The sequence below is a fragment of the Dreissena polymorpha genome, chromosome 14, assembly GCF_020536995.1.
Source record: "Dreissena polymorpha isolate Duluth1 chromosome 14, UMN_Dpol_1.0, whole genome shotgun sequence".
Classification (NCBI taxonomy): Eukaryota; Metazoa; Mollusca; class Bivalvia; order Myida; family Dreissenidae; genus Dreissena; species Dreissena polymorpha.
This window is the reverse complement of record NC_068368.1, coordinates 43,685,122-43,919,082: the sequence shown is the minus strand read 5'-3', so window position 1 is coordinate 43,919,082 and position 233,961 is coordinate 43,685,122. Positions and strand designations below refer to the sequence as shown.

General features: G+C 35.4%; 6 protein-coding genes and 1 long non-coding RNA gene across 12 annotated transcripts; 2 read left to right on the top strand and 5 right to left on the bottom strand.

Moving 5' to 3' along the window:
* Nucleotides 1–6,786: 6,786 nt before the first annotated feature.
* On the bottom strand, nucleotides 6,787–28,542 carry LOC127858410 (28S ribosomal protein S14, mitochondrial-like). Its single transcript, XM_052395549.1, has 3 exons — nucleotides 28,391–28,542; nucleotides 7,495–7,698; nucleotides 6,787–7,017 (listed from the first exon to the last, which is right to left on the bottom strand). The coding sequence occupies exons 1-3, from the start codon at nucleotides 28,460–28,462 to the stop codon at nucleotides 6,835–6,837; spliced, it is 459 nt and encodes a 152-aa protein (XP_052251509.1). The 5' UTR covers nucleotides 28,463–28,542; the 3' UTR covers nucleotides 6,787–6,834.
* Nucleotides 28,543–40,161: 11,619 nt separating this feature from the next.
* On the top strand, nucleotides 40,162–45,972 carry LOC127858405 (elongation factor 1-alpha). The gene is made up of 7 exons (XM_052395542.1): nucleotides 40,162–40,308; nucleotides 40,911–41,077; nucleotides 41,403–41,571; nucleotides 42,757–42,935; nucleotides 43,267–43,546; nucleotides 44,380–44,636; nucleotides 45,312–45,972. Exons 2-7 carry the CDS (start codon nucleotides 40,934–40,936, stop codon nucleotides 45,660–45,662), a joined length of 1,380 nt encoding a protein of 459 aa, XP_052251502.1. The 5' UTR covers nucleotides 40,162–40,308; nucleotides 40,911–40,933; the 3' UTR covers nucleotides 45,663–45,972.
* Nucleotides 45,973–49,527: 3,555 nt separating this feature from the next.
* Nucleotides 49,528–125,509, bottom strand: LOC127858402 (myosin-IIIa-like). 3 transcript variants are annotated; one of them, XM_052395535.1, is made up of 31 exons: nucleotides 125,455–125,509; nucleotides 114,847–115,320; nucleotides 114,098–114,166; nucleotides 113,441–113,579; nucleotides 112,830–112,921; nucleotides 112,144–112,258; nucleotides 110,156–110,303; nucleotides 107,769–107,886; nucleotides 105,680–105,797; nucleotides 103,649–103,720; nucleotides 103,094–103,229; nucleotides 101,936–102,161; nucleotides 91,066–91,230; nucleotides 89,865–89,981; nucleotides 84,525–84,673; nucleotides 80,348–80,461; nucleotides 79,141–79,213; nucleotides 76,865–76,920; nucleotides 75,416–75,565; nucleotides 75,026–75,137; nucleotides 74,669–74,821; nucleotides 71,969–72,073; nucleotides 67,787–67,945; nucleotides 63,517–63,674; nucleotides 63,006–63,078; nucleotides 61,501–61,659; nucleotides 59,575–59,779; nucleotides 57,626–57,723; nucleotides 56,859–56,997; nucleotides 55,345–55,413; nucleotides 49,528–53,410 (listed from the first exon to the last, which is right to left on the bottom strand). In XM_052395535.1, the coding sequence occupies exons 2-31, from the start codon at nucleotides 114,958–114,960 to the stop codon at nucleotides 53,256–53,258; spliced, it is 3,756 nt and encodes a 1,251-aa protein (XP_052251495.1). In that variant the 5' UTR covers nucleotides 114,961–115,320; nucleotides 125,455–125,509; the 3' UTR covers nucleotides 49,528–53,255. The 3 variants fall into 3 exon arrangements, with proteins under 3 accessions (XP_052251495.1, XP_052251496.1, XP_052251498.1); XM_052395536.1 differs by lacking the exon at nucleotides 125,455–125,509 and having other exon boundaries at nucleotides 67,787–67,942; nucleotides 114,847–115,103; XM_052395538.1 differs by lacking the exons at nucleotides 84,525–84,673; nucleotides 125,455–125,509 and having other exon boundaries at nucleotides 89,836–89,981; nucleotides 114,847–115,103.
* Nucleotides 84,707–85,290, bottom strand: LOC127858411 (uncharacterized). Its single transcript, XR_008038883.1, has 3 exons — nucleotides 85,250–85,290; nucleotides 84,980–85,070; nucleotides 84,707–84,853 (listed from the first exon to the last, which is right to left on the bottom strand). It is a non-coding gene; the product is annotated as an uncharacterized LOC127858411 (long non-coding RNA).
* LOC127858407 (uncharacterized) lies at nucleotides 92,685–98,171 on the bottom strand. Its single transcript, XM_052395544.1, has 2 exons — nucleotides 96,786–98,171; nucleotides 92,685–94,625 (listed from the first exon to the last, which is right to left on the bottom strand). Exons 1-2 carry the CDS (start codon nucleotides 97,297–97,299, stop codon nucleotides 94,273–94,275), a joined length of 867 nt encoding a protein of 288 aa, XP_052251504.1. The 5' UTR covers nucleotides 97,300–98,171; the 3' UTR covers nucleotides 92,685–94,272.
* Nucleotides 115,469–119,183, bottom strand: LOC127858406 (uncharacterized). The gene is made up of 3 exons (XM_052395543.1): nucleotides 117,478–119,183; nucleotides 117,379–117,411; nucleotides 115,469–117,345 (listed from the first exon to the last, which is right to left on the bottom strand). Exons 1-3 carry the CDS (start codon nucleotides 118,351–118,353, stop codon nucleotides 117,304–117,306), a joined length of 951 nt encoding a protein of 316 aa, XP_052251503.1. The 5' UTR covers nucleotides 118,354–119,183; the 3' UTR covers nucleotides 115,469–117,303.
* Nucleotides 125,510–171,260: 45,751 nt separating the features above from the next.
* Nucleotides 171,261–233,394, top strand: LOC127858982 (glycoprotein-N-acetylgalactosamine 3-beta-galactosyltransferase 1-like). Of its 4 annotated transcripts, none has more exons than XM_052396375.1 (6): nucleotides 171,261–171,399; nucleotides 223,670–223,851; nucleotides 224,791–224,856; nucleotides 226,720–227,283; nucleotides 231,475–231,602; nucleotides 231,994–233,394. In XM_052396375.1, exons 1-6 carry the CDS (start codon nucleotides 171,377–171,379, stop codon nucleotides 232,150–232,152), a joined length of 1,122 nt encoding a protein of 373 aa, XP_052252335.1. In that variant the 5' UTR covers nucleotides 171,261–171,376; the 3' UTR covers nucleotides 232,153–233,394. The 4 variants fall into 4 exon arrangements, with proteins under 4 accessions (XP_052252335.1, XP_052252333.1, XP_052252334.1 ...); XM_052396373.1 differs by lacking the exon at nucleotides 171,261–171,399 and adding an exon at nucleotides 194,944–195,258; XM_052396374.1 differs by lacking the exon at nucleotides 171,261–171,399 and adding an exon at nucleotides 202,216–202,400.
* The last annotated feature ends 567 nt before the right edge of the window (nucleotides 233,395–233,961 follow it).

Here is a 233,961-nt window from a genome sequence, read left to right as displayed (position 1 = left end):
TCAACAAACGTAAACAACGCAACTCATTTTTAAATCGATCTAACTGGCAACAAGTAACTCCGACATTAACAAAAGCTCTTATATGCCACGTACTATTCGGGACAGGAACTTGTTACCAGGTAGTGTAGTGACTTGTACAAAAAACGATCAATTCAGTTGTCTTAATTAAATTGTACTACTAACAGTGTAACATAAAAGCGCACACATACACCCTTGATAAGCTTTGCTCATAAGTGAGCTAGTTTCGAGTAACAGACAGATACAGATTGTGTTGTGATGATCGTTGAAAATGGGAATGTATAAAAAATATTTTCATTTTCCATCATATTCCTATTAATCTTTTAAGACAGCAGACTCTACCTTCTATTACAAGACTTTCAAGTAAACAGTAGTTATCAAAACATGATACAAATCCTGTCAATAAACAACTATAACTTTTTATGTTCCCCACTATAGTAGTGGGGGACATATTGTTTTTGCCCTGTCTGTCTGTTGGTCCGTTGGTCTGTCTGTCTGTTAGCGCCAACTTTAACATTTTGCAATAACTTTTGCTATATTGAAGATAGCAACTTCATATTTGGCATGCATATGTATCTCATGAAGCTGCACATTTTGAGTGGTGAAAGGTCAAGGTCATCCTTCAAGGTCAGAGGTCAAATATATGTGGCCAAAATCGCTAATATTATGAATAATTTTGCAATATTGAAGATAGCAACTTGTTATTAATAGACATATCTAGGTGTCATCTTAATAACAAGAGGGCCATGATGGCCCTGAATCGCTCACCTGACTCATTAAGATCAGATGAAAACTATGACCTCTATTGTCTACACAATGTTTTTCTATGATTTGACCTAGTGACCTAGTTCCTGACTCTAGATGACCCAAATACAATCCCAATCCAGATTTCATCAAGATAAACATTCTGACCACAGTTCATAAATATTGGATGAAAACTGTGACCTCTATTGTCAACACAAGGTTTTTCTATTTATTTGACCTAGATTTTTACCCCAGATGACCCAAATACAATCCCACCCAGATTTCATCAAGAATTCTGACCAAATTTCATAAAGGTTGGATGAAAACTGTGATCTCTAATGTCTACACAAGGTTTTTCTATTATTTGACCTAGTTTTTGACCCAAGATGACCCAAATAAAATCCCAACCCAGATTTCATCAAGATAAACATTCTGACCAAATTTCATAAAGATTGGATGAAAACTGTGACCTCTATTGTCTACAGAAGGTTGTTCTATTATTTGACCTAGTGACCTTGTTTTTGACCCCAGATGACCCAAATACAATCCCAAACCGGATTGCATCAAGATAAACATTTTTACCAAATTTCATCAAGATTGGATGCAAACTGTAACCTCTACTGTCTACACAAACAAATTGTTGACGGACGGACACACGCAGGCACGCACAACGGACGCCGGACATCACACGATCACATAAGCTCACCGTGTCACTTCATGACAGGTGACCTAAAAATATGTGTCGGAGATAAACATGAACAGTTGTGGTTAAAATCCCATAGAAACAAGGGCTGTTTGTAAAACATGCATGCCCCCCTATATGGGCTATAAGTTGTAGTAGCAGCCATTGTGTGAATACGTTTTTTGTCACTGTGAATGGTGGTGGTGGTGGTGGTGGTGGTGTAGTAGTAGTAGTAGTAGTAGTAGTAGTAGTAGTAGAAGTAGTAGTAGTAGTAGTAGTAGTAATAGTAGTTGTAGTAGTAGTAGTAGTAGTAGTAGTAGTAGTAGTAGTAGAAGAAGTAGTAGTAGTAGTAGTAGTAGAAGTAGTAGTAGAAGTAGTAGTAGTAGTAGTAGTAGTAGTAGTAGTAGTAGTAGTAGTGGTAGTAGTAGTAGTAGTGGTAAAAGTAGTAGTAGTAGTGGCAGTAGTAGTAGAAGTAGTAATAGTAGACGGGGTGGTGGTGGTGGTGGTGGTGGTAGTAGTACTAGTAGTAGTAGTACTAGTAGTAGTAGTAGTAATAGTAGTAGTAGTAGTAGTAGTAGTAGTAGTAGTAGTAGTAGTAGTAGTAGAAGTAGTAGTAGTAGTAGTAGAAGTAGTAGTAGTAGTAGTAGTAGTAGTAGTAGTAGTAGTAGCAGCAGCAGTAGCAGTAGCAGTAGCAGCATTACAAGACCAATACTTAAGAATGATCAAATGGGAAAAGGTAACATAGCACCGGCAGTAAATATGGGGCTCATTTACAGGTCAGATTTGGAATCTCTGCTGTAAAATGAGATTTTGAATGAATTAAAGGGAGGCAAATCTGTAATAAAAAGAACATGCATAAACCGTAGTTGTTTCCCTTGTTTGAACCATGCTTAATCCTTACAAGTTTGGAAAGAATTGGATGAAAAATTTGGACTTTATTGCATAAACACCATTTTCTCAATTCAAGGGGAGGTAATTCTGTACTTCATGGACCAATAATGCTCATTTTTTGTAGGGTTTGTGTCCTCATTGATATAAAGACACTGTGCAAATTTGGAAAGGATCGGACAAAAAATGTGGAAGATTTTTGAAAGTTTTCACAAAATAGGCAAAAACGAATAAACATGCAAAGATCAACGAGCTCCTGCGGCCATGTTTTTTGACGAATCAAATTTCTTTGAACAACTTTTTCAGGGAAGCCCTCAAAGGTCATCCCTGTGAAATTTTTTGAAAATCTGATGAGCGGTTTCTGACAAGAAGGTTTTTTAAGGTTTTTACCATATATGGTCATGGCGGCCATCTTGGTTATGTGATCAAATTTTTTTTTTACAATTCTTTTGTCCCATGACCTAGGGATGCTCCACATGAAATTTAGTTGAAATTGGCTCAATGGTTTAGTAGAAGAAGATGTTTACAAATTGTTTACAGACGGACGCCGGACGCTGAGTGATCACAATAGCTCACCTCGAGCTATCGCTCAGGTGAGCTAAAAACAATTGAGTGTGAGCTATAACCAGTGAATATACTTATGGGAAATTTCAGCAGAGTCAAGTTACCAAAAATGTATGGAACAAAATTAACTTGTGGGCTAAATGAAGAAACAATTCAATAGACTGCTGACAGGTACTTGCAATAATCCAACTCCCAGCTACTGACCCTCCTTAATTGTTTTTTCATGTTAACTCGCGGCCTGGAATTCAGGTTTCCCATTCATACAGTTGTAGGTAGTATGAAATTTTCTGGCATAAATAAACACAAACAGATCATAAATATATCCTTATGCGCAATTGAAACAACACACCAAATTATCATGAACATGTGTAACGCAGGCTATTCAGAATTTAACAAATATACATCAAATATCTCCGAAATCCTCAACAAGATAGATCTCATGTCTAATCAACCTTTTGTGATACATCGATTATCTTTGAAACCTCTGTAAGACAGATTGAATTGTCAATTAACAACTTCTACTTTTGGTTTGATAATGGTTTGTACCAAGTGTTGGAGCATGTTTCCACAAAAGACACGCACATTGTAGTTGATGGTGACAGGTATTGTGTTTGTTATGATCTATTAGGTTTATTGAACTCCATTTTATAGACACATGTTGAGACATTTTTTGCCTGTACGAGGAAAAACTTTGAGCTGCACACATATTTGAAAGGAAGTATATATGAAACACCATCATCTTCATTTGTTTCCCATGTATACGTCATTTCCCATGTATACGTCAATTAATTAATTTCAAGAACCAGGTAAAAACAGTCAGTGCTAGTCTTATACAGTGTTGTTATACCCCCATTACCAATGGTAATGGGGGCTATATAGGAGTCACTTTGTCGGTCGGTCTGTCTGTCCCGAAAGCTTGTCCGGGCCATAACTAAGTTGTTCATTATGAGATTTTCAAATCATTCAGCACAATTGTTCACCATCATTGGACGGTGTGTCGCTCAAAAGAATTACGTCAATATCTCAAAGGTCAAGGTCACACTTTGGGTTTAAAGGTCAAAAATGGCCATAAATGAGATTGTCCGAGCCATAACTTTTTCATTTATTGAGAGATTTTAAAATAATTTGGCAGATATGTTAACCATCATTGGACAGTCTGTCGCGCAAAATAATAACGTCGATATCTCCAAGGTCAAGGTCACACTTTGAGTTCAAAGGTCACAAATGGCCATACATGAGCTTGTCCGGGCAATAACTATGTCGTTCATTGTGAGATTTAAAAATCATTTGGCACATTTGTTCACCATCATTGGATGGTGTGTCGCAAGAAAGAATTAGGTTGATATCTCCAAGGTCAAGGTGACACTTTTGAGCTCAAAGGTCAAAAATGGCCATGAATGACCTAATGTCTGTGCCATAACTATTTCGTTCATTGTGAGATTTTTGAAATCATTTGGCACATTTGTTCACCATCATCGGATGGTATGTCACGCAAAAGAATTACGTTGATATCTACAAGGTCAAGGTCACACTTTGAGTTAAAAGGTATAAAAAGGCCATAAATGTGCTTGTCCGGGCCATATCTATTTTGTTGATTGTGAGATTTTAAAATCAATTGTTCACCATTATTGGACGGTATGTTGCACGGAAAAATTATGTCGATATCTCCAAGGTCAAGGTCAAACTTTGAGTTCAAAGGTCAAAAATGGCCATAAATGATAATTCTTAAATATGGCCATAAATTAGCTTCTCTTGATTTGTGAAGACAGCATGCAAAATAGTCTGTGTCAATGCGGCATGTGGGGGGATACGTCACGTCTGTAACAAAGCTTTAGTTTAATTGTGTTTCATGTTAGTATTCTGTTTTACAAATACATTTGCAATATCTGTTGTAAATGCACAGATTACTAAATTAAATGGGTATAAACTTATTAAGAAATATTGTAGCGAGACACAATATTCCCCAGAAACAGAATGTTGTTTCACTTCTTGTTTAGCAAAGAGGACATGGCAAAATTACTTAAAGCCACACACTTTGCCTCTGACCTTGAAATAAAATACATGTTAATCAATACATATAGTTGCAATTTGAAAGTGTGTACAATTGTCATTTAATCTATAGCTTAGTTAGCAAGTAATTTATTATTTTTCAAATGGTACCTCTTTTAAAATTAAAAGTAGGATTTCTATACGTCCATTTTGACAAAAGCGATTTTTTTTTAGTTTTAAAGAGGCCTTTCACGTTTTGGTTTATTGACAAAATTTTTAAAAGATGTTTCAGATTCGCAAATTTTCTATTTAGTTATGATATTTGTGAGGAAACAGTAATACTGAACATTTACCATGCTCCAATATAGCCATTATATGCATCTTTTGATGATTTAAAAACCTGAAAATTATAAAGCGTTGCAATGCGAAACGCTTGAATAATTTGGAGAGTTCTGTTGTTGTCGCTATAAACTACGATGATTGCTTATGTATACATTGTAGTATAAAATACATCTAATATTTTATGCGGAAGAATGGTCGAGGGGTCGGAGACTTTTACGCCAGGACTCCAGGGGTCAGTGGTTTGAGCCCTGTTAAGGGTTACTTTTTTTTCTATTTTTAGCTAACCTGTCACAAAGTGACATGGTAAGCTTATGTGACCATGTGATGTCCGGCGTCCATATGTGTGTGCGTGCTATGTGCGTGTGTCCGTCAACAATTTGTTTGTGTAGACAGTAGAGGTCACAGTTTTCATCCAATCTTTATGAAATTTGGTCAGAATGTTTATCTTGATGAAATCTGGATTGGAATTGTATTTGGGTTATCTGGGGTCAAAAACTAGGTCACTAGGTCAAAAACTAGGTCACATAATATGTCAAATAATAGAAAAACCTTGGGTAGAAAATAGAGGTCGCAGTTTTCATCCAATCTTAATGAAATTTGGTCAAGAAAATAGAGGTCTCAGTTTTCATCCAATCTTAATGAAATTTGGCCAGAATATTTATCTTTATGAAATCTGGGTTGGGATTGTATTTGGGTCATCTGGGGTCTACACTAGCAATTTGTTGACGGACACACACATGCACGCACACACATATGGACGCCGGACATCACACGGTCACATAAGCTTACCATGTCACTTCGCGACAGTTGAGCTAAAAAACTTGTGTAGACAATAGAGGTCACAGTTTTCATCTAATCTCTATTAAATTTGGTCACAATGTTTATCTTGATGAAATCTAGGTTGGGATTGTATTTGGTTAGTCAGATGAGCGATTCAGGGCCATCACAGCCCTCTTGTTAAAATTTTATTCTTGATTTTTTTATTGGAGCTTTTTTAGAGCAAATGTGTACATTTATCAATAGGAAGCATTTAATGACAAACTTCAAAACATGCCAAAACTTGTGAAAAGGCCCCTTTAAAACGCAAAAAAGACGGATTTCTACATTGTAACCTCAAGATATATTTTAATTGGCATAGATGAAATATGTTTCTTATTTATTACAAGGCTGGAGGGGGTAATGACAACACCTTTGTCAATAAACCACATGGCTAATCCCTTAATTGGTAACGCTTTACACATTGACCAGACTTTTTTGAACATTTGGTTAACTTGGTGATTTACGTTATAATTGTCACATACCACTGAAGCGTGCTGTGTAATGACCTAGATGTTACGATTCAACGTTATCGAATCTTGACCAGCATAAAATTGTCGTATAAGTAGCTGCTACTGATAGCATTCATAGCTCATTTTAGCAGTGTGTACAGACAATCAAATTTTAAAAAAAATTGCTGAAAGAGGAATTTAATATGGTTCCAGGAAAAGCCTGCACAAGAAACATTATTTTCTGCCTTGGTCATTAATATGTCCATAACACCTATATAATGACAATTTACAAAATAAAATTTTAATTTTTTCCAAAGTAAATTTTCACATTGAAGAACATCACCAACATGCCCTTTTAACACCAGATAATTTATTATAGTCTGCAAAATGTCTCCACATGATTCGTGACACTCTGTAATGCTGCACAGTGCCTCTACCACGACCAGTCAATACACAGCGATTCACCAAACGGATAGGGTTACTGTCTCTTGGTTCCTCTGCTATCTCCTTATCAGCAATTTGCTGAAATAAAAAAGTTGTGTATAAAGGCATTATGTAAACAAGTGCATATTACACATCCATTTGTCGCTATCTTACCAATTTTCTGTTATTTCTTGATATGATTTGTTAAAAAATAACAACACATTTTTAATCACAGACAGAATAAACTTAAGACTTTATTGTAAAATGTGTTTTATACTTATTTCTCTGAGACTCTATAATCTAATATTCTTGGTTTAGGTCACGTAACAAAACTAAAGAACACATTACTACTGTAGACTACTGTCAAATGTTATTGTTTCTGTCACATTACATGAGCATGGTACATGTATAAGTGGTTGTTTCAAGTGTGATGCATTCTGTAACAGGGTATATGCCTTTATTATTATCTAGCAATATACTTATATGTAGTTTTGCAGATTGCAGAAAAAGAACAGCCAACTACATTCTACAACAGATATGCCCTAAAGTTACAACTCTAATCCAATGTTTGATTACTCTGAGTTCCAGTGGTAAAATGTTGTTTTTCCTGATGGCATTAAGTCGCATTCTGGTTACAAAGTTCTCCTTCACACATTGCCGTTTTGTGTAATCTTTCTTCATTGGCCAGTTGGTGAAACCGTATCTAGATCCATAGCCTGGGCGTGTATATTCTGTCCGCACCGGGATAAGTGACAGTGCTGGCATCAAGTTCTCAAGAAGCTGAAGATCAAATAGTAATGGATTATGCTTTACATGTACATAATTGCTTCACTTAAAATGAATGCCTGTGAATAGGATTTAAAGCACATTCATGGTTTATGTTGTATATGTTGAATTTTTTATGCCCTGTGAAGGGGTAAAATGATATAACCATGGACGTTTGCCAGTCTGTATGTGTGTGAGTCAAATCACAAACTACGGTGCAGTTTTTCGTCTACAATATTCAGTGTTAAACATTCAAACTTGCAGTCATTTTTCCTTATAGTATGAAGTTGTGCGTGTGCAATTTTTATCTTAATTAAGTTAAAATTTACCAAATGTGTGCCCCCTTTTTCAACTTAGAATTGACACAAACTTGTCAGCAGAAATTCTTTTAAACTTTTCAATGTTCAAAATTCAAACTTGTTTTTGGTTATGAACTTGCGCATATGCAATTTGTATCCTGCCACATCAAAGATTGCACAAGATCAGCCTCTTTCAATTTAGAATTTCTGTAACATTGCTATTGTTATTACATCTGAAACTAAAACATCAAGGTGCCATGATGTGTTATATTTGGTGTGTAACATTGTATGTTGGCCCTCTATTGTGTTTCCTCAAATCATGAACCTTGGTTTAAATTATTTGTATAATTGTTGTTCTCTGCCCCCACAAAGTTTTAATACATGTTATGTAGCATTGTATTGCGGTTCTCTACAAACTTTGCTTAAAAAATGTCCCTTTAAAGTTTATTCAAACTGGCTGCACACAATGGGCATATTATTTATTGTTACAACTTACTACATTTTGTTACATGCAGCATCAGGGATTTTCATCACCACTGTGATAAGTTTTATTTTGTCCTGTAGTTCTTCTCGAATGCTCTGAGCTTTTATAAGTACATACGTACAGCTCAGAGTTCTTCTTGTTAACCGATTTTTTAATGTCTCATGTTTGTCTATAAAATCAAGTTCAATCAACCTAATACATTGTAACAAACACAATACCTGTTATTGCCAACATTAATTTGCAAGTGATTTGTGGAGAAATACTCAAAACAAAAACTTATTTCAACAAGAGATGTGTTTGTCAGAAACACAATGCCCCCTATTGCGCCGCTTTGAAATAAAATTTCAATATATCATTTGGCAGGTTTAGAAATTATCTCCCTTTTAAAGCTTATTACTTCTCTTGGATTGTATTTTGTGACTTTTGACCCTGAATGATGAACTTGACCTTTCACCACTCAAAATGTGCAGCTTCATGAGATACACATGCATGCCAAATATCAAGTTGATATCTTCAAACAAGAGCGCCATGATGGCCCTGTATCGCTCCACTGTTTTTTTATGCGAAAAAAAACGTGCAATGCGCATGGGCTAAAATGTACTCAAGCATGTGACTTTCTCTTTCTATCCCTCGTCCCACTGGGCGCTTTATGTTGGAAGTGTGAGCATTTATATATGGAAAAATTTACTACCGTGTTAACTAAACAGACTAAAATGCCCGGGAATTGTTGCACAGGTCCTTTGCTTATAACGTAGGTACATTTATCTCTCCAAAAGATATTGTCGTTCTTTCTATTTCACATATTTTTAGATGCTGAAGATCAAATCTACGCATTTGATTTGAAACAGATTCACAAGACCCATATGAATCAAAATGCCTTAACCCTTTACCAAACGACACATTTTGGACATTCCCAATTAGAAAGAGGTTGCAGACGACAATTAAATTGTAATGGAATCTGAAGGAAATGATCAGGTAGGGAAGAAATAATTGTGATAAAAGGAGAAATTGCTCATCTTGAGCAATTTCTCCTTTTATCACAATTATTTATAAAGTCGTCACCTACAAACCTGTAAAATCCTGTTAGTGTTTGGTAAAGGGTTAATAATCTCTGGTTCCTTCTTAATAGCCTTTCACACATTTATAACAAATACAATAGTAGAATATTTTTTTGTAAAGAATCATCTCAAAATATAACAAGGGCTGTTTGTAAAACATGCATTCCCCCCCATATGGGCTGTCAGTTGTAGTGGCAGCCATTGTGTGAATACGTTTTTTGGCACTGTGACCTTTGACTTTGTGACCTAAAAATAAATAGGGGTCATCTGCGAGTCATGATCAATGTACCTATGAAGTTTCATGATCCTAGGCGTATTAGCTTTCTTGAGTTATCATCTGGAAACCATTTAACTGTGTAAAGTCACCCTGACCTTGACCTTTGACATAGTTACCTTAACGTCAATAGGGGTGATCTGCGAGTCATATTCAATGTACCTATTTAGTTTCATGATCCTAGGTGTAAGCCTTCTTGAGTTATCATCCGGAAACCATTTTTAGCTCCACTGGCCAGAGGCCAGCGGGGCTTATGTCATGGTCCTGTGTCCGTCATGTGTGCATCAGTGCGTCTGTGCCTCCGTGTGTGCGTTAACTTTTCCTTAAAACATCTTCTTCTCCTAAACAACTGGTCCAATTCTGATGAAATTTCACAGGAATGTTCCTAAGGTGAATCTCTTTCAAATTTGTTCAAATTATGCCCCTGGGGTCAAATTTGACCCTGCCCCGGGGGTCACAAAAATGAAAATTTGCTTATTGAGGCCTATTTTGTGAAAACTTTCAAAATCTTCTCGTCCATAATCATTGGGCCTAGGGCTATCAAATTTGGTATGTAGAGACATCTAATAGTCCTCTACCTAATTTCAGTGCTCCAGCTAGGATTTGAAAAGGGCAGGGGGGGGGGGGGGGCTTTTTTGTCAAAAGGGCACTTTCAACGCGCAGTATTTTGTCAAAAGGGCACTTTCGACGCGCAGTATTTTGTGAAAAGGGCACGTTCGAGCGCGCGGGTGTTTCTGGAATGCTTCCTATTGCATGTTATTTTATATGTTACCAATAATTGTATTATTCCCATTATTATTAAACCATTCAAATATAATGTCTACAATGAGGATTAAACTCATAACAATGTAATAAGAGATTTATGAATTATCATGTAAAAAAAAAAAATATATATTTTTTTTTTTTTGAGGGGGGGGGCGAGGGCGGAGGTTCGGGGGGGGGGGGGGGGGGGGGGGGGGGGGGGGGGGGCAGGGCGGAGGTTTGGGAGGGCAGGGCGCGGCGCCCTTCGATTTAGGCCTAGCTGGAGCACTGAAATTTGTTCAAATTATGCCCCTGGGGTCATTTTGACTCTGCCCCGGCCCCCCAGGTGTCACAAAATTGAACATATGCTTATATAAGGCCTATTTTGTGAAAACTTTCAACATCTTCTCGTCCGTAACCATTTGGCCTAGAGCTATCAAATTTGGTATGTAGAGCCATCTTATAGTCCTCTACCAAATTTCTTCAAATTATGCTCCCGGGGTCAAATTTGACCCTGCCCCGGGGGTCACAAAATTGAACATATGCTTATATAAGGCCTATTTTGTGAAAACTTTCTAAATTTTCTTGTCCCTAACCATTGGGCTATCATATTTGGTATGTAAACTGTAGAGACATCTAATAGTCCTCTACCAAATTTCTTCAAATTATGCCCCTGGGGTCAAATTTGACTCTGCCCCGGGGGTCACAAAATTGAACATATGCTTATATATTGCCTATTTTGTGAAAACTTAAAAAAAAATCTTGTCCATAACCATTAGGCCTAGTGCTACACAATTTGGAATGTAGTGACATTGTATAGTCCTCCACTTAGTTTGTTCAAATTATGCCCCAGGAGTCAAATTTGACCCTGCCCTGGGGGCCACAAAATGGATTATATGCTTATATAGTGCCTATTTTGTGAAAACTAAAAAAATTCTCTTGTCCTACACAATAAGGCATAGGGCTACCAAAGTTGGTATGTAGTGACATCTAACAGTTGTCTACCCAGTTTGTTCAAATTATGCCCCTGGGGTCAAATTTGACCCTGCCCGGAGGGGGATCACAAAACTGAACATACGCTTATATGGGGCTTATTTTGTGAAAACTTTAAAAATCTTCTTGTCCATAACCATTAGGCCTAGGGCTACCAAATTAAGTATGTAGTGACATCTAATAAATCTCTACCAAATTTGTTCAAATAATGACTCTGGGGTCAATTTTGACCCTGCCCTGGGGGGTCACAAAATAAATAAACGCTAATAAAGCGCCTATTTTGTGAAATCTTTAAAAATCTCCTTGTTGAAAACCATTCAGACTATGGCTATCAAATTTGGTATGTAGAGACATCTTATAGTCCTCTACCAAGTTTGTTCAAATTATGCCCTTTGGGTCAAATTTGACCCTGACCCGCGGGTCACAAAATTGAACATTATATACACTTATATCTTGCTTATTTTGTGAAAACTTTTAAAATATTCTTGTCCTTAACTCTTGGACCTAGGGCTACCATATTTTGTATGTACATGTAGTGAGATATAGTAGTCCTCTACTAAGTTTGCTCAAATTATGCCCCTGGGGTTAAATTTGACCAAGCCCAGGGGGTCACAAAAGTGTACATGTGCTTAAATAGGGCCTATATTTAAGTATTTGCACATGCAGAGAATATTTGAATAGCCTTTTTTCAGCAGTGGAGCGATATAGGGCCATCATGGCCCTCTAGTTCTAAGTTGAGTCACCGTGACCTTGACCTTTGACCTAGTGACCTGAAAATCAATAGGGGTCATCTGCGAGTCATGATCAATGTACCTATGAAGTTTTATGATCCTAGGCATGAGCATTCTTGAGTTATCATCCAGAAACCATTTAACTATTTCGGGTTACCGTGACCTTGATCTTTGACCTTGTGACCTAAAAATCAATAGGGGTCATCTGCGAGTCATGAACAAATTTGGTTGACGACTATTAGATACAAATGTATCACTACATACCAAATTTAGTAGCCATAGGCTCTATAATTCTGAACAAGAAGATTTTTAAAGTTTGCACAAAATAGGCCTTGTTTAAGCATATGTTTATTTTTGTGACCCCCGGGCAGGGTCAAATTCGTCCCCAGGGGCATAATTTGAACAAACTAAGTAGCAACCTATTAGATGTCACTACATACCAAATTTGGTAAAAATAGGCCCAATAGTAATGGACAATAAGATTTTTAAAGTTTGCGTAAAATGGGCCCAATATAGGCATATGTTCAATTTTGTGAACCCTGGGGAACGGTCAAATTTGATCCCAGGGGCTTAATTTGAACAAACTTGGTAGAGGACTATTAGATGTCATTACATACCAAATTTGGTAGCCCTATGCCATACGGTTATGGACAAGAAGATTTTTAGAGTTTGCACAAAACAGGCCTTATATAAGCAAATTTTCAATTTTTTGACCCCTCAGGGCAGGGTCAAATTTGACCCCAGGGGCATAATTTGAAGAAAATTGGTCGAGGACTATAACATGTCACTACATACTAAATTTGGTAGCCCTAGGCCCAATGGTTATGGACGAGAAGATTTTTAAAGTTTTCACAAAATAGGCCTTATATAAGCAAATTTTCAACATTTTGACCCCCAGGGCAGGGTCAAATTTGACCCCAAGGGCATAATTTGAAGAAACTTGGTAGAGGACAATAAGATGTCACTACATATTAAATTTGGTAGCCCTAGGTCCAATGGTTATGGACAAGAAGATTTCTAAATTTTTCACAAAATAGGCCTTTTATAAGCAAATTTTCAATTTTTTGACCCCCCCCCCGGGGCAGAGTCAAATTTGACCCAAGGGGCATAATTTGAAGAACAGGCTTTTTCCGCTCCATTTTGGGAAAACGCCACACTGGAATTTTGGGAATTTTGCGTCGTGAAAACCCCCATTTTGGGAAAAAAAAATAATCGCAAAATTGGCTCAATTGGGAAAAATTATCGCATGTAAAAAGTGTTTCTTATATTTCAAAGAAGCCGTTAACTGGTAAATAACGACTATTTTGATAACTTATTATTAAAATTTTACAAAATATTATGAACATGTGTAATAAGTGCAGGTTTTTTAATCTGAATTTGGGGGAAAGGCCTGACCTTTTTTGAGGGGAAAAAAATTGCGCGAAGCGCCGGATTTTGAGGAAAATAAGGAAAGTCTTAAATAATCATTAACATATTTTACAGTTTTTAAAACAAATTCAAGGCAACAAATAATTTAATTATGCAAAACTTTCTATTTTCTACACTGCATCAGGTTAACTCATACATTTTAAGGTTAAAAAAAAAAAAATTTTTTTTTTTGGAATTGGGAAAAAAAATTTCAATTGGGAAAAAAACAACCAGATTTGCATTTGGAATGGGGCCGAATTTCGGACCTGTGGCATAGGGCGGAAAAAGCCTGAAGAAACTTGGTAGAGGACTATAAGATGTCACTACATACCAAATTTGGTAGCCCAAGGCCCAATAGTTATGGACAAGAAGATTTTTAAAGTTTTCACAAAATAGACCTTACATAAGCAAATTTTCAATTTTTGACCCCCTGGGGCAGGGTCAAATTTGACCAAAGGGGCATAGTTTAAACAAACTTGGTAGAGGAGTATAAGATGTCACTACATACCAAATTTGGTAGCCCTAGGCCCAATGGTTATGGACAAGAAGATTTTTAAAGTTTTCACAAAATAGGCCTTATATACCGGTAAGGAAATGTTCAATTTTTTGACCCCCGGGACAGGGTCAAATTTGGAGAAACTTTGTAGAGGACTATAAGATGTCACTACATACCAAATTTGGTAGCCCAAGGCCCAATGGTTATGGACGAGAAGATTTCTAAATTTTTCACAAAATAGGCCTTATATAAGCAAATTTTCAATTTTTAACCCCCAGGGCAGGGTCAAATTTGACCCTAGGAGCATAATTTGAACAAATTTGGATGAGGTTCACCCCAAGAACATTCCTGAGAAATTTCATCAGAATTGGACCAGTAGTGTAGGAGAAGAAGATGTTTAAAGAAAAAGTTGACGCACAGACGGACGCACGGACGCACGAAGGACACAGGACCATGACATAAGCCCCGCTGGCCTCTTGCCAGTAAAGCTAAAAAGCAAAAGTTATGGCCAATGTTAAAGTTTTTGGACGGATGGACAGACGGACAGACTGACTGACTGACAGTTCAAATGCTATAGCAACCCAACCAAGGCATAAAAACTGTTATCAAACGGTTCAGCGCCCTCTCACTACTTTGGGGGAAGGTGTCCGCAGCCCTTAGGAGGGGGAATTTTCGCGGCGTTTCCCTTTTGGGGGGATTTTTTTACCTACTCTCTCATTATTACATTTGAACATGTTTGCACTATATTCATTGCATTTTTCATAATTTAGTATGTTTGCAAAGATTAAATTGAAAAAGAATTAAGATATAATTATCATGAGACACATCTTAATATTAAAAAAAAAAAACAAAAAAAAAACATATTTTTTTTAGATGGAATTTTTCCCCCCATAAAGAGGAAAAAAGTGTACTTTTCAGGTGGGGGACTGCCGCCGAATTTCGGCGGCAGATTTAATAGATTGAGGGCCCTGAAACGGAAAGCCGAAGTTTTGAATTGATGATTCGATCTACATGTATCTTACAGATGTTCCAGAGATAGTTGGTATATTACGATTGGTAGATTATACACAATATATATCTCCCAGGATTCCAGAGATAGTCAATAGTATTTTCGAATTTTGTTATTTGGGAATACTTAGTTTTAATGTCTTTTGCAATAACATACACATTTAAATGAACCGCTGACCTGTTTGAAACTTTGGATTAATATCAATATTATGCGAGCATACCATATCATGTAGGTTGTTTTAATTTACTTATTATATTTACGATCTATTTGTGTTTATTTATGTCAGAAAATAGTTTATGTGGCTAATATTTCAGATTTAAGTGCTGCCCAGATTCTGGACAGCATTTTTACATGAATAAATGTGTAATCAGTAGCAACTCCTAGCTATTGACCCTCCTGGATTATTGCAACTAGTTCGACCTGTACAAATCTTGAAATAAGACGAAAGACAAAAACAATAGATAGTTCTTAATTTTATGATCTGCAATATAGTTGTTTGACTGAATAATTTATTCAGAAGTCTGATTTTACATGATTAGGAGTTATTAAACATAAATACATTTAAAGCGATTGACTAGCTGATGGAGCAATTGAAATTCCCAAGAAGACACAGGAGATTAAATGTTGCGGTGGTGTAGTGGATGAGGTGTCCGCCTAGCGATCAGGAGTTTGTGGGTTCGATTCCTTCAGTCGATCGGGTAGTTCCACATCTCGGGTAATTCGGGTAATCAACTCTATGATTTAATTAAAAAATAATTCTAAAAGATATTGACATATTAATATTACTGTGATTTTTGGAAAATGTGATCAATTTTAAGCAATTTCAAAGATTTGCTTCTTATTTCAACGGTGTTTTCATTGAAAATCACGCTTTGGTAACTACCACAGACGTGTCATTTTACCGTCGCACCGTCTATAACACGGGTCAACAATTAAAAGACGATTTGGAAACACATTTCCTTGGTAAATGCTTGTACATTTGGTATGAATTTGTTTATTTATTATTATTTTCAAATTCCTGTGAGTGATTTTAGTATATGTTAATGATTTAATCATAAAAGCATGGAAATTGCACCTCGTGTACATGTCAGTTACGGATCAGCTGAATGGGGAAAATCTCAAAACAGTTGTTTATTGTTTAAATACTGTGTTTGTAATATTTTAAAGCTCTAGCTACCACAAAAGTTTTTGTATATATATCAAATGAAAAGTGCAGAGTTTCTCATAAACTTGATATATTGTTTAATTGGAATTATTTTATTATAATACTATTTTGTGAATTCAATGTCAAGAAATACAGATAATAAGATTGAATTTTGTTTATTCTGTCTGTCTCCCCAAAACTTTAACCTTGCTCATAAAATGAAACTTTATGGACCTGGTTCTCCAAACTTTACATGTTCATGCATCTGATTGAGATCTATTATGCAAACCAGTTATGAGGCATTGGGTTTAAGTCACAAGGTCAAGGCTAACACATACAGTAAGCATTGGTTGCATGCAACTTTTACTTGGTTTGTTTTTAGATGGGCGCTTTAGCGCCCGTCTAAAGTGCTTAGTGTGAAATTCAGGTCGATACGACTAGGTATGATTAACCCAATACCCGCTTGCGTATCCGCGCAAGAAAGAGTTGTATAATTTATGCAAGAGGTTTGAGTTCTCCAATTATGTGTATTCACAAATGGCAACATTATATTAATATCGTGTTACATTCAATATTTTCGAACGGTGTTTTATAGAAAAGAATCAATAAACAATGATCGTATTGTACGTGTCGCGGAGGAGATTGTTTATGAATGATTAAAATAGTCCACTTTCTGCTGCGTGTGCGTGACGTAGTATTTTCGCTCAGCTCATTCATAAATCTGAGGCTGGCGATAAACAAAGGGGAGTCCGTGTGAGAATAACGCAGTAGTATAAGGTTACGCTTGTTTATATTCACAGGTCTCAATTAATAATACGTTGACCACGAGTTCAACAATTATTACAGGGATACGATAGACAACATAAAAAAATGTTTCATTATCGCTGAAACTGTTAAAAAAAACATTTAAATATAACAATAATATTCTCTAAAAAATGTAGTCTTGCTGTTTTGAAATAAGGTTTGGAATTTTGTTTTCTAAATAACTTAATTCAAAACAAAAGTTTAATTATAGTGTTTTTTACTTGTTAGTCGCATATTTACCGCATTATAATGTGTGTTATAATAGGCAAACCATACATTAGTAAAATTCAATCTGCCTTCGCACATAGAAGCAGGGACCTATAGGTGCTGCGTTTCCTTTGCTTACTTCAGTTAGAGGTCAATTATTTAAGAAGTAGCAATCACAAGGCTCCGACTTCAAAGGAATTGCGGAGCTTTCTTACATAATAAAAGTCGTAGTCGCATGGTATTTGCATTTTGCGTCCTATTTGGTCACGTGGTTCTTTTTCCCGGTTGTTTTGGCATTCATGATATATGAGGCTATTAATAGATGCGTCTGTCGATAAACAAAGGAAAGTTTACGGGTTATAACAACGCAATAGGTTACGCTCTCGCATACAACTCAATGACGTAGTACAGGTCGTAAAATGAGAGATTCGGGAAAAAGTTGACGCTTATTTATATCAAAGACCCATATTATCTATAGGTCTTTGTTTATATTCTCAATTTATAAATCGTTGAACATAAGTTCAACAATAACTTCAGCGATACGATAGACAAAAAAAAGTTTCATAATTGCTAAACCCGAATATAACGAACAATTTATAATAATAATACGAATGCAATAGCAGAAGGTAAGTAGAAGGTTAAGCTTGTTTATATTCACAGTTCTCAATACATAGACAGTTGGATATGAGTTCATGAATTACTACAGGCATACTATAGGCAACCTCGAAAATGCTTTTTAATCGCTAAAACCGAAAACAACCTAATATATTATATTAAATATATTTATAACAATAAATGTCTTTTAAAAATGTAGTCGGCGTATACGCTGACTTTGAAATAAAATTAGCAATTTACTTTTCTAAATAATTAAATACAATTAAACAAAAGTTTAACTATTGTGTTGCGTTTTTCACTTGTAAGCTGCATATTCACCGCATGAAATGTGTGTTAGCATTGTCAAACCACACATTAGTGTGAGTAAAATAAAAATATACTACGGGAGAGCACTTCATATGTGTCCTCATATGCCTTGTTATGAGTATCTTTCTTCACTATCGAAATATATCGTATGTTTATATTTGATTTAAACGCAGTTTTCTTTCGACACATTTAAATCACACGTCAATAGCGCCGTCATGCGAAAATGGGTCTTATGTGTTTCGGCAAGCGTTTGCTAAACCCAACATGTGCTTTTGCGCAGTCAGGCCATAGGCGATGCTGTTCGCTTTAAAATCACTCAATATGTTATGTTTCTCCTTACCAGAAGGAGTGATAGCTGAGTGGGCTATTTATATGATGGGCGCATATGGAATAAGACCCATTTTCACATGAAGAGGGTCATTACAAATCTCATTGCGAATTGAAATGCCACATTTAAGAACAATGCTTTTTGATACAAAATTGAATTGAAAATAGCAAACTTGTTAATAATGGCAGCCTATCCACACATTAAGGAATGATTTCCAGAGGTGCTGACCACACGCCGGGTATGCGAATACTTCGTTGACGGATGGCACTTCACTAACAGAGAACAACAAAAGCCACGCGCGAGAGGTGAGTTCTTCAGCTTTTTTGTATTTATGATCTGTTTATTTGGTTTTTAGACACAGAACATTGTTTGGGTGATTAATGGTTTAGCACTTCGTATTGCGAAGAAAGAAATTCGCGGAAAAACGGTGAATTATTTTTAAAAACGATAAAATTCCATCGATAATCAGCATGAATTGAATGATCAGTACATATTTTAACAAAATAAACATACTTGCAAATAAATCAAGAACGTGCTTACTATTCGAAATAAAAGATCAATATATCCAGTAATGTTACAACATGTTACATTTTAGTTTACTAATGTATTTGAGAAAATTCAAATGTTTTAAGAGTCGCATGCACATTTTTCATCTGCACTTCGTTTACCGATCATCTAAAAAACAATGGCACTTCGTTTCCCGACATCTAGACACTTTTTTACAGATATAACACACTCGTTTTTTGTGAATCAAAAATGCAGAATTCGCTGTGGAATACTGTTAAAGTAAGCAGGCAATAAATAAAAATATATGTACTTAGTGCGCAAATAAAAAAAGAATTACCGAAGCATGTTCTTATCCCTTTAAAATATGATTTTGATTTGGTACAAATGTGAAAGATAAATGTTAAACAAATTGGATATGTCTAATGAGTAAAATCTATATGACCATATATTTTAAATTACGTTCTAAACGGTTGATCTAAAGCATTTATCTTTATGTCCAAATGAAGGTACTAAGGCGATTTACTTATATATTAGATAGCATGTCATGAATAATCACTCTGCTTAAACTGCCTCTCAGAGATTAATATCAGCAGCGATGGAGGTCCGAAATTCTATTGGAACTTTTTGAATCAATGCAAGTAAACGAAAATAGCAATAAAAGAACGGGCGGGGTCGATTTAATCACACGACAGTGGTGTAAAAAGTTATGCATACCCGTCTTTGTTTTAAATATAAACACAACACATGCTGCATATGAAGTTACATATTAGTGACAGAATTATTTATTACAGGATGAGTGAATCGGAGCTGGCCCGGCATGGCCCATGTTCAAACTTGGCCTAGACACCATCTTAATACAACTTCTTACCAAGTTTGGCAAATATTGGATGAACACTACTTGAATTAGAGAGCGGACACCATGCTGAATGTTTAAAACGCACTAAGTGACCCCGTGACCTAGTTTTTGACCCGTCATGACCAATACGGACCGACTGACAGACAGACCGACAGGCAGACAAGTTCTATCCTAAATAGCACCCTAAACTTCGTTTGTGGGGGTATACTAAGTACTGACTCCATAATATGACATTTAAACATTTTATGTACGCATTCCTTTTTTCCAAAATCAGTTGTTTTTACGATTTAATTTTACCCGTGTTTCTTTAAACTCAACCAATACAGTGATTTAGGGTCAGGTGAATCGCACTTCGAGCAAACGTTAGCATTGCGTAAAGGGAAGTGCTGCCTATAAGCAGGGCTCAAAATTAATGGAGTTTTACCATTCTCTTTTTAATTTTGTTGCTACGCATAGGTATCGTCTTGATGATGCGATTCAAATAAGCACAACCGACATAGGATTTTATGAAGAACAAATGTGTATTTGCCTCATCAAGACCCCTTCACTACCGTTATCTAGAGCCCTGCTATAAGTAAAATTAAACACGATTGTGTTGATACGCATTATCCGTTGTATTTTTATTTCTCTGAATCTCAAGTTACCAATAAAAAACAAGTTCATTATGTACACATTTATTTAATAATAAATATTATCTTATTTGAAAATTGCAATTATAATAAACATAGTAAAAATTAATAGTAATGTGATTTTTGAAAATTATATTTTCAAAATGTTTCGTATGTATAGCCGTAATATAAATAAATGCATTAAAGGTAGAAGATAAAACTCAGTTATTAGAGTGCCCGCTTTGTTGAAAGTCTCCGTAATCTGAAGTGCCCTTTATCGGTAAACAAAGTGCCTGCAACTTTATGTATGCCACCTATTACAACATGCACTATCTTTGTTTATATTTCATTGAATACTATCAAAATTTCAGTATGTGAAGCACAGTGATTACTCTACATGCTGGAATAGCAAACAATTTCTTGCAATAATTCTAAGTAGTTTTATTTTGTTAAAATGTTTACCGTTCATCCAGTTTATGCTGTTTTCCGATCGAATTTTCTATTTTTTTGGCAAAACTGTACCATTCTTCCGTGAAATTGTGTATTCCCAATACAAAAGGATACACCATTTATCAACTCGACCATGTGTCTTGTCTTAAAAACTAATCTTTAGGATATAACTTTAAATAAAACAGAGGAACTTACCTCTCGCGCGTGGCGTTTGTTGTTCTCTGTTAGTGAAGTGCCATCCGTCAACGAAGTATTCGCATACCCGGCGTGGACCAAGTACGGCAAACATTGTGGTATGATAATTAAAGGGATCTTTTCACGCTTTGGTAAATTGACAAAATTGAAAAAAGTTGTTTCAGATTCGCAAATTTTCGTTTTAGTTATGATATTTGTGAGGAAACAGTAATACTGAACATTTACCATGGTCTAATATAGCCATTATATGCATCTTTTGACGATTTTAAAACCTAAAAATTATAAAGCGTTGCAACGCGAAACGATTGAATAATTTGGAGAGTTCTGTTTTTGTCGTTAAATTTTGTGAAACTACGAAGATTGCTTATATAAGGTATAAAATACGTCAAGCATGTGTACTTGGCGGAATAGCTCAGTAGGCTAAAGCGTTTTTACTTCAGGACTCTGGCTGGACTCCAGGGGTCACTGGTTCGAAACCTGGTCCGGGCCATGTACTTTTTCTTTTTTTAATTTTATTCTTGATTTTTTACTGGAGCTTTTACGATCCAATGTTTACATTTATCGATATAAAGCATTTAATGAATAAGTTAAAAAATGCCAAAATCTGTGAAAAGGCCCCTTTAAACGATTTTCTCTTATCGTGACACTATACTATTTCGCTAATGATTGTTTACTCATCTTGGAGGCAAAAGTGAAATTCTGCGAGATGGATTGTAACGCGTAATTGTAACAGGGCCACAATTTGTGTCGTTTGAGCATACAGAGAGTAGTCCGGAATTCCTTACACTGAACAGTGCTACATCCTTCGAATTGAGAACATACGCAGTGATGTAGCAAAAATTCAGAGGTTGTATCTCGAATCAGCTTATTAAATATTCTAAAATATTCATGCGTGTCTGTTGGCGTTATGTAAAAGTCACTAAGATGAAAACTGAAACAGCTACGCCTAAAAGCGCATGAGTGCTCTATACCTATGTTTATGTTAGCGTTGTTGACACCGTGTGAACTGCTCGGGTAATAAGTAAAGCATAAACAGCAATGTTTATATACTTTTATTCCTCCATATACAAGATACGAAGATTGTTGTATATTTTGAACTTGTATATGGTGTCAAAAATCAAAAGTTTTGTACACGGAACTTTCATTATGAATTTATATTCTTGGTGAGATAGTCATTTGATATAAGAAAAAATATTACTTTAATATGGTGACTGCAAATTTTCTTTATATTAAGTTATCATTACCATTTTCATCATACTTTCTATGCTTTCAGAACTTCCAAAAAGCATGTTGTTTTTATTTTGTCTTAGTTATTTCTATAAAATAATAAGGATGATAAAAAGTGCACACAAAACTCGACCCGTGCGCTATGACACACACTTTATAAAGTTGAATGGCGTGTGTTCATTTCAAACTTGCGAATGATTTTCAAAAATGAATTGCGTGTTGAATTATGCAATAGCGAACATCTTCAGTGCCTTCAGCGCTTTGATTATGTTTATGGGTGTAGTAATAAGCTATAATATTTCAAGGTATAATAGCGGAGTAATAAAAAACCAGCTGCAGAGTGCTAAAAACTGTACTATAGAAAATATATGGATTAATAAATAATGTTAAGATGTAGTGCTGGAAGGGGATTGGTAATATTTTTAATATTTATCATATTTGTGTATTTATGCTGTGATTTTGCATTTCAGATAATTGTCAATTTGGACTGATGGGTCATAAAAAGCATGGGTGCTCTGCACAGTCATTGGCAAAGAGGCTGAAGCAGATACTTTTATATATTTTTACATTATTGGGATCCTTTTATTGTTAAAAGTTGTCATAATATGTTATTTACCAAAAATTTAACATGATATCTAGCATTGTTTTCCATTTCTTTACCATGTTTAACCCAGAGGTACTCGTTTATGTTGGTATTTTTTATACTTTTATTACATTATTTTTTCATTATTTTGATCCTATTATTGTTACATGTTATCATACTATGTTATTTACCAAGAAAGTAACTTGATATCTACTATTGTTTTCCATTTCTTGAGCACATTTATTCCAGAGGTACTGGTTTATGTTATAATTTTTATGGATGATTTTATATATTTTTACATTATTGTGATCCTATTATTAGCAAATGCATTTCAGAGGTACTTGTTTGTGTTCAGTTGTCATTTTTATGCCCCCGGATCGAATGATCTGGCATATTGTTTTTGGCCTGTCTGTCTGTCATTCTGTCCCAAACTTTAACATTAGTTAAAGTTTTGTGATAACTTTTGCAATATTTAAGATAGAAACTTGATATTTGGATTGCATGTGTATCTCATGGAGCTGCACATTTTGAGTGGTGAAAGGTAAAGGTCATCGTTCAAGGTCAAAGGTAAAAAACAAATCCAAGGGAAGTAATAAGCTTTAAAGGGAGATAATTATCTGTACCTGCCAAATGATAAAAAATCAAAGCGGCGCAATACGGGCATTGTGTTCCTGACAAACGCATCTTTTTTTATAAATACATTTATATAAAATTCTGTATTTTTCAGGACCTTAGTTATAAAGATATTTTCTAGTCATACATAAAATGTTCTAGTCATAAGTATATATGTCAAATGTTCATACATTTTGTACATTATTGTGATTCTATTGTTGTAAAATGTTATCATACTATGTTATTTCCGAAGAAGGTATCTTGAGTTTATCAATAAATTGCTTGTATTGAGTATTTGTGTTTGTTTTATATAACCAATAATACAGAGGAAAACATTTCAAATCAAAACATAAATACTTTCCAACAGCTTTATTCGTCTTGTGTACAGACACACACCCTATAATGTTTTCAGCGATTTTTTTCCTTCTTTATAAAGTACCGGTAAACGGCACCTTCACAAGTACGAAAAAAAATCAAATTTCCAATTGCTGTCCAAATATATCCCAATTTAAGGTAAATTCAACATTTAGTTTGTTCTTCTATGCAGCTCTATGGCTTGAACCTTGGTTAATATAATATAATATTGAGAGCTTGAAAACACTAAGTTATCAATTTTAAAGTATTTGGGAGTAAAAATCAAATACACCAATTTCCCAATTTGAGGTTTTCATGATTTGATTTTTCCCAATTTTGAGGTTTTTACAAATCATTTTTTTCCAATTTTCAGGTTTTCACGACTCAATTTTTCCCAATTGGACCGGAACGGGTACTTTTCCCAATTGGACGAAAAAAATCGCTGGTTTTTAAATTGTCAGACAGTCATTAAACTGAAACAAACGAACCTATCTGATGTTTATTTAACACATGCATCATTTGTTTTGACAGTCAAAATAAGTTGGTTTTGAGATGCTCCCTGACCTACATCTTCCAAATAGTCCCAGTGATCCGAAATTAGCGCACTTGATTCAGAACTAGCCGACTTTATGCAAGTGAATAAGTTCAAATTGGCATCAGAAATGTATTGGTTAGTATTACGGGCAAAAGCCCGCGAAGTGGGCGTTGACCGTTCATACATATGGAAATTAAGACATAAAATTACATAAGAATACCACAAAGGGATGCGTTTAAAAAAAAATTGCCACGCGACATATATTTTCGCGATGCTATTTATGACTTTGAACAAATAAAAAACACTTTGACATAGGCTAAATCACATGTAAATACATACCTCAGGAAAAATTATATCAATGACATCATAATTGTGTAGCGAATCGCACTAAATATTCTCGCATTATTTGTTTTTCTTCGCAACCGTTCCAGAATTATGTCATTACTCAATTATCTCCCCTGAATGCTCTTCTTCAGTAGGTATAAGCCGAAGACTGGTTCACTACATATAGTAACAGTCTTCACCGAACACAATTTAGGGGAACATAACCCGTCTTTAATATATTGCCGAATCTTAGATTTCTGTCGAATTTATTTGCTTTGATCTTTTCGATATCTTATTGTTATTATTATCCTGACAAATCACAAACGCTTGTTAAAAAATTATTTGTTTTAAACACTATAGTTGGCATCTCTATTTTTCCAGTATTCTCGCGGTATTTCAATAACGACACCCTACTGTTTATGTATCAGAATTTGTGACGCATTTTCCATTCGCTCTCAGAAAGAAGTTTTACGTGTGATCATGAGCAATATTCTGATAAGTTGTCGTTGTTATCCACCAGAAACACATTTATTCACAAAATTTAAAGATATTCAGATCTAACTTTTTAGTCTTTTAGCTTTAATTTTTAACGTATTTACACCTCGTCTGCTCGCACTTTACCGATATCCCGAAAGGTTACATATCACTATAATTAGTTTAGGCCTAAAACCACAAAATCCAATACCGTTGGAATTTTCGTACCACAATCTTACGTAAAAAATCTTCCAGATTCGAAATCAACAAAAAAACAAGACATTTATAAATTGTCTGCATTATTGATCAAATTTTAAGATATTTGTTGGTTTTCCGTTTTTAGAAGCTGTTCTGCCAAGGCAAGAGCTGGGCATTATACAAGCCATTCTATCCAGCAAAACTGACAGTTTTGGTTTACAGAAATCAACAAAGGAGGGATTCCCGAACTATCAAATTTCCCAGCTATACACACAGTTTTTATCTGTGGTGATCTTTATTGGTTCTGTTTGTTTACTTGGATGGAACATGTGTGAACTTTTATAGAACTTTGAAAAGTCTATATATGTCTATCTATTAACAAAAATCAGCTATGGTATAATAAGATCAGATGTGCAAACAATGTCAAAGGGTTGTTAAATTAACAATTTGAAGGCAATTATGCTGAAAAAATATGAAAAGTTCCCATGCAAATTTTGTCTGTATATCGACAAGTGTCTGCCGATTATTGTCAAACTAGTAATACAAAACTTACCACAAGTATGTAAAAGCACTAAGTACCTGTGATCATTTTTAGTAAGATAGTGTAATTCTAAATAGCTTGTTTAGTAAATGCATAATGCAATTAATATGATTTCCGTTCTATTGTGTAATTAATAAATTGGTTGTTACTTGCTCATCCATGATAAATGTTTTATGGCTAGTGCAAAACCCGCAATGTTAATTTTGTAAAAGGTAAGACAATAACACCACTTTGTAATTTCATATACGTAAATATTCTTGAAATGTAGGTTGATGAGTTTTACTTATTTTGTAACTATTATTTTATGTGCAAATAAATGATGTGAAGTGTTTTGTATATCCACACAATACCACATATCTTTTTATATAGGTACTGTATTATGTGTTATTTGAATGTTTAAATAAAAAAATATGGATGATATAACATGATGCATTCTAATATTTGCATTCAAATTGTAACTTTAGAGCTAAGTGTATGCAGTTTAGACTGTGATTTTAGAATTGCTACAAAATGGCTAGTTTTTTAGTGGCGACACAATTTAAACTATTCAACAATAGTTTGCGAAAGAAAATTAGAAACCTGCAAGATACCTGTATTTATTAAATATTTTTATTGCGAAACAAGTATGTTGTTATGCTGTTACACATAATTATACATTGATAATAAATAAGAAGACAATTAGTGGTGTTAACGTTTCCCAACAGTAGAAATCATTCTTCTGATGAAGTCAGTGGTATACAGAAGAAAGCTCCAGGTATGGCTTTCAATACGTAGTGTGTGTTATTTGGCAGTCTTAAACTTATTGGATTAAAAAAAATCCTGTCAAATTTGTCAATCAAAATTGATTTGACACATCACATGTACTGTATGCTAAATGCAACTGCTTTAGCAAGCTGTCAAGTTGAATTGAGACATTTGATGAAACAAACTGGTTCCTGGGTAGGACCAGTACTTAGTGTCTATATGACGTACCATGAGGTCGAAAGTCTACAAGACCTACTAGGTAGAACGAGAAATGTACTTCGACGTACAATTTTCACCGACCCTTGAGTGTTAGCCAATCAGAAGACACCTTACATCTGTTGCTTTTAGAGATATTTGACATTTAACATAAGAATTATTATTATAAATACCAAATTATGCAACTATCGACCGCTTACTCATAGATATTGTGCGTATTTATTAAACATTATTATTATTATAATTTATACCAAATTATGCAACTATCGACGGCTAACTCATAGATATTGTGCGTATTTATTGACCTGGCGTGGCGGAATTAACCTCTGACTTATGCAAGTTATTGTTATCACAAAATACGACCAACAGAGAGGTTATAATACATTATTTATCCCGTTAATGCTTGGTAACTGTTTGGTTACCGTTGGGAATTTCCTACACAGTAATGCACTGGACGGTCGTGATACTCCGTCCCGCATGATCAATAAATCAATAAATACAATATGCTGAATAATTATAATTTTAAAAAGGTAACAATTGAATCTTCTTCAAATTTGTATATAATCTATTTCAATGCATTAAATACTTGAAACTTCTATGTGTTGTTTTTTTGCCATTCTGATATTTTTATTCATTTTGTCCTCAATTGAAAAAGAGATTTTAAACATTTATTATGAATAAGTCTGAAGTAAAAGCGGCTCAAGAGACTAGTGTTTTGATTGGCTGTTCAAAAAATGTGTACGTCGCAGTACAAACATGTATGTTGAAGTACAAATTGTACTTTGACGTACAAATATATACTTCATAGGTGTATTTTATATTTATGTCGACGTACAATTATTGTAGGTCTTGTAGGTCTTCTTGACTTTCAACCCAAATGGTACGCCATAGTATGTCTTTAGGGTTATCTAAAGAATGCTCCCACTTAAGAGATCAATACAGAGACCTCCCAGTGACTAAGCCAGTCTGCAGACACCCCATCCACTATACCACAGACACCGAACCAGCTATAAATTCCTGTGGCTAGAAAACAAAAAAAAATAAGATGCTAGATCTTTAAGCTTGGAACATGTAACTTGTTTTAAGATTGATTTGTTTTTGGATGCATTACTTAATTATTGCAACAATTATAATATTTTGAACACAATCATGTCAATATATTTATAAAAAATACATATTTATCAAAAAAACTTAAAAAGCTTTTGCCCGTAAATTAGGTAGCACCTATAATCATATTACCTTAAATATTATTCCTGCAGGCATTTGACATCAATTATTTATGTTTAAAAAAATCATTGGTTCATGCTATCATTTGTCCTGTTGACTGTTGTATCACGAAAATACATTACTAACAATTAAATACTTAAAATGATGTTCATTGTTTTACCTTTGGAACTGGAAAACAAGAGCTGCTCTTGTTTGCGACATTCTTCAATAATTTAGCGTTATTTAACATCATACTTCACACCAAATCCTTCTTAAAATAATAAATAACAAAAAGAAATGACCCGGTGACCACTGAGTCTTCTACTTTGAAATGAGTCCTAGGTTGCGTAGCACTAAATTGATAATGGCGTGCAAAACGTGCAAAAGCACTTGTCTGATTCACTTCAGATTTTTAGTTCTGTATGCAGCAAAAGTCAACTTACAAAACAATAATTGTAAAAACATATGTATTTACGATTAACCAAAATAAGATACTTCAGGACGATGAGCGCTCTATGGTCGTCCAGACGGACACTCGTCAATCAATCGCAGATCATCCTTACATATCTGTTTAATAAAATCAAACAAACATTCAAAAAAGCAGGGTTGCTGGCAACTGTATAAAGTCGGGGTGGTGGTCAGGGGACTCTTTAAATAAAGATGTTGTAAGACATTCTAAACTGGTTCAGTGATCTTACTTAAGAAAGCATTAGGACGCAAATAAGAATGTGTATTATGTAACCAACATATAGAATTACTTGATACAAAACGGACATGCCTGATCATTATAGCAGAATCTTGATCCTCACTTGCAATCAATGCCTACGTCTGTAAGCTGTACACAGCTGTTGGCTAAATTTAGAGTCTTTTGCTGTTTTGCAGGAAGACAGAAGAAATTTCGATTCTTATAAAATGTCATGCAATTTGTATTACATATAGACAACCATAATAACACTCATGAATATGAAAAAGTTAATTATATCGGTCAATTTATGTATAAGCTCCAATCGAAATCAGGCTAATTTGATAACTAGACCCTACGTGTATTACCAACGTGTAACGTTACTATTTTATTTCCTATCGAAAGCCTGAGCATAAATATCGTTTTAAATCTTATTATCAAAACACATTTTCGAAAAATAAAGATTTCTTAAATCGCTAAGTAACGTTAATAAGATGTTTGCATGTCTTTAAGAATATAAGCAAACACAGATGCATGCTTTTAACAATCGAAAGAGCGATTTTTTTCTAATTGCAACATTACCTGAATGTATGAAAAACGACAAGCTTGGGCTATTTGCAATTGTATCGCCCATTAAACGATAATGAAACGTACCCACGTGAGCGCAGTTGGTGAGATCGCTGAAATTTAGAATTTCATGCACATGTGCATTTTTTTGTAAGCTAAAACCCACTGGGACATATTTAGTTTATGTTATCCCGCGCCGAATGTGGAGGGATAGTTGGGCATTGCACGTTCGTCCGTCTGTCTTTCCGTTCGTCCGTCGGTTCCCCCGTTTGTCATTAACTTTAGTGGTACATCTCGGAAGCTATATAAAATTTCGTCTTGAAACTTCATGGGTGTATAGATATCAATCAGGAGATGTTCCATGCACAAGAACCATAACCTCAAACTCCTCCCAGATATTTAACTGGAACCAGCATAGCGCGATCAAATCTCTGCCGTTATAACCAACGTATAACCAACTGAAGATAGCCAACGTGGTACAATAATTTTCCCGTTGTTATTTTTATTTTTTTTAATTTATGTATTTTTTTATTATTATGAACCTCAACTTGTAAACTATTTTCAAAATATACAAGAAAATGATACTACTTTTCTTTTGATCACCGCTCATAAGGGACGCCGCACTCAAAACACGGCAGGATGCCGATTGATAAAATATGGTCTGTGCCCTGCATGGACGGGAACAGGTTGCCTAGTTCATATGCAAAATAAAACGCAACACAACAAAAAACAACTTAAACGACGGAAGAGTTCTCTATATTCAAAAGGTATATCATTCCGATTCGACCACTATGGATCAACTCTACTACCTCTTTCAAAACAAATAAACGCTATAGTTCAAATATGTACGCGTGCATAAAGTGTAAATAATGTTGTATTGAGAATGGCTGTTAGATTTATAATTGCATATGTACACTATTAGTCTGGAACGGAGGTCCACGGTGCATGAGTGGAACCTTTTTTTAAATATGCTGATGATATTCGAGATTGTCTTGGGTAAAAGAAAAGTTTTGTTCCCAAGAAAAAATCATGCCCAAGGAGTCTTAATCCAAGATGGCCACCAAGATGGCCGACCAAAAACATAGGAAATACTGTTTTTTAGCAAATGACACATACAACATATATTTTTCATGGTTTTGGTAAGTTTTTTTAATTTAAGACATTGAGAACATATTATTCTTATTAAGCAAATACGTTTTTTGGTGAAAATTTAAACATTGTGTGAAAAAAATGACTATATCAATGAAAAAAGGTAAAACACATTTGTTTTTGTCCTTATAATATGTTTCAATTTGTATCTGAAAAACAGTTTGGATACAATTATAATCCTAACTACATGTATACACACCTATGGGACTTAGGATTATAAATATATAATATTTCATGTAAATATTATAATATAAATGTGATTTGTAAGACAAGAAAAGTGGATGGGGTAAATGCCAAATATAAAGAAAAAATGCCTAATGTGCATATTGATATATTTTGAGATATACGAGGCTTATTAACTTGTTATGTTTATGTATTTTGATCTTTTTGATACTTTTAAGTTTATGCACTTTGTTATGCCCCCGGTAGGGTGGCATATAGCAGTTGAACTGTCCGTCAGTCCATCCGTCCGTCTGTCTGTCCGTCTGTCCGAAAACTTTTACATTGGCCATAACTGTTGCAATATTGAAGATAGCAACTTGATATTTGGCATGCATGTGTATCTCATGGAGCTGCACTTTTTGAGTGGTTAAAGGTCAATGTCAAGGACATCCTTCATGGTTAAAGGTAAAAAAACACCAAGGGAAGTAGCAATCTTTAAAGGGAGATAATTTCTATTCTTCATTTGGCAGGTACAGCTCATTTTCACAAGGGAAGTAATATTTTTTAAAGGGATATAATAATAATTTTAAAAAGCGGCGCAGTAGTAGGGGGCATTGTGTTTTTGACAAACACATTTCTTGTTTTGAAACATAAATTTCATGTTCTCTTTATTATAATTGTAAAAATAAAGATACAAATCATTTATCCACAATGGGTATAAAATCTCTCATATTGAGCTTTATTAGTCAGGGGTCACCCTGCATGATTCTAAGATTTTATTTAATAAATGCTGATAATAATCTACATTTTTGGGGGTAAAACATTATTTTTGCACCCACGAAACTTATTGATCACATGGTTTCTTAAGCCAAGATGGCTGCCCATAAATCTATAAAATACTGTGTTTGCACGAATTGCGCAAACAACATCTAATTTCGACCGTTCTGGTTAGCTTTTTAATTTAAGGAATGTATAACATATTATTTAAAAAACTACAACAATTAACTGTTTTTGATGAAATATATTACATGAATATATTATATGAAAACATGATTAAATACACGTTAAATTGGTACACATAATGGTTGTTTTTGCGTAGGACATTTTCAAGTATTACATGAAAAGCTTTTTGGATGAAATTAACACGTCAACTGCATACATAAACCATACAGAGACTTAGGAATAAAATGATAAATTATTTTATGTGAATATAATCCATGATTATTATATATAAGAAAATAAACGTGGATGGACAAATGACAATCTGAAGAAAAAATGCCTAATGTTTATGTTGATATATTTTAAGATAATAGATCATTTTTAAACTTGTTATGTTCACGGATATATGGATTTATTTTCGTACTGATAAGTGCATGTACATTGCATGTAATTAGAAGCTTATTCCACTAACTCATAACAGTATTGTTAATAAAGTAGGAAAACAAGATCATCTAATTGTATGCACATAGCTTACGCATTTAAATCCCTCAAATGAAAAACACTGCTGTAAGATGTCATTTAAATTATCAAATAAAACACATTGTTTCGAAACAAAGATTGTTATTTTTCACACAAAAAAAATCTGATTAAGATGTGTATTATTTAATTATTTTTTGGGGGAGGGGATGAGGGTTAAGTGTCAATGCTGTTTACTAAAACTGAAACACTGCATAATACACAATTGCGAGACAAATACCTAGTCTTTACTAAATTATGAAGTTTCTATATTGTTATTGTAACGTATACTTTCCTTTCTAGGTGATTATATGAAACATATTTCATTCAATCAAGTAAGTAGATTAAATCTAATTAAGTTGAGCACCCAAACCAGTTGTGCGTGTGTGTTTTTTGACGTTTATGAAGTCCTTCCGCGCCTGAGGCTGAATAATGCGTGGACCCGGAGTTGGTTCCCTAACTTCTACTAAATTAACTCACTAGCTTGATCTTTAAAAATAAAAAAGGAAACTTATAATAAATTGTAAACAACCATAAATTTAAAAAAAATGTTGTTTTCCCCCAAATTAACCATTACCATTTCCTTGGAGTCTGTGTCGCCATATCTCGCATTTCTCTGCTCCCTATGCAGGGACTAGTTGCTCAAAAAACAAATTAACGGCCATTGATTGTTCCATGAAGGTTACGCATGCGCAATTAATTTCCTTCTATATTACATATAAAATAGTTGATGTTCGATATCAATTTTTACCATGACCAAGCGTTTCAACACTATATCATCATACATCATTGGAAAGATAAATGCATAATCTTTTGAAAATAATGCATGCAATCAAATTCTATGTGTTGTAACTCAAAATATTTACCTTAGAATAGGCACACCAGTTTTGACACATGTGGAGGCGACCATTTTTACTCAAATAGTATGACCTACTTTCAAAGCCGGGAACCATCGACAGAAAAAGTAGAGCACAAAAATGGCTTTTCTTCTTATTGCTTACAAATATACCTTAAAATTAATACCAAAAACAACCATTTGCATTCTATTTTACAAATCCTAGGCAGCATTCACTGAACAATGTGTGCTATATATCAAATTGACTGCATGTAACCCTGTAAACAGGAGTTCCGGTTTGGGATTATGTGACCTGAAAGTATTAATGTGACTAACTTGTTAACCCTTCAGTATATGTTTTAATATGTAGCAAATTTGTTTTCTGGGATTATTTGATAATATTTGAAAAAAGCATTGCTTAAAAAAAAGTATGTGTTGGGACTGAAGTTTATCTTAACAGACGTTTATCTTAAAGTAGTAGTAGTAGTAGTAGTAGTAGTAGTAGTAGTAGTAGTAGTAGTAGTAGTAGTAGTAGTAGTAGTAGTAGTGTAGTAGTAGTAGTAGTAGTAGTAGTAGTAGTAGTAGTAGTAGTAGTAGTAGTAGAAGTAGTAGTAGTAGTAGTAGTAGTAGCAGTAGTAGTAGTAGTAGTAGTAGCTTTGACCAGCTATATATATGCGTACAGAATAGTTACACATGTTACGCAAAATTTGATTGGCTGACTAACTCGGGATCTCAAGATAACGAAAATTCTCTCCTCTTTTATAGAAAAAACGGGCACTCAAAAAAACCAGGGACGCCTGTGGAATCGATCACACTCGAACCCCCACTTAAATCTTTCTCGGGACGGAGAGCACAAATACCACACACAATCCAGTAAACAGAATACATAATCAATCCATAATAATGATGACAATAATAAAAAATAATAATATATAGTAATATCAATAGCATATCCTATTTCTCCATCATTACGAAACTTCTCATGTTAAAACATTACATGTATGTAAAAATAAAAAGTTCAATCAAATCGATAGGAGAGTTTCGCTTGTTAAAAGTTCAATCAAATCGATAGGAGAGTTTCGCTTGTAAGCCGCTGTCCCGCTTGGTGTGCGGCCTGGATGTTGGGGAGACAGTTGGTGGGATAGGCGATGGCGGCCCCGTTTTGGGGTTTGTGAGGCTTCGTGGTCGATCTTTGACTGATCTGTTGTCACGGGCAGCTAGCGGGTTGATGTGGGAGCGCTTCCTAAAGGGTCGTATGTGCCGGCGGGCCGGGGTTTCCTCGATTATGGGCTCTGGGAGGGGTCGTTTGTGCGGGCGGAGCGGGGTTGACTCGGTCGGCGGGGCTGCACTTGTGTGGAAGAGGCAGGTTCTTCACACTCGAGACTGGGACAAGGCACCGTTACCGTTCACGACTGACTTACGCGAACAGTTTGACTAACCCCTCAACTTCCGCACCAGGCAAATACACAACAATCACGTGCATTTGTTGTCAAACCCTTTAACATAAGAAAAAGCTGTTTGTTATTTCAAAGCCAAGTCCCAAAATGAGCTTAGAAGAAGGTTTGTTCCAAAAACGGCGGAGGATGGGGTTAAATCAAAATAAATCTGTACTAAATGAATTAATAGACATAAAAACGCTTCCATAGGATAAAATAATCGTGATTTATGTTATATTTTACTGTAGACATGCACAACTAGTGTTAATCATACGAGTAAATGATACTCGAATATCCAAAATCTCGAAAGTTAAATGAAGCAAGAAATTTGTGGACGGTTTTGCTTCAATAACTTTTTTATTCCGACGTTTACGGTATTAACACAAATAAACCCGATGAGAGCGCGACCACCGTAGAGCCGAAATAGCGTATTCATTAAAAAGAAATACAAGATAAGTATTGATGCAAAGCATCAAAGGGCGTCGGGAATTTAAGTGTATAAGGCACTCAATGAAGTTACATGGAACGATTTTTTTCTACTGTAAATATTAATATATTGGCCGAGTATTTTAAACAAAATAGAAAAGATACTGGTATAACCATTATCTATAATTTTGTGTTATACCCCCCAAATAACCATTATTTATGATGTTGTGTTATAACCCCCAAATAACCTTATCTATGATTTTGTGTTGTAACCCCCAAATATTTCATAGTTCATTTTATTTACATTGGTTTCCTTTTTTTACTGGCATCCGTGTGCAGTTTTCATTAATGGAACAGAACTGTGTAGGTTTTGAAAAATCTGCTTCATCTTGTAAGCGTATTTTCATGATTCTGAACTTATTCTTACATTGCTCATTTACGATAGGGGTTGAGTACTCATTGATATGAAAACACTGTAAAAGTTTGAAAAAAAAATGAATGAAAACTGTTAATTGCATAAAGAAGCTGCATTTCACAATACTTTGAAATTCAGTAAAAGATCATAATAGATTTAATGCTCCGATATTCATCATTTGCAATAGGGTTCAAGTAATACTGATATAACAACACGTAACAAGTTTGGAAAGATAAAGACATAAGTTGTGAAATCTTTTAAACAAGTGGAAATTGTTTATTTTGTCAAATTTAATAGAAAAAAAATTCTGGACTTATTGCCCCGATGTTTCTCATTTTTAATGAGGTAAACATGCTCATTGATATAAAGATACTGTAAATTTGGAAAGAATCGGATGAAAAATGTTGACATAATCACATAACAAAGCAGTTTTTCACTTTCATTTTTAAATTCAAAGAGACATAATTCTGGACTTATGGTCCGATATTGCTCATGTAGAGAGTTTGGGTTGGGTCCTCATTGATAAAAACCAGTGCAAGTTTGGGAATAATCGGATGAAAATTTTTGACTTCGAACAATGAATACAAAATTTCTCAAATGCTAAGGAAGATAACTATGGACGTAATGGTCGGAAAATGCTAAAGGACCCATACTGCCTGGATAGTAATACGTATCGCGCTTTGCGCTCTATATGTGGTTCTTAAAAAAACTCCGAGGAGTGCTTGACTCTGAGGAAACGGGTTGCTGGGACACAGCTCCTCATTGATAAGCGGCTGCTTCCTTTATCGCAACTCATTGTTACAATCAATAATACGTGTCGCGCTCTATATGTGGTAGGGATAGTACTTAGGGCCTATGATAGACAACCTTAAAAATACATGGATAATAGATGTGTTGTTTGCATTTATTTGTTAATATAAAAACACGGGTATTTTTTAATAAGATATTTAAGTGATGTAAGAAATTTTAATTAACGTTGTCACCACGCTTCATCCAATAAGTAAAATGGATTTTAAAATGTTTACATAAACTAAAGCTTAATTATATTTATTAACCTGACTGAAAAAATTGTCAGCCGCCGAACTGTTCCGTTCGTGCCGGAACACGGGATTGAACAGGGGATCTTTAGATGATTGTTTTGTAAACGATTTCAGTCCTACGCTCTCCCAACTGAGCTATTCCGGCTGATATCATTTATGTTCTGCTATTGGGTGAAGTTGTGTATGGCGATCGTTATTATATGTCTATTAATAAACTAACACATTGTATGTTTTCGTACCACTACGCCTTCCAATAAACTTGCTTGCGCGATAGCTAGGTCGTCAAATATCGTACAACATTGATTCTCCACTAAATAAGCAATTTAGAAAAACCACAAAATAAATATATTTTGATTATTTTGACTATGTTTTGTTTTTATACAAAACCAGAAAGTTTCGCGTATTTGCCCAGTCCCTGTGATCTTTCCCCTGTGATCAGTTATTAATTAAAACAATTAGCTTTTCATTATTGGCAATAAATGTTGTATTAAATGTAAAAGGCACAAATGCAGTACTTATTTACAATAATTTACACAAAAAATCACCACTATGCAAGATATTCTTAAAACAAAAATATATACATTGATCCGTAAAGTAACTTCTCCCATAAGCGAAAATAAAACGCATTACATACTAGTCGCCGCTCTCCAGAGCGACGCCAATAACTATAAAGTGGCTTACCTGGTGAAAATATCCGCTACTCCATCGCGGAAAACACGAAAACGACGCCATCTTGGAAGTAAGTTCCAACTAACCTCACTAAAACCCAGTAAGCTACAGACTACGCATGCCCCCCCCCCCCCCCCCACCCCCGGTTAAGGTTTATTGGATAACTGCGCACTGTGTCTCTATGTACTGATGTATGCAAAGACAAGCTTCCTAAGACAAAAGAATTGTTTTTTATATTGAAAATTGCACGATTATGCGGTCAATACAATGCAGACATAGATCGATGGATTCAATATCAAATACTACACAGTGATTTGTGCTGTGTTGATGTTATCGAACGTGTCCCTGTATACATGTATATATCTTCCATGTTGTCATAATTCAATCTTCAGAAGCTGTAATCAGTTAATTTGTTTTTATTTGGAAGAAACATATTAACGATCTTCCTTTTAATTTCTTCGTTTGAAACGTTTCTGTTCATAAATCGCGAACGTGACCATGTTGACAGTTAAATATATTTGACATGCGGCCCATACGTTTATATATACTAACAGCTTTAAAACATATCCCCAAATCGTTATAAATAGACGTCCGATAGTTTCAACATAAGCACAATTAATTGTGCAATATCCGATTCGTACTACAAGTTTTGGCAATCAGGTTTTCATTTTCTGTCTATAAATGTACGTGTGGTTTAAATCGTTTAAGACGCGCGTTTATTTCGGAAAAAGATCTATAAATAAATAATAATAATAATCATGTTTATTTATAAATCTTCGGTTCGGATAGCCCTCTATTCGGGTAAATCCCCAATGTGTGGCGTTTGTCGTTCAAGGGCAGTGATCCCACGTTTGACCATTTAAAACGCGTTCAGATAAAACTGGGCATAATGCATGTGCGAAAAGTGTCATACCAGATTACACTGTGCAGTCCGTACTGGCTAATCAGGGACGACACTTTACGCTTGTATGGTATTTTTCGTTTTAAGGAAGTCTTTTCTACACGAAAATCCAGTTAAGGCGGAAAGTGTCGTCCCTGATAAGCCTGTGCGGACTGCACAGTGTAATCTGGGACGACACTTTACGCACATGCATTAAGTCCAGTTTTCTCAGAACGCGACTCATTTTAGTTTATAGTTGTTGTGTTATAAAAGTATTGGAAAAGAATCAGGAATTTCTTTCCTTATAAAGTTTCTGGTGTATGATGCTGATTCAAATTGCACATTTGATTAAAACATACGTAAAAAAGCAATTTTAATTGTCATAATACAAAGATCTATCAATATGCATGTTATTTAAATGATTAGAACTGTGGTTGATAGCAAGTGCACAAGGTACTGTGGGGCAAGACCAGGCTCATCACTCATTATACGTCGGTTGATCGGAAGTACCTCATAAATACATCGCTAATTGCATGTCAAGTCGCGCTGTGGGGACGATAATGACACGTGCCGAACATACTACTTCACGTGGCAAGTGTTCAAAGCGGATTTCCATTACACGTGCAATTTACGTACAGGTTTCGCAAATCTTATCTAATGATATATAGAGGTTTGTCTGATTGCATCAACGGTATGTCAGAAACATATTAACATGTATGTGTTAATTTAAATATATTGTATATTATGCTGGAAAAATACATCTGATTTTATTTCCCGACTTCATAGTGAACAGCAATTTGCACTTAGTTGTTAAGTTACCATAAAGGACCGATCATTTGTTTTCAATAAATGGTCAAAATATGGTCAATGTCTGAAGCTGAATATTGTATTGAAGTGCGTGGACTGTATTGAAGATGAATTGAATATGTAAGAAAAATCACCACAACAACACAACTATCATATTTATTGCAGGTTTTTTTTTCAAATCGGCTGGTTCTTTTTAATAGAGGAGAAGTTGTTTCGTCCATTTTTTTTTACAATAAATAGGGAACAAAGGTTTCTATATTATAAACTTTAATAGTCTAAACGTAATTAATTTTAAATTATCGGTATATATAATTATCATTGAGCTTTTGAAAAAGGTCCACGTTCGAATTTTGAAGTAACATATAATTGATATAACTGAGTAAGATCGATTTATGAAGGCCTACTACCGGTAATTATAACATTCGTGAATTGTATTTATAATTATTTTGACGCACCCTAATGTATCTATGAATTATATATATCTACTTCATGCATGAGATAAAACTTGGTGCTTACATCGAAGCAGCGTAATCATTTCTATAGCATATACGTGGGCGTGTCTTATTCAGAAGTTCAGTTACAGGTCTTCGCTGAGTATTCTCGGCTACATTATAATTATGTACACCTGCCTATGTGACCTTTAAGGAGAGAATATTTAAATTTGAACCAAATTTACGTTGGTCAAATTTACATCAGCTTCCCGGGTATTCGCCAACGAAATAATTTTGATTAAAAAAAAAACCGGTGGACGGTGGCCAGTGAGACAACTCATGTCTGGTTGCCATCAAAGGACAACGCTACTCCGCCAAGGGAGTGTAGACAATATACAAAAATATCGCTTCCCGATCCGAGCGTTGCCCGCGTTTATCGCCAATCTTGAAGTCACCAGCCGTCGACGCGAACCCCAGAGCAGTTTCCCCAACACGGTGAGCGTACCGAGTACCGCCGTCCTATGACACTTCCGGTATTTTCAAAATGCCACTCATATAAGTCCCGGTCTGCATATCGCCGCCCAGGTCCGCCCGGCCCGTCCGTCCACTACTAGTATATGCTACCACCGCGGCTGCCCCGATCCTCCTGTCCCTCTTCAAACGATGTTTTGAATCCACTGTCCACCTACGGACAATTATCATTCCGCTTGGCGATTCTTGGGAGTAAGCGAGGTCAGCGGTAGAGGACGTCCGGCTCCAGGGGTATCGGTACTCGCTGGATTAGCAGAGCTGCAGAAGTTCCCCGTTCCGAACTTCGATCCTCAAAAGATATAGTGAGTCCACTATCTAGCTACGGACCGTTACCATTCCGCTTGCCGTTTTCTTTGAAAAAGTCTTCAAGAAATTCCTCTACTTTCGCATCGGTCGCGACGTGTGCGCTCCAGCTGCTGACCAATTATATTGGAAACGGTAGCAGTAAGACTTTACGCATTGCAATATGATAATGGAAACGCCGGAAACCAGGACAGATAATTTCACAATTTCTCACAGTGACGTCAATAGACTCACCCCTCTGGTAATGATGTATATATATCACGTGACAGCCGGTGCTCGGTCCTTTTTAATACCGCAGCGGCATCATATAGGTGAGCGAGTGTAATGTGATTGTAAATCTGTAAATATCTGTATTAGTATTTACCATCGAGCGATTATTTTGGTACAAACTGTTTTTCTGTTATTACTTGAATGAAATGTGGATTGATTTGTTTTCATATATGCTGTATTTTTGTAAACTTTTGATACATATTTGTCATCATGAACACGTCGACATCCGCCATGATATTTGCCAATAGTTAATTCATTTTCAGCGTTCTGGGTGATAAAATAACGTCATATGAACTAAACGTTGAAATTAGTGTCACTGTGAATTGTTTGACTTAGTTTTAATACGGTTAATACACGTGTCATATGAATTGAAGTAGATTTTTACAACCGGCTTCTTGGTTCGATCACATGTGGTTTCACAAGCATGATGTAATAGGGTGGAAATCTGGGTGATGTTTTAGTTTGAACACGTGAATATTAATACTCAAAACGAAATTTGCAGATACAGTTTTGAAGAACTTTCTCGGGTTATATTAGCGGGCTATACTCGAAATGTCTGGCAGTGGAACTTCGACACTTCAATTTTTCAACATCATTCTTCAATTTGTATTAGGCAAATGCACCTTCATTTTTTTGCTTTCAGCATAAGCTAAACAAACAGCAAACATGGGAAAGGAAAAGCTCCACATCAACATCGTCGTCATTGGGCACGTCGACTCCGGCAAGTCCACCTCCACTGGTCACATGATCTACAAATGTGGAGGCATCGACAAGAGAACCATTGAGAAGTTCGAGAAGGAAGCCGCTGAGGTAAGTTTAAATCGTTTAAAGCAAATTTCCTTTTTTACGTACAGTACACTTCTGGATAAATTATGCTCAATCGGGTATCTTTTTTTCACTTAACCAAAAAGTACTAGTGTCCCAGTTGATGGATGGTAATTTCAAACGTGTTCAGATTTATTAAACTTGATGATCTGCCATAAAAATTATGGCTCTCGTTGAATACGCAAATGGAAATTTTCCACCTACTAAAGAAATGCTCTAGGGCAGCTATTGTTAAATGTGGTTTACCATTGTGTACACTTTGCTGTGAATTTACTGCGCAAAATATGCATGACTAATGTGTACTTTGTAGATGGGCAAGGGCTCTTTCAAGTATGCCTGGGTTTTGGACAAACTGAAGGCCGAACGTGAACGTGGTATCACCATTGACATTGCTTTGTGGAAGTTTGAGACCACAAGGTACTACGTCACAATTATTGATGCCCCCGGCCATCGTGACTTCATCAAGAACATGATCACAGGTAATTTTGCACGTTTGTAAATGTAGTATGAAATTTGTATAGCATTGCACATACAAGGTTGTTAGAAAAGACTTTGTGAAACTTTGTAATGAAAATAATATTTGCTAATATTTTCTGTAAAAGTATTACCCAGGAATCCCTATATTTTATTGTTTTATAGTATAATATGATTGTGTCGATGATGAATTAATTTATCCACATTCGCAGTCGTTACAGAGGACTTTACTGTCCAAAGATGGCCCAGTCCTTCCTTGGATGTCTGAGACACATTTTACAGTAGAGCAGGCTTGGCGAAATTGCCGGTCCTGACCGGCAGATTTCCATTTGGTCCGGCAGGATTAACAAGAATGTCGGTCCTGGCGACCAGCAAAATGTGAAATGAATGCAAACAAATCATTTTTTTTTATTTTCAAAGTTGAAAATTCGAAGAGCAAATCCCTTACTACATCATGAAAATGACATCACTCATTGTTTTGATGTTTGCAATAAGTTTGTTACGTACAATTAGCAAATCCAACTGGTTACACAACACCTACTTCAAACTCGGTCGCAAAATCGGCAACTGCGGTCTGACAAACAAAATCTTGATAGATTTGAGCAATTTTTCGAGTAGATAATGACATTAAAATATAAATTTCTTTATGAAGCAAGGATTTAAAAAGGTTGTTTATTTAATATCAACAATGTTCTAGTGACTCTGATATCTTTATAACATGCACTAGTCATACGTAAAAAAGTTATCATTTGAAATTGTACAAGTTAGTGTCCGTTAACCGCAAATCGATACTTTTTCTTACTTTAGTTTATGTTGTTATATTGCTTTAATGGATATCATTGGTCAGTTAAAATAGAAGATTGTCCAGACTATCAAGAAGAGTTGATTAACACTGAAAAACTGTGATCTTATTAGGATAAAGCACTGGCAGTGGCTTGTTGAGTAAAAAAAAAAGGGTTTATGTGAATGTACATAGTTGTGTTGTTGTTGTTGTTTTTCAGTCAGGCTAAATTTTCTCCGGACCGGCACATTTTCTGAAATGCCTGTCCGTACGACTGGCAGATTTTTTCCAATTTCGCCAAGCCTGGAAGAGATGAAAATAATTGTTTTGGAATGTTCCGCATTAACAAATTATTTCAGGTTTTATCAAAGGCCAACTTCAGTGATTATCGTTGCTGCTTTTATTTCAGGTACATCACAGGCTGACTGTGCAGTGTTGATCGTTGCTGCTGGTGTTGGTGAGTTTGAGGCTGGTATCTCCAAGAACGGTCAGACCAGAGAACACGCCCTGCTTGCCTTCACCCTTGGAGTGAAGCAGCTTATTGTTGGTGTCAACAAAATGGACAACACTGAACCACCTTTCTCGGAGGTAATTGTCTATTAAAAATGTTGCTACACAAATAATTGGAGGTCACATTTTATTATCTGGAAAAAGGAAATATGGCTTGAGAATGTGAATATTTTCCTCGCTTGTACCAGTGAATTTTCTTTCGTCCAATTGTACCTGTATTGGAAAAATGGAGTCGTGAAAACCTGAAAATAGGGAAAAATCGAGTCGTGAAAACTCTTCAAATTGGGAAAATTGGTAAAGTGTATTTTATCTTGCGCTCCCAGATACTTAAAAATTTATAACTAAGTGTTTTCAAGCTGTTGATATTATATTTACCTAGATTGAGCTTTTATTTTGATGTTTACTCCAGAAACGTTATGAGGAAATCAAGAATGAAGTCGGAAACTACATCAAGAAGATCGGTTACAATCCCAAGGCAGTTGCTTTCGTCCCCATTTCTGGATGGCACGGAGACAACATGATTGAGCCAACAGAAAAGATGCCCTGGTACAAGGGATGGGCCATTGAGAGGAAGGAAGGCAATGCGTCTGGCAAGACCCTGTTCGAGGCTTTCGACTCAATTTTCCCCCCTACCCGACCATTCGAGAAGCCCCTCCGTCTCCCACTCCAGGACGTCTACAAAATTGGAGGTAAGTTTTGTTATAATTAGAGTCTTGTGTGGATTAATATCCTGTACAAGTAATGAAGGATGGGTAGCAGGGAAAATGCCAATACATTTGCAGTCTTTATGAACATTAATGAACTTGTGTTTATTTTATTATGGCAATTTTCCAAGTGTTAACCTGTTGCCATCTTGCAAAACGTCTGACTTAAAAGTGTGTGTTTTTCATTATATTGGGCTTGTGGAAGGACCCATTTCAAATGGAAAAAAGTGAATACTTTTCCCAAATAGGCCCTGAAAGTTTCCGATAGATTTAAAAAAAAGTTTTATTATGTCTCGTTATTTAATGAATCTCGAATCCAGCTCCTTAAGTTAAACCTTAGAAAATGAGATATTAATTTCACTTCATTTCAATTAACAGTGTTTTTTGGCATAAATTGAACAAGACTTATTTTTCAAATTTAGTCCAAATCACATGAATTTTCCCAATTCAAATGGGCCCGGCCCCATTCCCAAAGTGGTAAAAAGGCCAGAAATAAGGGCTTTCAAAGCTCGGAAGGACCCCATCATACAAGATACGACTAAAATCAATCAGGCATATACTGGCGTTGTTTTGGTTGAAAAACACCATGAGTGTATACATATGTATCACCTCATGATGCCTGGCTAGAACTCTGCCTTAAGCCACAGGACCTGAAGTTATATCCTGTATTTCACAGGGGCTTCTGTTTGGTATTACGACATGTTGATAAAAGTTTTGTCTTTAAGGCTTCTGGAATGTGTTTCCTGATTAATGATAAAATCCTTGGTGACTCCTCATTTCTGGAATGTGTAACTATTACAAATGATCTCTTTTACAAGGTATTGGAACGGTGCCAGTGGGCCGAGTTGAGACAGGTATCCTCAAGCCCGGCATGGTCGTCACATTCTCACCTGCCAACATCACGACTGAAGTCAAGTCTGTGGAGATGCACCACGAGTCTCTACCTGAAGCCTCCCCTGGTGACAACGTAGGATTCAACATTAAGAACGTCTCTGTCAAGGAAATCAGAAGAGGAAACGTCACTGGTGACTCCAAGAACGATCCACCAAAGGCAGCCAAGAGCTTCTACGCTCAGGTAGGTACCTGTTGTGAAACCATGTTAATTTAGGAGACTCATTTTCGAGGGTTTGCACAACCATGAAATAAAATGTTCAAAAAATGCGTGTCCAAAACTCTAGGAATTAAAAGGTGCAATGAATATGCAGTTCTTCAAAGCCATAAAATTTATGTAAATGAAACCAAGTAAATTGTATGAGAAGGGCTTGAAAATTGAGATGGCCACGTTTTATGGTTAACCCATTTATTCCTAGCGTCTAGAAAAAAGGCCTTGCAAGCAGCGTAGGCCCTGACGAGATGCCACTTGATGCGGCGTCTCTTCGGGGTCTGCGCTGTTTGCTGAACAGAATTTTTGTAAGAAATATTCTAAATATAGAAATAAATATACTAGACATCCCTAATTTTGGAAATAAATTGATCCAATTTAGAAGGATGGGAGGGTCCACTAAGCATAAATGGATTAATATTAAGTACGTAGGAAAAGTTTCAGGTTCTATTTAAATTAGTTATTCTCGCTTCATTAGTTCGATCTTAAATTGTATGTTAGATCTTTAAAAAAACAAAAGAACTTGAAGCTTTTGTTCTTAATTTTGAAAAGTGCTTACTAAGATGAAAGGTCTGTTTTGAAAACTTGTGTTTCGTTCATCACTCTTTATATCTGTACTGTGAATACATGTTCAATTCCACATTGCAGGTCATCATCCTGAACCACCCAGGAGAGATTAAGAACGGGTATGCGCCGGTGTTGGACTGTCACACAGCACACATCGCCTGCAAGTTCGAGGAGATCAAGGAGAAGATTGACCGTCGTTCTGGCAAGAAGCTGGAAGACTTCCCTAAGGTGGTTAAGTCTGGAGACGCTTGTATGGCTGACCTCGTCCCATCTAAGCCCATGTGCGTCGAGGCTTTCAGCGACTACGCTCCCCTCGGACGTTTTGCAGTGCGTGACATGAGACAGACCGTTGCTGTCGGTGTCATCAAGGAGGTCACCAAGGAGGTTGATGGTCAAGGAAAGGTCACAAAGGCTGCCACCAAGAAGAAATGATTATGTGGCAATCTAACTCGTCATTGTGGACATTGCATTTGTATTAAACATCATGAGAAAAACCATTTCTGCCGCGCATGTCCGCAATTATATCCCAAATCGACCATGTTCAAAAAGACTGGTCTTCGCTCTATTCTCTGTATTGAGGCAAAGAAGCCTTTGCTGTATAATATTTGGACTTGTATTATTCATAGGTTAACAATTCATCGTAAAGAATTCAGGAGAAAAAAGCTTAATTCCTGTGTTAATTTATGTATAGTTTTTTAGTTCCGCTTGTAAGTCTTCACCAAAAAATAAATGAAGAATCTGACTTAGTGTTGTGTTATAAATGATGTATTATTCAGAGGTGTCAAAGTTCAGGATTATTCCTGAATTCAGGATTTAGGCCTTCAAAAACTGCTTTTGATATTGATATAAATTAGAGGATTTTTGTTCTGATGATTCAAGATTTTTGTCACAAAATGTCATTTTAAACACAAATTATTTTAATTTGACATATTGTTAACACAAATTTTAAATTATAAAAATTAAATGAATTATTTACCCTCTTTTACACTTGCCCCCCACATGCTGGGCTTATTTTCAGGATTTTAGATTTTGGTCAATTGACACCCCTGATTATTATGCTTTGAGAGAAAAGCTGATCATTTCTCATATGGGTGAAAGGTACAACTAAGTCGTTGAATTTAGAATATTGTCAAAATGTAACGATACAAGTAACTGGGAAATGCACTATGGGATGATGTACATGATGCGAATATTTTTACACTATGGGATGATGTACATAATGCGAATATTTTTAATTAAGTGATCTATTGGAAGAATTAAGTTTCAATTAAGAAGCAATAAACTTTGTGCAGCATAAATTATTGACTATTTGTAATTAACACAAAATTTAAATAAAACATTCTGGAAAAGGTAGCAGTAATTGGAGGATGGGTAATAGGCGTGTCGGAGCATGTGTGCTTGAACATTTTAATAAAAAGAAGTGCCGCTGAAGTAGTATTGCATTTCTTATTGCACAAAGTTTTGTTGTCCTTTACTTTCGGCAAGTGGCCAATTGCCAAAACAGTACGAAATTTCACAATATGAAACAACATGCACAGTAGAAAAAAGCTGGGTTCACTGTCTATGCAAAGCACTGAGGGTTAAAATGGTTTCAAAGCGCCCAACCTCGCACTTTGCCCAGCAATATTCATGATACGTATAAGTGATTCATAAAATTTAACATCCGCATTGCAACTTAAAATGAACACAAATAATAGGGAATTTAAACGCATTCAACTTGATAACCATTTAATTACTCAATAATAGGAAGGAGACCAGAGCAACAGAGATGCAACTTTTTGAGAAATGATAAAATGAAACTACGATCAAGTGTCGACTTGTTTTTATGCCCCTGGTAGGGGCATATAACATTTGAACTGTTTGTCCGAAAACTTTAACATTGGCCATAACTTTTGCAATATTGAAGATAGCGTACCAACTTGATATTTGGAATGCATGTGTATCTCGTGGAGCTGCACATTTTGAGTGGTAAAAGGTCAAAGGTAAAAAAATAAACCCAAGGGAATTAACAAGCTTTAAATGGAGATTATTTCTATTTATCATTTGGCAGGTACAGATCATTTTTACAAGGAAAGTAATATTTTAAATTTTTTAGCTCACCTGAGCACAACGTGCTCGTTGTGAGCTTTTGTGATCACCTTTTGTCCCTCGTGGGTTGTGTGGCATCAACATTTGACTTGTTAACTCTCTAGATGCCACATTTATTGTCCAGTCTTCATGAAATCTGGTCAGAAGATTGGTCTCAGTGATATCTTCGATGAGTTCGAAAATGGTTACGTTTGCTTGGAAAGCGTCTGCCAAGGGGCGAGCATTTTTCCTTATATGGCTATAGTAAAATCTTGTTAACACTAGAGGCCACATTTATTGTCTGATCTTCATAACACTTGGTCAGAAGATTTATCCCAATAATATCTTTGGACGAGTTCGAAAATAATGCCGGTTGGTTGAAAAACATGGCCGCCAGGGGGGCGGGGCATTTTTCCTTATATGGCTTTAGTAAAACCTTTTTAACACTTCAGAGGCCACTTTTATTTTAAGATCTTCATGAAACTTGGTCAGAAGATTTGTCCCAATAATATCTTGTTATCTCAGGTGAGCGACTTTGGGCCTTTCAGGCCCTCTTGTTTAAAGTTGATGTAACGTTGCAATGTCTCTGTGATATTTTGAGAATGAGCTTTTTGCATGCGATTGGAAGTAGTATTATCGGGAATTGATATGTCAACATGAATCTTCCGGGATATTCTGCTGAGGAATTGTGTTGAATGGCTCGTCAACCACTAAAACATTTTTTAAACGCCCGTTTTTCAAAACGGGACGTATTATAGTTTCACCCGTGAACGGGCGGGTTGCCTCCACAGCAGTGTTCGCTTTCTATTTCAAATAGTTTTAATCCAATCTTCACCAAACTTGATCAGAAGTTGTATCTAGACAATATCTAGGTCAAGTTCTAATATGGGTCATGCCGAGTAAAAAAACAAGGTCACGGGATCACTTAGTGCATTTCAAGGATTTAGCATGGTGTCTGCTCTCTAATCCTTGAAATGTTGATCCTGTGACCTAGTTTTTGACCAGGCATAACCCATAGAGATATTGTCTAGATACAACTTCTGACCGAATTTGATGAAGATCGGAATAATATCTAGATCAAGATTTAATATGGGTCATGCTGGGTCAAAAACTAGGTCACAAGGACACTTAGTGAGTGCATTTCAAGCATTTAGCATGGTGTCCGCTCTGTGATTGAAGTCGTTTTCAACCGATCTTCACCAAATTTGGTCAGAAGTTGTGTCTAAATTATATCTCGGTCAAGTTAAAATATGGGTCATGCCGGGTCAAAAACTAGGTCACAAGGTCACTTGTTGCATTTCAAGCATTTAGCATGGTGTCCGCTCTCTATTTGAAGTAGTTTTCATCCGATCTTCACCAACTTTGGTCAGAAGTTGTGTCTAGATGATATGTAGGTCAAGTTCAAATATGGGTCATAGTAAAGTTATTAAGTTGTCCAAAGCGGGCGTATCTTGTGACAGTTTGGCACTCTTGTTTTTATGCCCCCGGATCGAATCATCGGAGGGTATATTATTTTGTCACTCTGTCATTCTGTCACAAAACTTTAACCTTGGTATTACTTTTGCATTATTGAAGATAGCTACTTGTTATTTGCCATGCATGTGTATCTCATGGAGCTGCACATTTTGAGTGGTGAAAGGTCAAGGTCATCCTTCAAGGTCAAATATATTGCTTCGAAGCGGCACATTCGGGGGGGCATTGTGTTTCTGACAAACACATCTTTTGTTTCAAATTAAAATTAATCAGTGAATTTGATTAACAGGTTAAAGATAACAAATGAAAACGAATCAATAAGACAGATTGTCCAAACTGCAACTGTTTTTGTAAGATGCCTCAAATGATCATTGTGTGAAGTCCATGCGCCTCTTTCAATACTTGTGTCTCTTGATCCAAGGTCAAGGTCACACTTCGGTGTTTAATGCCCATGTGCAGCGTGAAGCATAGGAATCCTTGCCTTCGATATGTTCCAAATCTTTCACAACCAAATGCTAAAGCAAATGATTACGTGTACTTAAAAATGTTAAACATCAATGCAAGACCATATAAAGCTTCTGAAATGTTTTATGTTTATTTTCTTCTTTTTTTTTGCAATTTTTATGTGTTTGCAAGAACATACTCTCATAGCAATTCATGTGGAAATATGACTGCATCTTCACATGTAGGCCTACCTGGTTCACTTGAGTTGAATTTTACAAAACAGAGCAATATTGCTTAAAACAGACAAAACAAATCAAGTTTACAAACATTTATTCCTTTGCTGTTTAAAACAAGAACAAACTGTCAGAATAAAATGCAAATAATCACAGACAGATAGACATCTAGTATGGCAGAGGAACATACACAAATACAGTATAATACTATCATATTGTATATGTTAATGACCAAAATGGAGTTATTTTAAGAAAAAAATCTACATTTACATTAAGAAATACAGATTTAAACACAATTATTGTAAAAGCCCAAAATAATTAGTATGTACCCTGGTTATTAAGTGGCATTACAAGTTATTTCACTTTCATAATTGAAATGCTTTAATACAAAATGGCCAGTAGAACAAGTTGCATTTTATTTCCAATAGATCAGTGAATTCACTAAGTAAGAAATAGAAAACCCACTGAGGGCCATATAACAAAATAGTGATCAGCCTGGCAGCCTGTATGAGCGCATGGATCCGCAGTTTCAACATCAAAGTAACCCTTGCTTACTTGCATGTGCGCAAAGAGCTGTCTCAGATTAGCCTGTGCAGTCTGCACAGGCTCATTGTGGAAGACACTTTCTGATAACAATTGATTTTTGTTTAGAAGAGACTTCCTTTAATCAAAATATCCTGTCAAAGTGGAAATAGAGAATACTAGGTCGGTGCCGAATAAAGCAAAGTTTATTTTGCGAGGCTTAGAAAATCTGAACCACGAGCCTTGGCGAGTGGTTCAGATTTTCGTGCCTAGCAAATTAAACTTTGCTTTATTCGGCATCGACCTAGTATTCGATTTATCCCATCAATTTTCTTAGTCGTAAATTATTTCTTTAAAAATTGAATAGGAAAATCGAACTACACGGAAAATCCCAAAGTTATTTTTAGCAAACATTGTTTCATTATTTTAATCGTGCCGAGCCTAATACATTACAAAAAGATCAGTAACTAACCTGTTTTTCTGTTTATCATACCTCTACGTCCCCGATTTTTAAGAAATAATGAAAAAAAAAACACTAAACAACTGCAGCTTTAGCGTGAAAGAACATGCATTGTGTCGTATGACGTGTTAATAATGACGTCATGAGTACGCGCACTTAATATTTGTAAATAATGTTTTTTTGCTTTTCGAGTTATATTATTTGTTTAAAATATATTACATCTTGGTATCAAATTGTTTGTTTTGTTGAATCTGATTCGATTTTACTTAAAATGATTACTTTATAGTTGATTCCGAGTAATTTGACCATTCTCCGCCCCGCGTGACAGCTATATTTCAGCACTGCCGAAATAGAGGAAAATTTATTCCATAGTTGTTTATTTCGACAATGCACGTCTGATGATAAGATAAAGTGTTGTCCCTGATAAGCATGTGGAGACTGCACAGGCCATTCTGGGATGACAATTTTAGCCCTGTTTTCCCATAGCCCAGCTCAAACACATTTAAGCGCTATTGCACTGTGCAAATTAGCTGTGAGCAACCAGGGCGGTACTGAACTACATAAATACTTTGCATAACTGTCCATATTTTGCATGCATGGTCCTTGCAATTAAATATGTATTTATTTTCTATACTGTATTTTACACACCTAAACCTGACATACAGGTATAAGGACAAATTATTGTAAGGTACAATACAACGAAATAGAGGCAACATAATAACAAGTATATAAACAACAGCTCACAACACCTAATAGTGTATAACACTTAGAGAGGAATGTTATTTCTTTCTTTAGAACTGCTTCCAATTTACCTGTAGGATGTATACAATCAGTGGACAACTTTAAACAGTTTGTCTTTTGCCTTGTACTTGAGAAATCTACTTGTGCACTTGTTTAGTACTGAGATAATAATACACAAAATAAAATAGACATAAATGAACTATTTTTATTGATATGGCAGAGATAAAACATGTAAGAAATACCAGCTAACAAGATAAAATATAATAACAAGTCATTGACTTGAACATTAAAAACACTTCAATATCTTCATGATATAGCAATTCATATACTATATACATAAAATAGACAAAAGCACAACAATACTGTGATATGGACAATAGTGGATTTCATGTGAGTTTAAAATCACTACAAACATGTTTACTATGTATAACATAGTGACTATTTGATAGTTAGTTATACAACAGCAGTACCTCACCTCACATATTGTGATGTGAACATGTTTGAAACCAAGACTATGATACCTTTGTTGAACACAGTTTAATAGTATAATTACAAGAAAGCACTGTACCTGAACACTTTAATAATATTTTATGATACTGCACCACATTTGTGCGTGTTCTGGTAAAAATAATCAATCAAGGGACACTATAACATTTTCTGTGATAAAATTGTTCTAAAACTAAGTTCAATGTTTAATCATGATTGATATTTTCTAGAATCTGTTTTGACCTAGCAGATATTCCTATAAATTTCTTTAAACACCATTGAAATTATACACATGTAAACTAATTATTTTTCCCAAAAGCAAGTTTTCATAGAATTACAGATTACATAAACAAAGAAATATTGTTTTTCTAGCCAGAATAAAACAGTTTAACTGTCCTTTTACACAAAACAAGGTTTTATTCTTAAATTTACTGTCTTTTCTACATCTTGACCATTAATATCCGTGCCCCATATTCATCAACCCAACATTTATTAAACTGCTAGACAGAGTTTAGAAACAATTCCTTGGTGTATGATTATGGGCTTTGTACAATTGCCACTTATGTAGTACCGGTAATTTAAGTTGCAATATTGATAACAAAAACTATAAAGAATGAACTAGGATTTTGAAATTTCCAGTGGTAAATGCATCTTCCCATATAAATTTTGTCTAATCCTTTGCATGGCACCCGCTTGTCACAGTTTACATGGAAATTAATTTACTGCAGGGATAATTAGTTCTTACAAATTTTTACATCAGTTTGCGTCCATGTAGTAAATAGACATATGAAGCTGAACGTTTGAAACAAATAAGGCTGCTTCTTTATGGCAGTTCTGTAGTTTTTAGAATAGTCATAGATTTTATTTATATTATAACTTTAGTCAATCTTAACAAAAACGTTATTTGATTGGCTGTACACTGAGTAGGTTTCACATTGTAGTAATTTGATTGGCTGAACACTTATAAAGAAGGATTCAAATTGTAGAAATTTGATTGGCTGAACACTTAGTAGGATTCACATTGTAGTTATTTGATTGGCTGAAATTTGTAAAAATTTGATGGGCTGAACACTGAGAAGGATTCAAATTAATAGCATTCTTTAAGCACACACTTTCTGAAAAGTTCTTTATACTTAGTATTTAGTTTAAGATTTGGTTAGTGAATACAGGGTCTGGTATAGCCTTAGAAGGCACGAACGTTGACAAAGGCACCAAGGTGAATACAAAAATGGCACATTCCATTTACAGCAGCTGAACTTTGGCATAGTAATTAACTTCTTAACAAAAAAAATCGAATTATTATGTGAAGCAAACAATCACATTAATCTTCTTCCTCAATATTTAAGATAAAAACAATAATTTACTTTTTTTCTTGAAATGAAACAATAAAGCAAATTGTCTCTCCATCTTACTACGCACTTTCACACTTAATAATTTCTGACTCTTAATACAATCTTAACAAAGTAGCCAGTTGCAGGCAAATTTGCATCAGACTTTTCTATCCAAAAAGCACCAATCAACCATCTCATTTACGTATTATATAGTAAAACAAATATGGCAACAAGAAGAATTTAGTATCTCCATGTTTGATGCTTCCTGCTAGTCCTTGGGCCCATGTTTGGACCTCTGCAGGGCCTCCGCCTGATGTATCTCCTCTTGCTTCATGGTCACTCTTATCTTCGCCCAGTCCTTCCTTACGCACGAGGCAGCATCAGGATACATGGCACTGCTAGCTACACTGGCCTGGCGAGTGGCTGTGGAAACAGAGGTATGTATACATTTATTGACATAAGGACTATGGAGTAAGAGCCTTTTTCTAAAATACTGGCTATAGAATATGAGGCTTGATCTAAGAAAAGGGAGCTTTATGCATGTGTTTTAACCCTTTACCACTTAGATACATATTTTGACACGTTTAAAGTCCTTTAGAAAGTTTAATTTTAAGTGAAGACCTGTCTTATTAGATTCAAGTTTAAAAGGCTTCATTTTCAACCCTTAGATACTGATGAGCAGCAAACAGCATAAAACCTGAACAGACTAAGAGTTACTTGCAGGCTGTTCTGGTGTTATGCTGTTTGCAGATAGCAATTTTAACTTTCCTTCTAAGTGGGATAGGGCTAAGGGTTGTCCCAGACTAGCCTGACCAGTCCACACAGGCTTATCAGGGATGACACTTTCCCACTAAGCTGGATTTTTGATAAGATATGGATGGTACACTATGGGAATTAGAACCAGGAGTCCAAAGAAGACAACCATAACAGAAAACAAATACTTTAACAAGGTGATTAAGTCAATGCTTTATAAATGGCCAAAATTGTTATTACATGTATTAAATTAAGTTTTTTAATTACACATATTATTTTGTGAACATAATAATGTTCCTCTCTCATAAAGAAATGAAGTTTCACTTGTAGAATAAAGTGCAGCTCTCTTCAAGTAACTGCAAATTTTGACTGATATAATAAAATTTGTCACAACTAGAACTTTCGTTGTCATGTCTGAAAATACCCATGCATGCTGCTTTGTCAGATGACACTGGCAGTTCAGTTCTAAGACCTGGTTTCCCAACAATTCAAGCATCACACCTATGATGAAGTTTCACCTTGATACTTCATATTATAGTCAAGATATGCCCTGAACAACCATGTGCACAAAAATCCGGTCAATATATGCGTATGATAAGGACAAAAGTCTGAAAAACTGCTTTGCCAGAAAAAACGTCTTAGACAAAGTCCCTATAATCATATTATAGACAAGATACGCCCTGAACAAAATTTCAGCTTAAAATTCACTAGAGCCATAACTGTGAGAGTATGAAAGCATAACTTACGGCTCTTATGCACTGCACTTCCAATTATTGAGATCAATCTAACTTTAAAATGTCAAGTTGATACCTCATACCCCATATTTTGCACAGGAATGGCACAACTTACAGTGTGTTGTTTGAGTTTGTTGTTAAGTACGGGTAGATCCAAAATAATTTTTATGAGCAGTGTCTTCTTTGTTTTTGAAACCAATATTGATAATTGGACATATACATGTTTGATATAAAGGGATACATATAAGAGGATGCCTACTGACCAGTGAAGACAATTTTGAAAATAAATCCCATTTCTGGTTACGGGTATAACAAATCACAAAATTTAAACACCTTCTGTTCAGTATAAATACTAATGGAACTGCAAACGATTCTCCCTGCATGAAATTTGTGGAAACAGTGGATAAGCGTTGGTATCTTGAGGTGATTTAAACTTTCAGGTTTGTTCACTTTTGGTTTTCAATTGTTCTATTTTAAGATCCTCACAAGGGTGACATTAAATATTGCCCAATGTGACATCAAAATTGGTTGCACCCTAGGTATATGGAACCTTAAAAATTGGCAAGGTACAACAAAAATGATTGCAAAAGTTTGAAATATCAATTAACTTTGCCCTGGGATAAAGGGTCTTAATGCATGTGCGAAAAATGTCATCCCAGATTAGCCTGTTCAATCCACACAGGCTTATCATGAACGACACTTTCTGCTTTAATTGTATTTTTTCTCAGCGAAAATCCAGTCTAGGCATTAAGTGTTGTCCCTGATTTTCCTTTGCAGACTGCACAGGCTAATCTGGGATGTAACTTTACTCAGTTGCATGTAACCCCGTTATCCCAGAGGGAGGTTCAAAGTCTATCACACAACACTCACTGCGTTTGTTTGGGGCTGGAAACAGAGAGTCTACATCATCTAAATCATCCCCGAGTTGTGGACTGTTTCCTAAAACAGTAATGAAATATTAAACAATAATGCAAATGTTCATTTGTTTATTATCTTTATGTATCATGTTCTGAACATGTCTATCTAAAATCACCAATAAATTACCAGGGTTTATCTTGAAAATGCAGAAATATCACATTGAAGGAACCCATTTTATGAAAGATTTGCTGGCCTGAAAAAAAGAAGGGAATACCTAATGCCATCAGTCATAACTGTTCATAAGACACAGTAATTAAATGCTATTATCCATGAGAAGATAACTCTTCACTATAAGACACTGTAAATTACTGCTATTACCCAAGAGAGGATAACTCTATATTATAAGACATTGTAAATAACTGCTGTTACCCATGAGAAGATAACTCTTCACTATAAGACACTGTGAATACCTGCTATTACCCTAGAAAGGATAACTTTTCACTGTAAGACATTGTAAATAACTGCTATTACCCAAGAGAGGATAACTCTATACTATAAGACATTGTTAATAACTGCTATTACCCAAGAGAGGATAACCCTTCACTATAAGACATTGTAAATAACTGCTATTACCCAAGAGAGGATAACTCTTCACTATAAGACATTGTAAATAACTGATAATACCCAAGAGAGGATAACTCTTTACTATAAGACATTGTAAATAACTGCTATAACTTATTAGAAGAAAACTCTTGACTATAAGACATTGTAAATAACTGCTATTACCCATGAGAAGATAACTCTTCACTATAAGACACTGTAAATAACTGCTATTACCGAAGAGAGGATAACTCTTAACTATAAGACATTGTGAATACCTGATATTACCCAAGAGAGGATAACTTTTCACTGTAAGACATTGCAAATAACTGATATTACCCAAGAGAGGATAACTCTTCACTATAAGACATTGTAAATAACTGCTATTACCCATGAGAAGATAAATCTTCACTATCAGACATTGTAATTAACTGCTATTACCCAAGAGAGGATAACTCTTTACTATAAGACATTGTAAATAACTGATATTACCCAAGAGAGGATAACTCTTCACTGTTAGACATTGTAAATAACTGCTATTAATCAAGAGAGGATAACTCTTCACTATAAGACATTGTGAATACCTGCTATTACCCAAGAGAGGATAACTCTTCACTGTAAGACATTGTAAATAACTGCTATTACCCAAGAGAGGATAACTCTTTACTATAAGACATTGTGAATACCTGCTATTACCCAAGAGAGGATAACTCTTCACTGTAAGACATTGTAAATAACAGCTATTACCCAAGAGAGGATAACTCTTTACTATAAGACATTGTAAATAACTGCTATTACCCAAGAGAGGATAACTCTTCACTGTAAGACATTGTAAATAACTGCTTTTACTCAATCGAGGATAACTCTTCACTGTAAGACATTGTAAATAACAGCTATTGCCCAAGAGAAGATAACTCTCCCCTTACCTTCCTCCACCCAGCTATACTCCATTTGATAGTCCTTGATTTTCTTTCCTTGCTGCTTGATCTGAATTCGTGATTTCCGTAGCGGCTCCTTCTTCATTTGAGCTTTCGGGGGGTTTAACTTGGACCAATTACGACCATGCTGAGATAGTGCCATGAAAAGATGCAATAACTATACTTGATTATATAAGTAGCCAATGATAAAATATTTACTTTCATACTTAACAGATACCAAAGGCAGAAAGCTTAACAAAATAGTCTGTTTTCACATAGCGACATGTAACAACACTTAATAGCCTAATTAACACACAGATTAATCCTGGAGTGTACCAAAGAGGTTGCCGTGGCGTAGTGGGTATGGTGTCTGCAAAGCAAATGGGAGGTTCCATCCCCACTGTTGTAGAGTTCCAAAGTCCGCAAAAGACACCAAGTTCTGGTTCTACACAGGAAACAGACTCAAGAGCGTTTCAATAAGTCTGAGGATTTGGATGCAATGGAGCTAAATTCTACTAAGACATTTGAAACAAATGAGACAACTGTTATTGTCAACCTGACACAAGTGAGGCAACTCTTACTCTCAAATGTAATCCCCATATAGAGTTATCTTAAGTTTGACACAAGTTAGACAACTGTTATTGTCAAGTGTATTTCACATAAAGAGTTTCCTTAAGTTTGACACAAGTGAGACAACTCTATCTGTCAAGTGTATATCATACAACACAAGTGAGACAACTCTTACTGTCAAGTGTATATCATACAGAGTTACCTACCCTGTCAGCCACTTCCTGCAGAGCTCGTTTTTCCTCTTCCTGTTCCGAGTTGTCTTTGAGTGACATCTGCACAAACCTCTGTAACATCTCCTTTCTCACTGGAATTTAGACACACAGTGCACTAAACAGGTCATGCAAGGAAACCCACTATAACCTAGAAAAATATGGACGACATGCATTTAAATATCTGGACCATAATTTAAAGATTGTTTTTCTCTTCCATTAATTTTTTCACTCTAAATTTTACATATGTTTTTGGCACAATTCACTTTTATTATTTAACCATTAACTTTTTGTTCTCCAGATATAATTGATATTTCTCAATTGAAACGGGGCTTTCACTGAATACACCCATTTTAAAGTGAAAACTATTTCAATATTTTCATATTAGCAAGGAGTCAAGTTTCACTTTTGCTGATCCTTGGACAAGTCCGTAAGACAGGGTCATGTTTCACCAGACAAATATGAAAACTTATTCAAACATAGACATTTTTATTTAAATCTATTTGTGTACTCAAAAGAGTTGAAGAATGTTTTAAATGGCATCCTATTTCAAGTCACACTTTTTAACTGTAGAAAGTAGTCTCTCACAAGAATTGACATGAGGATGTCACAGGGTTCCCAGCTTTTTGTATGAACAAAATTCCCTGATTTTCCCCTGATTTTTCCCTGATGGAAAACAAGGCTTTTGTCAAGCAATATGGTCCCCTACCGGCTCCACCATTGTCAGAAATTCAACCATTTTTATAATTTTTTTGTTGGTTACCACAGCAACCACAATTTTTGATGTAGGAACAAAATGAAATGACGTGCATAATGTCCATATTGCCATCTATCCATGTTGCAAGTTTCATGAAAAAATATTAAAAACTTTTAAAGTTATCAAAGGATCCAGAAAACCACCATTTTCAGCAGTATTTCTAGTCTATTTGTTGCCATAGCAACCATAATTTTTGACGTAGGAACAAAATGAAATGACGTGCATTATGTCCATATTGCCATCTATCCATGTTTCAAGTTTCATGAAAAAATATGAAGAACTTTTAAAGTTATCGCAGGATCCAGAAAAAAGTGACAGACTCACAGACGCACAGAGCGTAAACCATAGGTCCCCTCCGGTGAAACCGGTAAGGGACAATAAAAATTCCAGGATCATAGTTTCGACCTAATTTTTGTTCTAGACACCCTCAATAAATAGCAGTTGCAGACAATAACATGTATTATATTTATGAAATTTTAAAGCAATGGCATCCCATCTCTCCTCACAGCCATCCTTTCCTCGCCTTTTCATTTATTTCCATTTAATGTTCGCTTTGCAACAAAAATTGGAACATATTGTTAAGTAATTCAAATTTTTTAATTGTATGGACCTTTCGACAAAAGTAAGGAAAGCCTGACCAAACAAAATTCCCTGATTGTTTCCTGATTTCAGGAACTTTTCCCTAATTCCCTGACTTTTCCCTGATTTCCAGGTTGGCTGAGAACCCTGTGTCAGGTAAACCTTACCAGTCAAATAAAGCTTAAGTTTATCTGACAGGCAAAGACTGCTTCTAAATACAGAGCCTCATTCTGGGAGAACAGGGCTTAATGCACGTGTGTGAAGTATCCTCCCTGATTAGCCTGTGCAGACTGCTTTTTTTGGTATTTTTTGTTTAAAGAAGTCTCTTCTGTGCAATATTCCAATTTAGGCTTGAAGTATCTTCCCTGTTTAACCTGTGTGGGCTGTACAGGATAATGTGGGCGAACACTTTACACACATCCATTATGACCCCCTCATGGCTCAAATAATTTAGTGGAGTGCTAAAATCTCCTTGCCCACACCATCAGGGTCAGCCAGTGTATGAAGGGCAGCCATATTGACAAGGAAACAGTGGAAAGACATTGGCATGTTAAGGTAAATTTAATAACTTTTTATTTTTAGCTTCATCTTTCTATTTTTAGCACCACACCTTCAGGGTCAGCCAATGTATGGAGGGCAGCAATATTGACCAGGCACAGCCAGCAGGGGGTTTGTAGCATGGATGGTGCATCTTTTACTAAACTTAGACTGGTTATCGAGAGCAGACGGAGTCGCTCCTTTATCTCCCCTCTCACTTCTGAACCAGCCTTCAGCGCAAGGCCAATGTGGCTCTTGAATTCTTCCATGTCGAATATCTGAAACAAGAAATATGTCTTTAAAGATATATTTGAAGTTGATAATTATTGGGGTCTTTTGATGAAAAACAATCTTTACAAAAGAAAAAAACATTTAAAAGTTTGACTTATGACGTAGATGTTTTTCTAACAATTATTAGCCGTATTACATGCACATTCATTTAAATAAGGACGAGCATGTTTAAAATCTTATCGGATAACATGATCCGAGAATGTAAACGCCAATCAGATTAGTATTGTTTATAAATAGCTTGCAGATGTAGATGTGTGTCACACGGTATGTCATCATCCTTTTCCCTCCAACACTTATGCGAGACAGATATGTAAAAAAAAGTCTTCAGCTTCCGGAAAAGTACTCATATATGACAGTGGTGGCCTATCAACATGATTCATTGACTCATGGTTGTTTTGTTGTATTTTGCCTTGTTTCAGGTATGGATTTTAATTTGCCATTGAATATTTTACATATCATATGTTTCTTATAAGACCTTAAATAAACACATGCTTTTGTGATCATTCATTACAAATAAAATTTGGCTCCAATATTGACATTTCAACAACAACAACAAAGTTTTTCTTAACAAAAAGAAGATATCAACACATATACTTATATATATATTGCAGAAGCAAAAATGTTGTCAATGTGTTTGAACACATTTTGAAAAAAGCGGATTTCCCAACATTCTTCATTTTTTAAGCAATTCTACATAACAAATATTGTCAAGCAAATTTTCATAGATAATTTTACACTAAAGTCTCATTGACTACAAAACAAAAAGTTTTCTTTTTTGCTTATGTTAATTATTTTAACCCTTTCCCACTTAGAAGCAAAGAGAAAATGGCTATGTGCAAACAGCATAAAACCACAACAGCCTGCATGTAACTCGCAGTCTGTTCAAGTTTTATGCTGTTTGCTTCTCACCAGTATCTTACGGTTTGAAATGGAGCCTTTAAAATTTGAATCTAGGAAGAAAGGTCTTTAATCTAATATAACTATCTAAGGGATTAGAGATGCGCAAAAATACGTATCTCGGTGGTGAAGGGTTAAACAAATGCGAATATACTAATTATTTGTTTGGGCCTACTGTGAGACGTTTCTCCAACATGTTAATGTGGGTTCAAACTCTACACAGTAAAAATATCATATTAAAAAAATAAAAATAAATGTACTGGGGTAAGATGATACATTTCTAATTTCTAAACTTGAAAAGAGGTTGATCAATCTTAACAACTGATAATAAAAGTGAGAGCAAAACAAATAAGAAAAGTAAAAGTTACAGAATTATGTTTTTTTCTGATTTCTGGGCTGATTATAAGAGTTGGACATTCTCCAATTTCCAAAGAACACAATAGATTGCAATGGATAATGGTGCATTGACATTTTTTGCCACAAATTTAAAGGACCACATTGAAACATATGAGTTACGTTCTGAGAAAACTGGGCATAATGCATGTGCATAAAGTGTCGTCCCAGATTAGCCTGTGCAGTCTGCACAGGCTAATCAGGGACAACACTTTCCACCTAAATTGGATTTTTGCTAAAAAGAGACTTCATTTAAACGAAATAAGTCATAAAAGCCGAAAGTGTTGTCCCTGATTAGCCTGTGCAACCTGCACAGGCCAGTCTGAGACGACACTTTACGCACATGCATGAAGCCCAGTTTTCTCAGAACATGAGTCCATTAATGTATACAAACATTGAAACCATGATGACTGCTCACCTTCACTGGTTTATCCTGCTGCAGACGACCCTGATTAAGGATTACCTCCCCTGACAGGCAGTGATTGGCTGGATCATCGTATCCCTTAACGACCACATCATTCTTACCCAGTTTGGTGGCCACTACGCTGCCATCTGACTCTTTTGTAAGCTTTATACCCTGAACAATAAAACAACTGTTATACTGAACAATGTGAACTGAGCATAATATGTTAAACATTAACTGAAAATAAGGCAGATGATAGTCCAAATAATTAGACGTAAGCTACCCCGCTAAATCGACCTCATATTTATAGGAGTAGGCAGATGACAGCAATTTTTTATTTCATTTTTCCCCAATTGCCATCTGAACAATTTCCCAAAAGAAAAGAAACAAGGTGTCAATTTTCGTTCCAAAAGAGCATTATAAGCCTGTGAAGAAGAAAAATAAGATCTGAAACTGAACATTTCATCAATAATGCATGTAACCGAATATTTGATTTGCTTTGTGCAATTAAGTATCAATTAAAAAGACCCGTAATTCCAAATCCAAAGATTTCACGACACACATTTCCAAATTATAGGTTTTTTGCAATAATTTTTCCCAATCAAAAGTTGGACTTTTTCAAATCGGCCAAAACAATCACAAGATGACAGCTTTATTTATTACGTTGCACTATTTTCAAATCCTTCCTTTCATCTGCATCAAAGCAAATGGTTCTGCGATCACCTTTATTATTCTATTCATGCTGTTGTCGTCTTACTACACTCAACTTTTATCAACATTTATTTGTAATGTCAATGACAGATGAAACAGACTTATGGATGTCTAACAAACCATTTGAGTCTCAGGAAAATATTCACAACAGGACTTCATGCATGTCAGCGTTCCCAGCTTTTTGTTTGAACAAAATTCCCTGATTTTTCCCTGACTTTTCCCTGATGGGAAATAAAAATTCCAGGATCATCATTCGACCTATTTCTTGTTTGAGACACCCTATATAAACAGCAGTTGCAGACTAATACTAGTGTACTATTAGTACACTAAGCTACATGTATACTACAAAGTAGTGTACTAATAGTATACTAAGCTACATGTATACTACAAAGCCACCATAGCCATGCAGAGGAATCAATAAATTTGCTGTTTTAACTGTATGGACTTTTCGACACAAGTCAGGAAAGTCTGACCAAACCAAATTCCCTGATTTTTCCCTGATTTCAGGAACTTTTCCCAAATTCCCTGACTTTTCCCTGACTGGAAAAAGTGCAAGTCTTTTTCCAGGTTTTCCCTGATTTCCAGGTTGGCTGGGAACCCTGCATGTGCTTTAAGTGTCACCCCAGATTAGTCTGTGTAGTTCGCACAGACACTTTCGGCCTAAACTTGATGTTTGCTAAGAAGAGACTTCTTTTGAACAAAAAATGCCAATTTTCCTAGAGTACGGCTCATTTTAAAATGTTCACTTAAATTACCCAGCATTTAGTTGTTGTTTTCATACCCAGCCGAAGCATCATAACTTTACCAACCTGTCCAATAAAATTTCGAATCTCGCTGGTGATTTCATCACGATCAGCATTTGGGAACGGTCCAAGTCCAATTCTAAATAAGAATAATGAATGGTTTAAGTTGTGAAATATAGAAAGGTATCTGTAAGATAAATACGTACAATCGTTTTTATTAATGTTAAAGACTAAGTAACCTTTTACAAAATTAATATAACATTTGTGATCACTGTAATAAAGCTTACCATAATAACTTTAATTTTTATACACTAAATCTCAGGACACCCCCGTTTTATGCCAAAATAATTATTATTTTGTAACTCTAAATTTTCAGACATATGGGTTTTCATCCATTAGAAAAATTACTTTTTTATTTTAGGACAGTTCATTTGATATGCTATTTTAAAAGAAATCTGCCAAATTGTGTCACCTGATGACTATGATTTTGACAATTGGCTCTTCATTTGACTAAATACAATTTTGAGCTACTGAATAACTACTGAATAGCCATGCCATGTGAGAGATCACAGGTCACCTTCGGCCATCAAATTCCTGGTGAGATCCGTCAATGAGGACGCTATGATCACAGAGGTAGAACTTGGCCACAGTCCTGTCATACTCCATATAGAACAGCTTGCCCCATACATCCGCCTCTAGATCCTGTGCTCTCTTCAACACTTCATGCAATACATACTGTAAATAAGACGAGAAACGGTAAACAAGAGGGCCATGATGGCCCTGAATCGCTCACCTGACTAACCTTGCTTCATAAGCTTAAATTTTATTAGACCCATATACAATCCCAAGCCAAATTTCATTAATTAATACATTCTGACAAAATTTCATTAAGACGTGATGAAAACTGTGACCTCTTTCATCTACACAAGGTTTTACTAGAATTGGCCCGGTGACTTAATTTTTGACCCCAGATGACCCATATACGATCCAAAATCAGATATTATCAAGATAAACATTCTGACCATATTTCATTAAAATCATATGAAAACTATGACCTCTATTGTCTTCACAAAGTTTTTCTATGATTTGACCTGGTGACCTAGTTTTTGACCCCAGATGACCCTAATACAATCCCAACCCAGATTTCATCAAGATTAATATTCTGGTCAAATTTCATAAAGATTTAATGACTGTGACCTCTACTGTCTACAAAAGTTTTTTTTAAATCTGACCTAGTTTTTGACCCTAGATGACCCAAATTCAATCCCAACCCAGATTTTAACAAGACAAACATTCTGACTCTATTTCATTAAGGTCTGATGAAAACTGTGACCTCTATAGTCTACACAAGGTTTTTCTATTATTTGACCTAGTGCCTAGTTGCTGACCCCAGATGACCCAAATACAATCCAAACAGGGCTCCCCTGGCCCAAAAATTTCTGTAGCCAACTTTTTAGCCAAATGGAATTTTGTGTAGCCAAATTTTAGAAACTGTAGCCAAAGTTTTAGCAAAGCATTTGCAGGGGTCAAAGTTTGATATTTTGAAAATCCTGAACTTAAAGCTGCGGGCCAGGGGGCCGCAGGGCCCTCAGTGGGTCCAGGGGACAAGGGGGCCGGAGGCCCTCGGAAGCTCCTGGATTCGACGCATTAAAAGGGTGCCTGTACCTGTTCTGGTGATTCTATTTTCTTAAAAAAAACAACATACACATATATTTGAAAATCTTAATGTATTTGATAAGGAACACACAAAAGTTAGTCAAAAGGCAATTCATTCACATGCACCCACTGTCAGGCATGGACTCGACTGCAGGTGTTGCTTTTGAAGAACCCGGTCAAACCTGTAACAGTCGTTACAAATTATTATATTTTTCACACATACTTTAAAAAGTCAATAATACATGTTTAATAAATGCAGAATCAAATGTTTGTCACCATTTATATTCACAGAATCATGCTTCCAGAAGCCTCCACATTCACCAAAGAAAATTGGGTATGGTGGCTTCTGCTCAACAGTTAAAATTGAAAATTTCAGCATGGGTTCCCCTAGTTTTTATCCCAATCGTTTTGTTTGAATGCTAAATAATTGTATCCCGGTGTGACCAAAATTCGACGATGTAATGGTTACATGAAGCAATATTTAGCAAATAATTAAAGAAATAATGAAATGTTAAATAGCACAAAATAATAATTGTAAACTCGGCTGTATTACTTTGAAATGATTCCAAGACAATAATCATCCATTTAATTGATAAAAATAGAACATCGTCGAATTTGGGTTACGGTAGGTTGCCCATATTTGTTTTACAAAAAGTAAAAAAAAACATTTCTCGCTGCTGGGCTCATATGTTGGTGACAATAAAACATTTTATTTAACTAAAAAAGACCTGTCCCCGTCAGCAAAAATGGCGTATTTGATTGTATTTTCAATTACTGTTAAAATTCTTTTCCTGTTTTATGCTTTATTCAAAGGTCAAAATATTTTAAAAGCTCACAATCAATGAATCAAACGTTATTAATAAAAAAAATTGGCAAATTTGCTAGATCTATCTTGCTGATTTTTGATGCAAAAAAAACTAAACAATAAACTTTAGCAACAGAAAATACAACCAAATTCGGGGTGTTAGTTTAAAAAAAATAAAAACCCTACCTGGTTGGTCTTGAGGGTTCTTATATTCTTTATGTGATTAGGGTCCTCTGCGTGGAAACGAAATGCCTTCTTCCCACAAGACTGATAATTTAGGGTTTTCTTACAAACTTCTCAAATCACTTTTCCACAAGCTTCCACTTTTATCAACCATTTCCCTCACGCCCGTAGACTACAGCGTAGTCTTTCTCGTGTAACCATTCCCAGCGCCACATATTTTATGCACCTTCAAGATCTTTCACCTTATATCCAACAGGCAAGTATCTCGTTGCCATTTTTGTCAACTTGAGTCTAAACACAGCTTCCCATTCGGCATTAAATATATGCAAAAAGTACTCAAATTGATTTAAATCGGCAGCAATCTTTAATCTTTAATCAGATGTAATTGTTTATTTAAGCCGCTACGATGTACAATTTGTTTTCACATCAGTAATTTGTCTCGATGACCGGTGTGTATGCCGACTGCGTATCAATTTTTCAGCTCAATAACACGGCGATGTATTGAAGCACAGTCTACAGCTGAAAGCGGTTAATATCTGGGACTGCATGTCAGGAAAAAAATCAATACCGATATTTCGCATTGTTCAATAATTAAGCAACGATTAATAACACTTATCCTTTATGGATTTTCATGAAATAAAAACCATAATAAAGAAAATGTTATTCTCTTTAATCTGATTTTTAAATTATTATAATACACTTAGTGAAAAACAATTAATTATGCTGTTAAAGGTTTTTCTATTATTTGACCTTGTGACCTAGTTTTTGACCCCAGATGACCCATATACAATTCCAACCCAGATTTCATCAAGACAAACATTCTGACCAAATTTCATAAAGATTGGATGTAAAATGTAACCTCTATTGTCTACACAAGGTTTTCTATTATTTGACCTAGTGATCTAGTTTTTGACCCCAGATGACCCAAATACAATCCCAACCCAGATTTCTTCAAGATAAACATTCTGACCAAATTTCATACAGATTGCATGAAAAATGTGGAAGATTTTTGAAAGTTTTTACAAAATAGGCAAAAACGAATAAACATGCAAAGTTCAACGAGCTCCTGCGGCCATGTTTTTTGACGAATCAAATTTCTTTGAACAACTTTTTCAGGGGAGCCTTCAAAGGTCATCCCTGTGAAATTTTTTGAAAATCTGATGAGCGGTTTCTGACAAGAAGATTTTTTAAGGTTTTTACCATATATGGTCATGGCGGCCATCTTGGTTATGTGATCAAATTTTTTTTAACAATTCTTTTGTTCCATGACCTAGGGATGCTCCACATGAAATTTAGTTGAAATTGGCTCAATGGTTTAGTAGAAGAAGATGTTTACAAATTGTTTACAGACAGACAGACAGACGGACGGACGGACGCCGGACGCTGAGTGATCACAATAGCTCACCCCGAGCTATCGCTCAGGTGAGCTAAAAACATAGAAATACTTGTTTTGATAGTTTAACTTTTGATTTTCTCTTTATGAAGGCATTAATATCTCTTGTACATCATATTAAATACATCCGGGTGCAGAGCATGTGCTTTCTTCAACACTTCATGCAATGCATACTGGAAATTAGACGCGAACATTTAGTTTGGTTTTAAACACATTGTTATTTCACGAATGTCATAAGATGTACATCAACAGGTGCAGATCAAACACTTTGTCTAATAACTTATTTAGCTGAAAGCTGGACGGCTTGGCGTTAATGGCTAAATGTCCAACAACAGATTATATGCTTCGTTCAACATTTGATTAAAACATCTGTAGCACAAAGTAGAAACAAGTTGGATGACTGTAAACATTTATATTTCATTAATAGGGCTTATAACGTGTAATAAAATGTAAACATGGAAATATTTCTTTAACAGTGAAATAATAAATGCTCTCTTAAGAATGGGAAAATATCTCTTGCTTATCATATGGAATGAAACAATGTCATGTGCTTAAATATCAGAAAATTGTCACTTACAAATTCACCCCATATAAATTTGTCATTTTAATTTATATGAAAAATTGAATAGGGCAAATAGAACAAATATGTGTTTTAAATGAATGACCATCAAAAGAAGTATGGTAAAGTAAAACAAGCTATCAAATTAAAGTTAGAAAATGTGTGATTTAAATCAAATTTGTAGAATTTAATTTGTTGATATAATAGTTGTATAATCAATTTTCAAAGACAGACCCATGTGGCAAACAAACCTTGCAGAAATCACTGTCAGTGTGGATGTTGCGAACAGTCGGCGAGAACACATCAGACATTCGAGCAGTCCTCCCATCGTTGCCATGGTGACCATTCTGTGCCGCCTGTTGATACTGTTGTAGTTGTTGCTGTTGCTGCTGTTGCTGTAAAAGCAACTGCTGAAATGTGTTAAGAAACAATTTCACAAAACCATAACATCAAGTCAGATTCTTAAATATGATGCTTTATACTGATTGGAATTTAAATCAGTATTGTTTGTTTTGTTTTTAAAGGAACTTCTGTACAGATATTTGTATGTTTGAAAAATACCGTTCAATTGATTTATTTTTTCTTAACTTTAATGAATACCAAATCAGTAAAAAAAATGTTTGCATTCTTTGAGGACAAACTTATGCAATTCCATTCAAAAATTAATTAATGGTTAAGAACCATTTTGTTAAACTATGTTTGTTAAACTATTTATGATACATATCAATAAATAAATAAATGAATAAATATAAATAAATAAAAAAAAAATATATAAAATATATATATATATATATATATATATATATATATATATATATATATATATATATATATATAACTTCCAAATGAAAACACTTAATAATTTGTTTTATTTTTATAAATGATGATCCATATATAGATATGGCTAATATATTTCATAGCCAATTGAGAGCTGTTTTGCTTTTTTCAAATATAAGTATGTTTAATTGATTTATTTAGTTAAAAATTAGTATTTTTTATTTTTCTGTTATCACCATGTGTCCCATTATAGAAATCTGAGATTACTAGGCAGACAGCAAGAGCCTAAACGGTAAATTAATCACCTTTGAATATCATCATTTTTTGTAAGAGACAATATAAGAAAAACAAATTATTGTTTATACCTTAACTGTTCATGTGTACGGGCCCTGGTGTACATACCCTGGCCTCATGAGTACGGGCCCTTGTGTACATACCCTGGCCTCATGAGTACGGGCCCTGATATACATACCCTGTCCTCATGTGTACGGGCCCTGATGTACACACCCTGTCCTCATGAGTACGGGCCCTGATGTACATACCCTGTCCTCATGTGTACGGGCCCTGATGTACATACCCTGTCCTCATGAGTACGGGCCCTGATGTACATACCCTGGCCTCATGTGTACGGGCCCTGATGTACATACCCTGGCCTCATGTGTACGGGCCCTGATGTACATACCCTGTCCTCATGAGTACGGGCCCTGATGTACATACCCTGTCCTCATGTGTACGGGCCCTGATGTACATACCCTGTCCTCATGTGTACGGGCCCTGATGTACATACCCTGTCCTCATGTGTACGGGCCCTGATGTACATACCCTGTCCTCATGTGTACAGGCCCTGATGTACATACCCTGGCCTCATGTGTACGGGCCCTGATGTACATACCCTGGCCTCATGAGTACGGGCCCTGATGTACATACCCTGTCCTCATGTGTACGGGCCCTGATGTACATACCCTGTCCTCATGTGTACGGGCCCTGATGTACATACCCTGGCCTCATGTGTACGGGCCCTGATGTACATACCCTGTCCTCATGTGTACGGGCCCTGATGTACATACCCTGTCCTCATGTGTACGGGCCCTGATGTACATACCCTGGCCTCATGTGTATGGGCCCTGGTGTACATACCCTGTCCTCATGAGTACGGGCCCTGATGTACATACCCTGTCCTCATGAGTACGGGCCCTGGTGTACATACCCTGGCCTCATGTGTACGGGCCCTGGTGTACATACCCTGGCCTCATGTGTACAGGCCCTGGTGTACATACCCTGGCCTCATGTGTACGGGCCCTGATGTACATACCCTGGCCTTATGTGTACGGGCCCTGATGTACATACCCTGTCCTCATGTGTACGGGCCCTGATGTACATACCCTGGCCTCATGTGTATGGGCCCTGGTGTACATACCCTGTCCTCATGAGTATGGGCCCTGATGTACATACCCTGGCCTCATGTGTACAGGCCCTGATGTACATACCCTGGCCTCATGTGTACGGGCCCTGGTGTACATACCCTGACCTCATGTGTACGGGCCCTTGTGTACATACCCTGTCCTCATGAGTACGGGCCCTGATGTACATACCCTGGCCTCATGTGTACGGGCCCTGATGTACATACCCTGTCCTCATGAGTACGGGCTCTTGTGTACATACCCTGTCCTCATGAGTACGGGCCCTTGTGTACATACCCTGGCCTCATGTGTAAGGGCCCTGATGTACATACCCTGGCCTCATGAGTACGGGCTCTTGTGTACATACCCTGACCTCATGTGTACGGGCCCTTGTGTACATACCCTGTCCTCATGAGTACGGGCCCTGATGTACATACCCTGGCCTCATGTGTACGGGCCCTGATGTACATACCCTGTCCTCATGAGTACGGGCTCTTGTGTACATACCCTGTCCTCATGAGTACGGGCCCTTGTGTACATACCCTGGCCTCATGTGTAAGGGCCCTGATGTACATACCCTGGCCTCATGAGTACGGGCTCTTGTGTACATACCCTGGCCTCATGAGTACGGGCCCTTGTGTACATACCCTGGCCTCATGTGTACGGGCCCTGATGTACATACCCTGGCCTCATGAGTACGGGCTCTTGTGTACATACCCTGTCCTCATGTGTATGGGCCCTGGTGTACATACCCTGGCCTCATGAGTACGGGCTCTTGTGTACATACCCTGTCCTCATGTGTAGGGGCCCTGGTGTACATACCCTGGCCTCATGAGTACGGGCCCTGGTGTACATACCCTGGCCTCATGTGTACGGGCCCTGGTGTACATACCCTGTCCTCATGAGTACGGGCCCTGGTGTACATACCCTGGCCTCATGTGTACAGGCCCTTGTGTACATACCCTGGTCTCATGTGTACGGGCCCTTGTGTACATACCCTGGCCTCATGTGTACAGGCCCTGGTGTACATACCCTGGCCTCATGTGTATTGGCCCTTGTGAACATACCCTGGCCTCATGTGTACGGGCCCTTGTGTACATACCCTGGCCTCATGTGTACGGGCCCTGATGTACATACCCTGTCCTCATGTGTATTGGCCCTGGTGTACATACCCTGGCCTCATGTGTATGGGCCCTGGTGTACATACCCTGGCCTCATGTGTACGGGCCCTGGTGTACATACCCTGGCCTCATGTTTACGGGCCCTGGTGTACATACCCTGGCCTCATGTGTACGGGCCCTTGTGTACATACCCTGGCCTCATGTGTAGGGGCCCTTGTGTACATACCCTGGCCTCATGTGTACGGGCCCTGATGTACATACCCTGGCCTCATGTGTACGGGCCCTGATGTACATACCCTGGCCTCATGTGTACGGGCCCTGGTGTACATACCCTGTCCTCATGTGTACGGGCCCTGGTGTACATACCCTGACGTCATGTGTACGGGCCCTGGTGTACCTACCCTGTCCTCATGAGTACGGGCCCTGATGTACATACCCTGGCCTCATGTGTACGGGCCCTGATGTACATACCCTGGCCTCATGTGTACGGGCCCTGGTGTACATACCCTGGCCTCATGTGTATGGGCCCTGGTGTACATACCCTGGCCTCATGTGTACGGGCCCTGGTGTACATACCCTGGCCTCATGTGTACAGGCCCTGGTGTACATACCCTGGCCTTATGTGTACGGGCCCTGATGTACATACCCTGGCCTCATGTGTACGGGCCCTGATGTACATACCCTGTCCTCATGAGTACGGGCCCTGATGTACATACCCTGGCCTCATGTGTACGGGCCCTGGTGTACATACCCTGGCCTCATGTGTGGTGTACATACCCTGGCCTCATGAGTAGAGGCCCTGGTGTACATACCCTGGCCTCATGTGTACGGGCCCTTGTGTACATACCCTGTCCTCATGAGTACAGGCCCTTGTGTACATACCCTGGCCTCATGTGTACGGGCCCTGGTGTACATACCCTGTCTTCATGAGTAAGGGCCCTTGTGTACATACCCTGGCCTCATGTGTGCGGGCCCTGGTGTACATACCTTGGCCTCATGTGTACGGGCCCTGGTGTACATACCCTGGCCTCATGTGTGGTGTACATACCCTGGCCTCATGTGTATGGGCCCTGGTGTACATACCCTGGCCTCATGTGTGGTGTAAATACCCTGGCATCATGTGTGGTGTACATACCCTGGCCTCATGTGCCGCTCTCTCCATGTCCAGAAGGTTTTGATTGGCTATGAACTGGTACACATTCTCCCCCTGGTGAGAAATGTAGTTGCCTAGCAACCCCATCTGAAAAGTGAAGGTCATCAACAGTTGTTTTGGAAACATGAAAAGAACAATGGCTGTTTGTAAAACATGCATGCCCCCCATATGGGCTGTCAGTTGTAGTGGCAGCCATTGTGTGAATACGTTTTTTGTCACTGTGACCTTGACCTTTGACTTAGTGACCTGAAAGTCAATAGGGTTCATCTGCCAGTCATGATCAATGTACCTATTAAGTTTCATGATAGGCCTATTTATTCTTGAGTTATCATCAGGAAACCATTTTACTGTTTCTAGTCACTGTGACCTTGACCTTTGACCTAGTGACCTGAAAATCAATAGGGGTCATTTGCCAGTCATGATCAATGTACCTATGAAGTTTCATGATCCTAGGCGTAAGCGTTCTTGAGATATCATCCGGAAACCATTTTTCTATTTCAAGTCACTGTAACCTTGACCTTTGACCTAGTGACCTGAAAATCAATAGGGGTCATCTGCGAGTCATGATCAATGTACCTATGAAGTTTCATAATCCTAGGTTTACGCGTTCTTGAGTTATCATCCGAAAACCATTTTACTACTTCCGAGTCCCTGTGACCTTGACCTTTGACCTAGTGACCTCAAAATCTATAGGGGTCATCTACAAGTCATGATCAATGTACCTATGAAGTTTTATGATCCTAGGCCTAAGCGTTCTTGAGTTATCATCCGAAAACCATCTGGTGGACGGACAGACGGACGGACGGACCGACCGACATGTGCAAAACAATATACTCCCTCTTCTTCGAAGGGAGGCATAATTAAATACAAATGGAGAATTATTGGTTATTGTGTCCTGGCTAGTAAAGGTAGAATAGTTGTTTGTGAAGGTTACAGACAATGGTAAAAAAATAAATTGTGACATTTTAAACCATCTGATCCAGATGCAACTCGGGGGGGGGGGGGGGGGGGGTGGGGGTTTGAGCAACTAAGTATAGATATGGGTATTGAAATCAGATATTTGCTTGTATATAAATACATATAGATTTGAAAGTATCAGTATCAAAATGGGTATGATAAACAGTCATTCTTGTTTATAAATGGATATCAAAAAGTAAATTTCAGTAGCGGGAAAGATAAAAAAGCAAATTCAATAAGTATACTGTATTGATATAAAAGAGATTAAAATTCTAGTATGAAATGTGTCCACTGTATAAAATTCTAGTATTTAAATGGGTCCAGTTTATCAAACTTCTTGTATTGAAATGGGTCCACTTCCTCAAGGGTATCGTATACAAATGGGTATACTTTTTCAAAAATCTTGCATCAAAATGGGTCTACTTTATCAGAGTCCCAGTATAAAAATAGGTCACATTTCGGAAGTCTCAGCGGGACACCCCAACCCTAAAATTTGGGAAGTTACCCCCCCCCCCCCCCCACGGGGATGCAACAAACTGAAAAGTATTTAATACTCAAACTCATAAGATACAAACAACTGCTTATGGAAAAAAACACAAACAAAATTACAAATTGCAAATGTTCATAGTTTCACTATTTTTGAGAAAAAAACAATTTGCAACTCCTCACTTTATTTTTTATTCCACCCCTCACATTTTTGCTTCATCTCTTTTCTTTATTTAGACCGCAATTCTAACATTATTTAGGCTAGAACCCCTCACTTACAAACACCACAGACTCTCACTTTATTTCAGGTCACACTCCATTACTTTATTTCAGAAAACACTCCATCACTTTATTTTATGCCACTGGCTGTCATTTTTTGTTTAGGCTACAAATCTCACTTTATATTAGGTCACTCCCTCTTACTAAATTTTATGCTACATCCCCTCACTTAGTTTAAGGCCACACTCCCTCACTTTATTTGAGGCAACACCCCTTCACGTTATTTTAGGCTAAACCTTCTTACTTTATTTTAGGCCCCACCCCTAACATTATTTTAGGCCCCACCCCCTCACTTTATTCAAGGCCCCATCCATCACTTAATTTATGCTACACTCTCTCAATTTATTGAAGACCACACCCCTTCACTATATTTTATGCACAACCCTCACCTTATTTAATGCCAAACCCACCCACTTCATTTTAGGGAACACCCGCACATTTTATTTCAGGCCATGATCCCTTATTTCGTTTTCGGTCACACCCATAACTTCATTTAGGCCACACCCATCCCTTTATTTTAGACCAAAACCCCTTTGTTTATTTAAGGCTAAACCCTCTCACTTTTTCATAGGCCACATCCCTTCACTTTATTTTAGGCCACACCCCTTCAATTTATTTTAGGCCACACCCCTTCACTTTATTTTAGGCCACACCACTTCACTTCATTTTAGGCCATACCCCTTCACTTTATTTTAGGCCATACCCCTCCACTTCATTCTAGGCCACACCCCTTCACTTTATTCTTGGCCATACCCCTTCACTTTATTCTAGGCCATACCCCTACACTTTATTCTAGGCCACACCCCTTCACTTTATTCTAGGCCATACCCCTTCACTTTATTCTAGGCCACACCCCTTCACTTTATTCTAGGCCATACCCCTTCACTTTATTCTAGGTTATACCCCTTCACTTTATTTTAGGCCACACCCCTTCACCTTATTTCAGGCCATACCCCTTACCTCTTCCTCATCCTGTCTGGCCATTTTCATGTCGTAGTGGAAGCGCAGGCGGGCACGGTAGCAGCGCAGCCAGGCCTGTACCCGAGAGACTGCCACCATCTGATTGTCCAGAATCAAGTTCAACTGGTCCACATGGAAATACTTGAGAAATACCTGCAGGAAAAGGATAAAATGAAACTCAATTTACGGTAAACTCATAAGCCGCAATATCATTTAGGGTAAACTCATAAGTGACAACATGATGCAAATGTGTAAACTGGATGCTGTAATCTGGACATTCGATGTCCTGATTTCAAAGGTTGGGTATATTTGTCTCAAAGCCAAAAATTTGTTATTTTAAAATTTTAAAATAAATACCTTTGTCAGCCCAATTTGAGCATCAGCAATCCGGGCAGCCTTAAGTATCACAGAAATGCTTTGAGGATTTGGCTCAATGTATGCAGTCAACGGGAAGGCGATGAACTTATACCTGAATAAGAAACACACAGAATTATGAATTACTTTATTGTTTAATTATGTACATGTATACATTCAGTTACATTTTCTAGTTCCAAAGTTGACATCTTTTAAATTATAAAACAAAGTTATGGAGGTTGCATTCGCTGGTTGAAACATTTGATAAATTATGAACATAGGCTTTCAATAAAAATCTTTGAAAGTGTCTAGAAAGGTTTTATCCATCAAAAGTCAATTTGCTTGACTTGCATACAGATTCAGTCACTTACACCGTAAACACGCATTTCCTACCTCTGCAGGAAGACATGGAATGGCAGACGGGTGGGGTAACCAAGGCGACGGATCTTCGTCATCTCCAGGACACCTGTACTTGACAACTGGTCCAGCACCAGCTTGCTGTCAAACGTGTTCGGTAACTTCTCGCTGTTGGGTTTTATGCACCTGAAAGATAGGTGGGTTTTATGCACCTGAAAGATAGGTGGGTTTTATGCACCGGAAAAATAGGTGGGTTTAATGCACCTGAAAAATAGGTGGGTTTTATGCACCTGAAAAATAGGTGCGTTTTATACACCTGAGCAATAGGTGGGTTTAATGCTCCTTAATAACAAAGATATGAAGGTTGGTGTTCTGTATTGCATTACACTAGCTGACCCTTACAATAATTTTTTTCTGCTGATTTTTTAGAGTTTCATATTCGTATTTCTGTAGTGGATAGTAATAGTGTCCCCATCGCAATCTGGAAGACTACAATCTGGCAGTGATCTCAAACACACTGGTACCAGATTTACTAAGGAAATGCAATTAAGAGTGTCTAAACTGATGTCACTGATCTCAAACACCAAATATGAAAACAACTCTCAAGAACAAGTTTTGTTTCAGTCGTTCAATGATACTAATTATTCACTGGTCTAAGTGTTCAACAAACAAACTCCAACAATTCTATGAAAATGCATAACAAATTATTACAAGAAATTAAAATCTACAGATATTGTTAAAAAAATTGTGATACAAAACAAAACAAAAATGTTAAAGGGACATTTTCACAGTCTGTTCTAGTTTTATGCTGTTTGCTGCTCATCAGTATCTAACAGTTGGTAATGAAGCCCTTAAAACTTGAATCTAGTAAGAAAGGTCTTTAATTAAATTTAACTTTTTATGGGACTACAAATGCATAAAAATATTTATCAAAGTGGTAAAAGTTTAAGTTACATTTCAATAGCTGTAATAGATGCAAGAGACGAGGAGATGTATCCAGAGTAATTGAACTTGGTCAGTGACCTCACACATTGACCCAGAACATACGTGTAGTTTAAGGTCAATACCTCTAGTAAATACAGTAATATGGAGATATTCACCCTTACATTAATCACAGCATTACGTAGATCCATACATCACTGTCGACAAATGGGCCAGTAGTACAGCACAAACTATTTTACGAATAGTTGAGCTAAAAAGCATGCTAGGTTCCTCTTGTAATGTTCAGATCAATACCTTCATCTCACAACAACACAAACCTGCAACTATTACTCAAACACAAACCTAGATGAGTGGCAAACAGCATAAAACCTGAACTGCAAGTTACTCGCAGGCTGTTCTGGATGTATGCTGTTTGCATATAGACATTTTCACTTTGCTTCTGAGTGGGAAAGGGTTAACTGAGCTATGCAATCATGTATGTACACAAATTTAGTATTGTGTTGTACCTTTTGTGTGCTTTAAGTTTAAGATATCAGTTCTTACCGTATAAACTGTGGTTGTGAATTTTTCAGTTTGGTTACAAGCAACTGCAAGGAATTCTGAAATATTAACCAGTTACATATTCAACTTGCTGATTATTATATAAAATTTCAGATGAACAATAAGCATCCTTATTATTCCTGCAAAGATAACAAATGGGGATGTTTTTCCTGCAAGAAGGAATGAGGAGACAACAAGTCCTGGAACGTTCCAAAAGTATCAAGAGCACCGCATAACGGGTGCCACGCTCGGCTGCGGTGCAGTTTTGAATAAATGAAAGCTTGTCAGATTTTTTTTTTTTTTTTAGAGGTCATAGTGACCTTGACCTTTGACCTAGTGACCCAAAAATGGGTGAGGCATGTATAATTCATCAAAGTGCAGCTACATATTTAGTTTCAAAATTGTAGGTTGAAGCACTTTGATTTTAGAGCCAATCTTCAAAACCTTAACAAAATGTTATGGTTTGAGCATGACACGGACATCGGACGACGAGCTGGCTATGACAATACCTCGGGTTTTCTCCGAAAACAGCCGAGCTTAAAACTTGCTTCAAATCAAAGTATTGACCCAAGTTAGATATAAGTGATTTATTTTGCAAATTTTACAATTGTAATACAATTTTTCACAACATAGACACCAACATTGAAAATATTTCATGATATCCGATTTTCTAATGGGATCATTGATAATTTTACTTTGCAATTTCTTTTACAAACAAAATAATTCAATAAATACCTGACTGGACCATTGGAGGGAGTAGAGAAGAAGTTATGGGAGAAAATAAGCCATTAAGGGCTCAGTGAAATCCCTGGGCCAAGTATCATGAACATTATAATTTGTAGCTCAATTTAGAAGAGTGTTGAGAATGTATGTCAGTTCACAAACACTCTCAAATCTCATCTATTGGAATATTCACACTTTCTTCTTCAAACTCATATTTGAGACAGACTCAAACCTAAAAAACTTCTGTAAACACATAATGGAGCACGATGGTCAACCTTGTAGTTTAAACATATTTATGTTAGCTTGATTGCATAGAAAGCCTAAGGCTTATTAGAAACGCTCTCCAGTTTCCTGGGACTAGAACCAGTATTTGGTGGGAGAAATCTAAAGCACCCTACCACAGTGGGGATCAAACCCATGACCTCCTGGTTGCTAGGTGACCACCATATCAACTACACCACTGCGACCTCTCAAGAAATTCATAATTGAGTATGTTTGTGGTACTCACCCCATCTACAACAGGTGTAAGACAGGATTCTTAGAAGAGTACTTACCTTGAAATTAGTACTAGAGGAATTAGGGTTAGATGTCACTGCAATGTCTACAGGACTTACCTTGAAATTAGCACTGGAGTAATTAGGGTTAGATGTCACTGCAATGTCTACAAGACTTACCTTGAAATGAGCACCGGAGGAATAAGGGTTAGATGTCACTATAATGTCTACAGGACTTACCTTGAAATTAGCACTGGAGTAATTAGCGTTAGATGTCACTGCAATGTCTACAAGACTTACCTTGAAATGAGCACCGGAGGAATTAGGGTTAGATGTCACTGTAATGTCTACAGGACTTACCTTGAAATGAGCACCGGAGGAATAAGGGTTAGATGTCACTGCAATGTCTACAGGACTTACCTTGAAATGAGTTCTAGAGGAATTAGGATTAGATGACACTGTAATGTCTACATGACTTACATTGAAATGAGAACTAGAGTAATTAGAGATGTCACTGCAATGTCTACAGGACTTACCTTAAAATGAGTACTAGAGGAATTAGGGTTAGATGTCACTGTAATTTCTACAGGACTTACATTGAAATGAGCACAGAAGGAATTAGGGTTAGATGACACTGTAATGTCTACAGGACTTACCTTGAAATGAGTACTGGAGGAATTAGGATTAGATGTCACTGCAATGTCTACAGGACTTACCTTGAAATGAGCACCGGCAGAATTAGGGTTAGATGTCTACATGACTTACCTTGAAGTGAGCACTGGAGGTATAAGGGTTAGATGTCACTGTAATGTCTACATGACTTACCTTGAAATGAGCATTGGGGGAATAACGGTTAGATGAAACTGTTTTGTCTACAGGACTTACCTTGAAATGAGCACTGAAGGAAATAGAGTCAGATGACACTGTAATGACTACAGGACTTACCTTGAAATGAGTCCTGGAGGATTAGGGTTAGATGTCACTGTCATGTCTACAGGACTTACCTTGAAATGAGCACTGGATGATTAGGGTTAGATGTCACTAGATGTCTACAGGACCTACCTTGAAATGAGCACTGGAGAAATTAGGGTTAGATGTTACTGGAATGTCTACAAAGTTGGCCTGTTCTTTCATCCTACAGCAGCAATAGAAGTATAAGGGATGGTTAAGCAAGATTTACTCATAATGTATAATGGATAGTTCATATTAACTTACAATTAAATCAAATTTAAAAAAAAAACCTGAGAGCAGAAAAAATGTATCCAGATACTACTTGTCCTAAACTTAACAGTGTTTTTTCCACCATTTTGGGAATGGGGCCTGGTCCCTTTGGATTGGGAAAATTCCCATCATTTTGACTAATTTGGGAAATTAGTGTTGTTCACTTTTTTGCTAACAAATGCTGAAAATTGAGAATAACAGAGATATTAACACTATATTTGCTAAGGTTTAACTTATAGAGCTGGATTTGAGATGAATAAAATGTTGAGACTTATTGAAACAATTTTTTTAAATCTTCAATTGGGAGTGAAATTTCAGCCTTCAGGTCCCTTTTGGGATAAAATATACTTTTTTTTCCATTGGGAATAGGTCGCCCATACAGGACCCAAATTTGAATGAAAAAAATACTGCTTAATTAAGTTTCAAATGAAGGAAACAAACAAATTGCATATTTGAAGTAATTGATAATAAATTATTGTCTACATGAATGAGTTCAGATATATTCATCCATTTTGTTTGTGATTTAACAACAAAAACTTAATCACTTAAGAACTTTACATTTAAAGTCATGAAACAGATACCAACTTAACACATAAGAGTGAGTATTTAAATAGCAGAAGTCACAAGATATGTAATTCAGATATTTTTTTACAAAATATGATCAAGCATAAATGCCTTTAATTTTAGTCATTGTTTACTGCATTTTTCAGATATAAAATAGCAATAAAAAATATTTTACTAAAATTTAATACAAAATCTTGTTCATACATGGAATTGTTATGAAGTAATACTAGGGTCTACATGTAATCTGTGAAACTAAGAATTTTAAGAAATAGCGAGACAATTAAGGATTTGTGTCAAATGACTTCATTTTATTTTACTTAGGAACTTCACAAAATGACTAATTTTTCTGGAATTTTGCTCAATGACTGAAAATGGCGACAAGATTTTTCACAGTTTTACAAGAGGCCTTTAAGAGGATGTAGAAAATGTATGAAAAGTTCTTGTTTGATTTTAATGAATACATACTTATATTGAATTCTCTTACTTCTGTCGTATCTTCCTGCCTGCCTGCCGTGACAGGCTATCTCCTGGGGCATAGTGTCGTCTCTCAGGTTGATTGAAAGCTGGACGCTGCCACTTGCCTCGCATAGAGCCTCCCCTACCGGAGTTGGCAACAAGAGAGAAATAAAACATTGGAGCTTTGCTCTTGGAAAATGGGGCTTAATGCTTGTGCGTAAAGTATTAACACAGATTAGCCTGTGCAGTAAACACAGGCTAATCTGGGACGACACTTTCCACTTAAATAGTATTTTTTGTTTAACCCTTTCAGTGCGGGAACCGAATTTTAAAGGCCTTTGCAAACAGTTTGGATCCAGATGAGACGCCACAGAACGTGGCGTCTCATCTGGATCCAAACTGTTTGCTATTCTGATATTATTCTTTGAAAAAAAATGAAGAAAATGCTTATTTTACAAATTCAGCAGACGACATTTTAGCAGACGACAAATTTCCCAGCATGCAAAGGGTTAAAGGAAGTATCTTCTTAGAAACATTCCAGTTAAGGTGGAAAGTGTCGTCCTTCATTAACCTGTGCAAACTGCACAGGCTTATCTGGGACAACATTGTACCCACATGAATCAATCCCCGGTTTCCCAGAACAATCAAACAATTTTTTTTAGGTTCTAACCAACAGTAACAACGGAAAAAAATATAAATTGTTGAAAAAATTCATGAAATCTTGAAAAAAAAACACAAAACAACAGGACAGGTTTTTGTGCGTAAGATGTCATTTTTCAAAGCATAGTGTAACCTTAGTTAACATAAGCGATTTTTTTGCCCAATCGTGAAAAGTACTGGTACCAGCCCAATTGGGAAAATTGTGCACGAAAAACCCTTAAATTGAGAAAATTCATGTTGTGAAGTCTTCATATTGGGAAATTGGTGTATTTGATTTTTTGCTCCCAAATATTTTAGAATTGATAACTAAATGTTGTCAAGTTATCAATATTATATTAACTAAGGGCCAAGCCATATAGCTGCATAGGGAAACTAACTAAATGTTGCATTTTATTTAAAAAAAAACAACTTTTTTTTTTAAACCCTCCATTGGGATTTATTAATGCAATTAGGAAATTTGTAGTTTTTTCCTTCTTGGGAAAGTGCCGTTTTCCGGTACTTTATAAAGAAGGCTGCTCACCTGAGACTTTAAGAAAATTGAACATTTCTAAGAAGCTTCAGCAAAAATTTTAAGATTTTAAAAGTTTTGTCATGATAATGCATATGTTTTAAAACAAGTTCTTTTTCTAGAAATGTATGGACACAGAGTATTTAAAGTAGAATTGTATTCCTACAATAACAAACAATATAACGCCTATTGACGAATAATGAGAATACTTGTCCATGTTACAAGCATTTTATATGTGTGATGATTTTCTTGTTTGGAGAAATTCTCATTGGGCATCCTGAAAAGACGCGTACTGATTTTCATATTTATTTTTTTGAAAGGCATGATTCTACTAACTTTGTACCTGTTAACCTGCATTCTTTATGCCGCATTTATTTATGCAGTATTGAATTGCAAATATAATGTCGAAATAAAATTTTACCTCGCGTTTTTGTTCTTCTTCATTTCAATCCCTTATGATAAGAATGTTTATTTGTGTGATTTTAGTGCATGACACAAGCCAGATGCAGGGGCAAAGAAATCCCTGCATTTTTGCAATGTTTTTAGAATAAAGAAAGAACTCTCCTGCCATATTATTAAAACCAATGTTCTATGCAACTGTTATGATTATTCTGCAAAATATGATACTTCTGCCTTGTTCACAAGGTTTCACTAATGCCATATAATTTTACCTCGCGTTTTTGTTCCTCTTCATTTCAATCCCTTATGATAAGAATGTTTATTTGTGTGATTTTAGTGCATGACACAAGCCAGATGCAGGGGAAAAGAAATCCCTGCATTTTTGCAATGTTTTTAGAATAAAGAAAGAACTCTCCTGACATATTATTAAAACCAATGTTCTATGCAACTATTATGATTATTCTGCAAAATATGATACTTCTGCCTTGTTCACAAGGTTTCACTAATGCCATATAAGGAAAATGGCCCTGATCCTTTGCAGCCAAGTTGTTCAATGGTCCAGAACCATTTCTGATATCTGCTGAGATATCATTAAAAATAAATTACCCGGTATGAAAATTGGGCAAAAAATGTGACTTCTAGAGTGTTAACAATGTTTCACTATAACAATATAAGGAAAACTGACCAGCCACTTGACTGCCATGTTTTTAAATGGACTGGAACCATTTTCAAACTTGGCCAACACATCATTAGAACAAATGTTCTTAGCAAGTTTAATAAAGATTGGACTAAAAATATGACATTTATAGAGTTAAAAGTCTGACAACTGCCATATAAAGAAAACTGCCCTGCCCCCCTGGGAGCATTGTTTTTCAACAGACTGGAGCCATTTTCAATCTCGGCCTAGATATCATTAGGAAAAATATTCTAAGCTAGTTTCATGAATATTTGGTGGAAAATGTGCCTTTAAGAGAGTTAACAAGGCTTCATTAAGTCCACATAAGGAAAACTGCCCTACCCCCTGGATGTAATGTTTTTCAACTGACCAGAAAAATGTCAAATTAGGGGAAAGTATCATTTAAACAAATGCTATGAGCAAGTTCCACGAATATTGGCCAAAAATGTGACTTTAAGAGTGTTTATAAAGTTTCACAAAAATCATTTTTTAGAACATTTCCCTGCCTCCTGACAGCAATTTTTTTAACAAACGAAAACCATTTTCAAACTATGCTGAGATATCATTTGAACAAATATTCTGAGCAAGTTTCATTATGATCGGGCAAATAATTTTAATTCTACAGTCATCATAAGCTTTTCCTGTTTGTCAACCTAGTGATCTAATTTTTGATCACACGTGATCGAGTTTTTAACTCGGCCAAAGTCTTATTGGAACAAAACATCTGACTAAGTTTCATTAAGATTGGGCAATAAATTTGGACTCTAAAGTGTTCACAAGGTCAATGGTGACAAATCATGACAAACAAGGTGACACAAGGTGTGGGGAATTCATAACGTTGACGTTTATCCGCTAACATGCACGCAACGTCATGTATACTATCGAAGTCACTTCTTATGTTGTATAATACAAGTTCAAATTAATGTCTATTAAAAGGTCGAACCTAACACAACTATTTTCGTAGTTTATTAACACTTTACGATCATACGCAACACAAAGTGATCACAAAAGCTCACATGAGCATTTTGTGCTCATGTAAGCTAAAAAGCAAGGCATTGTAGACTTAACAGAAAATACAACCTCTTTGTTTATTGGCCAATCAACAGAAACAAATTAACAATTATTTTTCAATTAAATTTCTCAAAAAAGTGTACCTTGCTGTATTGTGAGTAGAATAAGAATTTAAGTGAAACTGATGGATGCTCCGCGATGGTGCATCTTGTCAATATATCGGTAAACTGTGTGAGAAAAAGATTATTATTCCAGAGGAAACAACTAACTGGTTGATAAAACGCTGAAAGAAATTATCATTTAAAGGGCAATCACTCCCTGAAAAATAAATGGAACAGAACAATCTAACAATATGCTTATGTCTACCCTAAAAGGAAAGTGCATATACACTTTCAGCCAATCCTGATCATGAGTTCCTGTGGAATGGAAAAATTCATCAGAACTGTATTTATTAATAATCCAAGGGCAATAACTCCCTAAACAAATGATTGGACCTGAATGACCTGACAAGGACATGCAAGTCTATCCTATGTCCATCCTAAAGGAATGCAGGATACCAAGTTTCATCGATTCCAATCATTATTTTCTAAGAAATGGCAGTAAAACACAAAGTGACCTATTTATAATCAAATGCAATCACTCTCTAAAATATAACTGACCTTATCATTCTGCCAAAACTGCGTATGTCCAGCTTTTAGGGTCGCTGCATATTAAGTTTCATCAAAATAGGATCGACAGTTTCTGAGACATTGTGGGAAACAAAAAGTGTCATGGAAGGAATGATTGACAGAGAATATAATAGGGTAGAAATGATAATCAAGGCCTTTGTTTCTGACCTCAGGCAAATTTAATTCTATCATAATTACATGTATCGTAATTATAATACAGATGAATGGACCAAGTTGCCACTTTATGTTACTACCTTTTGGAGAACATAAAAATCATGCTGACCTCATATCAAGCGTTCCTGTGTCGAGGACCTTGGCAGTGAAGAGTTCATTGACTAGATACCTCATATCAAGTGTTCCTGTGTCGAGGACCTTGGCGGTAAACAGTTCATTGACTAGATACCTCATATCCAGCATTCCTGTGTCAAGGACCTTGGCAGTGAAGAGTTCATCGACTAGATACCTCATATCCAGCATTCCTGTGTTGAGGACCTTGGCGGTGAAGAGTTCATTGACTACATACCTCATACCAAGTGCTCCTGTGTTGAGGACCTTGGCAGTGAAGAGTTCATTGACTAGATACCTCATACCAAGTGTTCCTGTGTCGAGGACCTTGGCAGTGAAGAGTTCATTGACTACATGTAGATACCTCATATCCAGCGTTCCTGTGTTGAGGACCTTGGCAGTGAAGAGTTCATTGACTAGATACCTCATATCAAGTGTTCCTGTGTTGAGGACCTTGGCAGTGAAGAGTTCATTGACTAGATACCTCATATCAAGCGTTCCTGTGTCGAGGACCTTGGCAGTGAAGAGTTCATTGACTAGATACCTCATATCAAGTGTTCCTGTGTTGAGGACCTTGGCAGTGAAGAGTTCATTGACTAGATAACTCATATCAAGTGTTCCTGTGTCGAGGACCTTGGCAGTGAAGAGTTCATTGACTTGATATCTCATATCCATCGTCCTGTGTCGAGGACATTGGCGGTGAAGAGTTCATTGACTAGATACCTCATATCAAGTGTTCCTGTGTCGAGGACCTTGGCAGTGAAGAGTTCATTAACTAGATACCTCATATCCAGCGTTTCTGTGTCGAGGACCTTGGCGGTGAAGAGTTCATTGACTAGATACCTCATATCAAGTGTATCTGTGTCAAGGACCTTGGCAGTGAAGAATTCATTGACTAGATACCTCATATCAAGTGTTCCTGTGTCAAGGACCTTGGCAGTGAAGAGTTAATTGACTAGAAACCTCATATCAAGCGTTTCTGTGTCGAGGACCTTGGCAGTGAAGAGTTCATTGACTAGATACCTCATATCAAGTGTTCCTGTGTCGAGGACCTTGGCGGTGAAGAGTTCATTGACTAGATACCTCATATCAAGCGTTCCTGTGTCGAGGACCTTTGCAGTGAAGAGTTCATTGACTAGATACCTCATATCGAGTGTTCCTGTGTCGAGGACCTTGGCAGTGAAGAGTTCATCGACTAGATACCTCATATCAAGTGTTCCTGTGTCGAGGACCTTGGCAGTGAAGAGTTAATTGACTAGATACCGTCATAACTCTATGTAAAAATAGTGTCCGAAAACTTAGATACGAAAAATATTCACAAAATACTGGTGTCCGAAAACTTAGAGTCGAAAATTTAAGTGTCCGAAAAAAGCATCAATTGTATCAACGACTACCGGTAATAGAACCCGCTTGTAAAATACCATGCCGTATAGTATAAATTACAGTTATATTTTTTGCACTGCATTTTAAATAATTTAAAATGCTTTATTTATTTGACAAAAAGTTACTGCAAGGTTGTACTTTGACCAACGAGTTCAAAGCTGAGCATGTGATGTACCGATACTCGCTAGTATGAACCTGTAATTAACGCATTAACAAGAGGGCCATGATGGCCCTGAATCGCTCACCTGACTAACCTTGCTTCATGAACTTAAATTTTATTAGACCCATATACAATCCCAAGCCAAATTTCATTAATTAATACATTCTGACAAAATTTCATTAAGACGTGATGAAAACTGTGACCTCTTTCATCTACACAAGGTTTTACTAGAATTGGCCCGGTGACCTAATTTTTGACCCCAGATGACCCATATACGATCCAAAATCAGATATTATCAAGATAAACATTCTGACCATATTTCATTAAGATCATATGAAAACTATGACCTCTATTGTCTTCACAAAGTTTTTCTATGATTTGACCTAGTTTTTGACCCCAGATGACCCTAATACAATCCCAACCCAGATTTCATCAAGATTAATATTCTGGCCAAATTTCATAAAGATTTAATGAAAACTGTGACCTCTACTGTCTACAAAAGTTTGTTTTTTTTAATCTGACCTAGTTTTTGACCCTAGATGACCCAAAGTCAATCCCAATCCAGATTTTAACAAGACAAACATTCTGACTATATTTCAATAAAATCTGATGAAAACTGTGACCTCTATAGTCTACACAAGGTTTTTCTATTATTTGACCTAGTGCCTAGTTGCTGACCCCAGATGACCCAAATACAATCCAAACAGGGCTCCTCTTGCCCAAAAATTTCTGTGGCCAACATTTTAGCCAAATGGAATTTTGTGTAGCCAAATTTTAGAAACTGTAGCCAAAGTTTTAGCAAAGCATTTGCAGGGGTCAAAGTTGGATATTTTGAAAATCCTGAACTTAAAGCTGGGGGCCAGGGGGCCGCAGGGCCCTCGGTGGGTCCAGGGGACAAGGGGGCCAGAGGCCCCCAGAAGCTCCTGGATTCGACACATTTAAAGGGTGCCTGTACCTGTTCTGGTGATTCTATTTTCTCAAAAAAACAACATACACATATATTTAAAAATCTTCATGTATTTGATAAAGAACACAAAGTTAGTCAAAAGGCAATTCATTCACATGCACCCTCTGTCTGGCATGGACTCGACTGCAGGTGTTGCTTTTGAAGAACCAGATAAAACCTGTAACAGTGGTTACAAATTATATTTTTCACACATACTTTAAAAAAGTCAATAATACATGTTTAATTAATGCAGAATCAAATGTCACCATTTATATTCACAGAATCATGCTGCCAGAAGCCTCCACATACACCTAAGAAAATTGGGTATGGTGGCTTCTGCTAAACAGTTAAAATTGAAAATTTCAGCATGGGTTCCCTTAGTTTTTATCCCAATCGTTGTTTGAAAGCTAAATAATTGTATCCTGGTGTGACCCAAATTTGACGATGTAACGGTTACATGAAGCAATATTTAGCAAATAATTTAAGAAATAATGAATGTTTAATAGCACAAAATAATAATTTTAAACTCGGCTGTATTACTTTGAAATGATTCCAAGACAATAATCATCCATTTAATCGATAAAAATAGAACATCGTCGAATTAAGGTGTCGGCGAATTTGGATTATGGTAGGTTGCCCATATTTGTTTTACAAAAAGTAAAAAAAACAACATTTCTTGCTGCTGGGCTCATATGTTGGGGACAATAAAACATTTTATTTAACTAAAAAAGACCTGTCCCAGTCAGCAAAAATGGCGTATTTGATCGTATTTTCAATTACTGTTAAAATTCTTTTCCTGATTTAGGCTTTATTCAAAGGTCAAAATGTTTTAAAAGCTCACAATCAATGAATCATACGTTATTAATAAAAAAAAATTGGCAAATTTGCTAGATCTATCTTGCCGATTTTTGATGCAAAACAACCTAAACAGTAAACTTTAGCAACAGAAAATACGACCAAATTCAGGGTGTTAGTTTAAAAAAATAAAAACCCTACCTGGTTGGTCTTGATGGCTCTTATATTCTTTATGTGATAAGGGCCCTCTGCGTGGAGACGCAATGCCTTCTTCCCACAAGACTGATAATTCAGGGTTTTCTTACAAACTTCTCAAACCGCTTTTCCACAAAGCTTCCACTTTTCTCAACCAGTTCACTCCCTGCCCGTAGACTACAGCGGGGAATGGCCACCCATTATAAACTGTACGCTGAAGTTTCTTTAGCTACCAACAGGCAAGTATCTCGTTGCCATTTTTCTCAACTTAAGTCTAAACACAGCTTCCCATTCGGCATCAAATATACGCAAAAAGTACTCAAATTGATTTAAATTGGCAGCAATCTTTAATCTTTAATCAGATGTAATTGTTTATTTAATCCTCTACGATGTACGATTTGTTTACGATTTGTTTTCACATCAGTAATTTGTCTCGATGACCGGTGTTAATGCCGACTACGTATGAATTTTTCAGGTCAATAACACGGCGATGTATTGATGCACAGTCTACAGCTGAAAGCGGTTAATATCTGGGACGGCATGTCAGGAAAAAAATCAATACCGATAATTCGCATTGTTCATTAATTAAGCAACGATTAATAACACTTATCCTTTATGGATTTTCATGAAAGAAAAACCATAATAAAGAAAATTTTATTCTCTTTAATCTGATATATAAACAAGTTTGGAAAGAATTGGATGAAAAATTTGGACTTTATTGCATAAACACCATTTTCTCAATTCAAGGGGAGGTAATTCTGTACTTCATGGACCAATAATGCTCATTTTTTGTAGGGTTCGTGACCTCATTGATATAAAGACACTGTGCAAATTTGGAAAGGATCGGACAAAAAATGTGGAAGATTTTTGAAAGTTTTCACAAAATAGGCAAAAACGAATAAACATGCAAAGTTCAACGAGCTCCTGCGGCCATGTTTTTTGACGAATCAAATTTCTTTGAACAACTTTTTCAGGGGAGCCTTCAAAGGTCATCCCTGTGAATTTTTTTGAAAATCTGATGAGCGGTTTCTGACAAGAAGATTTTTTAAGGTTTTTACCATATATGGTCATGGCGGCCATCTTGGTTATGTGATCAAATTTTTTTTAACAATTTTTTTGTCCCATGACCTAGGGATGCTCCACATGAAATTTAGTTGAAATTGGCTCAATGGTTTAGTAGAAGAAGATGTTTACAAATTGTTTACAGACAGACAGACGGACGGACGCCGGACGCTGAGTGATCACAATAGCTCACCTCGAGCTATCGCTCAGGTGAGCTAAAAAAGCAAACTATGAATTCTTTGTTTGTTCATTTCCTATATATTTGTTGTCTAACTCCTTCCATTGTTCGTAAAACTTGCAATAGGGTGCATCACACTTTGAAGCGTTTAGTATTTGTCACAGTTATTTTACTGAGAAGGGGTGGTACAATTTCGGTAGATAATTGAACTGTTTATTGGCACTACCCATGGTAATTGTCATAACGCTTATTATACTTCGGGCGAAACAATTGTTTAATACCAGTTTACAAGGTTATTTACCCAATAACGCAAATGTAATGGTCCGTTGCCCTCAGGATGCACCTGCCATGTTTTAAGATGTTAATCTGGTTGTAAAACCCCATGATCGAAGTGTCATTAGATATCGAAAACAGGACCGAAATTTGGTAAATTAACGCTGTAAAATATACTGTCCGAAAACTTAGAGACATTAATTATGGACGAAAACTCGTGTGTCCGAAAATTAAGAGTCACGAAAAATAATTATTTTTGCTAAAAAAAGGGTGTCCGAAAACATAGAGTGTCCGAAAACATAGAGTAATTACGGTACCTCATATCAAGCGTTCCTGTGTCGAGGACCTTGGCAGTGAAGAGTTCATTGACTAGATTGTTCTGACTGTTCTCCATCAGACTGGACATGTTGCTGCTCAACGTGTCACGGTTCTTCTCCAGGAAGCCTGCAGCGTTGTACGTAACCTGCAATGGACACAAGCCAATTTATTGCATATTTCAAAAATCGTCCTGAAAATTGGAACAAACTATTGAACATTTTGGAAGCAATTTTATTGCACAATTAAAATAACACCCTGAAATGGGAAAATTATTGAAAATTTATATATTGGTTAAAATTAATATTCACTGCTTACAACTTATATAATATTAGAATATTTATATTGTTTGGCTATAAACAAAGAAGAAACCATCAACAAAATTGTCACAAAACCAGGTTTTCAATTTGAAAAAAAAGTTTGATAATAGGAGACAATTCAAAATGTGCATTGTTACTGATTTTTCCAAGTTACCCCCCTTGTGTCAAATTCAACCTATTTTTAGTCGTGGCGACCTTGATTTCAATTTTTTTTTAAAGTCTGATAAAGGGAGACAATACAAAATATGAATTGTTACTCATTGTTCCTTGTTACCCCCCTTGTGTCAAATTCAATCTATTTTTAGTTGTGGCCACCTTGACCTTGGAGATATAAAAGTAATTCTTTTGAATGACACACCGTCTAATGATTGTGAACAAATGTACCTAGTTATTTTAAAATCTCACAATGAATTACATAGTTATGGCCCGGACAAGATCATTTATGGCCATCGTTGAACTTTGAACTCAAAGTGTGACCTTGACATTCCAGATATCGACGTAATTCTTTTGCATGACACACCATCCAATGATGGTGAACAAATGTGCCAAATGACTTTAAAATCTCACAATGAACAACATAGTTATGGCCCGAACAAGCTTGTTCTCAAGTACTCAACCAATATTAAAACCAATGCACTGAAGGAATTCCAGTTGATCCTTATTGCGCAACATCATGAAAAAATAAATTATATTTCAAAGCCGAAAAATCTACAGAGTAGAGCAACCTGACAATATGCGCATGACCAACCTAAAAGGAAAGGGCATATGAAATTAGTACACACACATTCTTTTTAAAATTAAATTTCACAAGAAAACTGTTTAACCAATAAAAACTGACATTTATGGAGGAGGCCAATTTAAGTTAATTCAATTATGGAACATTATCAACCCTGATCTGAAAATGATTCATACCAATGCAGCATAGTGTGCAATGCCAAACACTGGGTCTCGATGCTTTGACTTCTTGTAAAGGTCAGCTTTTGAAAACTGCTTGTTCATCTTTTCAACAAATGACATGTCCGTGGTCTTTGCCAGGGATGACTCTTCCTCCAGCAGGGAGAAAATACCCATAGGCCTCTAGAATAGACCACAAACAGACGTAATTTATTGATAACGGTGACAAAAAGGAAACTTTAAAATAGAACACAGATAAACATTATTTATTACAGTATCTTCTATGGTAAAGGTGAAAAAAGTAACTCTAAAACAGAACACAAACTACTGCAATGTTAACAGTAGCTGCTGGGACCAAGGCAAGTAAAGGCATAGCCTACTTGTATAAACTCTTACCTTCTAGAAAGTGAATACAGAACATGATGACCTTTATTGATTAACCAGAAAATAAAATGCACTTTGTAAGTTATTTCTTTAACAGTGTAATAGGATACTTCAGCTTAAAACATCGCTTAATATACACTGAAATATTATGTATCAAAGTTTTGCACTTAGATATTGATATGTGGAGATACACATACGTCCTATATGTAGATATAGAATTATATGAGCCTCGTTCTGCGAAAATGGGGTTAAATGCGTGTGCACAAAGTGTCATCCCATATAAGTCTGTGCAGTCCTAACAGGCTCATCAGGGATGACACTTTCTGTTTGTATGGTATTGTTTGTTTAAAGGAAGTTTCATGTTAGCAAATATCCTGTTTAGGCAGACAGCATACTCCCTGATTAGCCTGTGCATTAAACCCTGATTTCCAAGAGCAAAGCTCATATGCATGGATGCCTCAAGAGTAAAGTACTGGTTCTACCCATGTAACATACTCAAAAGATTTCAGGGTCGCCGTGGTGTAATGGATATGGTGTCCGCCTAGCGACCTGGAGGTCACGGGTTCGATCCCCACCGTGGGAGCGTTCTTGTGAACTCCCCCAAAGACACCAAGTACTGGTTCTAGGCCCAGGAAACGGACTCGAGAGCATTTATATAAGCTCTAGGCTTTCGATGCAATCGAGCTGAAATAAATAGGTTTAAACAACAACAAAAAGAGATTTCAATCAGCTTTAGGTCTTTGATGCTATCCAGCTAAAAATAGACAGGCTTTTGACCTTGAAGTGTGACTTTGAACTTAATATCACTTGACTGACTAATCCCTCTTGCACATCGCTTCATGACCTAAACAATTTCTTGACGTGTGTTTCGTGAACATCCATGACTTGTGTTGTGGATTCAAAAGTATTACGAACAGATTGAGGAAATTACTATAAAACCCTGTCTCCCTTCGCAGCCTCTGATTATAAATAGTTTCAAAATAACTGGTTCAAGTCTGGAGTGACTGCTCGCAGAGTTATGCTTTGCTGATAGTGTTTAACAACTGCGTACTGGTAAAGTTCAATCTAGCCAACCATTTAAGAGATATCTTGTTAATTTAAACGAAAATTGGTGCAAGTGGACAAAAATGTTCCATGCATTTTATTTCAGAAGAATAATCATTTTTTCATTAATATTGTAATTTGAAGGCGATATTACTGATAAAGCATAGAAACAACATTTAAACTAAGGCAAGTAAGTAAGTATAGACTAGTAAATTGTTATTGTTTATATTCAGGATTTTCCGAGCATACGCACTGACTGGTTGGTAAAAACACTGGTTACAGTAATGTTTAACATGTATAAAGGACTTTTGTTTAGGCAACAAAACAATAAAATAATCCGAAATAAACATCAAATCTCTTAAATAATAGCGCAAATAAATCATAATTAGTACAAATAAATTTGTATTCATAAATATATTTTCTTCTTTATAAAAATACGAATTAGTGATGGTCTCATTAGTTATTAGCATCAGAGTAAACGTGATCGGAAGACTAAATACTGAAAATCCCAAAAAACTAAACAAATAAATAAGCCGTATTCTTTCTTATAGTAAGATTTTCATAAATGATATTTAAAAAATAATGAAACATACAGAATAAACAGTAAGGTTATCATTTTTAGTACAATATAATCAGATTCAAGGAAAAAACTATTGGATAAAAGGTGTAATATTCTATTTTACACAGCAAAACACATATTTTACAAGTATTGAGCACAATCAGGGCCCTTGTTTTGCACTTTTTACCGCCGAATATCGGCGGCTTCCCCCATGAAAAAAGTATACTTTTTTCCCCTTTTTCAGCTAGAAATTCCCCCTTTTTTATACTTTATACCTATGTTGCCAGCTGGTATAATGCTACTAACCTTTGATTAAATGTATACTTATGTAAATCACATTAAAATATAGCAATTTTAGGTGTTGAATGGTTGGTGAAAAGATCTTCTAAAATTCCCCTTTTCGCCCAAAACAACGTGAAATTCCCCTTCATGAGGGATGTGGGTGGCTTCCCCTGGCGGCAAGAGAGGGCCCTGACAATGCTCATGACGTCATCATAAACAAGTCAAACATCAAAAATCATATTCATTCTCGCTAAAAATGCAGCATTGCAGCAATAATATGACATTATTTCTTTTAACATTGGGGCGTTATGGTTTGATAAACAGAAAAATAGATAACTGCCTGATTGTTTTGTAAAATATCAGGCTTTGCCGGAATCAAAATTAGGGCTTGGCAAGCTTCACCATTATTTTATTCTAAGCTCCGCCTGATATATGACAAATCTAACAGGCAGTAACCTTTTATTATCTTTGTATCATCTAGACACTAGTTACAAAATTATGATAAGCGAAGCAAGCGCCAAATGATGGAAAACAATCATACAAACTCTTCAAAACAAACAATGTATTTAAAATAAGTTTTAATGTGAAAACTATTAATGACAATATATTAGCTATTATTATCCCTCAATAAGTCTTCCAATGATGATTGAAGCCACTTGAAAGAGCAAATAAATCAATCAATCAACTCGTTGATACACCTCTAATAAATCAAATTCTAAAAACATCATGAGTGATAACATATTTATTTTTTTTAAATAGAAGTATCCACATTTCAAAATAATTGATTCATTGTAACACAAAACTATTACACAAACAGCTTTTGCCAGTTATATCACTAATAACTTCACAAGACACATATAATATATTTTGTAACATAGCACTTATTGACTAACAGCTAATATTTATTGTAAGTTTTATAACTCATGATTGCACACATCAGATTCAAGAATGATAAGCTATTTCACTTTGTACACCAGGATCTTGTTGTTGTTATTTTGTCCCACAATAATGGAGTCAGTGGTGCTGTTGTAGCAGACTGACCATGGGAACAGAAGCCCATCCCTCTTTGTAGCCAGAGTGGCCAGCTTCCTACTGCCCTGGCTGTCCACCTGTAGGATAGTTTTGGAACACCTTCCACATAACAGCACCTGGCCTGCAGGTGTCACATGTACACAATTTGGCCATTCCAATTCAGGGTCCATGAAGATGGAAAGGACTGATCCATCCCTGGCAAGGGTGAGGAGCTTGTCCTGGGGGAAGTTCGTGATATACAATTTGTCACCTGTCAGGCTCACTGCACAACTCCATACTGCAAAACAGAATACATTATTTCAATAATTGAGCATAATTATGAGTGAAAATCACAAAACCATACTGTATACATGTATGTGTAAAAAATTATTAACTAAGTTGTGTTTTTAACTTTTTCTTTAGGACAATAATGTAGAAACAAGAGGGCCATGATGGCTCGCTCCACTGTTTTTTTATGCAAAAAAAGCGTGCAATGGGCATGGGTTGAAATGTACTCAAGCATGTGACTTTCTCTGTCCTTCTAAAGAGTTTGTTTTTGTTTTGAAAACAGGACTTCCGGTTTCAAAAAGGAGAAATTGCTCATGACGAGCAATTTCTCCTTTTATCACAATGATTTCTACCCCACCCATCCAATGTATAAATAGTCCTTTACAATATTATTTCTCGTCTGCAATCTCTTTCAATTTGGGGCAGTCCAAAATGTGTCGTTTGGTAAAGGGTTTTACATTTATGGATAGTTAATATGTTGGTCTACCTTTCACGCTCGACATGTATGCATTTATCTCTTATAATTAAAAAGTTAATCCAAGAGTATTTTGATAAACTTTTAGTTTGAGAAGAAAACAGTTAATTCATCCCATAATGAATAAATAGCAAAAACGCATAAATTTGCAAAGTTCAGCGACTTCCTGTGGCCATGTTTTTTGACGAATTAAATTTTCTTGAACAACTTTTTAATGGGAGCCTTCAAGGGATGAATCTGGCCCCAGGGGCATAATATGAACACACTTGGTAGAGAACTATAAGATGTCACTACATACCAAATTTGGTAGCCCTAGGCCCAATGGTTATGGATAGGCAGATTTTTTAAAGTTTGCACAAAAGAGGCTTTATATAGGCATATGTTCAGTTTTGTGACCCCCGGGGCAGGGTCAAATTTGAGCCCAGAGGAATAATTTGAACAAATTTGGTAGAGGACTATTAGATGTCACTACATACCAAATTTAGTAGCCCTAGGCTCTATAAATATGAACAAGAAGATTTTTTAAGTTTGCACAAAATAGGCCTTATTTAAGCATATGTTCATTTTTGTTACCCCCTAGGCAGGGTCAAATTTGACCCCAGGGGCATAATTTGAAAAAGCTTGGTAGAGAACTTTAAGATAGTAATAATAACTAAATTTGGTAAAAATAGGCCAAACGGTTATGGACAATAAGATTTTTAAAGTTTTAAAGCACAAAAAAGGCCCAATATAAGCATATGTTCAATTTTGTGACCCCTGGGGAACAGTCAAATTTGATCCCAGGGGCTTAATTTGAACAAACTTGGTAGAGGACTATTAGATGTCACTACATACCAAATTTGGTAGCCCTATGCCATACCGTTATGGACAAAAAGATTTTAAAAGATTGCACAAAATAGGCCTTATTTAAGCGTATGTTCAATTTTGTGACCACTGGGGCAAGGTCAAATTTGACCCCAGGGGCATAATTTGAACAAACTAAGTAGAGAACTATTAGATGTCACTACATACCGAATTTGGTAGCCCTAGGCCCTACGGTTATGGACAAGAAGATTTTTAAAGTTTGCACAAAATAGGCTTTATATAAGCATATGTTCATTTTTGTGACCCCCGGGGCAGGGTCAAATTTGACCCCAGGGTCATAATTTAAACAAATTTGAAAGAGGTTCACCCCAGGAACATTTGTGAGAAGTTTTATCAGAATTGGACTTGTAGTTTAGGAGAAGAAGATGTTTAAAGAAAAAGTTAACGCACGCGCGTACAACGGACCATGACATAAGCCCCGCTGGCCTCTGGCCAGTGGAGCTAAAAACAACCAATATGAAACTTTCCTGTCCAGTACTTTTTCACCAGTTACAAAAGCAACCTGTTAAAATTATAATCACATAATTGAAGTTTTTTATTTTTTTATTCTTGTTTGTTTGTTGCTTGCAACAATGAAATACAAATTATTTTATATAATATATATATATATAAAAAGTCTAATAACATACAATGTTACACTTGTATGTTTATTTGATAACAATGAAAAATAAATAACAGGTCAAAAACTTTTCTTTTTACAGCCATGCACTTTCTTTTCATAGACCTGTCTTGGAGTGACAAACTATTTGTATGAGTAATATTGCAGAATTTGGAGTTCTTTGCTGTTATAATATGTTCTTGTTAAAGAGATAAAATCAGCATGGTTCTTACCTGTCCATTTATCTGAGTCATCCTTGTGAAGTGTGCTGACTAGTTTACCATCCAGCAAGTACTTGTACAGGGAAGTACCAGAGGTTAACAACAGGTCTCCTTGGTGATAGGCAATACCATAACAGTGATGTTGAAACCTGAGCTTTCTTTCTTTTACCAGCTTGTTGTTTTTGATTTTGATAAACTGGACCTCTGCACCAACAGTAACACAAACCTCACTGGGTGTGATCTGACATATGCACAGTGATTCGTGTGATACACTACAGTGACTCACCAGCTGGTACTGCTGGTTTAGCAGCTTGACATTATTATTATTGCTGTCTACAACGAGGACTAGTCCAGTTGGGAGAACACATATGTCTCTGATACAGCAAGTTGAATCACCTTGTGCGCGTACATCATACTCAGACTTTCCATCAATCTTTATGATTTGGTCTGGATTTCCACGCACTGTTAATGTCTGAGTACTGTGCTCAACACTTCCAAGACCTGACAACTGGGAAAGGTACTGCATAATTTCACTATTAGGCTGAAAAGTTATTGAAGATTTAACTTGAACAAAGTTCTCCTTCCGATATTTTTCAAACTCTTGTATTTCCTCCTCACATTTAATGCTGGCTATAACAGAAAGTTCTTGTTTGCTTTTACCACTTATGTCCTGAATAGCATCTCTAAGTTGTTTTAATTCCTTTCAAAAAAATATACATTTGTCAACATCACTTTTTAGAAGGGCTCGCAGTTTGGTAAGAGTATCTTTCATTTCCTTCAGTGTCTTCTTTTCAAGCAGGTCTAAGGCTGCAAGTATTTTTTGCCGAGTTTCCTGAATCTTGTGTAACTGCTCATCATATGAAATTTGCACAGACTGAATGCTAGCCTCCTGATTGTCTTGAAGCTTCTTTAGTTCTGCCAGAGTAGTTTGGATAGTAACTGATACTTTTTTGAGGTCTGTGGAGGTAGTTTTTACCAAGTCTGATAAAGCCATCACCGTTTTGCATTGCCTGCAAGAAAACAGAGTCAGTTTTACTGAAAACAAATAATGAGTAAATGATGAATAAGTACTAATTTTGTCATCTTAATCTAGGCAAATCTGGTAAATAGGTATTAATTATTTTTTTATATCTTTAATTATGTATTTGATAATTATTTCTTTTATTTATTTATTTTTTTACCTTATATTAACTTATCCAAATATCATGACTTTTATTATCCCTTTATTCGATAAGTATTCGTGACGCGTTAAGGCTGTAAGTTTATAATTTCACCAGTTAAAGCAGGACCATCTAAATGGTATGGTTTACCTCTAATTTAACTGAAGCATATATAAACATGTTCGTAATCTAAAACCAAGTTTTGAGTCCATAAGCAGGAGTTTCAATTGAAGCAGAATCTTGCTTTTTGATGGGCACATTTTTTAGTGCTCAAACGGGTACCAAAAAAAAACCCGAATCCGCAGGTCAAAAAAATACTGGGAACGATACCAGTTCGGGTCGCAAGCTAAGAAGTACAAGATTACATGTTGAACGTGTAGTAAATTAATCTTTTTTAAACAAGTGAAGTACAATCACATCTTTTATCATTTTAAGCAGTGTTGTTATTACAATTAGTCATAAATGAATAGAAGTGACTCACCAAAAGCATTAACGTCCAGTTTAATTTGTTATACACATCCCAAAATGGCGACATTAAAAAAAACCATACTTGTATTATAAAATATATCAACTTCAAAATAGAAAAGGCAGTTAGAGATAACAGTGAAAGTTATTTTGGCTTCTCTCCTCAAAATAAGATAAGCTTTATTTTTGCTTGACAAGTTGTTTTTCCTATACATGCACTTTTGATCGCTATTCCAAGTAATACATGTACTAACATTTGCTGATTAAGTTCAACAACGTTGTGTAAACCTAATAAAAATTTATAAGCAGTTCAGTATTTCATTCATAATTAAATAAATCGAAACAATAAAACGTATAATATTCTTAACAATATACTTGACAAACAGTTGAATATTTAAGAACGCTAAAACATGCTATGAAAATTAATGTAATTTTATTTTAATTAACTTATGTATTATCTGACCCGACCCAAATTTTCTAGGGTATTCAGATTTTGACCTGACATGAAGAATATTTTTGACCCGTGTTAGCCCTAAGATTTTCATACTTTGACTCTTACAAGTAATCATCCTTCCATCATTTTGACACAAATATTACCAAGAAGCTTACTCCAAATGTAATTTTTATCATAGAATTGTGTTGTTTGTCTTGTATTTAAATTAAGTTTATGCAATACAACATTTGCAGGGCATTTTGACAAATAAACAGAATCAATGTAAATATTCTGACTCCTGAAAATTTAAATTCACCCATGTCATTTCCAAAATCTATTTTAATCCCTGATAAGACTAACCTGCTTAAAAGAAAGTTAATGATTTTATTAATTGCACAAGTTCATTTTAAAGTAGTCAAAAACCATACTAAACAAAATTATGAAACAAATGATAAAATACCTGTGATTAAGCAAAGCACAATTATTGCAGCACAGCTTGCTATGGTCTTTGCAAAACATTGCCAAGTTTTCCTCCTTATGAACATCACATTTAAAAAGGAAATCTTCCACCTTCTTGGCAACTGGCCATTTCTTCATATCATTCCTTCCATGAGGAGAATGTTTCTTAAACAACTGGCCGTGCAAGTGAATACATTTTCGGCAGAAAAACTTTACGCAAGATTCACAATAATAATCAGCCAATTCTTCTAGTTTCTCCTCTTCGCAGGTCGAACACAAGAAGTCTTGGACCATGTCAGATCCTTTTTCAATGGTGGATTGCGAAAAGGTGGCCATTTTGTAGATCACTGAAGCTTTTTATCTCAAACAATAAGGTATCCTAAGGCTCATTGAATTCTAAACTAAACAAAACACACCAATCTCATATTGTCCAATGTCTATGAACACATAATGTTCAGCTAAACAGAGTCAAATAAATATCAACCTGAAGTTTGACTTTCTTTCTCCAGCAAACAAAGTATTCACGTCACCAGTCATGTGACAAGTAGGGTAAGATTAAACCATACCAGCCCATAGCAGTGAAAACAGGTTTATGTGTGCATACAAAGAGGAAGTATTTCATTTCAAGGAATGTTTTCAATTCATAAAGCAACCAGGACAACTTGATTTCATGAGTAGTATAAACAAGAAACCTTTAACTGTGAATTACTTAAATTTGTTAACAGGCCAATATTGGGTTTAAAGGTAGTGTTTCAATGTTCATTGTTAAAGCAACCAGAAAAAATAAAAAAAACAAGAGATGCCCCCTATTGCACCGCTTTGAAATAAAATTTCAATAAATCATTTGGCAGGTTAAGAAATTATCTCCCTTTAAAAACTTATTACTTCCATTGGATTGTTGTTTTTTTATTATTTTGACTTTGAAAGATGACCTTGACCTTTCACCACTCAAAATGTGCAGCTTCATAAGATACACATGCATGCCAAATATCAAGTTGCTGTCTTCAATATTGCAAAAGTTATGGCCAATGTTAAAGTTTTCAGACGGACGGACGGACAGACAGTTCAACTGCTATATGCCACCCTACCCAGGGCATAATTAAGTTGTTAAATGAAGAGAATTAGTTACATGAAAACTACAAATATGAGGACCATTGGCCCTAAGGCCCTCACCTCAGACAAAAGGAACTAAATTATTCAGAGAAGGACTGGTGGACTTCAGAAGATTAACAGTACTATATGAAACATAAATATATAATTTCTAGGCACACTATTATGACTAAGTTTTGATCATTCAAAATATTTCCAACATGTAATGTATATTTACATATATGACCTAGACATCATCTAGATACAACTTTTGATCAAGTTTGATGAAGATCGAATGAAATTTTCGGGACAGACAGACCGACCGACAAAGTGACTCCTATATAGCCCCCATTACCAATGGTAATGGGGGTATAATAAATATGTTTGAACTAAAGTGGCCATTTGGCAATTATATACTCTCCCTTTTCATGAAGCATTAAAATATATTTTACTAATTTTATTGTTTTACAAGCATAATTTAAGCCACACATTTGTTAGAAACTAGGGATGGCAACGGTTATTCGGTTAACCAGTTATCCGTTTCTTAAGGAGGTTAAACAGTTACAAAATTATTAGTTGGTTACTCTTGCAGAAAACACAATTTTTGGTTGAACGTAATAAATGCTCAAATTGTTAGTTTTGTTTTACTTCATTTCACTGTATTGGCTAATCCGCTTATCTTATTGCAAATTATCGCCAATTACCACTCCGTGATGCCCTCCTGTGGATCAAAAGCCATTAAAGTTGTAAACCATCGGGGTGCAGCGAATAAATGAGCAGGCACACGAGCAATTAGCACCTACTCTGCAGTGTGAAATCAATAAAGCTGGACACGGTGATTACACCCGATCACTGTTGTATTAACAACTATTGCAAACTTAAACGCCCTAATAAAGACAGGCCTTATTGAATATTAACAGGCCTTAACAACAGAGGTTTGGAAACCACTATGCCCATTGCAAAATATATTTACCCTTATTGACAATTGTTATTAATCGGGAAACTGTTAATGCATGTAATTCTTAAAAGATAATAAGTGTTAATAAAACACAACATAATTCAAATTCTGCACTAGCTTTTATTGATCAAGATGTAGAACAATAATTATGTGTAAATGAAATGAAGCTAATATTACAACAAAGAAATATCACAATTCACCAACAAGCATGTAAAAAATGTCAGAAATGACTTTCTAAAATGACTAAGTATTAAATTCAAAATGTATAATAATAAATTTATAATTTGAATTCCCAATTTCAAGGACCAACACAATTTGTAAAGAAACAGTATTTAATTGATAAAATGGTTAAAGTAAATAGGTTACAAGACAATCAACAAGACAGGGTATATTTGCATATACATGTAATTGTTTATAAACATATACGTTTTTCGTGTGTTTTTTTTCATTTATGTGGTACAACGACAGTCGGTTAACCTGTTAACCGCTCCAATATCAAAACAGGTTGCCGATCTTGAACTTAGGAGCATTAAACTAATTTTTTCACAAACATAATTGGAACCACACATTTTTTATAAAAACCAACATTTGCACAAACCTGAAAGAGCATATTCAGGAGCTCAGTGTTGTTGCTGAACTTGATTTTGGGTGCCTTGATGCCCTCTGTTGTGTACTCCTGGAGTTCCAGGGAGAAGATGTGCTCATTGAAAAAGTGTTGCAGTCTTTCATTGGCCGCGTTGATGCACAGCTGCTCAAAACTGTTCACCTGGAAGTGCTCAAAGCCCGCCATGTCCAGGATACTGATAGTGTAGTGCTCACCTCCCCTGTAAATGAAGGATGACAGATGTGATCAGTGTTATGCTTTTAATCAACAGTTTAGGCTCTATTTCACCAGTTTTAGGCTTTAATTCATTAGGTTTTGGCTTTAATTAAAACAGTTGAGGCTTTTTTCAACAGTTTTAAGCTTTAATTCAACAGTTTTAGGCTTTAATTCAATCAGTTTAGGCTATATTTCAACAGTTTTAGGCTTCAATTTAACATTTGTTTGGCTTTAATTTAAACATGTTAGGCTTTTTTCAACAATTTTAGGCTTTAAATTAACAGTTTTAGGCTTTATTCAACAGTTTTAGGCTTTATTTCAACAGTTTTAGGCTTTTTGATAACATATTCGGCTTTTAGTCACAATCCAGAGAAAGTTTATTACACTTTATTCTGGTAAAGATGCCATGAAAGTGAAAATAACATTCAACATTTCATGTTGTGTAAAGTGAAAATAATATTCAACATTTCATGTTGAATGCAGATATTGTTAATTACCATTTCTGTGCATACAGATGTCATTGATAACAACCCCTTGTAAATTCAGAAGTAAATTATCATATCCCCTTTCAAAGCAGTTGGCATAGCTTATAAAATGCCTAATGAATACTGATACAACTAGAATTTGTCACTGTAGTGAGGAATACCACCTGACGCCGCATTTAGTAATAAATAGCAATTGTAACAATGATCAAGAGGGCCAAACACATGGCTCTCAGCTGAGACCCCAAGAAACTTACCTGTTCTGTGCAGGTAGTATTCAAGATTTCACACAAAAACTGCCCCAACACCTTCTTGTGAGTCCATGTCAATGAGGTAAATATTGTAATCTGAATGATGCAGGATGGATGACACAAACGCCAGACATGTGTTCCTATGTTATTTTGAAGAAGGCCTTAGAATTTGACCTAGTGACTTTATTTATGACGCAATCTACCTGGTCTCGTCCTCGTGCAACATGAAGTTGATCTGCTGGACGATCCATGAGAAGAGTTTACTGTAGAGGGCCTTTGCCAGGGCGTCCCGGCCGTCCACAGCCTGGTTGAGTGTCTTCACGTACACAATCCTTTCACCTGTGGAAAATAATTATATTTTGTATTTGTGTATTTGAACAGTGTGAACGGTGATATAAATCAGCACTAGCTAATATAAATAAGACAGAAATGTTGGAATGTGGGAGAGTCTAAATGAATGCATTTATCAGACAGACAGACAGACAGACAGGCAGGCAGGCAGGCAGGCAGGCAGGCAGGCAGGCATCTGTGAGCAATATTTTATTTTATCAAGATAATATTAGTTATGCAATATTACTTCTTTTGAACATGAATACTATGAATCAAACGCAAATTGATGAAGTACTAGAACTCAAAAGACAAAATATACCCGCAGACTAACCAACAGACCAAAGTACATGTTTATCAACCTTAACCATGATAAAAATGTGACTTACATTTGTTTCTGCTTCATAAATGAAATATAAAGTCATATATACCTCTGACCCAGTTTATGTTTGCCATCAGCACAGTTATTAAGTCCTCTGCTTGAACAGACAGCAGTGTGGAAGCTGCAACAACAAATTATTTGAGCCATGGTCTGAGAAAACAGGGCTTAATGCAAGCGCATAGTGTTTTCCTATATGAGTCTTGCTATGTGAAAATGGGGTTTAAAGCATGTGCATAAATTGTTGTTCCAGATTAGCCTGTGCAGTTTGCACAGGCTAATCAGGGACAACACTTTCCGCCTTTATGATATTTTTTGTTTAAAGAAAGTCTCTTCGAAGCAAAAATCAAATTTAGGCGGAAAGTGTCGTCCCGGATGTCCGCACAGGCTTATCTGGGACAACACTGTATACACATGCATTATGCCCTGTTTTCTCAGAACGCAACTCATATTAGCTTGTGCAGTGCACACAGACTAATCTTAAACAACACTTTCCCCTTTGCTGGTATTTTCATTTAACCCTTAAAGCGCTGGAGCTGAATTTTAAAGGCCTTTGCAAACAGTTTGGATCCAGATGAGACGCCACAGAACGTGGCGTCTCATCAGGATCCAAACTGTTTGCTATTCTGATAGTATTCTTTGAAAAAAATTGAAGAAAATGCTAATTTTAGAAATTCAGCAGACGACATTTTAGCAGAAGACAAATTACCCAGCATGCAAAGGGTTAAAGGAAGTATCTTCTGAGTGTAAATCCATTGAAAGTGGAAAGTGTCATAACTGATTAGCCAGTGCAGACTGCACAGCCTAATCTGAGAGGTCACTTTACACACCTGCATAAACCCCGTTTTCCAAGGGCAAGGCTTATGACATTTTCCAAGGGCAAGGCTTATGAAGTGTTTTGTTATGATTACATTTGAAAAAAAACCAAATGTGTTATTATATCAATCTAGTATTATTAGTTGAATGAGTAAAATACGTAGAAGGTCTTGAAAATATTAGTAGAATAAGAAATTCGAACAACTTGAAGATTACTTTCAAAATTCATTGATAAAATAAATCTTAAAATCTACTATAAAAAAAATCCATTTTTAGATTAGTTCTGATCATCTTGAACTTGGCTTATTTAATGCTACAACTTAAGATTTTACTTTTTAAGAAGCTTCTTGCTGAGGTCATCACCATAAAGCTTGCCAGGAAAGTCTCTTCAAATCAAACTAAATTTAAGAACTTTTTTATTAGATTCAAGTTTCAAAGGCTTCATTTTCAATCCTATGATACTGATGAGCAGCAAACAGCATAAAACCTGAACAGCCTGCGATTGACTTGCAGGTTGTTCTGGTTTTATGCTGGTTGCATATACCTGGCAGCTATATTCACTTTGCTTGAGTGGACAAGGGTTAGGAGTATTGTGACCCAAGACATACCAAAGTCTAAAGTTTAATTCACTTAAATATCACTTAAGTTATGATTCCCTTAAGGCGTATTGTGGTCAAGGACATACCAAAAGTCTAAAAGATAATTCACTCAAATATCACTTAAGTTATGATTAAAGTGAAATTGTATGATTTTGTCAAATATTAAAGAATTTATGTAAAATGTGTAAAAAACTTATTATTAATATATTTCAATATAAATTAAAATTAAAGTTAAGATGAACATGTGTTGAAAAATGTGAAATAAGCAAGATATTTAATTCTGAAATCAAAAATGTCTGTACAGTTGAATTCGCCAGCATGTATATCATGCATGTATGATGTGAATCTAAATTTAGTTTTATAGATCATTTAATTTCCTGCAACGATATCTATTCATATGACACAAGAACACTAACTCTGATCCTAATAAAAAGATGAATGCTTCGGTTATTGTACGAAAATATGTACGAAATATCTTTGCCGCATTTGGCTCGGGGCGCTAATTTGTCTTTGCGCCATTTTATGAAATTCATCTTCAATGTATAATTTTTCTTGCCTGTTTTGTGTTCTTGTAACATATTTTAATCAATATATTACAATTTAACACATATAATAATTGTACAATATCACTTAAATTATGATTAGGAGTAGTGTGGCCGAATACGTACCAAAGTCTACATCCTCCTCGTTCATGACCATGACCTCGTCCGACTCTGGCTCCACCGCCATCTCCACGTTACAGAGGTGTAGGATAGCAGCCAACAAGGCAAACACTACATCCATGTCCTAGGGAAGCATCAGAGAGTTCAACAGGGCAAACACTACATTCATGTCCTAGTGAAGCATTAGAGACTTCAGTGATATATAACAGGGCAAACACTTCATCCATGTCCTAGGGAAGCATCAAAGAGTTCAGTGATATATAACAGGGCAAACACTACATCCATGTCCTATGGTAGTATCAGAGAGTGCAGTGTTATATAACAGTGCAAACACTACATCCATGTCCTAGGGAAGCATCAGAGAGTTCAGTGATATATAACACTACATCCATGTCCTAGGGAAACATCAGAGAGTTCAGTGATATATAACACTACATCCATGTCCTAGGGAAGCATCAGAGAGTTCAACAGGGCAAACACTACATCCATGTCCTATGGTAGCATCAGAGAGTTCAACAGGGCAAACACTACATCCATGTCCTACGGTAGCATCAGAGAGTTCAGTGATACAGGGCATACACTACATCCATGTCCTAGGGAAGCATCAGAGAGTTCAGTGATATATAACACTACATCCATGTCCTAGGGTAGAATCAGAGAGTGCATTGATATATAATACAGGGCAAACACTACATCCATGTCCTAGGGTAGCATCAGAGAATGCAGTGATATATAATAAAGGGCAAACACTACATCCATGTCCTAGGGTAGCATCAGAGAGTTTAGTGATACAGGGCAAACACTACATCCATGTCCAAGGGTAGCATCAGAGAGTTCAGTGATATACAGGGCAAACACTACATCCATGTTCTAGGGTAGCACTAGAGAGTTCAGTGACACAGGGCAAACACTACATCCATGTCCTAAGGTAGCATCAGAGAGTTCAGTGATACAGGGCAAACACTACATCCATGTCCTAGGGAAGCATCAGAGAGTTCAGTGATATTGAACACTTTATCCATGTCCTAGGGTAGAATCAGAGAGTACAGTGATATATAACAAGGCAAACACTATATCCATGTCCTAGGGTAGAATCAAGGAGTACAGTGATATAAAATATGAGTACAAAATATTGCCTCTTAAACATATGTACAATATAGAGTGGTAGTCATCTTGTATCTTAACATGAAGTTCATTCTGGGAACACTGCATTATGTGTTGTCCCAGATTAGCCTGTGCAGTCTTCACAGGCTTATCAGCTTTTTTCCTAAACTCGCTTTCTTTTAACAATATTCCATAAAAGGAGAAAGTGTCGTCCCAGATTAGCCAGTGCAGACTGCACATGTTAATCTGGGACAACACTTAATGCACGTGCAATAAGCCCCATTTTCCAAAAGCAACTGACAACACTTTACGCATATACATTAAGCCCAGTCTTAAATAATATATAATGACTACCACTTCATATTTTACATACATTTTAATCTCAATTATGAAATCCTACATAAAGTGTGTAAATTTAGTCTAGTTGTGACCTACAAAATGTCTCGTGTCCACATATGTGGCTTCTCAAGTAACCTGTGCCCTTATGAGCGTTGTATGATAGGTAGTACTATTTTCATTTGAAACTAATATGTGCATGTGATTTTTTCATTAAACATTTGCAACTCACCATATCGTCCGTAGGCGTAAATATACTCATACATTCATTATTTGGATTAAATAAATGTATTGTTACATGCTTATTTACTAGATTAGATGAATAAACAAATTGTTTTTATCACAATTGTATATGTTTTTGTAAATATTCAAAAGTGAAAGTAGAAAATACATGACAATGGAAGTAAAAGCATTTTAATGCACATTCAAGTACACTATTTCTTATGTTTGAAATGTTAACATTATCACATTAAAATATTTTAATTATGATTGTTCAAACATTATATAATTCTCCTGCAGACGTTATCTTAGTGAAAACATAGGACTCCCAAATATGTGTTAGGGTTAGAGATTGAACGAAGGTAGTTAGGTAACATCTCTATTAATAGAATTAGTGAGAATGACAAAATGTAAGATAGATTTAGTGGAATGTAACCTGTGGAGTGAAGCCAACTATTGGCATGATCCGTCTTAGATTCTCCATATCTCCATTGTAGGCCGCAAATGCAGCCTGGGTAGGTATCACAGGTTGACCATGGCCTGGGTCTAGGATTCTGAAAGAGCATTAAAGGGGTAATGTCATAAAACATAGGATCTTGGAAAAGCATTCAAGGGGCCATATAAACAAAGGTAGGATCCTGAAAGAGTATTAAAGGGGCAATGACATCAAACATAGGATCATGAAGGAGCATTAAAGGTGAAATGTCATCAAACATAGGATTCTAAAACAGCATAATAGGGGCAATGTCATCAACCATAGGATTCTGAAAGAGTATTAAAGGGGGGATGACATCAAATGTAGGATCCTGAAAGAGAATCAAAGCGGCAATGTCATCAAACATAGGATCCTTAAAGAGCATTAAAGGGATATTGTCATGGGACGTAGGATCCTAAAAGAGCATTAAAGAGATAATGTCATGGAACATAGGATCCTGAAAGAGCATTTACATGTAATAGGTGATGATATCAAACATAGGATTCTGAAAGATCATTTAAGGGGCAATGTCATCAACCATACAATTCTGAAATATCATTTAAGAGGCAATGTCATCAAACATAGCATTCTAAAAGAGCATTAAAGGGATAATGTCAAGGAACATAGGATTATGAAAGAGCATTAAAGGGGCCTTTTCAGGTTTTGGTAAATTGACAAATTAAAAAAAGTTTGTTCAGATTCGCAAATTTTTGTTTTAGTTATGATATTTGTGAGGAAACAGTAATACTGAACATTTACCATGCTCTAAAATAGCCAATATATGCATCTTTTGACGATTTAAAAACCTTAAAGTTATAAAGCGTTGCAACGCGAAACGATTGAAACATTTGGAGAGATCTGCTGTTGTCGTTATATTTTGTAAAACTACGAGGATTGCTTATATAGAGTATAGAATACTTTTGACATAGCGTGTGCGCGGATGGCCAGCGGTTTAAATGGTTTATACTTTTACTACAGGATTCCAGGGGTCAGTGGTTCGAACCCAGCTGAGGGTTACTTTTTTTCTTTTTTAAATTTTATTCTCGATTTTTCACTGGAGCTTTTTATTTCCAATGTTTACAATTATCAATATAAAGCATTTAATGACAAACTTCAAAACATGCAAAAATCTGTAAAAAGGCCCCTTTAAAGAGCTTTTTTTTTCAAACTTTCAGTTTATCACCCATCCTGCTCTACAAATAACACTTTATTAAATTTAATATTTAAAACACTTGTATTCTCGTTTTGAAGCATTTGTTAGCAAAAAAAACAACAACACTAATTTCTCAATTTTGGTCAAAGCCCCGCAATATTTCCCAATCCAAAGGGACCCGGCCCATTCCAAAAATGGTAAAAAACAACACTGTCAAGTTAAGTGATTTCAAATGTTATTTATTTGTAAGACTTCTAAGTTTAGAATCAACACATAAGGTTTTTATTAGGTTTTTTTGCATACTGCGTACTAGGTACATCTATGGAAAAGCCATTTCTATCATGGAATAAGAATCCTTTGTTTATTACAATGGCCTTTTAATAAGTCTATGGTTGCCAGTCATTACCTTAAATGATGTGCTGTGTAAACAAAAAACATACATAGAAAAAAATCAAGATGAACATGTATGGATTTGAACATTACAAATACACAATTTTGATAGGATGAAATGAAGACCTTCTGCTATCTTTGTTCTCATTGCATGTCATAACCATTATGTTGAAATACATTATGGATACTTACGAAAATATGGAACAAACTAACTTAAAGTAAAAAATGAACAGGTTTATTTTCTAAAAAAATACTTTGATTATTCCCCTGCAGTGAAAAACAGTTGCCAAAAGTTAATCATTATTGATATTTTATGATAATTAAGTTGGTTGACAGGCTACTTTGGAAATTCACTCACCTCTACTCTGGCATATGCAAGCGGACACAGATCTGGTACATTTACTAAAACTGATGTATTCCTACACATTTATCCAATGTGGGCAAAATAAAATTCCTGCTTAATTTACTAAAACTGATTTAGCTCTATAACTCTTCAACATTTGACCCAACAAGTCATTATCCCTGCTTAACCCATTTATGCCTAGCGTCTAGAAAAAAGGCCTTGGCAAACAGCGTAGACCCAGATGAGACGCCGCATGATGCAGCATCTCATCAGGGTCTGCGCTGTCTGCATAAAGGAATTTCTGAAAGAAATATTCTAAATATAGAAATAAATATATACTAGACATTCCTAATTTTGGAAATAAATTGATTCAATTTAGAAGGACTGGAGAGTCCACTAGGCATAAATGGGTTAATTTACTAAAGTTGGTGTAGCCCCTCCACATTGGTACCCAGCACACACCTGTATCTCTCTGGTTGTGCCAGGAAGTATCTCTGTCGCTCCTCAGGTGTGAATCCACACATCAAGTCGTAGAAAATATGGAAGTTCTTCTCCCCGGGACCCTGTCTCGTCACCCGACTCTTCTCCAACATGTGCTCCGTAATGACGGCTGTCAAAATACAATGAATGTGAGTTAAGTGTTGTCCCAGATTAGCCTGTGCAGTCTGCACAGGCTTATCAGGAACAACACTTTCCACTGTTATTTAAGTTTTGTTTGAAGAAGTCTCTTCTGGCCAAAATCCAGTAAAGGAGGAAAATTTGTGTCTTGTTCTGAGAAAACGGTGCTTAATTCATGTGCGTAAAGTGTTGTCCCAGATTAGCCTGTGCAGTCTGCACAGGCTTATCAGGGATGACACTTTCCGCTTTTATGGTATTTTCAGTTTCAAGGAAATCCCTCCTTACCAAAAATCAAGTTTAGGCGGAAAGTGTCATCCCTGATTAGCCTGTGCGCAGTGCACAGGCTAATCTGGGACAACACTTTACGCACATGTATTATGCCCAGTTTTATCAGAACAAGACACATTTTAATCACTCGACTCTCTTCCAATATGTGCTTCCTAATAACCGCTGTCAAAATACAGTACATGTTACAAACTTAACACTTTACTACTCAGATAATATTTTGAACCAATTGTATTCCCTAAGAAAATTACAGAAAATTAAAGACCTTTCTTACTAGATTCAAATTTTGAAGATTTCATTTCCAACCCTAAGATACTGATGAGCAGCAAACAGCATAAAAGCTGAAGCAGGGGTTTACTTAGCCATTTTTGAAAAAGGAGTTTGGTCAAATTAGGATTTTTTAAATCGACAAAATGGAAAAAAAATGGGAATTTGTAATTAACAGAAGGGACCAAATTGGGATTTGTTTAATAAATAAATATTGAGACATCAGGCCATTTCTCGGCCATTTTTGGAAAAAATGCAATTTGCACTAAAAGTCCACTGATATGGTAAAAATTAATTTAATATAATTCTTTATAATTATTCAAATCAGGAGAACAAAATCATAATAAATTTACAATTACGGTTTGGGATCGGGTCCTTTTGCTTTGGGATCAGGTCCGTTTTGCGGCCCGAATATCCCCTGTGAACAGCTTATGAGTTAATCTTATTCTGATGTATTTTTTATGAAATCTTCTAGGTGTTATAATATCATGAAGCATTTTCGTTATAAAAGCCATGCAATAGAATGATGCTGAGATGTTGATTGCCTATTTAGCAATAGTTACCTCAACAATTATTTTGATTGTTTTATTTTCTACAAAATGGCTGCACTCCTGTACCATAATACAGTGTTCTCTGGAAGCACCGGCAGCTGGCGATTTCACCGGTAACATTCTATCTAGACCCCGACTACTTTCCCCAAAATATCAATTGAAATGGTGCAAGTACACCTGTTTTATTGCTTAATCGCCCCCTACTTTGAAAATATAACTGGCTTCTGAAAATTTTCTGGAACACTGCATTATACCAAAACGTAATTCTTAAAAATGTTTGATGCTTATGTTGCCGTTAACTTTATTACTGGGAAGCTCATTACGGAAATGCCTCAGCAACATTAACTTCCTTGCATATTTGATCATCTTGATGATTATCTTGGGTGATATTTAACCCTTTACTACTTAGATACGTATTTAAACGCATTTGTAGTCCCATAGAAAGAAACATAAAATTAAAGACTTTTCTTTCAATATAAAGTTGTAAAGGCTTCATTTTCGATCTTTAGATACTGATGAGCAGCAAACAGCATAAAACCTGAACAGACTGTGAGTTACTCGTAAGCTGTTCTGGTTTTATGCTGTTTGCACATTTTCACTTTACCTCTGAGTGGGAAAGGGTTAAAAAAGCTGTTATTTACCTGCACATATTTATTTTTACAGTTTCATTTCATTAAATTGATTATTTCTCTTTATCAAATTATTTCCCTTGTTCAACCCCGACCTCACCTCCTAACAGCTGCCCCTCCTCTGAGAAAATCAACTCAATCAATTTCCCGAAGCGGCTGGAGTTGTTGTTCATTACAGTGCATGCATTTCCAAAGGCTTCCAACAGGGGGTTGATCTTAAAACGCAAAGAGGAAATGGTGACTAGGGTCAGTGAGTGTTGGTATGTATGTAGGTATGCATGTGTTGTGATGTTTGGCGTGGTGTGGTGTGTGGGTGGATGGATAGATAGATGGATGAGTGATTGATGAGTGATGAACGGATGTATGGTGGATGAGTGGCTGATGAACAGATAGATGAATGAATTGTTGATGATTGCTGGATGAGTGATGAACGGATAGATGTTTGATGAACAGATGGATGGATGGATGGGTGGCTGATGAATGGATGGATGGATGGTGGATGAAATTGTTGACTTGTTGATGGATGGATGAATGGGTGTTGAGTTGAAGTTGACACATGTTCACTATTAAATAGGCACCTACATGGCACAAGTCATACTTCATAAATAACTCAATACAAGGCAGATATCATACACAAATCATGGTATAATTTGTTCCAGCCATGTTTTTGGGTTTGGGGCTCAGCTATGTAAAATGCAAAAAAACAACATAGAACTAGTTAAAAAACATAATTATCTTATTCTTTATCCCCACTCCATGATCACACCTGTGTAACATCAAATCTACCTGAACAATTCGTTCCTGAAGAAAATAGTCCCCACTCCACTGTGAAAGTCTTGAAACCTGGGCAACCAACATCTTAGTAATCTCTGTCTTGCCTGCAACACAAAGAATTTCAAACAAGTAATATCACCACTGTCAGTGCTTAATGCACCAGAAATATTTATTTCACCCATCATCTTGATCGATTCTATGGCGAATTATGACTTTTGATCTCAAGATATTATATTTTGTGGTAGAGAGATGGGTGTTATTGGCAAAATGTACTGTTATGATGATGAATACTTGGTCTGAGACAGGACACTTTGCTGAGAGTGAAAGACAGATAGACCCATACACAGATGGGTGGACAGGCAGACAGTACAACTGCTATATACACTTCAAAGGTGGGCATATCAAGGACTTCACGTTAAGTAAACAAAGGGCAATTACTCCAAAAATACTGGTAAGAGAATTGTGGTTCTTGTACTCTCCATTTAATCTCAATGTTCTCTGACAAAGTCCTCATCCGAATCCCAATCCTGAAATTATATTTTTCCCAAACTCGCCAGGAAAAGGCTTGCATTTTAATTGTGCAACAATACTTGCAAAAATAACTTAAAAAATCCCCCTGCTACCTGCCCCTGATTCCCCGCTGACCAGCACAGCCTGGTTCCCCTCATGTCGCTGCACATTGTGGAAGGCACGGGAACCAAGCGCATATACGTGGGGGAGTAACTCTCGTAGAGACTTGGCCTTCCCGTATCGATGACCAATCTGCGGACAGAACATGTGTATGTTCTAATAACCCATCTGTAGCAAACTATTGGAAACATTTCAATGCATATTTACAAGGAAAGGTTTCCTCCCTTTTAAATCAATTCTTTGAAATATATATCTTGATACATGTTTAATTTGAGTATATTGTGAAAGATGTTCTATTGTAATATACTATTTAGTATATTACAATAGTTTGTCTGAAATACAGATATTGATAAATGGTTAACTTGATTATATTGCTCAACATTTTATATCATAATATCTTAGCTTCACTAACACTATTCACTTGAATATTTTTATTTGTTTGTAATGATTAACATCTAGTTTCATACATTGCATAACAATTTCGTATTGGGAAGTTAATCTGGCACAACCTTGGAGTTATAGCTCCACCTTGGAATCTTTGAACAAGGTATGTTTTTAATCATAGTTCCACTAACAACTTCCAAGTACTAGAGATTGATATACATACTAGAGGACTGGTACACTACACTATCTAGTTTTATGCTTCTTACCTCATCCCCGTACAAGGGGGGTAACTCTTTGTAGGGGTTCACTGACACCAGAATGTCCCCTATGTATGTCTGTAACAAAAACAAAACACTGTGAGACGAAGAAACATCATTTATATTGCTACCCTATTGAACACAGAAAATAAACACACAGTCAACAGGCAAATGATAATGCAATTTATCATAATGACTAAATATCATAATATTAAATGAAGTTTCAAATGATTTATGCAATACTTCCATATAATCAATGAAAAACTCTGGAATCTGAGCAAAGCATGTTTAAAATAGTTCTGATTTCAAATGCAAAAATGTTCCTCAGATAAATATATAATATTTAAATTCTCATTTATTAGCCCATTGATTAAATATCAATTTATTTCTTAAAATAACCAGTATTATTGACAAAGGAAAAGTGAACATGTACACATGTATCATACCGTGATCAAGAAAGTAATATGCAATACCTTTCTCTTATGGAGGTTTGAACGAGCCAGATCTCATTTATTTACATAAATAGTCTCAGATTAGCCTGTGAAGTCCTCACAGGCTTATCAGGGACTATACTTTCCACTATTATTGCATTTCTTATTAAAAGGAAGTCTATTTCTTCCTGAAATCCAGTATAAACGGAAAATGTTGTCCCTGATAAGTGTGTGCGGACTTCACCAGCTAATTTGGGAAACACTTTATGCACATGCATACAACTCTATTTTCCCAGACCGGGGCTCATTTAATAACCAGATACTCACATAGATCAGATCCCTTCTGTATCTGTGGTTCAACTCCTCAAGAAGTGTCTGATCATCCAGCTCACCCACATTAGCAAGGTCATCTGTGCTGACCCCTTTTGTTGGAGGTCCCATGTTAACCTTTGAACTCTTGAGAAGACTCCTTGACTTGGCACAGTCACGTTGTCTGCATCTCTTCAGACGTTTATTGCGAAAGCAGTGTCCCCAATTTTATATTAAATACTTACATCAGTTATGAAACACTATGCCCAGGTATGCAGACTGTAACATGGTGGTGTGTGACCTTTTCTATGGTTTTAACTTGGCACTTTTTTATGATTTTAATAAAATTTATAGGTTTAAGAACAAGCTGTGAGAATGTCCAGTAACAACATTTAATCCTTTAATGTACACTTTCATGTGAGTTTAACTATATCTGTAGAAAGTTAAAAAAATAATGTGTTCCAGTTTGCTTAGACTTTCTTAGGTTTTAAGCTAAAAGCAAACAAAAAGGAAATGTTAAGAAACAAAGCATTTTTAACAAATCATAAATATGGAAAATATGAAAATAGAACAAAGCCATGGCATCTTACATTATCATATTTAAAGTAAACAATATCTTAAGTTCCAATAGGGTGCTTGATAAAAATAATGCATGTAGTACAAATAAGCAACTTTTTTATGATTTGGTTTACTGATTTTCAATTGGAAAAAAATTGAACCAGTGGTTGGTTAAAAAAAAAATGTTTCAAAGTAAAATTTTAGTGATTAAATGAAAAGAACATCCCCATTTCATTAACAAAATGCTGATTACACTTTTGTTTTACTTTCATTGTACATGTATTGCTATCTTATATTCAATTGTTCAATTACAAAGTATTGGATATCTTATGACATCAGCTGTGATAAAATATATATTAATTCGTTTTGATATTTTTGATGCACTGACACACTGCGTTGGTCTTAAAGCATGACTTTAAGCTATCTAAGTAAATATAAAATTAGTCGAAAAACACACAAGTCAAATGTATGGGTTGAAAAACTAACCCTCTTCATGTTAGATAAAAACAAGAGCTGTCACCATAGAATGACAAATGCCCCCTATAAACGCTTTGATAGAAGTTATGAGCATTTTACCATGCTAAATCCTTGAAATGCACTAAGTGACCCCGTGACCAAGTTTTTGACCCAGCATGACCCATATTCGAACTTGACCTAGATATTGTCTAGACACAACTTCTGACCAAGTTGGTAAAGATCGGATGAAAAGTATTTGAAATAGAGAGCAGACACAAAAAGTGTGACAGACAGACAGACTTACAGACGGACGGTGCGAAAACTATATACCCCCTTTTCTTCGAAAGGGGGCATAAAAATTACACATAAAATCAAAGCCATGCTGAGGGATTCTTGTTTCCAACTAATGAAATATAATACAAACATAAAGTTAGATTCTAAAAAATATCTGACTGTTCATTATAACCCTTAACCACTGAGATACATATTTGGACGCATTTGTAGTCCCTAAGAAAGTTAAATTTAATTAAAGACCTTTCTTACTAGATTCAAGTTTTAAACGCTTCATTTCCAACCTTTAGATACTGATGAGCATCAACAGCATAAAACCTGAATAGACTGTGAGTAACTTGCAGGCTGTTTGGGTTTAATGCTGTTTGCATATGGCCATTTTCACTTTGCTTCGGAGTGGGAAATGGATAAGCCATCAGATAAGTTCTTGTTTGCTTAAGGGGCCTTTTCACAGATTTTGGCATGTTTTGAAGTTTGTCATTAAATGCTTTATATTGATTAATGGTAACATTGGATATAAAAAGCTCCAGTAAAAAATCAAGAATAAATTTTAAAAAAGAAACAAAAGTTAACCCTCAGCAGGACTCAGCTGACTCTGGAGTCCTGGGGTAAAAAGACTACGACTAAGACCACACGACCATCCTTCCGAACACAATATTACATGTATTTTATACTTTATATAAGCAATCCCCCAAGATATAACAACAACAACAGAACTCTTCAAGTTATTAATTCGTTTCTCGTTGCAACGCTTAATAATTTTTTGGTTTTTAAATCGTCAAAAGATGCCTATAATGGCTATTTTAGAGCATGGTAAATGTTCAGTATTACTGTTTTCTCACAAATATCATAACTAAAACGAAAATTTGCGAATCTGAAACAACTTTTTTCAATTTTGTCAATTTACCCAAACGTGAAAAGGCCCCTTTAACCTACATTGTAAAAGTTATATGTATATCTGGGTATGGATCTTAAATGTTGAAAGAGGTTTGAAAAAAAAAGTGTTATGGGAAACAAGATATTTGTCATAGGAGAGATGCATTATAAACCCACAGCACTTTCACGTGAAATCTTTTGGCCTTGATCTGAAAATCCATTGTTTAAGACAAGTCTAGACAAATTAGCCCAAACTGTCAGCGTGCTCATCAGATACTTCTATTAAAGTTTACTCTATTTTATATTTGGCATGGGGGCCATAGTGTTGTTTCCCACCTTACCCATGGGGACCATAGTCTTGTTTCCCACCTTACCCATGGGGGCCATAGTCTTGTTTCCCAACTTACCCATGGGGACCATAGTCTTGTTTCTAAACTTACCCATGGGGACCATAGTCTTGTTTCCCACCTTACCCATGGGGACCATAGTCTTGTTTCCCACCTTACCCATGGGGGCCATAGTCTTGTTTCTAAACTTACCCATGGGGACCATAGTCTTGTTTCCCAGCTTACCCATGGGGATGATAGCCTTGTTTCCCAGCTTACCCATGGGGACCATAGTCTTGTTTCCCAGCTTACCCATGGGGACCATTGTCTTGTTTCCCAACTTAACCATGGGGACCATAGTCTTGTTTACCAGCTTACCCATGGGGACCATAGTCTTGTTTCCCAACTTACCCATGGGGACCATAGTCTTGTTTCCCAACTTACCCATGGGGACCATAGTCTTGTTTCCCAGCTTACCCATGGAGACCATAGTCTTGTTTTCCAGCTTACCCATGGGGACCATAGTCTTGTTTCCCAACTTACCCATGGGGACCATAGTCTTGTTTCCCAACTTACCCATGGGGACCATAGTCTTGTTTCCCAGCTTACCCATGGAGACCATAGTCTTGTTTTCCAGCTTACCCATGGGGACCATAGTCTTGTTTTCCAGCTTACCCATGGAGACCATAGTCTTGTTTTCCAGCTTACCCATGGGGACCATAGTCTTGTTTCCCAGCTTACCCATGGAGACCATAGTCTTGTTTTCCAGCTTACCCATGGGAACCATAGTCTTGTTTCCCAACTTACCCATGGGGACCATAGTCTTGTTTCCCAACTCACCCATGGGGACCATAGTCTTGTTTCCCAGCTTAACCATGGGGACCATAGTCTTGTTTTCCAGCTTACCCATGGGGACCATAGTCTTGTTTCCCAACTTACCCATGGGGACCATAGTCTTGTTTCCCAGCTTACCCATGGAGTCCATAGTCTTGTTTTCCAGCTTACTCATGGGGACCATAGTGTTGTTTCCCACCTAATTACCTATGTGATTTTGTGCTGCTCATGATGGGAAGAGGAGTTTTCATTTAAACTAAAATATGCAGGAATCTTATCCATTAAATATCTGGCAAAGACCCCATACCATTGTTAATTGTGTATATTTGGACAAATTTAATATCAAACGACAATGCCAAGATTTTATTAATCCACAAAATTTCACATCCGAAAATGAAAATAAAAGAATCTACATTATTACACAATGTGTAAGATTATAAGATCTTCATTACATGATTAACGACCTACAGTCTGTCTTATCAGCAAAATGCAATCACACATGGTTAAATCCAAAGTTATGTAGGATTTAACGAGTGAGCATGTCCTGTTCAGGGACAAATGATTAAATATTTATGTCTCGCTCTGGGAAAACTGTGTTTAATGCACATGTGTACAGTGTCACTCCAGACTAGCTGCACATGTGTACAGTGTCACTCCAGACTAGCTGCACATGTGTACAGTGTCACTCCAGACTAGCTGCACATGTGTACAGTGTCACTCCAGACTAGCTGCACATGTGTACAGTGTCACTCCAGACTAGCTAGCTGCACATGTGTACAGTGTCACTCTAGACTAGCTGCACATGTGTACAGTGTCACTCCAGACTAGCTGCACATGTGTACAGTGTCACTCCAGACTAGCTGCACATGTGTACAGTGTCACTCCAGACTAGCTGCACATGTGTACAGTGTCACTCCAGACTAGCTAGCTGCACATGTGTACAGTGTCACTCCAGACTAGCTGCACATGTGTACAGTGTCACTCCAGACTAGCTGCACAGTGACATGTGTACAGTGTCACTCCAGACTAGCTGCACATGTGTACAATGTCACTCCAGACTAGCTAGCTGCACATGTGTACAGTGTCACTCCAGACTAGCTGCACATGTGTACAGTGTCACTCCAGACTAGCTGCACATGTGTACAGTGTCACTCCAGACTAGCTGCACATGTGTACAGTGTCACTCCAGACTAGCCTGTGCAGTTTGCTACCACTTTTATGTTATTTTTTAATAAAAGAAGTCTTTAAATAGCTCAAATAGCTTAAATCATGTTTAGGTGGAACGTGTCATCCCTAATAAGCCTGTGTGGACTGCACAGACTAACCTGGGACAACACTTTACACACATGCATAAAACATCGTTTTCCAAGATTGTGACTCATATTATGGTGGATATGAAATGTTAGTTGCATTAAAGCATTATACACTGCTTATTACAAACAATAAACATGAATCTAATCGTTTAGAAACATTCTTTATAACATCAGCAACCATAATTGCAGAGGCACTTACATAGCCTAATTTTTATTGGAAATCTACTTCATAATCCTTGCTAGATAACAACAGTGTTAAGGCCACAAAATTTGATTATTCACCATCTTCATATTGGAAACCTATTTGAGACTATTTTTAAATGTTAATGTAGAAGCAGCACTATATTCTATGATGCAATTAATAGTATGAGCATTTAAAAAATAATTTTTTAACACATTAAAAATGGAATCTTCTGATTCTCTTTTTTATGGATCAAAAGAGAACCTGACAGCCCAAGAACATTCAAAAGACTTGAATTGTTTTAGTCTTAAATATTAAAATATTTCAATTGGCTGTTTGATAACTGATATAGATTGAGAACGAAACTAAAATTATGATGAATATAACTATGCTTATGATGATTTTATTATGATTAATTACAGATTTGCACAAAATTACAGCATTTTACAGGCTGTTTCCAAATGGTAAAGTAACATTTACCTCAAAAATCTGACAAAACTTTCCCCAAAAGAGATGACAAACTCTTTCAATAAACTCAATAATTGGTTTATTGAGTTATACAGTGATATATTCCTAGCACTTTATAATATATATTAAAACAAGCGATGTGTTTGTGAAACACTGTGTCCCCATATATTTGACCTTTGACCTTGAATGATGACCTTGACCTTTCACCACTCAAAATGTGCAGCTCCATGAGATACACATGCATGCCAAATATCAAGTTCCTATCTTCAATATTGCATAAGTGTACAGTAAATGAGCAATTTTGAGCCATATATTTGACCTTTGACCTTTAAAGATGGCCTTGTACTTAACTTTTTACCACTCAAAGTGGGCAGCTCTATGAGATACACATGCATGCAAAATATCAAGTTGTTATCTTCAATATTGCAAAAGTTATGGCAAATGTTAAAGTTTGCACAAACAAACACACAAACCAACCAACTGACAGGGCAAAAACAATATGTCTCCCACTAAAGTGGTGGGGGGACATAAAAAAAATGCAGTTAAGCATGCCTTATAAACAATTGAATACTGCTATTTATAATCATATCAATAATGTTTTATTTTTCCATTTCCTTTTTTAATTGCGTTATTTGTCCCAATCACTAGGCACAGGCTGTAAAATATAAAGCCAAACAAACATAAATCACTGAATGCATACCTTTGCTGCCTTTCAATGTATACTTATAGACACAAACTAATATTTTATACTTAACAGCTCAGACTGACTGACCTTACTTCATGTATGGCCTTACAATAACCTATCAGCCATGGCAGTATTAGACAAATAGGCTTTAAAACACAACAATGTTAATATAAGTTGCTCATGTTGATATGTTTTACATACTTGTAGTGTACTGTGTATAACAGAAACTTGGGAATAGTATTCATTTATTTAATATGCAAACTGAAAAAATTTGATTCTGTCTTTTTCAAACCCAAATTCTATAGTATACCATAATTTCTGTAAGCTTTAACCGTAGCACTACCAGTACACAGAGCTTTGGTAGACAATATATTATTATGCATCACAAAACATTATTACCCCCTAAAAATCAAACACTTTCTTACATATACTGCAGTGATCAAGATTTGAGCACTATTTTCAAGCAAGCAGAAACAAACATTTTTAGAATTACCGTAATTACTCTATGTTTTTGGACACTTAAAAATAATTATTTTTTTGCTTGTCGAAAACTTAGATACGAAAAATATTCACAAAATACATGTGTCAAAAAACTTCGAGTCGAAAATTAAAGTATCCGAAAATAGCGTCAATTGTATCAACGACTACCGGATATAGCACGCGCTTGTAAAATACCATACCGTAAAGTATAAATTACAGTTATATATGTTTGCACTGCGTTTTAAATAATTTTTAAATGCTTAATTTATTTGTCAGAAAGTTACTACAAGGTTGTACTTTGAGCAACGAGTTCAAAGGTGAGCATGTGATGTACCGATACTCGCTAGTATAAACCTGTAATTAACGCAATAAAAAAACCAAATTATGAATTCTGTGTTTGTTCATTTTTGATAGTTGTTGTCTAACACCTTCCATTGTTCGTAAAACTTGCAATAGGGTGCATCACACTTTGAAGCGTTTAGTATTTGTCACAGTTATTTAACTGAGAAGGGGTTACGGTAGTACAGTACCATTGCAGTAGATGCTTGAACTGTTAATTGGCACTACCCCTGGTAATTGTCATAAGGCTTATGCTATCGGGCGAAACCATTGTTTTATACCGGTTTACACTGTTATTTACCCAATAACGCAAATGTAATAGTCCGTTGCCCTTAGGCATTCACCTGCCATGTTTTATGATGTTAATCTGGTTGTAAAACCCCATGATCGAAGTGTCATTAGATATGGAAAATATGACCGAAATTTGGTAAAATAGCGCTGTAAATTATACTGTCCGAAAACTTACAAACTTAATTATGGACGAAAACTAGTGTGTCCGAAAATTAAGAGTCACGAAAAAAAAAAAAATTCTAAAATTGGGCTCGTCCGAAAACTTAGTGTCCAAAAAACATAGAGTAATTACGGTAATAGCTTTTGATGAAGTCAACACACCTGTATAGATACTCCATTTCTATTTCATGTTCCAAAAATATTTTAACCATCTTATGTAAACAACTTAAACCAAAACATGTAAGCATTGTAGGTCATTTTCTTGATTAAAACCTTTACGTTTTGTTTAAGTAAAATAAACTTGTTTATGGTGTTCTTATCCAAAATAAAGAAAATTTACAAAAATTTAAAGGTCTGGTTTTCATGTTACGGCTACTATGTGGCCTTCTGACCCAATAAAATTAAGTTATAAATGAAAGTAAACTCCAGTATCCCAGGGTTAAGTTTTCCTGCTTTTCTGTGATATTATTTTTTGTTAATGGTGTCATGTTCTCAATATAGAAACACTTCCGAACATGTAACAACTAAATATACAAATAGTCACCAAGGGATAAGGCTTTTGTAAATCCCAGGAAAGGTTTTTATTCGCATTTTGCTGGTCTGAATGAAAGACCCATTTTTATCCTTATTTATGTGACCCTTATTTATGTGACCAAAAAGGAGGCTTCCAAAAGGCGAGATCTTGCACACTGACCAGATCACCACCTTGCACATCATTCTGGAACAATTCCTGGAATGGAATTAGCCGTTGTATGAGAAATTCATTAAATATGAGAAGGCATTTGAGAACACTGACAGGCAGTCTCTCTGGAGGTAACTGAAGCACTATGGAGTGCTAGAAAAGATCATCAACATCATCAGACAGTCTTATGACGGGAATTACCTACAGAATCGATCATGGCAGACAACGCATTGAGGCATTTGAAGTAAGAACTGGAGAGAGGAAAGGCTGCTTACTCTCACCTTTTTCCCTAATCCTGCTGGCCATAGAGTGGGTCATGAAAATAGTAAATATCTAAATGGATAAGTAGCAAAACAGAACCCAGTGGACACTTTGGAAGCAAAAGGACAACTACCACTTTACCCAATAATTGGCCCTACTCTCACAACCTCAACAGATGCAGGAAAACACGAACATCATTGCAGGCTTTTCAGCTAGACTGTGCTTCATCAGAAGCAAAGGGAAAAGCAAGGTGTTTATCATCAAAGCATTTAGGGACACACCCATCACAGTCTTAGGCGGGGCACTGGAAGAATTGGAAAACTTCACCTATATCTGCAGCATCATGGTCAGCCATTAAGGAACTAATGCAAACATCATAACCGGCATCAATATAACACAACAGTCTTCAATCCAGCAAAATAGGCTTCAACACCACAATAGGGGTCTTCAAAACAATCGTGAAGCTGATACTACTTCATGGAGCAGAGACCTTCAGAACAACCGTCAACTTTATGAAGAAAATCCTCAGCAATAGAGTTAAGATTCACTAGTGAGACAATATAACCAACAAAACTTATGGAGAAGATAAAAGAATTAAGCAGCCTGTGAGGAAGACATCATTCAGAGTCTCAAAGATGTAGGCGGATGATTAGTCACAAGCCGGCATCAAATATGGCAAGGCAAATTTCCACCTGGAACCCAAAAGGGAAGAGAAAGAGAGGACAGCCTAGGAACACCTGACACCGAGACCTGGATGCAGATGCTGAGCAGATGGGCAAGACGTGGGGACAGACTGATGGAGAGACTTTGAGAACTGAGATGCCTGGAGGAAGCTGGCTGTTGGAAATTTGGGAGAAGATGAGAAGAGATGATAAGTTTATTTACAAATACCATGTTCTTTACCATTACTGATTTGAAATCAGTTTTTATGCTAAAAACACCTTTTTTAAAAATATTTGTTAGTCTTCACGAATAACTTTTTTGGAGCAGTGGACATTCGGACCAGTAAGAGTAAAAAACCTGGACCGAATTACTTTTTACTAGACCGATACAGTTATGGGATTTTGACATAAACGAATCTATTCTAGATCTACTATTATGATATTACATTTTACTGCAGATAACAATTTGTTCATTGACATGACCTTATGAAATAAATATTAAACGAATGTAGATTGTTCAGTAGTTTATTCTCTACAAAGAACTCTACATGCACGGTGTTTTAATCAGAAAAGTTTGGAACATTTGTTACGCCTTACGGATCAAACATATCACAATAAAATGTTCAATGTACCATAAATTAATTAATACAGACATGATTAATAGTTTAAATGTGGCATTAAAGGCATCAAAAAACACGTGTTATTCAGTTCATTTAACCTTTTAATTCGAAAATGACGAGAGTATTCCATATGAATGAGACGTCATTGCTCAAATCCGATGAGCGCAAGTCATAATCATCCTGTTTTATTTTTATGGTTTTTTTTGTATTTCATTACTGAATATGAACATTTCATTAATAGATTTGGACATTCCTTTACATCCAAAATTGACTGGACCATCAGACCAGTCATCAAATATGACTGGACCATCGGACCAGTCATCTGTAATTTTCTACTGGACCAACGGTAATTTTGGTGGACCTGGTCTTCAGTCCAGTGGCTAAATTCGAGCACTGTTATTTGAAAATCAAATATTAATGCCTGGAATGGAAAGAAATACATATAATACCATTGAACTTGCAAATCTTGTTGAATATAACACGAGTGATAAAGTAATCTGAAGTAATATGAAGAAATATTATAATTTGTCAGCATATTGAGCAGTAGGTAACTTGATACTACGCATACAAACTATGATACCATGAAATATTTGTACTGTAAAGTGGAAATTAGGCTGTATAAAAACACATCAAAATTATTTAGATAATATGTGAAAACACAAATTTATGTTCATTAAAACTGCTTTTCCCTAAAATCCCTAATTAACAGTACAAGAATTAAATTATGTATGCAATTTTATTTTAAGTTTTTTTTAGCGTTACAGTTATGATAGAAATAGATTCATTATTGTAAGAATATCTATATCTAGCTAAAGAAGCTTCAGCGTACAGTTCATATAGTATTGACAGACCTGTATAAAGTCGCGCCAGTCAAAAATCATAACAAGTGACATTTAAAGTTATGGTAGCCAGAACTAATCTATACCCTGAGCCTGATATATTGACATTCTTGTAAAATTTATTTAGTGTCACGAATCAGGAAGTAAAAAGTTTCAGTTGTTAAATTAATTTCTACATCTTGACAACGTTATTTTTGTATTGGAAAATAGAAAACATCATACAATCCCTAAGTAAACATAATCAAACACAAGTTATGCATGTTATTAAACGAAAATAGCTGATTATGAAAGTTGTGTTTTCTTACCTATGACAGCAATCTGAACGCATCGGACAGTGGGCTACACCACACCGTCTCTCTGATGTACGTAGGCGGCCGTCATATTGGATTTGGAACTACTTTAGAAAACAAGATGGCGGCCCCCTCGTAAGGAGGAAAAATTTAAACGTGTGTTTTAGCTCGTCTTTTTCAAGAAAATATTCTTTAAGTAATAATTTAATGTAGATCTGTGAATTCCCACAACGTACTAAAAAACTTGTTAAAATTTAAAGATGCCATTACTGACATACGTGTAACTGATAGGAGTACTTATAGTATTGACATCGAGTAAATTAAAAAATTAAATCAACTGTTTTCGTTATATTTTGTGAGATACGAGGATTGCTTACATAAACTTGATAACGTATGAAACACATCACTCATTGTATGAGCATGGATGGCCGATTGATCCAAACGGTAGACTTTTACTCCATGGGGTCAATGGTTCGAGCCCATTTGAGGGTTACTTTTATATTTTTATTCAATTTTATTCTTTTTTATTGCAGCTTTTTAGATTCAATGTTTGCATTTATCAATATAGCATAGAGTCTATAATGACAAAAATAATTTGGGGAGTTCTTATGGTATAGTTAGATCGCGGTGGTGTAGTGGATGAGGTGTCCGCCTAGCGATCGGGAGTTCGTGGGTTCGCTCCCCAATCGGGGAGCATTCTCATTATCTCCTACATAGACACCTAGTACTGGTTCTTCCCAGGAAACGGACTCGATAATGTCCCTCTGCCTATAATGCTCTAAAGGGCGCTTGGCAGTATGTATAGATAGATAGATTTTGTGACATTACAAGGAGTGCTTATATATTATAAGTATAAAATAAACCACTGACTATATGGGAGCACTGATGGCCCATTTGTTTAAGCTTTTACTCCAAGAGTCAATGGATCGAGCCCAGTTAAGGGAGATTTCCTTTCTTTTTTTTCTTTTTTTTATTGAGTTATTTTGCTAAAATGTTTACTTATCAATTTAAAGTATTTAATAACAAACTTCAATACATGTCTAATTTGTGAAAATGTCCCTTTGAAATTGCTAGTTTTCCTCTTACATGCCCTTGTATTTTAAGATAGAATACTTTCCTCTCCAGAGGAAAGAGGTATGGGTTTGAATCCCATCGGGGGCTTCAGAGGATGATTCATTTTGAGACAAATGTTAATATTTGCTTTAGTGTATATATATATAACTGTGAAAGATAATTCGAAATAATGTTTGTTACAATATACATTGTGATCCATGGACATGAACATTCAATTATGCAAGAAACATGTATGATTTGAGGGAAGAATAAGACAGCAAACTTAGAATGGACATTCATTTTAGATTGTTTAGTAACTAAAACTATAAATGTTGTAAAGCTTGTGTATGACGTCCTTGCTTCTGGACAGCAGAACAGTTTAGGCATAAATGATTACTCTTTTTCTTTAGAATCAACATTGATGCATTATTACCTAAGCAAAGTTGAACTTTTTAAAAACTCGAATTGGGAACTGAATTTTTCATGTTCGTTGCTTGCAATTTACCAGTACTGAACATAATGTTACTGGTGAATAAATGCCTTCTCTCTTTACACTTTACAGGGAGATGGTGTTTTTTATAAATATCCAGGTTAATTTGTATAAGACCTCGTATCATATTTATATACATGTAAGCTGCCCGGTATACATTTATGATGATGACATTTTGTGTTTGGCTGTAAATTTACAGAGAAAATATACTACAGCCGCATGTCACCAGAGTTGTTAAAAGGGCATTTAGACAGTATTGTCCCTGACTTTTGCCCATTTTGACATATTCTTATAAACAAGAGGGCCACAATGGCCCTGTATCGCTCCACTGCTGAAAAAAGGCTGAAATAAATATTCTCGGCATGTGCAAATACTTAAATATAGGCCCTATTTAAGCACATGTACACTTTTGTGACCCCTAGGCTGGGCCAAATTTAACCCCAGACGCATAATTTGAGCAAACTTTGTAGAGGACTACTATACCTCACTACATACAAAATGTGGTAGCCCTAGGTCCTAGAGTTAAGGATAAGAATATGTTAACAGTTTTCACAAAATAAGCAAGATATAAGCGTATATAATGTTCAATTTTGTGACCGCGGGTCAGGGTCAAATTTGACCCAAAGAGCATAATTTGAACCATCTTGGTAGAGGACTATAAGATGTTACTGCATACCAAATTTGTTAACCGTAGTCCGAATGGTTTTCGACAAGAAGATTTTTTAAGATTTCACAAAATAGGCGCTTTTTAAGCGTTTATTCAATTTTGTGACCCCCGGGGCAGGGTCAAAGTTGACCCCAGAGATATTATTTGAAAAAGTTTGGTAGAGGTATATTAGATGCCACTACATACCAAATTTGGTAGCCCTAGGCCCAATGGTTATGAACAAAAAGATTTTTAAAGTTTTCACAAAATAGGCCCCATATAAGCGTATGTTCAGTTTTGTGACCCCCCGGGCAGGGTTAAATTTGACCCAAGGGGCAAAATTTGAACAAACTAGGTAGAAAACTATAAGATGTCACTACATACCAAATTTGGTAGCCCTATGCCTTATAGTTAAGGACAAGAAGATATTTAAAGTTTTCACAAAATAGGCACTATATTAGCATATAATCGATTTTGTGGCCCCCAGGGCAGGGTCAAATTTGACCCCTGGGGCATAATTTAAAAATACTAAGTAGAGGACTATACAATGTCACTACATACCAAATTGTGTAGCCCTAGGCCTAATGGTTATGGAAAAGAATTTTCTTTTAAGTTTTCACAAAAAAGGCATTATATAAGCATATGTTCAATTTTGTGACCCCTGGGGCATGGTCAGATTTGACCCCAGGGATAAAATTCAAACAAATTTGGTAGAGGACTATAAGATGTCACTACATACCAAATTTGATAGCCCTAGGCCGGATGGTTATGGACAAGAATATATTTGAAGTTTTCACAAAATAAGCACTTTATAAGCATTCAATTTTGTGACCCCCGGAGCAGTTTCAAATTTGACCCCAGGGGCATTATTTGAACAAACTAAGAAGAGAACTATTACATGTCACTACATACCAAATTTGGTAGCCCTATGCCATACAGTTATGGACAAGAAGTTTTTAAAGTTTTCACAAAATAGGCCATATATAAGCATATGTTCAATGTTGTGACCCTCGACGCAGGGTCAAACTTGACTCAAGGGGCATAATTTGAACAAATTTGGTAGAGGACTATAAGATGTCACTACATACCAAATTTGATAGCCCTAGGCCGGATGGTTATGGACAAGAATATATTTGAAGTTTTCACAAAATAAGCACTTTATAAGCTTATATTCAATTTTGTGACCCCCCGGAGAAGTTTCAAATTTGACCCAGGGGCGTTATTTGAACAAACTAAGAAGAGAACTATTACATGTCACTTCATACTAAATTTGGTAGCCCTATGCCATACAGTTATGGACAAGAAGTTTTTAAAGTTTTCACAAAATAGGCCGTATATAAGCATATGTTCTATTTTGTGACCCTCGGGGCAGGGTCAAACTTGACCCCAGGGGCATAATTTGAACAAACTTGGTAGAGGACTATAAGATGTCACTACATACCAAATTTGGTAGCCCTAGGCCCAATAGATATGGACAAAAGATTTTTAAAGTTTTCACAAAATAAGCACTTTATAAGCATATATTAAATTTTGTGACCCTCTGCACAGAGTCAAACTTGACCCCAGGGGCATAATTTGAACAAACTTGGTAGAGGACTATAAGATGCCACTACGTACCAAATTTGGTAGCCCTATGCCCAATGGTTATGGACGAGATTTGTAAAGTTTTCACATAATAGACACTATATACGCATATGTTAATTTTGTGACCCCCGGGGCAGTGTCAAATTTGACCCCAGGGGCATAATTTGAACAAATTTGGTAGAGGACTATTAGATGTCTCTACATACCAACTTTGATAGCCCTAGGCCCAATGGTTATGGACGAGAAGATTTTGAAAGTTTTCACAAAATAGGCCTTAAATAAGCAATTTTCAATTTTGTAACCCCCGGGGCAGGGTCAAATTTGACCCAGGGGCATAATTTGAACAAATTTAGCCAGTGGAGCTAAAAACTGATTCTTTGTTTAGCGTGCAAAGGGGATGGAGGAACATTTGTTGGTGCCTTTTTAAAAAGTTGTTTCATTGTGTGGAAAATTGAGTTTTAAAATGTATACACAATGCCTTATTTGTAGCAAATTCCAACAATGTCTGTGGTTTTTCATGTAAAAACAAGAGATATGTTTGTCAGAAACATAATGCCCCCTATTGCGCCGCTTTGAAGCCGAATATTTGAAATTAAAGGATAATCTTGACCTTTCAGTACTCAAAATGTGCAGCTCCATGAGATACACATGTATGCCAAGTTGCTATATTCAATATTGCAAAAGTTATAGGAAATGTTTAAGTTTTCGGACAAACAGTTAGCACATATAAGTTGGTTTTACAAATTCACTGAGTGTAAACATTGGGCACTTATATAGCTCAAAGTGACCGGGAAACAAATTCTTGTGTTCTGATTTACATACATGTATTTACACTTGCAAATTTCAAAGTTAAGAATGGTAATTGTTCTCTTATTGCCAACAACTGTATAGATCTTAACATTGTAAACTGCTTGTTTTGTCTTTATTACTACTTTTGTACATTCTTTTGTATTGCCCTCTTTATATTAACTTTAATATATTATATCCAGTAATTGTAGATATCATATGTTTTGTGATGTAAATGTGTAGGGTTCTTGTTACTTGTCACATCCATTTCCATTTCATAATGCCTTAACACTGATATAGGATATTAGTGATTTTTTATTATTGTATTTATGTAAACTTATTCTCTATGCTGATGAAAGTGTCATCCTTTATTTTCACAAAGATCCTAGTATCATCAGTAGTGTTTTTTGTAAAAAACTTGACAATTGTATTAAATGGTTAGTGGATAACAAACTGTCTTTACACCTTGGAAAAACTGAATGTCTAGTGTTTGGTTCCAAAAGGAAATCTAAACTTCATAATTTTAATGTATAATGTAATGATCACACTATTGTTTCTCAATCATCTGTTGAACACCTTGGTTCAATAGTCGACACTGATCTTTCTGCTACATCTATTGTTAATAATATTATTAAAAAGGTGAACTCAAGAATAAGATTCTTCAGGGGCGTAGGTCCTTTGGAATCCATTGCCTGAGGATCATGTCAATATGAAATGCAGATTTCTTACACCTCACCACCTTCAGGGTCAACATTTTAATGCATTTTTCGAAGTTGAAGCAATTTTAATTTTTTCATGTTTCAAAAAAAATTGTAGGCCCGGGCCTGCTGTGCCTAATAGCAGCTACACCCTGTTCTTGTAAAGACAAAACCACTGTTCAAATATGGAATTAAGAAAATTGTTATGTAACTCATTGGTTCAATGCCATTTTGACTATGCTAGCTCTTCATAGTACAATGGTATAAGTAAACAGTTAAAAAATAGACTACAAGTTGTACAGTATAAAGTTGTTAAATTTATTCATGGATATAATGACTCTAGAACATCTTTGAAATTAAAAGATTTTAGTAGTATTGGTTGGTTAAATATTTAAAACAGAGTTAAGCAAATAACACTCAACCATGTTTATAAAATTGTTAACAAGAAATGTCCTTCTAACATGACCTTTTTTGTATAATAATATTAGTTAAGTGTCAGATATACATAGTGATAACAGTAGACATAGTAAAGATAACTTTTATTTACCTCAATGTCCTCAAGTGAATGGTTTTACCAGCACTACTTTTAATTATAAACGATCAAAGACTGGAACTGTTTACCTGCTGATGTAAAAATCATTATAAAAGAATAAATATGAATTTGAAAACTTCTCTCACAGACAATATGATTGAAATTGAAAGAAGATGCTGATTTTATTTGTTACTAGTAGTCTTATTGTTTAAATTAATGTTTATGTGATTGGTTTGTTTTATATATATATATATATATATATTACTGTTGTTCAAATAAGTCATTAATAAAGTATTTGTATGTACATTTAAATGTGATGACAAGATAGTAGTATACATTGTGTAACTAATGCTCTCTAATAATACATACTAATTACTATTTGATCTCAAGACTATAGTCTCAAGTTTAAATTAATGATATTTTTATGCGTATTAATGCCACCATTTTTGTACATTTTCCACCCATCTATAGGGCCCCATTGGAAATAAGTTGCAAACCTTTCATGGAACATCCTGTGGTATATATATCATGTCTTGATTTCAACATCTTGTAACTACTTGTTATTTCAGATCTCTGCTAAATACACTTACTATTTACTTGTAACTGAATTTAAATGATTAACTTTGACTGTGATATTCAAAATGTGATATATCAATGCATTGTGATCCAAAACCTGTAATCATTGTTTTCCAATTATTAAATGTTGTAAATTGACTGTATTGTATGATCTGTACTTGTATGACATATATATACATATGCATGAATAAATCAATATTTAGAAAAGTGTGACTGACACTGTTTCCAGACATATTACAGTTAAATTACTTCATGTCAGTAATGGCAGTCAGGGATGGAAAATATCTTTTTACAATTGTTGCCGGCACTGTCAACCATATTTAGTGTTTTTGTTTCCCATCTAAAGAGTACTGACCCAAAACCATGGACATGCCTGTGATATGTATCTTAAAGATTCTTAAAAGATAAATAATATAAATTTTTACAACACCACTGCTCAGTTTTAACATTTCCAATACAGTATGTCTTATTTTGAGAGGCCATTCTGAATTGAGTTCATTTCCAAGGACAAAGTTATGCCTTAATTTAATAATATTACCAAACTGAACATTGTAACAGGCTGTCCCTAATTTTAATGGCACTGGATTGTTTAAGGCTCTGAAAAGCTAGTTGCCTGGCCGGGATTATAACAACATCTGGAATTAAAATGCCTAGGATAAAATATAAACAATATCTGCCAGAAGTACTGTATGGTTGCAATCATCAAATGTACAGAAATAATCGTTTTTCAAATTCAATCAAGCCCCACTCATTCCATTCCATGAAACCTTTCAGGTGTCTCAATACTGATTATAGCCCCACTGAGGGCTGTATGGCTATAGTACATATACAGTTTGTGACTGCCTGGCTGGTCACTATAATGCCATTGGGACCAATGTGGAGTTTACTATTTTTTATATTACATCCAAGAGTTTTCTCTGTACCACTGTACAGTGTTGTACGATTGTTTATGGTATAGAACATAAACATATTGATTAAATCTCAAAGTTTGTCGCCTGGAGCCGAACATCAGCAATGTTGCAATGAATATAATTTAAGAAATACTGATTCTCTTAAGTTTAAATAATGTTGATGTTTTCACTTCAATAAACAATTATTTTGCTTTCTTAACATTTTATTAAAATTTGAATATTTTGCATGCAATAATATCTAATTTTAAACAATATCATTAATAAATATTCTATTATATTACTCTTTACAGATATTGGTCATTATATATGTATATTATCGGTTGATTTAGTGCAAATTTGTTGGTGTGTAACCCGAACTATATTTTCGGTGTAATATCTTCCGCCTAGAGGCGTTAGACATATTCTTCCACCAAATACACCCGAGAGACGATCGCCGATATGGCGGAATTGTCCGAGGAGTCCCGATTGCTATGACAGTAAGCCGGTGACCGGGTATAAATAATTCCTATCGAATAGTCCTCATATCGTCTAAATATAGATATGCTATTAGGCGAGGTATAAAACCCGGAAATATCCGGAAAACCCGGAAATCTTTTAGGTAAAACCCGGAACCAATATAAATGGTTATAACTTCATTATTATTCGTCCGATATAAATTATAATGGTACCGTTGTAAAGAAGATCCTCTACAGTTTCTAACCATATCAAAATATTTTATGGCAGGGTCGTAGTCGGTCTGTAAATCGCGGACAAAGTCGGCCTGTTTTAACGTTTTTTTTTTACACACGCAAATGCCGTAAAGAAAACCCGGAACCGATATAAATGGTTATTACTTCATTATTATTCGTCCGATATTAATTATAATGGTACCGTTGTAAAGAACATCCTCTACAGATTTTAACGATATCAAAATATTTTATGGCAGGGTCGTAGTCGGCCTGAAAATCGCGGACAAAGTTGGCCTGTTTTAACGTTTTTTTTTTACACAGGCAAATGCCGTAAAGAAAACCCGGAACCGATATAAATGGTTATTACTGCATTATTATTCGTCCGATATTAATTATAATGGTACCGTTGTAAAGAAGATCCTCTACAGTTTCTAACCATATCAAAATATTTTATGGCAGGGTCGTAGTCGGCCTGTAAATCGCGGACAAAGTCGGCCTGTTTTAACGGGTTTTTTACACACGCAAATGCCGTAAAGAAAACCCGGAACCGATATAAATGGTTATAAATGCATTATTATTCGTCCGATATTAATTGTAATGGTACCGTTGTAAAGAAGATCCTCTACAGTTTCTAATAATATATAAAATAGTTTATGGCAGGGTCAGAGTCGGCCTGTAAATTGCGGACAAAGTCGGCCTGTTTTAACGGGGTTTTTTACACACGCAAATGCCGTAAAGAAAACTCGGAACCGATATAAATGGTTATAAATGCATTATTATTCGTCCGATATTAATTATAATGGTACAGTTGCAAAGAAGGACCTCCACAGTTTCTAATGATGTTAAAATATTTTATGGCAGGGACAGTGTCAACCTGTAAATCGCGGTCAAAATTGACCGAAAAATAACGTTTTGTTTTTGTACACAAAACAATGTCTTGAGGAAAACACGTAAAAGCTTAAAGGGGTTATAAAAGCATCCTTTTTCCAACCGACCATACATTTTTGGTACCGTTGTTACGGTATTCTTCCACTGTTTCTAAATATGTAAAAAATATCGTGAGAAAGCATAATATGAAATAAGGCGAAGCATCAAAGCGAAAATGGTTATAAATGCATTATTATTCGTCCGATATTAATTATAATGGTACCGTTGTAAAGAAGATCCTCTACAGATTCTAACCATATCAAAATATTTTATGGCAGGGTCGTAGTCGTTCTGTAAATCGCGGACAAAGTCGGCCTGTTTTAACGTTTTTTTTTTACACACGCAAATGCCGTAAAGAAAACCCGGAACCGATATAAATGGTTATAACTGCATTGTTATTCGTCCGATATTAATTATAATGGTACCGTTGTAAAGGAGATCCTCTACAGATTCTAACCATATCAAAATATTTTATGGCAGGGTCGTAGTCGGCCTGTCAATCGCGGACAAAGCCGGCCTGTTTTAACGGTTTTTTTTACACACGCAAATGCCGTAAAGAAAACCCGTAACCGATATAAATGGTTATAAATGCATTATTATTCGTCCGATATTAATTGTAATGGTACCGTTGTAAAGAAAATCCTCTACAGTTTCTAATAATATATAAAATAGTTTATGGCAGGGTCAGAGTCGGCCTGTAAATCGCGGACAATGTCGGCCTGTTTTAACAGTTTTTTTTACACACGCAAATGCCGTAAAGAAAACCCGGAACCGATATAAATGGTTATAAATGCATTATTATTCGTCCGATATTAATTATAATGGTACCGTTGCAAAGAAGGACCTCCACAGTTTCTAATGATGTTAAAATATATTATGGCAGGGACAGTGTCAACCTGTAAATCGCGGTCAAAATTGACCGAAAAATACCGTTTTGTTTTTGTACACAAAACAATGTCTTGAGGAAAACACGTAAAAGCTTAAAGGCGTTATAAAAGCATCCTTTTTCCAACCGACCATACATTTTTGGTACCGTTGTTACGGTATTCTTCCACTGTTTCTAAATATGTAAAAAATATTGTGAGAAAGCATAATATGAAATAAGGCGAAGCATCAAAGCGAAAATGGTTATAAATGCATTATTATTCGTCCGATATTAATTATAATGGTACCGTTGTAAAGAAGATCCTCTACAGATTCTAACCATATCAAAATATTTTATGGCAGGGTCGTAGTCGTTCTGTAAATCGCGGACAAAGTCGGCCTGTTTTAACGTTTTTTTTTTACACACGCAAATGCCGTAAAGAAAACCCGGAACCGATATAAATGGTTATAACTGCATTGTTATTCGTCCGATATTAATTATAATGGTACCGTTGTAAAGGAGATCCTCTACAGATTCTAACCATATCAAAATATTTTATGGCAGGGTCGTAGTCGGCCTGTCAATCGCGGACAAAGCCGGCCTGTTTTAACGGTTTTTTTTACACACGCAAATGCCGTAAAGAAAACCCGTAACCGATATAAATGGTTATAAATGCATTATTATTCGTCCGATATTAATTGTAATGGTACCGTTGTAAAGAAAATCCTCTACAGTTTCTAATAATATATAAAATAGTTTATGGCAGGGTCAGAGTCGGCCTGTAAATCGCGGACAATGTCGGCCTGTTTTAACAGTTTTTTTTACACACGCAAATGCCGTAAAGAAAACCCGGAACCGATATAAATGGTTATAAATGCATTATTATTCGTCCGATATTAATTATAATGGTACCGTTGCAAAGAAGGACCTCCACAGTTTCTAATGATGTTAAAATATATTATGGCAGGGACAGTGTCAACCTGTTAATCGCGGTCAAAATTGACCGAAAAATACCGTTTTGTTTTTGTACACAAAACAATGTCTTGAGGAAAACACGTAAAAGCTTAAAGGCGTTATAAAAGCATCCTTTTTCCAACCGACCATACATTTTTGGTACCGTTGTTACGGTATTCTTCCACTGTTTCTAAATATGTAAAAAATATTGTGAGAAAGCATAATATGAAATAAGGCGAAGCATCAAAGCGAAAATGGTTATAAATGCATTATTATTCGTCCGATATTAATTATAATGGTACCGTTGTAAAGAAGAAACTCCACAGTTATTAACCATGTCAAAATAATTTATGGCAGGGTCAGAGTCCGCCTGTAAATCGCGGACAAAGTCAGCCTGTTTTAACGTTTTTTTTACACACGCAAATGCCTTAAGGAAAACCCGGAAAAGGTAAACGGGGTTATAAAAACAGTATTATTGACTCGATATTAATTATAATGGTATTGTAGTACAGAAGAACCTCCACAGTTTCTAACCATGTAAAAATATTTTAAGGCAGGTTCAGATTCAGCCTGTAAATCGCGGTCAAAGTCGGCCTATTTTAACGTTTTTTACACGCGCAAATGCCTATAGGACTACCCGGAAAAGGTGATAAAATCATCACTTTCCCAACCGACCATAAATTAATGATACCATTGTAATGTAAACAAAGGACCTATTCCTACGGCCGTGTTAATACCAATATGAAAAGATGCCATATCAATCCACAACCCCTGGGTAGGTAGATGGGCACCTTAGACCACTAAGTCACGGTAACTCCGTCTGTTACTGCTACTTTTGACATTGATATTACCAGTTAAATGTCAATTTGGTGACATGGTTCATGCAATACCCTGAAATTTTCCGGGGACACAGTAACAACAACTGCAAATATATATATATATATTATGATATGATTATATATTGTATATATGGGTAGATTGCTCACTATGTATTGTTCACGATGTCTATACATAGTTATTTACGGGTGCATACCTTCACTGAAAAGTACCGAAAAGCACCGAATAGCACCGAAAAGCACCGAAAAAACACTCAATTTCTCGCTATATATATGCAATATATCGTTTCTAGTGTGTGTTAACGGGTTTAATTAGTTAATTAATGGTTATATGGTTGTATGTCTATACTACAAAATTGGATAAATATCGGCAATATACCGACCGAAATGCTTTTCCTGTGAAGACCGAAAAGCACTCAATTTCTCGCTATATATATATATGTATATATATATAGTTCCTATAAACGGATTTAAATTAAATAAAAGTTAAGAAAAACATGTGTGGAAAAATACCAAATAAGCCAGATACTCCATTCTGATTTCGTAAATACTGTACAGATATTTACGGATCATTGTAATTTCCTGCAACGATATCTATTCATACGACACACGAACACTTACACTGATCTTAATTAAGTAGACAAATGCTTCTGCTATTCACAAATTCACAGGATGAATTTCACTTCGTTCTTAAATGTCCTTTATTATAATGATGTTAGGAATGCATTAATTCCGAAATATTATAGAATTCGACCTAATATGTTCACGTTTATTAAACTACTTAATAGCTCAAACAAAACTGTATTTAGAAAGCTAGCCATGTATTGTTTAACATGCTTTAAAATAAGAGAAAATGTCATATATGTAGTGTTAAATAGAAATACATTTAAAAAAAAATAAGATCAGAAATATGTAACTGTTTCTATATTTGTAAACCTATATGCATAACATTGTGTGACCACTGTGTATTAAACCCATCCATGTACCATTCTCACGAAATATGTTCACGAAATATACTTCGTGTTTATTTAGATTATTTATTCTTTAAAATGATGTGTGTTTTGTGTGTACTTCAACGCATGTTGTTATTTATATGTATGTTAATAACGATGAGCTTCGCATGCTTAAGTCAAAAATAAACTATTCTGTTTTGTTCTGTTCTATATTTGCAAATGCAGCAGCATCATACTAAAACAATCCCAGAAAAAAAATTGAATATCAACCGACATAAACGTCAGAAATGATTCGATGCACGATGTGAATAAAAATTTAGTTTAAGTAATACGACACAAAGAAACTTTTTTAGTTTACGGATCATTTCGGCTTAGAGGACTGAGACAGTCATGTAAAATATCAAATAAAATATATAGTTATAATCAACTGGTAGCAAGTTATAAATATATCGGCAATATACCAACCGAAAAGCACTTCATGCAGTTTATCATCTTATACGTAAATTGGTGTAAATGTTTTAAGTATTTCTAATTGACGTGAAACTCTTAAATAGAAATTGCAGCATGACTTTTAGTTAATGTGCTTTGTATTAATAATAGCGATTTTAATCGTTCCATTAAAACCATTTATTGCGCGAGCATCGAGACACTTTTGGGTTATTGATGTTAGCACAATTCAAGGTGACACAATAGTATCAGTTTTTAATTATGTGTAATTTCATTCGCACCTCTCGCTTAACTCAACATTCAAAGGCACGCGCACTTTCACACTTTATTAGCGCCGTCTTTAATCTGTTCTATTTCTATTTACAGAACAGATTGATGTGAACTTAGTGAACACAATTATTTTAACTAATGCAAGCTAGAATTAATATATGACTACTTGCTATACAATCATTATCATTCGAAAATGGATCTTATTTAATTGTGGTTCCTTCTTTGAACTTGAGCTGTCCGCCGACATTTAGAATAGGTAGTGTCAGTAATAAATGTATTGCTTCAGACTCACATGTTTTTTTTTAAGATATGAAAGATGCAAATGTGTCTAACTTATATTGTTTTCTGGTCTTTAAGCTATCTTATATATGTGACTACGTGCTATTTTGTTGGAGAAATGAAAGATTCAAATGTGTCTTATTTATATTTTATCCATGTATCATGTGTATTCAGTGTCATGCGAAAATATATCTTATTTCTTAATTTCCATCTTCACACTTTATTAGCGCCGTCTTTAATTAGTTCATTAAATTAATTAATTTAATATAATGTGCAACGGTGAGGTGGATCAATGCTCGTTGTTAATTTAAATTACACACCACTTCAGCAATAAATGAAATCAGTTATTTTGGCTGTAAATCCATTTTTTCCGTACAGTAGCCATGTTCCTGTGTATTGAGCTGATAAGATCACCACAGCAAGTTGCTAATACACAGTGTAGACTTAAACGAAATTGGTTATTTTGACTGTAAATCCAATTTTTCCAGTACAGTAGCCATTATGGCCATGTTCCTGTGTATTGAGCTGATACGATAACCACAGCAGGTTGCTAATACACAGTGTAGACTTCCCCTGTTTTATTATAGTATTTGTTATTTACCTGCTTGGAATAAATGACGTGTATTCATTCGGGTCTGATGGCGTTTTGTTAAAGGTCATTTAATGCGAAAAGCTGGTTTTCTGACATAATTTTTCAATCATTCAAATAAAAAAAAAATAAACAATGAATGTGTAATTTAATTCTCAACTCTCGCTTGACTCAACGTTCAATGGGACGCGCATAGTTCTTTTTATAAATTATGTACAAATATAATATGCTATACATTGTTGTTGATTTACTCAAGAAGTACCAGAAAGAAGCATTGTTATGTAAAAAGCGCTTTACTTTTTCAAAATTCTACATTAAATAAAGAAATATCGTATTATTTTTTAAGTGTACGTGCTTGATATATATTCATTAAAATAGCAGTTTTTTTTTAAACAATCGGACTTTAACCTTTAATTTGATGCAAATGAAAAGAAGAACTGCCTTTTTTATTTTTAAACTTAAATCAATATTTAACGAAGTCATTATTGACTAAATAAATATGTACATTTTTCCACTCCATTAAAATTGGCCCTTATAGTTTACTTTCATGTATATATAGAATAATTGAGTGCTTTTCGGTGATTCTGTGCTGGCGCGATAGTGCTTTTCGGTTGCAAATAAAAATACTATTGTGCGTGATCTTTAAACTTATATCAATATTTAACGAAGTCATTAATGACTTTATTAATACGTACATGTTTTAAATCCATTATAAACGGCACTTATAGCTTACTTTCATGTAAATATGAAAAAATTGAGTGCTTTTCGGTGATTCTGTGCTGTCGCGGGAGTGCTTTTCGGTCTTCCCATGAAGTGCTTTTCGGTCGGTATATTGCCGATATTTATCCAATTTTGGGCATTAATACATCATAATAAACACAAGGGAGTATAAATATGCATGAAATATAACCATTTAAATCTAATTTAGTCCGTTTACACACAATAGAAACGCAAGTTTTCATATATATAGCGAGAAATTGAGTGCTTTTTGGTCTTCACATGAAGTGCTTTTCGGTCGGTATATTGCCGATATTTATCCAATTTTGGGCATTGATACATCATAATAAACACAAGGTAGTATAAATATGCATGAAATATAACCATTTATAACTAATTTAGTCCGTTTACACACAATAGAAACGCAAGTTTTCATAAATATAGTTAGAAATTGAGTGCTTGTCGGTCGTCACATGAAGTGCTTTTCGGTCGGTATATTGCCGATATTTACCCAATTTTGGATAATACATCATAATAAACAAAAGGTAGTATAAGTATGCATAAAATATAACCATTTATAACTAATTTAATCCGTTACACACAATAGAAACGCAATTTTTCATTTATATAGCGAGAAATTGAGTGCTTGTCGGTCGTCACATGAAGTGCTTTTCGGTCGGTATATTGCCGATATTTACCCAATTTTGGATAATACATCATAATAAACAAAAGGCAGTATAAGTATGCATAAAATATAACCATTTATAACTAATTTAATCCGTTACACACAATAGAAACGCAATTTTTCATTTATATAGCGAGAAATTGAGTGCTTTTCGGTCTTCACATGAAGTGCTATTCGGTCGGTATATTGCCGATATTTATCCAATTTTGGGCAAAATGTAGTATAGACATACAATCATATAACCATTAATAACTAATTAAACCCGTTAACATACGCTAGAAACGATATATTGCATATATAGAGAGAGAAATTGAGTGCTTTTCGGTGCTTTTCGGTGATTGTATGGGCCGACTTAAATACCAATAGAGCGTGACACGAACACAGCACAATTGTTTATTTCGGCAAACATTTTGATATAATTTGCTTTTAAACATAGCTTTTAATGACCATTGATAGATGAATAATGTTATACTATTGTTTGTAATTTCAAAACATGTTACTTGGTGATGTTATTCACGTTCAATAAATACATCAGTTATTCTTATTAACCTGATGCCTGTTGTCTGCTAATGTTACAATACGACGCTTAAAAATGTGGATTGCATAAAGTTAAAGGTCAAATTCCGTTTGCACTATAATACTTGTAATAATGCATTATAAATATGTCAAGCATGTTCACTTTAACAAATACGATACTTCTTTATGTAATGTAGAATTTTGCAAAGGTAAAGCGCTATATATATGACAATGTTTTATTTTTTTTCTTGTTGATTAAAAACAAAAACAAAATATACCAATACATATAATATGTGTACATACATTTTTAAACAAATATAATGAATCACGTGATGTTTTTATAATTTTGTTAAGCGTGCGTGACATTGAACGTTGATTTAAGCGAGTTATGCGATTTAAAAACTGATACCACTCAGCTTGATTTATAATTCATGTTCCAACGCGCCAATGTATTTAATTAAATGGTTTCATGAAATTGTGTTTAAAAGCATAACGATTGAAATTATGTAAGAAACACAGTTTTGCACATAAAATGATCGCCAACAGACCCGAATAAATACACTTCATAAATGCCAATCAGATAAAAAACAATTCAAATAATAAAACAGGGGAAGTCTACACTGTGTATTAGCCACCCGCTGTGGTTATCCCTATGTATCAGCTCTATCTCAGGCACCTGGCTACTGTTATGAACAAATTGGATTTACTGAAAATAACTGATGTCATCTATTGCCAAATTGTTATGTACATTTAAAATAAACAACGAGAGTGGACCCACATCATTGTTGCACATTAGTATAAACTTCACTGTAATCTGGGCGCCCCGTAATCTGTTATTTAAATAGACATAACCTTAATAAAGACGGCGCTAATTAAGTGTGAAGTTGGATATTAAGAAATAAGATCCATTTTCGCATTACCCTGGCAGTATAGCATGTAGTATTATATCAATAAGACACATTTGAATCTTTCATTTCTTCGAAAAAATAAGCACGTAATCACAGGTAAAGAAGCTACATTAAGCGCACTGAAAAAGATGAATTGGACACATTTGCATCTTTCATTTATTACAAAGCATGTGAATCTGTACAATACTTTTATTACTGACACATTATTCTTAAAGTCGACGGACAACATAAGAGGGAACCACAATTAAATAAGATCCATTTTCGCAGGATAGTGGTTTTTTAGAAAGTATTCACATATTAATTTTAGCTTGCATAAGTTACAATAATAAGTGCGCGTGCCATTGAACGTTGAGTTAAGCGAAAGGTGCGAATTAAAATCTGAAACTATTATGTCATCTGTACTAACATCATTAACTCAATGGTGTCAAATCGCCCATAGTCAATTAAAGGGACATTTTCATTTTTTGAAGTAGTTAAAAACCAACTTGTAGTGAGTGATATTTTGATGCAACCAATTGAAACTTTTGACTTAAAATGACGAAAAATCGGATATGGGTACATTGTGTGTGCTATGTATAAAACATGACACTACAAAATCGTATGTATAATATACTCTGTAAGAGACGTTACATATTATGACAGTTCAAATTTAAACCACAAAATTGACAACTATCCAAAGATATATCATTCATTTTAGTGAAGGAATGATATATTATAATAACCATGAAAAGTTTTTCCGTTTGACTATGCCTTTAACGGAATAATTTTTCATAATAATATATATAAAATAAACGAGATCAATTATACCTTTCTTTCATGTATAGTGTACATGTAAGACAAACAGATTCTTTCAATTAATCGCTGTCATTACATCAGCCTATTAGCATCTCATTCACAATGAAATAATTTGCATTTCACGTGTGCAGAAAATGATACATATTTTGGTAAAAGGCATTGTACTTCTTTTTAGCGTTTCTTACAAAAGTATAAGCACGCATTGCAGAAAGATCTTTTTAGAACAAAAAAATCAACGAAAGACTGACTTGCCTTTCGCTAGTAGTAAAATCGTTTTAAACGTCTACTGTAAACAATACCACAAGCTGAAATAACTGCACAAAAATATGAGATTGTAAACGTATATTGCATTTAACACGAAAGAGAGAGAGAGAGAGAGAGAGAGAGAGAGAGAGAGAGAGAGAGAATTTAACACGAGAGAGAGAGAGAGAGAGAGAGAGAGAGAGAGAGAGAGAGAGAGACTTGAACGCTCCAAGGCTGCGGGTCAAAACTTGTACGAATTGGTCCAAAATCAACGAATTAGTATGCATTCATAGTTCAATGTTCTCGTTTAAAGTAAAATTCACAAAAAAACTCAAATTCGTATATTCGAGCTCTCATCATGATTTTTATTTCAGTCTTCATGAAACGAGTCTTAATTTCTACAGATTTTTTGTTATTGTACGAATGAGTAAGTGCTAATTATTAGATCTAGTTGATTAAGTGCACACTGATTTTGAAACATGAAATAATAATGTAAATAGCATTCATTTCTGTGAACTCAGGTTTATTCGCGAATATTAGTATGTTCAGTAGTCAGGCTAGAGACCGGCCGGAATGAAAATAATGAGCTATGTAACAGAACTTGTTTTCATTGTACAGATAAGATCGAGGATGAAATACATGTACTCGTTCACTGTCCGTTGTATGTTGATGTTCAGGAGGGTTGACATAATTTACAACTAATATAGTCTTTAATTGTAAGCTATGTAAATATTGTCGTTGTTATTAGGGTCTGTTAGTTTTAAATCAAGCGTGGGTAACCATTGCTAATGAGTTAATTTCCGACCTGGTCAAAGGTGATACTTGATTTCTTAAACCATTTTATATTATGCGCGTTAGTGCATCTTATCGCAGTGTCATTGTTTTACGTAAACATATTTATATATCTATAAACGGTTACTAGATTTACCGAAAGCGCGGGTACACATTAATGCTCGTGTAAACACGTTCATAAAAATATAAATTGCATCAAGATTATGACTTTGTTGAAATTATGATCTGTTTACGTCGTATTTGCTCAATCAGCATTTAGTAGTATAAGTCTTATAATCTAAGTAATTTACGTCATCAACAATGCCACCAAAACCGTTTATGCGATTCTAATTAAGAGCGCAGTATTTAGCAGATTTGAATAGAAACCAACAATCGTTAAGTCATGTAACGCGCTAAAGAAATTACATAATCATGATGGCCATTGAAGAAACATGCCTAATTTGTGAAATTTCTGAAGTCGCGAATTCTTCAGAATGGTGAAAATGAGTCGCGAACTTGCAATATTTGCGAAAAAAGTGAGGTTTCAAATTGTGATTTTTTAAAGATTAAATGTAGTAAATAGTTAGTATTCAATATTTTCATTTTTTTTACACTTCATTTATTCGGAAATTTAAACATCGCATGCCATTAAACTGAAATAATGACCATATGATTATATCTTCAATATACTTAGTATAAGGATATATACTTAGTATAAGAATAATTTCGTGTGAACGCATCTCCTCTTGCAATTTCAATTGATTTTCTTTCAACTCATGGACATTATTCAGGGCGACATGCAGTTGTGCGTAATTGCAGAAAGTTATATACTGTCTATTATTTAGAAAGTTATGGCCCTTGGAATATCTGATTCTATTAACCCCAATTGTTCCTGAATCTGAATACCTAATTCCCCCATACAAAGGTTAATACTTATGTGTAAATTGTTATTCATGATAACAATTCACTGTCTCAGTAAAACGGCTATTACCGTCAAATACAGTATTTATACAGTATTCCGTATATGAAAAAGTGTTCATTTTATAAAGCATGTATGTTTCCTTGGTTAAAAAAAAACAAAACTATTCATATGTTGAATAAGGTTGAGCATTTTGATCGAGGCAATGTAAAAAAAAAACACGCTTGTATGTGTTAGTGTTATTCTATTATATCATTAAAATACCCTTGTAAATGTTTGGTCATATCTTCTGACCACATCTAGAATATCAGAACCCATACTACGGAATTTCAATAACATCTTTTGCAAAAATTGATTGTGTATATTTGTAAGTATTATACTGAATAATACAGTTAAATCCGTATCAACTCGCTTTCAACTGTGTTTCTGTTTTTGGAGTTTTTAATATGCATTGTTTATTCGTACACAGTACGGTGTGCCATACCTGTAATAGTGAGAATTGAGCCATGAATACATTGTATCCAAAATGAATACACAAGATCCTTATCAGTTAATTCATTATAGGCTTTTCTCCAGAAATGAGATACACAGTAGATTCGCTGCCGCCTAATACACAACTCATAGTGAAACATTTGTAATTGAAAAATAAATGACCGCACACTATAGAAACGTCATTATAATTATCATGTTTTTTGATATTACTTGTTTTATCACAATCGTATATAAAGTAGGACGAGATTATTAATAGCACTATCCGGATTCCGTACTTTAATAATACTTGTTAGGATTTTCAACTAAATTTTTTGAGTCCCCTAAACCGAAATTTTCATAAAGGACCACACTCGTGTCACTTATATGCAACGTTATGAATGCCCAAGTAACGGTCATTTGGTCACGCTTGTTCAATATTTGTGCCCGCCTGAGCCCCTCCCCTGTGATGACCCCACCAATTTAAGGTAAAACCTAAGAAATTGGTCGTATGCATGCGCGATAAGAATTTTCATCCTTCTTTGTCCACATCTCACCTGAATCAATTTCTCTTGTATGAACGGAACATGAATATATTGTTTTTTCTTCACATCAAATCTCGTTCATTGTACATTAAACCATATTTACAGGTTGTTTTCGTCGTCGGTGCAAACGACATCGGCACAAAGACCCCGGTTCGAGTTTTCGAGGACATCGTGGCACTCTGTATGGTTTTGAGAATCTAAGTATGAAATCCGAACTTTGCTTGTATTGAAATGCATATATATTTGAAAGTATTTTAAGTATCAAAATGGGTTTGATAAATTTCATACTTGATTTACAAATAGACAGATAATTCAATAAGTATAATGGACAAATCGTCATTGATTGCATTGGACTCCGAATATACAACGAAAAAAAGTCTAAAGGTATATTTACAATGATATGCACAACCATTTTTGTACTTCCGTCACTTTTTTGAAATTTAATTTAAACCACACCATTATTGAAAACGTTTGTTTCGAACGCTAACCATTCTGACCAATTTTTTTACAAAACCGCGATCACGTAGAAGCGAGTTATTTTATGCCGATGGAAGTTTTCTAGTATGCATGACAAACACAAGATCCAAAATGCGTTTTGGGCTCGTTCGATGTTTTAACAAATATTTTACTGTTAACTAAAATGCCACGCCCGACTTGTCATTAAAATCCAGAGAGTCAAACGAAATGCACATCCACATTATGCTCTCTTTCAATTTATCTTAATTTTATTTTTAATCTTATCGAAGTTACAATAATGCATGACAAACAAACAATCCTAAATACGTTTTGCATTTGATGATGCTTTGAATAAATAATTTACTGTTAAAAACAAACCACGTTCATATGTCGTCGCTAATTCTATCGAAAATGCGTTTAAACTATGTGTCGTATTCTGAGAAAACTGGGCATAATGCATGTGCGTACAGTGTCGTCCCAGATTAGCCTGTGCAGTTCACACAGGCTTATGAGGGACGACACTTTCCGCCTTAATTGTATTTTTGCTAAGAAGAGACTTCATTTAAGGATGTTCGATCGTTTTGTGAAATTTTTCAAAATATCCGGAATGCTATAATTTTTTGTATGGTGATTAATGAATCTGTATCTGAAATTAATATAAAATAAAAAAGAGAGGTCACCGTGAATAATTTTGAGATAACGAAGGTTTTTAAATGCCATGTGCGTTTGAAAAAAGGTCATTTTTGTGGGGCATAAATTTGGGGGTACGGTAAAATGTTTTTGTGTAATACATTTAAAATGGCATAATAGTATTGAGATTGCATTAGATTAGCAACTGTAACATGTGTATTATCATAGTGAACAGTTTTAAAACCAAAAATTATGGAAATCGTAAAAAATAATGAGAAATAAGTATGACTAGTTTTTTGTTTGTTTTGAATTTTTTATTGCACAGTTCAAAATAGATAACATGCAATACAGATACATATTTCTGTTGATGTAATATTCATATTCATTTGAAGTTCTCAATAATTAAAGGAAACTAGCTAAGCATTAAAATGAAGTAAAGAAATTGATAGGTCACCGTGGATTTTTTTTTGCTATAGAAATTTTAATATGGACTTAATTTCAAAAATACAATGACATTGTAATAGTAATTAAAACATATCTATATAATAACTGCTCCATAACAATTAAATTATCAACTGAAATGTGATACACGTAGAAATATTTATAATGTATATTGTTATGAACATATTTCAGATGTAACAACTGAAAAAACAATGTTGATGTTCAAATAAACATCTTAAATTAACCCACCCACCTGTTACCCATGTTGTTGGTTGTAAATTGAACATATGTACTAGGTATTTTAAAATTATTTTTAGAACTGTGTGATGTGTATTTAAAGACAAGAGGCCATGATGGCCCTGTATCGCTCCACTGCTGAAAAAAGACTGAAACAAATATTCTCCGCATGTGCAGATACTTAAATATAGGCCCTATTTAAGCACATGTACAATTTTGTGACCACCTGGGCTGGGTCAAATTTAACCCCAGGGGCATAATTTGAGCAAACTTTGTAGAGGACTACTATATCTCACTCCATACAAAATGTGGTGGCCCTAAGTCTTAGATGTAGAGTTAAGGACAAGAATATTTTTAACGTTTTCAAAAAATAAGCAAGATACAAGCGTATATAATGTTCAATTTTGTGACCCGCGGGTCAGGGTCAAATTTGACCCAAAGTAACAAACTTGGTAGATGACTTTAAGATGTTCCTGCATACCAAATTTGGTAGCCATAGTCAGAATGGTTTTCGACAAGATTTTTAAAGATTTCACAAAATAGGTGCTTTATAAGCGTTTATTAAATTTTGTGACCCCCCGCAGCAGGGTCAAAGTTGACCCCAGAGGCATTATTTGAACAAATTTGGTAGAGGTTTATAAGATGTCACTACATTCCAAATTTGGTAGCCCTAGGCCCATTAGATATGGACAATTTTTTTTTAAAGTTTTCACAAATTAAGCACTTTATAAGCATATGTTCAGTTTTGTAACCCCCGGGGCAGTTTCAAATTTAACCCAAGGGGCATAATTTGAACAAACTTGGTAAAGAACTATTACATGTCACTACATACCAAATTTGGTAGCCCTATGCCATACTAATATGAACAAGAAGATTTTTAAAGTTTTCACAAAAAATGCCTAATATAAGCATACGTTCAATTTTGTGACCCTCAGGGCAGGGTCAAACTTGACCCTAGGGGCATAATTTGAACAAACTTGGTAGAGGACTATAAGATGCCACTACATACCAAATTTGGAAGCCCAAGGCCCAATGGTTATGGACGAAAAAATATGTGAAGTTTTCACAAAATAGACCCTATATAAGCATATGTTCAATTTTGTGACCCCGGGGCAGGGTCAAATTTGACCCCAGGGGCATAATTTGAACAACGTTGAAAGAGGAACATTCCTAAGAAATTTCATCACAATTGGACCAGTAGTTTAGGAGAAGAAGATGTTTAAAGAAAACGTTCAGGCACGCACGCACGACGGACACAGAATCATAACATAAGCCCCGCTGGCCTTTGGCCAGTGAAGCTTAAAACAACAAAGAATACAATAAGTTGGGAAATTATGTTTCACACACCATCTGTGGTTTAATGCACTGCCAAAAATATCTTACAACTTAGGTGAAACATGAGAAATACAACTGACATAAGAATCACAACTATGTTCGTCATCGAGAAGGAAAAACAATTATGTAACAGCTATTAGATTTCATAGCTTATCTATATACAAGATGCAAATTACAATTGGTTAGATGTCAGGCAACAAATAACTCGCTATTGTACATATTATTTTCTCTGATTTTGTTACTCTGATTTGTCCGTTTGTAACCTCTGACAGGGGGCTTCTCAAACCACTCAGTCCGTTTCTTTTTGATACAGGACTCAAATGTTTAAGTTGAAATCCACTTCCTGCAACTTTCCTTGCAACACCTTGACTTATAACTTTTGTATCAATTATGGTTTGTAAAGATTTGATGTTGGAAGCAACATTTAGTTACACATTGTATGTTAACACTGCTCGGTAAAAGCTGAATGAATATTTGTTAACAATTTTTGGTCAACAGGAACAGAGTTCACTAACTTTTGTAAAGCTAAAATATCCTGTATAGCGCCATGTGCCATGTATAATTCACCAATGACGTCTTTAACTAAATGTTCCCGCTTATATGATTTCATATTTGGTAATATTTCCTTTAACATTTTTAAGTATCTAAAAAGCCACAAATATTTTGCTGAAACTCAAACATTTTTCAACAAGTATGGATAGCACGGAGCAACACTTTACAATCAAAAGACTCTATATTATGCCCAACTGAAATAATTGGTGAACATTTCTGTAAGAATGTTATAAAACTTGTCAATGCAGATTTGATGGGGACAGCTGTTACTGTTTGTCTCTTGACAAGCATAGAGTCGCTAACAACTGTCACTCCAGTTATTTCTGACGCTTGCAAGGAAATCTTCTTCTCATGAATCACATATGTTGAAAATTGACCAGTTGAATGCACTGCAGCTATCTGAATTATGTGAGAAGTGTGCTCTGAAAAAACAAAACAAAAATTTTAAATAGAAATTGCACAAAATCCATTTTAGCCCCGTTAATCACAGAGCCCTGGGTCGCTCCCCCAAGTACAATGTAAACTTCTTAAAATACATTTGAAGTGTTTACAATAAATATAAAAGGTAAAAACATTGCCCCCCACCAGGACAGGACTTTTTTTTAAGCTTAATGTGAACAATCGTAGAAGAGGTTCCTTCACATTCATTCTCTATGCATTGTGGTTTAAGAGAATTTTCAGTTGAAGGGTTATTGATCGGAAACAATTTTCACACTTATTGTGACCTTTGACTAAGTGACCATAATTTAAATGGGGGTTATATACTGTCCAATTATCCCTATGCACATGGAGAGTAAAAAGCCAATCAGTGAAAAAGTTGACAAATTATTGATCGGAAACTTAATGATCTACCCACAGACAAACATCCAGCAAAACAATATTAACTCTCTCTTCCAAGGGGGGCATAATAACTGTTATTATGAAAATTGAAACGCTCTTTTCTTCCATTCATGGATATATCAAAGTAAGTTGTTGGCATCTAATGATCTTATGTATTCATAAATCTGAAGAAGCGAAGAGAAGAGTGTTTAAATTCTTAAATGATGCACAAAAATGTACTAAAGCCAGTTGTGGGTAATGTAACATTGCATCATCTTAGTGGTATTTACTATCATTTTATCAATAAAGATTAAGAATGATGTATTATATGAAAGCAAAATGAGAAATTAGTCTGAACATAACTCTTGTTGCAATTCAATCATATGCTAGGTTGACCAACAATTCACACGATATCTCTTACACATTGAGTTACTCAGCAGTAGCAGGTTGAATTATGTTATACATGTAAGTAAATATGTATATTTTTTAATAGAAGTTCAACTTTGGAGATTTAGAGTACCTAAATACCTGAATTGGACCAAGATAAACTTCTGTATGTGCAACACTGTGAATAAGGAATATGTTAAAAATAAACTTTACCTAACCCTCTTGTTTCCAAATCAAAGAAAACAAATTCCTTCCCAGTAGTGTCTAGCCCTGCTGGACCAGGCTTGGGTATAGGTGGGGGTATAGTTGTAACTTCAACGTCTTGGTCCTCTATGTTTGAACTGTATGTTGGTCCCGCTCGTACTTCTTGCACTGTCCTTTGAATGCCTGAACAGAAAAACAGAATTTCAAATTGGAAAATTTGCTTGCACCTTCATGGGTTATCTCCGATTTTTATTTAAAGAAATGATTACACAGCACATTAATGCTTTTACAATAATCAATTTACAAACATTAGCATATGCTTTTAAATGTTACTACTACTTTGCATATATAATTGATGGATCTATTGATACAATCTACAACAAGAAATGTGTCCACACGACACGGATGCCCCAAACTCCAACTTTGTAACTATATAAAAAAATAATCCATACAATTGTAAGAAACCCAGTTTGGTGAAGATCGGATGAAAACTACTTAAATTAGAGAACAGGCACGAAAAGTGTGAGGGACTGACCGACCAACGGACAGTGCGAAAACTATGTCGCCAATTGGAGGCATACAAATGAAGAATACTGTGTTTTAAATATAAAATGCCCATAATTAAAAATACCGTTCGAGTTTTAAGTCTTATGCGTCACTGTTTTGCTGCACGAGTAACAGCTATAGCCTTTCTTTTTTTGTGCTGAAGGTCATGGAGAAGGGCCAGTTTCGATGTGAAAGTCCCAGGTGAAACACCCAGTTTTTGATTTACCTGAAACAGATTGCAGTAAATGACAGAACAGTTGACAATGCACAATGCTAGAATATGCTTATGCGGAATAAAATAATATGAAATAATGTCACTAATTTACAAAAGTTACAACATTTTATAAGACCTAGTGATCTACATACACACAAATAATAATTAATGCAAGCCCTTTATTTTCAAAACCAATACGTATTTGACAAATTGAGAATATTTATGTTTTGTAAACTTGTAAAATTTCATATTTATTACCGGTATTAATAACTAGGACTGCAGGAAGAAAATAAACTTATGTCACTTTAAAATATACATGTTTAACTAAGGACAACCATTCACATTCTACTGTAATTGTGTTTACTGGCAGTAAATCAGACAAAATATGAAGGAAAAATATAGCAAGTACAATATAAAAAATGTATGCATGTAGACTACACGCGAATTACTTAGAGATAACTATCTGAATGTATTCAAAAGTATCAGTAATTTAGACAATAAATCATGATATAATGCACCAATGTACCAAAAAGACAAAGAAGTCTTACCCAAATGCAAGCTTTGTGATCATGTCATAAACTCTGCCATGTTTCCGTCCAGTAGCCGCATTATTTACTGCACCACAATTGCTAAACTGTATGTCCAAAACACATGCCTGTCCGAAATCCATGCTTTCTACAGTGTTAAGTAAATTCATGGGCACTTGACAAGCACTGCATGCTAAAAGCGATTCGGTCAATGTGTCGAGTTCAACGACACGTCTACCAATTTTATATCCAACTAGCATCGCTGTTGTCACATGTGGTCACGCTTACCAACGAACCGATAGAAAAATCGTCAAAATAACAGTGGTCATACCGGAAATCCTGATTGTCGGTGGAAATAGTCTTTCTATTGAAATCCACATTGTTCTTTTGAACGTTGTTGTTTTCAATACCTTTTAAGTTTCGTTTTGTATTCCGAATTATATCCAAATTAGACATTTTAAATGAAAATTATTAAGCCAAGTATCTGATTCTCATTGTTGACAAATTATCGTTTCGTTATCAATAGACACATTTGCACAGAAAATAACATCTACGGCGTAAGCAAGCGTTTCATCGATGTCGATCACGAAGTGACGTCAAGCAATCGAACGCTTGGTTTCAATGCAGTAAATCTCGAAAATATGTAAATGCCGAAAATTTGAAGGCGCATTATCAAAACAGTAAAACTAGAATTTACACTCGTTTATTCCAACCTAATATTTTGAAACCGTGAAAATATATAAAGGTTTTTAATTTTCACGATATAGTGAATCAATTACCGTAAAGTGGAAACGATCGAACATCCTTAAACGAAAAATGTCATAACAACGAAGAGTGTCGACCCTGTTTAGCCTGTGTGGACTGTATGTTAAATATTTTGAGGTTAAACTAGTTTTTTTCGTCACTGAAATGACCACACACGATATACGTCACAAATCTCCTAATTTAAATTTAAAGCCACAAGGCAATGCAAAATTAATAAAACATTATCTTATGAAAAGGAATGAAGATGTTTCGATTAAAGATTTATAAATTTACAGAAAAAGATTTTATGTTAGTCAATTGTGTTTTGCTATGAGCGGGGATGTGCGAATAACTGTAAACTTTTGCTGAGCAAGTCATTCACTATTAAATTATTCATGCTATTATACAGAATTGCAGTTTACCTACATATTTTTCAAAAGGTCAGATAGCTTAATTGGTAGAGCAACCCAGGCCGGTATCATTAGATGGCTCATGGGTGGGTTCGATTTCGAATCCCGATCTGAACTTCGTAGGTAAACTTGTGGTTGCAAGGCTGGAAACTGATAGTGTGACAATTTGTTTTCGGCGGGGTTTTGGGCTAACCGTTCAGTTCATCAGTTCGTCCGGTCACATGAAACCGTTTAATATGGCCTGTTTGTTGTTTAATTGCTGATTAACATATTTGACACAAATCGTGCAGTCCCGCTTTAACTCCTTATTTATGTTGGCTATATTGCACTTTACCGGTACGCTGCCGTCATGGATTCCGAAATTTTCGCAACTTAACACTAATTATAAGGGCTTGAGTTATAGTGCGTACCGGTAAAGTGCAATTGCCCCGGACTGTTTAGTTGCTCTTATCCGCAGTTGGTATTCGAACCATATATACTTCAGATGTGTGCCGACATAAGGTAATTTTATCTATTTTAAAAACAGCAGCTTTTGTGCGATTTTAAAACACAAAAGTTATTTAGTTACAAGGACTGTTCTGTTGCTCTTATCTGCAGTTGGTTTTCGATCCATATATGTTTCTTCCAGATTGGTGTAAAATAAGGGTTTATATGAACTACACAGTCGGCAAATTATCACCATTTTACAAACGGAAGCTTTTGTGGGCTTTTCAAACATTGCCTCGTGTGACCTTTTGAACTGACAATATACCGTTCTAAATCATAAAACAATTTCAATGAAATGTACGTGTAATTCTTTGGAAACGTTTTTCTAAGCAAGTTAAGTTTGCTATTCAACAGAATTGCAGTTTACCCATATATTTTTCAAAAGCTCAGAATAGCTTAATTGGTAGAGCAACCCAGGCCGGAATCATATCTTATTTAGATGGCTAATGGGTGGTTTCGGGTTCGAATCCCGATCTGACCTTCGTAGGTAAATTGTGGTTGCAAGGCTGGCAACGGATAGTATGACAATCTGTTTTGGGCGGGGTTTTGGGCTAACAGTTCAGTTCATTAGGTCACATGAAACCCTTTAATATGGCCCGTTTGTTGTTGAATTGCTGATTAAAGTAATAATTGAAAGTTCATTTCCTTATTTTTTATAACAGTCTTTACGAACTCCAGGTTCTTCTGCTAGGAAGTGTCTTTAATGATTTAATTCAAATATTATCTGTATATATGTTGTGTGTTAGTTTCTTCACGGTGCGTATATTGTATATTGTCATCTAGAGTCCGTGGTTTCTTCTATTACAGGTTAATTGAGCTCGCTTTGATGCATCGCCTTATTTCATATTATGCTTTCTCACATTTTTTTTTACATATTTAGTAAAACAGTGGAAGAAAACCATAACAAAGGTACCAAAAATGTATGGTCGGTTAGAAAAAAGGATGCTTTTATAGCCCCTTTTAGCTTTTACGTGTTTTCCTCAAGACATTGTTTTGAGTACAAAAACAAAACGGTATTTTTCGGTCAATTTTGACCGCGATTTACAGGTTGGCACTGACCCTGCCATAAAATATTTTAACGTGGTTAGAAACTGTGGAGGTTTTTCTTTGCAACGGTACCATTATAATTCATATCGAATTAATAATAATGTTTTTATAACCCTATTTTCCTTTTCAGGGTTTTCTTTACGGCATTTGCGTGTGTAAAAAACCCCGTTAAAACAGGCCGACTTTGTCCGCGATTGACAGGCCGACTCTGACCCTGCCATAAACTATTTTATATATTATTAGAAACTGTAGAGGATCTTCTTTACAACGGTACCATTACAATTAATATCGGACGAATAATAATGCATTTATAACCATTTATATCGGTTCCGGGTTTTCTTTACGGCATTTGCGTGTGTAAAAAAAACCGTTAAAAAAGGCAGGCTTTGTCCGCGATTTACAGGCCGACTACGACCCTGCCATAAAATATTTTGATATGGTTAGAAACTGTAGAGGATCTTCTTTACAACGGTACCATTATAATTAATATCGGACGAATAATAATGCAGTTATAACCATTTATATCGGTTCCGGGTTTTCTTTACGGCATTTGCGTGTGAAAAAAAAACGTTAAAACAGGCCGAATTTGTCCGCGATTTACAGGCCGACTACGACCCTGCCATAAAATATTTTGATATGGTTAGAATCTGTAGAGGATCTTCTTTACAACGGTACCATTATAATTAATATCGGACGAATAATAATGAAGTTATAACCATTTATATTGGTTCCGGGTTTTCTTTACGGCATTTGCGTGTGTAAAAAAACCCGTTAAAACAGGCCGACTTTGTCCGCGATTTACAGGCCGACTACGACCCTGCCATAAAATATTTTGATATTGTTAGAATCTGTAGAGGATCTTCTTTACAACGGTACCATTATAATCAATATCGGACGAATAATAATGAAGTTATAACCATTTATATCGGTTCCGGGTTTTCTTTACGGCATTTGCGTGTGTAAAAAAAACGTTAAAACAGGCCGACTTTGTCCGCGATTTACAGGCCGACTACGACCCTGCCATAAAATATTTTGATATGGTTAGAATCTGTAGAGGATCTTCTTTACAACGGTACCATTATAATTAATATCGGACGAATAATAATGCAGTTATAACCATTTATATCGGTTCCGTGTTTTCTTTACGGCATTTGCGTGTGTAAAAAAAAACGTTAAAACAGGCCGACTTTGTCCGCGATTTACAGGCCGACTACGACCCTGCCATAAAATATTTTGATATGGTTAGAATCTGTAGAGGATCTTCTTTACAACGGTACCATTATAATTAATATCGGACGAATAATAATGAAGTTATAACCATTTATATCGGTTCCGGGTTTTACCTAAAATATTTCCGGGTTTTCCGGATATTTCCGGGTTTTATACCTGCCCTGGTCCCCATACATCACAAATATTAATCATTTTGTGAAATAGACTCTTGCACGCACTTATCGATAGCTGTTATTTGTTCTAGTAAAAGAAAGATTTATCACCTTTAATCAGGAACATATAAAGAAAGGACAAACTGTACTGTACAGGCAAACAAGAAATATCTTTAAAAAAGATATACGGCGTAAATAGTTTAATGAATGAGATCAAGGATAGCGAAAGTCTTTTTCTGTGCAGTTCTTAGCTGCATCACACGCAGTACGGGATGTTACGGGGAGTTTTCGCGGCTTATTTTACATTATAACATATTGCTGGTCATAAACCTATAGATACAAAACAGAAAACCACAAGAAGAATGGAAGTGAAATTTAAACATATGAGTCAACCGGCCACACGAGAAGTATCCGTATTTAAAGGCGCGTTCTTCGAACAAACCTGTTTTAGTGGTTTGTCGGGCATTGCTATTTGATTCGATTATTAACAGTATCAATTATCATCGTGCTTATGCTTAAAGTGATATTATGGGCATTTTGCTATGTTGAATTGAGCTGAAAAGAATTAACAGGTCAAAATAGTTAGTTAAAATGTGGTTACTGATTAATTATCTGCAACTCACCTTGCTACCAGTTGTTTATAAAAATATATTTTATATTCGATATTCTTACGTGACCCACCCAGTCCTGTAAGCTGAAATGATCCGTAAAACAATTTCGTTTCTTTGTGTCGTATGAACAAATCTGCACTAAAACTAAATTTAGGTTCAACTCGTAAACGCATGATCAGTTGTCAAACGAAAGTACGGTTGATATTCAAATGCATTATTTTTCTCTTTCTGGTATATTGTTTTAGTATGATGATGCTGCATTAATTAATATAAGTGTATATGAAGTAGAAACATCAAAAATAATCAACGGTTGCGATAGACACCTATAAACTGTTACATGCTCATAATATCACTTTAGTACATTAGGCAATATGGACGAATAATTATTGTTAAATTTATCAACAATAATATTTATCATTGTATTGTTGAAAACACATTAAGAATCTATTATTTACATACCATAATTATATTGCTGAATATCTTCATTTAACATATTTCTGGTCTAAAGAAAATTCCAGGTCACCTAGTTCACGGATAGCGTCTTTATTATATAACGATTATTTTACTGGCCGCCAACTCCGGTGATGACCTGTATATAAACTCTGAACTCGCGGGTTGAAATGCAATGCTTTAAAGTGAGGCCTCGCTTCCATTGCTCTTTATACTTTTACATGTTAACATGCTGACAGGAATAAGGAAGTAAGAACTGAATATGAGAACATAGCCTTTTAAGTATAAACGCTCTTGCGCTGGTAATACTCTGAAAATAAAAGGTGTACGCACAAACTGTATTGATGTCGAGAATTGAGTGTAAAACTGTTCTATCTATTAAGCCTTTTCATTCGAGATAAAATTGTTTCATACAGTAAAACAGTGTTACAAAGACGCGGATATGTTTCCAATGTTCTCGTGGTAAACTCAAATCAGCCAATGGAATAAATGAAGTGTATTCATTCGTACCTAGCCGCGGGAAATTTTATTGGAATTTTATTGGACACTTACAAAGGTCAGGCTAAGGTGAAAAGCTGGCTTATGCAGCTTACGCCGAAAAAGTATGGTCAAAATGTAATTCGAATGCGAGGCTTGCTTTATCAGGGACGATAAATATACACCCAGCCATCCAGCAGGAGGCGAGTAGCATGTCCTCTCAGACTGCGCCTAGTACCCATATCCTCCCAATCTGCCGAAAGTTGAGTTTCATGTCCTCACACACTGCCGTGTCGCCTTTATCAGCAGGAAGTTGTGATGCATGTCCTTCCACGTTGCGCTTAACACTCACATCAACACAATCTGCATGATGTTGAGTTGCGTTGCCCGTCGTCCGTCGTGCGTCGTCAACATTTACCACGTGAGCACTATAGAGGCCACATGCCATTCTATACGGTGTGTACACAATGGGCCACATGCACTGTCCTATTTCATGAAACGTTGTCAGAACTTTTGTTCCGATAGTATATTTGGCGAGTTCGAAACTGGGTCTCGTGATATCAAATCATGTGTCACTTGGTCAAAGAAAAGAACGAGAGCGCCGATGGCGTTGAAATTCTATTTGCAAGATACAGGGAAGTTTGTGCTGAAGTAAATGTTAAAGGATAAGTTGTCTGAATAAAATGTAAAAGGCTATCAAAAATATTTTTTAATGAAGAACAAGACTATTATCAAGCAATAACAGTCCGATACCTCGCATGAAGCAGTTATATGTTTTATATTCCATTACATTTTATGACAAACATAAATTATTTATCATCTAACCATTTAGAATAAAAACAAACACATTTGTTTAGGTGTCATGACAAGCAGGGTATTTTATTTCTTGAAACACACGCACGGAGTGGGTGTTTGTATCTGACAGGGCTTTCTACACATAAATGCAAGAAACAAATCTTCTGACGATCGTATGTGTTCAATGAGCAACAGATATCGACCCCAATGGCACCGCTCAGTTGAAAAGTCTCGAGACGTCAGTAAACGTTGCGACATCCTTCTCATATATTTAAGAACTGAAACGATACTAAATCCGTTCTGTAGAACACGTCGTTATACGTATCATTAAACATGCTCATGCGTTACATGTGAATAATTGAATATTTTTAATACCCATCAGACGTCAAGCCTAAACTCAAAAACATACAATTGCACAATTTAACTACACAATTCAAAATCACAAGCCCAAACAAGGACGCCACGGCCCTAACAACCGCCCGTCCGCCGCCGATGCCCAAAGCGCACCGAGGACGCCCCCTATGCCCATCCACAACGCCAATTTGCGAAAAGTACATAAAGTGAAGCATTAGTTTTGATAAAACAGCTGCGATAATTACAAGATTTATTCATTACCATCAATTAAGAGAAGTGCACATGACTTCACGTACACCCCAAACAATAATCGGTGGTAACGAACGATTCAGGTGTAACCGCGAGCGGGATACGCAACCCTACTGCTCATTTTTCATTTTTCTTTTAATGGCAGGGGGACGTATGAGGACCCATGGCTCAAGACCGATGTCTAGGTGCCTTCATCACCTCCTGAAACCTCTAATTTTAGAGAAATCTACAAATAATCAGCTGTTACTATATCGTAAACTTTAAGTATTCTTTTTAGAAAACTATGTAAATCCCATGGTAAAATGTCCGGAACCAATGCCCCTTTCTATCTCAAGTCAGTTATCCGTCTGCTCTCATAAAACTCACTGAAACACATAAAACATAATATTAACATCAACACACAAACAGAGCATAAATAAATAAAACGATTTAAATCAAGTCTTCGCTCTACCCTGCTTGCCTGTCGAATGACTAAACCTACAAATCTGTGCACGAGGAAATCTTGATTTACGCACCATTGGACATATATCACCTTCAAAAACCTGTATAACCAGTGTATTCATTCACACAACGATAATAAATACATATATAGGTGTCTCCCTTTTGTTTTCAAGGGACGTAATTCTTTAAAGTTTGCCTTGTAGAGGTTACATAACCCCAAACCGGAACTCCTGTTTTTAGGGTTGCAGTCAGTTTGATACTTGGCACACATTGTTGAATGCATGCTGCCTAGGATTTGTCAAATACACTGCAAATGGTTAATTTTGGTATCAACTTGAAGGTATATTTGTAAGCAATAAGAAAATAAGCCATATTTGTGCTCTACTTTTTGTGTTGATGGTTCCCGGCTTTGAAAGTAGGTCATACTATTTGAGCCCAAAATGTTGTCTGCACAGCTGTCAAAACCGGTTTGCCTATTCTAAGGTAAATATTTTGAGTTAGCGCATATAGAATTAAATGACATACATTTTTTTTTTAAAGATTATGCATTTATCTTTCCAATGATGTATGATGATATAGTGGGTATGCGCTTGATCATGGTAAAATTTGATATCGAACTATTTTATATGTAATATAGAAGGAAATTAATTGCGCATGCGTAACCTAGATGGTAATATTCTAAAAATAACTCGCTTTTGCCAATTACAGAATTGTTTTACGAACGAAATTTGTTTTAGTTTCTAAGAACGTTGTTTTCACGTAAAACGGTCTTAGAAAAATTCACTAAAAATGGTGTAAGAAAAGTTCTTGGAAGAAAATGTTAGAAAAAAGTTTCTAACTAAAAAATGGTAAGAATTACGAAATACTATAGTAAATATCTATTTCATCTTCCCAAAATCAGAAAAGGCTTGGAAAAGGACAGCCGTTTTCCGTATTATTTTGGAATGCGATTTTACAAAAGTTGCAAATAGACTTAAAACCCATACAACAATAGATAACAAGATAGGGATTGATGCAAAGCATCAAAGGGCGTCGGGAATTTCAGTGTAAAAGGCACTCAATGACGTTACATGGAACGATTTTTTTTCCACTGTATGTATTAATATATTGGCCGATTATTTTAAAAAATATAGCAAAAGATACTGGTATAACCATTATCTATGATTTTGTGTTATAACCCCCAAATAACCATTATCTATGATGTTGTGTTATAACTCCCAAATAGCAATTATCTATGATTTTGTGTGGTAACCCCCAAATATTTCATAGTTCATTTTATTTACATTCGTTTCCTTTTTTTACTGGCATCGGTGTGCAGTTTTCATTAGTGGAACAGAACTGTGTAGGTTTTAAAAAATCTGCTTCATCTTGTAAGCGTTATTTCATATTTGTCTCAACTTCAAGGGGAGATGATTCTGAACTTATTCTTACGTTGCTCATTTACGATAGGGGTTGAGTACTCATTAATATGAAAACACTGTACAAGTTTTAATGTGTTTACGAACCCCCCCCCCCCACCCTCTCACACATATATTTCATGGGCATAATAAAAACAACAAATGGTTACAATAAAAAAGCATAGTTATTTAAACTAAAATGTCTACATCAAAACAAAAAAATAACATAGAACACAAATAAAATAATTTGATTCTACTGGGGCTCAAACCTTGGGCCTCTCACATGTGAATCGAGCGTGTAACCACTACACTACGGAACGCTTGAAAAATCACCTTCTTACTAAGATATTAATAAGCTATTAATAGTCGGTTTAAATGTAAACCCGAACGTTTGAAAGCTGGATAGTGAGCGGGGTTTAAGGTCCATACCAAAGGGTTCTTAAAAAACCTGTAGGAGGACTTGATAGTAATGAGACTGGGGTGCTGTGATGGTGCTCCTCATTGATAAGCGGCTGCTTCCTTTATCAAGACTCATTATTACAATTAATAATACGTGTCGCGCTAAGAGCTCTATAGCGCCTTTATTAGTAACTAGGTGGTTGCTAGGATAGTGGAACAAAGAAGTTTTGTTTTTATACAAAGCCAGAAAGTTTCACCGGTTCGCGTATTTGCCCAGTCCCTGTGATCTTTTATTATAACCCAGTCCCAGTGATCAGTTATTAATTAAAAGAATTAGCTTTGCATTATTGGCAAAACATGTTGTAGTAAATGTAATAGGCACAATTGCAGTACTTATTTACACTAATTTACACTAAAATCACCACTATGCAAGATATTCTGAAAACAAAAATATAAACATTGATCCGTAAAATAACTTCTCCTCCCATAAGCGAAAAAAACGTATTACATACTAGTCGCCGCACTTCAGTACGACGCCAACAACATAACTCTCAAAATCATTCAATATTTTCGGGTTTGTAACGCTTAATAGTTATCTTTTTTTTTTTAATCGTAAAAAGATGGATATTTGAGAGTATGGTAAATGTTCAGCGAAAAGTTGGGAATCTGAAACTTTTATTTTCAATTTTGTCAATTTACCAAAACGTGAAAAGGTCCTTCACTCCATCTTTTAAGAAAGGTTCTGTTCCTTCGGATCTCAGGTGAGCGCCGTATTACCAATGAACATCTTGTTTAAATTGTGTAGTAGAAAACTCAGATACAAGCAACCAAGTTTAATATCTCTTGATTGAATTTAATGCAGAGTAAGGATATTTGTTTAACATATACAATGTGGCAAAAGCTTTATTTGCAGGGCACATTATGGGCTATTATAAGCAAGCATTTCATCTGTGTACTATAATTTATGACTGGACTCCCTGGTCATACAATAAACTTAGATGTATAACAGGCTTAATATATTAATTAATTTATGGTAGGGATGGCAAACCAAAGCAAATCCGTCACCGGTTAACCTGTTTCGATATTGGAGCGGTTAACCGGTTAACCGACTGTCTTTGTACAACAACAAAAAAACATCCGAAAAACGTATACGTTTACAAAGACCTATGTGTTTTATAGGTCTTTGACGTTTTTAAACAATAACATGTATATGCAAATATACTCTGTCTTGTTGATTGTCTTGCAGCCTAATTACTTGTGCGTTGTGAGAAATCCAGGCATGTTCGTACAGTGTCACCCAAGATTAGCCTATGCAGTCCGTAAAGGCAAATCAGGGACGAAATTTCAACATACACTGGATTTTCGTTAGCAGATACTTTTCATTGATTTTCGTTTATAAATTGTGTCTTTGTGTTTATACCAGAGCTCTGTAGCAGCGATGTTCAAAAATAGCTATTAAAGGCTTTAAATGACACACTTCAAAAATTGAACATCTGCGAACATGTCCCTTAAATTACACAATAGTATGATATTGATCACAGGGGTATGATGCAATTGTGGTTATAATAATACTGAAATGCAGTGACATGCCACTGATGCTGGTACTGCTGCTGATGTTGGTACTGCTGCTAATGATGATGATATTGATAATCATGACACTGCTGAAATTGATGATAATTAAGAAAAGGAAAAGGAGAAATATTATGATGATATATAAATGCAACTTATTTTTATTTATAATAGTTGACTTTCGAAGTTGCGATAACACCAAAGTGCAGTGCTATACTTAACTATGGCATTGGCCTTATTCGGCTACAAAAACGTACTGAGTATTACTTGATCCGCGTCATGCGAAAATGAGTCTTATTCGACATATGTAGCTCCATACCAATTAACGCCAATGAGACCATGAGAATTTGCGTGACTGCGCAGGCTGCTCTGGAGCAACGCTCGCCGCATATAGCATAGGGCCCATTTTCATATGACGCCGTTCAATTAGGATTGTTAGGAGAACGATTACTTTTGAATGCACGTATTGCCTTACATGAAAAGAAAATGAGTCACGATATGACAAGTAACATTACATTAAATATACGCATTATTTATTAAAAAGTCACTGGCCCGAACATTTAAGTTTTCCCAGCAGGGTTTCGTGTTTTGGAAACGCGTAAACATTCTTAAAAGCATGGTCTTTGAAATTCAGCGTTAGTCCGTTTGCTAATTGCATACTACATGAAACGTGATTTTGATCAACGGATGATAAATAATAAATGAAGCGTTTTTATCTTAATGGGATAATATATGATGCTTGTTAAAAAACAATTTTATTTTATTACTTTCGCTCTCTCAAAACCTGTGTTAATGTAATAATAAATGAAGCGTTTTTACGCTTCGGGAATAATAAAACAAAGCGTGGTACTGTTAATGGGATACTTAGTGAACGTGTTTACATGCGCGAGTTATTGAAATGTCTCTTCTTGACTTAGTTTTAAATATGTGGGTTATGATTAAGACTCCATTGAGCGCATTTAAGGATGTCATTATTTTGTTGTACGGGGGTTTGGTTAGCTGCGTCAAGTTAATTTTCTTAGCAACGCCGTGTTTAATATGACATCCTTACTACATATACACAATTATACAACCAGACATAACAATAAAACATAACGTTAATATAGTTACTGATGAATTTCAATAGTTTCTATCAAGAGTTCCAGTGCTCACATAAACATAAACAAACGGTGGAACGAACATATCCGAAAATAATTATTCAAGATTACTATCACCTTTAAGTCAATCACTACATCAATTCGGTTGTAGTTTATTTATGTTTATCATACAGATGAAAACTATTACTGGTGTGTGCTGATTGAAAAGGAAAAGGTGCTAACGATTTGAGCATTTGTTGCTGCAAGAGTAACCGAATATTAATTTTGTAATCGGTTAACCTCTTAAAGAAACGGATAACCGGTTAACCGATTAACCGTTGCTATCCCTAATGGTTACGCATGCGCAATTAATTTCCTTATATATTACATATAAAATAGTTGAAGTTCGATATCAATTTTTACCATGATCAAGCGCATACCCACTATATCATCATACATCATTGGAAAGATAAATGCATAATCTTTTGAAAAAATGCATGTCATTAAATTCTATGTGTGCTAATTCAAAATATTTACCTTAGAATAGGCAAACCGGATTTGACAGCTGTGCAGACAACCATTTTGGGCTCAAATAGTATGACCTTCTTTCAAAGCCGGGAACCATCAACACAAAAAGTAGAGCACAAAAATGGCTTATTTTCTTATTGCTTACAAATATACCTTCAACCCTTATTACTTCACTTAGATTGCATTTTTTGACTTTTGACCTTGAAGAATGACATTGACCTTGACCTTTCACCACTCAAAATTTGCAGCTCCATGAGATTCACACGCATGCCAAACATCAAGTTGCTATTTTCAATATTGCAAATGTGATGGTTAATTTTAAAGTTTTCGGACGGACTGACTGACGGACGGACAGACAGTTCAAATGCTATATGCCACCCTACTGGGGGCATAAAAAAACCTCTTCTTTTAAGAATAATAATAGAATAGAATTCTTTTTCTGTTTTGATTGTTTGAAAGAAAGTAAAATTGATAAATAGCATGATATGTATTGTTTCTATTCTATAATCATGCCCTGCTACACTGAGCTTAATGCCCTCATCCTGACCATAAGTATAAGTTTGGGTAGCATGTTCTTTCACACTTCCCCCTATACTAACCATAAGTATAAGTTCGGGTAGCATGTCCTTTCACGCTGGCCCCTATATTAACCATACGTATAATTTTGGGTAGCTGTCCTTTCACGCTGCCCCCTATATTAACCATAAGTATAAGTTTTGGTAGCATGTCCTTTCACGCTGCCCCCTATATTAACCATACGTATAAGTTTGGGTAGCATGTCCTTTCACGCTGCCCCCTATATTAACCATATATAAGTTTGGGTAGCATGTCCTTTCACACTGCCCCATATACTAACCATAAGTATAAGTTTGGGTAGCATGTCTTTTCACACTGCCCCATATACTAACCATAAGTAAAAGTTTGGGTAGCATGCCCTTTCACACTGCCCCTATATTAACCATAAGTATAAGTTTGGGTAGCATGTCCTTTCACACTGCCCCCTATACTAACCATAAGTATAAGTTTGGGTAGCATGTCCTTTCACACTTCCCCCTATACTTACCATAAGTATAATTTTGGGTAGCATGTCCTTTCACACTGCCCCCTATACTAACCATAAGTATAAGTTTGGGTAGCATGTCCTTTCACACTTCCCCATATACTAACCATAAGTATAAGTTTGGGTAGCATGTCCTTTCACGCTGCCCTAAACTACCCATAAGTATAAGTTTGGGTAGCATGTCCTTTCACACTGCTCCCTATATTAACCATAAATATAAGTTTGGGTAGCATGTCCTTTCACACTGCCCCATATACTAACCATAAGTATAAGCTTGGGTAGCATTTCCTTTCACACTGCCCCATATACTAACCATAAGTATAAGTTTGGATAGCATGTCCTTTCACATTGCCCCTTAGACTTACCATAAGCATGAGTTTGGGTAGCCTGTCCATCCACACTGCTCATTATAATTGCCATAAGTAATATCTTTTACAAAAAAACTTACTAGTTCAATAAACCATAAGCTCTGCCCTCATCTCTATGCGACAGTATAAACTACACATTAGAACAGGTCAGTTTTAGAGTTTAGGTCAATGGCAAATACCTTGGCAAGTGATTGTATTAGGAGTTCATTATAAGCAATATATGAAGCTTTGAATATTTTTGGCAGAATTTGCAACGACAGTGGTCAAATATGTATAGAAAGGGAAACGTTTCTGCCAAACTTCATTAGAACAAATCACCAAGAAGATAAACAGGAGTTCAAAACACAAGCTTTTGGTCATATGCACGTACTCACTTCTGAAATGACGGGCTGACAGGGGACAAAATCAATTGTTAATGCATCCCATTCCATGAGAGCATACACACTGCATAATGACGACTTGATGTCTTAATGACAATAGACGTTCTTGATACATACATAAATCATCAACAGCATCATTCACTTGACCGGATAGGCCGTTAGCTGGAAATGAGGGTCGATGATACAGAAATGAGGATCGATGATACAGAAATTAGGGTCGATGATACAGAAATGAGATTCGATGATACAGAAAAGAGGGTCTATGATACAGAAATCCTCCTCCAGTCTGTTCTGTTGTATGCTGCTGAGAATAATGCATCCATGGGAAGAGATGTCCACTCTATAACATTTTCAATCCAGCTTTTCTTCTGACGACCTCGACGTCGACCTCCCTCTAGCGTGCCCTGGAGAACAGTCTTGCACAGAGAGTCGTGACTGGCGACGTGTCTTAACCAAGTCAGTTTTCATCGTTTGAATGGACTCTTGTGGGCTAACAGTTGTTGTAGTCATGTTCCAGATGTACTCGTTTGTCTTGTGCTTTGTGTAGGAGATGCGGAGCAGTCTTCGGAGACATTTATTTTCAAATGCCTGTATCCTGCCCGTCTCACAGTCGTTGAGTAGGATGGAAACTGAGGGTACGATGGACTTAAAGAGCCTGTACTTGGTAGGGAAGCTAATTTAAGTGCTTGTCCACAACCTTCTCAGTCTAGCCATCGATGCGGTCGCTATGGCAATTATTATTCGGACCTCAGCGGTACTGGTACCATCCGTGGACAGGGTTGCCCCAAATACTTTAAGCCGGTCACTTCCTTTAGCCTCTCGCCGTTAATGGTGATGTCTGCACTGACTGTTGTCGTGCTTTTCATCATAATCGTTGACTTCCGAGCTGACCTCCATCCCATATGCTCCGGCTCTTTCATAGAGTATGTTGGTGACATATTGAAGTTCACTGCTGGTGCCACCGATGAGGTCAATGTCACCAGCGAATCTCAAGTTGGGGATGGGTCTTCCACCGATGGAGATAGATGTGTGGTAGTCATGTATATTCTCCTGCATTATCTTTTCAATGATAAGGTTAAACAGGACGGGAGCGATCGGACATCCCTAAAGGACGCCAACAGATGTCATAAAGAAGTACCCCTGATGTCCATTGAGAAGTTCTGCAATGCTGGCGTTTCCGTGGAGTTCTTGCATAACTTGCAACAGCGCTTCGTCAATGTTGGATCCCCACATAACATAGTTATCATAGGCCATAATGCCACACGCGGTCAAAAGTTTTCGTACAGTCGACCAGCTCTAAATCCAGCCTGCTCTTTGACCAGCAATTCATCGGTCTTACTTTTTAATCGATGGAGGATGATGAGTAGCATGATTTGTAATTGCTCTTTTTCGGCAGGATATGACAAGTGACTGGGTCCACTCCTTAGGCCACTTCTTCTCATTCCAGATCGTTTGGCATAGTGCCGTCATTGATGAAGTCGTTGCCACTCCTCCGTGCTTTCAGCTCAGATGGGACGTTGTCCACTGCCGGAGAATTTCCTGCCTTAAGACTACGCACTGTCTCCGTCACTTCTGCCCTAAGTATGGACGGACTTTCGTCGTCCTCTTCTAACCTGGGATTATTCTGAAGGAGTCTGGAGTGTGGTTGAAGCGGGTAGTTGTAGAGTTAATTGCGGCATTAAGTTCACCTGTTTCAGACTGCGGCACTCTCGGTAAGGCGATTTCCGTCAGCGTCTATTGTAACACTTGCCTTTGGCTGACTGGTGTTCGCGAGGGTCTTGAGGGTGCTGTAGGCCGTCATACTGCTGCCTGCGGTCATCACAAACACATAATGAACCATGCTAACACATCCGTACCTCAGTTGCCCAGTCGTTCTCCCTGACTTTGTACCATTATCATTTTTGTACTGGTGCATCCATAAGTCTTAATAGGAAATGCGTACGGGCAGAAATATCAGTTCAATATTGCTTAAGATTTCAGATGCCTATGTCTGATGTTATCTCGCATTTGTTTAAAATCAAAAGAAATGCACCATAGGTGGCAACTGCGCGATTTTTCTGTTCTTACTGTTGCCCCGAACAAAAAATGTCATAATTCCATGTAAAAAAAGCAAGTCCTGTACGAAACAAAACCCATATAAAATAAGAGGATGAAAGATAAAAACGCGTGGACTGTTTATCGTTATTTTTGCATCGAAATGAGAAAAGGGAACTCGCATATGAACAGAACAATGACTACCGATGAGGCATGTCTGCATCAATTTGATCCTTGAACGAAAGCATGTGTATAACAGACATAATTGACCCAATTGCTGAAAAAGTGTGCAGTTATCGAAACAGTAAACAAAAAAATATTGATCATTTTATCGAAATGTCAGGGGATTATCCAACACCGCTTCAAAGACAGGAGCCGGTTAATGGCAATTACATGTATTATGCTTTGGTAATTAGTTCAGATAACACAAATAAAACCTATGAATGGATATTATATTGATTATTTTTTGCCATGCGTGAAATTTTTGCATTTGATATGCGTTTCATAATGCGACTCGCGTATTGATCTAGTGTTCGTAATATTGTAAGGTTATAAATCCATAGAAACGAGACATCGCCGACGCTTTTAAGAAGACAAACTTACTGACAGACAGACATACAGACTTTTTATTTGACTTGCACAATGTACATCGTCAACATCACATGTGGTTTGTATTGATATATGTCAACATTTATTTGCCCAGAAAAATATTTGTAAACAAACATGAACATATACAAACAAATGTTTATTAAAGTACAGAGGATAAACAATTGGTAAATTACGTTTTACCTTTTAACAAAGTCGATCTAATACTAAACGATTTCTTAACAAATAAACAAAGTTTTATTAGTTCAGACCTATTGGTTGATAGTAGCAATTGTTCATACTTAAAAACAGGAGGACAATAATTGTTATAATTTTATGTAGTTCTTTCTTTATCAACAAGTGTTGAACAAAAACATACAAAATGAAATTCGCCCTCAATATCCTTGGCATAACAACACCGACAATATATTTTGTGTCTAGCAATACTGTTTCCATCAACCACTCTGCATACGAAAGGGGTTAACCAATAATCATAATCGGCATAAAGAAAATCTTATATTTTAGGAACCAAATCTAGGTACTTGTCATATTCAAGACTTGACTTAAATGTTCTGTAAATGGCTAACATTGAGCTATCTTCTAGTGTACGGTTTAATTTTTGTTTAAATGAACATATAATTCTGTATTTTACAGTGAGTTGAAAAAAATTACATAAATATCATTACCGCTGTTAAAACATAGCTGAACACGTAATTATCCAATAATTTCTTGATGTTTTAAATCCAATTGCGGCAGCCTCTGGCGCAGTCGGAAAATCCAATCGTATATACAATTTTGAGAATTATGTTATCAGAGGCTGCTATTTTAAGCAAATATACATGAGGTACGAAGAAGAAACGGTCCGCGTTTGATCTCTTTATCAAGTTATCTCACTCGTTTTTCTCACTGGTATATCGATCTGGGACATATAAACCAATGACTTCTTAATCAACACAGAATCTCTATATACCACGACCATGGTGCTTATATGTGACAATCCTTTTTGAAGAAATTATTTGTTCATGCATATTTGAATGTTCGGCCATGACTCAGTGAAATAAATTATAGGTGAAAGTAGCGGTCTAAGTGACATGTTTTTGTCGCGAGCAGATTACTTCTTACTTTGCAAATTACAATTAACGATCGATCTCACATTCCTCTAATGTATACTTTCCGTTTGACACGACGGTCCATAACGGCATAACGTGCCCACTGAGTATTTGATACAAACAATTTAAATACTGACAATACAATCAACGAATATTGTATCAAGGTGTTCACGAAAGAAATTAAGTTCCACAAATTTCAATCTCATTCCGAAAAATGTTTCCATTCTATTTAAAATATCTCGCACTATTTTTCCTGCAGTGTTTTTTTTTACGGAATACCGTTAGTACCATCGTGGTTACACATTAAAATCCAGAGGGCGACAATGCGATAATGCGATAGTACGATGGCGACAATGCGATAGTACGATGGCGACAATGCGATAGTACGATGGCGATAATGCGACAACGAAATAGTACGATGACGACAATGCGACAGTGAGACAATACGATGGCGACGGTGCGATAGTACGATTGCGACAATGCGATAATACGATGACGACAGTACGATAACGCGATAGTACGATGGCGGTAATTCGATAGTCATATCATACTGTCGCCATCGTATCATCGCATTGTCGCCATCGTACTATCGCGTTATCGTATTGTCGTCATCGTTTTATCGCATTGTCGCCATCGTGCTATCGCACTATCGCATTGTCGCCCTATGGATTTTAATGTACAACCACGATGGCACTAACGGTATTCCGTAGGTTTTAGATCCTTTCCCGTCATCAGTGTTTCTATGCAATCAATTATCAGACTCGCCTGTCGCCTGTCACATAACACCGTGATTGTTTTTGTCTCGCGCGAACGTCAAAGGTTATCGTTATGTCAAAGTTTACAAACATTCATATCAGTAACTAGCGTCTATACGTGTATCACTAACGACTGCGTAGTTTTGATGAACGGATATCAACGTATCGATGCTCAATGATATTTTAGTATGTATTGGATTTTATGCTTCCTTAGTGCTACATATTGACGGAAAGTGTGGATATTCCTGATTCATGACTCGCATGGCAAGATTAAGGTATTAACCTTCGTTTGTTTGCATAATTTATAACTTTTTTCTCATTCTTGCGGCTGTTAAATTTTACAAAAAGTAATATTCCTTCACCAACTGATTCACTGACAAACGTTCAATTATCGTTAGAAAAATGTAAATTGTGAATCCGAACTAAAAAAAAAACTATACTAAATTTATTTTAGTACGCGTTGGCAATTATACTGTTGCATGTTTCTAGTTAATGTTGTGGATTGACATGGGCGTTAATAATAGAAACGCCAGGCGTAAACAATGACTGAATACTGCTGCTTCATGCATGTAAACGGTCATGATCCATTGAACAACAAGAACGTCTAGTTTTCAGTTTAGCGTTTACGTTCGTACGTTAATTTTACATGTGTTTTCAGATTACGCAAGACAATATGAGACGCGTTCTGAGAAAACTGGGCATATAATGTATGTGCGTAAAGTGTTATCCCAGATTAGCCTCTGCAGTCCGCACAGGCTAATCAGGGACGACACTTTCCGCTTTTATGACATTTTTCGTTTAAATGAAGTCTCTTCTTAGCAAAAGTCCAAGTTAGGCGGAAAGTGTCGTCCCAGATTAGCCTGTGCGGACTGCACAGGCTAATCTGGGACGATACTTTACGCACATGCATTGTGCCCAGTTTTCTCAGATCGCGGCTCATATAATGAACGTTGACACAAGCAATACTAACAGGCCATCATTGCTAACAGCGTCACTCGTGAATTTAAGAAACTGACAATTGGTAGAAGTTATGTGCGTGAGAAAAAAATATGGTAAAAAAAAGAAAAAAACTAGAAATGACATTTGACGTAGAAATTAAAGGGGATATTAGGTTCGTCCTAAATATATACAACTACACTTGTGAAAGTTCAAACAACATCTTATTTTTATTGAAAGAGTTTCTCTTTTTGTTGCTTTTTTACCAGCCAGATAAAATTATTCACCGGTTGGTTAGACGTTTTCAAAGTTCAATACTATTGATGAAAGGAAAAAAAACAAACTTGATTAAATATGCTTTTTATACTAAATACTTGAAAACAGCACATAAATCTGCGCCTAATATTATATTGATTCATAATTCAGCATACACACTTTTCGAATAGGATGATGTGACGCGTTGATGGTACTTCCAACTACCCTACCCATGAATTGCACCATTGCGATTACTTTGACAGTGCCGTCAGTAGGTTACATTTACTTCTTTTTGTACGAATACAAAAAAAATATGTATTTTTTTTGATAACATGCAATTATCTAAATCGTTTATAAATACATTAAACCGTTGGTGAAAGTTTACATACCCTTTAAAAGGCCTTTTCAAGTTTTGGCAAATTGACAAAATAAAAAAAATGTTTCATATTCGCAAATTTTCGTTATAGTTATGATATTTTTGAGGAAATAGTAATACTGAACATTTACCACACTTTAAAATATCCATTATTTGCATATTTTGACGATTTAAAAACCTGACAAGTGTAAAGCGTTGCATCGCGAAACGTACAATGTATTTGTTTATTAATAGACATATAATAACGATCGCTATAAAGAACTTCACCAAATAGCAAATAAATGATGACAGCCGGAATAGTTCAGTTGGGAGAGCGTTACACTGAAGTTGTTTTCGCAACAATTATATAAAGGCCCCCGGTTCAATCCCGGGTTCCGGCACGAACGGTACAGTTCGGCGGCTGACAATTTTTTTTCAGTCAGGTTAATAAATATAATACAGCTTTATTTTATGTAGACATTTTAAAATCCATTTTACTACAATTGGACATTTTTATTAAAATTAATGGATGCCGCGTGGAGACAACGTTAATTAAAATGTCTAACCTCACTTAAATATCTTATAAAAAATACAAGTGTTTTTATATTAACAAATAAATGCAAACAACACATCTACTATCCATGTAGTTTTATGGTTGTCTATTAAAGGCCTTAAGGACTATCCCTACCACATATAGAGCGCGAAGCGCGACACGTATTATTGATTGTAACAATGAGTTGCGATAACTGAAGCAGCCGCTTATCAAGAAGGAGCTGTGTCCCAGCAACCCGTTAGAGTCAAGCACTCCTCGGAGTTTGTTTTTAAGAGCCACATATTGAGCGCGAAGCGCGACACGTATTACTATCCAGGTGGAATGGACCCTTTGGCATTATCCGACCATTACGTCCATAGTTATCTTCCTTAGAATTTGAGATATTCTGAAATCGTTGTTCGAAGTCAAATTTTGTCATCTGATTGTTCCCAAACTTGCACAGGTTTTTTATCAATGAGGACCCAACCTAAACTCTTTATGAGCAACACGGACCATAAGTCCAAAATTATGTCTCTTTGAATTTAAAAATAAAAGTGAAAAACTGCTTGGTTAGGTGATTATGTCAACATTTTTCATCAGATTCTTTCCAAGCTTACAATGTCTTCATATCAATGAGCATTTTTACCTCATTTAAAATGAGAAACATCGGGACAATAAGTCCAGAATTTTTTCTATTAAATTTGACAAAATAAACAATTTCCACTTGTTTTAAAGATTTCACAACTTTCGTCTGAATCTTTCCAAACTTGTTAAGTGTTTGTATATCAGTATTACTCGAACCATATTGAAAATGATGAATATCGGAGCAATAAATCTATTATGATCTTCTACTGAAATTCAAAGTATTGTGAAATGCAGCTTCTTCATGCAATTTACAGTTTTCCTTCATTTTTTTTTCAAACTTGTACAGTGTTTTCATATCAATGAGTACTCAACCCCTATCGTAAATGAGCAACGTAAACATAAGTTCAGAATCATCTCCCCTTGAAGTTGAGAAAAATATGAACTCCTTGAAGTTGAGAAAAATATGAAATTACGCTTACAAGATGAAGCAGATTTTTAAAACCTACACAGTTCTGTTCCATTAATTAAAACTGCACACGGATGCCAGTAAAAAAAGGAAACCAATGTAAATAAAATGAACTATAAAATATTTGGGGGTTACAACACAAAATGATAGATAATGGTTATTTGGGGGTTATAACACAACATCATAAATAATGGTTATTTGGGGGTTATAACACAAAATTATAGATAATGGTTTTACCAGTATCTTTTTCTATTTTGTTTAATATAATCGGCCAATATATTAATATTTACAGTAGAAAAAAAATCGTTCCATGTAACTTAATTGAGTGCCTTTTACACTGAAATTCCCGACGCCCTTTGATGCTTTGCATCAATACTTATCTTGTATAAAGTTTTAAATACATTATTCGTGGTATCAGCACGGATTATCGAGTGGTCCAAGCGTTAGACTTTTACTCCAGGGGTCAGTGGTTCAAGCCTAGTTGATGGCTCTTTTTTTATTCATTTAATTGTATTCTTGCTTTTTACTGGAGCTTTTAAGATCCAATATTAACATTCATCAATTTAAAGCATTTACTGACTAATAACTGCCAAAATCTGTGAAAATGCCCTTTTCAACATGACAATTGCACAATTATGTTAGCAGTGAATGCTCAAGCTGCATATGCTTATCGAAAAAAGTTTACGTTAACCCCCATCCTCTACAGCTACGGTGATTAAAAGCTCAATATTAAACAAATACCAAAAATAACGCTGGAAGATCAATCAATATTGATTCCGCAACTTTTCACGCCATACAATTACGCCGAATAAAAGTTGCATATATATATATGAAAATGTTCTTACATAGAACGCTTCAAGGCCGGACATATTGATTCGGATACTTTGTATCGAATAGCGATACAATATTGGCCCCATGATTGAAGCACATCGATCTGGACAACAACATCTTGATGTCTGGCAACAGCCATGAAATACCATCTGCATGCGTTGTATAACATGCAGACTATGTATATATGAGTAGCATTCTGAGAAATCTGGGTATAATGCATGTGCGTAAAGCGTCTTCCCAGATTAGCCTGTGCAGTCCGCACAGGCTATTCAGGGAAGACACTTTCCGCCTAAATTGGATTTTTGCTACGAAGAGACTTCATTTAAACGAAAAATGTCATAAAAAAGTGTCGTCCCTGATTAGCCGTGCGTACTGTACAGGCTAATCTGGGACGACACTATACGCACATGCATTATGCCCAGTTTTCTCAGAACGCGGCTCTTATGTTTATGTTGCATACGGTTTGTCATTTTCCCCTCGCAGATATGTGTCGTTGAAATTAATGATGGAGTTAACTCTTATTTCGCTTAAAGCATTATGATCGTGTTAGTCACTCTGTATCGCACACATACACGGTTGTCATGGACACGAATAATTATTTATTCTTTGTGCGGATGGTGCAGTCTACTGCTCGTGTCAAATATCTCGTACATTGCTTTATATAATTTGCAATATTGTTCTAAAATATTGACAGACATACTCTTATTCGTACAAATCGCATAGAGCTTATAATTCTACTTACCATGGATTTGCACTCCTTTGAAAGGATTTGTATATGCAATTGTGTCGGATAGAGCAACCGATATAAAAATAAATGTTGCTATATATGTCTAGTCTTTAAAATTAAAATTAAAATACTCTCTTCTCATTATATTAACCCATTTATGCCTAGTGGACTCTCCCATCCTTCTCAATTGGATCAATTTATTTCCAAAGTAAGGGATGTCTAGTATATTTATTTCTATATTTAGAATGCTTCTTACAGATATTCCTTTAAGCAAACAGCGCAGACCCTGATGAGACGCCGAATCATGCGGCGTCTCATCTGGGTCTACGCTGTTTGCCAAGGCATTTTTATAGACGCTAGGCATAATTAAAGCACGACGGTATCATTAGATATACTGAATATACATGCTCATATTTTATGGATTGTTTTATGTCTCGTAATAAATTGCCATATTGATTTCAAAACATACCTGCTTCCTGACATCTTTAAAGCGGGTATATACGATCTTGTCAAATATTTAGTAATAAATATAAAATGTGTAAAAAACTTATTATACATATATTTCAATATAAACTAAAATAAAAGTTAAGAAGAACATGTGTCGAAAAATGCTAAATAAGCCAGATATTTAATTCTGAAATCGAAAAAGGCTGTACAGCCGAATTCGCCAGCATGTATATCATGCATGTACGATGTGAATCTAAATTTAGTTTAACGGTTCATTTGAAATTTCTGCAGCGATATCGATTCATACGACACATGAACACTTACAAAAAAGACGAATGCATCGGTTATTGTAGGAAAATAATTACGAATTATCTTCGTCACAATCGGCTCGGGGCGCTAATTTGTATTTGCTGTATTTTATGAAATTCGTCTTAAATGTATCATTTTTCTTGCATAGTGTGTGTTATTATAACATATTTGTATCAATATTTTACAATTCAGCACATATAAAAATCGTATATACCCGCTTTAAAGGGGCCTTTTCACAGATTTTGGCATTTTTTAATTCATTCATTAAATGCTTTATATTGATAAATGTAAACATTGGATCGTAAAGGCTTCAGTAAAAAATCAAGAATAAAATTAAAAAAAGGAAAAGAACATTGCTCGGAGCAGGTTTCGAACCAGTGACCCCTGGAGTCCTGCCAGAGTGCTGAAGTAAAAACGCTTTAGCCTACTGAGCTATTCCGCCGAGTACACATACATGACGTATTTTATACCTTATATACGCAATTTTCTTAGTTTCACAAACTTTAACGACAAAAACAGAACTCTTCAAATTATTCAATCGTTTCGCGTTGCAACGCTTTATAATTTTTAAGTTTTAAAATCGTCAAAAGACGCACATAATGGCTATATTAGACCATGGTAAATGTTCAGTATTACTGTTTCCTCACAAATTTCATTACTAAAACGAAAATTTGCGAATCTGAAACAACTTTTTTCAATTTTGTCAATTTACCAAAGCGTGAAAAGATCCCTTTAAGAATTTTAATGTTAACGCATTTTAATCAGGATTTTCAGATTGAAAATTTGCTAAGACGCTCTGATTAAATTAGGTCAAATGCCAAATTTTAGTAACATTTTGTATAAAAAGTAATTTAAAATGTTTTGAGCATATTTTTTATTGCAAAATATTCTTCTTACATTTAATTTTTATTTATTCTCTATTATGATTACACTCAATAACTGAATGTCTCATATTGCCAATAACTTATTAACCATAGTTGAGACAAAAATTGATATCCAAGCAATCTAAGGTTTCCGCATTACTGGATTAATGCGCATATAAAGATGAAGTGAAGTAAAGTAGCACACGTTCACATAATACATGTTTGTTAGTCGGAAAATAGTTCTGATGAAATTTCCATACACAACTGAACTACTAATAGATTTATTTCAGGAATGCGGAAGTATCAGTGTATGTTAGGAAAATTTATATGGATAAGTCAAGATGTCGGAAACATTAATAACTTAATTAGAATGTTTAAACAGCGTGTTATCAATTGACATCTCGCCAACTGTCAATCAGATTCTTTTTTTATTTATTCAATATAATACATACAATGTAGACATGTATATGATCATACAACAAAGTGATTGTACAAAGCAATAAAGTTCACACATGTTATACAAGATATGCTAATATATATACTTTTTTGGTTTCCTTAAGATTAAAAAAAATTGTGATAGGTGTTTTTTTTTAAATAGAGGAAAGAAAAGAACAACAGAAGAATAGTTATGAAAAATGATGAGTTGTATAAAGTGGGAAGAAAACATATTGGACATGTGTGTTTTGTTGTATATTCACAATGATCTTATAAGATTCAAAAAAAAAATATAAAAATATTTTAGAAAGATAAACTAACATTAGAGTGAAATGTATATAAGTGGACAAACATTATGAGAATTTAATCCGATTCCATTTTTGTTCGAAGATTTGTAATGTGTCATTACTGAGGCATATTTCTTTCTCAATCTGGATTTTTAGTTTAAGACTATGGACAAAACAATTAAAATTTGGTACTTGTTTTTTGTACTTCATGTTAAAGATAAAATATTTCATCAATATAAGAATACAATTCACAATATTATTACAGTCTATTGATTTCAATGAGTAAATTTCGAAACTTAAATTTAAGAAAGATAGTTAAACGTTTAGTTGCTGTTGTTCATGAAAAGATACTAATTGATTCCAAATAGGCTGGATGTGTTTGCACTCCCAAAAAAGATGTTCTATAGTTTCGATGTTTTCACCGTAGAAGTCACACAGATTTGAGTTAGATAATTTGCATTTAAAGAGATATTTATTTGTAGCTATAATTCTATGGATGTATTTATATTGAAAATTTCTCAGTGTGCTTTCAATAGTTGCTTTATATGGCATCGTAAATATGTGTTTCCAATTAAGTTCATGTTCTCCGAAAAGGACTTGCCATTTATTTTGGGTTTTGGAGTTTTCTGTAGGGTTTTTAATTTGTAGTGTGTAAAACATTTTATTCGCTTTGTTTTTTCTTTCAAGTATGTTTTCTACGAATGTTGTTTGGGTACATGGTTTATTATTTGTATTGATTTCAGATTTAATATGTATGTGTATGCTTTTGATTAGTGTGTGGTACTTCAGAAAATTATTTGAAGGTATTTCGTATATGTAGCATATATCATCAAAAGAGTAGAAATCCGTAATTCTGTAGTCATATAATTGGTCGACATATTTAATGCTCCGCTCAAACCAATCTTTATAGTAAAACGTCTTATTGTTTGAAGTTATGTCTTTATTGTTCCATAAAATAGTTTTACTGCTGGTTTGAGTTTCTCGGTTATGAGTGACATCACTCCATGCTGATAGAACATCAGACAGAAATATGTTTTCGTTTGCAATTTCAAGTAAGATAGTATTGCTGATGTTACATTCAAAGAGTAAGGATTCACCATATTTTTTTAGGATTTTCTGGTGGAATATTTTCCATTTACTCGTATTGGTATTATCTAGGTATCGTTTAACCCAGCTGCATTTGATTGCATTCAAGAATGAGTCAATGTTCGTTAATTGGATACCTCCATTTTCTACAGGTTGAATTAACTGAGTTCGTTTTAGTTTATCAGGCTTACCGTCCCGTATAAAATTAAATATTGGTGATTTTATATCGTTAATAACATCATTTGGTGGATTTGGGAGAACTGTAAATACATAAATTAATTTAGGAAGTGCAAACGTTTTCAATACTGTGTTTTTTCCGATTAGTGTAAGTTTACGGTGATGCCATGATTTTAAGCAGTTTTTGAAATTCTGTAATTTAGGTAGTATGTTTTTAAGAACTGTATCCTTTTCATTATTTGTGAAAGTAATTCCTAACGTTATGGCTTCATCGGATGTCCAATTAAATTTCATTTCTTTGTAATATTGGACATTACTTTGTTTTAATTTACCTACTCGTAGCACAGTACATTTACCTTAGTTTAGTTTAAGACCCGATGTCATTCCGTAAAGGGTTAGCGACTCTATTAGGTTATGGAAAGAATCGTAATTGTCGTTTAAAAAATAAGTTGCATCGTCAGCAAATAGAGACTGTTTGATTTCTTCGTCAGGTTCTAGTGATATGCCTTTTATGTGTTTATTTGATTACATGTGATGTGATAGATACTCGATGCAAATAATAAATAGCGATGATGAGAGTGGACATCCTTGTCGAACCCCTCATTCGATGTTAAAACTGTTTGAAAAGAAGCCATTGTAAATGATTATACTGTTAATATCGGTAAAGAATAGTTTGACCCATTGAATTACACTTTCACCAAAGTTTATATTTTCTAAGCAAGAGAACATAAATGAACGATCAAGCGAATTGAATGCCTTTTCAAAGTCTGCAAAGAATATTAGACCAGGATTATTTGAATTGTTGAAATAGTTTATGCATTCTTGGATAAGACGAACGTTTTCACCAATGTAATGTCCTTTTATGAAACCAGATTGAGATTTTGAAATAATTGATGGTAATATTTTTTTTAATTCTGTTTGCTATACTTTTAGTTGCAATTTTATAATCATTGTTTAGTAAACTAATTGGGCGCCTGTTCGATAAGGATTCTAAGTTTTTTCCAGGTTTTGGAATGAGTGATATTATACCTTGTTTTTGAAGCGTAGTTAGGTTTTCATTATTATATGAATAGTTTAGTGAATTAATAAAATGTGTTTTGATATAATTCCAAAATATTTTATAAAACTTAATGGTGATGCCATCAGATCCTGGACTTTTGCTATTTTGCATTTCTTTAAGTGCTTATCCACTTTCATTTTCATTTAGTAATCCGTCACACAATAGTTTTTCTTCTTGATTTAAAGAGTGATGTGTATATTTAAAAAGGGTGTTATTTTCAACATTTTTTCGTTTATAGAGGGTTTCAAAAACTAAACGTTGTTCTTCTAGTATTTGAGTTATGTTTGTTATATCTTTGCTATTGACTACTAATGTGTGTACAGTTTGTTCACTTGTACGTTTTTCAATGTTTGCGAAGTATTTTGTATTTTTTTTCATTGTGTTAAACATGCTGTGCACGCGCTCTTAGTATTATTCCAATGAGATGTGTATAATAGATTCCATCTAATATTTGTTTTTTTAATGTAATTTCATTTTCAATATCGGTGGTATCATTTGTGTTTGTTTGATGCAATTGTTTTTCAAGTGTTTCAATGGTTTTGATGGTTTCAGTTTCAAGTTTGTGTGTTTCTTTTTGTTTAAATGATGTGTATCTAATTGTTGTGTTACGTATATTCCTTTAATTACTTCCCATAAGGTGTGTGTGTTTCCATCTTTATTATTTTGAACTGTATTGAATATTTCTTGTTTTATATGTGTTTGATATTGTGTATCTAATAAGATGCTGTTATTAATTTTAAAGTATCCTGGGCCTCTTTCAGATTGTATTTAGGTGTAGTTTAAGTTCAACTAGAGAGTGGTCAGTCATAAATCCTGGTTTTATGTTACATGTGTCAATAATGTTGCAAAGAGACTCAGATATTAAAAAAAATAGTCTTATGTACAAAATATTGTTGGTTTTGTGTTTGAGTGCCAGGTGAATTTGCTTTCGTTTTGATATATTGTTCGCCAGATGTCTATCATATTGTTGTTTTCAATTATGTTATTCAAAATGTTTCTATTTTTAGGATGAGTATAAAGGTTCCCTTCTTTTTCGGCGTAATCTGTATTAAGCCAGCTTTTCACCCTGACTTGACCTTTGTAAGTGTCCAATAATATTCAAATAAAATTTCCCGCGGCTAGGTACGAATGAATACACTTCATTTATTCCATTAGCTGATTTGAGTATAACACCAGAACATTGGAAACATATCCGCGTCTTTGTAACACTGTTTTACTGCATGAAACAATTTTATCTCTAATGAAAAGGCTCAATAGATAGAACAGTTTGTGCGTTCACATTTTATTTTCAGATAATTACCAGCGCAAAAGCGTTTATACTAAAGGCTATATTCTCATATTTAGTACTTACTTGCATTGCATTTCAACCCGCGAGGTTTCGGGTCAACTCGCGGCCAGTGTGTGAAAGTTCATATACAGTTCATCACCGGAGTTCGCAGAAGGGGTTGCGATCTTTTCATTGAAGGAAAAAATTGGAATCTATGCTATTTTTGTCTGATGGAGTAAATAGTTCGTTTAGTCGCTTTGTCGATATATCAATATTTTAGGCACAGCTGTTGCCTTGGTCGTGTACAGTTGGCGTAAACAAGTCGTCGTTTCAGCAGCAGAATTGTTACCTAACTTTAATGCATTGCATTCCAATCCGCAAGGTATCAAGGTCAGTTTGCGGTCAGTTGCAGAAATCTTTATATAAACGCCGTCTCGTAAACTTTGTGCACTTGAAGTCTGTTTTGATCAGAAAGATACTAAATACAGATATTCGGCGATATTATTGTGGTATGTCAATCATCGATTTTTAATATGTTTTCAACATTTGCATGATAAGGACCAATTTTGATAAAATTAATTAGAAATATTTATCCATTTAGACCAGTTTATTAAGCATGAGCACAATAATTCACTATACTATAATTATGCAATTAAATAAGATTCGATTATTGCCGGCTGACCTATATGCACTCGTTTATTTTCATGTTTCTTGTGTTTTTCTATTCTGTAAATATAGATATCTGAGTAATAATATCACATAAAGCAAAATAAGCAACGAAATCTGGCGAAACACCCCGTAATTGATTTGCTTGTGATGTAGCTAAGAACTGCGCAGAAAAAAGGCATCCGCTACTTTTTATCTCATAAAGATAACTTTTGATCGTTCATAAACATCGACCACAATCAACGCCGTATATCTTTTTTTAAAGATATTTCTTGTTATCTAATAATGGGTTAAGGGCAGTATTGAAGTCACCACCGACTATAATGTTTTTATCTTGCTTATTGATTATAAAGGATTGTAATGTTTCGTAAAAAGTGGAATCATCTATGTTAGGGCCGTAAACGTTGATTAATGTTATTTGTGTTTCGTTTATTTTGATATCTATACTTGCTTGTCTGCCAAATATTATTTCGTTAAAGTTATCGACTGTGATCCCTATATTATTTTTTATCAGAAAGGCAATGCCTTGTTCATTAGTATGTTGTCCACTGAGATAGATGTCTCCGTTCCATTCATCTTTTAAGGTTTGTGCTAAAGTATGTGTCAAGTGACTTTCTTGTAATAGGCATATACTTTAAAAAATTTCGTCTAACCATTTGAAGATTTTTATGCGTTTGTCTTTATTGTTTAGCCCTTTTACATTAAAAGTACATAATTTAATCATGTTAAGACGTGTAGGGTGATGTAAATGATAATTTGTGTGTGCTTGTCCGGTTAGTTTCTATTTTAAAACATGTCCAGTTGGTTTCTATTATATAACATAAGATGTCCATACAAACAAACACAAATAGGAAACAAAAATTAGGAGTACAAAAAGATGAATATTCCATTAAAATGAAGAAGTAAAAATAAATAATCACACAAATGAGAAAAAAACGACTGGTCCCGAATTGAGACTTTAAAAAAAAGGCATAAGCATAATCTACATATAGTGGACAGAAACAAGAAGAAACCACAATTAACTAAGAAAAACATGAAAGTAAAAAAGACAATATGTGTAAAGGTAGCTTGGCTAAACATTACAGAGATAAACAGTCATATACAATCAGTAAATAGTTAATTTCAGAATTATTTATCAAACAGTTATGTTTAAATAAAGTATTTTTCGTAATACTTGTTATATCAATCAATATAATGTAATAAAACAATTATTAACTTGATTTAATTTTTACTAACAACATTTATATTTTTGTTGTCTCATTCCCCCATTTTTAATGCAGATATAAGCTAATACAACGTTATTAAGAAATGAATAACCAACAAGAAACAGAATTATGACAACATGAACAGACACGTTGATTTTGGTTATGTAGTATAAGTGTTGTTATAAACAACAAAACATAAACTACAACTACAGGCATAAAGACTAAAAAGTGCCAAGAATGTAATGCGTTTGCTTATAAGCATCAGAAAAAAAACACAAACTAAAGTGTGTCTAGCATGTTATGTTGTAACAAATTAAAACAAGAATAAAAGTATAATTATTAAGGAGGCAATTATATTAAATCAGATAGTTATTTCATTCAACATCTAAAGTTTACTTAACACTTGAAAAAAGCTTCAGATGAAAGCGAAAATGAAGCAAGGTTTACAACTATATAGCAGGAAACCTTTAAGTGTTAAATGAAAACAAGCAAATGATCTTATGTTCATCACTTCTTGTACCTTCAAAACATTTTTAATGTTCACAGTTAAAAAATAATGTATTAATTCGCATTGAAGGTACATAAGTGCATAAATTATTAAGTAAGTTGTAATACTGAACGATTAGTATCCTAGTACTTTCAAAACCATTTTTAATTTTCACAGATAAAATTTAAATGTTATAATTGGCATTGAAGGTGCCTACGTGCAAACATGATTAAGTAAGTGGTAATACTGCAAGATCAGTATTGAAATAAGGTTTAAAATAACCAAATTTTTTATTATATTGTTCAGCATGTACAGAGACACAATGTAATGTTGATATTAGTAAATGGTTTTGTAAATGTATTGGTTAACCATTTTTAAATCGTTCGCAATCAGGAGTGAGAGTATTTAAAAGGTAAGCTTTTGTTTGAGAATGCACTTTATTGAATTGTAATCATTTATTGAAAAACATCATAATGTAATTAAAATGTGAACCGCATAACAATATATACGCTATGATTCAATGAAATGTATCTTAAGTTTTAACACGTACACATATAGGTTTGATATTATTCTTGGCAAAATATTCCATATGGTTTTGTTAGATACCCGTAAACCACGTTTAACATTTATTTTATAAAACAAACAAAATCTTTTTACGCAGATGTAAAATTTATATTTAAATGCATTTTTGCTAATAATAATAATTATTTTTAGCATAATAATGCACATGGTATGCCTTTAACTTACACATGTTCATATTTAGTTTATTTTCGATAATATTTAACGTATTAGCCAGTTGCCACCGTGTCACATACATATTTTGAAATAATTCTATTATTTCAATCAACTATCTTGTATTTCGTTAGTTCGTATATAAAGTACGTATAATTGTATGATAAATTCCTTCTTCTGACCTGTTTGATAATATAAAATGCTGAAGACTGAGGTGTTACTACGTAAGCCTGTGATAAATTTCTTTTCAGTTTTGTTCTGTTATGATTATTGCTAATATTATTAGCGTTTTTATGCGATCGTTATATAAGATATTGAATACAAGTTTCCGTGCCATCATTCCCATTGTCAAGCTGCGTCCTTCGGGATATCTTGTCAATCCTGCCATTTTGTACAACACGCGGAGTGTCATTCATATTTCTTTTTCCAAAATACGAAGGGATATCCGCTTTATCTTAAAGTGTGTTTTGCAGAAGGAATATGGGACCGAAATGGAGAATCAATGGCATTATTGAATTTTTTTCCATTTCACGAGTTTCGTTATAATTACGAATGTCATTATGGCAGACATTTCAAAAGGAGGTGGAGATGTGTGAGCTTTACTCTTCTGTATGCACTAACTCACGTCGAATTTCTTCTTTGTCATTCTGAAAGAAAAACAACAACACGCAAACACGTGTAAAGGGGACGTATAATAAAGCGTTATATCCCCAATGTACATTTAGGCCTTAAACTCAGACATATACATCCCCAATACATTAGAGCATGCTTCTCTGCAAATGCATATGGTATGTTTGCTACTGGCGTTTGCCCCGTAATTGTGGAATTTGTTCCGATTTGTTCTTTGAAATTTCGAACGCAGGTACAAGGTTTTACATACGCAAAGAAAACTGAATCATGCATCCTTTTTTGCGATAAATCTTATATCGATAATCAGAAGAAAAAATATATATTTAAAAATAACTTTCTTCCTAAAAAGGATATTTTGCCTCCATATTTTCTATAGTCGTAGACTTTAAGGTCACGTGATTCTTTTTCTATATCTCCAGTGTTATTTTCAAATAAATTAATTGTTGTTATCCCCATCTCAAAACTACACTGGTTTTACAGTAAGACAGATAAAAAAGGGGACATATTATTATTGATTGTATTATTGGTTGTCCCCCTTTTATTTCTTTTAAATTTGTTTCCCTTCGAATACATATTTGAGCTTCGCTCTTGGAAAACCGGGCTTAATGCATATGCGTAAAAAGTCGGCCCGAACTGGCCTGAGCAGTATGCACAGGCTAATCAGGGACGACACTTTCCGCTTGTATAGAACTTTTCGTAAATATAGGAAGTCAAAACGCAAATCCAGTCTAGGCGGAAAGTGTCGTCTCAAAAAAGGTTGTATTTACTGCACAGGCTTAAATCGGACGATATTTAACGCTAATGCACTAGGTCCATACATTACATAACGACGTTAAAATGACATACATTACATTACGAACTACATTTCTCACGATTCTTTTCTGTATGGCAAGTCATGCAAGTGATCAATTGAGAGCATGTGCGCCCTTGGGAAATACATTTAAAATAATGTATGAATGTGCTTTTGTTTCCTTGAAGATGTATTGTAAAGAGAAATGTAATGTAGCAGTAAATGAATCAAGGTGGCATGTATCGGCAGAGACCTTTGAGGGACTTCCTCAAAGCGTTAACCATACCATCAAATTGATTGATTTTCATCATTTTAAATGTCAGACTTTCACGATGTGTACGTTTATGTTCTCTTATAACACAGGGATCAAGGTTTATAAATTATGATGTTACGTAATACAGTTTAATCTCTACTGTTAAAAATGTCACTTGGATAAGATCTGCAGAAATTATATGTATGCTATGGTCATGGTAAATCTATATAACAATATTGACGAACCTAGACCCAATAGTTGTGCAGGTATTGCCCAAAAATAAAATGAGTCGCGTTCTGGGAAAACTGGGCATAATGCATGTGCCTAGGGACGACACTTTCCGCCTAAATTGTATTTTTTCTTAGAAGAGACTTCATTTAAACGAAACATGTCATAAAAGCGGAAAGTGTCGTCCCTGATTAGCATGTGCGGACTGCACAGGCTAATCTGGGACGACACTTTACGCACATGCATTATGCCCAGTTTTCTCAGAATACGACTGAAATTTTAACGAGACCAAACGGATATTGGACTTTGACCGATCGGCTTTTCTGTAATTTACAAGTACTTAATTTTGACCTTATTATTAAATGCTCTATGAGTTTTGATATAAAACGCATCTTGAAATTTCTTTATAACATATTTTGTATAAGTATTATTATAGAATAAACATATCGAATTATAAATTGTGTGTTATGTTACCTGTAATGGAATGGGTTTATGTTTCCTAGCGATGGAGATGGGTCATCGCAACGAGTCGATGATCAAACGCTGTTAAAAAAATGCTGTTAATGACAGACAGACAATTTTATTGGCGAATACAATCAGTACATAGCCATGTAAACATACATGTAGCAAATATTTCGATAAAATAGCATGTCAAGGAAATGTGATCGGCATAATTGTTATTTTAATTTCGGAGAATGTTCTTAACCAATTTGATGTGAGATAAATATTTGGATTCTATGTATTTCAAAAACAAAATGCATATTAGATTAATTATAACTACAACTATTAAATGACAGTTAACCATTCCTAAAATCAAATACAATCAACGGCAACAAACTTGAGCAGAAAATGCATATAGTTTGGCAATTACAGACAGACAGACAGACAGATAGACAGTTTATTTTGACTTGTATAATGTACATTGTCAACAACACATTATGAAAACAGTACAATGTCAATAACAGTGGGATTCAATAGCAGAACTTATATATAACACATAATTCTGAAATTATATATAACAAACACAGTTTTAAATATACACTTTAAAACACCCAGCAAAAATGTGATGTTATTGATTCATATTAATTAAGTCGATTCTCTGCTTATTTGCGAAATAAATATACTTAGACAGTCCAATTAGTTCTGATTTGTTGGTTGTTTTAACTAGCTGGATGAATTTGAACATACTCGGCCTATTAAAATAATACCTTTTTAAAAATCGAATGCGTTATTCTGTATAGCAAATACTTATAATGATAAAGTGGAATTCATCCTCAATATCGCGTCTGTTGCACAGTAAGCATGTCCTCTCCTCTCTCGGAAGTCTATCAGAACCGTAGCGACCCGTTTCTATTCTTAAGCCATGCGATGATAATCGAATACGAGACAAGGAGCGGCGGTAAGTCTTATTAAATAGTTTATCGAGATAAATTGCTGGTTCAAACGAATCTGTTAAATAAATATATAAATGGTTTAATAAAGCACTAGTGACGATATCGGCTCTAAGTTTCTGCAAAAAACAATCGATTGTTCTACGTTTAAACATTTGCACAAAATCGTTAAGGCTATATTTAAAGGGATTTGCCCAAACGTCGCTAAAACCGAACTCATTTAAGAGTGCATGCACCTTCGGGGCCCATGACTTGTATCCTTTCTCGTGTAAATCTAATGATGTATAATATGCTGTTTTAATAACCACATTTTCTGAGTACAAAATATGTAACCAGAATTTCATTATTTGAACATACTGTTGAATATATATATATATAGGATACCGTCCTAATTCCGAATTAACAGCTGCAGTACAAGTACTTTGTTTAACGCCTAATACTGATTTGCAATATTTCAGATGTACCCTTTCGATTTCATTGGATTTATGAAAACCCCAAACAGCACAAGAGTAATTTAATGTCGCGGATACAAAGGCGTCGAACAACTGCAACGCAATACGAGGAGTGACGTCATATTTATTTACATTAAGTAACAAAACGTTTTGTGCCTTTACTGCCTTTCCGATTACATGCTGACTATTCAGCTGAAAACCTCCTGTGCATTGAAATACTACTCCGAGATAGTTGAAATTATCAACATTTTGTAATTCTATATTATTGTAAGACCATTTTTCGGTATTTTTTATTTGACCTCGTTTTCTAAAGACCATAGTTTTTGTTTTCTCGGTATTTACTTCTAAGCCCCATTTTTCGCAATAAGTAAATAGATTGTTAAGACTTGTTTGTAACTCGTCAACTGACTTTCCGATCAAGACCATGTCATCGGCAAAGAGTAAAATAAAAAATCACAAATCAAACAAGTTTAGACCGAGGTCGCCTTCCGCATCATGTTTTATATACGATTCAATATCTTTCAAAAATAATGAAAATAGGATCGACGAGTTGTTTTGCCCTTGTCTTAAGCCAACGGATATATCAAAGAAATCGGAAAACGTATTACAGTGCTTTATCCAAGATTTTACTGTAGAATACATGTCTTTGAAAATGGACAGAAGTTTACCATCTAAACCCATATTGAAAAGTTTAAACCAAAGCGCATTACGATAAACGGAATCAAATGCTTTCTTAAGGTCTATAAATGCGCAGTACAGGCGGGATGTTTTTGATAGCATATATTCAACTAAAGAATGTAATGCGAAAATGGCGTCGACAGTGCTGACGTCGGGCCGAAAACCGAACTGTGCATCAGTGTGTATTTTATTTTCTTCGGCCCAGTTTTCAACTCGCTTTGTTAGTACGCTGGTAAATAGTTCACCAAAATTGCTAAGCAGAGTTATTCCCCTGTAATTGTTTGGGTTATTTTTGTCCCCTTTTTTATGTAACGGCACGATATAACCATAGGACCAAGCTTTTGGAAAATGACCAGAATCGAATATCTTGTTAAAACCATCCGTTATATGTCCTATCAATATATCCGACGTCTCGATAAGAAATTCATTCAATAAATTATCAACTGGACATGGAGATTTGTTACGTTTCAAACGCTTAATTGCCTTCAAAACTTCATCCGTCGTAATAGGGACATTTAAGGATATGAAAGTTGGGTTATTTCCGTTGAAATTGTTTGCATCGTTAAAACTCTCGACATCGTCTAAACGTGTAGCCTTAGCATCATTAAATAAACTTGAAAAATATTCTCGGAACTCATTTGGTAATATGCTGCTAGATCTACTATTACATTTCGATCAAAAATGCTTCCAGAACTGTTTGGGTTTGTGTTTTCGAAGGTCGCATAACTCGCGCGACTTGTGTATTTTATATGTCCTTTTCTTTTTCCGTACAAGTACCTTATAACTCAGTTTAATTTCGCTTAGTTCTATTCTATTCGATCGGGTTTTGTTTTTATTAAAGGTATTCAAAGCAACCAAATAATGATGTTTTGCGTTCGCGCACTCAGAATCAAACCATTCTTTATTATTGTTTTTTGAACTCGAAACTCGTGCTTTTCGCGTTTTAAAGAAATACGGATTTGCCGCGTTTTCAATTAGCGATGCAAAACTATCTACCAAATTATCAATATTATTACCGTCTAAGACGTCACAGGTATTCAAAATCTCGTTTAACTCAGGTAATTAAGAAATTATAACCCGTCTAAAATTGAGCTTGTGTTCTTCGAACCATTTAAAGCATGTGTAATCCGTTACCGGTGTTACGTTCGAATAATTATCTATGTGTAGTGACTTCACATCGAGTTCAAAATATAAAGGTGCATGGTCGCTGAACGTGTTAAAAGTCATCGTCCAATTTTGTAAATATTTTAAGCTCATATGATATATGTTTTTTACATGAATCTTGGGTGAAAAGTAGTAGTGACATTAATTTAAGTGGTTATTTGTCATTTAATTTCTTCAGAAAATTTCAGAATAGAAAAGCACGCAGAAATAGCGGTGGAATTGTTGTCTTTATTAAAGAAGAATTAACTAATGGTATTGAGATTGTAAGAAATCGTTATGATTCTATTATCTGGTTGAAACTCGATCACACATTTTTTAATATTTCAGAAGATTTTTATATCTGTGCAACTTATATATGGCCTAATGAGTCCCCAGCATATAACACATTTAATATTGACCTGTTTGAAATTTTAGAAAACGATATTACTTATTTTTCTGAATTTGGTAAGATTTTTGTAACTGGTGATCTCAATAGTAGAGTTGGAAATAAATGCGATTTTATTGTACAAGATAGTATTAATACTGAATATGACGACCCTGATTACTCTCCAGATAACACCTCTGTCAGGGCCTCTGTTGATTGTTTATTAAATAGTCACGGTGTAAAATTATTAGACCTATGTAAATCAACGTGTTTACGCATTGTTAATGGTAGAGTTGGAAATAGCTGTAAAAATACTTTTTATTCTTATAACGGTTCGTCTGTAATTGACTATTTGTTAGCAAACGAATACAGCTTTCCAATTATATCGGATTTTACCGTGCATGATTTTAACGAATTTAGCGATCACGCCCCGTTACACTTTTCACTACCATGTAATAATGTCCCCTCTGATTACCAATCATACACCGATGTCAAGTATAAATGGGAAGATGCATTACGTGGGCATGTCAAGTATAAATGGGAAGATGCATTACGTGGGCAATTTCGCTCAGGAATTATTTCTTTGTTACCTGTATTTAATTCCATTGTACAACATATAGATTATTCAAGTAGAACATCAATTAATAACATGTTAAATAGTTTTACTAAAACCATTCGCAGTGTTGCTGATCCGTTATTTTCCAAAACATGTGTTTATAAAACAAACCCTAGTTTCAATGTAAATAGTGCATAAAGAATGCACAATGGTTTGATAACGAGTGCAATAACGCACGAAATTTATACCACGAAGCTGTACGTACTTTTAACTCGTGCAAAACAGATATTAACAGAGAACGTTTATGTACAAGTAAAAGGCATTATAAGCCGTAAGAAGAAAGCATATTGTTATAGGCAAAAAATGTTAGAGATTGAAAATTTAAGAAAACACAAACCAAGGGACTTCTGGCGATTTTTCAAATCGAAAAATAACGTTATTAAAAACAAAATTCCCTTAGAAGAATTTACAAAAATTTTCGAAAACATTAGTAACAATATGTCTGATTTTTGCAATACTGAAGCAGAAGATTTTTGTTTAAACAATGACTTTAATTAAAAAAATTCTGCATTTCCAGAACTTGATGTACCTATATCTGTTGAGGAAGTTAATTCAGCAATTAAACATTTAAAACGACATAAATCGTCGGGAAGTGATTGTATTTTGAACGAATATTTTATTGAATGCAGTGATATTTTATCAACTCATTTGTGTGATGTGTTTAACGGTATTTTTGTATCGGGATTTTTCCCCGATAAGTGGACAAAAGGGGTAATAATCCCTTTGCATAAAAAGGGTGCTATTAGTGACGTTAATAATTATAGAGGGATTACTTTAGTTAGTTGCTTTTCAAAATTATTTACCACGATTTTAAACAAGCGCATTGAAACGTTCTGCAATGAAAACACTATTATTTCGGTTGCGCAGTTCGGATTTAGGAAAGGTTATTCAACTGTTGATGCCATTTATATATTGATGTCGATTGTACAAAATTATTTAAATGAAAATAAACGCCTGTATGTTGTATATGTCGATATGTTTAAATGTTTTGATAGTGCTGGTATACAAGGAAAATTGCTTAGAATAGTTAAGGATATGTATGCAAATGTTAAGTCACGTGTTAAATCATGTTCTTCTTATTCAGATTATTTTAGTTATGCGGTTGGACTGAGGCAAGGGGAGGTAATGTCGCCAATTTTGTTTTCTTTATTTGTTGAGGATCTTGAACTTAGCCTACAAGACAACATTAACTCTGGTTTGAATATAGATGATATTGTGTTGATGTTACTATTATTTGCTGATGACATGGCTATTTTAGGCAAGTCACCGGCTGAAGTCCAATCACATTTAGACAACTTACATGTATATTGCAATTCTTGGGGGCTAAATGTTAACACTGCAAAAAAGAAGATTATGGTATTTCGGGGAGGGTTAAAAGATAACGAAAAATGGACATACAATGGTAATGAAATTGAAGTGGTTGATAACTTTAACTACTTAGGAACGGTTTTGAATTATACAGGAAATTTTAAATTAAACCAGGAACATTTGGTTGGTAAGGCCCTTAAGGCAATTAATGCATTATTGTTTAAATGCAATGATTATGACATAAAACCGAACATATTTTGTCAGTTGTTTGACTCTTTTGTTGGCTCCATATAAAGTTATGCTTCAGAAGTATGGGGATTCACAAAGTCAGATGACATTGAACGCATACATTTAAAATTTTGTAAACGATTGTTACAGGTTAAAATAAATACATGTAATGTAGCTGTTTATGGAGAATTAGGGAGATATCCATTGTATGTAAACAGGTTCGTTAAAATTATCAAATACTGGTTTAAAATTATTAACAATGAAAATAACATAATGCAAACTGTTTACAAACAAGCTATAAATGATTGTAATAAAGGTTATACAAATTGGGTCTCAAATGTCAAGAACATGTTAAATAATTTTGGGTTTGGTTATGTATTTGAAAATCCAAACGTTGTTAACGTTAATAGTTTTATTAGCGAGTTCAAATGTAGACTTGTTGATAATTTTAAACAGGAGTGGTATGGTAAAATGAATAACAGTTCTGTATTAGATATGTATAAAGTCTTTAAAACCTCTTTTGAATATGAAGAATATTTGGACTTACTTCCTAGACGTTTGCGCCTATTTTTTGTTAGATTAAGAGTGTCTGCACACCCGTTGCGAATCTAAACTGGCAGATACGCTCAGAATAACATACCACGAAATGAACGTTATTGTTTATTTTGTAATGAATCTGATTTAGAAGATGAATACCATTTTATATGTATATGCCGCTGCTTCACTGATTTAAGAAAAAGATATATAAGCCGTATATTTTATATCAACCCATCTGTGTATAAATTCCACAGTTTATTAGTTTCATGTGACAAAACAGTTATTTCTAATGTATGTAAATATATCAAAGAAGCTTTTGTTTTAAGAAATACCTTGCTTAATAATGTTGTTTAATAAATTTCAGTACCGCCTTGACAGAACCTTAGTGTTCTTTCGATTGATTGTGTTCATTTGTATTTGTATTCTTACATGACTATTTCAATGTTATGTAATGTTATGTTGTTACACCTATTTACGTGACAGAAAGCATGTGTATATATATTAGTATGAAGACGATGTACTTTTGTATAAGTCTGAATAAACTGTCTGTCTGTCTGTCTGTCTGTTAACTGGCAAAATCGTGAAGTTGTTTATAAGCGAGAAATCCTTGTCACGCAATACCAAGTAATCTATTGTAGTACATGATTGTTTACTAAAATATGTAAACGAAGCGGTATCTCCGATTCGACCGTTAGCGATGCGTAACGAGGCCGCTTTGCAAAAATCGAGCATTCGATTTCCCCGTGAATTACAGATTTTGTCTACTGAGGCCCGGCCACGGGAAATATCGGGCGAATAAAAATCAAAATCAATAGCACTATTTAAAACATCGAATGGAATATAATCATAATGATTACCAGTTCTAGCATTCCAATCACCTGCGATTAGTACTTTACCATACTGTTCAAAATTAAACACATCGTTATACAAAACATCAATTAGGTCGCTATCGACAATATTAGCAATAGATGAATCGTCAGACCATAAATAAAGCCCACATAGATAAATATCGGAATTTAAAGAGAATAATGTTTTGTCAATTTTAAGCCAAACAATGGTATCAAAATTATTTTTTTACGATTGAAATACCTTCGGACAATTTTTCATTTATGTAAACAACAATTCCTCCACTATTTCTTTTAGCATTTCTGTGTCTAAACTTGCGATATAAATTATGACATAAATAACCATCAATATTTATTTCAGAGAAGTTATTAGTTCATGATTCAGAAAGAATGGTAATATCACTGCTTTTTATCAAATCAATAAATTCTTGGTCAGTAATTTTATCATTAGTTAGACCGTTACAATTCAAAACGAGGATCTTCAGGTGACATGTAAGGATAAATACACGCGTTTATAGATTGAATTAAGAAGGAAGACAGCGCGTATTTATATGCTATCAGCGTTTTGATTTACCCTCAGGCGCGCCGTTACGATAACACCGTTATTTGTTTACAGCCATCTTGAACTGATACCGTCGTTCGCCTAGCGTAAATCAATATATCAGTAGAGGTTGCGAAGTTTTGTTAGGCGGATATACACACGTGAAACATCGGTTCTCGCTTATAATGCTTCAGTATTACAAGGACTTCATGCATTCAAGAGAGTTAAAGATGGACTTCAGTTGTTGATAGTCTCGATTGCTCAGTTTTGGATGGCGGATAAACAGACATCGGTTATCGCGGAAACAGTTTCAGTATTGTAAATGACTTGCATTGAATTGTGTTAATGATGGATGTAAATCATGGACATTCACTGTCGAGTTATCGAATTACAAAATTAAGGTAATAAATATTTCTAACTTTTTCCTAATTTGTTTAAGATATCTCTTGCGATAACAACTATGGGGTCGTTGTTGAAATCTTCAAGCGATCTAAACTATAAGGCTTTGTGACGTTTGTCAAAGGCTAGTTGTCTAACCCTTTGCATGCTGGAAAATTTGTCGTCTGCTAAAATGTCGTCTCATGAATTTCTAAAAATAGCATGTTCTGTGGCGTCTCATCTGGTTCCAAACTGTTTGCAAAGGCCTTTCAAAATTCGGTTCCAGCACTGAAAGAGCTAATAAGATGCGTGCATCTTTTATTTCCTTGCTCGATACTGAATGTATAATCAAAGTACTGACAGTACTGGTGTGACGATGCTTTTGAAGAGGATGGATATGTGCTTGAATGGAAAATAAAGAAACAAATGGGGGAAACACCGAGTGACATTTAGCGAGAAAGTCGAATTTAATTGAATATTAAAGTTATAAGCCGAGCAGGAGATCGGTTAGTTGTGTAATCACGTTGCTTTTACTGTCTTTTAACGAATCCAATAGGATTTTGTCGGCAACTGCATGGGAACATGTGTGTTTTCGATGAAAAAGGTCACGTCCAGTGTTCCACAATCTTTCAGCAATAGGCATATAGTGCGTTTCATACCTTGTGTATATATAATACCTATAAGAGGGGTATTTTTTAAACTGTTATTTTTTTGTCAATATTCGTTGTTGGAAAGTTAAACCATACACAATAGGTGTACATTTAACAATCTGGAACCCCTGGGGTAAGCTCGGGGGGGGGGTATGGTCCGGGGGGGGGGGGAATTATTTATTTTAATGATACTGCTGCCTGTGTGCTCACCAACAATATTAAATTTTGTAAGTGACACGCGTTGTAAACGTTATTCCTGACAGTGTCAGTGGTCACAATTTTCAAGCGCTTGACATTCGTATTTACAGGAATCGTTTTCTTTAAAAAATATCAACACTGCCATGCATTAGTTGAAGTTTATCATTAACTCCAGTCACATTAATATGAACAACAATAACACTTTTTAATCTTTCTCTTTCAAGATAGCGAATTGCTTCATCTTTAAACGACCCAATCTGTCAGGTACAATGGGGTTAAAACGACCCAATCTGTCAGGTACAATGTTGGCCATATTAATTGGGGAGCTAGTCAAAACGGCCCCAGGTCAAAACGGCCCCTAGTCAAAACGAGTTAAAACGGCCCCACTTTGGTCAAAACGTCCCCAAAGACAGTTTTTAAGTTGGTCAATTTGTAATAAAGAACTTTGTTTAATATTGTATTTATTAAACTATATACATGTTAAATAATCAAACCTGGTTGTTTTGACAAGGGGCCTTTTTGACCTGGGGCCATTCTGACTGTAGACCGACCTCGCTGCGAGGTATTCCGATTAGAAAAATCGAATTTTCTCAATCGGACTGGCTCGGTCTTTTACATAGGTCGCCACTCTAAAGATTTTTGGTTTTGAAACAGCATCGTCAAAAAAGCGATACGTGTAATCAAACATTTGTTTTTTTCCCTCTCCAGTTTGAAGTGTACGCACTTGGAAATCAGGCCTTTCAATAAAGTAATGTTTATAAATATTAATACCATTTAAAGCGGGAAGAAATATATATAAATATATATATAGAAAGTTGAGATATGGTTATGAGACATACGCCATATACTGCAAAACAAATATTCACCGTCGCTTATTTCATGAGCACAATTTTTACAGCTTCATATACGCCCCGTGCACGCGCTCTAATCAAATGAACAATGTGCACGTGCGCAGCAGTTAAGAAATACATTATGTATATTTTAACTCAAGCCTGTTTGAATGCATATAATTATAGCTTTAACAATGGTTCAATATAATGTGCGTACGTTTTTCTACACGAACGTTTGCGTTTGTCCTGAACCTTTCAGGACTTGAGTTTCGTTTAATGTTAAATAACTTACCGGTAATTACCAAGTTTAACCATGTGAAGACTTCATGTTTGAGCAATGTCTCTGACTTGATGTTCACGGTCCAACCTAAAGGATAGGTGTGGCATTAGGCATGACGTTACACTTATCCTTTATCCCCACATGACAAAAGATGCGTTTGACTCGGTTAATCGACATGGATGAGTCGATAATTCTTTATCCCGATTATGTGCATTCTTTAGGCATTGCAAGTTGATAGAGTATACAGGGGCGTCGGAAACAAATTGACATTGGGGCGGTGTCTGGGGTCGGTATAGGAGGGGGATACCTCCTCCCGTTGGTGGGTTCCGGGGTCCTCCGGATTTTTTTCTTTAAGCATCAAATTTCGCATTCTGGTGCGTTTTTATGCCTGATACATGACTTAATACACGTCTATTTCAGGCATTTTCTGAATGATAAAAGTTGTGATAGACAGACGATGGAGAAGTGATCTCTATATGTCGCTGCTGCAGGCGACAAAACATTAGGGATCATGAGGGTTGAAAGAACGTTCTTCGGAGTTTGTTTTTTCCCCGAAATTCCGTTTTGGAAATTTGAAATTCGTTTGTTTGTTTGAAGAAGACATATTGAACTGACACAAAAAGTGGTAAAAAACATTAAATAAGTTTTTTGAGAATTATAGATTTACTTTGAGTCATTACAATTAATTTATGTATCTTGAGGTATCTTTAATTGTGTGATAATTAAGGACTATTGGATATCGGAAAATTTGTTATATGTCGTACTTTCCTTTAAATAAATAAAAGAAGCAAAGGCTTATTTCATACCGACAATTAAAGATTCCCAGGTTTAATTACTCAAGAATAAAGGGATTATCGTTATAAAAGAGACCGATTAATTAAGAACATAATTGACACGTACATTATCGCGGGCGGGTGATGACAATAAACAATACTCGTGTCATAACCGCGAAAGCATGACTACCTTGCTTCGTGGTAAATATATTTTAGATGTACGGGTATTGAAATGAAAAAAGGTCTTTGCAGAAAATTTATTTTTGCCTAAAATATTCGGGCGGCGGCCGCCGCTCCTGTCGCCCCAATCGCCGACGCCTCTGGTATAGTAATGTAACGATGTAATGAAAGTTCATCGATTTCAACCAAACAATCTTGCTGTCTGTTCATCGTAAATACAGCAACACACTCATACGTGTAATTATCCCTTTGCATGCTGGGAAATTTGTCGTCTGCTAAAATGTCGTCTGATGAATTTCTAAAATTAGCATTCTCATCGATTTTTTTTCTAAAGAATACTATCAGAATAGCAAACAGTTTGGATCCTGATCAGACGTTGTCTGGCGTCTCATCAGAATCCAAACTGTTTGCAAAGGCCTTTATAACTCGGTTCCAGCGCTGAAAGGGTTAAACGCTTTCTATGTATATTTGTTTTATACGGTGTGTCATTTTCTTCCTGGGAAATCAATGCTGAGGTTCTCTCTGGTAGGGTACTCATATTTTGTCAGTCTAAGAAATACAGGCGGTTGCCATGGAAACTTAACGTTATTGTTTGTAGTAATATTGTTTGTCTGCTGTATGTAGTTGTAAACGCAATTCAATAGATAGTATCTACTTTTGTGTTCTATAATTAAATTTGAAGTTTTGTTGGAACAATTTTAAAGGCATACTCTCGCTCTCGGTTGAAAACTACTATTACTACTACTACTACTTCTATTACTACTACTACTACTACTCTTACTACTACTACTACTAACTTCTACTACTACTACTACTACTACTACTACTACTACTACTACTACTACTACTACTACTACTACTACTACTCCTACTACCAGGGCCCTCAATCTATCAAATCTGCCGCCGAATTTCGGCGGCAGTCCCCCACCTGAATAGTATACTTTTTTCCCCTTTTGGGGGGAAAAATTCCCCCTAAAACAAAAAAAAAAATTTTTTTTTAATAGAAAGATGTGTCTCATGATTATTATATCTCAATTCTATTTCAATTTAATCTTTTCAAACATACTCAATTATGAAAAATGCAATGAATATAGTGCAAACATGTACAAATGTAATAATGAGAGAGAAAGTAAAAAAATCCCCCAAAAAGGGAAACGCCGCGAAAATTCCCCCTCCTGCGGACCCCTTCCCCCAAAGTAGTGTGAGGGCGCTGACTACTACTACTACTACTACTACTACTACTGCTACTGCTACTGCTACTGCTACTTTTACTGCTACTACTGCTGCTACTGCGGACCCCTTCCCCCAAAGTAGTGTGAGGGCGCTGACTACTACTACTACTACTACTACTACTACTACTACTACTGCTACTGCTACTGCTACTGCTACTGCTACTTTTACTGCTACTACTGCTGCTACTGCTGCTGCTGCTGCTACTGCTACTGCTACTGCTACTTCTACTACTACTACTACTTCTACTACTACTACTACTACTACTACTACTACTACTACTACTACTACTACTACTACTACTACTACTACAACTACTACTACTACTACTACTTCTACTTCTTCTACTACTACTGCTGCTGATGCTGCTACTACTACTACTACTACTACTACTACTACTACTACTACTACTACTACTACTACTACTACTACTACAACTACTTCTACTACTACTACTACTACTACTACTACTACTACTACTACTACTACTACTACAACTACTACTACTACTACTACTACTACTACTACTACTACTACTACTACTACTACTGCTACTACTACTACTACTTCTACTTCTACTACTACTTCTACTACTTACTTCTACTTCTAGTACTACTACTACTTCTACTACTACTACTGCTACTACTACCACCACCACAACCAACATCACCACCACCACTTCCACCACCACCACCACCACCACCACCAGTACTACTTCTACTACGACGACTACTACTACTACTTCTACTACTTAGTACTGGTTTGTCTTTTTGACTTTTGCTTGCGCGATATCTTACCGGTGAAAAGTCGCTTTTGTTTACAAGATTAAAACATCATGTGCGGATCTATTTTTCCGTTATTGACTTTGGACAAACTTTAACATCCTACTAACCCACAGGCATTTGTATAAAATTAACATTGTTTAGTTTTTTTTCCATAAAATTGACGTCATTCACTAATCACATTACATTTTTTATCAGAATTGCAAACAATTTATTTGTATATCTATTTAATCATCACATTAAGTCAATGTGCATCAATTATATTGGCTGCACCGTGTTCTACGGAATACCGTAAGAGCCATCGTGCTTATAAATTAAAATTCAGAGGGCGACAATTCGATAGTACGATGGCGACAATGCGAGAGTACGATGGCGACAACGCGATAGTACGATAGCGACAATGCGATAATACGATGCCGACAATGCGACAACGCGATAGTATACGATAGCGATCATGCAGTAGTACGATGGCGACAGTGCGACATTAAGATGGCGACAATGCGATAGTTCGATGGCAACAATGCGATAGTGCGATAATACAATGGCGACAGTGCGACAATATGATGGCTACAGTGCGATAGTACGATGGCGACAATGCATTAGTGCGATAATATGATGACGACAGTGCGACAATACGATGGCGACAGTGTGATATTACGATGGCGACAATCCGATAATACGAAAACGAGAGTACACCAACTTGATAGTACGATGGAGACAATGCAATAGTACGATGGCGACATGCGATAATACGATGACGACAGTACGATATGACTATTCTATTGTCGCCCTATCGCACTATCGCGTTGTCGCCATCATACTATCGCATTTTCGCCATCGTACGATCGCATTGTCACCCTCTGGATTTTAATTTGTAACCACAATGGCCCTAACGATATTCCGTAAGCTCCTTAGACTGTAGCATACCAGGGGTCGTATTCCAGAAGCATCTTAAGTTCAATTTTATTCTTATCCTTAAATTGGGAAATTTTCTTAAGTGTTTCATTTCATATTGCATTAGATTGGAATTAAGATATACATTTAAATAACATCATTATGTCAATGTTATTTTAGGAATACCAAACAAACATGTGTTTCCTTATTTAGTAAAGAAATACAATACATTGTAATTTTGAACTTAAGTGAAATTATTTAAGAAATGACTTAAGCTGTTTCTGGAATACCACCCCTGACCCATAGATCTACACGATTTAATACATTTCTTTACAGGTCCAAGCGACTAGTATACCTGAAGTTAATGCATGACAAACACAAGATCCGATATAATTATATTTAAGATTTGTATGATGCTATTTCATTTCACTGTTAAAGGGATCTTTTCACGGTTTGGTAAATTGACAAAATTGAAAAAAGTTGTTTCAGATTCGCAAATTTTCGTTTTAGCTATGATATTTTTGAGGAAACAGTATTACTGAACATTTACCATGGTCTAATATAGCCAATATATGCATCTTGTGACGATTTAAAAACCTTAAAATTATAAAGCGTTGCAACGCGAAACGATTGAATTATTTGGAGAGTTCTGTTGTTGTCGTTAAATTTTGTGAAACAACGAAGATTGCTGATATAATGCATAAAATACTTCATCCAAATATGCTTGGCAGAATAGCCGAGCGGGCAAATGCGTTTTTACTCCAGGTTACTCCAGGACTCCGGGGGTCACTGGTTCGATTCCAACTGCGGCTACATTTTTGTCCTTTTTTAAATGTTATTCTTGATTTTTTACTGGAGCTTTTAAGATCCAATGTTTACATGTATCAATATAAAGCATTTAATGACTTATTTCAAAACATGCCAAAAACGGTGAAAAGGCCCCTTTAAATATAACAACCAAGTCCGAATCATTGTCCAAAAAATCCAGAGAGTCCAGATAAAACCGGTTTGTTTCGTCACAGAAAATACGTCACACAAGAAACGTTAAAAATGCGTAATCAGTTCGGAGAAAATAACAGATAACGATTCAATGACGTCAGATACTCGACTGCGTGATTATTTCATATAATCAGATACGTAGATATTTTAGGTCTCTGTTATAGGCCTACTGTAGCTGTCAACGGTTCTATATACTAGGTATTTTTTCCTGTGTTATCCATATCGTGCCATCGGCAAATGAATTTTACACGGAATGTGACCCTAAGCGGATTCCGTACAGCACGGCCTTTATTTGCACAGAGATAAGGGTTAACATGAAGGAGGAAATCGACTTCTCAACTATGAGAAAGTAAGTGTTCTATTTAAAGTGTGGTGAGACATGCAATTCTGACTAATACATGTAGATGAGGACTGTGTTAATTAACACACGCTCTGTTTTGGTGGCTTTGTCATGGCCGAGACGAGTTTAAGGCAAGTTAAAGACAAGGATTTACAAGTGTAGTTTCGTATGAAACTGGAATGTGAGTTGACGTTTATCTTTTGAAACGGCATAAACACACTGATCGTCTGGACATTTGTGGTAAGTTAATAAGCAGACATTTGTTGTGTGAGGTTAAAGGGGCGCATATGATATTGCCTTGCTCTATGAGCTCGCTGACTTCTAATCTATTTTCTTTCTGTCTATTTTGCGTTCAAACGTCTTGCTTTTACGATAATAATATACATTTTTTTCTTTTAATGGCTTGTGATAATTATAGTTGTAGCTTTTGGTATACTTGTGTAGAATTATACATGTAATTATATTCGTTACGTTTTTGTTCGCATTCCGCATATGCTAAGTTTGTTTGCGTGTGCATCGAATTTATTTGCATCCGAGTTAACCACGAGGCCACAACAAATTGCCTTAGGCGCTTAGATATGTCATCATTGTTGAGCATTTAAGCAAGTTCCATTTTATCAGAATTACTTTCTTTTCCGCGTACAAGAATTAAATCGAGATTTGCATCATCGCTTGGTGATTCACAAATAAAAGCTTCACGGTGAATACAGAGAATAAATGCAGGTTTTTGTTCCCACTTTTTGGGAAGATAGCCCATGGCTTTGGAATTGGGAATTTTATCGGTATTTTCATGAAATTGGGAAAATAAATTCATTAGCCTTTTTTTCCACACGAAAAGTCCACTGATTAGGGAAATACTAAATTTGATTTTACTCTTTATAATCATTCAAATTAAAAGAAAAAATCATATAATACTTTGTTAGATGTAATTGAATTAAAATTGAGATAAAATACACATAAGACTTCTTTCTAAAAAAAAAAAAAAAAAAAACAATTTTTTTTTTTTTTTTTTGGGGAAATTGGGAATTTTTTGCCACATTTTGGGAAAAAAGTATACTTTGTGGGATTGGGAACATAGCCGAATTTCGGCTATAAAATCGGGCCAAAAAAAAAAACCTGACATGGTTGGTGCCAAGATGAAGAAAGTTTATCCAGATACTGATAGGCTTCGAAAAAAATAGGGCAAGCTTTAGCGAGCACCAACCATGTAGTCGATGTATCATCTTTATGTTAACTAATGCCGGTGACACATTACAAATATGAAAGAAAATGATTAATTGACATAAAAGAATAATTATTCTGGTTGAGCCTCCTACACAACATAAACAATATATACACAACATTCCTGACGACCGAATAACTACCGATTGTGTCACGTAAAAAATTGGTTCCACATTAAACGGTTCCTTTAAATACTTTACTATTGAAAATATGAGAAGAAATAAAAAAACGTATCTAGAATCAGGGCTTTTTTTCCTGACTTTGTGAAGCGTCCCTGGCACTCTCACTTTGTGTAAAAATGAGTCGTGAACTTTTCAAAATTGTGAAAAAAGAGTTGTGAACTTTTCAAAATTGTGAAAAATTGAGTCGCGAACTATTCAAAATTGTGAAAAAATTGAGTCACGAACTTCTTAAAATTGTGAAAAACCGAGCCGTGAAATTGTTAAAAACGGCCAATTTTGTGAAAATTCACGGCCCTGATAGGTTTGTGAATTGTCCTTATCAAAATTGTGAAATGTTCTTCCAGGGCCACTCGCAAAGAAGGAAAAAAAGCCCTGAGAATGTGATATTCTTCTTGGTAGAAATCAAAAGATAAAATGCAACAGCAAAACAAAAACTCAATTATATGTACCTCAATTCTTTGCTTAAAACATTCATGACAAACACACAATCCGAAATACGTTTTGGAGTCATTCGAATTTCGATGCTTTAAAAATATTCAAAACATTTACTGTTTATGACCACCACGTCCATAGTATTTTCACTAAAATCCAGAGTCTTCATTAAAGGGGCCTTTTCACGTTTTGGAACATTGACAAAATTACAATAATTGTTTCAGATTTGCAATTTTTTGTTGAAGTTATAATATTTTTGAGAAAACAGTAATATATCTATTGAAGATTTAGTTAAATTATCATGCTCTAAAATATCTATAATATGCATTTTTTGACGATTTAAAAACCTGTAAATTATAAAGTGTTGCATCGAGAAACGATTGAATACTTCGGAGAGTTTTGTTGTTGTCATTATATTTTGTGATACTTCGAGGATTGCTTTATATATTAAGTATAAAATTCACCGCTCATTGTATGAACACGGATGGCCGAGTGGTGACTGTTCTAAGCGATAGACTCTTACTCCAGGGTCCGTGGATCGAGCCCAGTTGGGGATTACTTTTTTTCTTTATTTAATCTTATTCTTGTTCTTACTGGAGCTTTTAAGATCCAATGTTTACATTTATCAATATAAAGCATTTAGTGACGAACTTCAATACATGCCAAAATCTGTGATAATTCCCCTTTAAGGTAGCGCACCTCTAATGGGCACATATCCAAATATAATTTAATTAATTATTTTCTTAATCAGCATCATTTCACTGAACTACATGCAAATTTGTAGGTAGGCTTTCCATGCTTTTTAAAAAAATATACCGATTTTTTCAAAACGACCCTCACGTTTGGCTTTTGTCCAGTTTATATTCACCCCTGGGGTACATAAAAGTTCCACAATTCATTCAGATTTCCAAATATGGGCATGCAGTTGGTGTGTACAGATGCAATAAAGGTGTGTTAAGTTTAAACAAGATGAAATTTTACAGACATTTATTTTTTACTATTTTTTATCAATGGAATAGCGCCATGAAATGTAAGTGATTTCAGCCAAGTAAAAATTGGGTCGAATAAAAACAAAGTGTCATAAAATTCAAAATAGTATCATTTAAGTTATATTTTAAACTAATTTTTTATATAAACACTATATACAGCAAAAATACCAAGAAATAGAAAGATTTACCGTTTACTTTTTGAAATAAAAATAAAAATGCAACATGCATCATTCGTATTTTCAGCAGTAAATTACCCAATTTAGCCAAAACGTTTTAATTTTAAAAATTGATAGATTTTCTTACAATTTTCAACATATTTGACAATAAACATAGCTTATATGCTATATTAAATCAAATTACGTTAGAAAAGAAATAAAACGCGTCGCAAAAAGTATGCGATATCGGCAGGATTCGAACCTGCGCGGGAAGATCCCAGAAGATTTCTAGTCCATCGCCTTAACCACTCGGCCACGACAACTTCACATCAGTACAAGCTTAAATTAGATATGGATAAGTAAACAGGTAAAAAGGCTCGTCAATCTTTGAAGAAATCGCGAAATCGTATTTTTCAGATGATAATTGGATCAAAGTCAATATTTATAGTGAAAATAATGTGTTCTAAATGAATAAGGTAAACAAATATCAAAATTCGAAGGTTGAAAAAAATAAAATGCATCTCTCGGAAATAACCGATCATTTAAGATCGGCAATGATCGTAAAATAAATCGCAGGAAATCATTAGAGGTGCGCTACCATTGTGTCACACCGGTCTTACTGACCTGTGTGAATGCGCGCTAAGCATTGTGGGACACGGACTTTTTTCCATCATGGCGTTGGTAAACATATAAACACGGAAGTGAAAAATGGTAATTAATTATTATCAAAAACAGGCTCCATCAAACCGGGCCAGCTGTAATATATATTTGGATGTAGTTTGTGCTTCAAAAGGAGCCACTTTTCATGTCAGTCTATTGTTTGTAAGAATCACTAAACTAGCGATGGGCACAAGGGAGGCAACTGCGTACGGCTCATTTATTACTGAACAATTCCTGCGCGAAATCTCGTTCATAAAAATAGTGCCGATAGGGGGTCGGAATTACGTCGTTTTTAAGGTGGTTTTCGATTGGATATGGTTAAAATAACCACTAATCATATAAGTTAATACATTTATGTTCGCGGGCAAAGCACTTTCGTTTCCACACAGTTGCGTTGAAGATTAAAAGAAAGCCTAAGAAAATTTCCGAGATCGAGAAAAATAGGTAAGATACATTGCCCAGTAGAAAAATTGCTTTTATTTTGAAGGTTAATCATTCTCCTTTCCATTCATGCCACTAATTGCTTTGCAAAATGCCGTAATTCTGCTGGTTGTTGCTAATGTATGGACCCACTATTGACCCATTTCATGAATGGCAAGATGGCCGCCGTTGTTGAAAATTCATACGACGTAAATATCAATTGTTCTTTTTTTGCTCTGTAAAGTTGCCAAAAAATGTGTTGTACGTGCTAAACATCATTGAAGGATATATTTATGCCGACATTATATCGTAATGGTAGATTTCATTCGTATATCTGTAAATAGACGTTTCGATAATACAAAATACAGACTTGCACTATTCGGACAGCAAGTATTTCGGATATTGCATTAATGATACAAGATACAAGAATCTTTATTTAACGTCGGATGTGAACAACAATTCGATACAGTCACTGTATTTTAGTTATATTATGTAGATATATTATTTCTTTGATTTCAATTATTCTTTTTGCAGACATATGTTTGATACTAATAAGTCAGAGTCTCAGGATTGGGAAGAGTTTGACTCGGAGTCTAACAGTGAGCGTTCGGAGTCTGACAGTGAACGGTCGGAGTCTAACAGTGAGTGTTCGGAGTCTCACAGTGAGCGTGTATCACCGCAGCCAGGTCAATTTACACAGGACCGGGCTGCAAAAGCTGAAAAGTTGAAGCTTCCGCATCAGGTACTAGATAAAAAATAATATGCAATTTTAACCAATAAATATTATTCTTAGTATATAAATGACATTTCAGCAGAATGACATTTTGAAACATAAACCCCATGTAATTTTATTTTATGGCAATGTATCGGTCATTTTGAAATACATTTATTATCAACATTAATTAATCATCATTATTGTAATTCACTAATGTTTATGCATTTGAAATATAAACTGTTATACTTTTAAGAAGTCAGATATCACAAAATGTAGTTTAAAAAGACAGATATCACATAATTGAGTTTAAGAAGACTGATATCACAAGATAAGGAAGAGCAGTCTTTTTTTTTTAATTCTAAAGCTGTAGCCTAATCTAGTCTACAATCCCTCGGAAAATTTCATAAAAAGGCTACATCCTCTCAATTTTTTTCACTATATTCATGCACTTAACCCAAAAAAATTACATTCCCCTATGACTAACAATGTGTGAGTTGTGTTCCAAATTTTGGGTTTCACACACTTTTTCCTATATAATATGAAGGCTAAGGCCCCTTCCCCCAACAGCCTTAAAAAAGCCTTGAATGGTAAAAACAATGAACCTTTAAGCTATTTTCCGTTTAAGAAAGTCCCTTCTCAAAGAAAATCCAGTTGAAGCAGAAAGTGTTGTCTCTGATAAGCCTGTGTGGACTAAACAGGCTAATATGGGATGACACTTTAGGCTCATGCATTAAGCCCCGTTTTCCCAGAGTGCAGCTCAAATGTTCATTTACATGTTACAGAGTACCGCAAGAAGCTGCCGTTTGTGAATGCGCCCCGATAGAGGAGATTGAGGCAAAGAAGCTGAAGGCAGCGGGGGGAAAAGAGAATAAATCAGGAAGAAATCGCCATAGGCGATAACTGAATATAAGATTATACTTACAGATACATTGAAGTTCAAATAACTAGTGTTAGGTCTTATTTAAATAAGAAGAATTTTGGTTTTTGAACCTATTTAATGAAGCAAATGATTTTACTTTTGTTAAACATGTGTGGCAGTGAACTATTGTCTGCATGTTAACCTTATTTAAGTATTGGCTGTTGTTCTTGGGGTGTATTTATAATTTGAGGACTTATTTTACCTAATGGACAATTTATTTTAATTGAGTGAACAACATATAAAACTTGTCAAAACTATTGAAAGCCCCCATAAGAATTTCATTGTTTTGTAGTGACCACTATGTCTGCTCGTGACACTGTCGGTCTGACATGTGAGAGTGCAGTTGAAGTAAAATGATTCATTAATCATCACTTATGAAAAATTTCAATCTTTGGGATTAGTTTTTGCCTATATGCTACCTTTGACTGACAAAAAAACCAACATCAACAATGTTGTGTTTTTTTTAATTTGAACAACTCGTCATCGTGATTGGGAGGCATGTGTCATTTTAATTCATCATTATGTAATATCGGGTAATTGGACATTTCACAAGTATTTGTATATTGTGTATGCACAACAAATATAAATTGTGTCAACAAATTATGTGTTAGTTCACCATTAGTTATCATTGAAAATAAAACCTTAAAAAAGCTGCAGAGTTGTTGTTGATAGCAGTAAAGACAAAGGCTATTCACGCACATAAATATATATTTGTATGCCCCCTTATTTTGCTATAAACTGTGCAGTAAAAAGTGCAAAACCAATAAAAAATACGTGTTATTAATATGTTTTAATGTGTTTTATATCTAAAAAGGCATTCACATAGATAAAAATAACTTATAAATGGCCAAAATAGCTGGTTAAATGCAAATGTCAGTTGTTTGCTGGCAATGAACCAGATTTTTGGCAGAAAAAACAGCAGAAAAATTCACCTATTTTTTTATGTGTTTTAAAAAAATCATAAAAAATCTATTTTTCATCCTAATAAAAAAAGAAAGACATCATTATGTTTGTTTTAAGTAGTATAACATCAATGCCAAATATCATTCAAATATTCCCATTTTAAAAAAATCATTGCCTCTTGCTAACTAAACACGAAATTAGACTAACTAAACACGTTGCAATACTGTATCTTCGAAATAGTAAATAAATCTAAATCATAAATACATATTAATAATTAAATACCTGCTGAAATTTGAGAACGAAAACGATTTAAAATAAACGCTGTGAACATTACAAGGAATCGTACATGTAGGCCTACTGTGTGAAAGGATTAATCAGGGATAAAATAAAATGGTGTTCGAAGGATCTAACATTTTGAGGAGGACGTCATGGTATCTTGGACATTTGGCACTTTCAGGCCACGACTTTTTTTTTTATTGGTTTACAAAAATTATTTTGAAAATGGTCCATCGGGCGGTCGAAAAAAAAAAAAAAAAAAAAAAACATCATTGGAAAAAAAAGTTAATACTAATAACATCAGAACAAAGACAACATATCTTTTATAACCTTAACACAGAGACAAAAAATCAAATTATGCAATGAAACACATCTATATCTTCAAATGAAATGAGTCCTAACAGCACCTTATGTAACATCAGGCAATTTTAAACACTCCATTACATGACATGCGTTCTTCTCCCATTAAAACGAAAAACTGCGCTTCATTTCCAAAATTGGATGCGCACCATTACGCAATGCGATGCCCGTTGCATAAATCTTATATAAGATAAACTACTCATACACAAATTACCCGGTATGTGTTTGCTCTTACTCGACTTATGAGATCGTACATGAAAAAAAATCGAGGTAGATCGATCCATGCGTCGTCGCGGTAATGTTTGTCAAAGTTGTTGTTGTCATGAAAACTCGTTGATTTACAACGCAAAACGTCTTATTTGAACTGACGCGAATTAATTCAATCATATTTGTCAACTTCGCTTTTGCTTTATTTTGATAATTTAATCCAAAGTTTAATGTTAGCAAGTGTTTTTTTTTACTGGAATTGTAAGCAAGGAGTCAGTTAAAGTCTTCCGAAAATGTGCAGTCTGTGTGAATTGACAGTTTGACGTCATCAAAGGAAAGCCGCTTTCTGTCGGAAGCAATTAAGCGACAAATTTCGCGCCGAAAAAATTGGCTTCCTTTGTCTAGCAATCAACATGCCGAACCAATCGTGTGTTTGTTTCTCAATTGCAATCCTCCAATTTAATAAAAGCACGTGCATAGCTCCGCCTTCGAATCTTTTGCAGAGAACGGAGGCGGAGTTTAACGGTTAATTGAGCTAGTGTTTTACACAAGTTGAGTTCCGATTTGCCGAAATTACTCGGCCCTAAGCATTGAAACGACAAATACATTTATCAATGATTTTCCGAGATATACCGATTTGTTCCGATTTCCAAACTTTCTGTACAGTTCCTATAAACTATGGCGGACGTGTTTACAAAATTCCTAAACACATATATCGTAAATAATGGCAGTGTTTTATTGGATTATTTATACTTATTATCAAATACTATCGGGTTTGTTTAATATAATTAACATGTTAAACAATATAGTTGCGTCACAGACACGGAAATAAATTTTGATGGGGTCGACATTTGACTGGCGCTGATTTTCTTATTGTCTGTAATTTTTACCCGAAATAAATTTTGAGAAGTGCCCATAAAAGGACTGGTACATAATGTGTCACATTGAAAAATATCCCGATCTCTGCAATATATGTGAACCAATGGTTGATTGTACTTACTTGATTTTATTCGCAACCGTACTCAAACCGGATAGTTTTTTTTTCTCGTTTCGCTCGTTTTGCAGTGCGGTCGGGAATAAAATATTTAAAAAAAAGACGATTTTCCGATTTTATTTTTTTTCCCATTTTCCAAAAATTAGGGTCGGCGGTTTTGTAAACCAAGAAATATAAAAGTCGTGGCCTCATATATTTATTTAGTAGATACTGAAAATGCTGAATGTGCTAATTGCAACATCAAAGATGAGCAGGTGAGATTTTTACAGCTTTATTTTTCTTGACATAATATTGTATGTTTTCCATTAAATTTATATGCCAGTTTTTTTTTACCATTTTGGGAATGGGGCCGGGTCCCTTTAAATGGGAAAATAACGTGTTCTTTTGAGTTAATTTGGGAGATAAATAATGTTGCTTTTATGATTAAAAATACTTTCAAATTGATAATAATAGTGATTTTAATAAGATATATTTTAAGCAGGGTTGGCACCAATCGACCGCCCCCGGTTTTAACCGGCGGTTTTTACCAGTTAGAACCGCCCCGGTCAATACTCCCGAAGTGGTCATTACTGGTCAATACTGGTCGATTGAACTTTACCCCCAATTTTAATTTATATTCCATGCCTAATTAAACAATATTGATAATATAGATTAAACAGACATGTTGCCATTAATGTCTTAAGCTATTAATACCAACTATTTTATACCTGTTCATGCAATTTGTAGGCCAATCTCTCAAAATTTTGCAAATAAGTCAAAGTTGGTCAATTGGATTTTTCTGGTTGATTGAACTTTTTTTCAATTATAATGAATTATGATGCTCAGATAATTCTGTGCTTGATTCAACAAGAACCTTTAAATTACTGTGTATGCCTTGTTCCTCATACCCCACTGTCCCCACAGTCTTCTAACAGTCTTCTCACCTATACAGGTTGGGGCACGCAAAACTAATAATAGGGCCTTAAATGGCATCTTTTTGACACAATCCTTACTTGTCATGTATTCTTGCGTTGATTTCTTTAAATACTTTTTAAACAAAATAGTGTAAAAAACTTTTTTTTTATTGATATAAGAATATAAAAACATAATAAGAAATAATTATTAAAAGAAAAAAAATAATTGAAAAGAAGAGTAGACCCACAATTGGAAAACATAATTTGTTGGCAAAATCAAGAACTTTGATTGTTTATTCATTTGAATACCAATTGAACTTTTTAATATGAAAGGGAAAAAACCCTCTGAATACAGAAAGGAAACAAGTTAGAAGTAACTATTAAATTAATAGCAAGTATAACGTAATCTTCTTTTGTGTGAGTGATATGAAATAGCCTAAGGGCAGATTTGCTTAATTGTCAATATCAGAGACAACACTGCATGCATTTTATTACCAACTAAGAGGCCAGATTTATAACCCTAGAATACACAAGAGTTCTGTTTGTCCATCTGCTTATCAAATAGATATATCAATAGATAAGTGAAATGCTATGGTACCTACAATAGCAATAATACTTTAGTAACAGATGTGATACACTGAGATAAAGATATTGCCTTAGTCCTTATGTATTTGATGCTGTTTCCATAAATAATAAAGAAGTAACTTTTTACAGCTTTAAAGATTTTTTTTACAATAAATAACTCAGAAAAAAGTTTATCAATTACAGAATAATTATTGATTTTATATAAAATGGCTCCTTTGTAATGTTTAAATGCTACAATTTTCAATCAACCAGTATTGACCAGTAATGACCAGTATTGACCGGTTTTAACCGGGTATTGACCGGTCAATATGCCAAACCTGATTTTAAGGTTCAACTAATTTAGCTTGACTTTGAGATAATTTACATGTTTATATATTTATTAAAACATTTTTTTGTGTGGAAACCTTCCATCGGGAATTTTTAGGTCCCATTTGCGAAAAAATATATACTTTTTTCATTGCGAATCAGAATGGGTCATCTTACCGGACCCAAATTTGAAGGAAAAAAAACACTGTATGCTCAATTTAGCTCGGCTGTTTTCAGGGAAAACCCTAGGTATTGTGTATCTACACACCACACCCATTTTGGGGTCACTAGGTCAAAGGTAAAGGTCACTTACCTCAAAAAAATAAATTTCATTATTCAAAACTGCACCGCAGCCTAGCTTGGCAACCATTATGTGGTGCTCTTGTTTATATATAATTTTAAAAATGTATTAATAACCAGAATAGTTGATGCATGTATAAATTAAAAGATACAACCATGAACAGTGTGTTTTAATTTTTAATAAATATGCTTTGATTGCGTATTATGCAAAACAATGAAGTCCATAATTTTTTACTGATTTTTAAAATGTTGAATGTCACACCTCATGTACCACTCTGTTTATGTACCAACACTTTATGTACCACTATCTGACACTTTATGTACCATATTTATAATATATAGAGATAACTCATTTCATATGAATGTGTGTTATTGATGTAATGTATATTGTGTGATAGTTTTTATGAATTTAGACTTATATATTGGCCATAGATTTTATTTTTTGTCAGATTGTCTAAGTATCACTGAGTGTCTAATTTTAATTTATTAGCCCAAGTACATGTAGTACTTAATAAATGATTTATTAGGCTTACCTGAAATTGAAGTGAATTATAAAAATTCATTTGTCTCTTATCTTATCCTGACTAAGGATTATAAAGTCTAAAAAGTTTGTATTATATTGTAAAATTGAAATGTGATACTTTAAAGAGAAGAGAGAATGACCTTATAATAAATGTTCAAACTGTAAAAAATCAAATTATATCCATCTTTAGACTTTAATCATGTTTAGAGAATGACCTTGATTCATTAGGACTGCTATGAATGAATGGACAATAACACCTATATTTTATGTAGAAGTAGTAGTAGTAGTAGTAGTAGTAGACTAGTACCAGTAGAAGTAATATCAGTAGTAGAAGTAGTTGTAGTTGTTGTTCTTGTTGTAGTAGTAGATAATTATTTAATTAGTTGTAGAAGTAGTAAGAGTTGTAATGGTTGTGTTTGTATTTGTATTGAATTCTGATCATACAACACAATGATGCTGGTGCTTACGATGATGATGATGAATATGATAATGCTGCTGCTGATTGTGATGATGATTATATGATGTGACTTCGGTATTATAAAATTTGTGAGGTTCAAACACAAAACCTGTTGGATAATAAAACTTCTCATTTATGACAAAAGATTTAGATTGTAGAGTAAAAAATAAGTATAAAATTCCCTAATAGGAAAGCCACCATTAAAGGACCATGTGGGCTTCATCAAAAGCAATGCATGACACAGTTATATCTCTTTCAAATGCACTCAATATTGCTGTTCCAATTGATATGCTCAGAAATGCTTCTGGATGGGCATACACCAAAGAGTACTTTCCTTCAAATATTTCTTCTAAAGACACAATAACAACACTGTCGCCCTTAGCAGGAATTCCGGACGCCCCCCCCCCCCAAGATGTTCCCTCCCCAGACATTTTCCCCCCATTTTAGTTTTAGTGCTTACATTCCCCCCACCCCACAATAAATTTATAATGGTTTGGTTTAATTATAATCTTGATTTATTATCAAAATGATTATTTTGCTTATGTAATCTTATGTAATTAACTTTTTTATATGAAGCAGCTTGTTTGTTGTTTTCTTTGGATTAATCATTCATTATTTTTGTTAAACTGTTTAAGGAGTGCATGTAAATTATTAGTAAGTGTATGTTGGTGTACTAGAGAAAAACTAGAGGAATACATGGGAAATATTCTCAAAATCTTACACATGTTGTTTTTAATTAAATAGGATAAATTGATGAATTAATTCAGTTTGAGTAAACTTGGGCTGGGTTGTGGAACTATAGTAATTTTTTGTTTTTAAAACAATTAAATAGGGTAGTATGTAACTGTCAAAAAAAATAATATGCATTCATACGCATATAATCCAATTATTGGATGTCACTGATATTTTCAATTTTACTAGTAGCTTATTAAGACTAATTAAAACAGAATTGGACTTTCCTTGCAAAGTATTTCATTATTAATAATATAATTAGCTAATGTGATCAAAATGTATTGATATTTAATAATATAATAATATAATTAGCTAATGTAATAAAAATATTGATATTTTAATAATTTAACTCAATGATATTAATAATATTTAAATTTGCCCAAAAAAACAAGGGCAGGTAGATAGGAAGGATTTTTTTTTTTGAAAATCAACAGTGTTGTCAGTGTTAAATATTTGTAAAGCTTCCTCAACTTCAGTTTTACATTTTATGACCTGCAACATATTCTATCCTAGTTTATTTTACTATGGTAAGTCATTAAAGTGTTATTCATTTTTCAACTATATAATGTGCTAATCTCATATAATGAATGACTACCCCATTTAAAGATGACACTTAATCTAAATTGATTAATACAATAGTTATAATTGTTTTATTGTAACATACTATTCCACTAAAAATGACCATCATAGAACATCAATGCTGTGCTTTTGCTGTGCTTTAACTAAATGTTTCATTGATCTGAATTATTTAAAGAAAAAAATCAGGCACTTATAAAAAAAATATATAATTAGGGTGTCAAAATTTAACAAACTGAACAAGTCAAATTGAACTTCTCTTGCAATGCAAATGGAGCAACTTGAAATATCAAATTGTTCCCATACTAGTCGACAATATAGCTATGACATTGTGTCTATTCAAAACATGCATTAGACACACCTTCTGAAACTTTTTAGGCGGATTTGAAAACCCTATTTCACTGCAAACTCTCGTCAATAAAAGATCCATGTTGTTATACAACCGAAAGTGAAAGTACAGTTTAAAAAAAATGAATAAAGAGCAAACTTGTTGAAAACTGACGAAAAATTTAACTGAAACTAACGTAAGACCATACGACTGAACAAAATAACACTTAAATTTTAAATCATAACAATAATGTTTACTTCTAAAACAAATTCTTCATTCATCCGCGGACTTCTTTGTGTCGTAGTCATAAATGCCTCCAAATGGAGGTGTGTGATGCGTCTAAGGATAGAGGTGACAATAACGTAGTGACGTCACCATCTATGTATAGAATGGGTGCGCTACCTTAAACTAATATGTTTCGTCAGAGGAATGACGTCATACAAGATACGTCATAAATTGGGTAATCCAGGAAATGAAAATGAAAAATACGGAAAGCTGTCCGGTCATATATTTTAAAGAAGAATCAAAATAGGATAATATATAATATTACGATAAAAGGCTAGATTAAACGTTACAGGAACGCAGTTGTTTACCAATGTCGACAAAGCGGTGGTTCGGGGGCGATAGCCCTCGAAACTAAGGAAATATATAGGATAAAACGGCTTTTAAGGTGTTGCGTTAGGTGTTAGGTGTTGCGCGCTCAGCAACGATAACTTTATACGCCCTCCCTTTCTTTTTAACGTACCGGTAAAGTTCAATCGTCCCCAATAAAATTGATGATGCGTCTCAATAAATGACAAAGATCAGATATAAGATCATGATAATCGGCGCGTAGGAATACGTACTTAAGGTAGATCGCAGTCACGCGAGGTACTGCCGGAGATGAATTAGTTTATTCGAACATGCTTTATAAGGTCAATGTTTGCAACAGAGGTAGGATAATGCATATTATCCTGCCTCTGTTGCAAACATTGACCAAATAAAGCAGGGTCGGATAAACTAGTTTATATCCGGCAGTACATAACGTGACCGTGCTCTAACCGTTAGTATTTATTCATACGCGCCGATTAATATGTTAACGTGTTCTAATATTTGACCTTTGAAATTATTGGGACGCATCATGAATGTTATCGTTATATTATATATCATCCTTTTTTTGTTCTTTAAAACATATTACCGAACCAGCTCTCCGTATTTTTCATTTTCATTTACTTGATGACGCAATTTATAACGTATCTAGTGTGACGTCATTTCTCAGACAAAACATACTATCTAGTTTCCCTCAGGAGTTTAGTGACAACAATTTTGACGTGGTGGTTTTAAAGCGGGTATATACGATTTTGTCAAATATTTATGAATTTTTATAAACTGTGTAAAACACTTATTATATATATATTTCAATATAAATTAAAATAAAAGTTAAAAAGAACATGTGTCGAAAAATGCGAAATAAGCCAGATATTTAATTCTGAAATTGAAAACGGCTGTACAGCCGAATTCGCCAGCATGTATACCATACATGTACGATGTGCATCTAAACTTAGTTTAACGATTTATTTGAATTCCTGCAACGATATCTATTCATACGACACACGAACACTATCTCCGATCCTAATACAAAGACGAATGCTTCGGTTATTGTAGGAAAATATGTACGTCATTATCGGCTCGGGGCGCTAATTTGTCTTTGCTGCATTTTATGAAATTCGGCTTTAATGTATAATTTTTCTTGCCTATTTTGTGTAATTGGAACATATTTTATCAATATATTACAATTAAACACATATAAAAAATCGTATATAGCTACCCGCTTTAACAGTATTTTTTCAAAGAACTTTAAGCATCGAACGAATCATAAACGTATTCCGGATAGTGTATTTGTCATTCATAAGTGTTAACTTCGATAGGAAAAAAATAATTCGCAACGACAGGAATACGATTTCGTTAATCGGGATTTGGTTCAGAATGGTTAGCATTCGATACAAACGCTATCAAAAAAATAGTGTGGTTTAAAATACATTACGATACAGATGGAAAAAAAGAAATGGATTTCGACAAAGGGATGTAAGAACAGAAAATGGATGTGCATATCGTTGTTAATGTTTTGTTATAAGCAAAGGATAAAAACGATAGTGAACAAGGAGCGATTTTTTTCCTTCTTTATAAAGTACCGGAAAACGGCACTTTCCCATAAATAAATTTATAAATAAAATGCAACATTTAGTTATTTTCGTTATGCAGCTCTATGGCTTTAACCTAAGTTAATAAAATATTGACAGCTTTACAACACTAAGATATCAATTCAAAAATATTTGGGAGTAACATTTCAAATGCAAAGATATCCGAATTTGAAGACTTCACGTCGCGAATTTCCCCAATTTTACATGTTTTCACACACATTTTTCACAATTTGGCTGGTACTGGTACTTTTTTCAAGTGTGCAAAAAATCGCTGTTTACAATATACCTAGTTTACAATATACCTAGTTTACAATATACCTTTTTTACAATATACCTACGGTAGTTTACAATATACATAACCCAAACCTCAAAGTGACCTTAGTTTTAATCAATCCTATAAAACTATCTTAAAGTTTGTTATCATTTGACAATTTATACAGTGCTCCAGCTAGGCCTTAATCGAAGGGCGCCGCGCTCTGCCCTCCCGAACCTCCGCCCTGCCCCCCCCCCCCCGAATCTCCGCCCTGCCCCCCCCCCCCCCCAATTTTTTTTTTTTACACATGATTATTCATAAATCTCTTGTTAGATTGTAATTACTTTAATCCTCATTGTAGACATTATATTTGGATGGTTTAATAATAATGGGAATGATACAATTATTTATAACATATAAATTAACATGCAATAGGAAGCATTCCAGAAACACCCGCGCGCTCGTACGTGCCCTTTTGACAAAATACTGCGCGTCGAAAGTGCCCTTTTGACAAAATACTGCGCGTCTAAAGTGCCCTTTTGACAAAAAAGCCCCCCTGCCCTTTTCAAATCCTAGCTGGAGCACTGTTATATAATATGGATAATCATCAATCGCAATACATAAACTATTGAAACGTTTGTATAATTGCTTATAGTCGGATTATTATTCAAATGCGTGTACATTTGTATATTATTTAAATAGCTTTCCGTTCTTGACAAAAGCTTAACCGCCTCTTGATCTAAGTTGTTTTTCTTTGGACGTACGTTTTAACCTGGTAGCGCATTATACCTAACTCTAAAATGTACGGGATTCAAATCCCACCGCGTGCAACACGATCTTTTCAACTTTACTTACTTATTTAAATTGTTTGATGTTGTAAAATATGTGAGTAAGTATATTACATTTAAAAACAAGACGTGTTTGTGAAACACTGTGTCCCCCATATATTTCACCTTTGACCTTGAAGGATGACCTTTAACTTGATCTTTCACCACGCAAAATGTGCAGCTCCATAAGACACACATGCATGCCAAATATGAAGTTGCTGTCTTTTCGTATTTTATACCCACTATTTCTGTACAAACCGGAATTTTATTTAATAAAAGCTGCACATATAAACATTGCGTGTTTGCTTTAACGTAATAAAGGAAGTGTCTTGGAACAATGGGTTATATAATTATGTCAGTATTTCTGTTAGAAAGGCTAAGCATTAAAGGGACCAGTTCACGGTTTGGTTAATTTACACATTGATTTTTTTTTCAGATTTCAAAATTTCGTTGTAGATATGTTATTTGCGAGGGAATAATAATACTGAACATTAACCATACTCTTAAATATCAATTATATCATTATGTATCTTTTTAAGCTTAATAAAGTGAAAGTTATAAAGCGTTACACACGCGACACGATTGAATAATTTGGAGATTTCTGTTATCGTAATATTTTGTGACACTACCTGAATTGCATATATAATGTGTATTGGCACCGATGGCCGAGTGGTTGACTTTTACTCAATGGGTTAGTGATTCGAGCTCAGATTTGGATTTTTTCTCTTATTTTTTTCTTGTTTTATACTGGGGTTATTTAATTCCGATGCTTACATTTATCAATTTAAAGCTTATAATGACAAGTTTCAAAAATGCCCAAATCTGTAAACTAGTCCCTTGAATTAAGTACCCATTATACAAGTTTATCTGAAATCTGAATCATGCGAAGAACCATCAATGTAACTGTGAGTTTAAGAACAGTGCATCATCATCATTATAATTTAGTATCTTCTTATATAAAAAAAAACATACATATAAACATTATATACACGCTCTAGCTAATTATTGCTTAAAGCCACGTGACACATTTTCTATAATACTCGCAGATTAGTTTGCATAATCGTACAAATGAATGAAAATATATGTAAATTTATAGCTGAGCGCTTCTCTAACAAACAGGTATGCATACATGTATTTGACTTGATCGATGTTTTTTGTGTGTTTTTTTTACCTCGTTACGCAGACACACGAAGACACACGGCTTTTCTTTTACAGTAGTGTCTCTCAGAATTAAAGCGACATTAAAGCGAACAAATACGATCATTTTTACGTTTTACAAGACGGATACAACTTTGATTAAAGTGCTATTATGGGCATTTTGCACTGTTGAATTTTAGTATTATTATAATTATAATCAATAATATTTCATGTGTGTCTATCTATGTGTGTTATGTATGGGTGAAAGAAAATATTGTTTGAATATTTTTACTTATAGACCTATTTGTGTATGTTAGTTTAAGAAGGCCGCATTGTAAAAAAAGTATTGATTCATTTGCATAATATGTATAATGTGTCATTGTCTTTAGGTGTAACCTTCTGTAAATAAAGCTTTTATTATTATTATTATTACGAGCAAACAAAATAAACCCTGTTATCTTTACATATATTATTGATTTAAAATTACGGAATACCGTTAGGGCCATCGTGGTAACACATTAAAATCCAGAGGGCGACAATGCGATAGTGCAATAGTACGATGGCGACAATGCGATAATACGATGACGACAGTGCGACAATTCGATGGCGACAGTGCGATAGTACGATGGCGACAATGCGATAATACGATTACGACAGGACGAGAACGCGATAGTACGATGGCGACAATGCGATAATACGATGACGACATTGCGACAATACGATGGCGACAGTACGATGGCGACATTTCGACAATGCGATAGTGCGATAATACGATGGCGACAGCAAGACAAAACGATGGCGAGAGTGCGATAGTACGATGGCGACAATGCGATGATTCGATGGCGACAATGCGATAATACGATGACGACAGTGCGACAATACGATGGCGACAGTGCAATATTACGATGGCGACAATGCGGTAATACGATGACGACAGTACAATAACGCGATAGTACGATGGCGACAATGCTATGATACGATTTGGCGACAGTACGATATGGCTATCGCATGGTCGCCATCGTACTATCGCACTGTCGCCATCGTATTGTCGCACTATTGCAATACTAATGTCGCACTGTCGCATTGTCGTCATCGTACTATCGCGTTGTCGCATTGTCGCCATCGTACTGTCGCATTGTCGTCATCGTACTATCGCATTGTCGCCATCGTACTATCGCTTTGTCGCTCTCTAGATTTCAATGTGTAAGCACGATGGCCCTAACGGTATTCCGTATACAATCGATAAAATATGCTTTGTGTTTATTTTACATTAAATCTTTGATGCGGGTATTCGTTTTACGATATTGAATAATAAGACAAATGAAGCATATTGCGCTTAATATGGTTATTCGAAGTTAATATTTTTTTTGCTCTTCATTCTTCCAACTGTTGGATATCGGAATAATTTACCAGAAACTTTACGTTCTTTAAGTCGTTAAGGTAGCCTTCACTGCGATTCGATGGTTTGGTTTATTATAAAACTCGTTATTTGAAACATAGAAAGTTAATTGCATTTGAAAAGTCTTTTAAAATCTCGCCAAAATGTGTGGTTGAACTCACGTGAGATACCCGTGGACCGTGCTCATTTGGAAATTCGACATGTTGTCAGTTTGTTGTTTAGTCAACTAATGGTATGCGAACGTGCGATATCAATTAAACAAGAAATCGCAAAAGTAAAATGACTTAAATGCAAAAACATGATGAATAAATAATACGCGATTTATATCAATATCGAACGTCGAGCTTAATGGTTACATTGGTTAGCGATTGAGATCAGTCTTTACCCGTCGTCCGTGTCGGTTACTTATTCTCTGAAACCACATCGTGGGAATGTTCCAGTGGAAGTCTATCATATAAAATTCCTAATTGAAAGAAACAGATTTACGATGGCATCCATTGTTATCCCCATGGCAGTGGAAGATTTGGCTTCTCTTCAAACTCATCGCAACAACGGATGAGCGATAAGGAGCCATTAGGGCGGTCGTATTATATCATCATTTTGTCGCGTGTGTGTTTTTCTCCCTACTTTAGACGTTCCTTCTTTTGCACCTTTTATTTTTTTCGGTCATGGAACATGAGTATTCTCCTTTTCGCATGTCTTTTATTTTAGACCACATCCTATTAAGACTATTCAATTTTAGATGTTTACGTTCAGGAAATTTGACAAGCGTGCAAGCCTATTGGTGAATGATATGTTTGCCGCAATGCGGATGTCGGGTGTGTAATTTTGCTCAGGCATGATGTGAAGGGATATCATTAATTATAGTCAAGCAGATAAACTGCTTTGTTAATTAATTCGCTAGGAGCGGACTGTGGAATTTATTGTTATACCAATTTTTCAGTTTGTATGTTTTTATTGAGACGAAGTAACCCGATACGTGTTTACATCTACTTTTCTGCAACAATATCTAATTTATATCAGTGTCACTGTGAAACGTGTGGTTGTATGCACCGCATACGAGTCGCGTTCTGAGAAAACTGGGCTTAATGCATGTGCGTAAAGTGTCGTCCCAGATTAGCCTGTGCAGTCCGCACAGGCTAATGCGGGACGAATCTTTCCGCCTTAATTGATTTTTTGCTAAGAAGAGACTTCATTTAAACGAAGAATTCATAAAAGCTGAAAGTGTCGTCCCTGATGTGCGGACTGCACAGGCTAATCTTGGACGACACTTTACGCACATGAACTATGCCCAGTTTTCTCATAACACGACTCATATAGAGATCCTGTCATTTACAGTTGCCATGAACTCTGTTTTCACATCCTGTTTTAAAAGTCATTAAATTCATATTGGTATTCAGTGAGATCGTCAGTTCAAACTTTTTCCAGTTCCGAAACATACTGCATTTCATTCAACATTTTCAAACCACCGATACATTTTACCGTCATGAACAGTAACACTTTTTTTTCTAAACAGCAAACCGGAAGTAAACAGAACACTATAAACAATCCAAATCATTGAATCGCTCTCCGACTTTTTTAACCAGGTTTTCCGAAGGAAAAAACTGGTTATTAGATTGGCGAATGCGGGCGGGCTGGCTGGCTGGCTGGCGGGCTGGCTGGCTGGCGGGCTGGCGGAATAAGCTTGTCCGGGCCATAACTATGTCGTTCATTGTCAGATTTTAAAATCATTTGGCACATTTGTTCACCATCATTGGACGGTGTGTCGCGCGAAATAATTACGTCGATATCTCCAAGGTCAAGGTCACACTTTGAGTTCAAAGGTCAAAAATGGCCATAAATGAGCTTGTCCGAGCCATAACTATGTCGTTCATCGTCAGATTTTAAAATCATTTGGCACATTTGTTCACCATCATTGGACGGTGTGTCGCGCGAAATAATTACGTCGATATCTCCAAGGTCAAGGTCACACTTTGAGTTCAAAGGTCAAAAATGGCCATAAATGAGCTTGTCCTGGCCATAACTATGTCATTCATTGTGAGATTTTAAAATCATTTGGCACATTTGTTCACCATCATGGGACGGTGTGTCCCACGAAAGAATCACGTCAATATCTCCAATGTCAAGGTCGCCACGACTAAAAATAGATTTAAAAAAAAACAACTTACAAAGGGGGTTAATTTTTTTTGGTCATTTCAAAAGTTCAGTTTGAGTTTTCTCCCTTTATCAGATTTTTTTTTCACAATGAAAACCTGGTTTTGTGACAATTTTGTCCCTTGTTTTATTTAAAATGGCGAGTAAAACAGGCCACTGTCATTGTATTAATGTCTTCCTTGTTTCTGTCTGCAGACTCTCTCTGTTGGGATCTAGCCGAAAGTGTTCCGGTTTCGGCCGACTGATGTCGGAAATCTCCGAATACTTCGCCCGTTTCCGACAGATCAAGGTGCACGTAAGGACGTTGTTCCTCGTGCTAGCCTGTTCAGTCATCACGCTGCTCTACCTCACTCATGGCGTCACAAACAGCTTTGCGGGTAAGCTAATTAAATATTTCTTACATAGTCGTATCTAAAAAGCGCAGAAGTGGCGTTAGATTTTGTATATTGCCCAAAATTCTTTATGTTTGAATCATCTAATGTTGTTGTGATTATTTAAAAAACAAACATGTTGTTCACTGTGTTTTCTTAAAACAATGGAATTAAATAACTTATTTTTTAGCAAAATATTATAACGCACTACATGGCATCCATGGAATCCAGTATTATTCCATAAGCCTTTAATGTTTAAAAGGTAACCGGTCACCTTTAAAGGGGCCTTTTCACAGATTTTGGCATTTTTTTAACGTATTCATTAAATGCTTTATATTGATAAATGTAAACATTGGATCGTAAAAGCTCCAGTAAAAAATCAAGAAAAAATTTTAAAAAAAGAAAAGAACATTGCCCGGAGCAGGTTTCGAACCAGTGACCCCTGGAATCCTGCCAGAGTCCTGAAGTAAAAACGCTTTTGCCTACTGAGCTATTCCGCCGAGTACACATTCGTGACGTATTTTATACATTATATAAGCAATCTTCGTAGTTTCATAAAATTTAACGACAAAAACAGAACTCTCCAAATTATTCAATCGTTTCGCGTTGCAACGCTTTATAATTTTTAGGTTTTAAAATCGTCAAAAGATGCATATAATGGCTATATTAGAGCATGGTTAATGTTCAGCATTACTGTTTCCTCACAAATATCATAACAAAAACGAAAACTTACGAATCTGAAACAACATTTTTCAATTTTGTCAATTTACCAAAGCGTGAAAAGATCCCTTAAGTCATATTTTGTTGCTTGTCATTTCGTATCATGTTGGCTGGTCAGGTCAATCTTGTAATAGTATATTTTTGTTTCAATGTTACAATAAGCAAAACAAATATAACTGACCGATTAAATAAAATGCGAGAATCTTCGGTCTACATTTATTTCAGGTTTAAGTGTTAGTGCCGGCTCAGTGGTACAACGCAATGGACATATACGAGTGGAAAACGAAACAGGTAATATGTATGTCGGTTAAAGGTCAAATCGAAGTATTTTTGCTCTACGCGTTCTTTTAACCCTTTTAGTGCTGGAACCGAATGTTAAAGGTCTTTGCAAACAGTTTGCATCAAGATCAGACGCCACAAAACGTGGTGTCTGATCAGGATCCAAACTGTTTGCTATTCTTTGAAAAAAAGTGAAGAAAATGATGATTTTAGTAATTCTGCATACACCAATATAGCAGAAGACAAATTTCCCAGCATGCAAAGGGTTCAGCTGGTACACTTGAGGAACCTCTGTTCCCTGTGCCTTGCTTGTCAGCTCGTATCATGACCGCTTAATTATGCCGCTCTTCGAAGAAAAGGAGGTATATTGTTTTGCTCATGTCGGTTCGTCGGTCTGTCGGTCCGGTCCGTCTGTACCTCGGTCCGTCCACCAGATGGTTTCCGGATAATAACTTAAGAACGCTTAGGCCTAGGATCATACAACTTAATAGGTACATTGATCATAACTGTCAGATGACCCCTATTGATTTTAGGTCACTAGGTCAAAGGTCAAGGTCACAGTGACTCGAAACAGTAAAATGGTTTCCGGATAATAACTCAAGAATGCGTATGCCTCGGATCATGAAACTTCATGGAAACATTGATCATGACTGGCAGATGACCCCTATTGATTTTCAGGTCACTAGGTCAAAGGTCGAGTTCACTGTTACTCGAAACAGTTAAATGGTTTCCAGATGATGACTCAAGAATGCCTACGCCTAGGATCATGAAACTTCATAGGTACATTGATAATGACTGGCAGATGACCCCTATTGAGTTTCAGGTCACTAGGTCAAAGGTCAAGGTCATAGTGACTCGAAACAGTAAAATGGTTTCCGGATGATAACTCAAGAATGCTTAGCCTAGGATGTTAAAATGAACCGGAGCAGTTTATCAAATAATAGCTGTCGGATGCATTTGCAGATTTCTGCATAAAAACATAATTATGTTGTGTACAAGAAAATAATTTAATATATAAATACACAAAGAATGGAAAACATTCCATTACACAACAGATAAAGCAGTGGATAATACCCGTGTACAAAATGGGACGTTCCGAATTCCAGTGTGGTGCTATTTTTACCATCTTATACTTTACACAGCTCTATGCTTAACGTGAATTAAATCGGCTAGCAAATATTGCAGATTATATATGAATTGTGCGATATTTGTATGGCTTGTTGTACATTCTTAAATGTCAAAAGTATATGCATGGATTATAAACAATGCACATTACACGAAATGAGGAAAATATGATAAATTGACAATTCAAATACCGTTTGTCGATATGCAGTACATGTACATGTGAAAGAAGTCGCGTTTATAATAAATCGTCAATTTCTTTTGGGAAATTTTGTCATTTTATGACACCATCAATCAGCTGATTCATTTTACGGATGGCGAAAAATTATGTCATATGACTAGATTTAAAGGTTGAAGGTCGTATAATTTTGAAGCTAAAGATTTCTCGACTTTATTAATTATGAAAAATCATTCAGTGGTAAAGTAAAAAGTAGTCCGTGCACGTGACAGGTATATCCCACAGTGTTGGGTGTATCCCACAGTGTTGAATACAGGTTAGTATATTCCATAAGGTGTTATACCGTCAATGTCGCGTTGAAAATGGGATAAAATTGAAATCGATTTGAGAAATGTTAATCATAAGAGTCTTACCCGGTAATTGAAAAATTAGATTTTTTTCAAATGGGAATTTATCTTACTATTTCTTTTTGGGAGTAGGTTTATTTAACGGACCCGTAGATACGACAGGAAAAGGCCTTAAATGTCATTAATAAATCAGTTTACTAGATCATTTATCATCTTGTCCACTTTCAGTTTCCAGACGGAAGCTTGATAAGAGCTATATAGACGAAGTGAAGCGGGTCCGTCTGTTGTGTATAATACTGACTATGGAGAAAGACATTCCAACCAAAGTGGCAGCCGTCAATCAGACCTGGGCTTCACGCTGCGATATTCATTTTTACGTGTTGAACTCCAAAATACGAAAATCTGATTTTCTCAATATCAACGACGTACCTGATGACAGGTTCCACCTGGTTCATAAAATCCAGGAAGTCTACAAGATAATCCATAAACTGTACTTGAATGATTTCGACTACGTTCTAAAGGCCGACGACGATACGTACATTGTTGTTGAAAATCTGAAATTTTTATTATGGCATTACAATTCAAGCGAGCCAGGCTATCTTGGATTCCATTTTAATAAATTCGTTTCATCCGGGTACATGAGTGGAGGTGCGGGCTACGTCATCAGTAATCGTGGACTTCGTAACATGATTGAGCGCGGTTACAATGGTGGACTGTGTCTTATTGTAAAACATAACGATGATCCAGAAAATTCTGAAGATATAGAAACAGGCCGCTGTTTAGAGGCGTCAGGTATGTTGCACTGTCTTCTGCTATACGATACTGTAACCAGTAGTCCTTACTGAAAATTAATGATACTATGCAGGCTTGTTCATGTCGGCAGCGTGTTCCCTTCATATTCATGTCGGCAGCGTATTCCCTTCATATTCCGCCATTTAAGAGCTGTATTTGTAGTTGATTGTTGAATCGTTGGTTATTTTGGAGTCGTGGCCGGCCGGTATAGAGATCGCTTGAAATCCATTGATAGAACATACGCATCTGCTGCAGTTCGTTACGGAAAATGTTTTAACACAGTCACCTTCGTTTTGCTGATAAAAACTGCGACAAAAACAGGTCAATATTGTAATTCACCAAATATTTCCTCTTTTATATATTGCTTATATAGTGTTCCATAGTAACACACACTCGTTTATTTATGAGTATTTTCCATGCTACATCGTCTGTTGTAATTTGTTTACAAGAAAATTACCACCCCTGCTTGATTGGTCATTGTCGGCTCGGGTACTACTTACATCCGGGTACTCGTAAGTATACTTACATGTATGTACCCCGGTTACGGTAAATATACTTTAACGTATCCGGTCGATATTAGACTGTACCGAGTTGTATTCTTGCCCGAAATCCGATGTACTAAAACGCGCTACCTATAACCGTAAAACGATATTGTTTATCTTAAACAAACTTCTCTTTTAACAAAATTGCATCAACATGCTTTTTATGACCCCCCCCCCCCCCCCCTCGAAGAAGAGAGGGTATATTGTTTTGCACATGTCGGTCTGTCCGTTGGTCCGTACGTCGGTCCGTCCACCAAATGGTTTCCGGATGATAACTCAAGAACGCTTAGGCATATGATCATGAAACTTCATTGGTACATTGATCATGACTGGCAGATGACCCCTATTGATTTTCATGTCACTAGGTCAAAGGTCAAGGTCACAGTCAAGGCCACGTTTGGGGGGCATATTTCTCCGACCGCGGAACACTTGTTGAGTATGAGTTGCGATAATATAGAGGCCATTTAACAGAAAATTTGACATAAATGTCAACATAATTAATTTAAAAAATAGCCGACAACGACCGATTTAGCGTTAAAATTCCTGGGTACGTTTTAGTATATTTGCCGTACCCGGGGTACATGTAAGTATAATTAAGAGTACCCGGAATACATGTAAGTAGTACCCGAGCCGACAATGACCAATCGAGCTGCATTATCCGTTTTAAGACTATTTATAGTATGCAATTCTTGATAGGATACTTCAAACGAGACTTAGAGCTCAGATTTGGCAATTATAAACCACACCTTAGATGAACCCTGATCTTTTCAGAGCATTGCTGTCAATTCAAGCGTCGTTTTGAAAAGAAGACACATATTTATTTATTTTTGTTAAATAAATGAAACACATTTTATAGCAAACAGATACACTGTAATAAGTTTGAAATTGAAATGTGCACATTTCTTTGCTAAAGCGAACAAACGTGTAGCCTTTTGCAATAAAGTCGAAAGTGTTTGTAGACATAGCGGCTTTAAATAACTCTTTATAGATATATGTTGACTCTTGTTAACTAATAAATTAACTAAATAAACACAAATCTGATAACACTATTCGCTCTCTGTTTCTTGAATCTGATACATAAAGATAACCCTCCATTTTATCATTTGAACCCATTCGGACAGCGATTTTGTTTGGGTTAAGATGTAAGACACCTACTACTTGACCTATCAAGACAATCAAATTTATAGTTATCCCCCCCCCCCCTTCGAATAAGAGGGGGTACATTGTTTTGCACATGTCGGTCCGTCGGTCGGTCGGTCGATCGGTCCGTCCACCAGATGGTTTCCGGATGATAACTCAAGAACGCATAGGCTTAGGATCATGAAACTTCATAGGTACATTGATCATGACTGGATGATGACCCCTATTGATTTTCAGGTCACTAGGTCAAAGGTCAAGGTCACAGTGACTCGAAATAGTAAAATGGTTCCCGGATGATAACTCAAGAATGCTTAGGCCTAGGATCATGAAACTTCAAAGGTACATTGATCATGACTGGCAGATGACCCTATTGATTTTCAGGTCACTAGTTAAAAGGTCAAGGTCACAGTGACTCGAAATAGTAAAATGGTTTCCGGATGATAACTCAAGAATGCTTACGCCTAGGATCATGAAACTTCAAAGGTACATTGATCATGACTGGCAAATGACCCCTATTGATTTTCAGGTCACTAGGACAAAGGTCAAGGTCACATTGACTTGAAACAGTGAAATGGTTTCCGGATGATTATTCAAGAATGCTTACGCCTAGGATCATGAAACTTCATAGGTACATTGATCATGACTGGCAGATGACCCCTATTGATTTTCAGGTCACTAGGTCAAAGGTCAAGGTCGCAGTGACTCGAAACAGTAAAATGGTCTCCTGATGATAACTCAAGAATAACTAGGCCTAGGATCATAAACTTCATAGGAACATTGATCATGACTGGCAGATGACCCCTATTGATTTTCAGGTCACTAGGTAAAAGGTCAAGGTCACAGTGACAAAAAACGTATTCACACAAAAGCTGCCACTACCACTGACAGCCCATATGGGGGCATGCATGTTTAACAAACAGCCCTTGTTGATAGTTGTTTTAGTCAAGTTTCATTTCATAGTACCTCATAAATAAACAGTTATGTTAATTGTTGCATCTGTTTTGCAAAATTAGTTAAAATCTGGTTATATAAGTGAAATGTATTGTCTTTTATTACTATATTAAGACTTATGTTTTGCCCTCTATGTGGTTTCTATATTCAACTTTCTATGTTTAACTTTCTATGTTTAAATATTTCTCTGAATCTCTATGATTTCAATATTTCTCTCTCTGTAAGTGTTCTTTTTTCGCTTTATATTTAGCAGCCTGTGCCTTTTTGAATGGTAAAAAAGCACGATAAACCATGCAAGTGCATGTGTAACTGCTTTCTAAAATTTACAGTATACTTTTACATTGTTTGGCATTTAAATTGCTGAATATTAAACTCAATAAACTAATAATTCAGTTTATTGAAAAAGTTTGGCATATTTTGGGGAAATTGTGGTCAGATTTTGGAGGATTGGGAATAGGGAAACAAGCTGTAAGAGGCTCTAATTTTTGGCAAAAATGCATTGTCTGTGGTTTCAATTAGTCTTTCTCTGCAATTTAAATATTGCTATGTCTGTGGCTTAAATGTATCTGTATCTGTTGTCTCAATATTCCTTCCTGTGTGGTTCTTTTTTCTGTCTCCGTGGTTTCAATATTCCTCCCTCAGTGGCTTCAATATTCCTCACTCAGTGGTTTCAATATTCCTCCCGCTGTGGTTTCAACGTTTCTCTCTCTGTGGTTTCAATATTCCTCTCTAGGCCAAAATAAAATAGGTCCGTTTCTGGTCTCCTTGGACAAAAAACGGTCGGTAGGTGGGGATTTTTTTTTCGGGTACTAGAATGGAAGGCTACTGAAGCTTATATTAAGAAATACATGTATATATGCTTTGTTAGCTTGATATTACATCTTAAATGAACGATTTTTTTTTGCGACCCCAATAAAAAGTTGAGGGTCGGCGCCGATTCGGGAGACACGGTCGGGCGACCCGAAACGGACCTATTTTTTGGCTATATGTGGTTTCAATGTTTCTGTCTCTGTGGTTTCAATGTTGCCCTCTTTTTGGTTTCAATATTCCCCCCTATGTGGTTTCTATGTTTCTGTCTCTGTAGTTTCAATATTCCTCCCGCTGTGGTGTCAATGTATTGTTGCCCTCACAGAGGTTTCAATGTTCCTTTCTGGGCTTTCAATTTTCCTCTTTCTGGGGTTTTAATGTTCCTCTTCGGGGGTTTCAATGTTTCTGTCTCTGCGATTTCAATGCTGCTCTCTCTGTGGTTTGATGGTTCCTGTATCTTGTTGTTTCAGTGTTCCTTTCTCTGTGGTTATAATGTTTCTTTCTCGATGTTTCTCTTTCGAGAGTTTCAATGTTCCTGTATCGTGCGTTTCAGCGTTACTTTCTCTGTGGTTTAAATCTTCCTCTATCTGGGATTTGATTGTCTCTGTTTCTGGGGTTTCGATGTTCCTCTTTCTTGGTTTCAATATTCCTCTCTCTCTCTCTCTTTCTCTCTACTGGGTTTAATGTTCTTCTATCTGTAGTTTAAATGTTCCTCTATAGATGGTTGTAATGTTGCTCTATCATATTGCAGGAGTTCCAGTTTTGAGCTCCCTGGACGTGGAAGGCCGGGAAACTTTTCATCCTTATCAACTGGAGAAGCATCTGTTCGGAAATCTCCCTGGTTATATATACTCATGGGCAAAGAACCCCATAGAAAAGGTGGATAGTGTAGATAGTGTAGTATGTTGATTGAATAATGGTAAGGTGTTTTCGAAAAGTAATTGGACATATCTAACGTATCACTAGATACCTGTATACGAGGATTTTTACTCTGATTGTATTTGATATTAATGATTGGAGGTAAACTTTAATAACTACATATATTTAAAGCATGTATATCGATTGTTATGCCCCATATGCTCTTATTACCAATTGAGTCTTCCTGTTGGCAAACCGTTAAACTAAACGATCAAAGCATATTTAATACTTGTTCCTCGTTTTAGAAAATTGTATGTATGTGAAATTTGTTCAAAGCTGGCATTGCTGTTTATCCTTCTTTATAAAAAATAAATAAAGTGATGACCTTTATGGCAAGACGATTTTGTTTCAGGGCGCACGCTGTTGTGCCAAGTACGTCATCAGCTTCCACTACATGACGCCAGACGCCATTTTGTTTGTGGACCATCTTCTCTACTACACGGATGTGTTCAGCAAACATCTCAACGGCGAGAACACCCTTCCAGCGTTTAAAATAGAACGCGTAAAGTGATCAATGGGAAGAGGCCCCAGTTTAATAACGTCTGAAGGAGTTGTTTATGAAAAAAACATGTATACGGCCATCCTCCTCACTCCAAATTATTTAAGCATGGCAACTGTCAGTAAGAACGCCAAAAAAGATCTGTGGGATGTAACAGCTTCTCCAATTTGATAACTTCTGTTGAAATTGAAATACATTTGTACGGCCGTTCCCCTATTACCAGTTGTTTAAATTTTGCCATTGTCAGTTACTGTTATGAGTATTGAACAACGTACTGGTAACCTGCGCTTGGCCAGGAAAAATTTAGTAGGTTTACTAGTCGCTGTGATATAGCTAAAATACTACTAAAAACGACAAACTATCGAAACATCTAAACCGAACAAACATATTAAAGGGTCCTTTTCCCAGATTTTGGCATGTATTGATAAAAGCTCCATTAACAAAAAAAAGAATAAAATTAAAGAAAGAAATAAGTAACCCTCAACTGGGCTCGAACCACTGACCCCTGGAGTAAAAGTCTATCGCTTTGACCACTCGGCAATCCGTGCTCATACAATTTGTGCTGAATTTTATGCTTTTAATAAGCAATCCTCGTAGTAAGCCCAAAATATAAGGACAACAACAGAACTTTCCAAATTTTTCAAACGTTTCGCGTTGCAACGTTTTATAATGTTCAGGTTTTTTAAATCGTCAAAATATGCATGTACTGGATTTTTTAGAGCATGGTAAATGTTCAGTATTACTTATTTTTCACAAATATCATAACCACATCGAAAATTTGTGAATCTAAAACAATTTGTTTAAACTTTGATAACTTACCAAAACGTGAAAAGGCCCCTTTTAAGATATTATTTATTATAAGTTGTAGAGGGATTATTTTAACTTTTAATTTATAGCTAAATCCAGCGCATAGCATGACACATTCTTAAAACCAGGTTTGCAACGGGCTTGACAGTACGACTATGTGTAAGTTACGCCCGTGAACATGCGAAATACTACAGTTTTTAAACCTTGTTTGCTCTGCATGTGTTTTTTGTTTATGTATATAACTGTTGGGGATGTATATGTACCTAAGCCCGACCTAAGCATACACTAAGTCATTTTATGTTAGTTTTCTGTTCACACTCTGTGTAAGTAAAGTATGACAAAAAAGTATTCTCAGTTTTCGTAGATGTATGCTTTGGTTGAGACATTAAAATCAACATTTTCAATCGATAACAAAATAACGAATCACTCATTAAATGGATGCCTTCAGTCATTAGTTGCCTCCCATGAATGGATGCCTTCAGTCATTAGTTGCCTCCCATGAATGGATGCCTTCAGTCATTAGTTGCCTCCCATGAATGGATGCCTTCAGTCATTAGTTGCCTCCCATGAATGGATGCCTTCAGTCAGTAGTTGCCTCCCATGAATGGATGCCTTCAGTCATTAGTTGCCTCCCATGAATGGATGCCTTCAGTCATTAGTTGCCTCCCATGAATGGATGCCTTCAGTCATTAGTTGCCTCCCATGAATGGATGCCTTCAGTAAGAAGTTTCCTCCCATGAATGGGTGCCTTCAGTCAGTAGTTACCTCCCATGAATACTGGTCATGTCGGTTTTGAGGCTTCCGAAAGGAGGCATAAAGTCGCCGCTGTGTCCTATGACTGTTGACGGAATTGAGTGTGTGATGGTCTGAAACCAGTTTCGATGATTATCGTTTCGGCCCCACAAGATGTCCGTCCGTCTTTCTGCCTGTCATACTTTAAGTTCCCGCACGGGATCGTATTGCCGCAGATGATCCAATTTGTATTAAACGTAATATACAACATCAAAATTGGGT

Bases quoted from the DNA above. Each gene is read 5' to 3' on its own strand.
- LOC127858402 (XM_052395535.1), bottom strand. From the start codon at position 114,960: ATGGGACCTCCAACAAAAGGGGTCAGCACAGATGACCTTGCTAATGTG. The intron at 113,580-114,097 runs GTAAGAAGCATA...TTCTGTCCGCAG, and splicing joins CCCCCTTGTACGGGGATGAG to ATTGGTCATCGATACGGGAA. The intron at 84,674-89,864 runs GTCCTCGACACA...TTCACTGCCAAG, and splicing joins ATGAACTCTTCACTGCCAAG to GTCCTTGACACAGGAATGCT.
- LOC127858410 (XM_052395549.1), bottom strand. From the start codon at position 28,462: ATGATGTTAAATAACGCTAAATTATTGAAGAATGTCGCAAACAAGAGC. The intron at 7,699-28,390 runs GTAAAACAATGA...TTTGATCTTCAG, and splicing joins CTTGTTTTCCAGTTCCAAAG to CTTCTTGAGAACTTGATGCC. The intron at 7,018-7,494 runs GTAATCAAACAT...TTTTTATTTCAG, and splicing joins TTTTACCACTGGAACTCAGA to CAAATTGCTGATAAGGAGAT.
- LOC127858405 (XM_052395542.1), top strand. From the start codon at position 40,934: ATGGGAAAGGAAAAGCTCCACATCAACATCGTCGTCATTGGGCACGTC. The intron at 43,547-44,379 runs GTAAGTTTTGTT...CTCTTTTACAAG, and splicing joins GGACGTCTACAAAATTGGAG to GTATTGGAACGGTGCCAGTG. The intron at 44,637-45,311 runs GTAGGTACCTGT...TCCACATTGCAG, and splicing joins CCAAGAGCTTCTACGCTCAG to GTCATCATCCTGAACCACCC.
- LOC127858982 (XM_052396373.1), top strand. From the start codon at position 195,203: ATGATGGATGTAAATCATGGACATTCACTGTCGAGTTATCGAATTACA. The intron at 195,259-223,669 runs GTAATAAATATT...TTCTGTCTGCAG, and splicing joins TATCGAATTACAAAATTAAG to ACTCTCTCTGTTGGGATCTA. The intron at 227,284-231,474 runs GTATGTTGCACT...ATCATATTGCAG, and splicing joins CCGCTGTTTAGAGGCGTCAG to GAGTTCCAGTTTTGAGCTCC.
- LOC127858406 (XM_052395543.1), bottom strand. From the start codon at position 118,353: ATGGTCCCCATGAGTAAGCTGGAAAACAAGACTATGGACTCCATGGGT. The intron at 117,412-117,477 runs GTGGGAAACAAG...CCCATGGGTAAG, and splicing joins CTATGGTCCCCATGGGTAAG to TTGGGAAACAAGACTATGGC. The intron at 117,346-117,378 runs GTGGGAAACAAG...CCCATGGGTAAG, and splicing joins CTATGGCCCCCATGGGTAAG to GTGGGAAACAACACTATGGC.
- LOC127858407 (XM_052395544.1), bottom strand. From the start codon at position 97,299: ATGCAGTACCTTTCCCAGTTGTCAGGTCTTGGAAGTGTTGAGCACAGT. The intron at 94,626-96,785 runs GTAAGAACCATG...TCTGTTTTGCAG, and splicing joins TGACTCAGATAAATGGACAG to TATGGAGTTGTGCAGTGAGC.